The sequence below is a fragment of the Vulpes lagopus genome, chromosome 4 (assembly GCF_018345385.1).
Source record: "Vulpes lagopus strain Blue_001 chromosome 4, ASM1834538v1, whole genome shotgun sequence".
NCBI lineage: Eukaryota > Metazoa > Chordata > Mammalia > Carnivora > Canidae > Vulpes > Vulpes lagopus.
This window is the reverse complement of record NC_054827.1, coordinates 125,848,152-126,136,509: the sequence shown is the minus strand read 5'-3', so window position 1 is coordinate 126,136,509 and position 288,358 is coordinate 125,848,152. Positions and strand designations below refer to the sequence as shown.

Genomic DNA, 288,358 nt, shown 5'->3' with positions numbered 1-288,358 from the left:
TCCTGACTCTCGGCATGTCTGTGCAGGGGCTTCTGCATGCCTGTTTGGAAGTGTCCCTTCTTACTCAGCACTGGGTGTGCTTTCTGGAGGGTGGCCAGTTGGCACCTGCTTCCCCTTCCACCTTGCCCTCTCTCCTTTTCCCCTTACTCTAGGCACCCTGTCCCTATAGCTTCTCGTGAAATGTCAGCATGTTAGACTCACCTCAGGCTGAGCCTAGGAAATCTTGGCTAATTGTGCTTCGTCCTCCACCTTCTCTTCTTCATTTCCTTGATCCCAAATGCCCCCATAGTAGAAAAGAGTCAAGGAAGATCACAAAAGTCCCCTAACAAGAGCACCAAATGTTCCAAAACATCCTTGCATGCCTGGTGGTCTCAATGGGCCAGTGTGTTGGAAAGAGCAGTCAGTGCATCCCCACCTGAAAGATGAACAAACTGAGGCATCAGAAGAGATGACAAAGAAGAACTAAAGTAGCTGCACCCTTTCTTGCTCAGATTTTATTCAGAGGAAGGACAGTGTGACACGGGTTTAATATAGTGAAGGGCTAAAAACCTTTTGGTTTTAGTCTGTAATAACATTTATCTTCCTCATTAACACATTGGTTCCTATTTATAATTGTCCTTAGTGAACACCACTAAGGATTGTCTCTCTCACATTATTCCTCATCTCCAACCATGATCACCCTAGTTCTGCCTATCAACGGTTTTCTCCTACAGCATAGATATCTCCTACAGAGATAGACCTCAATTTCCATATTGGTTCCCCACTTCTCCACCGTCTATCCCTCAATCCTCCTCCACTCTGCAATCAGAGTGTGTTAGTCAGCTCAGGCTGCTATACCCAAACACCACAGACTGGGAGCTCAAACAGCAGGTATTCATTTCTCACAGTCCTGGAGGCTGGGAAATTCAACATTAATAGGATGGCTGATTAGGTTCCTGGTGAGTGTTCTCTTCCTGGCTTGTTGATGACCCTTCTTGCTCTGTGATAACATGGCCAGTCTCTGTGCACAGAGAGAGTGGGAGTTTGCTAGTCTCTCTTCTTATGAGAACACAAATCCTACTGGATCAGAGTCCGGCTCATGACCTCATTTAATCTTAGTAATTACTTTAGATGCTTATCCCCTAATACAGTCACATTGGGAATGAAGGCTTCAACATATGAATTTCAGGGGGGACACAGATATTCAGTCCATAACATTCTACCCTTTGCCCCTCACAATTCATGTCCTTCTGACATGTAAAATGCATTCATTCCATCCCAGCAGCCTTCAAAATTTTAATTCATTTCCTTAATTTTAATTCATTTCCTTCCTAACTCTCAAGTCTAAAGTCCAAAGTTACATCTAAATATCATGTAAATCAGATGTGGGTGAAATATAGGGTACAATTCATCCTGAGGCAAAATTCCCCTCCAGATGTGAACCAGTAAAACCAGACAAGTTCTATGCTTCCAAGATACAGTGGTAAAACAAGCATAGGATAGATACTATTTTTCCAAAAGGGAGAAATCAGAAGGAAGAAAGGAAGGGGTGACAGGTCCCATGCAAGCAAAACTTGAACAAGGCAAATTCCATTAGATTTAAATAAAAATTTATGTAAATTTAATTAATTAACATATAGTGTATTATTGGTTTCAGAGGCAGAGGTCGGTGATTCATCAGTCTTATATAACATCCAGTGCTCATTACATCACATGCCCCCCGCCCCCGCCCCACCAAAGCAACACTCAGTTTGTTTCCTATAATTAAGAGTCTCTTATGGTTTGTCTCCCTTCTCTGATTTTATCTTGTTTTATCTTTTCCTCTCTTCCCCTATGATCCTGTTTTGTATCTTAAATTCTACATATGAGTAAGATCATATGATAACTAATTAGTAAGTCTACTTCTGTTGACTTATTTCACTTGAAATCATTTGCAATGACATGGATGGAACTAGAGAATATTATGCTAAGTGAAATAAGTCAAATTCCATTAGATCTTAAAGCTGAAGCATAATCTTCTTTGGTTCAATGCTCTGCCCTCCAGGCAAACTGGGGTGGCAGTGTCACCTGCCCTCCAGAACTCAATGGTGTGGCCCCTACCATCTTTGGGTTGGTAAGACAGTCCCGCCCATCTGGCACTGGGCTGTGGCCCTGCCCTGGAGGCACTAGGTGATGGCATTCTATCTCCTGAAACCAAAGAGAGCCTTTGCTTGTAAACTAAGGAGAAACCAGCCCTACCCTGTTGGCCTGTGGTCAAGTAGCAGCCCTACAGCTCTCTGGATCACCTCCAGGGTCCTTCCCTCCTTTTCTGGAAGGATTATTCATATTCCCTGCTGGATAGCTATGTTGTCTGGTCCTGTAGCATCCCAGAAGTCAGACAGCTCTCTTTCATTCCAACTCCATATGTTCTGTTCTTTTTAGTCCCTGCTGGCATTGTGTCTGCTAGTATAATCCTATGTCTATTCCTGACTTCTGCTGAGGTGGTTGATTAAATGTGTGGTTCATACTTACATTAATCTCCTTATCAAAATGTTGGTCAGCCACACACTTAGTGTTCTCTTCAGAACGAATTTTCTCTTTTCTTGTAGTATAGATATGCTGAGAATTTCACAAATCTTCAAGTTCTAGTTCATTTTGCTTGACTATTTTCTTCAATTTATTTCTCTCATTTTATATTTTAGTATAATAATCAAAAGGAAACATACTGATCCTTCAACAATGCTTAGAAATTTCCTTAGCTAGAAGTATCTGGATGGCTTAGCTGGTTGGGCATCTGACTTTTGATTTTGGCCTGGGTCATGATCTTGGGGTCATGGGATTGAGCCCCAAGTTGGGCTCCATGCTCAGTGGGAAGCCTTGAGGGATCTTTCCTTCTCCCTTTGCCACCCCCCCCTCAAATAAATAAATAATCTTAAAAAATTTCCTTAGCTAAATATCTAATCGCATTGCTCACAGTTCTATCTTTCACAAAATGCTAAAGCACAATTGAGCCAAGTTTTTGCCACTTTGTGTTAGGGATTGCCTTTTTTTTCATTTTTCTGATAACCTGTTCCTCATTTCCATCTAAGACCTTACTATAATGGCTTTTAACATCCATATTTTACCAATAGTCTCTTCACAGAAATCTAGGCTCTATCTAGCATGCACTTCAAAACTCTCCAGTTGGCTCGTCACCCAGATTCAAAGCCACTTACACAGTTTTAGGTATTTGTTACAGCAACACCCCACTTCACTGTACTAAAATCTATATTAGTTGGGGTTCTCTGGAGAAAAAAGAAACAGAACCACTAGGAGATGTACTTACACATACACAGACACACAAACATATATAGCCGACCCTTGAACAATGAAAGGGTTAGAGGTTATACGCAATCAAAAATTCATGGATAATTCTTGAGTCTCCAAAAACTTAACTATTGATAATCTACTGTTGACTGGAACTTTTACTGATAACATAAATAGTAGATTAATACATTCTCTGCGTGTTATATGTATTATATACCGTACCCTTACAACAAAGTATACGGAAAAAATGTCATTAAAAATCATAAGGAAGAGAAAATATACTTATGGTACTGTGTCTATTTTAAAAATCTGCCTATAAGTATACCTGTGCAGTTCAAGCCTATGTTGTTTAAGGGGTAACTGACAAGGGTTATTTTTTACACATATAAGATGAAGAATTGAAGAATTGGCTCATGCAATATTATATATAATATTTTATTATAACATATTATATTAATATTATATTATAAATATAAATCACATATGAATTTAAAATATAATAATATATCATATATATTATAATAAAGAATTTGAGAATTGGCTCATGTAATAACAGAGGCTGATAGATGATAAGCCCTAATATCTTGTAATTGGCAATCTAGAGAAATAATAGTGTAATTCCAGCCTAAAGGCTGGCAGGTTTGAGACTGAGGAAGAGCCAATGTATCAGTTCAAGAGCAAAGGCAAAACAAAACAAAACAAAAATAAAGCAAAGTCCCAGCTGAAAGGCATCAATTAACCATCACACTGAGTGACTTCTCAAACACAAGTTCATGATGTTATGGGTGAAATGGTGTCCCTCAGAAAAGATATGTTGAAGTCTTGACCCCTGGTACCTCAGAATATGACCTGATTTGGAATAAAGGAGCTGCAATGAAATTAATTAACATGAGGTCTTGGGGCCCTAAGCCAGTGTAACTAATTTCCTTACATAAAGCATAATAATACAGTGCTATGCAAAGAGACAAAGACACAGGGAAAGGTCATCTGAAGATGGAAGATTGGATAGATGCATCTGGAAGCCAAAGAACACCAAAGATTGCCAGCACACCACCAGGAGCTAGGACAGCTCAACAAAGGATCCCCTCCACTTTCAGAGGGAGCATAGCTGACCCCTCATTTCAGACTTCCAGCCTCTGAAACTAGGCAACAACAAACTTCTGTTGTTCCAAGACACCTGGTTTGTGGCACTTTGTTACAGTAGCTCTAGGAAAGGAATATACTGGCTTATAAGCATTTAGTAACTTTCCATGTTGAGTAGAGGCAGGTCCACTTAATAGTGTAAAAGGTCTCCTCACTGCTGGGCACTGTCTTCCACATTTTTCTCTCCTTGCAGTGAGTCAAGGCCCGGCCACAGAGAGCACCTCACCATTGCTGAAATAGGCCCTGAATTATTCCTGCTTCAGTTCTGATCTCTCCCTTGGACTGGCAAGCAATCTCTTTTATCTTCTTCCCTCTCACTGTCATGACAGCTCACCATTGAGAATCTTATGCATTCTCCACAGTTGAAATGAAATAATCTCACCTCTAGGAAAAGTTCCTGGCTTCCCCTGATTTCATAAGAAGTAACTGCTCCTTCCACTGGTAGTTCTGTAGGAAATTGCCATTGACTTTAATTAGTAGTCATTTCTTCCTGCTTTATTTTACTCAAATATGTAGTTACTACAGCGTCCAGCACAGTATCTGGCACATGGTAAGGGCCAACGCATTTATTCAACAAGTACTATGGAACGCAATGTTCTAGGCATTGTTCCAAGACAGCAAAGCCTAGGTTTGAGTTAAACTTACAAAACTAGTGGAGGGCAGGGTACAGAAGTAAATAAATGGATACATGAGTATGTGAATTATTATTGACTTTGAGAATTACAGAAATACGAAAGAGGGCTTTGTGGCAGAAAGTGGACAATGTGAGGTATGTGAGCAGCACTAGATCAGAAGGTCAAGGACTTCCTCACTTGGGAGGTATTTCTGGGTGGAGACTAGCTTGACAAGGAGAGAGCAGTGTGTGCAGACCCACTGGAAGTGCGTGGTGGGTGGAAGGAATAGGAGCTGAGAAGGCCAGGGTGGTGGGGTCCAGAGGATAGAGAATAGTGGTGCAAAACTAACTTTTAGTGCATAATGGTTGCTTAGGGATCTTGGAGGAGTTGTTTGTGAAGTGGAAGGAGCACAGAGAGACTTCAGCTCATGTCTGGAGAAAATACAGAATTGGGAGGTAATTAGGAATCTCTTACCAGCATTTTATCTGTGTTTCCTTCAAAAGTCACTGCAAAATGTTTGCAAATAACTAAATGCCTCTCCATTAGTCCTTGTCATTCAGACTCAACCACGAATTGACTGAGCTTCTGTTATAAGCCTCACGTGTCCTTGTTTTACTCTCAGACTGGCTAAGATGTGTTTTCTTGAGCTATGTGGGTTGGGTAGACTGGTTATGGGTTACCCTGCAGCAACTGAAACACCCTGTGTCTTCATACAACAAAGGCGGTTGTGTTTGTTTGTTTGTTCCTGTCACACACCTTGCCCATCAGAGAGTGGGAAGGGCTCTATTCTTTTACTCAAGCACCTGGCAGGTGAGGTTCCTATCTCAGCATGGGCCTGTCTGCCACCTTGGTCTCTGCAGCAGGGAATGAGAAGTGCCAGGGACTTGCACTTGCTTGTCACAATGTCACTTTGGAAACTGTCACATAGATGAGGCTTGCCCAAAAGCAAGGGAGCCAGGAAATGTCAGGGAACAAAAAACTAGTGGGAGAGCATTGCCATCTCTGGCCTGTACACTGACTTTCAAAACAAGTCAGTGGGAATCCCTAGAGGTTAAATGCCTCATTCAAAGTCACAACCCACAAAGTTATCCTACCCTGTCTGGTCTCTCTCTGTATATACACACATATGTACAGATATATGTCTCTCTCTCTCAGGGGCTCTGTATGTATACTTTTGCATACACATGCATACACGTGTATATGTGTGCATATATATGTGATGTATGTATTTTGTGTATTGTACATATTTACATGCAGTTAAGAGTTCTGGTGCATGCCAGTATTTGTCCTGTGAGCAAGGAAATTAATATACATTATAGGTCATTTTTAATAAAGTTCACTTAAAACAAGCAAACAGGGGCACCTGGATGGCTCAGTGGTAAAGCATCTGCCTTCCACTCGGGTCATGATCCCAGGGTCCTGGGATTGAGTCCTGCATCAGGCTCCCCACAGGGAGCCTGCTTTTCCCTCTGCCTATGTGTCTGCCTCTCTCTCCGTGTGTCTCTCATGAATAAATAAAATCTTAAAAAACAACAACAACAGCAAGCAAACTAAACCCTAACCTGAAAAGAAGTGAACAATTACTGTATTTATATGCTGACATTTAGGATGATTTTTGTTTTTCTTTATTTTTTTTCACTTTTTCATAATTCACTGTATTGTTTTGGGTTTTCTTCATATATAATACTTCAAATAAGAACAAAAACAGTACAGCTATTTTCATTAAAAATTAAAAATTAAGAGCTCTCTGAAGTTTGCTGGCCATGATTCATTCCTGCTTTGTGCCGCAGGCGGCGGTGGAATCATTGATAATGACACGGCGGCTGCATGGTCACATTGCCATCTTTCCCCCGGTTAGAATGAAAACGGAGAGAGTGGAGAACACGTACATGAATGCCTTGCTTTACTCCCACCTTTCTTAATGCAATCGTGAAAATCTTTTTAATTTCCTTCCTCTATTTCGTTTCATTGCACAATAATGTTGTTCTTATATTATGTTCCTGTTTTTAGTGTCTGGCCTTTCTATGGAAGGTACTTTTCACACAAGTAGGATGCTACCTACCTTTTTTCCTGTCTGCGGTCTCCTCCACAGCTAGAAGAGTTCTTGGCACACAGCAGATATTCGGTAAATATTTTGGAATGAATGGATGACAGCAAGGAAATAGGAAACTCATTGTCCAACTAATAATAACTAGTGTGTGTTAGATGGCCTGAATGTGTCATACATTTAATGCTTTCAATTACTCTGTGACAGAGGTATGGTTGTCTGCAATTTACAGATGAGGAAAAAGGGGGGCAGGGACAGTAGTTGTCACGGCAGGGGTGCAGTGCGCTGCTCTGCTGGACTGGGAGGGCCACCGTATTCCAGTCTTGGCACCGGCCTTTTGTTCTGTCCCTGAGCCTCACGGCCATTCTCCACCTGGTATTCCCAGATCCTTTGGGCTGAGCATGGCTTGCTGTAACAGTCTCCCACCCCACATGGGCTGGAGTCCTAGCCCTAAACCTACTTGAGAGACTCTGATCCTGCTTCCTGGTGCCAGCCATCCCTGCTACAGATTATCCACATGTCCCTCACTTCTATCCACCCTCTTTTGCCGTGTGACCCTGTTTGGTCCTCTGACATCCACTAATCCATCCAAAATGATTTCACACACTCCCAGCAAAGCTAAGGCATCTGATCCCTTCCAGTCCAGACCTGAGACTGGCAAGCTAATAAAAAAAATATGGCTAAGGAGGGAAGTCATAAAAATGACACACAAATGCATATACATATACTATAAGCATTTTAATTACACAGGCGTTTGCCAAATTTTTTATTTAATACCATGGCATTTTCTTTGAACATGAGTATTGTGATTGGCATTCTGTTTACCCTATCTTGAAAAAAACAATCTCATAATGAATTTTTTTTTCGACTTGTAATTCCCATTTCTTTTAAGTGGGGAGGTATCATGTGCATACTTGCAAATCGATCTGAGCGTAGAGCTTGATATTTGTGACTTCCCTCCAACCTTTAGCTTCTTTGTACCACATTCAATACAAATATTTTTAGTGAGTCAGCTCTAATAAGTTCTTTGACCGAATTTTAAAAACAAACCAGCTTTCTTTTTACATTCATTTATACTAGTTTAGGTAATATTTTATTAAACTATGTAATTAACATAGAAGTACAATGATCATAAATAGTTTAGGGAACAGGCACTTGTAACTCCTAAGAAGCATATAACTCAAGGAGTTAAAGCAAAATAATATGACGTACTAGACAGTTGTCTCAGTGCTCCAAGAAATTAGTGTGCCATGGCTATCATGGCAGATGATACCAGGATATCATGTTTTACAAGAGGAATCAGGACCTGGGTTTGAGGTGTCTACTGCACTGGATCTTACCTGCCTAACTGTGTTTCTTCCCTAGCTCTGTTGGGAATTCTCTCCTGCTCTCTGTGCACCTGCACTTCTACTAACATGTTAACAGTCTTGAGCAATTTCCCTCAGGACCTCTAAATCCTCGCAGATAAACCAAGATACCATATCACCATAGTCTTGCTAGACTCCTGGCTGACTCTGTCTTTCCAGAAATCTCAGGCCATATTTTCTACAGAATCCTATCTGAAATGCGCAAAGAGTATCACACACTAATTCCCATCCTAGTTGAGTATGCTGAACCTTGAAGAGAGAAAGCAGATTTAATTCAGATAAATGCAAAGCTCATTCTCCCGCCCCCACCCAATCAGGCAATTACAGCACCGGGCCAGAATTTTCTTCCACATTTTGTACATAAAACATAATTCTGCCACCAGCTGCTCACCAACATTTTGTTGTCTCCTCAACAGACAACAAAATGACAAAACAGATCAGCAGAGGGTGATCTGCCAGCATAACCAATGAGATGCAACCCCCCTCCAGCCAGCCTGTCATTAGGAAGCCGTTTTCTGTTTCTAAAATAAACCCTCTGAAATCATTGCCTTCCTGCATCTGTGCTTCCACCTAGGAAAGCGATGTTCTCCTAACTCACAGGTGCTGGGATGTGTGGAGGGAGGCCGAGGGCGGGCTCTGTATCAGCAGGAAGGGCAGGTAGAGAGTTGAGGGCTTAGGTTTTCATATGCACAGAATTAAAACCATTTTGGTATTAGGTATCAGGAGTGTTTAGCAACATGATTGCCCTCCCTGGGAACCTATCACATCAGCTCTGTGCTTTTTTTCCATGTTATTGATTTCCCATCTGCCCTGATCATACTGTCCCTCCACATGTTCCCATCTGCCCCCTCATCCCCCTCCTGAATACTCCTCTAGGATCTACTCATTGTAAGATGCTTTACACGTGTAAAAAAAAAAGGCTAGAAAGGGGGTTTGAAATATTTCAAACCAAAAGGGGCAGTGGTTGTTTCTGTCCTGCAGGGAGGTGGCTTAATAGTGAGGACACATATAAATAATAGTGAAAGGGAATAGAAGGGAAGGGAGAAGAAATGGGTAGGAAATATCAGAAAGGGGGACAGAACATGAAGACTCCTAACTCTGGGAAATGAACTAGGGGTGGTGGAAGGGGAGGAGGGCGGGGGGTGGGGGTGACTGGGTGGCGGGCACCGAGGGGGGCACTTGACGGGATGAGCACTGGGTATTATTCTGTATGTTGGCAAATTGAACACCAATAAAAGGTAAATTTATTATTAAAAAAATAGTGAGGACACAGGTATTACTGTCCCCTTCCTTGACAGGGACAAAGGGACAGAGAAAATGGAAGGACATGTGGAGTCCCTACCAGATCTACTGTACCTCGGAGGGGCAAGCCTAGGGCAAGGTGATCCACCATATCTTGGAGCATATTAAAGAGAAGAAATAAGCATTTGCCCCTCCATGGGCAGGAGGGGTAGGGAGGAACTGAAAATAGACCAAGTGCCTTTAGCAGACAGTAGATGGTTGCTAAAGTTCTGGGTAATCCTTCTGGTGCTGTTCCAAAACTCATAAAGTCAGCAAGCATCCACAAACCTTGTTGAACCAGAGTTTGTTGGGGGGCGCTCCAAGGAGTGGGTTTTCACTGTGTAACATTTGTCAACATGAAAGGGACCATAAGATCATGGGTTGACAGAACTCATTTAATGGGGAACAAAGTTACCAGGGATGTGTTTGTCTGCCTACCCTCACTCCATCCCACGGAAGTCCCAGAAAGTCCGAATCATGCTTGCATGGGTATGTTGTAGCACCTGACATGGGGTTCAAGCAAATGTCATCTGAATGTTTAAGGACTGGACTCCTCACCTGAAATCTATACATATTCATGAATGCCTACAGAACTTTCCTTATCCTTATTTGACAGGTGCAGAAGGTGAGACTTAAGGAATGTGATTTGCTCAAGGTCACAGAATTAAAAACAAAGCTGTAGGGAAGCCAGGCGTTCCCTTTTCTATAGTGCCAAGATTCATTGAGAACATCTGAATGTCAAAAATGTAGCAGGAGCCTTAATTTATAGAATTATTATACCATAGTACTAGCTTTGTTTTACAGATTGAAAAAAAAAGTTTGGTTAAACACTTTGCTATGTGTGGTATTTTTTTTTTATGACTTTAATCCATTTCCTTCTCATTACTGAACCCTGCCTTCTTCAAGATGAGGGATAGCTATGGTTCTGCTCTGGTTGTCTGGGGTTCATGTTCTAGAAAGAGGGCCCTTTTAAGGGAGATTATAAGGTTTAAAAATGATGAAGACAGGTAAAATGAACTGTATTCTGAGAGACAGAAAAGGAAACTAGAAATCCAAACAGGTGTCACTGTTTGTCTCCGAAGGAAGTCAGGGACATCAGAGAGAAAAACATGAAAGAGAGGACTTTGTGATTTTTTTTGAATAATTTTCCTCTCTCTCTCTCTCTCCTGTGATTATAAAGTCTATATGCCTACTTGCATGATTAGAAATATTTGTAAGAAAGTGAAAATGGTCCTTGTTGTTGTCTTACGGAGCAGTGAAGAATGTTAAAGTCTTCATGACCTTATTCCATTATCCAGCAAGATGCAGAGGGGAAAGAATTCACACAGATAACACAGGCGGTGGCAGCTTCAAAGAGCAAAGAAAAACAAGGTGAAAATTGGGAATTGCAGCACACGGGAAAGATGGTACTGGCCTTGAGGGTGGTCCTGGAGATTAAGGAAGGGATTATAAATTTTCCTGGTATGAATATCTATCACTTTCCCCCAGTTTTCCCATAAGTCAATGCAGATAAGCAAACTTTATAACGATGTCATTTTATTAAACGACATTGGAGTTCCTCTTGGAAGGAAATACCTATGTTTAGAAAATGAGTAGATGATTGACCACCTAGCTGTGAAGATACAGGATTCAGAGTAGAATCTAAAGAAGCCTTCAGAACAAAAGAGGGCCAAATTGTTATGACCAAGAAAATGGACAGGATTTGAAATATTTTTGAATTCACATTCCACCCATGGACAGGTGGCATGAGGGGAGGGGGTAAAGCATTGGGTGGCACAGCTTGGTTATGGGGATTCCTTGATTGTGGAGACCCAGAGATCTCCACTGGGCTGGCTAGGAAGAGGCAACTCTGCTACTTAATGTCCACTGTGATGCTGGCTTTTGAATTCCTCTCTAGTCAAACCCTCAGTAGAGCTGGGTATCTATTCAGAGGCCTCATGGAAGTCATTTGAGCTACTTTGCAGTTACTAAAATCCAGAGTCAGATTCCTATTTCCTACCTAGAAACTTTAATATAGAAAAAGATAAGCACATTCACACTGGTGAGAGGTGCACATGAAAGCATTCAAGAGAGTATAAAAACAGAGGTGCCTATGAACTTGAGTAGTTCAGCCCCTTGAGAATTTGCAGACATTCATTTGGAGAGAGGGGCAATGGACTTTCCACATGTCATGAAATGGTGTTTGAGGCCAGTGTGTGTGTGTGTGTGTGTGTGTGTGTGTGTGTGTGTTTTAAGATTTTATTTATTTATTTGAGAGAGAGAGAGAGAGAGAGAGAGAGAGAGAGAGAGAGAGAGAAAGAGAGCACACAAGTGGGTTAAGGAACAGAGGGAGAAGGAGGCTCCCTGCTGAGTGCAGAGCCCTGCGTGGAGGCTCAATCCCAGGACCTTGAGACCATGACCTGAGCCAAAGTCAGATGCTAAACTAATTGAGCCACCCAGGCACCCCAAGGCCAATCATTATTTAGATACTAAGAGGCTGGATTATTTTAGCTAACACTAGGATTATATATATTTGAAATATCCCAGTTCACTTCACAGATAATTTTCGAATGTATATGGTGTTAAAAATAGTGTGTAAAATGAACAAAAAATCTATTATTAAAATAAATTATGACATATGTACAGGATGGAGTGCCATTAAAATATAGGAAGAACGTTATTGGGATCTTCTACGTTGCCTTAGCTCATGGCCAAATAGAAGCAGCACCCAACTGTGGCAGGGGATGATGCTCAGTCCTGGCTTGACTCCCTGTCTCACTCCATCAGAATATGTGTCATTTCATCCAGAGCCCTGTGCCTAGTGGTGATGAATAAGCTCCCATCGTCATCCTTGAGCATTCGTTCCAAGTGGAGAGGGCCTTGAACTGAGCTAACTCATGGATATGAAGCTAGAACATAGGTTATGCAGCTCAATCTATCATCTTAATGAAAACAATTCATTCTGGTAGTGGAATTTGAAAGGATATTTTATCTTTTGGCTGCTCTATATCATGTAGTCTTTCTGCAATTATTTACTTTTGCATTTTAAGATGCATCAGCATACAATATTCTTGGCATAGTTTTGGGGCTCTGATATGTTAGTGGGTTGTTGTTGGACTCTGAGGGAACAAAGAACATGGTAGGTGTGGCGGAGTGACATCATTGTATGCATCCCTATGGCCTGACTGTCACTATTGTCATTTGTCAAACAGAGCCATGTATCCAAACATTTCTTAAAACAGTTATTCCAAGACATAAATCTGCCACTAGAAAATCACAGTTGCATTTCCATTTCTGAAAGAGAAAAGGAATTTTATGCCTAAATGTTCAGGCTGGGCATACCAAAGGAAGCCCAGCACATGAATTATGAGCCATTCCCCATGATACAATACAGCATGAATCTCCTCGAATATACAGACTTCAGAATTACTTGTGAGTTATATGGTCACTTGCAACTCGCCGAAATAAATAGTTTCATTCTAATATCTATATTGTCACCCTCTCTCCTTCATAAAGATGGCCAGTCTAGCTATAAATTTGACAGTCAATACATTTCTAAAGATTATATGGACTTCCAAGATTCTTTTTGAACATACCTTTAGCATTTTTTCCTCTCTTGAGGTAGAGTCAAAGAAAATGTCACTTACACTGCAGGAAATGGGAACCCAAATTAAAATAAATAACTTAAGTCGAGAACTCATCAACTCATCCACCCACAGATCATCCATTACATTCATCCATCTACTGAAGACTATTTCTGAATATGAATACTACTTCTTCAATTTACTTGTAAAATGGCCAAAGACACTTTAGGGAGACTATCTAAAAATGTGGCTTATAGATCCATATAATAAAGGAGTGATAACTCCTATGTCACACAATGCTGGAAAGATGAACCAAAGTCAGATATGTGAGTGCTTCTATTCATTCCCTTTTATATATTCAGTTGGGGGAGGGAGTATAGCAGCTATGGTTTGGATGCCAAAATACTGAAATTTATAGAGTGTTTCAATCTTGTGCAGGACATCTGACAGGAATTGTGATTGTCTAGGCAAGTCCAAAATGGAATGTTCCTGAAATTTTAGGAAAATTCAACGCCATGTTCCCATATATAGCTCCATTGTATTGGAGTTATGCTCATTTTTTTCAACTCTCTGCAGCCTTTCTTATGCTCCAGAGGGATGATGGGTAAGGAGTTTATTTTTCCTCAATGACTGATATCTCCAATACCCACTCATCTTCTACTGGGTATGTGGTTACAAATAGCAACGCTTACGAGGATTTCTTCTTACTACACCCATAATAACGTGTATCTGGTTATAGATTTTTCAAAAAGTGCTTCTATCTTTAACATGCTCTTAGAAGAAAATCCTGTTCCCAGTTACTCAAAGGAACTTGAGCCCCTAGAGCTGTTTTAAGTATCTCGTGTCCCCCTCTTCCCACAACCTGGGTTCTGTTGTTCATGCTGTTGATTGAACAACCTAACATATTTGCCAAAGTAAATGACCACGAAGTCTATGCATTCTTATTTGAGCCCAAGAGTGTCTATTTGGGTGCTTGGTGACTGATAATAAATTTCCATGGAAACCATCAGGGAGCTTGTGCTATGGTTATCCTGGGCCTTGAACTTTCCAGTGGTGCAGTGATTCCCAGCTCTGGTTACAAACCCTGGAGACTGCATTTTGCATGCCTGGATCACCTGCAGTGCCAATAACAGGGAAGCCTTGCCCTTATCCTGTTCTGAGCCTTCTGGGCCCAGATACTGCCCCATTGTTTTGGCAGCTTCTCTTATTTCACAAGGGGAGAGTGATGAGACCCCCTGCTGCCTCTCATCCACACCTGCCATCAGTTTTTCTTTTATTTAACAAAAAGCACCATGTCTGTTAAGATTATAAATGGTTTTATATGTGCACTAAAGTATGGTTTTCTATGCTTTTACTTTTCCTGTTGAATATTTTTCTTTTTTGTTCAGTGTTCAATGGCGTGACAGAATAAATTAATGAGGACACGTATTCACTATCCATTTCATTTGTTTTTTCCTCAAAAATAATCTTTTTTCTATTAATAATTTGAGATTGATGTTTATTATTTGCTTCTATTTTAATAGTGAGTATGATGGGTAATTTTATGTGTCAACTTGCTTAGATCATGGTGCCCAGATATATGGTCAAATATTATTTTGAATGTTTCTGTGAAGGTTTTTTTTCCTCTTCCTTCCTTCCTTCCTTCCTTCCTTCCTTCCTTCCTTCCTTCCTTCCTCTCTTTCCTTCTTTTTTCTTCCTTTCCTTTTGTCTTCTTTTTAGCTATTACTGGTTATTAACATTTAAACCAGTAGACTTTGAGAAGAATGCCTTCTATAATGTAGGTGGGCCTTATCCAATCAGTTGAAAACCCAGTAGAACAAAAGACTGACTTCCTGTGAGCAAGAGGGAATTCTGTCAGCAGATGGTCCTCAGACTAAAACTATAACACTGGCTTTTCCTGGTCTCTACTCTCCTGGTTCACCCTGCACATTTTGAACTTGTCAGCCTCCATAATTGCATAAGCCAATTTTAAAGATAAATCTTGTCTCTCTATATACACTCTATGTTTCACTGCAGTCTTGACTAATACAGTAGGTTGGTCCAATCAAAAGAAGAATGCCAGGGATCCCTGGGTGGCGCAGCGGTTTGGCGCCTGCCTTTGGCCCAGGGCACGATCCTGGAGACCCGGGATCGAATCCCACATCGGGCTCCCGGTGCATGGAGCCTGCTTCTCCCTCTGCCTGTGTCTCTGCCTCTCTCTCTTTCTCTCTCTGTGACTATCATAAATAAATAAAAAAAAATTATAAAAAAAAAAAGAAGAATGCCAAATAAATTTATGGAGTAACCATACTGTAATGATAGTGCATCTGGAACATTCTGTGATTTTCAAAGGGTCCTGAGCATAGTAAATAAATGAATTTGGAAATAGACACAGTTTTTGAGTTTTGATCCTGTGACTTGGCTACATAGTTCTGCCACAAACTGTGGTCCTGAGTAGACAAGTGTCTCTGAGTCTCAGTCTTAGCATCTATAAAATGGGAATGGCAACAGTGCTCACCACATAGGTTTTGATGAAGATTAATGCCTTAGTAAAGGTAACATCTTTGTAACAGAGCCTCGCACTTAATAAGTACTCAGGAAATGTGAGATGTACAAAATAAGATTTTTGTAGAGAATAGAAGTTCTCATCCCCAGGATGCTTGCTGGAGGTTCAATCTCATGCTAAGTGCTAAATGTATATTTACTCATACAATCAATCTTCATAACCATTTCTTCTTTTACTGTTAATACAGAGATGATATCACCTGCCCTTGATTATATAGTTAATAAAGAACAAAGCCCAATGCCAAACCAGTTCTATCTTCCTCCAGAGACTATATCCATTCATGCCACACTACCCAAGCTAGTATGTGTAAAACCCTTAACTCAATGTCTAGTACACAGTTGGTATTCATTAAATGCCCACTAGAATTGCCATTATAATTTACCAGCCTGGAATTTATTTTCATGTTTCTTGATAAAAAGAGTCATTAAATTATGGAAAATTATTTATTTGTGAATCTAATTGTGGCCATGTTTTCCTAAGACCAAATAAGGACATATTATTTAATCAAGACGTATTATTATTATTATCATTATTGCTCTTGTTAAATATGGATATTTATATAGGAAAAAAATAACCAGGTTGTAAACGTAAATTCTCATGGTATATTTATGAGACAATAATAAAGACGAATGTAAAATTCAGCACAAGTGTATCATTTTAATATAAAATGTGTAATTGGCATTAAAGTAATGAAAATCTGGAACAGAGTTAAGAAATAATAAAGACAGCTGAGCTCAGTGTGGACCAGAAAACACTCAATTATTATCAACTTTGCAAGGACCCTGGCCTGAGTAGAATAGGGAGTACAGATATAATAAAGTCAAGGTTCTTCACTTTAAGAAATTGTTTATAAACAAGGTGAACATTGGGCAAGAGGAGACCTCTGATTTCATTGGTTCAACACACAGTTCCCTGAAATACTCAGGGCTAAAGCTTCTGTGGCAGTTTCAAACATGCTGTTGATATCCTTCCTATTGAGAGAGGGCTATGTGTTCCTCTTCCTTTTTCATCTGAGCCAACTGTAGTAGCTAACTTGAAGCCAACAGAATGCAGCAGAGGTGGCGTTGTGTAACTTCCATGGTTGAGTCATAAAATGTAATCCCCCTTGGGGCTGGTTCACAGCTCATTTGCTTGTGGCTCCTACAGCCCCCATGTAAGGAATCTCATTATACTGAGCCCCTCCATGCTGCGAACCACATGGAGAGCTGAGTGTATGTGCTCCCATCTGCAGACCCCAGGTCTCAGCCAGCACCAGACACAAGGGTAAAATCACCACCCCCTGACTCTAGCTCCAGCCACTGAGTCACCCCTGAAGCTGAATCTTCCAGCCACAGCTCAGGCTGTTACTGAGCAGTGGCAAGCAATTCTTCCTGTACCCTTCCCATGGAATCAAAGGATGTATCGAGATGGTGGCTGGAGCTGCTAGGTTTTGGGATAATTTGTAATACAGCCTAAGTAGCCTGAACAACAACACCCTTCTCATCACATGGTCTGAATGACTTCTCTGGAGAAGAAGCAATCTAAAGGCCCCAGGCCAAAGCAATCTAAGATTATTAGTTTGATCTTCAGTTTCCGATGTGAAATCTCCGAGTTATCTGAAGCATTTCTAAGGCATTTTCAAATAAATGTCTCAGTTTGAACAGTTTTCAAGTATTATCATTTTTTAAGATTTTGTGTTTTTCATAATTCCAAACCTGTTTCTACCAGGCACTGAACGGGGCTCTCAGACATTTGGCCTTCGTCCTTACAAAAGCTTGTGAGGTGGATACAATTATTCAAGATGGGGAAACTAGACACTCACCAGCCAATAGTTAATATTTATGGAGGGTGGGAAGCCTGGGTGGCTCAGTGGTTGAGCGTCTGCCTTTGTCTCAGGGCATGATCCCGGGAGCCTGCTTCCCCCCCCTGCCTATGTGTCTGCCTCTCTGTGTGTCTCTCATGAATAAATAAATAAAATCTTAAAAAAAAAAAACTATTTATGGAGGGCTTTCTGGGTGTCAAAGAGTCTCTAAGTACTTTGTGTGTAATTTCTCATTTTTTATTTACTACAACTGTAAGATAGCTCTTGTTTACCCTCCCCATTATCGTTGAGGGGAATAAAAGCACACAACAGTTATGCACCCAAATTTACCCAGTTAGTAGGTGGTTGGTAGGGGCAGCCTGTGTGTTAGCCAGCTCAGACTGCTGTAACAGAACATCGCAGACTACATTATGGGAACATATTTATTTCTAAGAGTTCTGGAGGCTAGAATTCCAAGATCAAGGAGCCAGCCAATTCCATTCCTGGTAAGAGCCCTCCTCCAGGCTTGCACATGGCCATTTCCTCACTGTGGGCTTGTAGGCCAGACAGAGACAGCTCTGGTCTCTCTTCCTTTTCTAGGGGCCCTACCCTCATGACCTGATTCAAAGCTACCTCTCAAAGGGTTTGTTATATGAGAGGTTAGTTTTTCAATGTATGAATTTTGGGAAACAAACCTTCAGTCTGTAACCATCTGGCTTCAGACAGCACATTTTTTTTTAAGATTTTATTTATTCATTCACAAGAGACACAGAGAAAGTCAGAGACACAGGCAGAGGGAAAAGCAGCCTCTCTGTGGGAAGCCCAATGGGGGACTTGATCCCAGGACCCTGGGATCACAACCTGAGCCAAAGGCAGACGCAAAACCACGAGTCACCCAAGTGCTCCCAGAAAGCATATTCTTAACAACTGTGTTGAGCTCATTGAAAATATGCTATAGCACACATAGAAAATACTTTTTAAAAATGTTTTATAAAACACAGCATTATATATCCTCTTTGATTAAAATTGGTTGAAGGCATGCATAGGGAAAAGCAGAAAGGAGACATCAGAAAGGAACAAGTGAGATTATTAGTATATTTTAGTTTCACCTCCTTTTTTTAATCTGTATGTAAAATTTTCTGTAATTATATTACCTCTACTACATAAAGATAAATCTTATCACAATAATTTTATAGTCCTTACCTCAAGAGTTTACACAACAAAAGACAAATCACTGTTTTTTGAGTGAGTAGATGATATACTGTACTTCTGTGGCACCGTTCATGTTCTGATCATGTGCTGTGTACATGCTGCTTTCCTGAAAGGCCAAGAGGGCATATTCCACCCACATGTCGTAAAGCAGATGACTGCCACAGCCACCACTTTCTTGGCACAGGCAAGGAAAGTCACATTCTGGACAGTGATGAGGAACAAGCACAGACCCTGGGCTCTTCATGAAATCAGTATGTCCATACTTTTCCCTGAATCTTTGCACTTCTAGAACCCAAGAAAAGAGAGGAAGGAGAAGAAAAGGAAACGCCTGTCCAACTCATGGCAGAATTTGGCACTTATAAAGTTAGAGACTTCACAGACCAGGGAGGTGAGACAGTGTTAAGAGAAGAGGAGAGGTGGGAATGAGGGAGGGCACCTAGAAGGGTCCCCCACCCACAGAGCCCCAATTTGTGTGTCTGTGCATTTTGAGATGTGGGAGCTGGAGGTGGAAACCAGACTCAGGTGTTCCAGGTCGTCTGGAGGGAAAGAGGAAGGGACTATATTTGAACTCAAGTCTGTGTGGCACTTTGGACTTTGTCCAGGACAACACAGAAACATTCTGTAGAACAGTTACATTTGAATTCCAAGGCTGCTCCTAACACAAATTAGACATATGAGGTAGTGGGCAAAGGAATTTACCTTTTGATGCCCTAAGACCAGTCAGTCACTAGAAAGAATGATTTCTTCTTTACTAGGGAATGTTTTTGAGAATCAAGCAAGGTGATGTCTTGGGGTGAAAATAGAAGCTTTGAAAGAAAAGCATACTTTTTGTAATTTAAGTTATAGCTTCTCTGCCCTGACTTGACCCTAAAGGGAGTTAGTTTATAGCTCTTAGGTATTCCGTGAAGTGTTAATTTTCATGGGTTTTCCTGCAGAAATATTAAGGTCTTTGTTTATGTGGTGTAGCCCCAGTCTGTGCTGGCAGAGCTGCACGATGTTGGAGGTCAGAAAATCCTGAAACCCAAGTGCATATTTGGCTCCTCTGGTTTCAGAGAAGGGATTGTGGGCATCTATTTTTTTTTTTATTTTGGGGGAACAGGAGAGAAGGAGAAGGAGAGAGAAATCCAAGCTGTTTCCATACTGAGTGTGGAACCTGACGTGGAGCTACATCTCAGGACCCTGAGATTGTGCCTGGAACCCAAATCAAGAGTCAGATGCTCGACTGCCTGAGCCACCAAGGTGCCCTGATGGTGGGTACCTATTGCGTTCATTCATATACCATTGTTTCTCTCTCCCAGCCATGTGGTAAAGTCTTTATTTACTAAAACTGTTTTTTGACTGTGACATTTAACAGGGATTTTTCAGGTAATGCTGTGTGCTCAATATCCAAAGAACATCTTTCTCCCCTAAAGGAAGAGACGGAAGAGAAGGATTCTTGACTTCCCCTCAGATAGGTGATTTGAACAGTGGTTCTCAGAAGCTACATGTGATTACAACTATCTTCATGACAACTGAACATGAGAAGGTCTGAAATAAAAGATTCAGGAATTAAAAACGAACAAACAGAAACAAACCCCTTGTTTGGGGGTTAAAGAAAAACAGATAGTAGTGTGTGAAGAATCCAGACTCTGTAAGCAGACAGACTTAGGTTCAAAACCTCCCTTTGCCCTTTTTTTTTCTCTTGGGCAAAAATGTTCAGCACATCTAAATTTGTTTCCCTAGCTGTTAAATGGGAATAGCAATATATCTCCCAGAAGGATTAAATCGAATAAATGAGTCTTAGCATAGTGTCTGGCATTTTAACTACCTGCAAAAATAGACATCATTTGAATTAAATGCACATGTTGATGTTGTGTTTACTGTGAAGTCTCGCTGACACAAGCTGTTTATGGCAATCACGACCCTTACCAATGAGTCAATTTCCATGTTTTGCTCATTAACTTACTCAAAGTGGCTAGAAATTTGACAGCCATGATTTTCAAACTTCTCAGACCACAGCTTCAGAGCTGTGAGGTTATTTTCCAATATTTTGTCAAACATCAAACATCACAGAAGAACTCTCCCCCAAAGATCTATCATGAGAGGGGAGTGGTCTGCTCCTAGTATCATGATTTATAGCTGCAGGTTCTGGGCCAGATGACAGGAAGGTGAGATTATGGTTGCTCTTCAAGGAAATATCATCTGTAATGTGACTTCTGAGCCAGGAAAGTATTTAATACCCCAAAGCCCACAGCAGCTGAGCCGGAGCATTGAGCTGTGCTTATAAGTTCCTCTCCCTCTTTTTTCTAATGGGTCTTTATTACAGAGGCAGAAGGCCTATTAACCCAGGACTCAGAGCCTGCTACTGTAAATTCACCATAAAATCCCATTGACAGTGGTTGACTGTCAGGGACATAAAACTGTCAGTGGCCACATTTTCAATTATAAAGGACAATTACTCTGTGCATGTCAGTGCATGCACACCATAGCTCATGTGTGGGAATCATCCCATTCTCACACATGGGATAAGACGAGTGGTTGTGTCTTTACATGGTGATCTGGGGGTTTGAAATAGTCCAGGCATCAGTCCAACCCCCAGGGGATGTTGACACCAGGGAAGGAGAAAATACACTGAAGTATGTTTCAATAGTGTTCTTGGCTTTCCCCTGATGTAGCATGGTAGAGTGTATTGGAACTGTCTTTTTATCCATCATTACTATTACTCATTTGAAGGTCAGAATTATGTCTCTTACTTATTTAGATTTTCAGAATCTAAAATAGCACCTTCTCTATAGATGGTGTTCTGTAAATAACTCAGCATTGGTCCATGATCTCAGTACTTAAGACAGTGTCAGCTGAGTGTGCCTATAACATGTTATATCCTTGAGAAACTTAACCTGCCAAGCAGATACATTATAATGGGTACACTGAGCCTCATTTTCCCTGAGCCCACAGCCAGGAAAAAAAAAAAGAACTCTGACTGAAGCAGATGCCAACATTCAAGGTGAGTTCTTACCAGCTTGCATGGGTCCCTTGCCAAAGACTTCAGACTTCTCTCTATTGTTCTGAATTCTGCCCCTGCAGGCTGTCAGACACATCTCCAGCAACTCATTCTCCTGACATAAACATATGCATCCTGCTAAGAACCCTACAGAAAATATTGATTTTTCAAACAGCCAGTGAACATCTAGCATTTGAGACTTATTATCTCATTCCTTGCAACCAATTCTGATATGTTTTCTGGTACAGGTGCTCTCACTGAGACAACTTGTAGCTTCACCAAAGCTATGCTAGACCTAGACAGACCTTCACTATTTGCTCTGTCAATCCTAACCATGTAGCCTTGGAGAAATCATGGAATCTCAGCGAGCCTCACTTTCTTTATCTGTAAAATAGCAAGTAAACAAGGTTATCTGTGGAGTCCCAGGGAGGGTTAAATGAGACATTGAATGCAGAGTGTCTGATGAACCATGGCGCAAAATAAATGCTAGTTCTCTTCTTATAAATATAACTTTCTCACACATTAGTTCTTAAGTTTGACCTGAAATAATTTCCCCATAATCTCTTACTATCTAAACCTAGCAGCCTTCAACACAAATGAGGATAACTAGTATCTGTAGCTTGCAAAGAGTTTTAGGTATACATGATGCCATTTGAACTACACCCGCACTGTGGGGCAAATGACCAAGGCATTGCCTACTCCTCACACAAGAGTAATGTAAGGTAATTAAGCCCAGAAAAGATAAGGGAGTTTGTAGAGTGACAAATCCATAGACTTTGGCACTAAATATGAAGTTATGTGTTTATAAATTAAATTTTCTCATATCTCAAGGCTCAGCTTCTTAGAGCAAGGACCACATTTGGACACACTTGGTTGTCCTCTTTGCTGTCTCTTCACATCCTTTTTGCAAGGACCTCTATCCTTGTTGGATCTAGCTCTTCACTTGCATACCCATTTCTATAGAGACAGACTCTGTCAAACCCATTCAGCATCTTTTAAGGCCAGGTTCCATGGTGTTAACTGTCAACCCTAAGCAATTTTAATGTTCACCAGAGACATTGGAAGAACTATAATGTCAAACCCCAAATGTCAGAGTGTAATCCCTTCTGGTGTTATGGCAATAGAACAATATGGACATGAAGTGAGGATGTCAGATGCCATGGCCATTTAAGGATTTTTCTGGTTTTCAAAGTAAGTCACCTGCTCAGTTCCTTTGTCAAGATTTCCTTCCTTTTATAGTTAAGCAACCACACTGATCAATTCCTGAAGGATTTAGGGAGCTACACAATCCAGGTAATTAAATATTTTGAGCATACATACCCAATATACGCATGCATATTTATGTATAAATTGTGCATATGCATTAAAACACTAATATATTCTGTGTATTATAAGAGCTGGCATTAAAAGGAGTTATAACGATAACAAAATGTTAAATGTGTTTCCAATTATAATGACATCATAGCATCATAGAAAACATGGATTTCTTATATAACTTCTCTGTTCCTCTTACTAAAATGGGATTATAATGTATAGTAATTGTTTGTATTCATTCACTTTTTAGAATATATATATACATAATATATATCATTTATGGGGTATCTATAATCTATAAGCATATAGAATTTTATAAGTATAATACAATGCATAGAATGATATATGTACAACAGTATGTGCATTCCACTATTATTAATCTTGCATTTTACCTCAACTGTGCCTTATAATGCAAGAAATTTTATGATATTATATTATAGTCAATATAAATCTATGTTCTCAATGCTCCTCCAGATAAATTCAGGGTTGGTTTGTTTGTTTTTGCCTGGTTGTGGGTCCTAATTTTTTAGATTGGACTTATTTTAATTCATTAAGGGACTGGCAAAAACCTTGGAACAGAAGTTACCATGGGTTCTGCCATTTTCTTGTTCACATGTGCTTATGTTCCTGACATCATTTTGAATCAGTCTTTTCTTCATAGAAACCTTGCCAAACCACTTGTTCACTCTGAGTGTTAGCAGCATTGACATGAGATTCCGTGACCTATAAATATAATTAAACAGGAACATCAAAATCACAGTGCATTACAATGCATGTTGCTGAGATTGCTCCCTGTACCCTCAATGACTGTACTTAACCATAAAAAATAGAAGTTTTAGCTGGGTAGGAAGATTATGTATCTTGGTCTCCCTTGCAACTCATTTGATCCTTTGAGTAGGTTCTGAATAATGGTTATAAACAAAGTGATGAGTGCAACCAAAGGAGAAAAGGAATCTCCCCTTTTTTTAGCAAAAGCTAAAGGCTGCTCCTTGTTCACAATAGAGAGGCCTCGAATAAGCCCAGGGCACCACAGAGCCACTATTTCAGCCTGGACAGTTTGTGCCCATGTTGTTAGGACAGTTAGAAATACATTTTTTAAAGTCATTGAAGCTCACATCTTAACTAATGAAACAAAATATACCAAAAGTGAATAAATCAGCATGGGTACCTATAAGTCTCCTATATAAGTTCTAGTATCTCTGCACCCCACAGGATACCTCATTGACCACATCAGTACTATTCTCAATGTTATTTCTGTCTTATCTTTTAGATTAAAAGTATAACAGGGGTTCTGTTTGTTTTACTTTCTGTACCCCAATGCACTACTTTATTAGGATATTGGCATCCAAAAAAAAAAAAAAAGGATATTGGCATCCCAGTAGATCTCAGATCATTTGTCTGATAATCAGACATCTATTTTTCTTTTTTCTTATTATATATACTGGTCTTATCAACTAGGATAACTGCAATCCTCTTGGAAACAAGGCTATTCTGTATATGTAACTATTTCTATATAGCAATGGTTTTCAAAATATGATCCCTAAAATTAAGGACCTAGGTATTTGTTAGAAATGCAAATTCTTGGCCTTCAACACAGACTTATTGAATCAGAAACTCAGGGTGGGCTCCAGGAATCGGTGTTTTAACAAGCCTTCCAAGGGATTCTGAAGATAGCTTACCTACGAGAATCAGAAAGACTGTGCCAATCACTCTTGAACTTCAAGAACTTCAAGAAGATTAGCTTTCTAAGAAATAGTTGGATGTAGGAGATACAGGGGCAGGAGAATTAAGTTATGTTAGTCAGGAAGTGCTATGGGGGTCCCTAAAAGAAGGGGCTTCAAGATTTCCCCCTCCACAGTGAAGGACAAAAATATTTCCACCAGAGGATTTATGAGCATTATCCTGTCATAGAGAGACAGTTGATTGAGGCAGGCTAATAGGGCAAAGTCCTTCTGGAAGGGAGTGTAGAATGTTATAGGGATGGCAGAGGTGGCAGAGGTAGGCTTCCTTCATGGCCTGGGTTACTGATGGGCTCCACAAGGAAGAAGTGAAGAAGGATTTCCTCTCAACAGAGCACATGGAGATGTAAGCCTGATCAGAACTGACAAAGCTAGCAACCCCCAAAGGATAAAATACTGGCATGGGAGAGTACAAATGGGTACAAATGAAAAAAGGAGATCCTATGAGCAAATAAATTTGGAAATTTCTGGGTTTAACATAGTTAAATACTTTCTCTGCTGCAATAACAAACTGTTTGAATCTCCAAGAAAGGGTTATACCAGGCGGCATTGTCCAAAATTATTTGACCACCTCGCTCCAGGGAAATTGATGAATTAAATGTTGCTTGAATCACATTTGGAAACAGTATGTTAGGAACAAAGTCTATACAAACTCCTATTCATGAGTTTTGACTAGAAGAAAGGAATTGGAAGAAATGAACACTCAGATCAAAAAAAGGGGATTCTTGGTTAATTTCTGTGTTTATAACTCCACATCCATGACTTGGTATGCATACAGTTCATTCTCAAAGTCTACAAGATGAATGACAACTATTGGATTTTCATAATGTGTGTCATATGAGATGAATTCTATTGACTCTTGACTTTTCTGATGTAGTTCCGTTGGTTACTGTAGCACCAAAAAGGCCCTTGAAGTAGGCTGGCTGTCATGGATGAAATATGGCATCAAGAATTTCTTTGAAATCAATAGGGGCTTGAAAGAGACAACTGTGGAGATAAGGATTCGAGATGGTTTGGTGAGTCTAGTTCATATGCAGTCCATTGTTGAGGGTACTGAGGGAGTCTTGACCAAAATTACCCATCAAATCAGGGGAATGGCAAAAGTGAGCTTGGTCTAAGGTGGAACTTAGCCCAGTAATGATAATTGGATGTAGATGGGAGCCAAAGCAGATACCTAGTGGGGGAATGCCAGATATCTGGGTCTCATGGGAAAATTTCCTGATGGAAATATATATTCAGTCAAGGGACCTTGAGACTAACTTCATAGAAGCAGCTTAAACAAAAGCTGTGAGGTCTAATGAGTTCACTATATACAGGAGCTGGAAGTAGTCAGTACAGCTGGATAGTAACAGAAAGGGGGCTGGGGGATGAGGCTGGGAGATATGCTGGGTCAAGATCAGCAGCCTCTAATTTCACATAGCAAAGAGAAAAAAATTTGCATTTTAGAAGCTGGGGAGGAAGTGCTTGAGAGAGACAAGCCTCTAAGCAGAGGCTAGAGACACTGAAACAACATGGACTCATTGTTGAGCATTAGATGGAGCCAGTTGAACCCCAGTTTGGGCCCTTACTAGTAGAGTGATCTTGGATACCGTGCTTGCCCTCACTAACTAGCAATTTCACAACTGCAAATAAGAATTACACCAGTATATTCTTTGTGAGGTTATTGTGAGAAAAGACTAACATAAGGTGTATGTGACAGGTTCACATAAATGGTTCCTATTACAACTCAGATATGCAGAGAAAATGGAAATGAGAAAAACATAGTCTGGGCTTCCTCATGAGCCCTCAAACATCAGGTAGTAGCAATAACAACAAAACAGTCTTGGTTTACTCCAATTTATAGAGCTTGTATTAGTTTTCTTTTGCTGCCATAACAAATCACCAGAAGCTTAGTGGCTCGAAACAAGCTAGATTTGTTATCTTGCAGTCCTAGGGGTTAGACACTCATGCAGGCCACACTGGGCTGAAGTCAAGTTTGGCAGAGCTGCGTTCATTTCTGGAGGCTTGAGGGGACCATCTGTCTCCTGCCCACTCAGGTGGTTGGCAGACTTCACTTTCTTGCTGTTGTTCAGACCTAGATTCCCATTTTCTTGCTGGTAGTCCACGAGGGACATTTCTACTTTCCAGAGGGCTATGCATGGCTTGGTGTGAGACTTCTTCTCTCCAGTTTCAAATCACACCATCCATTTCACACCTCTGACTTCCATCATCAGTCTCTTTCTGACCCGTCTAAGGTTCTCCCCCTTTAAGGAATCATGGTTAGATTGGGTCCACCCAGATAATCCAGGTTAATCTCTCAATCTTAAAGTCTGGTGCCCTTAACACATCTGTTGAAGTCTTCTTTGCCATATAAGGTGACATATTCATGAGTTCTGGGCATTAGGAAATGGATATCTTTGTGGGGGCCATGATTCTGCCAACTACACAACTCTTCCGAGTGATGACTAGTCTTATTTGGATAAAAATAATGACTTTTAGGGATCTTATAATTAATCTACTTCTTGTTTTTTTTTTTTATTTCTTGCCAAAGCACCCTAGTGTATATGGAGTATGTGAGGACAAAGAGTTGGGGACCCCTGAGGTCTATAGCTGTCAACCATGTGGTCTTCTCTACCCTACCCCCAATGGATCTCATTTATACTCTAACTGCTTGGCACTCACATTGATTTCAGGGAAAGCTGGAGTCCTAGGTCATTGTTGTGGGTTCGATCTGTCCCCTGGCCCCAGCCCTGTTTGGAGGTCTACTCTGTTTCTATTGCAGGGTCCCTCTGGCAAGTTCATTAGCCAGAACTTTCAGAGACCAGCATCCTCCCTATTCTGGGCCTTTAGGAACTTCCTGATTCTCTCATACTACATAAGAATCTGGAGAGCTAAACTCTGACCCTCTCTTGTGTCCTGCTACCTCTCACCAACCCATGTACCCTGTGTGACTGCCCCTCCTTCCACCCAGTTCAGGGAGCAAAGGCAGAGGGGACAGTTTGCTAGGCAGCCTCGTTCTGAGGGCACAAATGAGCAAAGGAGCAGGAACATTTTATCTTCCCAAAGTATTTACCTAAAAATAGAACAGCACAGCAAGATTCCTTTCAGGGAGTTGGACCCTGGAAGTAGAGAAATCAAAGCAGCTTGCAATTCCTGCCTTTCTCCTAGTGCTTTCCCATATTAAATCTGATTCACCTTTCTAGGCATGTGAGAGACTATTTTCTGAACCTCTTTTTATCTAGATAGGGCCTTGCTACTATTTGTGGACACTGAAACAGGAGCAAAGTGACCTGAGCCACTTCTGCACTGTGGCAGGGAAACATCCTGGCGGGATTCTTCAATTTATTTTTCCTCTATCATGGGTGATTATGGAGACCTCATGAGGATGGTGGAGCCACAAGAAAGAAGCATCCTGGTTCACTGAATTGCAGAGAGGCAGTTGTCTGTTAAGCCACCAGATTGTAGGGGACTCTCTGTGATTCAGAATTAAATGGAGACATTTGAGACTCATTGTTAGTGTAGCATATCATGACACAGCCTGACTATTGTTCCATCTTTGTCTTTTCACTGGTACCAGAGCCAGAATGGGCTTGTTTCTCCCCTTTCAATATTTGTATCTGTATCAGAAGCTCAGTGGTATACGGATTTAAGTGGGTAGTATGTTAAACAATCAGTTGACTTTGATCAAATCAGTTTGACTAACCTCTTACACCTCAGTTTTCTATCTGAAAGTAGAAATATTAAATTATTTATCTCATAAGCTTCTTAAAGATGTATAAGAATTTTATATGCAAAGTGCATAGAACAGTACTTGGTATATGGGCTGTGTTAACTGTAACTATTCCTACATTCCTTATATGGAAACCTTTAATTTGGTCTTCCAGACCCAGCTTTCAAGCTTATCACCCTGCTAAGGGTGATCTGCCACCCTTATCTGGGGAAAATAAAACTTTAGGATCGGAAAAAAACAAGGAAGTTGAAATGCATGAATTTGATTTTTTTCAACTATTACCATTTTTATCCATGTAAAAGTATCTGCCATAAAAGCATGATAGGTAAATTCCAGCTATTATTGATGTTATTTTAGATCTTATCCATCTTCTGGTATCAACCTGGGCCCCCAGGTTGATAAGGGTTTACTCAGACACTGGCTGAGGCTGCATTTGTAGGTGAAAAAACCTCTTTGCATGCTGCTGAGAGGAGAGTTAAAGTAACTCACAGATTTTGTGATATTCCCAAGGTCCTCCGCTTACACAGATGGCTCTGGGACCATTCTGTCTCCTAACTTCTCTTTCACTAAGCAAAGCCAGGCCTGGGCAAAGATGAGGCTAATGAGACATTTATCTCAGGGATACAATTTAAGGGAAATCCAAATAATGCAGTAATCAAGATAAATAATATGATATGTAATATTTTAAAAAGCAAAAAGTTCTACAGGCAAAATATTAAAGTTTAAATAAAGGCTTGATATACTCAGCAATACTATAGCCTGAGGCAAAAGGAAAAATGCTGTTGACATTTTACTCATCATAGAACCTTGAGCTTAATTTTGACTTTTTCCCTCAAATATTACATTAAAATATTATTTGTCTTGATTACTGAGGCTTTGAGCATTTCCTTACATTTTATATCCAGACCTGTGCCTTACATCTCCCTAATCTTAGCCCTTCTACTAAATCCTCTTTCACCATGAATACATAGATTCTTGCATCTAAGTAATCATGTTGGGTTTAAACCAAGACTTGTAAAGAATCTGTTTTAGTCCTCAAGTTATACAGTTGGAGAGAAAAGTAGAAAAAAAAAAAAAGAAAAGAATGAGTCTTCTCTTGTACTGTTATTTTAGAACACTCCAGGTAAGTTTTTAGGACAGTAGATTATATCATTTCTTGAACTCCCTAACAGCTGAGACAGCTGGGTGCCCATTCCCCATCGAAAGAAAAAAAGAAAATACAGCTCTCCTAGCATTTGGAGAAGCACACCGAAAACATAACGGTCATGATTGATCTCTCCCCACACTCACTATTGTGAACTGACTTATGCAGCCTCATAAGCTGCAACCAAGCTATAAATTAACTCCTGGAGCCACAGGGAGAGTCATTTAAGGCCTATAATCTTTGAGTTTTGCTGTAGGAAAAGTCTGGGGCTGGAGGGTGGAGTTCTGCCTTTCAGCTCTGATGTGGGGGCCTGGGAAATGGGGAGAATGTGTGAAGAAGATAATTTTAGGCTCTCTTATAATTGAAATTACAATGATTCTTAGCTCTTAAACACCACCTTAGGCTGGAGTTTCTGCACAGTGGCCATGTTGATTATCTCTGCCCAGGCAGTAACCTCAAGTGGGTGTGGGGGGCGCCGAAACCCAGTTCACTGTGAACATGACTCAAAGCACAGATTGGAATCAGTTACCCTCCTGGGTCTGGGCAGAAACACAGAGAATGAAACAAACTTAAAAGAGGTTACAGAGGAATGAACTCTAAGTTGCTAATATAATCACTGTTTCATATTTTCACATGTGTATACATGTTTGTTGAACACACATTTGCTCAGGGCTTTCTCTCATCAAGGTATTATACTGAATACTGAGGATATGGTGCTCAGCAAACCCCAAAATCCCTACCTTAACAAAGCCTAGAGTCTACAGGGATATATATATATATATATATACACACACACACACACATATAATAAAATCATTACAGAAATGGAAGAACAATTACAAAAGATAGAAAGTGCTATAAGGAAAGGCATACAACACATGAGAGTAGGTATTACACCCTCTCTTAGGCCAAGGGGTCGGGAAAGATTTTTTGGAAGAAGTGACATTTGAGCAATATAAAGGATAAGAAGAGAAAGAGTGGGGTCCTTTCAGGGTAAAAGTGTAGCATGCAACTAGCATGGAAATTAAGAACAGGAACTCTCAAATCAAGCTACTTGGGTACTATTCTACTATTCAGAAAGAAGGGAAATAAGATCAGCAAGATGAAATGCTCCTACGTTTGGTTAGCAAGCAATACAGATCTGTTTCAACCCTTTGTTTGCTGCATTGAAAAGCCAGTAATTTTTCAATGCTTTCTTCCAATGAACAATGGGTCATTAGGAAAACATTTTGAAGGCAGAAGAAGCATCAGTATCAGCCTCTAAGGGTGAGGAGATCCACCTCAAATTCTATTATTTTTTATTAGACTTCTGTGAAAATCCACAGTGAAAGCCCTACCAGCCCAGCTGATTCTGTAAAAATCCCAATATCCAATAAGGTTGGCATTTGAAACCTCTCCCTCCTACCCAATCTTACAATGGTAAAGTAAGATAATGTTCTTCCATATTGAAGCTAACAGTTGTTGACATCAGAATTAAAAATGTGTTTTGTGACTCAAAATAATTTCAACCCATGTTACACTCTGGTTCTCAGGCATGACTAGGTCTGTGTCTCTGCTTTTTCTACTGCTCTGGGCTTTTCTGGACTCATTTCCTGAGATACATTTCTAAATAGAATGCACATTTCTGTGTCTGGATTACAAGTATCATCTTGAGTCTATTTTTTTAGATCTTTTTTGGGAAACGTTTGACCTCTTACATAATGCACAATGAACACCTTCACACTAAAATACTTTGTTAATGGAGTTCAAGTAAGATATTATATCCAGTGCTGGAGCAAATGGCTCTTGTATGAATAGAAAGGAGACAGGTTAGCATAGAATGGTGGGACAAAACATGTTAGCTTTGAAGCCATACCTACTTGGCTTAAAATTCTAAAGTTTTTCCTATCGTATTTATGTATTTATTTATTCACTCAATAAAGACTTATCAAATCTCTATCACATGCGAAGGGCTCTCAATGACATTGAAAATATAGCAGGAAACAAAAGAAATGTAAATCCCTGCTTTCATGGAGCTTATATTCTTATCAGAGGCAGAAAACAAAAAATAAATGTGTTTTGTGTGTATAATATGTGTCAATTAGATAGTGATAACAGATATGCATCATCACCCATGATACAATCTTACAATCCTGTAACATTAGCATATTATTTTCCTTAATGTACAGATGAGGAAGAAACTAAGTCCCCAAAGACTGTGACATGGATGAGGCACTTTTTTCCCTAAGAATGCTAAGGTGGTAGGAGAGCATCTCACTGATAATGTGACATTTCAACAAGGTTCTGACAGATGGTAAGAGACATTGGGGAGAGGAACTTAAAAGCATTTTTGAGGAAGAGGAAATGACAGGAGGATATCAGCTGACAGAATTCCAGAAAAAGCAAAAAAAATGGTCATTGTGGTTAACGAGGGATAGAGTTGCATGACATAGTTTGAGCATTCACAGAGGGCCCAATCTGTTAGAAAAGTGCTCAGTGAGCATAATTTCTCTCTCTCTCTTTCTCTCTCTCTCTCTCTCTCTCTCTCTCCCTCTCTCTCTCTTTGAAAGAAATAAAAATTAAAAAAAAAATAAAGAAAACTAACCAACCATATCAAAAAACCACAGTGGTTGTAGTGTACTAGTCTTTGGTTTCAAATTTAATGTCCTCCCCTTTATACTAAATTGTCCCCCACCCCTATCCACATGATACCACACTATTGAGCAGCCAAACACTAACTAAGGTGAGCAGATGGACTTAGACAATTCATGTTTCTGTGGAGAGTGGTGGGTTGTTTCCACCTGCATTGCTCTTAACAGTCTTGGCCATGTTCAGCTCAATGCATGATATGAACAGTATTATAAAATAAAGGGGCTTAAACCATTGAGAATAATGCAGGAGAGGAGAAGTCTCTTTGATCTATCCCTAATACCTATGACCTCCATAATTACCAAAGAAAAGATTACAGGCTTAAGAAGTGCTGAAATATAGACGCATTTACAATATACATTATATTGATAAATTTTAGCTTCATCAAAGTATAATTGACACATAAAACTGTAAGATATCTAAAGTGTGCATCATGATGATTTGATATACACATACACTATAAAAGGATCCTTTACCTTGCCATCCAATTAATTAGCTCATCCATCACCTCATGTATTTATCTTTTTTGGGAGGTAAATACATGTAGCTCTACTGTCTTAGCAAATTTCAAATATACAATACGGTGTTATAGCTATAGTCACCCTGTTTTATGTGAGATCCTCGGATCTCATTCATCTGATAGCTGAGAGTTTACATCCTTTTACCAAACATTCTCTACCTGTCTCAGGCCCCTAGCCCAGGCCAACCACTTTTTTACTCTGTTTCTGAGTTTGATTTCTTCTTTTTTTAAAGATTCCACCTACAAGTGCACTGTATGAATTTCATATGTACTTCTTATCTTTGTAATTTATGTTCATTCAGGGTATTAAAAAAACAAAATTCACGGGGATAACAGGTACAGCATAGGGAATATAGTTAATGGTATCTTAATAGTGTTGTGTGGTGACAGATGGCAGCCACACTTGGGGTGAGCAGAGCATAGCGTATAGTCGAATCACTATGTTGTACACAAGAAACTAATGGAACATTGTGTGTCAACAGTGCCTCAATTTTTTAAAAAGGAAAAAAATCAACTGAATACATTACAAAGATTTTACTGGCTTTATTCAATGATTCATGCATCAAGCAGCATCCAATCTAGTAGATAGAAAGGAGTTCTGAGGAGCTGTACAAATTGAAAGACTTTTATAGGCAGAAGGGAGTAGGAACAAGGAAATTACAGTAAGCAAAAAAGCAGGTTGGTAATTGCAAGGTTTCTTTTCTTTAGGGGATGGCAGAGATCTATGAGACAGATTACAAACTAGTGCTAGTCAGATGATTTTTGATCGATTAGCTTAAGATGCCATTTCTGGAAAAGACAAAATTGTAATTAAGTCTCAGTTTAGTGATGTGGGCTTAGCATAAACACTCCATTTAGGACTTGTTGTCTTAATTTTAACATGTGGAAACTGAATATAAGTGAATAATTAAAAATTTCCCTCATATTTTGATGACACCCATTCAAAACTGTTATTTATTGATGAGGTTGACATTATTAACCCATTAGGAAGTAATCACAGATAAATTATAATCAGAAATCATCATTTCTAGGATGTTTGTGTTGGATATTATTTGATCTATTGAAAAAAATCATATTTTCTAATCCTTTGCCCCAAATTTATTTGAGATGTCCCACCTAAGCATGTAATCAGACAGCTGTAAGAATTAGACTCTGAGTGGGAAAAATCAGAGAGGGTGACAAAACATAAGAGACTCCAAACTCTGGGAAATGAACAAGGGGTAGTGGAAGGTGGGTGGGTGGGGGGATGGGTTGACTGGGTGATGAGCACTGAGGTGGGTACTTGACGGGATGATCATCGGGTGTTATACTATATGTTGGCAAATTGAACTCCAATAAAAAAATTACACACACACACAAAAAAAGAATTGCAGACTCAGACCAACTGATCTCAAATTACAGACAAGGTAGGAAAGGCAGGTCTTGGTTTCATTTTGGCACACTGCTACCTTGATGAAGAACCAGAGGTATATTCACCAATTCCAAGGGCATTCCATTTTCTCAATTTCACCAACAGATAACTTATCTGAAGGCAGAGAGATGAGTATTTATTTTACTCACAAAGAGTAGGTATTTCTATTGTATGACCAAGCAATAGTAAAAGGAAAGGTAAAAAAGTGATTTCTTGTAAAGTGATATTTGGGGATCTAAATTTTCAGAATTGTGTGTATGTATGTGTTCATGTGTACTCTTTTTGTGGTACTTTGTGCATTTCTTCCGGTTAGCAAATATGCTTTTATATAATATATGTATATGAATGCATATATAAACAAAAGGGATATATAATGGGCATATGCTTGGTATTTTAAGATATGAAAAGTCTTAAAAGTCAGCTAGTCCACTATTATTTGAGTAATATTTGAATTCTCTTAGATATGTCTCTACCCCGGGATGCATAGGACTCTGTTCTTCGTTTTTATTCCTCTTTAAAAATTGCCTTGTCATTTAAACATATGGCTCTTGATTTTACTTCTTTAGCCCCCACAGAATAAGTCACTTTCCATATGACAATTCATCAGATCTTAAAAAAGAAAAATACATGTCTTTTACCATCTTCTCTTATTTAGGCTCTAAAAACTCCTAATTTTTTCAACATAATTCTTGCCAAGAATAACCAATTAACACCTGCCCTTTTGATCTCTATTAGGTGAAAAGGAGAATATAATAGAGAGCTCTTCAATTAAGAAATAACCATATGCTCTCTCTCTCTCAGAGAAAAGGGTTAAGTTATCTTAAAAAGTGACTTCTTATTGTCCCTTCACAAGCCAACCTCCTCACTAATGAGGTCTCATTAATGGTATAAAAATATCTTTTTTGCACAATTTCTTTCATTAAGTGCAGAAATTAAATTAAATGCACTCATTAATGTCATTGGGAGTATGAGGATATTTCTCATACTAAATTTGTATGGACCTGGGACATAATGTGCATGAGTTTAGGATAAATGGGTGTAAGGGAAAACATCAATCCCTAAGCCCCCCAACTGAATGATAATTTATCTTGTAAATGATATGGTATCCAATTAATAAGGCAAATTAATTTAGATCAGGCCTGGGATCCAGTCTTCAGTTGTACAACTTTATGCGGGACACAGGAAAATTAGAGCCACTAAGAAAAAAATCAACTAGGATTTCAAAGAGATTTGGATTCAGGGGCTTGGTCTGGTTTAGTGTCATGTCCTTAGTGTCTAGCACATTGTCTAAGACATAGCAGGTACTCAATAGATAAAAGCCATCACATGAAAGGCACTTGAAGTCCTTTCATATGGGAGGAATCAAATGAGTTGAGAAAATTGTCATTGATAAGAGAAGATTTATAGAATATGGTAAGGGTCTCCAAGTAACTAAAGCGCTGTCTTTTGGGAAAGAAATTATTTATCTTAGTCAAAATATATTTGGGAAATGTTTTAACGAGGTTTTCCATGTGATAAACACTGTGGTTGGTGAAATATGCATGACACTATATATATATATATATATATACATATATAACATATATATTTATATACATATATACACAAATGCATTTATATGTATTTGAATGAAATACAAATATATATGTGTATATATATACTTCATATGTATACGTGTATTTTTTTAAGATTTTATTTATTTATTCATGAGAGACACACAGAGAGAGAGGCAGAGACACAGGCAGAGTGAGAAGCAGGCTCCATGCAGGGAGCCCGATGCGGGACTCAATTCCGGGTCTCCAGGATTATGCCACAGGCAGAAGGCAGGCACCAAACCACTGAGCCACCCAGGGATCCCCTAGTTTTTATAATGTCATGCATATTTCACCAAATGTAGTGTTTGTGATGTGAAATCCAAATTCCATCCAAATATATATATTTGCACACATACATTTATATATATTTCAATGGAAAGTATACTTTGCCCTCTAAAGGTAGTAGGGAATGTATTAGACTTTGTCTGGTTGATTTTAACTAGTGAAACCACCACTAAAGAGTAGAAGCTATAGAGAATGAGGTTAAGACTTCATGAAAAGATAAACTGTCATTTCTCCATAACTTTCTTTTGTTTGCTTAGAAAGCTGTTCATGGTCATGTTCTTTCTTCGGACCAACCCCTGTCTCATCAGTCTGTCTGGCAAAATGCTATTTCTCCTTTAAGACTCCATTTGATGATTACCTCTTCTACAAAGCCTTCTCTGACTTTCTAGAAAGATCTTCAAGGTCTCAGTTACCTTACACACTTCCTCCCTTACATACCACCTTGAGTCATCATTGTTTGCATGTCTGTTTTCTGACCAGACAGTGCTTCTGGGACCTGGAAATACTGCCTGAACCTGTGAAGATACTGGTTAAAAATGATCCTCAGTAATATATCTGTTGCGTGAATGAAGTACTGAATGGACAGCTGCTTAAAAGAGAGAGTGGTAGACAATTGAAAGGAAGGTGTGGTGTGGTGGGGGCAGATGGTGATAGGGCACTGGCTGCAAGGCTTCCTAGGACCTGGCCTAAGTAGTCATACATTACCATACTGACCTGAGGCCTGCATTTCATTGCTCACAAACTAGTCACCGGACTAACTGGATTCTAGGTGTGAGGACCAACAACAGAAGGGTATAGCCAATTGCTAGGGGCATGAGTCACTAGAGGACTCACTTTGGAGGTAAGTTACCACATTTCCATCATCTGTAATTGAGAGAATTATAGCAGATGGTCTGATAGCAACTTTTCTTGCTCCCAAAATTATCATGTTTAACTCATCTAGAGGATTATGAGAACTTTTTCCACTTCAATCTACATTTTTACCTTGATCTCTCATAGATGGTCTGCATTTTCCCCAACTTAGCCAAGGAAAATATCCAGTTCAGTGGTCAGTAAACTTTTTTTAAATAAAGGGCCATACAGAAAGTAAATATTTTAGGCTTTGTAGGCCACCAGGTCACTGTTGTAATTTCTCAACTCCACACCAGTAGCACAGAAGTAATGTAGACAATGTATAAATGAACGGGCCATATTCTAATTAGGCTTTATATATAAAACATGTGCGGGGATGCATTTAGTCCCCTTGCTGCAGTTTTCCAATCTTGGAAATAGTCTAGCATGTAGTAGCTTCCACTCAAATGCCAAGAGACATATTTTTCTACCTGTCACAACAATGACAAAATTCTAACAGGAGAAAACAAAAACAGCGAACCTTTTCCCAATGCCAATTGATGACAATTCACTCTTGTAAAATATGACTTTTATATACAAAATCTAAACTGTTATAAGCACATAGTCAAAGGCACTGCTGATAATGGATATTTTGTGCTGAACAGCACTATAAATAATAGGATAATGATGACATTATTTCATATCCACTATTCCTCCAGTATTTTCTGTTCCTAATTTATCTTCCATAAGATTTGAAGATAGAGTCAAAGTGCTATCTGAAACTGACATGTTTGTAGGAGTGTTGCCAGCTGCCATGGAAAGCTGACAATACCTTCTGAGCAACTTGGAGCCCCAGATTTTGAGGGGATATACAAAAATACAAAAGCAATTTTTTATAAAATAGAAGCTCTATACCCTATAAATCAATTTTAATGAAATATACATTTGTTTTCTTCAGGTTCTAATCTTGGAATAGATTCAGATTCTGGGCCAGGAGGAAGAAGATAGATTGAATACCTAACAACACAAGGTCAATGTGAAATCTTTTCTACTTGAGCTCCTTCTGGAGCTTGATGGCTTAAGGATTTTGGTATTTCTTCTCTCTGTCATGTTGCCTGACTAGGCTCTGCAGGCCCAGCTTTATGCAACCTGCAGTGCAGACCTGTGTTTTTCTGACGTTTGAAAGGTAATAACCATTTTGTAACATAGGATATCCATGGGCACATAGAGAAATGGATACATTTCCTGAAAAATGGTTCTATGGCCTGATATACCTAACTCTTAGGATGATGTACTGAGTGTCTTAAATCTTTTCAGTGCAGGGTTCAAGGAACAGATTATTGGATTTTGGAAAGACCACTTTAGCTATCTTCATTTATTCATTGTTAGGTTCCATGTCTAATGGTCTTTCTGTATTTACATTTTTTTTCTGGATAATCTTCTCTATCTGCTCCACTAGATCTTGTATATGGGGAGTCTTAGACTTAGAAGCCTACAGATAGCCACACAGGCAAAGAACGAAACAAAACAAAATGATGACACAATTCTGCAAAAATAAGAATAAATAACATTAGTCTTTACATTTGTGGAGAAGACAGGTAATGATGGAAATGGTGGATCTGGAGAGGCCATACCTCATCCAAGGAGGGCAAGAGCAGCCATTATTTATTTCAGCCAATTTTACCTTATACCAAGTACAGAACCATTTCTTCTGAGTGTGAAAAAGAAATTGTAGTTTACAATTTTAATGTAAAAACTTCCAATTGTTAAATCAATATTTTAAAGAATAACTTGTGCACCAAATGTTACATTTTTGTAAGCCAGACTTATACTCTGGGCCATTAATTTGAGATCACTTTGAAGTTCCGTGAGGAAAAGTGTCTTAACTTTTTACTTGTTTGTTTTACTGCTGCGTCATTATAATTATTATAATGAGTTGAACATGGAAGATTTTCAATAAATATTTATTGAATGAATAAACAGACAAGCAAATTGTGATTTTGAAGGGAAACCTGTATAAAGCTTTATCTGGAATGAAGTCAGAATATTGATTTCCTTATTAGTTAGTATTTGCTGCATAACACAATACTCCAGAACTTGGTGGTTTAAAACAAGTAATAATTATTTCTTCACAATTCTGTGGGATGGCAAATTAGTTGTGACTCAACTGGGACAGTTTATTTCAGTTCCATGCCGTATTTGATGGGATCATTCATGCCTTTGTCATCAAATGGCAGGTTATCAGAGAGCTAGCTGTTCCAGGGTGCACTCACTCATTTGGTTGGGGTTATGAGCTGCTGAACATCCATGTGGAGACCTCAACGTATCACAACTTCTTTATGGTATCTGGGTTCCAAAAATGCAAATCCCAATGTACAAGCATTTATCTAACTCCTATTGGTGTTACATGTGTTGTTCTCTCTGTGGGCCAAAGCAAATCATGTGGCTAAGCACTGAATAAATGTGGGAGGGGATTGTAAAAGATGTGAATACCAAGAAATGTGATTAGTTGGGAATAGTTAATATATCAATTTACTATAGTATGTAAGGTTTTTAAAAAAATCTTATTACTATGTGTACAACAAATATATTGTTTAAGGAATTAAGAGCACAACTTCTCCCTAGGGTAAAAAGAAACACATCTTAAATGTCAGCTTCTCCTCTCCCAATTCTGAAATGACCCAACTCTGATGGTCAGGAAATAATATTTGGTCAATCTGCTCTTCTCCAAACCGAGCATCAACACCATCTTCCTATTCAGATTATGATGTTGGTGTCAATGTAGTTTTTCACTTAATCTAATACCTGGTGCTCTATGAACAAAAATAAGACCTCCAACTTATTTTACATAGGTCACTGAACAGCTGTATAATAGTAATGACTTATTACTGACCTCATCAGAGAGGATTTGAATGAATGAACTACAGGTGAAAAGTTCTCTATCCCATTAGTTTGGGGACATTTCATTCCTCTTAGAGAATACTTCAATTCTAAGGGTATTTGTGTCCTCATATCAGCTACATTAAAAACATGTACATATATATAAAAGCAAAAGGAAGACTGTAAATGTTCCCTTTTCCCAGTATATTGAAGAATCAAGTATTGAGCTGGCTATGGGACAAATTAACCCTGGAACAGAAGGGTTATAAGAAGTAAGAACAATGACCATCACATACTTATGTGTGGCAGTTATTCAATGTACACTGATTGACTGTGTTGTAACCATATAAATGGGAATGCATGATTCACATTCTCAGTTGTATGGAATCTGTAGTTACATGAAGACCCAGATTATGGAGAACAGGATAACTATCCTGGGGTTGGGAGTCAGGGCATCTGGTTCTGTTACTGGCTTCTTCCTTCATCCTTAAATCACTGTATGATTCTGATTAATTATTTTTACTTTGTGAGAACATTGGCTTCTTTACTTGCAAAAGGGCATTTATTGAATACCTTCCATATTTTTACATGCATTTTAAGTCAGTTTCACAATATTATTACAAGAATTACAGTTTTATTTCTGCCTCATGGATAAATAAATTGAGGCTCAGAAACATTTAAAATTTGATAAGTTAGCACTCAGCAATTAAATAGCAAAAGTTAGTATTTGAAAATAGATCTTACTCTGATGCCTATTCATTACATCACCATTTCTCTTCTCTATTGGTTGAAGATCTTCTTAGGATTCCACTATGTTTGATTTGGTCTCATCAACCCTATGGTCAGCACAAATGGCCATATCTGATCTAGCTCTGCCTTGGAACGACTGCTCCTCCATAAAGGTAATAGAATCAGATTTCTCATTTCATAATAATACCACAATATTAGTTAGTATGGAGTAGGTGATACTGAAGTAAAATCTCCTGAAGTCTCTCCTATAATCTCAGTGTCTTAACACCATAAAAGTTGATTTTTTTGCTCATATCACATGATCCACATGAGTTGATGATGGCATCCATTATCTTATAATTGTCCCATATAGAGTCCATGGCTTTGTTAGTTAGAGAGAGAGAGAGAGAGAGACTAGAGAATTATGCAAATGCTTTGCTAGGTCTCTATTCAGAAGTGACACATGTCATTTATGATCATATTTTATTGACTGAAACTGTTTTTATGTTCTAACCAGCTACAAGGTAGATGAGAAATACCATCCTCTGTGTGCCTAGAAGGGGAAACAAAATAAATGCTGGTGAATAATCCTATTAGAATACTGGTCCATCCATTCCTTTGACTCTAGGGCTTTAACAGCACTGAGTGTTCTATGTGGGGACATCAATCTGCCTGCTGGCTTCCTTTCCAAACATGGTTTCTCTTTCTTCCCAGGGCAAGGGTCCTGTAAACAGAACCTTGCTCTGTGTGCCAATCTAGCTATCCACCTTTCTTACAAATTAGATCCATTTCTGTTTACCATGTCTTAAATTATTGGAGTAATTATGCTATCCCTGGCCTTAACAGTATCTTTATTCTGTATTATAATTGGTTATCTGAAGAACTGAGGCCTCTCCCTTTTAACATTATTTGAGGATATACCAATGAACATTTTTTTGGTTGAGGGTGACAGGTAACAGGGTGGTGGTTGTTTTTTTAAATGGCATTTATTAGCTTACAAATAGTAGAAGAGTAGATGTGGCCTCAAGTGCGGTGAAATAAAAGGATGTGAATAATACAATTCTGCATTTGTTACTTCCTCTCCATTTCTTAGCTTTACTTCCTTTTGAGGTTGCAAGATGGCTGCCAGGAGCACTTAGGGCAACATGCCTCTGAGTTCAACCCCAGTGAGTGAGAAATGGCAAAACTTTTCTCAGTTTGCTCCTGTGAAGATCCTGAAATTAATTCTCTTTGGATGACATATAACCTGCTATAAGGAAGACACTATATTTGGCATATCAGCCCACATTCTCATCCTTTAATCTTTACCTTCTTCCACAACAGAGGCTAGAAAACAAAATTCTTTATTTCTAGTAAGAAATATAATATGTATGGATATGTAAAATTGGCACCTAGCAACTATTCTCACCTCCTTCTATTGTGTCGTTTTTTAAATCCCATAGTCTGTAAAAGTAAAAACTAGATTTCCAAGATTCTCTCAAAACTAGGGTTCTTAATGCAAATTAGAGCTTTACCAATCATATGTACATATCCAACATTTGGAAGGAAAACGTCAGTTAGAGGCTATTTTTTTTTTTTTACTTGTCTAGGCTGTTTTCTGGAGGTATGTTTTCCCCCTCTTGCGGTATTCTTGTTTTAAGTATCCTGCTTTGGAGCTATCAAGAAAAATTCGCAAGAGGCAGCGGCCAGACTCCACAATCTGATAATCCATGACCAGCTTTCTGGCTGTGAGAAGGCAATTGTAATGATGGTCATAGTTGTGACTAATCTTGGCTTTCTGACCACTTTCTGTGACTGGGTTGACTTGTTCTTTAATTTATGGTTCCAGTGGACACATGCAAATTCTACATGGGCCAATATATAATCTGTATAGTTACAGGTAACAGCAAACAAATTTTAAAAATGACTGTATTGAGGAAGGGTAGCATTTCCTCATGTAACACAGTGACTAAGTACAAGGCTTAGTAATACAGATTCAAGTTCAAATCCCAGGTCCAACATTAAATTGTATACATGTATCAAGTTACTAAAAATTTATCAATTTTAGTTTCCTTCTCTAAAAAATTGAGCATAGTGCTATAAATGTTGAAAAGATGTAGAAAAAATGAAATAAAACAATGCATGCAATATACTGTCCTGTCAACTGAAAACAAAACAAAACAAAATTCACTTGTATCCTCTTGCCCACTCCCCTCCATGCTTTCTACCTCACCTGTGACCAAGTAACACCAGGTAGTATCTCAACTGCAAGCAGGGCTTTTTCCTTGCTGTCCTGGCTCCCTACTCAACTCAGAAGTTGTTCCCTTTCCTCTTTAGTGCCATATTGCTGCTTCCCTAGATCTAAAGTCTCATTTGGACAGTATTTTTCCTGCAAACACTTCATGGAATCAGAAATACCTTTCTTTGAAGTGACATTTTCAGGAACACAATCACCAGGAGGTGTTTAGCCCATAATTTGGACCCTCCTATAATTTGGAGCTATTGCCCATGCTTTAGGGAATGGTGTGCTATTTTCAGAGCAGGTTATTTTCAGGGGGGAAACCTACTTATCCCATGATTTCAGAGCACTCTGGCTTGCTGGTTCTGAGAATAATTCTTTCCTGGTCAGTTCATCCCCAGCTCTTAGCTTTGGGCAAGGCAATCACATTTTGTTACCTTTATCCATGGGGAAGTTTCTTGCTATTTCAATTTATTTGAGTCTATTTAAACAACAGTAAAAAAGGAAAACTCTTCCATATAAATTTAATTCCAATTACTCTGACTCCTTTGCCATCTTATGGTTATAATTTAAAGCTTTTTCCAAATGGCAAGTTTAAAAGGTGATAATTCACTTGACAGCTGGAGAAACTGGGATCATAAAGGCAGACATAATTAACATTATTTTTAATGCACCCTGGCTATTCTCTGTGTTTCCAGAATGCTAGCAGTGCTCTTTGACGTCTTGCAGTGTCCCTTCCTTACTGCATGGCTGAGGATTTAATTTATTTATTCATTTATTCAATAAATAGTCACTGAGCATCTGTTCTCTTCCAAGCTCTGTGCTAAGTATTGGGGACAAAAATATGGATAAGACATGTATCATCTCTCTTCTCTCTTCTTGTAACCAGGTTATATGTAAAAATACAGAAAAAAGGGAAGGAAAGGAAGGAAAAGAGAGGTATGTAATTGGAAATAGGGAGAATAACAAAAGGAGTTGGTAAAGGAGTAAGACAAGAATCAAAGGGCTTTGGAGAGGCAGAAGAGAGAAACATTGTGGAGAGAGAGGAGAAAAATATCAAATAAAAGAAGTGACAGCAGCAGAAGAAATATAAACTTTAAAAGTGTGGTAGCACTGAAATTTATAGACTGCTATTCTCATATGCATGCCTGTAATTTTCTCTATTTTCTATAACTCAAGCAACTGGGTAATAAGCCCTCTGGTTCCACTGATGTCAGCAAAAAAATGCAATCTTATCATTTTAAGGTTATCTGTCTCTTCCAGTTTGAATCATAGACTCTCTTCAGGTTAATTCTGACTATTCATGACTTTTTTTTTTTTTACCTCTCTCTTCCTTTGCCTTCTTCCAGAGTAGGAAGCTTATATGACATCATGGATGCATATCTTTTATCCTAATCCCTGGTTCTGGGTACCTTTTAGCTCAGCTGGTGATGTAAGTGGTATCTTGTGTCCTAGCAATAGCCTGTAGCCTTGCAGTCCCCCTCTGTGGTAGACAGAGTGATGGTCTCCCGAAGATGTCTACCTCTTAATCCTCAGAATCTCTGACTATGCTATCTGACATAGCTCAGGAGTTCAGATTGCATGTGGAATCAAGGCTACTAATTAGTTGACCTTGAGATATTGGGGGGATTCTCCTGAATTATTTGGATAGGCCTTAAATAATCAATAGGGCTTCTAAATAATGGAAGAAGGAGGCAGATGAGGGGAGTCTGGAGGAGGTGTGATCTTAGAAGACAGGTCAAAGTAAGGTGATAGAGTTGGCTTTGGAGATGGAAGAAGGGGGCCATTAAGCAAGGGACATGGGAGGCCTCTAGCAGCTGAAAATATCAAGAAAACAATTTGACTTTAGAGAAAGAAGTGTAGTCCCATTGACACCTTGATAATAGCTCAGTGAGACCACAATCATCTCCATATCACCTCAGTGGGGTGGAATCTTGGATCTTTGAGTGCATATCAGACAAACCACAGGAAACTAGAAGAGGAATCTCAGCCCTCTTTCTGTCCAAACAAGGCACTGCCACATTACAACTTTCCCAAAACTATTCCATGTGAGCACAGGACATCAACCAAGTGTTCCCTTGAGCATTTCAAAAGGGAAGAGAACATAATCATTCTTTCCCTCCAGAGTCTTTCTCAAAGCAAGGCTTCCTACACCTTAGGCAATACTAAGGATTTATTGGTAGTGGGCCCATCTCAGGGAGCAGTCAGCATCTTCCTACTAGCTGTGGCCCCTCTGACTGCAAACATGCCCACCCAGCCCAAAAGGGGTGTTACTCTTCTGTGTAAAGGGAACTCTCATTGTAGAGAATCTTCCATCTGTTCTATCCTATGGTAAGACTCTATGCTATTCATCAGCCAGCTTGTGGTCCTTGAAATTTAAAAGAAAGCTTTTGAGTTTTAGAAAACAGTTGTTTTTTGCAAGAGTCTGACTCTTCTAAACAAAAAGCTTTATTTGCCCAGTGTTGGTCCTTGAATGGTTTTTCAAGAGCTTATTTTTAAAAACAAAACACTAGGTAAGTCCCCTTTCCTAGTCTTAGGTTGCTGTTTTCCTGGAAGCAACCATCACCTCTGTTTCAACAGAAGGGGGCCGAGGAATAGTGAGACTTTCTAAGACTAAAAAATCACACTTAATCATATTTTGAAATATTACCATGCTACAAAAGAATAAGGGAAGAAACTGCAGGAAGAATAATGAGAAGAAGCCAAGAAAAAATGACACAGAATTAAAGGAAATGAAGGATAAAAGAGAAGGAAAGGGGAGATGAGGCAGCCATGTGGGAAATATGAACAAACAAAATTGATTTTCCTGAAGTTTCTTTGCAGAAGAGCTCAACCCTACTCTGAAAGTGACAGGACCTCACTCCAACGTCAGACAGTCCCTAAAAGGGGCTCTTCTGCACCTTTAGAATTTTGTACCCCCTCACCTCCTTTCCTTTCCTTTCCTGCTCCTCAAGACTCTGGTCTGTCTCAGATTTGGGGAAACCTCACTGTTTTTGTTGATCGGGTGAGCTGAGCCCAGGCAGTCCACCTGTACTTCTGGAAACTTGCAGGGCTCACCCCATGATTCTGTAATATTCTTCTAGCAGCTAACTTACTTGCCTTCTTTGTGACTCAGATTTTTCCATCCGCAATATGGGGTGATGTTAGAGATAAAATTCACAGTTTATAAACAGGTCTGCAGTTATCGATGATATCCCATTTATCTCCCATATTCATTTTGGAACAGAGCCTGCATAAGCATTCCGTGTGTAACAGCACATTTCATACCACCTTCTCTCCTGGCCTCACGACTCAGGCTGCATACTTCTGATTCTGCTCTTGTCCTTGCATTACAATCACTCTGGGGACATATTTCTACAAATTTAAAAAAAAATAGTAAATACATAAAATAAACAGCCACCAAGCTGTCTCAGCTTAATGGTGCTCCAGAGTTAATAGGCCAAAGTGATTTACTGAGCCTTCCAGTTTCTTCTGCCAGAGAGCACTGCATAATACCTTTCTCCCTCCCTTTTGTCATTCTGCAATTTAATGGAAGTGATTTCACACCACTTTTCACCAAATATGCACAAGCGTGCACAAGTATTTTTTTCTCTCCCTCCCTCTCTTTCTGCACTGCTCCTTTCTGCACCTGCAGGAACACACTAGCACATAGTCTCATGTGTGTAAACTAAATCTCAGGCACTCCATTCCCTGCCACCTTCCTTTCTCTTGGTGGAATATGTAAGGATTTTGCACATGTCTCTTCTCACTTGTTTTCTAAAACCCCATCCTGTGTCTTCTCCCCTTCTCTATGTCCTCTCCCTGAGCTCACTTCTCTTGCAACCCTGACTCATGTCTGAGACCCTCTGTGAGCAATGACACATGCGCGGTTAGGAGTACTGCACATGATGGAAGCAGACATTTTGAGACCTCAGCTGGCGAGATGCATTTTATCCTGGATATTGAGGGGATGTAAATGGAATGTAAACAGAGGAGGAGGCTGATCAGATTTGTGTTTTATAAGATCATTTTGTCAACTGGCAGTCTTGTGGACTGAAGTGGGGATGTTATTGGAGTTAGGGAGACCAACCTTAATTCAACAATGATGAAGATACATCTCAAGTCTGGATGGTAGCTATGGAGAGGTAACACTAGCTTGGGGACTGGTTAGGGGATACAAGAAAGTTAATATTCTCCGCTCCATCATGGTAAAAAGCAGACAAAATAGATGTGTGAGCACAGACAGTATATAATTGTAAGTATGAGAAATTTGCTGTAAGTGTTAAGTGTTCCTGGGACTTAAGTAGTTTGGCTTCCTAGGATAATCACTGCAAGGTTGAAAATTAGGTGTGTATAGCTGATAAAGCTGCAAGTGGGAAAGGACATTGATGGATTGTGAGCTCAGATTTTCAATCTGGCTGTGAAGAGTTTTACTTTTTTTTTTTCCTTACATCTGACCAAAACTATTTATTATTCTGAAGATGAAAAGTACCCATCAGTATGTTCAGGAGAATAATCTCTTTGAGAATTCTAAAACATTCTTTTTATTTTTTATTTTTTATTTTTTTGAGAATTCTGAAACATTCTTAAGTGAAGTTTCTCCAGATCAACTAAATATGCAGAGTAACTTCATGACATAGAAGAGCATGGATACAGGAAAAGTGAAGATCATGTTATAAAAACCATAGAGACAATGATTGATACAAATATTCTCATAAAGTTAATAGGTAAATATCTATTAATCCCAAGTACTGAGCTACCAAGGTGCTTAGAAAAACAGAAGACAGGTATTTTACCTCCAAAAAAAAAAAAAAAAAAAGGTAGAAATTTCTCAGCAGCTTTCTACCTGAATGATCACATTGGTCTGCACATGAAAAGAAAGTACTTCAGCGCCACCCTGGTCATCAGAATAGAAAACTTTCAGAGGTTAGGTTAGGAACTCCCTATGACTCAAACCTCCTTATTTTGCACCAGTTTATATAACAAAAATGAATGCTAAATATTCAGTTCTGTTTGTGCACAGAAATTAGCCTCTGCATGCTTCAAAGAAAGACACCTGTGAGTGGTAGGCAGGGAAACCAAGAACTTTGATCACAACATGACGTGGACCCTGTCTAAAGAAGAACTTCCTTTGAAGTTCTCAGACAAGGTGATTACTCCCTGAGACTCCTGGCTAATGTGTCCAGTGCCCAGGTGAGGAGGGCTTGTGAGTTAACTAGACTCCGCAGTTGGAGTTACACATGTACAGAACTAATTTGCTACCTGAGACATATGTATTTAAGGGGACTATTGTTTTAATACCTGTATATCATCAATACTGTCTTAAAAATATTTGAAGTTAAGGGCCATGCCAGAACATGCATGTCCGCAGTGGCAGTCTGTAGTGTTCTTGCTCTAACAGCTCATTGTGCATACGTCTTCTCAACTTCATTTTACATGAAGTCAAATTGGTAGCTTGAAATTGGACATGGTGGAAGCATTTTACCATTGAGATCTTCAAGTTGTATGAATCAGGGCCTTTTTTTTCTTTGAAGTACTGGTTGTTAAACATTTATCAGCACATCAATGAATATTGATGTTTCTCAACATAACAATCTCTCTGAATCCCTTACACGTAGAACAAAGCCTAGTCTACTGCATGTATATTAAATAAATGGACAGGAAAGAGGAGGAGAGGAGATTTATAAGAACAGAGAGAGACTTTTCAAGACAATGTTTTAAGGAGGGAAATCTGAGTTTTGAGGAATCCGCAGGAGAAGGTATAGTTGAGAATGGCAGGTGAGAGATGTCTTCCAGGGAGAAAGAAGTCTTAGTTCAAAAAAATAAAGAAGATAAATAATTCGAAGTACCATAAGAGAGTTGAAAATAACTTGAAAACAGAATGCATGTGAATAGTGTCAGTAGATCTGAAGGCAAAAGGCTCAATAACAAGAATATCTGAAAAGCTATCCCCAGCTCTAGTTAGGATCTCAGCCCAGCAAAGATGGACAGAGAGGAAGTTAGGTAAGAAGTCCCTGCTCACAATGATGCTCTCTGGCAGGAGTTTATTTCTGGGCAATTACCACCCCCCCATATTAACTTCTCAGTTTTATTGAATTATAGTTGATTTATTAAAGTTGCACACATTTAATGTATATGTCTGGATGAGTTTGAACATTTACATGTACCTATGAACCATCACCACAAACATATACATCACCTCAAGAAATTTCTTTGTGTTCTTTTGTGTCTTATATACATTGTGGGTGGTAGGGACAGGTACCATGAGATCTATCCTCTTAACATATTTTAAAGTACACAATATTGTATTGTTAAACTATAAGTACCATGTTCATTAGCAGATCTGTAGAACTTATTCACCTTTCAAATCTGAAACTTTATATACATTAGCAATAATTCCCCATTTCCTCTTCCCCACAGCCCTGACAATCATTATTCTATTCTATGCTTCTATAAGTTTGACTATTTTAGATATTTCATATAAATGGAATCATGAAATACTTGTCCTTTTGCGACTGGCTTAGTCATTTACCCTAATGTCCTATATAGGTTGGTTAATGTTGTCTATCATTAATACTGCTGCAATGACTACAGGGTCCAGATATCGCTACTAGATTCTAATTACAATTCTTTGAAAAAAATTATTTTTGAGAAAAGAAACATAAAGACCAATTGTAGAAGTCTTCTGTTCCAGATTTAATAGTCACAAAGTAACTTGATACTGTTCAGAGGATTGTGAGCTATATACCATGAGAATAACTTTTCTTCTTTTCTAGGTTTACAAGTGAGCTCCTCAGGCACTGACACCCAGAGACTAACATCTGATCCTGCAGCCACACCATACATGTGAGTAGAAGGAAACATGTCCTTACTATTCTGGTGTTTCAGTCAAGAACTATGGATGTCTTACTGGCTTCCACCAAACTGTTAAAGAAAATGGTGCATCAAACACATTTCCTCAAAGTGCTGTGGATGATGGAAACTCTAGAGGTGAGGAGAAAAAGAAGAAAAATTTCAGTCCAATCCAGAATTGGAATAGTAGAGATCTTCTCATTCAACACCCCATTTTATACAATGGAAGAAAATGAAGATCAAAAAGGCAATTTCATTGGAGAAATTTCCTTAATTGAGATCTTCTCTACCACACCACACACATACCTCCTGCCCCACTTTGGTTTTGTCCTATACACATGAAATGAAATGCAGTGATATCAATTGGATAGTGCTTAATGATGGACTTTGGAGTCATAACTACCTGAATTTGAGCATCCACTTCATATCCCAGCTAGGCAACATTGAGGAAATTTTATGACCTTGCTGAAACTTAGTCTTCTCACTTATAAAATAAAATGAAGGATAACAGGGTCTACTTAACAACATTGCTATAAGGATTAAATGAATCCTGTCAGTGGAATGCTTAGCATAGTCTAGAGCACATGATAGAAACTTAGTATGTGTTAATTATTATTTTTGTCATGTAAGATAATGATGATGACAATGGTTTTATTTTAACTTAATCTTTGGATAATAATGTTTTAACAATTGAAATGTTTTAGCAATTGACAAACATTTTAAAAATATTTTTCAATATATATGGTTTATAAGATTAAAGGAGATAATGTGTTTTCAATTTATTTCAACTGATGTTTGAGAGTCTTGACACTAAGCCATTAGCTTCTTTTTGAAAAAGTACTGCAATTTGATGAATAGCTTCTGGTTTTTAACCAGGTCCTCTCTGTCATTGGACTCGGGTGAAGTTTTACGGGAGAGGATGACACAGAGGGTTGCAATAAAATCTAACAAGAATCACCTGATAATTAAAAAGATTAATCACTTTGACCACCAAAGCAGTACACCACCATGACTATAGAGCATTAAGACTTAGTAATTCATTATTAAAAGTCAGGAAGGTCATAAAAATCAGTGTCTGTGAATGTCACAAAGAAGACTCACTTAGGTCTGTAGTATGGGCCTCCCCAAGAGTTTTGAAGTACAGTCATCCAACGCTTGCTCCTTATACATACTGCAGGAAGGAGACACATGAAAGTTCCAAAGAAACCATGTGAAAGACAAATGTCTTGAGATGTCAACCTTCAAATCTGGGGGCTGATATTCATACCCATTAACTGGCTTCCTATTTTCCACTTTTGACCATCTCCAATTCATTCTCCACACAGGGGCCAGCGGGGTACCTAAAAAATGTGACTAGGTCTTGTTTTTCACCTGCTTACTGCCATCTAATGAACTTCCATTATGCTTTAAAGTGAATCCAAACCCTTTATATTTGCCCTTTCGGGCCCAACATGATCTGTCTCTGCTCACCTCTCCAACCTAATCTCAGACCTCCCCACTGTTATCTCTGCCTTCCAGACATTGATCATTCTTTCAGAGCCTCAGACCCAGCTCTCCCTCTCTATCTTCAAAATTCAGAGCCTTTGCCCTAGATTGTTGTGCCCTGCCTCTTTGTGTGACTGACTCCTGCTCACCCTTTAGATCTCAGTTTAAATGCTATCCTCTCAGTAAGCCTTTAGATGCTGTTTCTTTGCTTCATGGCAACTCATATTTTTAAAGGACTTTTAAATGACCTGTTTGTTTATTACCAGCTTGTAACAGATCTATGAGGAAGCAATTTGGTTGGTGTGGCTCATCAACATACAGTCAAGGTATTTCAATGCCTGATATTTACTAGAAAATCCAAAAATTAATAGTCATTAGTCCTAATGCTGTCATTAACAGGCATTGAACATTTACAAACAGGCCAGGTATTGAACTAAGCTGTGTGTATGGATGTTCTTATTTATTCTTTAATTCAAGCCTAGGAAGACTGCTAATATCATGCGCATTTATTGATGAGGAGACTGAGGTAAGAGGTGTTTATGTATTTAATCTGGAATCACGGAATGAGTGCTAGCAGAGGATTTAAGCTCAGGCAGAGTTTAGAATCTTAATCTTTATGCTGTTTTTTAAGAAAGATCTTTATTTATTCATTTGAGAGAGAGAGAGAGAGAGAGAACGCATGAGCAGGAGAAAGAGGCAGAGGGAGAGGAAGAAGCAGACTCCTGCTGAGCGAGGGAACTTGATGAGGGGCTCAATTCCAGGACCCCAGGATCATGACCAGAGCTGTAAGTGGATGCTTAATCCACTGAGCCACCCAGGCGCCTCTTTACCCTGGTTTTGAAGGAGTGACTGTAGGATCCTTGGCCACAGCTGATTGGCTGACTCCCTCTGGGTATCATGCAGTGGGACCCCTCCACTCAATCTGAAATGGTGCCTCTGCTGTGATCTTTGTCACTCTGAATTCATTTCAAACCAAGCATTTCTCATAGTCTTTTGATATTGGATGGTTACCTGTCTCCCCCACAACATTTAGAATTCACTCTTTGTAGAGACTGTCCCTTTTATTCTCTTTTTCATCCATATGTTCTCCATAAAATAAATAAATATTGAGCATATAGTCTATTTAAATTTTATTTTATTGGGAATATGACAATAGACACGAAGATAAATTCTCTATTTTATGGAACATATAATTGGAGGGGGAAGGGAGACAAACACTAATTATGTAAACTATTAAACAAACAAAATAACCTTAAGTAGTAATCAATTTTATGAAAATGAAACAAAACAAAAAGCAATGGAAGGGGATACAGAGAGGCCTGGAAAGGGGTGCAAATGTAGACACAGTGGTCAGGGGGTCTGTCTGAGCAAGTAACATTTTGGCTAAGGCCCAAGGATGAGAACAACTGAGGAATTATCTTCCCATAAGAGGACACAACTAGAGTCCTATGTGTAGGATCCAGTGTAGAGTCCTGAGCTGAGAATGAGCTAGGCCTGTGTAAGAACAGAGATATACTGGACCCAGGCTATAAATTACCCCAGATCCCTTCAGCTTTCCTTGTCCGAGTGCAGTGGTTAATTTTAAGTGTTCATTTGACTGGCCACAGGGTGCTCGGACATCAGGTTTAATGTTAGCTCTGGGCTTCCCCAAGAGATTAGCCTTTGAATTAGTGAACTCAGTACAGCAGATTGCCCTCCCCATGTGAGTGGACATCACCCAATCCACTGTGATTGAATCTGTTCTCTGCCTATTTGTGCTGGGATATCAATCTTCTCTTTCCCTCAGCACTCCTAGTTTCCAGGCCTTCAGAGTGAGATCTATACCTCTGACTGTCTGGCTCTCAGGTCCACGCCACTGACCTTCTAAGGTCTCTAGCTTGCAAGTGGAAGATTACAGGACCTTTCCCCCTCCAAAGTGTTATGAGCCAACATCTTATAAAAATCTCCTTCTGGACCTATTGGTTCCATTTCTCCAGAGAACCCCAAATAATACATCAGGCCTCAGTGTGATGTGGCTCTCTGGCCTGCTTGGTCATACACCATTCTGAGTTATTTTTTCTTCTTCCCCACTTCATGGCCCATGCTTTTCTCACTCTTGTTTACCTGGAAGAGCACACTCAAATGAAATTTTTCTGCATAAGATTTTGCCTGACTCTCTTGTCTGAGGAGCTGGAACTGAGTCAAAAAGCCAGCCTGGCAGGAACATAGTGATACAGGGAACCGGAGGTAGGAGATAAAGCTAAGAAGATGGCTAGGTTGGATCCTATAAAGATCACTTTGGCTACTCTATGGGTAATAGTCTTTCACTAGCAGAGCTCATGCTGTGCATTAGGTACTCAATAGATTTTTGCTGCTTAATTGCACATATGCATGTCCTCAATAATGGATTTTATTTCCCTAGTTCGCCTGGGTACAATGACCCACCTATTTTTTTTTTTTTATTTTTATTTTTTTTAATTAATTTTTATTGGTGTTCAATTTACCAACATACAGAAAAACACCCAGTGCTCATCCCATCAAGTGTCCACCTCAGTGCCCGTCACCCATTCCCCTCCAACACCCGCCCTCCTCCCCTTCCACCACCCCTAGTTCGTTTCCCCGAGTTAGGAGTCTTTATGTTCTGTCTCCCTTCCTGATATTTCCCAACATTTCTTCTCCCTTCCTTTATATTCCCTTTCACCATTATTCATATTCCCCAAATGAATGACCCACCTATTAATAAATGTTTATGGTAAAGGCTCAAACAGCATATACAGATTTTTATTTCATGTAACAATTTTTTTTTTCATCCCATAAACTTTCTTCTCTCTTATAACCCCCCATTCCACCCTTTTGGGTACCATTTTTTATTGAATTTGGGCTAAGAGGCTAAGAGTCTATACTCTTAAGTTAAATTTAAGTTATTTAAGAGATGACTCACTAAGACAGAATTTCTGATATTGTCCTGTAGCTGAAATGAAAAGAGGAATGTTCCCTTTGTCAAGTAATTAAACTTTGAATATTTTGTGGGGTAGTCTTTTACATTATCTCTGTTCACATGCAATGTGAAGTAGAATTGTGGCTTAAGCCTTTCCATATAAGCCTTTAGGCCTTTTATTTCCATTGAATATAGTTGTGAATACTGCAAATTGTCAGTCTCAGAAGGATGTTATTAATCTTCTATGAGAGTCAGAGTTCAGGTGTGGGTTGGTGGGGGTGGTGAAGAGTGGACAGCAAGTAAAAGGCAAGAGGCTAATTGTTCCTTCCCCACAAAGGTTGTAGCATTCCCTCAAGTTCTTTTTTAAATATTTAGAGTCAAAGCAGAGAGAATTTCATAAATTTTATCCTATTATGTTCCTTAGCTGATTATTTATAAGATCTTGGATAACTGTGATACATTGCACAATATCTTTCCTTCCATCTGTCTAAATCCCTGCCTTCTACTCCTCCCTCAATACTGCAATATGAGACAGCCCAGACAAAAATGGACTTACCACTAAAAATTGCAGTGCCTGCTAACATGGTCCTCAAACCAAAGTTAACACAAGCCAGTCCTAAGTGGGAACCAAAAGTCAGTAGCTGAAGAGATCTGAAGCAAGTCCCAAAACAGAGAGCTTAAAAGGAGAAACACAATTGTAAGGAGAGGTTGAGAGACAGGTGTTGGGCATGGAATGGATCCAAATAAAAGCAAGCAGAGTTTATAAGCAGTAAGTTGACATGATTACATCAAACCTCTCCAAGGTGCCCAGGTCTTGTCTGTATCAGTCACTGGGCTCATGGTGTGTGTATTTGTTGAGTTGAATGGAATCAAAGGTCCAGACTGGAGACAGAGATCCTCCAATCACTCTTGCAGCTGATATTGCAGCTTGTGCCTACAAATGTCCTCAAGGGATCACTGCTTCTGTCTCCTTCTCTCTTTCCACCTGGAAGCATCTTCTTCTGAGCATGAGTAAGAGTCTTCCTCTCAGTCTAGGCTTAGTATATCACCACCAATATGGATTTTCTAATGCATGTGTATTGAGTTCAATGGTATAAAATGAATTGGATTTTAATAGATTTCTTCTGTGTATATATGTACATATGTGTTTTTACATTTCGTCTCCATTCTACAAACAATTTAAGTTGGTTAAGTTAAATTCTTTTTTTCCCCAAACCTTCATTCCTAAACTCTACTCTACTTCATGGCCTTGATTGGAATGGGGTTACATTGCTGGTTACTTAAAATATGTCACAGAATCTGAAAGAAGAGTACTATTTTCAAGGTTTATGAAACACTATATATATATATATATATATATATAGAGAGAGAGAGAGAGAGAGAGAGAAAGAGAGAGAGAGAGTGGTGTTTTTTTACCATATATATGCATATATATGTGTATATATATGTACACACACCATTTTACACATTTAGATGGTTACTAGAATTAAGAAAAATATAAAATTTATATAAAAATGTATGCATAAAAAAATATATATAATATAAAACTTAACAAAAAAATTAATATTTGTAAGAATAGGTCTGCAATTCAACCCAATATGTGTAGACAAATGTAAATAGTTGCATAGTCAACCCCATGTCTCTGTCTGGGATTTCCTTTGAAGGGCTTCTCCAAACTCTTTGTCATTCTTTTTGTTGCCCAAAATAGAGTCTCCAAGAAACTAGGCAGATTCTCATTAATGCTCCTTATTTGAAAATTAGTGTGGAATATTTGAAATAGCACAAGATCTGTGTAAGACCTGAGTTCAAGTCTTAACTAGGTTGCTCACTAACTCTGGAGCATTCCTTCTTCCCTATATTGACTTTTAAATTCCTAATTGAATATCATTCTATGTTTAAGATCTCGAGGGCCCAGCATTAAATAATTGTATGAGTCAGCATTTGGCCAGAAAAACAGAAACAAATGTACATATTTCAAGGAAGAAAAATTTAATATGGAGAATTAGATTACATTTTTGGAAAGTCTGGAGAATTTAAAATAAAGGGTGGCAGTGGTGGTGATATTCTTCCCTAGAACTCATGAACTTCAGCAAGCTGCTCTCATGGCAGTAGGGTACAGACCTTAATTTGCTGCTGCTACGACAAGAAGCCACAAAGCTGCATACTGCTGCAAATGGTCACAATCTTTTTTTTTTTTTTAAGATTTATTTATTCATGATAGACATAGAGAGAGGGAGAGAGAGAGGCAGAGACAGAGGAGGAGGGAGAAGTAGGCTCCATGCCGGGAGCCCGAGGTGGGACTCGATCCCGAGACTCCAGGATCGCACCCCGAGCCGAAGGCAGGCGCTAAACCGCTGAGCCACCCAGGGATCCCCTGGTCACAGTCTTCTGATGCTTCTCCCACAAAACCATTACTGTTGTTGCAGAAACTGGCACTTACAAGACTACAGTGTCTGCTGTGGCTGCTCTTCCCCACACAGAGCAACTTGCGCCTCTTTCTTATCTTTTAATAACAGAGCCTGGGCTTTAAAGCAGTACCAAAACCAGAAACAGGCTGGCAAGAAAGTACAGGAAGTGGTTTCAGTCTTCTAGCCTTGATGATATGAGAGAGTAGAAAGCACCACATGTGGTTCCGAGTTGTTAGTAGGGTATATGGCACGGCTAGGGAAACAAAGTCTTACACTTCATGGAGAACAGTTAGAACCCAATGGAATAGGCCGATAATTAAATAATGAAATGTTAAGATATCCTTAACTAAATTCTTATACTCTATCCAAATATTTACTATGAGAACTTGCAGATTTGTAATGTGAATTTCACCATTCAACCTAAAACAGCAAGCAAAATCTGTATGTGTGTGCCAGTGAGAATATTTAAGTCATATGCAAATCCTGGCAGTAGAATGTGGATCACACTGCAGTAATATCTCAAGTGTCCTCTTAAAAGGATATAATTTAGGGGCACCTTGTTGGTTCAGCCAGTGAAGCATCCAACTCTTGATTTTAGCTCAGGTCATGATCTCAGGGTCATGAGATCAAGCTCCGTGTCAGGCTCCACACAGAGTATGGAGCCTGCAGAAGATTCTCTTCCTCCCTCTCCTTCTGACCGTCCCCTTCCACTTGCTCTTGCCGGGTCTCTCTCTCTCTCTCTCTAAAAAAAAAAAAAAAGAGTATTTTAAAAGGATATAATTTCATGTTCCTGGTATTTAAACATAATGTGAACTATTGCTATAATTTCCCCAATATTATCAAGTAAAATATTTTCTAAGAAGCTGGAAGAGGAAAAGCACAATGAAACATGCAAGACCAAAGCTTTAAAAGAAATTATAGAAAATTTGGACACATGGGCAGCCCGGGTGGCTCAGAGGTTTAGCGCCGCCTTCCACCCAGGGCCAGATCCTGGAGACCTGGGATTGAGTCCCACATCAGGGTCCCTGCATAGAGCCTGCTTCTCACTCTGCCTTTGTCTCTGCCTGTGTGTGTGTGTGTGTGTGTGTGTGTGTGTGATGAATAAATAAATAAAATCTTTAAAAAAATAAAAAAGAAATAAGAGAAAGAAAATTTGGACACAATGATTGTTGTAAATAAGCATCATTAGCACATAGGCAGTAGTACCATGATAAAAATTGCAAATATAAGTCCAATATCTTTCTATGATTAGCTACATAACTATAAGCAAAAGGAACAAAAATAAAAGCTTACATTTATATTTCCTTATTATTCTCCCTGCTGGTTCAATGACTTTGGATGTTAATTTACAGGTGTCTACTTCATGAATTACAAACTCCAATTAAAAAAAAAATTGTCCATGAGTTCCTCAAATTTGGATATGGGCAAATCTGAAGCATTTATTGTTTTACTCAGTCTTTCATCAGCTCAATCCCCTCCTCTTCACTATCATTTAACAGCCACAGTGACTACAACTTCCATCTATCTTTACTCATCACCAAACCTTACTTGAGCAATTCTTCAATGGATAGGTAACATTTTTTACATTGTTTATTGCTTTTATTTTGCTAACTGCCACTTTATTAATCATGCATTTAACATATTTTATGGCTTGTTTTCCATTAGAGTGTGCCCTGGTGGCAATGAAGGAGGAAAATGTAATTTTATCTGATACATACAGTGTCAGTGTACACTACATTTGTGATAGTAAGTGATCGGCTGGACACCAAAAACATCTGCTTTGAGCTGGGAAGACATGATTCTTCTCCCAATTTAAAGAAGGTAAAATGTGGGCTGGAGCTATCTCAAAATTTCACATCCAACAGTTTTAGAAACAGATTAAATTTCAATAGTGAAGGATGCTTTTAATATTAAAAATGTGGGCAGCCCGGGTGGCTCAGTGGTTTAGTGCAGCCTTCAGCCCAGGGCCTGATCCTGGAGACCCGGGATCAAGTCCCACGTCGGGATTCCTTCAGGGAGGCTGCTTCTCCCTCTGCCTCTCTCTCTCTCTCTCTCTCTCTCTCTATTTCTCTCTCTCTGTGTCTCTCATGAATAAATACATAAAAATCTTTAAAAAATAATAATATTAAAAATGCTTATTGACTATTCAGATGGGGAAACAGAAAGTTTTGAAGAAGGGTACCATACTATTTGAATTAAGACCTGAAAGATAATTATGGTATATAGGTAAAAGAAGGAAGGGAACTTGGCATGAGGAACAGTCAAGAAGGAGACACATTCTTCCAATTAGAAGAAACAGCAGGTAATATGATCATAAGCAAGAGAGTGTTCTCTGTTCCAAGTTATAAAAAAGGATAAACCCAACTGGGGTGTGGAATCAGAGAGGAAGAGTAAAAAGAGGAAAGGCTGCAGAGGTAGACATATTGAGGATATTTTATTCATCACGTTGAAGAACTGGAACTTCATCCTAGGGGGAAGAGAATGAGCTGAAAGATTTAAGTAGGAAAATAATATGGTAAATTTGAAGTCTGGGAAGACTGTTTTATGTGCTCTGTGGAACCTAGGTTGGAGGATATAATCCTGCAATGAGGAGAACTGTTAATAAGTCATTGTTTTAGCTTCCCCAAAACTTGATTTTCCCTTAAGTGAGTCACATTCCTTCCCTAAGTTTCATTTGTAGTCACCATATTTCCATGTTTAGTCTTTGCTAAGTTCAATGTTATTTATTTTCATATATATTTGATCAGTAAATTAAATTATTGATATTTTATCCTTACAAATATTTACTCTTTTGCATAAATATAGATGAACAGTTTCCTGGAGTTCTTAGTTTTCCTGGCATAAAATTATGCATGCTAACAATAATATCCAACAAATAGTGAGCACCAGCTAGTACAAGGCCCTGTGCTAAGTGCTTGGAATGTAGTTTCTCATTTAATACTCATATAATCTTCATGCTCTTTTTATGGACAATAGATCTGAGGCATTAGATAGTGGTTGCAGTATTTGCTCAAGGTTATGGGATTAATTTCTCATGGAGCTAGACCCCAACACAGGTCTCCTAGATACTAGGGCCAAAGCTTTTACCCACCAACTGGTATGTGATCAAGCACTGTTCTTTTTTTCTGTGAATCATCCAAAATGGAGGCATCAGAAGAACATGGGTGAAGTAGGTCCCAGAAAGAGCACAGACTGGGGAAATGTGTAGAGATTCTGTGAAGACCTGTTCCAGATCCTCCAACAATGATCTGAGTAGCCAGCGACATTATATTGAGGGTAGATCTTCATTTTTCTAACTTATCATTTACAGATGAAGAAACTAAGATCTAAAGAACTAACTAGATTTGCTTAATCTCATTTATCTAGTCTGTGGTAGAAGTGATATTCAGGTTCTCAGATATCCAACTCTGTCTACTTTGTCCATTTTGAGGTGGAGAAGTTCAAGTAATTTTAGAGTGTTAGTAATTTTCTAAAAGCACGTGGGCTGGTCCTGCAGTATAGAAATATGTAAGGTGAGGTCTCTAACTTGATGAGCTCACACTCCTGCCATGCTCATATACACTTTCCTTCTGCTTATCTTTTGTTTATTCATTCCCCTGTTCTCTTCAATCTCTGAGGCCATTGCTACTCTGGGTGATGTATAGGTTTTGAGGCTTTCAGGACTTTGAAGGAGTTCAAAGCTTTTGAAAATTATTCACATCGTTCTGTCTGGAAGCTGAGTCATTCCTTATGGAAGTATATTGAAATGGATGGAAAGTGCATTATTTTAGTCATCCAACCAAATAAATCCTGGCAAGCAGAATTTCTGATGTCTCCTGGAGAATACAAGACTAAACATGAATTTATTTTTCATAGTAACCCAAGATGAAAATATAATCCCCTAAATTCTCTGGTGATCCTTCAGGAAAGGTAGGGGCTTGTAAAGGACCCTGAGGGCTTTTGCACAGATTGCTATGTTCCTTTCTCTCATGAATTTGTCTTTATTTTATAGCAAGATAAATAAAAATTCTAAATCACAAGCAAAAAAAGAGGTTATAGCCAATACTCTCTAACTGATTTTTTCATTGTCTAACTTGTGGTATTAGCTTTCAACATCTAATAATTAGTACGTCATTAGATGGAGGTGCAGGGGATAACAACCATTTCTGCAACCCTAAGTGAGCTTGATGTGACTCCTAAATGGCCTTTAGCCCAGATGGCATGCTTCTTTTATTTGATATTTCAAGGGATTTAAAACAACTGGAGTCCTTCTTAGAACTATTAATTGTGTTTTGATATCCGTGTGTTTAGAAAAAAAAAGTTAACTAAATTAAATAGAAAGGGCTATTAACAATCATCCAGTCTAATATTTTATTTTATTTTTTGAATGTGTACAAAAGATGTCAATATTCATGCCTTTATTAGTTATAAAGGCAAGTATAGACTTTTAGGTATCCATTGAAAAACAGAAAAGAAAATGAATACTTGCACTTTCTAAAATTTTCTAACACAGATGGTATATTGATACATTTACATTTTTGCTATAAACAGATATCAAGTGGGCTACTCTATTGATTAATAAACAAACTTGTCAAAAGAGATAAGAAAGAGGCACCTGAGTGGCTCAGTGGTTGAGCATCTGTCTTTGGGTCAGAGTGTGATCCTGGGGTCCTGGGATCAGGTCCCGCATTGGGTTCCTCAAGGGGAGCCTGCTTCTCCCTCTGCCTATGTCTCTGCCTCTCTCTCTGTGTCTCTCATGAATAAAGAAATAAAATTTTGAAAAAAAAGAGATAAGAAAGTCAGCTTATTGGACATAATTTTCATAAAATATTATATGCAACCATAACATCAATCATCTGTGAGGGTGCTCTATGGATAAGGCAATGACCTAGTAACTGCACATATACTTTTTGTAATCTCTTACTCAACTCACACTTCAAGGTGAATATTAAGCGCTGGTAAGATATAAGTAAATCAAATCTTGTCACACGCCCAATGGGATCACACTACCTTGATGAAATCAAGATGGCATGTTCCTCTGACTTCAAAACCAACAATCTTTCAACAGATCAGTGCTGCCATATTAATCAGTAGATTTGCTGCCTAATGATAGCATCATATTATAAAAAAAAAAAAGCAGGGTAACATACCTACTATTCCAGCTTTTCTTTGCCTGCCTGTGACATGTACAAATTCTAACTGATTTCCTACAAATATAAGCTAGGACTATAATTCTGTGTTTCCTTCAGTGGTTCATTTTTCTCATTACAATAATTTGAAGCCTGAGGGGAAGAGACAAAAACACTCCAGTGCTGGCAAAGTGGAAGGAGAACTGGATGGAGAGCTGAAATTAGTGTTCTGGCCCAGCTTGTCACCCATCTGAATGAGCCTAAGCAAGCACCTAGGCCCTCTGAGGAGCACAGCTTCTCTGAGTCAGGAGGAGATCTTGCCCTTACCCAATACCTAGGGTTGTCAAGGAGACCAAGGGAGGCATGAATGAGAAAGTGCTTTGCACACTGTGAGGCACTGTATCAGCTTTAATGGTTCACAAGGCCAGAACACTGCAAAATGAAATGGGAAGTGCATCAGACACATTCCATGTCCTCAACCATCCCATTGGCCCACACAATTTAATCAGAGTTCGCATGGGCATCTGAAGTGTCCCTGCTGTACCAATATCTGTCTTTTTGGCCCCATGGTTCCCTCTGCAGTTTGTAGAGCTGCTTATCCCAGGAACAGGTGCAGCCTAGGAGTATGGAAGTAATTATTGCTCACAGCTGCAGTGGGCAGAAGTGGAAGAGTAGGTGTTCCAGCTTTTTGTGCTTCAGACAATTCTGAGGCACGTTCCACAGATTCCTTAGATGGCACCTGTGGGATTGAGCCCCAGCTGCTAACCTTAGCGCCCAGCTCAGTCTTTCAGGCTTTATTGACTGTTATTCTTCCACTGTCTCACTTCCTCTCTCCCTGTCTCTACTTCATTGAATTCCCCTTTTTGATGGTTAATTTTATGGGTCAACTTGACTTGCCACATATTGACCAGATATCTGGTTAAATATTATTTCTGGATATGTCTGTGAAGGTTTCTTAATGAGATGCAGATTGTCCTTTCCAGTGCTGATGGGCCTCATCACATCTGTTGAAGGTTTGAGTAAGTGAAAGGCTGAATACAAAAAAATTATTTCTTTGCCTGAGTATCTTCAATCAGGTGCATTGGTGTTCTCTTGCCTCTGGACTTGGATTCTGACTGAAATTTATACCATCAGTTCTGCTGGTCTTCCAGTTTGCTGACTGCAGATCTTGAATTTCTCAGCCTTCATAATTATATGAGCCAATCCATTCTCTTACTGTAAATCCTGATCAATGAATCTATATATCTATTCATCCACCTCTTCTCTTATTGGTTCATTTTCTCTGGATGACTGAGACAAATACACCTTCCAAATCAACAATCTGTACCCAAATCATTGTCTCAGGCTCTGCTTCAGGGAGATATGGAAATAAGACAGATGAGTTGATTTGTAAGCCTTGTCCATCTGATCCACTGATTCTTTTTATATCTGTAAAAATTTAGAGAACTTCTGTTCTGTATCAGGCTCTGTGCTGGGGGATAGAGAAATATGACAGGCTCCTGACCTTGGGGAATTTGCAGACTAGTGAGGGTGACAGACATGGAAATGGATGATTATAGTATAAAGCAATGAGGCCAGAGGGTAGGTAAGCATCCCTGCCTCCTGGCCTCAGTTATTCATCTCTGGATCAGCAACTGTGTTTGGCTGCAGCTCCATTTATTGAATTTCTGGTCATGCTTCCTCAGTAGAGACCCCTTCCCCCATGCTTGGCACAGACTCCCAGCCAAGACGTCTCCCCTAATGATATTTCTGGGCTTTTGTGCCTGACGCAATGACAGCTGTGAAGAATGCTCTATCTCAGAAAGGTCAGGGAATGGCATAATCCACAGACTAGCAGCCACTTTGCACAAAGCCCATTGCTGAAACACAGATTTTAACCTTTTGGTTTCACTAAGGCCTTCTTCAGCTTTTGCACCCTGCCGGGGGCTGTCAGTGATGGTGAGAGGCAAAGGTGGGATTTGTTACAGCAGGCCCCCTATACCAAACTCTCTATCCTGCCCTGATAATCTCTGCAAATGCTGCATCTGGTGCTTTGTACCTGGGTTTATTGGACAACAAATGCCTGATTGAACATGGCAATGCTGAAAATGCAAAAAGCTAGAGCATGGATATGCTACCCCACACCTTCATGCTGTGGACCCAGATGAAAGGATTCAGCTGCTGCGGGACCAGCCTCTCTAGGGCAGCAGATACTTTTTCCTTTGGCTCTTCCATATGTAAAATGGCTGCTCTGACCCAGCTTCTTTACTGGCACTGTGGGTCTGAAGGTAATGAAACTACAACTGCTGTCCTGTGGTTCCTACAGTCCAGTGGGGAAGTCCAACACAATACAGGGTTGCAAGGCATCAAGGTCTTCCTCTGTGATCACTTTTGTAGGAAGGTGGTGGGTGAAAGGGTTTAAAGAAGGAAGTTTACCCATGTTTGAATCCCATATCCAATCCTTGCTAGCTTCTAAGTGTGGGCAAGTGACTTAACTTCTATGGGGCTTTCAATTCTCATCTGAAAATAGTAGAATAGCTGTAAACACATCTATTCTAGTCTCCTCCTCAGCCCCCAAGAAATGGTTATTACGTGAGGTGACACAGGTGCTGATTATCTATACAGGCAATCATATGAGAATATATAAATGTATCCAATAAATGTGTTGTATTCCTTAAATTTATACAATTTCATATGTCAAGTATATTTCAATTAAAAATTAAAGAGAAAGCAATGCTACAACAGATTACAGAGAGCAGTTGTGGGAACAATTTGTGGGAGGGACAGTGCATCAGGGGTATTTAGGAGTAAGGGAATATTACGATCTTCCTTTCCTGCCCTCCCCACCTGCTAATGTCCCCTGAGCCTCTCTGTGTCCTCTCCTGTGCTTCATATGCAACCCGTGACACTCTGTTTTGCCCTCTCCACTCCTCATTGTGATCTGCAACAGAAATTAAGTCATTTAAACTCCTCTAATTCTAGATTTCCTATCTGTAAAGTGGGAATGAAATAAAACACCAGGTCTGTCAATCTCATTGTCAGTAATTATTGAATGCCAAATGGGGCAGTTGCTGTGACTGTATTGGTAAACTGGGAATGCTAATTCACCATCCACATGCAGGGACCTCCAAGAGCAAAGTCAACGGGAATTTTTCTAGGTTATATGGTTGTCCATCCCTACTATTTGAGTTACATAATTTTGGGGGATCTCATATATTTTGTTTTAAAACATTTTTTTTGTAGAATAAAAGCAATGCATCCACATTGTGTTACATTTAAAAACACAAGAAAAAAAGTTGAGAAGGAAACAAAAGTCCACCCTTTTTCCTACTTCACACAGATCTTGCTGTTAACAGGCTTCTTTATTCCCTTCTATAATCTCTGCAGGTTTTGTTTTGATCTGGCTTGAATTTCAGGTTGAAAAGCCCTATACCAGCCAATTCTGGAGAGCCTGGAAACCAGCTGAGACAGGCTGGGGAGTGGGATGTCAGAGAAGGGATGTGAGGTGGGGGGGGCACACAGCTCCTGCCTTTTAGGCAAACATAACAGGTACTTCTGAGTCCTTGATCTGAATATGGAAGGAGAGAACTCCAAAGGGGAGAATATATGTCCTCCCTCCTCCCTCCCTCCTTGGAGTGTTTCCAAACAAACAGAAGCAGGGCTTCCAGTCTTCTAGCTCAAGTGTCTCAGCAGTTGCTTCTCCAGGTATAAACTCGGTGGCCCAGAATAGAGGGCTAGGACAAAGAGAGGCTAGCTATATTGGAGAACAGAGAATGTGTGTGTGTGTGTGTGTGTGTGTGTGTGTGTGTGTGTGAGAGAGAGAGAGAGAGAGAGAGAGAGAGAGAGAGATAGTAAGAGAGAAAGAGAGAGAAACATAGTAAGAGAGAGAGAGAACATAGTAAGAAAAAAAATCACAGTGGGTCTTAGGGATAAGGGAGAGAATGTTTATCTTCAGGCAGATTCAGTGGAAACAAAATAAAAACAGGTGAGATAAGAAAAGCTCCTTCAATCCTACCTGAGAGGATTGAAGGCAAAGGACTTCTGGAGCAGAAGTTGGTTCCAGGCCCTTAGGAGTCTTCACCTTAAGTCAGGGGCCTTAACCTGATGTCTAAGAAACTCCACAGACCACAAACCACAACAGCATGGGAGAAGCTGTGGCTAGGTCACTAATAAAAATCACAGATCTTCTCATTACATTAAAGTTGTTTCGAATTTAAAGTATATAATACCACCACTATTATATTATGGGAGTTATTAAATCCACCAGTAGGTTGTGTTACTTAATGTAGTAATAAAGACACACATATATGACTATGTCAGGGTTTGTTATGTTTAGTGTTTTGATAACTAGGATTCAGTAATTGGTTTCACTTGTGGTTCTTTGTATTATATCTAATGCAGTAAAAATATTACTCATGAAAGGAGTTCACAAAATATACCATCATCTGTGGGCTTAGGGACCCAGGGATCTACATCAAAAGGTGAAGATCCCTTGCTTTTGTAACTACAGGAGACTAGCAAGATGCTCAGCAGGACTTCCAGAAGCAGGACAGAACAGTCCAGAAGCTTTTGTCTGCAGGAGCAGAAAACTGGACTCTGATTTAGCAACAGAGGTGCATATTATCTCAGATAACTTTAAATCCAGAACTAGGAGGTGGAATGATTCACTAGACTGCAAATGACATGAGTGGCCCAGGTTTGATCAATGTCTCTACTCTGCTGTCCACAATGTGAGCTTAGTGGTAAGATGATTTCCTCAAGTTCATGACTTGGCTGCAGTCATAGGGCTACTCTTTTTTTTTTTTTTTTACACCTGGTAGGAGTCAGAAAAACCAATCCCTTTCCCATTGTTCTCTTTTACAAATAAGGGAAAATATTGAAATTTCTAGCAACTTTTCCTGGTGACTCATTGGCCAGAATTTGGTCACATGTTTAGTCGTCAATCAAAAAAAAAAAAAAAGAATGATGTGATTATCAGACATGATTTGAGTAAATCAGAAACACCTGCCCTCCCGCCCCCACTGAATTTGAGAGTCAATTCCCCAAACTGTATATTGTGGCTACATGATGGGGAGAGAGAATGAATCTTATATGGTCGACCCCAGTATCTGCAGCTTTGTGATCATTGTGTTCTTAGTCTACAGAATAATGTGTTGGAGATGCTGGGTTTGGTTGTTTAAACATCTGCTACAGCATTCTGCTAAGAATCTTTACATGTAGAAGCAGCAGGAAGGACAGTAGGTAGATGAGCAGGGTGCTAGATGTGGACTCAGGGAAAGTAATGTGTGATACTCTTCTTAGAGAAGAAGTAAAGGTTTGTGCAGTTTTCCAGTGATGTATCCAAAATGAGTTACAGGTAAGCAGAGCCATTGAACCCCTTAACCATTAAGGCCACTTGACAGGGTCTGGGCCAACTGAAATCCCTGTACAACTGTCTCTAACCATAAGCAAACTCCTCCATTTCCTGCTGTGTACCTTACAAATGTGCATCACATTTTATGTGCATGCCAAGATCAAGGCGGGGAAGCACCAGCTTCCTAATTAGGACACTTTAGAGCAAGACTACTTTGGTTCACATTTGAGCTCTACTAGCTCTGTAGCTTCTCTATACTTTAGTGTCTTCATTTGTAAAATAGGAATTGCAATAACAATGATCTTCTCCCAGGGTCATAGTGAGTTTTAAATAAGTCATTGCATGTCCAAGATGTTTTTAAAGTTCCTGGCATGTATTAAGCATTAAATAAATCTTACTGTTTAAAAACAAAATCTCCCCACCACCCCTTCTTCCTCTTAACTGGGAGATTAAAGCAATGCAGGGCCATTTTTTCAGCAATGCGTCTAATCCAAGTGGTGCATTTTATGTACTCAACAGGTTATTTTCAGAAAACACACACACACACACACACACACACACACACACACAAGAAAACATACAAAATGTGTGAAATAGCTCAACCCAGTCTTTTTGCTGGTGGGATGGGCATTGCAGCATCTAGACACAGAAAGTATCATGAGCTTAAGGCTGAACTTGAGGCTATATCTGCTCTATTCTGTACACACACATGCAAATACACACACACTCAAAATAAAGCAAACATACACACAAAAACCCACTGCCAACAACCAAGACAACACAGATAATCACATCAATCTGGATAATCAGGGCATCACAGCTGGTGGAGCATAAAGGAGACTGTATGACCCCCATACTTGCATATTGATATTATAGACTGACTGTAGAAAGTCATTCTCCCTCTGCCCCAGCTCTCTGCACACAAACTAAGCCAGGTGATTCCTCCAGTAGCCAGTGGGGAGTCTCACACACACTCAAGAGCAAACATTTCCATAGGGAGGAACATCTCTGAGCATCAGAAGGTCTAAATGAACCTTTCAGACTCTTTCTGTATATCCTGTATCTATAACGGAAGAGGCACTACTCTGCATTTCTGTGTCTTTCTCCAGGCTCTTACTCCTTCACACACATGCACACACCATGCACACACATACACACAGATCCACATTTTTTCCTGAAAATAACATAGATAGATAATCGATGACCTGATAAAGCAGTCTGGGCCCCCCACCAATATTCACACTGTCCCACTCAGCACTGTCTTTCCTGCTCAGGCACCATGCCCTGCTAGTGAGTCATAGATAACTAACTACCCAAACAGTGAGGGGAAGAAGACAGATTGGTGGTTCGAGGAAAAATTCAAAATGACAGTTCCATCAGGCAGCAAGAAAAGTAGTCATAGGAGAAGCCATATTGTTTTCCTGCTAGGAGTGCTGAGTGTATAAAGAATAAATTGGCAAGTGTTGACGGATTAATGATGGTGGCATCTGCTGGAAACAGGTGGTAGCTCACAGGGGCCATGAAGATGCTCCTGGAATTAGGAAACACCCCCGCCCCACACACACTTGGGCTTTTACTTTCTATCTGCTCTTAGAGTGTCTGAGATTTGGATGCTGCACACAACCCAAAAAGAAATGAGCTGAATATGGTGTTAGCTGTGACATGTTAGACATGCATTGTCTCCTTAATTAAATCTCTTTATGTTCCTGTATTTTCCCATATTATGAGTACTCCAGAATGAAAGAAGTGAGTTGGGAGGGGGGCGTATTCTATGTAATATGCATTTCTGAGATAGTAAAAGAAATGTCAGATTATATGACACCTCCTGAAGCTAATAGCCTGGGAAGCTCAGACAAGCCAAAAAAGATAGTTCCACTGAAAGCAAGGGGATCCCCTTGACTTCAACAGATGGCCATGCCCTTGGTTAGTATTAAAACAACAGCAACAACAAAACAAATAAACGAAAAACAATGGCAGTTTGGAATCCTTCATCTTTCTCTCTCCCTGGAAGGCTAGCTTAAAAGGTGTCTACCGGATAGCTGGCGAGTGTTACCAGGTCATGGATTATGGGTTAACACTGCTATTGAGTTAAGTGTGGAATGAAGTGACATATCTGTTTCTTAAGACATTAAATAAGGTAAATAGGTTATTCAAAACTTTGGGCTCAACTGAGAAGTGGTATGTGTCTGTGTGGGTATGTCTGTGTGGATAAGTTTCATGCGTATATATCTTCAGTGCTCCCCCATTCTCATCCTTCACTAACATGGAGTGATTCCTTGAAGTTTTTCTTTTTTTTTTTTTTTAAGATTTTATTCATTTAATCATGAGATACACACACAGAGAGAGAGAGGCAGAGACACAGGCAGAGACAGAAGCAGGCTCCATGCAGGGAGCCCGATGTGGGACTCGATCCCGGGTCTCCAGGATCAGGCCCTGGGCTGAAGGCAGCACTAAACTGCGGAGCCACCCAGGCTGCCCCTTTGCAGTTTTTCTGTGTGGGTCCACCATCATCTTATCACCTTGCAGTGCCCACTGCTGATGTTCACTGTGGAACTTCTGTCCTGCTGAACGCAGTTGGTGGTCACTGCCCTGTTGATCTCTGCTTTATTTCCACTCAGCCCCTGGAAGAGTGGATCAGATTATTAAAATGTCCACTTAAAAATAATGTACAGAAATTGTCCAACCTTTCTGAGTCTTTGTATCCTCATCTCTAAAACATAGAGAACATTAATTGGTAACATTTACTGAACACTCATTTTATGCAGGTATTTTTTCCAAGCATTTTGCAAGTGTTGAATCCTTAGAGTTGTGGTAAAGATTAAGTAAATACATAGATGTAAGTGCTTAAAACATTATTTGGAATGTATTAAATGTTTCTGCTACTGTTTCTATGACTATTGCAGCTCATTTTTTTTGGTTATTTTATAAGTTTGCTAGGGTTGCCATAACAAAATATTGGGGATCGCTAGGTGGCTTAGTGGTTTAGCGTCTGCCTTTGACCCAGGGCATGATCCTGAAGTCCTGGGATCAGATCCCACGTCGGGCTCCCTGCATAGAGCCTGCTTCTCTCTCTCTCTCTCTCTCTCTCTCTCTCTCTCTCTGGATCTCTCTCTCTCTCTCTCTCTCTGTGTGTGTGTGTGTGTGTGTGTGTCTCATGAATAAATAAATAAAATCTTTTAAAAAATATCATAGACTGGTGGCTTAAACAATAGTAATTTAGTTCTGGAGACTAGTGTATCTGTATGCTAATCTCCTTTTCCTATAAGAACAGCAGTCATATTGGATTAGAGACCACCCATATGACCTCATTTTAACTTAATATCTTTTTAATGGCTAATCTCCAAATACAGTCACATTCTTAGTTCCTGTGGGTTAGGACTTCTATATATGAGCTGGGGGTTGGGCAGGGCACAGTTCAGCTCTTAACAATTATAGTACATGACTTTGCCTTACATCTCTACTATGAACCTCTGGAAATGACTTTACACTAAGACTTCCTTGGGAATTGAGATTGAAAATAAAAGAGAGATAAAGAAAGAGAATGTAGAAAATGATTTAAGACTATAGCTTGCTGTGACTGGGTTTAACTCCCTCAGGTCACCTTTGGGAGCCCTCAAAGGCTGATTCCCCAGGATCCTTGCAGCCCACTGTCATCTCATTGTTCCCAGTGAGTGCATTTGGTAGCAGGTCCATTCCAATAGAAATCTGGTTCTGACCCAAGTCCATGAGGCCACAGAGGAAAAAGGAAGTAGTATTGTCTAATGTTATTCTAAGATCATCTTCTCCAGTTCTGACTTATTGACTCAGGATGTGTGATTTCCCAGGATAAATGTCCATTTCCTTCATGAAAAATCTCTTCCATCCTCATGGATCTATTCTTTGGCTCTGGCATAGTAAAACTTAAGAGGTTATTCTGAAATAGTCTTTAACTGAAAGATATTGTCAATGCTTTGAAATTTATTTTATATTTGGATATTATATTTTGGCAAATAATTTTATATTATTTTTTCCATTTTTTTGTGTGTGACTTAGCCAAGCCTATCCTCTGTCGTTGGCCATGTTTTTAGTCATGTTCATTTAATTTTATTCGTGTTGTAGTTATTTTAAATGTGACTCTCAACTCCACAGTGGTTTTATTTTTCTCTTCCTTTTTCTCTTTCTGATTTATTCTCATTTTTAACTTCCTTCTGCAGCATTATGAGTTTCTTTTCCTTTTGTCTCTAAGGTTTATCCTTTGAGCTTTTTTTTTTTTCTCTTTTTTTCAGACAAACTGTTTTCAATTGCCTGTGATGTCTGATTCTTTCCTATTTTCTAGAGTAATTCTAATAAAGTTTAATTATTTTCTTTTGCTTAAATCCTTTTCAGCAATATTATTACCATTTTTAACTATAAAGTCTGTGCAAAAGTCTGACCCACTTCTTTCTGTTACGTGTCTTGAAGCTTGGAAAGGGCCATTTCTTCTGAGTTAGGTATTTGCTCCCAGCAATGTGGAAGTTGGCAGAAGGCAGAGGGCCGAGAGGGTCAACACTTTACATTTTTGATTAATGGTCTCAATCTTTCTTAAATCAATGTCCTCTGGCTTGAGGACATGTATTCTCCTAGTTTAAGAATTCAAAAAGCTTTAAGGTTAGCAGAGAACTTCTGGAATTCTTAGGTTCTGTGTGCTATACTACCTGCTTTTCTTCCCTCTTTCCAGATCACCCCTAGGTATCTGTTCCACTAATATCATTGCTAATAAAGTCGATATGTCTTCATGGCCCTTCCTTCTGCTCCATTTCCCAAGCTTGTCTGAAGTCTCTCTGAGGATATATTCTCTTCTATCTACCCAGTCTTCCTGTATTTCTTCATCCAGTAAAGGGTCATCGGATGAGTGTTGTAACACTGTGACAGTTATTTTAGAGAACTATACATCTATGAATAAATTTGAAGAGTATATAATTGTTCTCATTTTAAATACCTTATTTAAAACATTCTTTATATAATGTGACCTGTAATGGCTACCTACCACTTGCGTTATTGGAAATGAAATTTCGTGCCTTTTTTTTTTTTTTTGCCTCTTTCTAAAATCATTTGGATGGATTCCCACAAAGGGAAGTGGAAACAGATTCTGAATCACCCCAACTGCCATTTATATATATATATATATATATATATATACATATATATATATATTCTCGTATATTCATATATATAATTTCTTTGTTTTAAGACATTGTCCCCAAATATAATTTTTATATTGATGTGTTTATGTAAAATGACTCCCCCTAAGCAACTAGCATTCATAATTAATGGTTTATAAATAATAATGTCAGATATGGAAAATCAATGGCATTGTATTTTTAAGGAGCATCAAGAGAAGGCAAGAATTTTTCCCTAGTCATTCTTCCAGGATAAGATGAAGACTATAAGATTCATGAAGGCTGGGCTGTTTTATTACCTGCGATAGCACATTGCTTATGCTAGTGCATGGAACATAGTAAATCTCAATAAATTTATGTTGAATAAATGAACAAATTCCATGCCTACATATCCTTACTGCTATTTTTATAATCTAAGCTCCACATTGACTGCAAACAATCCCTCAAAGAACAAAGGCAATTCACAAGAAAAAAATTATAAACTTAGGTTAATCTAGAATCACACTGAAGAAGAATTACATCTTAGTCCATAAAGCATTCTTATTTCCAAAGTCTACATCCCAATTTAAAAAAAAGAGAAAGAAAAAGAGATATCCAACTTTTATGACCAGTAAGGACACACCCTCTGATTCTAGGATAATCAGGGTAATTTGGGTCCCAGTATCTGTCCTCTAGTCACCCAAAAGGGTGAGAATTTTCCAATTTTATTCATAACCTAAAGGAAAGGATTCTTTTCCTTTCTTCCAGGATAACGACAACAAAAAGATTTGTTCCAAAGTTCAACTTAATTAATCTCCAATTAGAGGAGAGAAACTGCTTGCCATTTTTAGGTGACAAAAGTTGTCAGCTTCTGTTCCTACTAAAGTTAAGGAAAATAATTGCAGCATAGGTATCTTATCATGGGTATTTTTAAAGCAAATAGCTGTTGAGGTTGGAGTCAATGTAGGTGTTTATGGCTGAAGGAATGGTAGTAAAAATATGTACGCTGTGGGACACCTGGATGGCTCAGCGGTTGAGAGTCTGCCTTCTGCTTGGGTCTTGACCCCGGGATCCCAGATCAAGTCCCACATCGGGCTTCTCATGGGGAGCCTGCTTCTCCTTCTGCCTGTGTCTCTGCCTCTCTCTCTCTGTGTCTCTCATGAATGAATAAATAAAATCTTTTAAAAAAATATGTAGGCTGTGTACCAGAATAGTATATAGCAGTTAGGAGCTACAGGCCAGATATATCCACAGCATGGCTACACCTTCAAAACTTGAGCCTGAATGGGAAAAGAAAAGAAACAAAAATAGGTCTATAACAAATACAATATAATATAAATCAAATATTCACAACAAAAAATAATATTCTACAAGAATATATTCAAGTAAAAGGACAAAAGTAAAAACACACTAGAATTGTTTTTGAAAGAGGAGGGGAATAAGAATGAGTGATGGGGATATAATGTAATAAGTACATACATACGTACATACAGCTAGACAGGTGCCTTGTAGGAACTGATGACAAATAGAGGAATATGACAGACTCAACCTAATGCAACATGAAATTTGAAAACACACATTTGTGGGATATAAGAAGGAATGTGGTAAAAACTCCCTGAATCAAGGGCTTCTGTATTAAATAGGAAATATGATATGAGGTATGAATGAGGATGAAGAGTAAAAATAACCCCAAAGATTATACCTAGAGAGATGTATAAAAAGAAAAACAATTAGTAATGTTGATTTGAAGTTCTCTTCTAAATTCCCCAGTGTTGCTCTGCATTGGAATAAGCCACATGGATGTCCATATCATTTTAAACAGATGTGGGGATCCCTGGGTGGCTCAGTGGTTTAGTGCCTGCCTTCGGCCCAGGGCATGCTCCTGGAGACCCGGGATCGAGTCCCACCTCAGGCTCCCTGCATGGAGCCTGCTTTTCCCTCTGCCTGTGTCTCTGCCTCTGTCTCTCCCTGTCTCTCATGAATAAATAAAAAATCTTAAAAAAAAATAAACAGATCTGCAATAACAGGGTAGAAGAAAATTGTTGCCTGAATGGGCAGAGCTACAAGGATGCAGGAGGTCACGACTACCGAAGTGTGCGACTATTTATTGATAAATCTCAGTTTTATCTCTCAGGGTACTGAGGCAAGATGGTCATCTTGAAGGAGAGGATTAAGAGCAAGGAAAGGTATCCAAACACCCAGGCACAGAACACAAAGTAGAAGGTAAGGAAGGGCTGACCACAGGAGCCAGTTAATGGGGCTGTGGTTGCCTAACATCCATATACACGGAGGCTGGCAGGACATGAGTTTTTTTTTCTTTTTTTCAAATTTATGAGTGTTAAAAATTGTCTTTAACTTAATATAGTTTTTATTTAATTTTTTATTATAAGAGTAGCAACAGTTTATTGTAGGAACATTTTGAAAACAAAAGCTGAGAGAAAGAAAAATTTCTCATAATCCAATGAACCACTATTATTATTTCAATGTATTTCCTTCAGGTGGTTCCAGATATAATGTTATTTTGTAACTTTGATATACCTAACTGTAATTATACTTTTCCCCTCTCACTTAACATCATAATTTAAGCAATTTGTTAAATTACTACATACTTTTTACAAACATTCATTTTAATGCCTTGAATAACATTGCATTGAGGTAGATTAGCCAAAATTGATATAACTATCCTCATCTTATGGTCTCTTATTTTTAGACTCATAATATAAGGTAATGGCTATTCTCTCTATTTAATGCTTTATGTTTTTCATATTTCACTATAGTTTCCTGAAATATCTCCACCCGGGTGCCTGGATACCTCAGTCAGTTAGGTACCTGACTCTTGGTTTCAGCTCAGGTTGTGATCTCATTGTCATGGGATTGAGCCCCACATGGGGCTCCGAGATCAGCAGGGAGTCTACTTGAGATTTTCTCCTTCTGCCCCACCCACTTATGCTCCTTCTCTCTAAAATAAATAAATCTTTAAAAAGGAAAGATTACCACAATAAAATTACTAACAATACAAATTATGAACATTTTAAGGCTCTTGACATTAAAGTTTCTTGCTTTCAAGGATTGTGCTAAGACATGCCATCACCAGGAAAGAATGAAAGTCCCAAGCTCATGTTTGTAGCAGTTACTGCCTAAGACCAGAGGCTGCTAAACTTTGCTGTTTGTAAAAATCATATGAGCAGCTTGTTAAACTCCAGGATCCAGATGCCACTCATAAATATCCTGATCCAGTAGGTCTAAACTCTGCCTCTTTAACAAGTAACTCAGTGTGACTAACATATGTATTACAAAGAATACATGTTGCAAATACCATTTTGAGATATTACTGGGGATGCCTTTCATATAGAATTGTTTTATATAGCTAAGTGAGATGTCATATCCAGAAGTCCTGTTTTCAATAAAACATGGCAACATTATGATTCCGACAATTCTGTCTTGTGTCTTACCTTAGAACTGCACATTTAACTTCTCCTGGATGAGCCCAAATCATGTGACCCTTGATTAAATGGAAATTTTATGAACATTAAGTAGAAATACTTCTCTCACCTTTACATTACTTGCCAAGCAAAAATGCTAGTGAAGTTGAGTTGTCAAGAGCCAAAAATTTTGGTAGAAGAAAGTACCTATAGGAAAAACAATGAGTCTTGAGGCATGAGGGTCTTCAATATGTTCTGCATCTAGTTAATGTTTTCCTCCAAATATGCCTCTTATTCTTCCCAGCCTGATTTGATCCCAATACACTGGGGTTCTGTGGAGGAGGAGAACATGTGTCCAGGGATCTATGTGATATATGTAAGTCTTCCTTTAGTACTGTGGAATGATCTACCCCACCTCATGGGAGACATGGGGCCCTGGCTGGCCACTTAGAGTCCTTTCCACCAATTTTGAATCTGAGACTCAGAGTAATAGTGTTCTCCCATTCCATAGTGAAGTTCTGAATGCATAGGAGCTGTCTATGGTCCTGTCTGTAGTAAGGAAGAAGATTAGCACAGATTTAGGAATCAGAGAAGTAGCTCTAATGGCATTTAAATTCTCGATTCTAGATGTTTCTTACCTGCTTCCTTGTTCTTTTGACAGCTTAACTATCTTACAGGGTTTGCCAGTGTCCATGAATAATTTCTTTATTATTTATAAGGTAATTAGAGTTGAGTTTTTATTACTTATAGGTATAATAACCCTAACTCATGTTTAAGAACAGTAATAAACACAAATTCTTGCTTGCTTCCTAAGCCCACCGACACCACCTTTCTGCTTTGCCAAAGAAGTATCAGAGTACAAGGATAGCATTGGAGGGGGTGATACTGTTGTTAATAAGGTATATGACAGAGGAGAAAGTGCCAAGGCTCTGTTTTATTGAGATATAATTGATATATAACACTGTATTAGTTTCAGGTGTACAACATAATGATTGGATATATGTACATATTGTGCAATAATCACTGCAGTTAAGTTTAGCTAACATCCATCACCTTACATAGTAATGTTTTCCTTTTGATAAGAACTTTTAAGATCTGCTCTATCAGCCACTTTCAACTATAGAAAATAGTACTTTAAATTATAGTCACCATGCTTTACATTGTATCCCGAGATCTTATTTATATTATAACTGGAAGTTTATATCTTTTGACCCCCTCTTACCCGTTTGCCTTACCTCCCATCCCTTAGCTCTGCCAACCACCCACCAATCTGTTCTCTGATTCTATGATTATTTTTCTTACATTCCATATATAATTGAGATCATACAATGTTTATCTTTCTCTGTATGACTTATTTTACATAGTTAGCATAATGCCCTTAAGGTCCATCCATATTAAGCAAATTGTAGGAATTCCTTTTTTCCTATAGCTGAATAATATTCAAGTATTTCATTTATTTATCCATTGATGGACACTTAGGTGATTTCCATATCTTACTTGTTGTAAATAATGTTTTAATGAACATAAGGAAGAGTGCAGATATTTCTTCAAAACCGTGATATCGTTTCCTTTGGATATATGCCCAGGGGTGGGATTGCTGGATTATGCAGCATTTCTATTTTTGATTTTTTGAGGGATCTTCATGTTGTTTTCCAGAGTGGCTATACAGTTTACATTCCCATCAACAGTGCAAACGGGCTCCTTTTCTCCACCTCCTCACCAACATCTGTTCTCTATCATCTTTCTGATGATAGCCATTTTAACAGGTATGAGGTGATATCTCATTTGTGGTTTTGAATTGCTTTTCCCTGATGATTAGCCCATTGAGCACCTTTTCATGCATCTGTTGTCATTTGTGTATCTTTTTTAAGGGAAAAATGGCCATTCAGTTCTTATGGCCATTTGAATTGGATTTTTTTTTTACTATTGAGTAGTATAGGTTCTTTATATATTTTGGATATTAATCCCTTATCAGATACATGATTTGCAAATATTTTCCCCATCCTGTAGGTTGCCTTTTCATTTTGCTAATGGTTTCCTTTGCTGTGCAGAACTCTTTAGTTTGCTGTTGTCCTTCTTATTTATTTTTGCTTTCATTCCCCTTGCTTTTAGGTATGTGCTAAGCTTTTTGAGTCATACAGTTATGGATTCAATCTTAATGCTCCTACCTCTTAGATACGTAATCTAGGGTGAGTTGTAAACCTCTCTTAGCCACTATTTCCTCTACTTACAAAATTGGGCTGTTTTTCTTCACATAAAAATTATGGGGTTTGATGAAATTTTACATAAAAGTGCCTAAAATGGAGCCTTCTGCATATAGGTGCCCAATATTCCACACTCTGGGTTGTAGTTGGAGAATCTTCCTTGAAAATGACAGCTTTAAGGCTTTATTTCTCCTGGTTCTATAAACTCTGCCTTGTCCAGAACCTCTACAGCCAACAGTATCTTATTTCTTTCTTTCATAACAAGGATAGGATTTACTGGAATGAAAAATGAAATGATTTAGTTTTTGAAATAACTTTGGAAAATTTTGCAATAATCATTTCCCTTGGATGTGACTCCCTTAGACAAGTCAAATTCATCTACAGATAAGAATGGTTACAAATAATCCTGAAGGAAAGAATCTTTTGTTTTGTACCATGTTTTCATTCTACACAGTTTCCTATTCATCATATTTCACAAGTTTCAGTTAATGCAAACATTATCATCCCATAAACAGAAGTCAAAACTGAGGCTTCCATCCTTTAATTCAGTAAATATTCACTGGGACAGATATTTTATTGGCATCTGGAGGTAGATAAAGAGAATAATAAGATGTGGTCTTAACCTTCTAAAGTCAGGGTGGAGGATAGACAAGCTAATGGGAAGTGTAACAAAGGGTGGATGAGAAGACAAGGGCACTCTCAAGCTTCATCCTGCAGATGAGCAGAGAAATCAGGTGTGAAAGAGGTGCCTTTGCTTCAGGACCAGAACTAAAGCTAAAGATGCAAAGTGATGGCTCTTTCTGATATTCAATAATTGTTATGTTGTGGAAGACAGATTAGATACTGTGTGTTCTGGTTAATCTAATATTTCACATATTTGTGAATGCTGTCAATAATGACAATAGATTAAAGTTTTCAAAAACACAAAACTAGGGACAAATGTAATATAGCACTCTTGGTTCTGTCCTTTAGGGTTACTGTTCCAGACATCAGTTAACATCATTATAAATATGAAAGTCAATAAAGTATGGTGATTAAAAGTAAAAGCCATGAAGTTCATGCTGCCTATGTTAATATCCTAGCTCTCTCACAAACCAAGAAAAAATTCTTAAATACTCTGTGCCTCAGTTTTCATATTTTTAATGGAGATAGTGATGATGCCTAGTTCATAGGGTTCTTATCAGCAGGAAGAAGCCATAACCTTTAGTGGAGTGCCTGGCATATTTCAAGAACTCAATAATGTTTTACTATTAGAAGATAGAGCAGTTTAGGATGGAAAAGTTCTCTCCACAGGGCCTAGAACAATGGTCCTAGGCTGCTGATCATGCTTCCTTAGAATTTTACTTAGTTCTGCTATTCCAAGGATGAGGAAGACTCTCAGGCCTAAATTAAGAGATGGCAATAAAGAAGAAAAAAATCAAGACAAGAAGGATGAAGTAATTTTTTTCCTTTCCTATCATCTTCTGTCCGAAGAAGGTTTTTGGGGCATCAAGACTAGGCATTTGGCTTCTGTAGCCTTACATGTAGGAGCTCTACAGCCTAGCATTGTGGCTTCAACACAGTTTTACAAGATTTTATCAAATTCTTATCTCTTTAAGTATGGATAACCAAGCAGTCCACCAAAAAGTTTGGAAAACTTGATCTCTTACTCATTTTGATAAGGAGCTTAATTTAAGAGTCAACTCATTCATATTAATAGCTCTCATATATTAATGAGTAGGACTGATTTGTAGGCAAATTTAATGACCCAAGATGAGAAAGTTGAAATTCAGTTTTTTCAGCTAGATCTTGCCTAAATGACTCGTGTACATCTTGGAAAAAATCTCATTACTCCTTACTAATCACCCTTATCAATATAAGTACTCATTTTAATGCTGTCTACATTATCCAACACTTCATAAAAAACAAGAATGCAAAGTCTACTTATGGAACTCTTTCCCACACACCATGATGCTTGTCTTTGAGAACCTAAGACCACATAAATCTGCTTGAGTCCTAATTATCAAGCTAATGACAATTAGAAATACTTGAGATTTTTTTCAGGTTCAGTTTTTATCTTTTAAAAGAAAAATGCATGTCACATTTTATTTTTTCATCTGACTTTGCACACAAAATCTATCTGGAATGATTTTGTTAATACAAAAAGAAGCATTTTTGTATATATATAGCATTCTCTACACTGCAAAAACATATCATGGAACTTAGATTTTTCAATCAAAATTATTTCCCTTGAAACACAAGTTAGAAGATCAATTTTCCTTGATATTCATGGCCTTATTGGGAGTATCGACTTGTATATTTTCACTTCCTGATAAAATATTTATGAAGGGAAGAGATTCCCTTATCTACCAAATTATATACTCTAATTCAGCAAATGCTTTATCTTCTGGAACATAAGTTTAATTGGCAAATATGGGCTTGAGCAATTCTCGCAAGATTACTTCAGATTAAGATCTCTGAAGTTTTACTTTTATGCCAATCTTTGCAAGGAAAAAAAAAATCTGTTCTAACTTCTCCCAAAGTGTTTTGACTTTTTGCAAGCTGTATAACAATGGTTTTATTCAAATTGATGCAAATTTGGAAAGCCCTTGACATTTTCCCTTAACCAGGCATTAAAAAAAAAAAAATCCAAGTAGCAGGTGTTGACTTTTATGCAACCAGCCATCAAATGAGCTTCTTATTTTTTCTTTCTTAAATTTCTAGAAAACTCTGAACCTATGTTAGAGTCTGAAGAAATAGGTCATTGATCCTGCAGCACATAAAACCCACTGAGTTTTTGCCCTGCAGTAGAGCATTTGGCAGATGTTTCTGTGGCGATTTGAGGAGCATCCTAAAACTGATTGTCAAGGACACTTTGGAACAAGGACAACCGTAAATCAAATCCTTCCCTCGCTTCCCCTCTCCTGCTCACTTTTATCTATTAACTGTGAAATAATGACAACTGAAACTTTTTTGCCAATACCATGAGTGCCGTGAGGACTCACATTTACTGCAAAGCCTGTAAAACTCCAACCTTGTGTTTAATAAGGCAGGAGGAGAAGAAGGGGGAGAAGTCCCACCAAGTTAAGAGTTTATGGAATTCATTACTGGAAAATTCCACTGTGTGAAGTTTATAGACTTGTGATTTGATTCCCGGTGACTTTAAGTGCCTGGGTGTTTTTGGTTTTGTTTTAAATTGTTTTTGTTTTTGTTTTAGTGGTTGTGTTGATTTTGAGTTTTCCTCAATATTTTAAACCAAAGACTGCTTTCTGTCTTATCTCACAGTCGAAGGTCAAAATGTGACTGCCTTCTCATTGTCCAATGCAATTGCCTTGAAAATTCCTAACTACTTTCTTTCATCCTGGCCTTTGAAGATTTGGAGAAGGCAAACACTCTGGTTTGAGGAAGTGTTACTTGCTTTGGATTGATATTTTGTGCCAGCTCATTTTCTTCAGGCTCAGAAAGCACTCTAACCTTCTTTTAGGCATAAGAGTCCCTCTAAAGCCCAATCTCTAAGGTCCTGGCCAATTTTTTGTCTTTTTTCCTCTTTATGTTCCCAATGTACTTGATTTATGTAGCTCTTTAACGCTTCTATCACTTGGTGCCACAATTGCCTGGGAGGCAGTTTTAGGAAATGAGTAAAGTTAGGAATATGGTATCAAGCAGACTCAATTTTACTTCCTGAGTATGACATCATCCCTATGAAGTTGTGCTATTATTACCCCTCTCCTTTACTAGTGTTGAGGCATGAAAGCCAGAGAGTAAAACATCACCAGCTTTGTGGGGATGTTGTGAGAACTAATGAAAATTCATAGCATAACACATAGCACCCACTGGCTAAATGGTCATTTTTAGCTGAGCTCTTGTTTACCTTCATAGCTAACCAAAATCTCCACCAGAATAACGGCAGCATCTTAGTTCATTACCCTTTGCAGGCCAGAAGAGTGCCTTGTATATAATCCACATTCAACTAGTTGTTGAGTGAACATGTGATTGACCCAAAATCCCATTGTCGATTGCTTAGCTTAATGACTACCTGACTCAAAAACACAATTTGTGTGTTCAATCTACACATGCATCATCTCCCGCATCTGGTGTTCTGCACATCCTTCAAGAATCTTCACCTGCAGATCAGCCTCCCTGACATCATAGCCTTCCATGACTCTTCTTACCTCTGGATTTCAGAGGCCTTGGTCTACTGCCTATGCTATTCCAGAGTCGTTTCTTCATAAGGAAAAGATGTATTATTCCTTAACTCAGAAACTTTCAACGAGCAGGTCCTTCTCATCATCAGGATGGAGTTCACTCTCCTTATTGTGAGATACAAGACTTCCTCCATCCTCTGGTCACTATCCACATCTGTAGCTGCTTCACTTGCCATGAAACAATAACAACAAAAAACTTGAATCACTTTTCTCCCCTCCAAGCACACTCCTAGTGCTTGTTGTTCCATCATCCACACTTTCAAAGACTATCTCTCTCAGAGATTCCAGGCACATGTCTTCTAGGCTACCAGGCTGTAAAACTCGCTCTTTAGAAAGAGTTTTACCAAGAGCAATCTCTTTCAGTTTGGTGGCTTGTTAATCAGCACATTTTCATGAATTGCCCAATAATAACTTGAGTGTAAAAGATGATCAGAGATGATCACATTACCCTTTATAGTGCCCTGAAATTGCTGCAGACTGTTTTGCTGGATAAATGGGAAACCTGCCACCATTCAGAAATCAGAGCAATGAATCAAAATACTGGTTGAGGACTCTGATGTGCCAAGCCTCATAGGGGTGTCAGGACCACAAAGGGTATTTGATACTGTCACTACCTACTAGGAACTCACATGCTGATAGGTGCAAGACACTTATGTAAAAGCCTTTCTACCCTGTGTCCCCTAAAATAAATGTTAATGTTTACAAATCTGCTTAACCTTCATCTTCACTGCCAAGTTTCTTTCTTTTTTCTTTTTTTTTGTTTTGTTTTCTCTTTTTGACAGTACTCAAGAGAGAATGACTCAGGCTGCCACTTTGTACCTTCTTTCATCTTTTATTTTTTTAAAGATTTTATTTATTTATTCATGAGAGACACAGAGAGAGAGGCAGAGACATAGGCAGAGGGAGAAACAGTTTCCTTGTGTAGAAGAGGGAAATGTGGGACTTGATTCCAAGACCCTAGGATCATGACCTGAGCTCAAGGCAGATGCTCAACCACTGAACCACCCAGATGCCCCTGTACCTTCCTTCTTAATCGAATATTTTGCCCTGAATTGTTTGTGTTTACATTTAAGATGCCATTCAGCATAGCATGCCACAAACAGAAAGAAGAGGAATATACAGCGGAATGTAGATTCAAGAAGCTGCTTTCTGGGGGAGATACTGCCTGGCTCGAGTGTAAGAGAATAAAGTAGAGTTAACACCATGAGCAGGGACAGTAAGTGTAATGCATCCCAATGATAGCACAGTGCCAAATATAAAGGGAAGAGAGGTGGAGAGAAGGCTGGAGTGGGGGTGAGAGGCCAGGCCTGGGTGCAGAATGACCTGCCATGACACTGCCCATGAATGCTGATGGCAGGGAGTTCAATTAGAAAGTGAAAACATCAGATTTATATTTTAGAAGAATTACCTTGGCTTTAATGTGCAGAAGGTATTGGTGTTAAAAAAGGCTGGAAGTAGGGAGGCAAAATTGAGGAGCAATTGCAAAAATTCTGGAGTGAGATGATAAAGAACTAATTTAAAGCAATGATAGTTACTTAAAACAAAATGCAAAATCTATTCCTAGTGACTCAAAGAAGTGAAATGTATAAATGCCATTTGTACTCCTTTAATATTTGTTCAATATCTTCTCTGCATAGGCTCCTATCTACCATTCTAGCCTCCCACACCTTAGCCCCTCAACTCATCACCATATGGCCAAATGTAACAGAAAAGTATTTTTACATACAGGTAAGAATTTAAGTGATGAGAGTCTTCAGAACCCTAGGGAAAATCACTAAGGAGACATAAAGGATTTGAATACATGCATATTTTAAATGTCAAAGATGTTGTGTGCAAAATTAAAACGAAACAACCTCATAAAATATTTGCCATAAAAGTGCAAAAAGAAAATATCATTAGTGTCCAAACAGCTCATAAAAATCAATTAGAAAAGCACTTAACCTCAAGAAAATCAATGTCCAAAGAGCTTGAGCAGAACACTACAGAAGAAAAAATAGCTAATAAATAGAAGGATCATATTAAACTTTACCAGTGTAACACAAGTGAAAACTTAAGAAACATGAAAAGGAGGTTTCTATGTCAAACTGTCATAGCTGTTTTTTTATTTGTTTGTTTGTTTTTGTAGCTGTTCAAAAAGCTTGTTGTCCTCTACTAATGTTGATGGAGAACGGGACCAAGAACGTGCTCACAGTGCACCCAAGGATAGAAGAGGGATATTTGTACAATATTTCTGGTAAGTAATTTAACTCTTAGATGGATAATATAGATAAATATATATTTTATATATTTATGAATATTCATATAAAGATGACAGTATGTGCATCTTTGTATATGCATACACATATATGGAGAGAGAGAAAAGGTTTTAAAATATTTAAAATATTTATACCTTTTGAGCCATTAATCTCATTGCTAGGAATAAATCCTAAGGAAACACAAAAGATGCAATGAACATTTATTTACAACCATGTACATTCCAACACTATTTACAGTGACACAAATCTGAAGTGTTCAAAATATATAGCAACACAATGTTGTGTAAATGAGTGATGGCCTAAAGACATGATAACCATTATGCAGTTTTTAAAACCTTAGTTTTTAATGAATTTTACCAAGAAAATTGTTCTGCTATGGTGACAAAGGGGAAAAAAAGATAAAAATACATATCTATTACCAATTTTATTTATGCATACCTATGTATGTGTGTTTAAAAATGTGTATATATGATGGTAGATATTCATGGATATGTGTACCCCAAGATCACATCCATATTAATATGTAATGCTGCTCAAGAATGACTTAGAATCAAAAAATAAAAAATAAAAAAAAAGAATGACTTAGAATCATCTGTTTTGAAGAGTTTATTAAACCTAGCTAACATTCCTGATCACAGAGTTTTGCTTTTGTTAACTCATTGTGCAAGACAGCAACTTTTGAAAAGTAATGAGTTTATTTCTTTGAAAAAAAAAAAAAAGAAAGACATCATACAGTGAAGTACAAAAAAAAAAAAAAAACAATAAAACAACAGGTGGCTAAATTTCTTAGAGGAAAAATTATGTGAAATATGTAACTTTTAGCAGAGATGTGATTGTGGAAAACCTCAAGAACTTTAATTACAGATTTGGTGTCTGCTGATTATGTATCTGAAATAAACTGGAGTAATAGAACCAAAATGCTAACAATGGTGATATATGGATTGGGAGATAGAAAGAGAATCTCTTTTCACTTCCCTGATTCTGAATTTTCTTTGAGCATGCACTGCCTTGAAAATAGGAAAAGCATATAGTGGTAAGGTCATAAAAATTAAAGTCACACTCTACTGACCCGTTCACACCTCCAGAGCTTCTTGAAGGAGACAAGGGAGAAGCAGGGCCATGCAATTAGGCTCACACCATGGTTCGGTTTTACTGTCTAGGCTGCGCCATTAGAAAGCTTGGAAAAGATTTCATTTTCAATTGGAGAGAACTCAGCAAGTCATTTTCCCTCCCATTAAAAACTTTGCGCTCCTGCTACCACTTCCCAGTGCCTCTCGAATCCCATACGATTTCCAATCCAATTCGTCAGTGGTGACTCCAGCCACCCAAGAACCTCCTACTTCCAGAAACTGCCCATCTTCTCCAGCCCTCCCTAGCAGGCCTGTCTCACTGCATGGCTCTTTAATTGAACCAGCTCCCAGTGCTTGGTATCTCTGTCTGCAGACCCTGATTATGCAGCATCTCATGAATAACCCCAGTCAGGATGTCCTCCCTGCAGTCTCCCAGCCAGGCCTGTGATATTACTTGATCCTTCCTCACAGCACGTCTGCAAAAGTTTGGAATTTGCAAGCAATAATCTGCCAGCCAGGGTGAACTGAGGACATTCCTGAAGCCAGGATGGCTTTAGAGAACAGAAAAACACCCTCCCCTTACAGATCAGAGAATACATCCCCCGGAAAAGAAAAATGAGGATGGGGAAAACCATCTATGGATTCATAGTGATTCTACCGTGTGCCAGATACTAATTGCTATGACATCACTAAATAAAAAGGATCATAGCTAATTATCACAACAAGACAGTGGAATAGATACAATTAGGCCCCTGCTTTATTGGTTAGAAAATTGAGGTGCAAAGAGTTTAAATAGCTTTGCCAAAGTCATAGAACCAGGAATTACAGCCAGGTCTCCTGAATGCAAATGCATGTTTTGTTCCAGATAGTAAATTTCTATAGGCAGAAAGTAAAGCCCTGAGTTAATGGAACACAGAGTTGAACTTGATGAAAAGGAACCAAAGGCTCTGGAGGAAGAATAGCCATTGGTGCCTTGTTCCAGATACCAAGAGATGTGGGAAAAGAGAAAAGGCCAGGAAGGTATGCTGGGGCTAGTAGGCAAGTGGACCACTGAGCTACATATCACAAGACTGCTCCTCGTTTGTTCCAAAGCATACACTTGAGCTTGGGTGAGTCCCTTTTCCTGGGTCCCAGTGTCCAGCACAAACCTTACAGATGTGCTCCTATAACTACTCTTGCTTTTGCAAAATTTTAGCTCTTCCTATCTAGAAATCCTGTATGCAGCTGTACATGCCAAATGTATGCAGATTCTGACTTCTTTTCACTTTATCATTGATTCTACTCTGATCCAAATCACCATCATTTACCTGGATTGTTATAATACTCCTCAATGGCATCTCTCCATTTGTCCTTACTTGCCCAGAGTCCATTCTGACTAGAAGCTAGGATGATCTTTAGAAAAATCCAATTCAGATCATATAATTCCTTTGCATTGGCTCCCCATTTATATCAAAATAAAACTTAGACCTTGTGGGCCATGTGGTCTCTATCCCAAATACGCAACTCTCCCATTGTAGTATGAAAGCACCATAGGCAATATGTAAACAAATAGATGTGGCTGTGTTCTAAATAATTTTACTTACAAAAGCAGGAAGTGGGCCTGATTTGGCCCACGGATCATAGTTTGCTAATCTCTACCCTGTAAAATGCAGCCCCTGCTTCCCCATTCCTGTTTCTGATCTCATTTCTTATGACTCTGTTGCTTACTGAACTCCAACCACACAAGCCATTTTGTTGTCCCTCAAACACACCATGCAATTTCTTGTTCTCCCTACCCCCAGATTTCTGTCTTCATAGAACACTCCAGATATCCAAGTATCTCCATGACTAACTCTCTCACTTCCTCCAGTTTGGGACAACTCTTACTATCTCAGTGAGCCTAATCTAGCCATATTCTGTCTCATTACCATGCCCCTTACTTACTCTAGTTTTCTTTTTCTCCATAATATTTATCACTTTTAAACAAACTATAATTTGCTTATTTATCAGATATATTTTTCACTCTTTATCTCCCTCCCCAACACTGGAATGGGGGAATCTCCATATGGGCAATGGGTTGATATGTTTTATTCATTCACTCAATCCAAGTACCTAGAAGGCCATCTGGCACAAAATAGATGCTCAGTACACATTTGTGGAATAAAAATCTGAAGAAAAACCTAAAGCTGGAGAAGTTTTAGAAAGGTGTAGAATCACCTAGCTAAGATCACCTCATCTCCCCCTCAGCTTGTCTGGAAGGAATAGTAAGAATGCAAGGAGATTGCATTAGACCCATGAGTTTTCCTTTGAGAACAATGTCATACCACCAATGTAGTATTTTCCTTCCTCTTTCTTTATTGTGTTTACCCAAAAAAACTAAGAAAAGGATTGTTCAAAGAAACCACTCGTGGAAATTGGGAAATGTGCTTGAGTTATTGCAAATGACCCCATGTATCTCTGTTGCACCCTTTAAAAGTGACTTAGAAGCTCCCATCAAGAAGTGAAACCTATCCCTAGATAAGGTCCAACTTGGTTGGGAAACTCTAAGCTTAGAAGAACCTTACAGAATGAACAAAGTAGAGGGATAGAAAGGCTAAAAGACTGTTTGAGTCACAGAACAAAAGTGGTGAGTATAAGAAAGTGAGGAAGTTTTTAGGCATGGAGACTGAATGAAGTTTTTAAGCTTCAGTTTTTAAGATTTCAGAAATGGAGCAGTTCTGGGTCTTGATACAGTTTGAGGTATAGTCATAGGAGTGGCTCTTTGAAAGAAAGGTGGACCTAAAGTTCACTTTTGTTGAGAAGGTCAAGAAACTCTAGAGTGTTTGGAAGAAAATCTAATAGACTGATAAGTGAATAAGGAAAAGGAAAGGCACTTAGTATATGACATTCCTATAATACTGACTGAGCTCTCAGCTCTTGGACTGTAAGGTGATACAATCTAGTAGCATGGGGCAGGCAAAACATTTTTCTATAAATGCATCCAAATGGCTTCAGGGAACTTTTTTTCTCTTCCCAGATTCTCAGTAGCAATGGAGCTTAATGAACTAGGTATCTGATAAATGCTGAGGGGGGAGAGGGAACAGCTGTGAGTCCAGATGTTTATAAACAAACCTCAGGATAACCAACAGGACACATACTTCAGGAAAAGCTTACTCATAGCTGGACAAGCACTTTAGGAAGTTCTTCTCTGGCTCTCTCAGCTCCTGGCTGCCCATGATCTAGGAGGATGATTAACCTACTGCCCCTGACAGAAGGTCTCAGAGAGAAGTGTGTAGTGCGGACTTGGGGGAGCAGTGTCCCTGTCCAGGACAAATGAACATCCCACAGAGTGCTTTGCATCAGTCTGAGGCAGAACCATAGTCCGTTTCATCCTATGTTGGAAGTATCTTTAAATGCCCAAGAATAAATTACCTAGCCTATCTTCATTTTGAAGATGAGGAAATTGAGATCACAAGCTTTGCTATCAGATAGGGTATGAGTCTCAGCTCTAACATTCAGTGTCTACAAGGCCATGGTCATGTCAATCTTTTCCTAACATGAGTTTCCTCTTCTGAAAACTGAAAATATTGCTATTAGGCTCATAGCTGTATTGAAGATTAAACAAGATAAAATACAGCTCACAACATAGGTAGGGCAACTGCTATCAGTGATGCATTAATATCAGTATGCCATTGATATTATTATTATCTAAGACTCTACAGACAGCTAATTGCACATCAAGGAAGGGGATGAGAGCTAGATGCTTTACATTAGGATGGCCACCCCTCCAATCCCTGAGAAATTGGGGAATATAATCCCTTGATTTCCAATAACTGAACAATGTCTCACACTTTATCTGTGTTAGGTCATAGAGGGAAAACAAGCTCAATTTGATCTCAAAAATGAAATTCATTCTGTGACATAATTGATCCCTGCCCCTCGCCAAATCACTTGCTAAAAAAATTTGTTGATATGCTCTACATTTCTGATTCTATATGACCAGCAGGCATATGCAATAGAGTTTCATCTTCCTAGATCTGTGTTTAAGGGACCAGTCATTTAAATATTTAGTGCCGGGGATCCCTGGGTGGCGCAGCGGTTTGGCGCCTGCCTTTGGCCCAGGGCGTGATCCTGGAGACCCGGGATCGAGTCCCACGTCGGACTCCCGGTGCATGGAGCCTGCTTCTCCCTCTGCCTATGTCTCTGCCTCTCTCTCTCTCTCTGTGACTATCATAAATAAATAAAAATTTAAAAATAAATAAATAAATATTTGGTGCCTCATTTGAGGAGACCCGCTTTGAAGTCGTGAGGTGATGGACTAGCCACATAGCCACCAGCACCAGACTTGGATGCATGAGGTTCTATTAACATCTCGGTATATACATAATTATTATAGTAAGACTCCATCACGTTCTTGTTCCTTGTCAAAGCAATTGTTCTGTTTTCCCTGCTGTTCTTTTAAGGGGAGATGTCACAATTTTTAAGAAGTAGTTTAATAGATGATATCAATTGAGCTTTTCGTCTATATTTATAAACTAAATAGCATCAGAAATACATCAGATCACAGTATGATCAATGTCTAGGGATTTATTTACTTTTCTTCCATTTTATACTGAAAGAAATGAGGACAAAGCAGAGGGAAAGAGGAGGGACCCTTTTTCAGAATTAAAAATCTGTCAACCTATCTCAGATAAGGCTGCCACTTTGATTTTGGGAAAAGGCATTATTACTTGGCTGTGAGGGTTGATTCTCATGGAGGTAACATAGATTCTAAGTTGACAAATAGGATTTCCCAGAATAAACATGAGTCTGTTGTGGCCTGAGTTCCTAGTAGCTTAACATCAAAAGCTCCAGTTAATGGAGAATAATTTCACATCTCCTCAAGAAAGCCATGTGACTTGGTCAGTCTCTTAAAGTTTCTGACTCTTAATCATTGTATCTATAAAATGGGACTTAAAATATGTACTTGGAAAGATCACAGAGCCATTAAAGTAGAACCTATGTAAAAGTGTCTATGCAACATGCCTGAAATGATAGGCATTTTTAAAAATGTGAGTTCCTTAGCAAGAGGTGCAGAGAAACACATCCAACAGGCTTCCTGCTTTTACACAGAGAGATTTGGGGCTTGGAAGAACCAAGCATCGTTTTACCAGTCTCCATGACAATGCAATATACTACTAAGCTTTGCCAGCCAAAAAAAGTGAGGGTAATTACCTTTGCTCTGAGATACTCTTAGAATTAATATGTGGAAATCAATATTAGATGTGAATGTGCATTGAAGATTTGAGGCAATATGTGCTAAATGTAATTCACTCATTATTATTCATTCATTATTCTTCCAATAAACATTTTTGAGATCCTGCTATGAGCCAGGTGCCAGGATAGACGTTGGGTGAACAAAATGGTTCTTGCACTCATGGAATCAGGATGTAGAACCTGAAATATTTTCACAAACAAGCATAAAATTTCACCTGGGCAAAGTGCTATATAAGGGAAGAGTGGTATGCTATGGATGTGGAGAGGTTGGCCTCATCAGAAGCCCAGGAAAGGCTTCTAGGAGAGTGTTATCTGAGCTGAAATCTAAAGGAGAATTTGACTTATATCATAGGGAAAAGAAGAGAGAAAAACGAACACAAATGTTCTATGTCAGGGGGCTGCAAGGCAGGAAGCAGAAACAGAAAGAATGTCAGTGTTCTTGATGCTTACAGATTAAGAAGATTGCAGAAGATGAGCTTGAGGAGGTAGATGTGGCCTTAGAAGTCATAAGGAGTGCTGCCTTTATCTTCTGAATAATGAGATCTCTATTTGGGTCTGAAAATCTCTGAATAATGAGATCTCTATTTGGGTCTGAAAATCTCTGAATAATGAGATCTCTATTTGGGTCTGAAAATCTCTATTTGGGTAGCCAGAGAGTGTGAGTAGATTTAAGTTTTTAAAAGGTCATGCACTTGCAGCTGGATTTCTAGGAATGGATGGATGGTGGTAAGCAAGTCAGGAGGCTGTTGGTAATGAAACATAGCTAACTTGGGCTAGTGGGCTGATTTGTGCAGTACTGAGGAGGAAAATTTGAAATATTTGGTGATGAATTATCTATGAGACTTAGAGATAAAGGTGATGTCAGGAGGACTCCTAGATTTCTGACTTTTAAAATTCAATAGATGGTTTAGTTTTAAAATAAGATAAAAAAAAAACAGTAAAAGAGGTCCACATTTGCTAGGGAATAATTAAATAGTTCATTTTGGACCATAGGATTGAGGCTCATTTAACAAATATAAAAAGAAATGTCAAGTAAACATGTAGATGTGCAGGTTATGATCTGAGAAGGGGGTTATGCTCTTTTAAATACACATTAATGAATTTCCTGAGTATAGCTACAGCTGAGGGGAAGAGCAGAATCTAAATCTGCTAAGAGGCAGTGAATAAAATAGTGTGCCTAAAACTGAATATTGAGAAACAATTGGTGAAATAGAGGAAGGGGAACAAAGCAAGAAGGCAGAGAAGAAATAGAAAATAGCTGTATGTGATCTCTACGAACACCACAGGGGCTAACAGCTCAGATTTTATATAAAAGGCACAGTTACAAGGTCAAATGATGCTGAGAGGGTAGGCGAGAAGAAGACTCTAAAGTAGCACCATTTTATGTCTTGAAAGCAACTAATAATAGACTATATTTATTTGGAGAGACAAGGACTGAAACCAGTAGAGATTTTATTAGATCACCTTCTATATTAAACTCCACTTCCATCACATACACACACGAAATGACCATCCATTCATCAAATCATGCGGACAGTCTCTGGCAATAGGGTCCGAAAATCCATATTGCAGATAACGATCGATCACAATTTTCCCTGGAACAATACAGGTATATTCCATTTTCAGAAAGTCACTGTTATGCCACTTCATTTTTACAAAAGACCTACATTAGTACTTGTTTTTTGCTAACCAAAAGAAATTCAAACAGGGCTTTCTCTTTCATAAAAAAAAAAAAAAAAGGCAAAAAGCAAAAATAGTGTTGTGTTTGCTTTAGAGTGAAAAGAGGCAGTATGCACTCCTGTAGGACAGAGGGAATGGCATTCCTCCCCCTGCCTTGCTCCCCCAGTGCCTTCCCCTGGAACACACTCCGCATCTCAGCATCAAACCACTAGAGCTCTGAGTCTATGTCTGTAAGCATTTGAGCCTTATCTCCATTTGTTGTGTGCTTCCATCAGCAAGATGTGTCCTAAGGTATCAGAACAGCCTACAAGAGGTGATTTTAGGAGGGTCTGGGAACACTCAAAAAATGTTTTCAAATAAATTAATGGTGATTAAGTCTTTCCTTGATGCCATTTCACATGAATGCTCTGTTTTCAGACAGAGGGGAATTTGTACTATGTTTCTTTCATAATAAAATAATCATTGGGCCAAAAAAAAGTGTTGAACTGAAGGAAAAGATGGGGGCGGCATATGTAGATCAGTGCCCATGGTCAGGATTGACATGCTGATTCCATGCCGGAGAAGACCACCAACTTGCTGACCACCAACTGTCTTCTCAGTCACCAGCCAAATTCAGCTCCTACCTTGCAGGAGACAGAAAAGCACGGAGCCATTTTTATTCATTTTTTTCTCCACCAAAGTTGCCTGGTAAACTATTCCTTTTCTTCTATTTGTTTTACCTGCCTTTTCTCTTCTCAACTCTTAAATCCTATTTGTTTTTTTCCCTAATGCTTACTAATAATCTCTCATTTCTTTGGCTCAATTTATGAAACTCATTTGACCCGCATATGAGGCATTATCATTAGCAAAACCTCCTTACACCAGTCCTCCTGGACTAAGCAGCTGATCTGAATCTGAATTCGTATCTCCCAAATATCACTAATTATAATGGAAATCTAGTCCCCAGGATGGCTCCACATGAAATTTTCACATAATTAAAGTCTGTACTCCTCTGACTTTCAGGCTCACAGGGTTATTACCATGCAAACATCCTCAGAAACTGTGGTTGAAAGAAGTGAAGGAGGGGAGCCTTGGTGATTTTTTGGGTACTTTCTCTGTTTTGAGTATCAGAGAAAGCTGGACCCTGAAAGAAAACAGTAAGAGGAAGAGATAATAAAGCACAGTGGAAACAGATCTGTGTGAGATAAAAGGTGATGGCAAAACCCAGTGCAATATTAAATCCTACCTTGGACATAATAATTAACAGAACTGGCATTGAATTAATTTTAAATTATTGTTGAGCAGTAAAAACTGAAAATGATCTCCCAGAATAAAACAAAAGAACAAAAGGATGAAAATTATGGCAAAGAAAATTAGAAGTTTAGAGAAGAGAGAATAGAAACCTGACCAAAAAGAGAATATTAGTAGAACACTAGAAGCTGTCTTAAGACCAGCAAAAAATTAAAGTTCCCTAGGAGAAATAATACCTGAGAATAGAAAGCTAAGAACTCATTACATTCTAAGGAGGCACAACGAATAGACCACTTTCTGATCAGATTAAAAAATAATTTAAAAAATCAAGAAAAATTCCATAACCCTCCGAGGCAGATAAATGCAGGTTACTTCTAGAGAAATTAAATCGATGTCTCAGACTTATCATCTCAACTTTAGAGAAGAGAAAACAGCATAGCACAGCTGGTGAATTTTTAGGGAAAATGACCATGACCCAAGAATTCTTCATCTTAACAAGTAGTCTTTTATGAAGGAAGCACAGAAAATCAATCTCCTATAAGAAGATGACTCTCCAACCCATTCTTGAAAAAAAAAATCATTTAAGTAGTACTCTAACAACAAGTACAGGAAACAGAATTACCGACCATTGTTGTATAAAATGATTGATATTCACTTTTTTATTTTAAAACTTATGAAAATCAGATATTTGCATATGTATTCTCTACACAAAATTATGCTTTTATAATAGGATGAAAATGGAAAGAATCTATCATATTAGGAAAGCTCATGAGTAGAATTGAACAGTTATGAAATATCATGTTTTGAAAGATTCTAATGACATGGGAAAATAGGTATGATGATATGTCAAGAAAATATGAATACACAGGACCTAAACATATATAAACAGTGTGATTTCAACTATAAAAACAAGGAAAAGCAGAGAAGATAGACACATGTACATCTGTGATGCAGTTAAGAAACAGAGCAAAGCCAGGGTAGATGGAAAATAGAAGGTAAGGAAGAGTTCTAGTTGCAGCACTGCATGCTGTTGATGGAAATGCAAAATGCTCACGTTCTGTCTCCCTTTCTGATATTTCCCATTCACTTTTTCTCCTTTCCCCTTTATTACCTTCCACTATTTTTTATATTCCCCAAATGAATGAGACCATATAAAGTTTGTCCTTCTCCGATTGACTTACTTCACTCAGCATAATACCTTCCAGTTCCATCCACGTCGAAGCAAATGGTGGGTATTTGTCGTTTCTAATGGCTGAGGAATATTCCATTGTATACATAGACCACATCTTCTTTATCCATTCATCTTTCAATGGACACCGAGGCTCCTTCCACAGTTTGGCTATTGTGGACATTGCTGCTAGAAACATCAGGGTGCAGGTGTCCCGGTGTTTCATTGCATCTGAATCTTTGGGGTAAATCCCCAGCAGTGCAATTGCTGGGTCGTAGAGCAGGTCTATTTTTAACTCTTTGAGGAACCTCCACACAGTTTTCCAGAGTGGCTGCACCAGTTCACATTCCCACCAACAGTGTAAGAGGGTTTCCTTTTCTCCGCATCCTCTCCAACATTTGTGGTTTCCTGCCTTGTTAATTTTCCCCATTCTCACTGGTGTGAGGTGGTTTTGATTTGTATTTCCCTGATGGCCAGTGATGCGGAGCATTTTCTCATGTGCTTGTTGGCCATGTCTATGTCTTCCTCTGTGAGATTTCTCTTCATGTCTTTTGCCCATTTCATGATTGGATTCTTTGTTTCTTGGGTGTTGAGTTTAATAAGTTCTTTATAGATCTTGAATACTAGCCCTTTATCTGATACGTTATTTGCAAATATCTTCTCCCATTCTGTAGGTTGTCTTTGAGTTTTGTTGACTGTTTCTTTTGCTGTGCAGAAGCTTTTTATCTTGATGAAGTCCCAATAATTCATTTTTGCTTGTTTCTCTTGCCTTTGTGGATGTATCTTGCAAGAAGTTTTGTGACCAAGTTCAAAAAGGGTGTTGACTGTGTTCTCCTCTAGGATTTTGATGGAATCTTGTCTCACATTTAGATCTTTCATCCATTTTGAGTTTATCTTTGTGTATGGTGTAAGAGAATGGTCAGTTTCATTCTTCTGCATGTGGCTGTCCAATTTTCCCAGCACCATTTATTGAAGAGACTGTCCTTTTTCCAGTGGATTGTCTTTCCTCCTTTGTCAAATTAGTTGACCATAAGTTGAGGGTCCACTTCTGGATTCTCTATTGTGTTCCATTGATCTATGTGTCTGTTTTCGTGCCAGTACCACACTGTCTTAATGACCACAGCTACATACAACCTGAAATCTGGTATTGTGATGCCTCCAGTTATGGTTTTCTTTTTTAATATTCCCCTGGCTATTTGGAGTCTTTTCTGATTCCACACAAATCTTAAGATAATTTGTTCCAACTCTCTGAAGAAACATGAGAGACTCCTAAGTCTGGGAAACGAGCAAGGGGTGGTGGAAAGGGAGGTGGTCGGGGGGTGGGGGTGACTAGGTGATGGACACTGAGGGGGGCACTTGATGGGATGAGCACTGGGTGTTATGCTATATGTTGGCAAATTGAACACCAATAAAAAAATGAAACTAATGATGTAATCCATGTTGGCTAATTGAATTTAAATTAAAAAAAAATGAAAAAAAGGAAATGCAAAATGCTGCAGCCATTATAGAAAACAGTAGGAAGCTTCCTCAAAAACAAAACAAAACAAAAAACAGAACTACCATATAACCTAGCAGTCCCATTTCCGGATCTACACCCTAGAGATTTGGAATTGGGTTCTCTCAATACCTTCTTTGGGTGTTCAAACTACTCTTTTAATTGATAGAGGAATAAAGGACTTCTAGAATGAGAAATCACTGAAAACAGAGGATGAAAATTATTTAAGGAATAACAGAAGATATTTTACAAGAGCTGAATGATATGGTGTTTTACATTAAAAGAGGGCACTAATCACCAAGTGTAATGAAGGAAAACAGTTATAACCCTCATTTGGAGCAGCACTATGAAATGTACAAACATAAAGATAAAAAGGTGCTGAAAGTTACCTAAGAAGAAATATGACTGACATCAGCTTTTGTTAAGCAACAGTGAATGATTAAATATCACAAAAAAAGTATGCTTCCAAAATTCTCTGGAGTTCTCCTGTGAAGTCTATGATATTTCAATGCATCTAATAATACATCATTAACTTCAGGAAGCTATGTTATCTTATATACCTATAAAAAGTGCAAAATAAAAACACTGGTAAAATTGTAAAATGCCATTGTTCTATATGATACATCTTGATTTTTGATACTAAAATATGGAGAGATGCAACTTAGAATCCGTACAATTCGATAGTTAAGAGTTATCTCTGAAAACCCCTTAAATTGCCCTTCTAAAGCTCAGTATATAGTTTTGTATATTTATCATGCAGGGTAGTTCTTATGTTCTCTTTATGCACTTTAAACTTTGAGAACCACAGAGCTTGAATACATAGAAGCAATAAAAACAGAAGTTTATAAGCAGATGTCTGGGCTTTATTTTTTAAAAAAGATTTATTTAATTTATTTAATTTTTTAAAAAAGATTTTATTTATGTATTTGGGAGAGAGAGCACACAAGTGAGCACAAGTCGGGGCAGGGGATGGCAGAGGGAGAGGGAGAAGCAGATTCCCCACTGAGCAGGAGCCCAAGGCAGGGTTCCACCCCAGGATCAAGACCTTGACCTGAGCAGAAAGCAGAGGCTTAACCAACTGAGCCAACCAGGTGCCTTGTTGTCTGGGCTTTTTTTTTTTTTTAAGATTTTATTTATTTATTCATGAGAAACAGAGAGAGGCAGAGACACAGGCAGAGGGAGAAGCAGGGTCCATGCAGGGAGCCCAATGTGGGACTCAATCCCAGGACTCCAGGATCATGCCCTGAGCCAAAGGCAGATGCTTAACTGCTGAGCCACCCAGGTGTCCCTCTGGGCTTTAGAATGATTTATCTTTTGATTTAATTATGGAGAATGGATAAGGAATTCTAAAATTCTTCTTTCCTGAAGGGCATATCCCATTCTGCTTTTCATATTATGTATATATAGCCTTACTTGTATAAATATGTTTGTTGTTGAGAGAGCTAAGGAGTTGAATCCTGGAAGGACAGTGGATGTGGACTTCTGAAGTGAATGCACACATGAAATGTGGATTTGATATAGCAGCTCATTATCCAACCAAACTAACATTTACTTTGCAGGTAGCAATGAGTGAGACATTTTTTCAGACACGAAAAGACTCTAAAAGTTGACCTCCTTTAAGTCATTTTTGTTACCTGAAAATAACATTCCAGCAAAACCAAGAAGAAAGTGGAATCCAAGAGAGTGCAACCAAATTGGGAGAGCTAGTGAAGAAAATGCTAAAAATAGAGCTATGGAACAGGACTTGAAGGTATTTGGTGTGTGTTAAATAAAATGGGGGGGGGTATTTGGGGTCAGAGGCCCTAAAGAAAAAGAGAGGTCTTGAGAGAACAGATGATACAATGATTTAATCAACCAATAAAACAAAAGGCTGTGTTTAAAACCAATAGTTTAAGAAAGAAAAATAAATAGACCAAAGCAAACCACAATGTGGAGTAAAATAAACACTGAACAAGAAAGGAAATAAGCCATGGTTTATTGACTCTGTGATATTTACACAGTAATAATTATGGAAATTACCTATTGTTAACATTTAGAATCAATGTATAGACAAAGCAAGAAAGGTGGCTGCAGATTAGGATGCAGTGATAGGGCAGCCCCGGTGGTGCAGTGGTTTAGTGCTGCCTACAGCCCAGGGCGTGATCCTGGAGACCCTGGATCAAGTCCCACGTCAGGTTCTCTGCATGGAGCCTGCTTCTCCCTCTGCCTGTATCTCTGCCTCTCTCTCTCTCTCTCTCTCTCTCTCTGCATCTTTATGAATAAATAAATAAAATCTTTTTTAAAAAAGGATGTAGTGATAGCAATTTTGACATTGAAAAAAATACAGATCATGGAAGCTGGATGGTGGAAACAGAAGAGACTGGAGAGGGTAGGGGTGTCAGTATTCTTAGGCACATGAGGAGCCCAGAGGTACATTTATATTTGATGAATAAGAAGCAAAGTCTCAAGTACATTCATAAATTGAGGAAGAAAGCCATAGATGAAATGAAAACTGGGAGAAAGGGGTGAGAGAAGTGGATGGAGTCAAAGGAGCTAGATCTATATATCAACCACAGCAGATAAACCAGGAGAGAGCAATAAAAAACAGTAACTGGCTTTGCCTGTCTGCAGAGTGCGCCTAGAAGTAAGGATGGGTAAGGTAGGAATCGTTGCCTTCCATCATAAGCTCTATTTTGTTTTTTTGGTCTTCATTTTTAAGTCATGTATATATATTACCAGGGGAAATCTTTTTTTTTTAAGATTTTATTTATTTATTCATGATATTCATGAGAGACAGAGAGAGAGAGAGAGAGAGAGAGACAGAGAGAGAGAGAGAGGCAGAGACACAGGCAGAGGGAGAAGCAAGCTCCATAAGGGAGCTCGATGCCGGACTCCAGGATCACGCTCTGGGCTGAAGGCAGGCGCTAAACTGCTGAGCCACCCAGGGATCCCCAAGGGAAACCTTTTTTAAATGAAATTCAACAGGTTGAGCTCATTCAGGCTTCATGTTGAGAGGATAGTTCTGGAGTAGGATTCAAGGTAGGAGGGTCTAAATGGATGTCCACAGCTTCTGGCTGAAGATCAGGGAAGAGAGAGTATAGAAATGAGAACACCATCAACTTTTGTGAAGAATACAGAAAGAAGCAAAAATGAGACATAGAGAACAGGAAATGAGAGATTTGTGTCTTGAATCAAACATATAAGGTTTGAGGTTGTTGTTAGTTTTGGGGCACTCTTTTTTGAAAACACCTCCACAGACCTGTTTATAAGCCACAGAAAGAGAAAATTTAGGATCATCAAGGGATCTCTAAAAAGAGAAGACCTCAAGGAACTCACTGATTGGAGCGAGATTTGTCAATACTCTATGTAAACCTAGGAGTTCCCGATGATTTCAGGGACCCAGAATCTGCTGACAGTGCAGACATACATTGGCTAGGTTCTGTAACTAAGCAACACCATGGGCAGGATTCAACAGGTCATAGTTATGAATATGTGCTTTGGTAAAACCAATTTCTCCTCCAGGTTCTACTGACACTCCTCCCATGGTTCAGTCCATAGCAGCTCCTTCTTCAGTAGCCCTTTAGTCCCTCTGGTCCTTGGAGAAGGATAAGGTTACCAACTGTCCCAGTTTGTTTAGGACTGTCCAAGAGTTATATTAATAAAAGTCCAGGTCTAGGAAAACTCCTCAGTTTCAGGAAAATGAGGAAGGTTGGCATCTGTAAGAAGAATTCCAGGTAACTCATTATGTGAAGATTAATGCCATAAGGTGAAAATTTCTACCTTTGAAAGTACTTTTGGTTCCTTGTAATTTTATCTGATCCTGACCAGCCTATGCAGCAGACATGGTATGGTTTATGTACACCTCCATATTACATAAGGGTCAGTTGAAGCCAAAGAGATCCATCATCAATTAATTACATAGACATCAATGCATTTGCTAAGCAGCCATGCACTTGGCCTTGTCCATTTTGAACCCACCTGGTGGATTGAGACTTACTGTCACTCTAATTATAACTCCATCTTTAATGTCCCGTTGGTTCCTGGTTTGTCTTTTAAACTCACTTGGTTTTTTTTTCAGCCTAAGGCTACAGCCATAATATTCAAGTTTGTACCTGAGCAGAAAAACCCTCAAAGATTATTTTATTGATCCTTTTTAATCGTCTGAACACCATACATATAAATGTGTGCATATATATGTATAAGTTTTTTTCCAGAAACATAGAGATTAAAGTGTTAAAAGATCCCTTTTCCAGATTCTTTGTTAAATTTTCTTTCCTCTCTTCTTTACCCACCCTTCTTCAGCAGAGATGTCACTCATTGAAAGACAGAAACTACAACAGAGAATATGGAGTCATTAGATTCAAATTAAGTCTTAGAGAAAGTAAGAGAAGAATCTCTAAAAATTAGAGGACAGGAACAGAAGCACTATGGCAAAGACTGAGCTACACTCCCTGGCCTTCCTTAGAGCCTACTGTGGCCCCAAGGCTGAACTCCAGCCAGGCCAGGAGCCAAACACCTGGGGTACATCATCCTCATTAATCCTCACAGTATACCTATGAGATTCATGCCAACTGCATTTTAAAAATGAGGAATCTAAGTCTACCCCAAATTAAGTAATTTACAAAGATCCAAAATCAGCACATACAGAAGCAAGGAACTGATCTCAATATTAACAGATTAGTAGGTTATCTATGTAGAAAATCAAAAGAATTTATAGACCATCTACTAGACACAACTGAAGAATTTAACAACATTGCTGGAAACAATGCCCCTACGGGCCAAATTAACCAATTAGGAAAGCAATAGCATTTTCAATAGCAACACAAATTATAGAGTGTCTAGAAATTAAGCTAACATAAAATGTGCAAATTTTATTTAAAAAGTGTGCAAATATTATTGATATAAATTTTATCATTTTTAAAAGATTTTATTTATTTATTTGAGAGAGAGAGAGAGAGAGAGAGCAAGAGTAAGGGGAGGGGCAGAGGCAGAGGGAGAAGCAGACTCCCAGCTGAGCAAGGATCCCAATGTGGGACTCTATCCCAGGACCCCTGAGATCAGGACATGAGCTAAAGGCAGATGCTTAACCGACTGAGCCATCCAGGAGCCCTGATATAAATTTTAAAAATTAGTTTGTTCTTGAACAATCTAAACTCAGTACCAATATGTTTCATTACACATTGGAGTTTATGAGAGAAAACAGGAGACAGAGACAGAAAGGGATAGAAGCAGAGGCTGAGAGGAAAGCAGAAATTTGGTTCCTGTGTGATTGCACAACATTGATAATCAGGTCAGTTATTGCAAAGTTCAGCCTTTCTGCTCTTTGGCTGGAAGAAGAGTGAGGATGGGGTTCAGGACACATGTATGCAATGTGTGTAGTTGGGGCTACTTAGATGGAAAAAGTCCTCTTCAGAACCCAAGGGACAAGTAGAAATCAAGTAAGTGATGCATAAAATTGAGGCTTGATAGATTTGTACCAGGACAGAGCAGTGCACCATGATTCCCCTAGAGCCAGGGCTCTTGCCACTTAATTGGCCCATGGGGCAGACTTAGGTCTCCAGAGTTCCCCAAACCAGGTGTCAAAGAGAAGGCCTCTGACCTCCAGCCACACCCCACCTTCAAAGAGGGTACTTTTCCTGGGGAAGTGAGTTAATTTCTTGAATGCACCATGGAGACCATGACAGGAAGTAAGGTGAGGCTATGGGGAGAGTCTCTAAGGTGAGGCTATGGGGAGAGTGTCTGTGGGGTGAGGGTCCGGGGACCAGTGTCTCCTCAGCAACAAACAAGACTGTTCTCTGTACTGTGAGGATTCTGTGAATGGCTCTTCTAGCTCTGCTCCCCTGAGACTACACTCCTATCTTGCTCCTAATGGAAAAGCTTTTCCATTTTGTAGAGAGAACCTGCACACAGGACCCCCCAGGGTTGAAGTTCATGAGCTCTTTTGAGGTTTGTACGGTTGCCACACAACCCTTCTGTGTTCAAGAACATTTCAGTCAAAGGTGTTCAGAACAGGCATTCTGGGGAGTCCAGCTGTCACTATGAGTCTCCCTCACTGGGGACCCTTATTAAAGCCCTGGGCTCTAAGAAACTGGCTACAATATTCTGCTCTGGCCACACTGACATGCTCTTATCAAGAATTCTAGTCATGAACAATTTGAATTTTAACCTAATTTTCATAAAGGAAATACATGGGCTCTATGAATCATGTTAGGCTCTGGAGGCAGAAAGCCCTGAATTTACCCCCTGGCTTTGCTCCTCAATGGCTATATGACAAAGGGAAGCTGCCTAATTCTTACAGCCTCAATGTCTTCAATTTTCAAAAGGAAAGCGTGGGTTTTATCTCAAACTATTGTCAAGGATATAAGATACTGTATCTAAAAGGATCTCATTATACAACTTTACTCTGATATTTATAGTATTGGCTCAGGTTTTATATTTGTAATCCAGGATCCTTCATCATACCATTCTACCTCTCTGACCCTCAGTTTATTCATCTGAATAAATGGGATTAATATCATCTACCTCACAGTGGTGGGTGTGAACATAAATTCAAATCATGCCATAGAAACTATAAAGGACTGGCAAATGAACACTGTTGCTATCAGCATTGGATTATAGATTTATTCTTAACATCCCTCCCTGAGAACCTAGTCACCTTCTTGACCCGTACAAATCAGTCAAGAAAAAGTAAGTTGCCCCTTCTGCCCCCCTTCCCCACCTTGAGTTTTCACAGAAAAAAAGAGAGAGATTGAAACTGGCCTGGAGATTCTTTCATAAAACTTTTAAAAGTCTGGTGCTTTCTAATTTTCTTAGATGAAATACAGCAAGGTCAGCCTTTAAAAAATTAAAAGTTTTTCTGTGCCTTCTTCACAGTGGAAAGACTATAATGAAATCTGACCAAATTACTTTTTAATTGACAAAGCAATAAATTAGTGAAAATGTATTCTTTCTGATTACTGGATGGCTCTATTGTATCTGGAAATGAATCATTTTGTGGTGCATTGGATTGTCTTTTCTTATTGACCTTCTTCCTTTTCACAAATTTATAAAGATAGAAACACAAGGGTGAAGAAAAATATCAAGTCATATGTGAGTCCTGGAATAATGATTTGCCTTTGGATCAGATAAGAAAATCCCTGAGCTTTAATTCAACCTAAGACTGAAGCATTTCAGAAATGATTTTCAATATTTTAAAAAAATTTATTATAAGACCTGACAATATTTAGGTAATAGCTAAGTGTCTCAAAGGGCCAATCAAGGATTATGGATAGCTATCATATGTGCCTGGATTATGAAGTATAAAAATGACAATGGCAAGATGATGTCATAATCATTCTGAATATTCGTGTAGCACTTTATATCTTATGAGTCACACTCGCATTTATCATCTAATTTGATCCTTCCAATAACCCTAGGGGGTTGCAGGGGAAATATTGCCATTCTCTTTTTACAGATAAGGAAACCAAGGCACAGATAAAGTTTCATGACTTGCTCAAGTATATACAGTCTAGAAAGTGACACAGTTAAGATTAAAATTAGGGAAAAAAAAGATTAAAATTAGGCTCTGTCTGACTCCAAAGTTCAAGGAGACAACTATGACCAAGTTCTTTCATTTTGCAAAGAAAACATGCAGAGGACCTTCTGGCATGAGATGAACTGCCTGGGATATTTCAAAACAGAATTCAGTATTCCAAAACTGAATATGATAATATCAATCTTAAGGACTCAACATGAATGAAGCCACACTCAAATGGTCGAAATACTAGTTTAAAATATTAGGGAAGAACTAACACTTTGGTTCAAGAACATTTCAAGAACAAAACGGGGACCAAAGTAACACATAGTTGTTACAGCATAGGCTTTGCAAGATGAAGGACTCAGAATTTGCTGGATATACTTTTAACACTTTACTTAAGTCTTCTGTAGTAAAATGAAAATACTGATTTCTACCTCATCTGTAAAATGAGGAAAATAATTCCTATCTCATGGAGTTAGTTGCTGGATCATAGGAGTTAATTTGTGCACACTTACAATATGGATAATTGCTGTGGCTCTTAAAGGATCATTCACATGAAGTAAGCATGATGACTCATCTTTTCCCTACAATGGAAGACTGTGAAGCCCTCAGCTTGGCCCTTGGATGCTGTGTCTCTATGTACTCAAGTGACAGAGAGCATTGGCATCTACCTACATGCAACTGAAAGGTCTGTAGTCTCCAGAGTCTAAGACACCTTATTAGGAATATAGGCAGTTCCTATAGAGAGGTCAGTTAGTGCTATGTGGTAGAGATCTTGATGCCAGACTGGGAATTGAGCTCTACTCTGCAAGCCACTGAAGGTTTTAGAATGAGGGGGTGACATTCTCCAACCTACGTTTCAAGATCCATTAGGCAGCCACCTTAGGAGGGAGAGGAACCATTGAAAATTAATTGAAGGACTCCACCCCTTTAAAAAAAGAAACTACAAGCCCCAATGGAGTAATTTTTCCCTTACACTTCACAACATCAAACCAAGACTTAATTTACAGTTTTAACCTATCCCAAGAATGCGACCTTTTAAAAGTCAATCTGAAATTTCTTGATCAGCACTTGTGAGGCCATCTGTGTGTCATAAACTCTCCCCTTGACTTCCTCCCAAAAGGATGGCCTCAAACAATTCTTTCTTTTCTTTTGCTAATAATGTCCTTGCCCAACCTGCCTATACTTTTTTTTCATTTCAAATAAGCCTCAGAGCATCTCTCTATTTGTTGGATGAGATGTTGCCTGGTTAAAAGTCAATTAGATATTCAAATTTAGTTTGTTGTTGTTTTTTTTCATTAACAAACTCTAAGGGAGAGAAGTCAGCCATATAGCCCTAGATTTACCACTCAGAGAGGCAGCTAGTCACCGTGGGCCACTTAGGCTTGGACACAACTCAAAGCTGGGCTCACTATTAGAATTTTATTTTATTTTTTTTTTTTTGTTTATCTTTCCCTTTATTTTTTTTTTTTAATTAACTTTTATTGGTGTTTAATTTACCAACATACAGAAAAACACCCAGTGAGAATTTTATTTTTTTAAGCATTTGTTTGATTATAGTTCAGCCCTTCTGACCAGGTGCTATACACAGTCACCAGTTCCACACCAGTTTGTGGTTGTTTATAAATATTGATTTTTAATACCTGCTCTTGTTCCTTGTATCCATCTGAAGGTGATTACAATCCTATCTGGTTTCTCTGGGACTCAGACATCAATACCTTATCAACATAGCTCTCTGCTGGCATCACTGGCTCTTTCACAGACTTGGTCTTTCTTTTGTGCCAGAAAGGCATTCATGAGGGACTCCATCTACTTCACCCCTGCTCTCTCTACCTTTGATACCCCAGTGCATGCATGCCTTGATTCGTTTTTTTTTTTTTTAACTCTCTTAGCTCAAGACCTGTCTTTTTGCACCCTATTTGGCTCTCTTGCTACTCCAGGATTTCTTTTCAGTTCTCTGTATTCACACTTTTTTTTCTCTTCTTTTTTTCTTGTGTAGTTATTGCTTGCTGGAATTCATTACCTCTGGGTACAGAATCATTTATCCACTACGCATCCTTTCTTCCCTGTTGAAGTTCACTCAATGTTACCTTTATTTCCCCGATTCTGCTCTGCTGCAATCTGACTTTTCATTATTATTCTTATCAGCAGTCTGTTATTTACAGAGTGGAGAAATAAGATAAGCTCCTTCTAATATAGATGGGACACAAGCAATGTAGCTGGGAATAAGAAATGTAAAAGGGAAGTTGGAGTTACAAAACACAGAGCTCATGGGGCTTCTGATTGCCACATGAAAAGTGGATCCTGGAGAGGATTTGGGGTAGAGAAGCAGACTGTGGCTGACATAGCTATCTTCCCAAAGAGGGGGAGACAAAATGATAATTGTCGATCATCTGCTCAGTGCTGAGTGCCCTGTGAAATCCCATGAATGCATCGTCTCATTTATTCTTCACTCGAGACTTTGTGGTGGTATTAGACAGACCTTGTAAGGTAGGAAGTGAGAAGGGAAGAGGTTGAGTTATTCCCTGTCTGGAGCAGAGCCTGCACACAAGCCCAAAGATTGTAAAGATGTAAAACATTCATGTACAGCTATTTGGCTATATGTCAAAAGGGTTAAAAGCTTACATCAGTTAATCCCATATTTTTAGGTCTTGGAGTCCATCATAAAGAAATATTTTAAGATCCAGGCAAATATTTAGGTATAGACTGCTCATGGGACCGCATTTGTAAGAGGGAAAATGCTATCACAGCTATATGTCTGCAGCAATGGTAAAGTAAATAATGGCATACCCATACAGAGAAATCTTATGAAGACACTTCAAATGACATTTCAATGCTGGTATGAAAAACTGGAAAATCCCAGGATGCCTGACTGGCTCTGTGGCTGAGTGTTTGCCTTTGGCTCAGGTCCTGATCTGGGGTCCTAGGATTGAGTCCTACATCAGGCTTCCCGCAAGTAGCCTACTTCTTCCTCTGCCTTGTGTCTCTGTTTTCTCTGTGTTTCTCATGAATAAGTTTTAAAAACCCTTAAAAATTGGAAAATTTTTATGTAAAAGATTTGGAAGTATAAAAATTAGACATGCATATGTATTTGCAATTGAAAAAATTAAAAATTGCAAATAAAAATTTAATATTTTTCATCTCAAATTTCCTTCCTTAGGTTTATAATAAATAAAATAGTTTACTTCATTTTAAATAATATTTACTTTTATTCCAGAAACTTGAAAAAGACATCAAATTGAAAAGGGTGGATGGAAATGAAAGCTCTAACCTTGTCTTATTTAGTTTTCTTTAATCTTCATAACATAATAGACAAATGTCTATATGTATCACTTTCTGATTTATGATTCTCAGGTTGGATATTTTGGAAAATGGATTCAAAGGAAGAGGAGAGAAAAATTTAACAATTTTAGTGCATAGAGATGACCACATTAACCTTTCATAATGGTCCTAATAACTGTTCATTGCATCGTTTTCCATCGCAGAAATGTGGCTCGCTATGCTGATAGTTTAGCAAAAGAACAAAAAAACTGAATCAACACAGGATTAGCAATAAAAGATTGGTGTTCAGAAGATGTTTGTGCTTACCCCTAACTTGTACTCTTATTACATTGCCAACATTATCATCTATCTCATGCACTGGATTATAAAGTCCCTTATATAAATATGATGCGTATTTTGCTTACAGGTGTAGACATAAACTCTGGCATTTAGTAGGCAATCAAAACATACAGTAAATGGCATAGGAGAATTTGTCCCTGCATGTTTATTTATATTCAGATTTTTTTAATGACTCAGTTAATTCAAATGTGTTCCATAGTCACAGATAATGAAAATGGCCATATGTAGCTCAATGCTACCTTCTTTAGTGAGAGAGAAAAGCAAAAATAAAATATGGTTTATTTGACAATTTTTCTGGCACTGTGTCTCAAACTTTTGGCCACAGTTAAATGATGGAAAAGACAATATTAATAATTTTTTAGATTTTTTTACATTTTCTATTTTAGTTTTTTAAATTTTTGTCTTTTTAAAATTTGAATCTGGGATACCTGGGTGGCTCAGTGGTAAAGCGTCCGCCTTTGGCTCAGAGCGTGATCCTAGATTCCCGGAATTGAATCCCACATCAGGCTCCTGCATGGACCCTGCTTCTCCCTCTGCCTATGTCTCTGCCTCTCTCTCTCTCTCTGTATCTTTCATGAATAAATAAATAAAATCTTAAAAAATAATAATAATTTAAATTCAATTAGCCAATATATAGCACATCATTAGTTTCAGATGTAGTTTTCAATAATTCATCAATTGCATATAACATCCAGTGTTCATATAATTTTTAAAATGATATGAAGGACATTAAAAGTAAAGTTTGCTTATTAAGGAACACAGTCGGGCAGCTCTGGTGGCTCAGGGGTTTAGCACCGCCTTCAGCCCAGGGCGTGATCCTGGAGACGCAGGATGGAGTCCCACGTTGGGCTCCCTGCATGGAACCTGCTTTGCCCTCTGCGTGTCTCTGCCTCTCTCTCTCTGTCTGTCTGTCTCTCTCTTTCTTTCTCTCTCTCTCTGTGTCTCTCATGAATAAATAAATAAAATCTTAAAAAAAAAAGGAACACAGTCACTCGCATCATTGAAAGACAAAAGCAAAAAAGGACCAAGGTTTTCCTCAAGAGAGGAGCACTCTAAAAAACATGACCTTGATTATTGTAGAATTTGGGGTATATATGAAGCAAGGGAAGGTCCACAAGTTTGAGTGTTTTTTTAGATTTTATTTATTTATTCATGAGAGACACAGAGAGAGAGGCAGAGACATAGGTGGAAGGAGAAGCATATTCCCTGAGTCGAACCTGATGTAGGACTTGATTCCAGGACCTCGGGATCATGATCTGAGCCAAAGACAGATGCTCAACCACTGAGCCACCCAGGTGCCCTGGTCCACAAAGTTTTTAAAACCACAAGTTTTCCATTATAGTGTTTTATTTTTTGTTTCCAGCTTTATTGAGGTATAATTCACAAATAAATTATAAAATATTTAAAGTGTACAATATGTTGATTTATGTATACATTTTGAAAGAGTTTCCCCCTACATAAACTATATTAACACATCCATCACCTGACATATTTACCTCCTTTTTTTTTGTGGTGAGAACATTTAAGTTATAGTCTTTTAGAAAATTCCAATTATATAATAGTTATTGACTATAGTCTCCATGTTCTGCATTGGATCCTCAGAACATATACATCTTTTTAAAAAAAGTTTTTATTGATTTATTTGAGAGAAAGAGAGAGAGAAAGCATGGAAATGGAGCAGAGGTAGAGGGGGAAGCAGACTCCACACTAAGTGTGGAGCCAATCATGATGCTCAATCCCATGACTGTGAGATCATGACCTGAGCTGTAATCAAGAGTCTGATGCTTAATGGACTGAGCCACCCAGGCACCCCAGAACCTATTCATCTTGTAACTGAATGTTTGTATCCTGTTACCAACATCTCCCCATCTCTGTCACCCTTCAGATTCTGGCAACTACTTTCTACTCTCTATTTCTATGAGTTTAACTTTTCATTTTTATTTTTTTGTATTCTACATATAAGTGATACCATGCAGTATTTGTCTTTTTCTGCCTGGCTTATTTCACTTAGCATGATATCTTTCAGGATTATCCGTGTTGTCACAAATGACAGAATCTCCTTCCTTTTAAGGCTAAATAATATTCCATAATATTCCATTGTGTGTATATATATATATTATATATATATACGAAGATTTGGGTTTATATAGAAATATATATTATAAATATATATAAACATACAAATATATTTCTAAATATACATATTTCTATGTAAATCCATCCAATGGACACTTAGGTTGTTTCTATGCCATTATGCTATTTCTAATTTTGATTTGTCTACTAATTCAGGCAAATCATTATAAATGACTTTTTAAAAATTTAAATTCTATTTGCCAACATATAGTACATCATCAGTTTCAGATGTAGTGTTCAATGATTGTGTATAATGCCCAGTGCTCATCACATCATGCACCTGCCTTAATGCCTGTCACCCGGTTACCCCAAGGCCCCACTGACCCTTCAATGACTCTCAGTTTGTTTCTCAGAGTTAAGAGTTTCTCATGGTTTGTCTTCCTCTCTGATTTTTCCCCACTCAGTTTCCCCTCCTTCCCTTACGGTACCTTGCTCTGTTTCTTATATTCTGCATATGAGTGAAATTATATGATAATTGTCTTTCTCCAATTGACTTATTTCACTCAGTATAATACCCTTCAGTTCCATCCTTATTGATGTAAATGGCAGGTATTCATCTTTTCAGATGGCTGAGTCATTAAGTGACTCTTAAAGTCATTTTTACTATGTATTTCTGAGTCTTTGCACAATAATATTTTCAAGTTAATTTGAAAATGTTTCTATTGTTTTCCAATATAAATGACAGCTTGGCTAATACAACATTCTTTGGAAACCATATATTTTCTCCAAAATCTTTAAGACTTGTTTCTTTGTCCTCTAACATTTAGTGATGTAGTAAAGTCTGAGAATAGGGATGCCTGGGTGGCTCAGTGATTGAGCACCTGCCTTAGGCTCAGGGAGTGATCCCAGATCGAGATCAAGTCCCACATCAGGCTCCTTGCAGGAAGCCTGCTTCTCCCTCTGCCTGTGTGTCTGCCTCTCTCTCTCTCTCTCTCTCTCTCTCTGTCTCTCATGAATAAATAAATAAAATCTTAAAAAAAAATAAAAGTAAAGTCTAAGAATACTCAATTTTATCAGTGCTTCCTGAGGAGTTGTAAGATTTTTTTTTCTTTAATCATGTAACTCTAGTAGTGCCCAGAATATGGTCTTTTTGTTTTGTATTAACATTTTCAAGCTCTACATTGAGGCCTTTTAACCTTAGGATCTTGAAAGGAAATACAAAATTGATTTTTCTTCTCTTTAACTGATCTTGTTTTTTCCCCAAAAAACTATCTACAAATTTTAAGTTGATTTCCATTATCTATTTTCCATACTTAGCATCTTTTCTGTATCTTACTCTACATGCAAATAAAATATTTCATATTCCAACTATCACCCTTTAATTCTACCATATTGTTTTTCATCTCTTATGATTTGGTGTTCTTATTTCAGGGGATGTATTCTGGCAGAAATCTCTTGTGACACCTGAGTGGCTCAGCAGGTGAGCATCTGCCTTTGGCTCAGGTTGTACCCCGGGATCCGGGTTTGAGTCCCACATCGGGCTCCCTGCTGGAAGCCTGCTTCTCCCTCTGCCTCTCTCTCTGTGTCTCTCATGAAGAAACAAACAAAATATTAAAAAAAAAGAAATCTGCTTCACTGAGTTCCAAAATGAATGAATTAATTAAAAACATAAAATAGTTCCCTTCATAAGTAATTTTCAGAGATTATTCAAAGTATTGAATGAAAGTATTTCCTTTACTTTGTTTTGCAGTATATTTTTTTCATGATCCTTAAACTATTACTCCAATCATTGAACATTTCATATTTTATTACAATTGCCCAATTTTTTGAAGAATTCATTTTATCCATTTTTGAAAGACAGATATCCACCCAAACTCAGCATTTGACAAAATAAATCGTGAGCATCTTGCCCTGGGTTCCAACCATTTCTGTCTGGGTGCTAATCATATTCCCTTTCAAGATCAAGAGGAGGCTATCTTATTACTTAGTCCTATAAATAGCATTTAAAGGATTTTCACCCAGAAGATCTTCTTGTATGAAATATAACCATTTCCTCCCCTACTACTCCTCTTAAGATGGAATCGACTATTGCTAGCAACATACAAATCCCTATCCAAATTTTTAGATGCATTGTTTCTGCTTTGTATTTTCTGAATAGGGAACTGCCGATTGGAAAACATGGTGAGAAACCACAGAACAGTGACAATAATGCAGTTTCCTGATGGCTACAAAACAAACCACACCTTTGAAAGATCTCTGTAGTAAGGAGGCTCTTACATAGTAACTTTTTTTTTTTCTGATTTCTGAGTCAATGGAAATTTGACATTGAATCCAAGCATACTGAGACTAAAACTCACTTCTTTTATAATAAAATTGGCAGAGAATTTGGGCTTAGGTTTGCAGCCAAGTGGGCTTGCTACCATTTTCTCCTGAATTTGACAGACCTATCCAGTTCCCTGTAGAGAGGGCAAACTCATGCCTTCACCTGTTGGTGCCACTTCTTTAAGACCTAAGGCTGATAGAAGGACAGAGCTTGTGCTTCCCATGGGGGGGATTGAATAAGAGGAACTCAGAGTGTAAGATCCTGAAGATGGCTCATCCTAGAAATGGGAAGAGAGCAGGATAAATGTTCCCCCTTGAATAGGGAAATATTTTGCAACTGGTACCACGGAAATAGAACACCATTTTCATGCTTTAATTCAGTTCAACAGGTTAAATAGTTAATGAAATTTTATCTCAGATTCTGAGATCAGGTTGGTAATTTTTTTAAATATTTTTTTATTTATTCATGAGAGACACAGAAAGAGAGGCAGAGACACAGGAGGGAGAAGCAGGCTTCCAGGGGGAAACCTGATGCTGGACTGGATCCCAGGAGCCAGGGATCACGCCCTGAGCCAAAGGCAGACACTCAACCACTGAATCACCCAGGTGTCCCAGGCTGGTAAGTTTTTAAAACAGCATATCATCTTTCTCCTGTGCTTAGGAAACTTTATTAGGAATTTAGGAAGGCTATTGGCAGGGAAACTAGCCTGACTTTATTTTTTTTTTCTTTCATACCTTTTATTTTTCCAGATTTTCTACAAGGAACATATTGGTTAGGATCAGAAAATAATAACAATTAATAAGCAAGTAATACATAAATGTTGACTTCAAAAATAGCATTACTCTTAAGTTCAATATGTTCCCCTGTATACTGTATGTTATTTTATATATATTTGTCTACTCAGGCTGTCATAACAGAATACTACATCTTGAGTGGCTTTAACAATAGACATTTATTTTCTTACACTTCAGGAGGCTAGAAATCCATATCAAGATGCTAGCAAATTTGATTTCTGGTGAGGGCTATTTTCCTTGACCGTAGGTAGCCACCTTCTTGCTGTGTTCTCTCATGGCCTCTCCTCTGAGCTCATGTAGAGGAAGAGAGATCTCCAGCATCTCTTCTTCTTCTTCTTCTTCTTCTTCTTCTTATTTTTTAAAGGTTTTATTTATTTATTCATGAGAGACACAGAGAGAGAGCGAGAGGCACAGACACAGGCAGAGGGAGAAGCAGGCTCCATGCAGGGAGCCCGATATAGGACTCAATCCCGGCTCTTCAGGATCAGGCCTTGGGCTGAAGGCAGTGCTAAACCGCTGAGCCACCCGGGCTGCCCCTCTCTTTCTTCTTATCAGAGCACCAGTCCTTAGGTTGATGAGGGCCCCACCTTTATGATCTTATTTACCTTTAATTACCTCCCTAAAAGCCCTACTTTCAAATATAGTCATATTGTGGGTTAGGGCTTCAACAGGTGAACTTTGTGGGGGACAATAAAGTCCATAATTTTGTAATACTAATTTACTTTGAAATCACTGTGAAGAAAAAGTTTTATCAAATAAGCATTCTTCCCAGTCTTGTGTAGTAAACAGAATTTCCCTGAACATAATCCAAATTAGTGTTTTTCTTAAGTTCACACATTCTATAACCAAAGAACAAATTCTTGAAAGTGTCAGATACACACATGCCTAGGTGGCTTAGCTGGTTGAGTGTCGGACTCTTGGTTTTGGTTCAGGTCATGATCTCAGGGTCATAAGATTGAGCCTCGCATCCAGCTCCACACTCAGCTTAGAGTCTTCTTAAGAATCTCTCTCTCCCTCTCTCTCTCCCTCTGCCCTTGTCCCCTCTTGCTCGCTTTCTTTCTCTCTCTCAAATAAATAAATAAATCTTTTTAAAAAAGTGTCAAATACCTAGTAAAAGTCCTGTGTCCTTTGCCAGCTTCCCCCTTTAGAGTAAAAGTAGTGGTAAGGTCAGATAGTTTATCCCACAAACTACTGATAACCATCACTATCAAATATTGTAATAACTTCCAATGAAGTTTGACAAGTATTTCTTCCTAAAGATGTCTAGATATAAGATTCATTAACACTTTAATGAAAGCCAATACTATTAAAGCAGAGATAATCTTGAATAGTTATAAAATTAAGTATTTAAAACTATATAGACTATAATCATTTAAAACTATGTTTTGAACAAAACATGGAATTTGAAAAGTGTTGCAATATGTTAAACAAAATTTAAATTGTAGCTTGGGAAGTGTTATACTTAGTAAATACTATGGTGGTGATAGTTTATATTGCTGTTTCTTTACTTTTCACCTGGCAATGTGTTCTAGATGCATATGTCATTAAAATATATTAATTATATTACAAAATAATTAATTTAACATTTCTATCTATATTTATTTTATTTTTTTAAAGATTTTATTTATTTATTCACGAGAGAAACACATACACAGAGAGAGATAGAGAGGCAGAGACACAGGCAGAGAGAGAAGCAGGCTCCATGCGGGGAGCCTGACGTGGGACTCGATCCTGGGACTCCAGGATCATGCCCTGGGCCGAAGGCAGGAGCTAAACCACTGAACCACCCAGGGATTCCCCTCTATCTATATTTAAATGTTAACAAACAAAACTCTGAAAAAAAGAGAGGCTCTTATACGAGTTAGGATGTGTGTTCTGTTGCTAGTAACAGATATATGAAATAATAGTGGCTTAAAACAAGTAAGGCTTTATATTTCTGTCACAAAATATCAAGGTCAGATGTGTCAGTTCATGGCCAACATGATGCTATCAGAGACCTAGACTTCTCTGTCTTCTGACTCTGCTTTCCTTAACACCTGGGTTTTCATCTTTAAGGTTTCTTCATGAGTTTTAGACTTATATTCATGTTTCAAGAAGGAAAAAAGAAGAATTGGGAAGAATGATGTTTGCCAGTTGAGTAAATATCTTTGAAAAACTTTCTACTTCTACATCGTTGACCTTCTCTATTTGCAAAGGGCTTGAGAATTGTCATACAGCTGGCTTCATCAACACAATCCAGAGGTGGTTTGATTAGACATGAAAATAGGTATTGGGTAGGCAACATATAGAGTCTGCCACAGCCCTTAATCATCTTTTATTCAGTATGATGGCACTTCATACTATGAATATATAGCTAAATACATTGAATGACATTCTAGTCAACAAAAATTTTAAAGTTCTAGTTATTAAAAAAAAACAACAACCTAAAACTTGTAAAGGGATTCTCAATATGCTCTGTATCTAGTTGGCAGTTCCATAAAGGCTGCTTCACTAGGTGGGCATTGGCGAAATTTGAGGCAGAGCATATCAATTCTTGATTTCTTTATTAATTCTCTAAACATACATTTAGAACCTGTTATATTTAGATATTATGCATTTGTGGTGTTTTACAGGTTACAAAGAATTTTTTATCTATGTTTTCCTATGTAAACCTCACATAACAGCAACAAGTAGGAAACAGCCATCTTTTTTCATGCTATACATGACAGCACTGAGGAACAAGAATGTTAAATAAAAAGTGCAATCCATAAAAATTAGTGTGGGTCAATTCAAGATTTGAACTAGGGAGTGTTATCTCCTGTGAAATTTCTACCCTCCTGGCCTTAGAAATTGGGCTCTGTTGCTACTTAGAGGACCAAGACTCTTTCTCTCTTTCAAACCTGGGATATATGTAGATCAGATCTCAGATGAGTTTCTTGGGTACCTGTTTAGCCTTCATATAAACATTTGAATATAACCATTTGAGCTCATCTAAAGTGATATTTTTAATTGAAATATAATTGGCATATAACATAATATTAGTTTCAGTTGTACAACCTAATTATTCCATATTTGCATATATTGCAAAATGATCACTACAGTAAGTCTAGCTAACATCCATTACCATACAGAGTTACATTTTATTTTTCTTGTACAAAGAACTTTTAAGATCTAATCTCTTATCAATTTCTGAATATACATACAATATTATTAACTATTGTTATCATGCTGTACATTACATCCCTAGGACTTATTTTGTAGCTGGAAGTTTGTACCTTTTGACCACCTTCACACATTTCACCCCCTCCACCCTTTGCCCCCCCACCTTCAGCAGCTACCAATGTGTTCTTTGCATCTATGAGCTTGTTTGTTTGTCTTAATTCCACATATAAGTGAGATCATGTGGTATTTGTCTTTCTCTGTCTGATTTCACTAAGGATATTGCCCTAAAAGTCCACCCATGTTATTGCAAAAGACAATATTTCCTTCTTTTTTACAGCTGAGTACAATATTCTATTATATACAAATATACATGCAATATATACTATATTTTTGTAGTTTATTCAAGTATTTTTTATTAACTATGGGCAACCAATTGTTACAGGGGATATAAAGATAGAAAAGGCATTTTCTTACCCTAAAGGCAGAATATTGGAAAGAAATAACACACTTAATTAAATAATTTTAACACAAGACAACTATTATTATATATACTATAATAGGAGTGCTTAAAGATGTTTGGAATCTAAGAAATTGCAATTTATTGAATATCTAATACAATGACTTACAAAGAATAGGCATTCAATATTTGTGTTCTGAACACACAAGAAATAAGTAGATGGTTCAAAAACAATAGAATGTAATTTTTATGGATATGGTCTCTGAAGTTTAAGAGCTATGAACCCATGCCTCTTAATAAAGGGGGCCCCTGCAATCCTTTGGACAAGATAGAGACAGATAAAGAAAAGACTCCTTTCCCAACTTAACACAACTGGTGGGCATTTCTTAAAGAGAAAAGATTCAGATAAAAGGAGAGATTCAAATATGTTGAAATTGAGAGACGAGTATAGCAAATGAATACGAGGGCATCCCATGAGAATGGGCAAGAAAATAAAGATGCAAGTTTGGCAAAGATTGAAAAGAAATAATTTAAAATATATGAAAGGAACCAAAGAGAACAACATCACAAGTGCCAAAGAAAGAGATGGTGTCAGAGGGAGCTTGTCAAACTGGAGCCTCATCCAAAAGTAAAGAAATGCATGAGAAAGCTGAGGTTGTAAATTTAAACTACCTTTGTAAGAAGTTTGTTAATGAAGAAAGGAGGAAGAAAGGGACATATAGCCTAGAATGTCTATAAGCTGGTAGAAAGCAGCTCTCCTGAATATGTTGAAGCTTAGATCTCTCATCAAATAGCCACTTGTATATTCTGCATTTGTATTGTCTTGATAAAATTTGTTGGTATCTTATTTGAGAAAACTGTCTTGAGAGTAAAGAGCAAGACATGAACCCAGTCAAGATAATGAAAAATTGATGCTCTATTTCTAGAATCTATGATTCAATAGATATGGTGCTCATCAACACAATTAGATGCCAGGAGTCTGACAAATCCATGAAAGACTTATTTCTTACAGCGATAAGCCCTTTCTTGGTTTTTATCAATCATTTTCAATTTTACTCCCAATGTTTTCTGTCAGAGTCAAACAAGGAAAGTTGGTCTCATGTATGACACAACAGGACTTTTCTTGATCTCTCTTTTGAACCAAATTATTCTGAGCCATGGACACTGAGCTTGTTTTATCTCCATGGTCCTTTTGGGATGAGCAAAGAAAATGAGTTTCATTTGATAGAGAGAAAGAATATAAGACACAAGCAGAAAGAGCCATACAGAAGAGCGATATTAGGTATTTTACTGATCTCTCTTTTTCTTTTAATTAATTTTAGTGGATGTGGCATAGCAATGGAATTGCGGTGTGCACTCGAACTTGAGCTATTGTTTAGTGGAGCATATACACTGTGATAGATGTTTCCTGTGCATTTATTGTTGCATATAATACTCCTAACACCACCCTTTCTCCCATTTATAGGTGAAATTTAAGTAAAGTATCCAAGAATTCAGAGGTAGTGAATAGAAAAATTAGGATTGAAGCTGGATCTGTTTAAAATGAAAGCCTGCTCATTACATCTTGTTGATTTTTCCTTTCCTCCAGAGAAGAAATGCTTTATAAAGGATTCATAGATACTTTAAGCATTTTCCAAAACAATTATTTTGCAAACAAAAACAATTTTTGCTGTGTTAATAAACTTTCCTGAATATTTTTATGAGGGATTATGAGGGGCTTTATTAAAATGGAAGTTTTCATTATAATTTAACACATGCCTTGAAGCTACTGGGAAATACTTTGTCAGCTCTCTAGGAACTGCTGAGGTTCCATTTTTGAAGTGAGTATAATACCATTCTATTTTTCTTTGTTTAATTTTGTGATTGCCAGTGTCTACAATATCTTATATTAAGAAATTTAAAATTTCCAGCATATTATAGCTATGAAAATATGTTCTTACCACTTTAAGGAGTGGACCTTTTCATAGTGGCCCTTTTCATAGTGGTTTCCACATGTCGGGAATCTTTAGTTGAGACTCTGTACTTGACTGATGTAGAAAAAATAATCTCTCCAAAGTCCATTCCTATTATAACTTTTGTTCTGAATCTGCAGTCTGCTCACAATGTTCAAGCAGATGTCTCTCTCTGATTACTCTAATAGAGATTCCCGGAATTAACCATAACACCACCTGCATTGGGTCGCCACTCCAGCTCCTCAGCACCACCTACTTCAAAATACCCGGCAGAATGCATGATGCATGGACTGCACATACTTGATATTGAAATGAGCTGAAGCAATGCAATGTTAAAGAAGACAACTATGTACACAGGCAGTACAAGAATTCAACAGGAAGTAAGTCACACTAAATTTAGCCTCTGATCCACTTGCCAGGAACACTATTAATTTTATATTTAGGCTTATGATTTCCTGCTTTCACGTTGTCTGTTTCCTTTTATTTCTCCCTCCTACTGCCCATTTCTCTTTTCTTTTTCATCTTTCTCTTCTTTCCTTCCTTTCTTACCTCTTTTCATTTCATCCTTCAATAATGTACTCTCCCACCTTGTACTGAACACTCATTTTATTAATTTTATATCATTCCCATTACACCTTTGAAATATGAGAATTTCCCAGCTTTCATGATGAAGATACTTTGCTCCAAAATTTAAGTAGCTTACTCAAGATAACACAGCTCATAAGTAACAGGGTTATTTAAACTTTGAATCAAAATCATGTTTCTACAGATATGAAAGAACATAAAAGTGGTTTCTTTTCCCCATGAAACTGGCTGAATGGTGATCTCTGCCAGTGTAGGATCTCAGAGTTTCTTTATGCCTTCAAGGTTTTCTTTCTCTATTTTCCTATTTAGCTGAGTAACACTGCTAGACCACAAAGACTGACATTTTCCCTCTGGCTCATTAAGTATGAAGAAGTTTAAATAGAGATCATGTATTTTCCCCCCTTGAAACAAATGCATAAATATAAGCATGTTCCCCTAGAAATACCAAGGACCTGCACTAAAATAATCATAAGAAATATTGTGTTGTCTTTACTTCATTATTCCTTTTGTATCAAAGGTCTGTGGATGGAATTCTGCATCGAACAACAGCTCTGTGACTAAATAATTCAACAAATACTTATTATGTGCCATATAATTCTCTCTTCTCGATTCACTGCCACTAACATTGTCTGGAAGAAGACTAAGTCTTGCCAAATAATATGTAAATGAGTATATAAAAATGTTGATCCCTCAAATCCTCAAGTACTTCAATAGTTTTATAAGCTTCTAAATCTTTGTATTAAATAACATTCTGTTCAAAATTCCTAGATCTGTATTTTCCTGATCAAACTCTGACTGATTGAATATAAGATGCCAGAAATAGAGAGTTGCCTAAGAAAATATAGCTCTTTAAGGCTAGGCTTGGTGGGTGGAAAGGAAATGGATTTTTCGGTGATTTTATTTCGTTGTGACAAATCTACTTGATCTAGGGGACTAACTGGTAACACAGAAAATTAAGGATGTGTGCTTGTAGTTATTGACTCTGTAAAGTATGTAAAGAAAATTAATTTGGGAAAGGATCCGCTGGTTTGCAAGCATAAATAAAAAAGAGCAGTCTAGAAATTTGAGACCTTGAATTGGAAGAAAAGCCAACTTCAAGACTTAAAACAGCAGGGAATAAAGATGAGAAAGTATTTGAGCAACAAAGACCAAATAGAATCCAGTGTGGCAAAAAGTTCAGATGAAGGGTGTAGCCTTCTCACTAAATGTTGATTGTTTTATGTCACCATTTTTAGGAGACAGTGGTGGAGGGGCAGTATGCTGGGGATGAAGAAGAGGAAGAGTTAAAGTAAGTTTAAAAACTATGTGTATCTGTATGTTGGTAAATTGAACACCAATAAAAATTAATTTATTAAAAAAAAAAACTATGTGTAATTGCTGGGTCGTAGGGCAGGTCTATTTTTAACTCTTTGAGGAACCTCCCCACAGTTTTCCAGAGTGGCTGTCCCAGTTCACATTCCCACCAACAGTGTAAGAGGGTTCCCTTTTCTCCGCATCCTCTCCAACATTTGTGGTTTCCTGCCTTGTTAATTTTCCCCATTCTCACTGGTGTGAGGTGGTATCTCATTGTGGTTTTGATTTGTATTTCCCTGATGGCAAGTGATAGGAATATAAATAATAGTGAAAGGGAATATAAGGGAAGGGAGAAGTAATGTGTGAGAAATATCAGAAAGGGAGACAGAATATAAAGACTCCTAACTCTGAGAAACGAACTAGAGGTGGTGGAAGGGGAGGAGGGCAGGGGGTGGGGGTGAATGGGTGACGGGCACTGAGGGGGGCACTTGACGGGATGAGCACTGGGTGTTATTCTGTATGTTGGCAAATTGAACACCAATAAAAAATAAATTTATTATAAAAAAGGAAAAGTTAAAAATAAATAAATAAAAAATAAAAACTATGTGTAGGGGAAGGGTTTACATGTATTTCTTGGTACATGGTACCACCTAGAAGCCCTCCCTCACTCACTTTTTTATTAACCAATCCATCTGGACTATAAAATAAGAGAACAATAAACTTGTATGATGATAACCCACTGACATTTGGAATTTTTCATTAAATAAGTTGGATTATCATAACTAATATAGTAGGAGAGGAATATATTTTTTAAAAGATTTTATTTATTTATTCATGAAAGACATAGAGAGAGTGAGAGGCAGAGACACAGGCAGAGGGAGAAGCAGGCTCCATGCAGGGAGCCTGACGTGGGACTTGATCCCGGGTTTCCAGGATCAGGTCCTGGGCTGAAGGCAGGCGCTAAACCTCTGAGCCACCCAGGGATCGCCCAAGAATATTTTTATTATTGTTTTATGTAGAGATAATTTCTAGTGTTAGTTTTATATTTAAATGACAAATTTTGTTATGTATACACACCAATCAATTCCATCCCTGATCTTAAGCAAAAATGAAAAGAAAACTAGCACTTGTTTCTACGTTGATGAATAGAACAAATGAATCAATAGAACAAATGAATAAATCAAGCAAGGTCATGATATAACCATTTTCTGGACCTATATATACATCTTCCAAGGGGAAAGTAATACATACATTGGCTAATCATATCATGCAATTAAAAATGTGTGAAGATCATTACATTTGGCAACAAATTTCCTGCTTCCAAAACATACTAGGTGTCTGATCTTGACAAATTTAGTTAACCTGCTTCTCCTTTTTGTCATCTTGTAAATGTGCATAATATTTACAATGTAGAACAGTTATAAGAACATAATGCCATGGAAAATATAGAGAAGCACATTTCGTTCTTGTCACTTAGTAGGTGGTCAATACCTGCTAGATCTCTTCCTTTCCCTCCTTAATCTTTATGTACCATAAAGCATGAAATAGATAATGGATGGCATCAATTAGGTAGGACTTCTTCAGGACATTACTAATAGGAGTCATACATCAAAACAGTAGGCCTTTGAGGTTTCCAACAATTTGCTGAAGCTGTCCCTACTTTATTTTTTAAGACAGTGACTTCACAGCTTTCTAAGATAACAAAGATTGTATTTACTTTGAAACTCATGCAGCGCTTTGATTATAAAAGCAAGCTGACAAAATTGTGCATTTGGAATAATTACATCTTTACAAAATCCTCCAAAGTCCTTTCTGTCCATGTGTTTCTAACTAGAAAGTAAAAATTCTGTGAACCCTTAGTAATATGTTTATCCGTGTGTGTGTGTGTGTGTGTGTGGGTGTGTGTGTATCTGCTTGCACATAATTTAAGACCTGAACAAAAACTGAAAGTAAGTTTACAGCACAGCAACTTTGGAATTTAATGAATGATATTTTGCCTTCCGCTCTCCCCATAAAAACTGTGCTCACTCAACCTTTATTCCTCTCATGCTGAGGACTTTCTTTCCCTCCCATACCTCCATCCCTCTTTTCCTACAGTATGTGACCTATTTTTTGGATGGGATTTGTTTTTTTCTTTCTACAAGCCTCCTCTTATGATTTCTACCTTTATTAACTGCTTTGGGTCCTACCTGTTCCTGCAGCAAGACACACCTAGAGATTCATAGTTCAGATCCTGAGGGTCTATGTTCATAGCCAGAAATCCTAACCCTGTAGAGGATGTTTAGCCAAACTGAAAACAGTAGGAAAAGGTGAGCTCCAGTAGCATGGAAAGGGTCTACACACACTGATTCTTAAGGTTCAAGGTGTGAGTTTAAAGTTGAAGTCAAAAGTGATCAGACTAATGAATGGAGAAAGATACAGAAATTCTTTTTGTAATGCTAGAGAATGAAAAATTCATGATTGGGCAAACTGTCTTAGACTGCCCTACAGAGACTGTGTTCTCTTTGTATTTGTAGGACTTCACTGTGTCTATTCATAGATTAATTAGGATGTCAACCTACATGGCCTGAAGAATTATGTCTCGATAGCTGAAGAACAATGTTCTAGGTCTTGCTTCACAATTTATTAGCTGTGTTATCTTACTCATGCTGCTGAACTGCTTCTAAGCCTCGGCTTAATAAGAATACAGGAGGTCAAGTAATGCTCATCTCACGGAAGGGCAGGAAATTCACTGAGACAATGCACTAGGAAACGTTTGCAAACTCAAAAGTAAAAAAAAAATATCAGAGAATACTATTTGTGCTATAGAACTGAGCACCAATAGAATGCTATTTATTAGCTCTATAGATATGAAATGCTAATTTTTCAACCTATAATTAAAAAAAAAGCTTTCTATGGAAAGAATCCATATAGCATGTTACTAAATCATGCTTTAAAGTTTAGGTCCAAGGGTAATAAGATATTCAACACATTTGTTGTCCAATAAATGACTTTTTTTCTCTGCACAAATTTATCAAACTCTTGGTGCTCTTATGTCTCTTATAAGAAGCAGAAACCTTCATAGTCATTTCTCAGAACAATACTAAAGGAATAGGTAGATGATGTGATCTATTAATGTAAGAAATACCTGAATTGAAACCCTGGTCTTGGCACTCACAAAAATTTTGAATAAGTTTACCTTCTCCATGGCTCACTTTCTTTACCTGTAGAATAGGGATCAGAAAGGGGTTGCACAGAGGGCATTCAAAAGATCAAATGACTTAAGGTACATAAAGAAATAACACAATGCTTTTCTTAGTACAAAATAGGTGATGAATACATTGTGCTTCCTTCTGTCCTTTGCATGGTTCTTTCCTGGAAGGATATGCACAAGGATGCCCTCACTATCTGGTTTTTGATGGGCTGTCTGACCATCTCTGACCATCTCCGATTTTAAGGATTATAGATATAGAAGGCATATTTTGCAGTGGATAGCTGGAAAGGAAGGTTTTTTCAAGTTAATATATTTTATAAGAACAATAGCCCTGGTTTTCCCTGCTTGATAATTCTCTCACCATCAGCCTACCTACAGATGAAAGGGCTTTCTCTATTTCATAGCAAGAGGAAGGCTGTTTGATGTCATTTTGAAAAGTTTTAAAGAAGAAGATGGAAGGAAATCTAGAAATAAAATAACAGAAGCTGGCTCTTAGGAACTTCAGAGTAGAACAATACTGTATTTCTGTTCACAGGAAACTTCACCATTCAAATGCATTCACTTTTCATAAAGCACCTCCTCAATTTCAGCCCAAACATTGAAAACTGAGCCTATTAAATCAGAACAAAAACACTTTTGAAAACATCTTTGGAAAAATACAATTTTGGCACAAAGAGATGAGAATCAAGAGGGATGAAAAAATCAAAATGGAATTCAGTATGAGAGAGACAAGCTCTCAGGTGGTTAGTTATTTGTGAAACTTGCAAAGCAGCAATCAAAGGGAGAAGACTACACCCATCAGCACATATTGTTCTAGAGTGCCCCCTATTCACTCTTTCAAACATTTAAAGAATCAAGCAATTATGGGGCCAAGGATCCTATTTTATAGACAAGGGAGGACATGGACTTGGTTGTCATTAAGGTATTTACAGAAGTACTTCTTCATTCCTCTTGGCTTTTTTCAAGTCCTTCTTCCTTTGTGGTCTCTTTGCATATCTTGCTGCATCTATACAGCATTCCCTGACCATTATGCCTGGCCATGTTTCCTTCCTCTTCCAAAGTCTGGGAGAAGGTGCTCTTCCCTGTCAAGATTAGAACATTGTCTCTGGAAGCCACACTACCTGGGCTGAATCTTAGCTCTGGTGCTCACTATTTATTCTTGGGCAAGGTTATTTAAATTCTCTGTGAATATTTCTATCATCTATAGAATGGGGTTATTAGTATGATACTATCTAATTTATGAGGGTTAAGTGAGTCAAGGACTACAACACACTTCAAAGCGTGCCAGAAATGTGGTTAGTACTCTGTACAAGTTATTATTCATTAATGTGAACATTCTCCATCATTAATTTGAAATCTGGAGCCAAGGAATCTTTCAAAAATGCAAATCTGTCTTAGCCACCTTGTGCTACAGTTCTTTCGTGATTCTACACACCTTCAGAAGAAAGCCCAGTCTTCCTAGCATGATGTGATGTGAATAATGCACACCTTACTGCAAAGATATCGATACCATAACACTGGAACCTATGAATTTGTTTCCTCACATGACAAAAGGGAGTCTGCAGATATGATCACACTATCCAGTGTGATCTCAGACAGACCCTGAAATTATTCTGGATTATCCAATCTAAGTAAGTATGTCCTTGAAAATGGACAACATTTTCCAGCTAAGGTTAGAGAGAGAAAGACTCTGGCTGATAGTGGAAGAGAGGTCAGAGAGGAACAACACTGGGGGGCTATAGGGGTGAAGGGAATGTGAACTCAGGAACACAGAGAGCAACTGGAAGCTGGAAAAGGCAGGAAGCATATCCTCCCACACAGTTTCCAGAAAGGTGTGCTGCCTTAAGGACACCTTGTGTTTAGTCCAGGGAACCTCCCATCAACCTTCTGGTCTAAAGAATCATAAGATAAAATCTTTGTGTTGTTTTAAGCCACTAAATTTGTTATGGCAGACATAGGAAGCTAATACACATGACATGAAAAACCTTCTGGTTTGGCTTTTGTCTTTCTCTATGCTTATCTTTGATCTCTGAAGAATAATATGGAAGAGAGGGTCCACGGCCAGTGGCCAACCTTCTATGGGGATGGACAAGATTCATGTGTGTCTACTGGTATTTTTCCAAGAAAGAGACAAAGTAATTATCAGGTTAATGTGTAGATATTTGATGCAGAGTGAAAGGAATGTGAAGGCAAGAGGATGGTATGATAGAATTCTAAGAAGTCTATCAATATCCCTAACCCATGGTGTGCATGCCCTGTACAATTCCCAGGGCTGTGGCTCCCAAGGTTATAGGTCAGTATATGACAAAAGGGGTCTTACAGATGTAAGTAAACTCTAAAATCAGTTAACCTTAATATAGGGAATTTATAGGAGTGAACATGACTTTATCCCATGAGGCTTCTGAATATGGTTTAGAGGTCAGAAAAAGAGGAGGTCAGAGATCCAAACCGTGAGAAGAATTTTAAGTGTTATTGCTGGCTTTGAAGATGGAGGGAACCACATAGAAGGATTCGGGTGGGTAGCCCCTTGGCTCTGAAAGCAGTCCCCAGCTTACAACCAGCTAGAAAATGAAGACCCCAGCCTGCAACCACCATAATCCTTTCAACCAGTTGAATGAGCTCAGAAGTGTGTCCTCCCCAGAAACTCCAGTAATGAAGGTAGTCGAGTCAATACCTTGATGTCAGCCAGGCGATACTCTGAGAAGAACCGCTAGCTGTGTTGGGACTTCCATCTACAGAAGTGGGAGAGCCCAGGTCAAACTATAGGCTTAGTTCTTGACTACCTGTGTGACCTTGGAAATATAATTTATCTTCTTCAAGCCTCATTATTCTACATGACTTTGGTAAAGATTAAATGAGATGCACATGTAGCATATTTACATGGTGCCTGGCACACATCAAAAGCTCAGTTAAAGGTCATTAGACTAGATCTTCTTCATTTTATCATTTTCATCTCCCAGACCTCATGTAGTAACTTGGAGTCTAATGGGAAAGGGGAGAATAAGCCATCTATCCAGATGAAGATGGACCCAGATGAAGATGATCAGGGGTGTCTAATTGCAGAGAGGCGTGAATGCAAAGCTAAAACATTGGTACTTTTTCAATGAGGCAATGGAAAAAAAATTGTCAACAGAGAAATTACTTTAAAATCCCATGTCCTGAAATAGGTATTCCCTGTGTGCTTTCATTTCCTCAACTGTACCATGAGGAATATATGAGGACCTAACTTATAAGATTAAATGAATTAATACATGTAACATGCATAGAAAAGTACCTTACATGCCAAAGATTCAGCCAGTGCTATTTTTCATTCATTGTTTGTTTGTTTACTCATTTTACTCATTTTCCAACGTTTATAAAGTGTCTACTGGTGACAAGCAATCTTCTAGGAATTGAGGATAGATTAGAATAAAATAAAATCCATGAAACTGACTAGTAGCAGGTGTGTTCAGATAATAAATAAAATAAATATATTTTTAAAAACAATATAGAGATTCCTTAAAAAGTTAAAAATAGAACTACCCTACAACCAAACAATTGTACTTCTAGGTATTTATCCAAATAATACAAACATAGTGATTCCAAGGGGCACATGCACCCCACTGTTTATAGCGGCAATGTCCACAATAGCCAAACTATGGAAAGAGACTAGATGTCCATCAATGGATGAATAAAATGAGAAGATGTGGTACATATATGCAATTATTCAGCCATCAAAAAGAATGAAATCTTTCCATTTGCAATGGCATGAATGGAACTAGAGGGTACTATGCAAAGTGAAATAAGTCAGAGAAAGACAAATACTGTATGATTTCACTCTTATGTGGGACTTAAGAAACAAAACACATGGACATAAGGGAAGGAAAGGAAAAGTAAAAGAAGATGAAAACAGAAAGGGAAGTAAACCATAAAAGATGCTGAATGCTATGGAATACACTGAGGGTTGCTGGAGGGGAGGTGGGTGGGGAATGGGTTAACTGAGTGATGGGCATTAAGGAGGGCACTTGACGTAATGGGCACTGGGTGTCATATGCAACACATGGATCACTAAATTTTACCCCTGAAACTAATGTTAACTAAGTTATATTTAAATAGCATAATATATATATTTTGTATGTGTGTGTATGGCATATTAAATGGTAATAAATGCTCTAGAGAAAAATAAATATTGGGATGGGGAATCAGAACTACCTTGGTGGGAGCAGGAAAGACAGGTCCCAAGTAGAAGTGAATTATCCAGGAACGATCACTAGGAGGATGGCATTTGACCTGACTGAGGCTCGATGGAGGGTAGAGATTGTGCAAGCTATGAGACTTTCAAGGGAAGGAACAATTTATGCAGGAGAAGAGCAAGGACTGAGACTCCAGAAAGAGGCCCAGTCGGTATGTCTAAAAAACATCAAGGAGGCCTCATGGCTGGAGTAGAATTAGCCAAGTAGCGGTGGTCAAAGGAGATGACATCAGGAATCTAGGAAATGGGACCAGATTTTGCAGGATTTGTGGTCATTCTTAAAATTTGGGCTCTTACTCCCTGGGTATAAGTAGCTATTCATTTTTGTTGAGCACAGGAGGATGCATGCAGTTTGACCTACATATTAGCAGCATCAGCCAGGTGCTGTGCTGTGTATCGAGGGCAGGAAGGTCGAGATCTGAACGTTTGAGGCAAGTTTGGTATTGAGGCAGTAACTTTAAATAATACTATAAATGCGAAAACTTCTAGAGGTTTTGTTTTGGAAATCAAAATCTGATTTCTCCATTGAATAATTTAATGTATTTTGTGTAACTGAATTAAAGGTGATTTTTTTCTCATTTGCTGTAATAGAGGTACAGGTTTCCCCACTATCAGAAAATAAGACATTCCTGCAAACCTTTCCATAGGCTGAAATGGTGTTAAGTGAAGAAGTAATTATCATATGGCAAATTTTTTTATTGTTCCCAGACTCAAAAAAATCACCTTTCTGAGGCTTTCCTGATACCTTGGGACATATTTTACTAACTGATGCATAGAATAAATGGCAATGAAGCCCAGGTGCTCACAGATACAGCACAGAACTCTGGTGCTTGATACGGAGATGCTGAGTGTAGCTTCCAGGGAAGGCGCTGGGGGTGCCACTTTCACTGCCTAAGGGTGCTTGCTGCCTCTCTGCCCAAGCATCTCACTGCAAAACTAATGCTGAATATTACTTTTGCTTTTTTGCCCCCCCCCCCGCTTTTTTTTTTTTTTATAAAAGTGAAAATCCTCTTTGGAGTTCTTTTTGTTAGCAAAAACAAGTGCTAATGTAGGTAATTTATAAAAGTGAAGTAACATAATGCAAACTTTTGAAAAGCAGGGGGTATCTTATAATAGATCTTCTTTAAGATCTTTGTAAATCAGTTGAAATGCAGTGAGCATTTAATGCTGGATTAAAATGCTGGCTGCCTCATCTTCTGTTAACATTTGGTGCATTCTAAATGTAACCGCTGGATAGATGAAGAATTGGGATGATTTGAGAAAGGAATGTATAGCATTTGCAAGGGACTTGAATGAAAAATTACTGAGCAATCCTAAAATGCCAGTATCACTTCTCAGCTCTCCTTGTCCTGACTTACGCAGCATCTGAGGTTAATCATTTCTTCTTTGGGTGCCTCAAGAAGTAGCAGAATCTCAAATTCAGAAAGGTCCAAAATATCTCACCCCCATGAATATCCTTCCACTGTGAAATACAAAAATCAAGAGCCTTGCTACTTCCAACCTCTCCATCAGTGAAGACAATGCCAACAGAAGAAAATGCTTCTTATTTCCTTGGTTTTATTTAGGCATTTAATCATTAATTGATTATTGAGTATCTGTTATTTGTCAGCCATAATTCTAGGTACTATTGTAATGTGAGTTTGAGTCCTGATGCTGCTGCTTAATAGCTGTGTATTCTTTAAAAAGTTTTAATCCAAGGGTGCTGGGTGGTTCAGTTGGTTATGCATCTGACTCTTGATTTTAGCTCTGGTCAGGATCTCAGGATCGTGAGATCAAGCCCCACATTGGGCCCTATACTGGGCATGGAGTCTGCTTAAGATTCTATTTCTCCCTCTCCCTCTGCTCCTGCTCTCCCTCAAAAAAAAAAATTAATCCATATTAATCCATAAAGACCTATGTGAGACATAAAACCATACAACTCCTAAAAGGAAACATGGGCAGTAATTTCTTAGACTTTGGCCTTAGCAAGTTTTTTTCTAGATGTATCTCCTCAGGCAAGACAAACAAAAACAGAGATAAACTACTGGGACTACATCAAAATATAAAGCTTTTGCACAGCAAAGGAAACCATCAGCAAAGTGAAAAGGCAACCTACTGAATGGAAGAAGATATTTGCGAATGATATGTCTGATAAGGGGTTAATATCCAAAATACATAAACAATTTATGTAACTCAACATGAACTGCCCCCCACACAAATAACCCAACTAAAAAATGGGCAGAAGACTCAGATATACATTTTTCCAAAGAAGACATACAGATGGCTCAACATCACTAATCATCAGGGAAATGCAAATCAACGAGATACCACTTTACACCTGTCAGAATGTTTATAATTAAAAAGAGAAGAAATAGCAAGTGTTGGGGAGGATGTGGAGAAAAAGGAACCCTTGCACATTGTTGGTAAATTGTGGAATGTAAATGTGGAAAATAATATGGAGGTTTCTCAAAGAATTAATAATAGAAATACCTTATTATCCAGTAATTCCACTACTGGATATTTAATTTGAAAGAAATTAAACAAAGAAAACAAAAACACTAATTTGAAAAGATATATGTACCTTTATAGTAAACACATAATAAAATACTGATTCAAAGGGATACATGCACCCTGATGTTTATAACAGCATTATTTACAACAGCCAATATATAGTAGCAATCCAAATGTCCATCCATAGACAAATGGATAAAGATGTGTTGCATGTATATGCACAATGGAATATTATTCAGTCACAAAAATGAAAGAGATCTTGCCATTTGTGTCAACAAGGATAAGCCTGGATGTTATTATACTAAGTGAAATAAATCAGACAGAGAAAGACAAGACCTCATAATCTCACTGAAATGTGGAATCTAAACAAACAAAAAGCAGAATCAATCCTATAAATATAGAAAACAAACTGATGGTTGCAGAGGGGAGGAGGGTAGCGGGGATGAACAAAATGGTGAAAAGGAGTAGAAGTACAGGCTTCCAGTTACAGAACAAATAAGTCATGGGGATAAAAGGTACAACATATGGAACATATTCAAAGGTATTGTAATAGCACTGTATAGTGATAGATGGTAGCTACACTTGTGGTGAGTAAAGTATAATATATAGACTTGTCAAACTAACTATATGTACATCTAAAACTAAAACTAATAATATGTGTCAACTATACTTCGCTAAGAAAAATGGAGAAAGTAGAAGAGATTTTCAGTAGCTCTTTACTGTCTAATATGACAACCTTTAGCAGGTGTAGCTAATCCAAATTAAGATTTACTTTAATTGTCAAATAAGCCCTAGATTTTGAAGGCTTAATGTGGGTGTAAAATATTATGAATTACTTCATTATTAATATTTACATATTGGTAACATGTTGGACTTCCAATTTTTGGACATATGGAAGTAAATAAAATATATTATTACCAGGAATCCCTGGGTGGTTCAGTTGGTTAAGTGTCTGACTTTTGACTTCAGCTTAGGTCGTGATCTGGGGGTTGTGAGATTGAGTCCTGTTTGGGGCTCCTTGCTCAGTGCAAGTCTGCTTGAGATCTTCTGTCTTTCTCTCTTTTCTGTCTGCCTCTCCCCCCACTCATGCTCCTCTCTCTCTCAAAGATAAGAAAGAAAGAAAGAAAGAAAGAAAGAAAGAAAGAAAGAAAGAAAGAAAGAAAGAAGAAAGAAAGAAAGAAAAGAAAGAAAGAAAGAAAGAAAGAAAGAAAGAAAGAAAGAAAGAAGACTTTAAAAAATATTATTACCTTTTAAAAAAGTTTTAATTCAGACTGATCTCAATCTTCTTACCTCCAAAGGTAGTTGAGTTTATTTCAGGCAACATAGTGGAGTAAACTTTAAGAAGATTCCATTTCCCCAATACTGCAATAAGTTTGTAGAAATTCTGGTGAAATATTTTGAATATTTATAAACATTAAAATAGACTTTAGAAAAAAATAACTTTATTTATTTTTTTATTTATTTATGATAGTCACAGAGAGAGAGAGAGAGAGGCAGAGACACAGGCAGAGGGAGAAGCAGGCTCCATGCACCGGGAGCCCGATGTGGGATTCGATCCTGGGTCTCCAGGATCACGCCCTGGGCCAAAGGCAGGTGCCAAACCGCTGCGCCACCCAGGGATCCCAGAAAAAAATAACTTTAGATATAAAATATTTTATGGGTAAACATGTGTCTATATCCAAGTTCAAAAGAAAGAAAGCACAATATGCATGTGGAAGAAATGTAGAGAGAAATAATAAGAACCATCTGACATTATGAACAACCATAGAAGTGACAGTTCTAATCAAAAGCCAGAATGGCTAGGGACTGGGATTCTAAAGCCTATGGGAATAATAGACAATCCCTTTGGTCTATAAATCATGAAAAACTAGATTCTAAACATTAAAGCATCACCACCTCCACAAATATAGATATTGAAAAAAATGCTCCTATAAGATTATGGATGAAATAAGGAATTTTGCCTATGATCTGGAGCTTGGATGGATAAAATAAAATAAAAATGAAAAATCAGTCACCCTGGGGAAATCTAAATCTCAGACTTGTGCTACTCAAGACTATGGGATTTAAATTCTTGGCTACATTTGTTCCTAGTGATCCAAACTAAGAAAATAACATGAAAATGGTGAAGTATCTTTGGAATCTGTGGGACATTTCCAGGGCCAACATAGAACTACTTTATAAGTTCATTCAAGGTATTTTCATGGGGTATAAAATAATTTCATTAGAGATAAGCTCAAAATCTAGAAGTATAAAGAAAGGAGCAAAGATGAAATAAGGATGCTCAGCAGATACCACAAATAGAATCAGTACTCTAAGAATTAGGGGTGATCAGCAATTATGAATGTTTCAATGATTAAGGAGGAAAACACAAATAAACCAAATAAATGTTAAGTATGAAAAATCAATGTTATTGAGGATTTTTTAATCATTACATTTTCTCTATTATGTGGAAATATGTTTGAAATATGGATAAAATAATACCAAGAAAAATAGAATTTAACAATTTTTAAAAAATATTTGTGAAATATTGTTTGATTGATCAATTATTATGAAAGTAATAAGGAAACATCTAAAGAGCTCTTTCTCACTTCCCAAAATCATTATTATCAGACAGTTTTAAAAGTGAAAAACAAGCAAACAAATCAATCAATAAATGGATCCTGTCTTCAGGATGTTCCAGTCCATATGCAGAAATCAGAAAAATCACACCAAGCAATGTACAATTGCTGTGATGAGTGGCATGAAGGAAAGGTTTGTGTTGCCAAAAGAGTGTGTAAGTAGTGTGTCAGACTGGGATCGTGAGGAGTATGAAGTGCATGAGGTTCAGAGGGGACAGAGGCAGATGGGGCTGAGGCTCATGCAACAGATGGAAGCCTTGGGTCTTTTTGGCCTAAGAACCACTGAACGCCATTGAAAAGCTTTCAGAGGAAAATAGCATATCAGATGTTCTCTTCAGAAATCACATTCTGGCCACCTTGTGGAGTAGAAGGAAAGTGATGTAAAGTGAAGATTAGAGGCTCAGGGAGGAGTTTGTTTCATGCATCTGCTGAGAGATAATGGTTTTTTGAGGAGAATGATCTTGCAAGTGAAACAGTGCAGAAGCTAGAGCGATATTGGATAAAGGACAATGTGGCCTCATGATAGTGGAGGAAATGGTTATTTTTAAGAGACAAAGAAAAAAGGAGTGAGGAACAGTGCCCTCTGAGAGATCAGATACTGCTGGAGGTCAGTGGTGATCTTAGTGTGAACGGTTTCAAGGGGGTGAGGCTACACTGGGGTGAACAGAAAAAAGAGTGAAAGAGGAAAGGAAGAAGAGAAACTCCCTGGGAAAGGCTCATTGTTGGGGGACAGTGGGAGAGAGCAGGAATTAGAAGCAGGTGTGGGTTCAGAGATTCTCTATTTTGTTCATGATTCGAGGGATTCAAGAGTGTCTATTTTTTTTAAACCTCCTTAGCTTTCATGTCTTTTTTTTTAAGATTTTATTTATTTATTCATGAGAGAGAGAGAGAGAGAGAGGCAGAGACATATGCAGAGGGAGAAGCAGGCTCCAGCCTGATGTGGGATTCTATCTCCAGACCCGGGACCACGCCCTGAGCCACCCAAGCATCCCTCAAGAGTGTTTAAATGCTGGTAACAAGGTTCCATTTGAGAGAAAAGTTTTAAGATTTAGAGAGAAAGTGATAATCAATAATTTAAAATTTAAGGAATTGTTTAAACAAAGGTAAAAGTGAAGGCCATTAAACAAAGTCCAGCCATTCTAGTAGACCAGCTTGTCAGATGAAAATATTACAAGCCATAAGAAAATACATATTTGTATAGTCCAGAGGACATTTCTTTAGCCACCCTGCAAATTACATCAAGAATTACTTAATGCAGATGAATTGGCTAATCTGAACTCTTCACAGAATTTATATATAGGATTGTATATTAGTGTTTACAGTAAGGAATAAAGAGTTCTCGTTATAAAGTGTGGACTTGGTTATTTCTACAAGTAAGTCTTGCATTCAATAATCCTTGAGGAATTATTATAATTACGTAGCTACTTGGGTGGATGCTATGTGGCAATTAGAGAAAAAAGTTCAGATGTCCAGCATGTAAGACCAGGGAAAGTTCCCGTCGGGAGTCTTCCATGATGACAAAATAAATTTCCATTTCAGAAGGTTGTTCATTTCAGATGAGTGACAGATGAAAAATCTGGATTTAGAATATTATACTGAATAAATCCCTAATGGAGAGAAATCGTGTACATTTGATTTCATCTTAATCTCACAATTTTATAATGTAGCTCATACAGGGAGATCTTTTTGCCTCCAACTTCGCCTGACTTCCCGGACTGATCTTCCCAAACCTCCCCTGACAGTATCATCTTCCCTCAGCTTGACAATATGATTCAGCCTCAGATGTCAGTATATTCAGAAGCATGTATTGACTTTTAAAATTTTCATTTTGACATTCTAATGATCTCTCTATAGATTTACACTGAAATCATCTTGCCATTTTCTTGTCACTTTAGAGAAGATATTTTTGACTTTGTATTGTTAGTAGAGATTTTAGAGTTAACTTAAAAATTGTCTATATATGTCTATATATATGTATATATAGACATATATATATAATCAGTTTCCAGTGATCTTTTATTGGTCAAAGAAAATAAAAGATAAAGAACATAATCTTTAAATTTAGAGTGCCCGAATTAAACACCAACAACAGCACAAGACTGTCCTGGACATATGATAATTTGGGAACTTGTACAGATTCATCAGTAATGCTAATGATAATGTTAAAGGATTCAAATTTCTTGGGAAGTGATGGAGCAATATGTATTATAATTAAACAATACAGATCCGTTGACCCAGTTATCCTCTTGTGGTAAGTCTTCTCTACAGATATATGTATATAAGTGGGTATTACAGCATCATATCGACATAAATTCATTATCCTTCAGTAGGAAAGCAATTGAAAAAAGTGTGATGTGTCTATATTATGTAACACTACGCAGTTCTTAAAAACAATACACTAAACCCTCATACAACAAGGCTAGAAGAGTTGTCCACAATACATGTTTTGTTTTTAATCAAGGAAAGGAAACAAACATGTATGTAGGTGACTTTTGTAAACATGAGCAAGTTTGAAATTCTTGGTGTTTGTGGGTGCTGCATGTAGATGTACATGCATATGTGAGTATAAGCGTGTGAACATGAGGAAAAGTTGGGGTGTTGTAGGCCAAGGTATTAATATTATTTATTTTAGTGGGGATAGATGGTAAAGATTTGTGGGAAGGTTTTTTAACAGTTCCTTATTTTGTGCTTGGATTTTCTTTTCGTTGCCATTATCATGTAATACTTTTGGAAAAACAAAACAAAAAGATGAACAGAAAGACAAAATTAAGGTTGTGAACTAGGACTGATCACATAGGAGAGAATTGTACTGAAGGGGAAAAAAATAGGTGCATGTCCAATTCCTAAATCATTCCAGAATTCTGCAGATAGATTTTTAACCAAGGAAAAATAAGTGAATAGTACAAAATAACCTGGCACTAGCTATCTTAATTTTTCTGAAACAACCAATCCTCTGAGAACAACTAGAAGGCTATAAAATACATTACATCTGTTTAAGGCACACAGAGCTTGCAAGGCAGTGAGAAGTATTGAGCCAAAATCTGAAAGAGGAGTAAAGGCAAGAGAGGTGAGCCTGCATTTGGTGGTGCTTTTCACTGTGAGATGAGTGTCCATTCTTAAAGCAGAGGCTGCCAGGCTGAGAAACTGAGCACAGATGATCAGTATCACAGACCTGGGAGGTAAAGATCAAAGTTCAAGACCCAACAACAACGAAAAAAGTTCCTAGTAAATACATTATTTTTTTATTTAATAAAAGTATAACTAATGTATAGTCTTATATTATTGCAAGCTTTTTATTAATACTGTCTAGGACTATACCCTAGAAAGAAGAGTGAATGTGAAATAAGCCTGTCCTTACAAGGACTGAAGTTAAAACTCAACTATCTTGGTACATGATTGGATTAATAATATCTGCCTCCCATAAGAAATGACAGGCAGTCAGATAGCTTGATAGACTACGATTGGACTAAAAAACCAAGATAAAATAGAAAATAGAAATCACTAGAGATCTTGATATCAGAGTTTTCAGAAGTATTTTATAATAACTCATTATACATTAACGAAACAGTGTATAATAATAAATAGAATGAGTAGAAAACTGGAAATCATAAGAAAGAAAATTGCATGGAAGTTCTGGAATGTAATAATGTAACATAAGTAAAATTATGAACCTAATGGATAACTTTTGTGCTTTTTAAACAGGGAGGATTTTGACCCCTGATAGATTTTGAATCCAGATGGATACTTCAGAGAATGTTTAGAGACATTTGAGGGTGTAACACAAGGGAAGTGCTCCTGGCATCTTGTGAGTAGAGACTAGAGATGCTATAAACATCCTTCAATACACAGAACAGCCCCTAAAACAAAGAATTAGCCAGTTCAAAGTGTTGGTAGAGATTTCAAAAATCTTTAACAGCAGATTAAAACCACGTAATAAAAATTGGTGAGCTGGAAGTCAGGTAAAAGGAAAATACACACACTAAAAGGGGCTTAGAGTGGCTGGAGGAAGGGATTACCAAGGGTCATGTGGAATCTTGACTGTGGTGATATTTTTACTTCAAATTTTACATTTCAAACTTATGTCAAAACATGAGAGACACCTAACTCTGGGAAATGAACAAGGGGTAGTGGTAGGGGAGGTGGGTGGGAGGGTGGGGTGACTGGATGATGGGCACTGAGGAGGGCACTTGGTGGGATGAGCACTGGGTGTTATGCTATATGTTGGCAAATTGAACTCCAATAAAAAAATACCAAAAAAAATTAGTTGACCATAAAGTTCAGGGTCCACTTCTGGGTTCTCTATTCTGTCCCATTGATCTATGTGTCTGTTTTTGTGCCAGTACCACACTGTCTTGATGACCACAGCTTTGTAGTACAACCTGAAATCTGGCATTGTGATGCCCCCAGATATGGTTTTCTTTTTTAAAATTCGGGGTCTTTTCTAATTCTGAACTTTATGGTCAACCAATATTCAATAAAGGAGGAAAGACTATCCATTGGAAGAAAGACAGTCTCTTCAATAAATGGTGCTGGGAAAATTGGACATCCACATGCAGAAGAATGAAACTGGACCACTCTCTTTCATCATACACAAAGATAAACTCAAAATGGATGAAAGATCTAAATGTGAGACAAGATTCCATCAAAATCCTAGAGGAGAACACAGGCAACACCCTTTTTGAACTTGGCCACAGTAACTTCTTGCAAGATACATCCACGAAGGCAAAGGAAACAAAAGCAAAAATGAACTATTGGGACTTCATCAAGATACGAAGCTTTTGCACAGCAAAGGATACAGTCAACAAAACTAAAAGACAACCTACAGAATGGGAGAAGATATTTGCAAATGACGTATCAGATAAAGGGCTAGTTTCCAAGATCTTTAAAGAACTTATTAAACTCAACACTCAAGAGACAAACAATCCAACCATGAAATGGGCAAAAGACATGAAGAGAAATCTCACAGAGGAAGACATAGACATGGCCAACATGCACATGAGAAAATGCTCTGCATCACTTGCCATCAGGGAAATGCAAATCAAAACCACAACGAGATACCACCTCACACCAGTGAGAATGGGGAAAATTAACAAGGCAGGAAACCACAAATGTTGGAGAGGATGCGGAGAAAAGGTGGGAACACTGTTGGTGGGAATGTGAACTGGTGCAGCCACTCTGGAAAACTGTGTGGAGGTTCCTCAAAGAGTTAAAAATAGACCTGCCCTACGACCCAGCAATTGCACTGCTGGGGATTTACCCCAAAGATTCAGATACAATGAAACGCCGGGACACCTGCACCCCGATGTTTCTAGCAGCAATGTCCACAATAGCCAAACTGTAGAAGGAGCCTCAGTGTCCATCGAAAGATGAATGGATAAAGAAGATGTGGCTTATGTATACAATGGAATATTCCTCAGCCATTAGAAACGACAAATACCCACCATTTGCTTCAACGTGGATGGAACTGGAGGGTATTATGCTGAGTGAAGTTAGTCAATCGGAGAAGGACAAGCAGTGTATGTTCTCATTCATTTAGGGAATATAAATAATAGTGAAAGGGAATATAAGGGAAGGGAGAAGAAATGTGTGGGAAATATCAGAAAGGGAGACAGAACATAAAGACTCCTAACTCTGGGAAACGAACTAGGGGTGGTGGAAAGGGAGGAGGGCGGGGGGTGGGGTTGAGTGGGTGACGGGCACTGAGGGGGGCACTTGACGGGATGAGCACTGGGTGTTATTCTGTATGTTGGTAAATTGAACACCAATAAAAAATAAATTTATTAAAAAATACCAAAAAAATAAAATTCTATGTCTATTAGTATCTATAAAAAAATAAATTTGTGTCATTTACAGTATGGCTATCATAGCTCACAAGACCCAAAAAAACACACAGTGAGGGAAAACATTTGCAATACCATTAACAGAAGGCCAGCATCTCGAACATACAAAAATTCTTACAAATTGATAAGAAAAAGGAAAAAAATAACTCAGAAATAGGCAAAAGATTTGAACAGATACTTCACAAAAGATATTCAAATTTCAATGAACAGATGAAAAGGCACTCAACCTCAGAAATCATCTGAGATGCAAATAAAAGCCATAATGAGATATTGTCATACCCACTGTTAAAAACTGACAATACCACATGCTACAAAGGGTGTGAGGCTCCTGGAAGTCTCAAACATTGCTGGTTGGTAGAAATGAAAAAAACTATAACTATCTGCTACACCAAACATACAAAGTCAATGATTCAGCACATTTTCTCTTAGGTATATGCTAAATATAGATGCATATATTCATGTAAGAAAGGATCATGTATGATAATGTACATAAGGTCAAGTATGATGATGTACAGAGCAGGTATTATTCATGGTAACCTCAAACTGGAAACAGTCATGTTATTCATAATGAATAACTAGAAGAAACCAGTTATGGTATATTCACAGTATAGAATACTATATATTTATGAACCCATTCTTTTTTTTAATTTTTTTTTAATTTATGATAGTCACACACACACACACACACACAGAGAGAGAGAGAGAGAGAGAGAGAGAGGCAGAGACACAGGCAGAGGGAGAAGCAGGCTCCATGCACCGGGAGCCCGACGTGGGATTCAATCCCAGGTCTCCAGGATCGCGCCCTGGGCCAAAGGCAGGCGCCAAACCCTGCGCCACCCAGGGATCCCTATGAACCCATTCTTACTGCATGCGTGAATATGGGTGAATCTCACTTACTGTGGAGTAAAAGAAGTAGATCTCATTTACATGAAATAAACTAACTTACAGTGTTGGAAGTCAGGGTCAGAGAACTGGTAATATGTATTTTGATGTGTAGTGGTTGTTGCATGAATTTCTCTATGTTTTAATAACTAATCAATCTGAAAATTTATAAAATGTACATTTTATGAGTATATAGTATGTTTCAGGAATCAAGCTTATCAAAGAATATACATATATATTCAGTTTTCTTTTATAAGAAATGCTTACTATTCTTTGGTACTTTGTATAATATTGTAATGCAGTCAATACCCATTTATTAAGAGTGTGCCATGGACCTGGCTATGATATTGTTATGTTTTGAGTTGCATTCACCCAAAACTCATATGTGGAAATCCTAACCTCCAGGGCCTCAGAATGTGACTGTATGTGGAGATAGAATCCAAGCAATTATGGTTAAATGAGGTCATTGGTGGGGGCCTTAATCTAATATGACAGATATTCTTACAAGAGGAGGAGATTAGGGCACAGAAACACACAGAGAAAGATGGTGTGAAGACACAGGGTAAAAACAGCCGTCTGTAAGACAAGGAGAGAAGCCTTAGAAGAAACCAATACTGATGGTGCCTTGATCTTGGACTTGTAGCCTCCAGAATTGTGAAAATAAATCTCTCTTGTTTGAACCACTTGGTCTGTAATACTTTGTTACAGCAGCCTTAGGCAACTAATATGGATATGTAGTGGGGCAATCAGACAGGTAAGACATGAGCTCATGAGAATTTCCAGCCTGACAGGGAAGCAGTTCCATACCCACTTGAGCCTAAGAATTATAAACACCAACTAACAAAAGAATAATGGGAACCCAAGGTAGCCTGAGTCATGGCTGTTACAATATCATTGTAACAGGCAATCATGGCCTCTACTCACATGGAAAATGACAGATTCGCACAGGAAGTTCAGTAGCAGATGATTTCAAATCATAATGGTAGTTTGATTGACTCAGCCTCTCAATTCTTTATTAAAGAAATTCAGTTAAAAATAGAAACACCTGATCAGAGAAGTCACCTAACAACATGACTGCCGTGGCCTTAGTGATGAGGAAGAGTTTCAATATGACTCATGCGTTAAGGCCCAACTCTCCAGACACTACACAGTGGGGTCCATACCATGCACTGTCTACAAAGTAGATACGCAGTAGTAACAATGGTTAACTTTCAATTAAAAAGTCCACATTTTAGTGGACTTTTTCTAATAAAAATGGTCTTTTTAACACATACTTCAAGGAGATGTGCTCAAATTAGCAATAATTATATTGTGGTATTGTTGTTACTATATTTTATAAAAAATATAGTGCTGAAATATAATGCAGGGCTGAAGGAAATGAGTTTTCTAAACTATAACGAACAAATTATGCTGTTTGGTGACTATAATACAAATGTTGATGCTACACAGTTATAATATATACTCGAGAAGAAAATATTTTAAATGTTTGCACTTACGGAGCCAGACAACATTCTGAAGTTAAAAGAATGGAGTCAGAATTCTCCTACTTAACTTCCCAAAGCAGGATTTGCATACTAATTAATACTGGCCTCATAAAGGTGTAAAAATCCAATGAGATTGTGTACTTATAAGCATTTCCAAAACGTCAAAAGTCACTAATAAATGCAATTTATTATCTGTGTCAGTGGTTCTTGCAATTTGGAAGTGTTTTTTTGGGGGGGCGGGAGTGGTTTTATGTGGTGATGCACAAGTAAAAGTTTTTTGGACTTTATCTTTGTCCTTGCCTTTCAAATGAAGCACAAACTAAAATTCCTCTGCTGTAAAAACCGTGCAATTTTGAAGTATTTACACATAGTTTGGTTCCATTTTAAATGCTTCTACCTAACTCTCTGGAGCCATATTACTTTAAAAAACAACCTATATTACTTTAGTACCTAGTACTATTTTTCTCAACTTAAAAAATTATTATTATTAACACCCTCTAGGAGCTTTTTCAGACATTTTTTCCCTAAATGATCCCCATGAAATTTTATTTTTTTATTTCCTTTATTGGAGTTCAATTTGCCAACATATAGTATAGCACCCAGTGCTCATCCTGCCAAGTGCCCCCCTCAGTGCCCACCATCCAGTCACCCCAACCCCCCGCACACTTACTCTTCCACTACCCCTTGTTCATTTCCCAGAGTTAGGTGTTGCTAATGTTTTGTCACCCTCACTGATATTTTCACTCATTTTCTCTCCTTTCCCTTTATTCCCTTTCACTAATTTTTATATTCCCCAAATGAATGAGACCATATAATGTTTGTCCTTTTCCGATTGACTTATTTCACTCAACACAATACCCTCCAGCTCCATCCACGTCGAAGCAAATAGTGGGTATTCGTCGTTTCTAATGGCTGAGTAATATTCCATTGTATACATAGACCACATCTTCTTTATCCATTCATCTTTCTATGGACACCAAGATACCTTCCACATTTTGGCTATTGTGGACATTGCTGCTAGAAACATTGGGGTGCAGGTGTCCTGGCGTTTCACTGCATCTGTATCTTTGGGGTAAATCCCCAGCAGTGCAATTGCTGGGTCGTAGAGCAGATCTTTTTTTTTTTTTTATGATAGTCACAGAGAAAGAGAGAGAGAGAGAGAGAGACAGAGACATAGGCAGAGGGAGAATCAGGCTCCATGCACCGGGAGCCCGATGTGGGATTCCATCCCCGGTCTCCAGGATCGAGCCCTAGGCCAAAGGCAGGCGCCAAACTGCTGCGCCACCCAGGGATCCAGGGCAGATCTATTTTTAAGTCTGAGGAACCTCCACACAGTTTTCCAGAGTGGCTGCACCATTTCACATTCCCATCAACAGTGCAAGACGGTTCCCCTTTCTCCACATCCTCTCCAACATTTGTGGTTTCCTGCCTTGTTAATTTTCCCCATCCTCACTGGTGTCAGGTGGTATCTCATTGTGGTTTTGATTTGTATTTCCCTGATGGCAAGTGATGCGGAGCATTTTCTCATGTGCTTGTTGGCCATGTCCATGTCTTCCTCTGTGAGATTTCTCTTCATGTCTTTTGCCCATTTCATGATTGGATTCTTTGTTTCTTGGGTGTTGAGTTTAATAAGTTCTTTATAGATCTTGGAAACTAGCCCTTTATCTGATACGTCATTTGCAAATATCTTCTCCCATTCTGTAGGTTGTCTTTGAGTTTTGTTGACTGTTTCTTTTGCTGTGCAGAAGCTTTTTATCTTTATGAAGTCCCAATAGTTCATTTTTGCTTTTGTTTCTTTTGCCTTCGTGGATGTATCTTGCAAGAAGTTACTGTGGCCAAGTACATAAAGGGTGTTGCCTGTGTTCTCCTCTAGGATTTTGATGGAATCTTGTCTCACATTTAGATCTTTCATCCATTTTGAGTTTATCTTTGTGTATGGTGTAAGAGAGTGGTCTAGTTTCATTCTTCTGCATGTGGATGTCCAATTTTCCCAGCACCATTTATTGAAGAGACTGTCTTTCTTCCAATGGATAGTCTTTCCTCCTTTGTTGAATATTAGTTGACCATAAGTTGAGGGTCCACTTCTGGATTCTCTATTCTGTTTTATTGATCTATGTGTCTGTTTTTGTGCCAGTACCACACTGTCTTGATGACCACAACTTTGTAGTACAACCTGAAATCTGGCATTGTGTTGCCCCCAGCTATGGTTTTCTTTTTTAAAATTCCCCTGGCTATTCGGGGTCTTTTCTGATTCCACAGAAATCTTAAGATGATTTGTTCCAACTCTCTGAAGAAAGTCCATGGTATTTTGATAGGGATTGCATTAAATGTGTAAATTGCCCTGGGTAACATTGACATTTTCACAATATTAATTCTTCCAATCCATGAGCATGGAATATTTTTCCATCTCTTTGTGTCTTCCTCAATTTCTTTCAGAAGTGTTCTGTAGTTTTTAGAGGATAGATCCTTTACCTCTTTGGTTAGGTTTATTGCTAGGTATCTTGTATCCCCATGAAATTTTAACACCACAGGTATACTGTATATGTTCATATACTGTATGTGTATCTGGGCTTTGCACATGAAAAGAGTAAAACCTTTTGCTTCTTCCACCAAGAACCAGTTTTCACCCCTTTGGAGACAATATCTCCCCCTTCCCATTATGAATGCATGATCTATCAGAAATTTTATTTTAAATGTATGTTTTTTCATAAATTTCCATAAATTTCAGTAATCACTCACATTTTAAATTTCTAGCAGTATTTTTATAAATATGTTCATAATAGAGAATCCAGTTGTGAAATCAAAACTCATGACACTGACAGGGAATATGGAACACAAATTTGTACGCCATCCTTGCCAACCAGCCAAGCTAATCTCCTCTGTATTGTTCTAATATTAGTATATGTGCTGCCAAAGTGAGTACTCTTGACCCTTGTTTGTTTGTTTGTTTTTGTGTCATAAGAACACTTAATGGGCGATCTAATCTCTTAACACATTTTTGAGTGCACAGTACAGAATTGTTGATTCTAGGCACTTCTCTGTACAGCAGTTTCTCCAACTCATTCATCTTATGTGACTGAAATTTTATACCAGTTAAGCACATTTATCTACCCTCCCCACCCCCAGTCCTGGCAACCACCCTTCTACTCTCTGCTTCTATAAGTTTGACTATTTTAGGTGCCTCAAGTAAGTGAAATCACACAGTAATGGTTCTTTTGTGACCCATTTAATTAACTCAGGATAATGTTCTCCAGGTTCTTTTGTGTTGTCACAAATGCAGAGCTTATTTTCTTATAACTGTGAAACCAGTTGTTTATCACTGTTAGACACCAACTAGGCACATCTAAGCAACTGCTTATGAACTAGCAGAATCTAACGACCTGGAGTTGGTTGAAATGGTATGGGCCACAGTCCCTATCCAGAGGGAAAAGTATGCTGCATCATATAATATCAGCAATCCAGAACTAACTTCAGGATGACTATGGAAACAAAAACTGGCCTTAAATTACAGTGACATTCCATGTGATCAAACTCATTAATTGTACTTGTGAAGGAGGCCCCAGGCTCTTAGTTAGGTTCCTTTATGATGATTTCTAACATGCTATGATCTCAGTAAGCAGGTTGTAAGCTGAGTGACCAACTGCCCCAATGTCCCAAATTTAAGGGTTTCCCAGGATGTGGGCTTTAGGACTAAAAATAGGAAGTCAGTTACTCTGTTTCAGCCATCCTCAGGAGTATGAGCAGGAGATGGGGTGTGGGTGGAGGTAGAAGAAGCACCAGCATGAGCTGAAACTGATCTGCCAGAGAAGCCAAAGCAGGTAAAAGGCCAGATATGATCCTTGCAAGCACAGCAAACTGGGGCCATTTGGTGCAGGGGAAGATAGGCTTTCACTCTTCATATCTACGAGGAACACAAAAATTGATAGCATTTTAATCAATAAAGCAGGGAAATATAAAATTCATTTATAAAGTTTCCATTCAAATAATTAACGAAGTTTAGTTGCTGCATTGAATGGAAAGCTTTCAGTAGTTTGCGGAATTGTTTCATCAAAAGGCACATTTTCCTGTGATGTTGGATAAATGAGGTGCAACTGTCATATTAGATATGAGAGGTCACCTGTAACCAAACTGCTATTCATTCCATGCTTTGGAACACTGGCAATTCTTCCAGGCCTCCATTAATATGGGCACTCTCAAAGGATAATTTATTAAATAATATCCTTGTAGTAACAAAAGAAAAAAAAATTCTTATCCTGCAAGAGTGCCCTATCGACTACATCAGGTTCATTTACTCACCAGTAAAATCTGCTCTCGAACATGATTTAAAAGCAAGCAATGGTAATCCCATCTGATAGAAAACTGGCACAGACCTTGTCAGTCAGAACATACATTTTGTGGGCTCTAAAAATAGCATAAGAAGTCTAATTTGATACTTGTCTTTTTGTAAATTAAAAAAAAATAAACACACTTATATCCAAAACAATTTTTAAATGTTTCAAATGAAGCCTTTAGAATATTTGGAATAAAATACTTTCAGTTCTGTTGATAATTTCAATTTTAATAATGACATAATTTAATGGCAATTTGTTATTTAAAAGGCATCTCATATACATTATTTCAATCCCCATCATTCTATAATAGATGTTTATTTTATCATGCAGGCAATCATTCTTGAAAGAGGGATAAATTATTTAGTTCCTAGTGCATTTAACAAGGCAGTATTTTATTTAATGCTTCTAATAACCTGATGAGGCCGAAATTACTAATGCCATTTACAAATGAGAAAACTGAGATGTAGGAAATTCCATTCCTGACCTTTCAATATTCAAAATCCATATTTCCCCTGTACTTTCCTCTCCTTCCAAATAACTTGTCAGGGAACACTTGGCAGGTCAGTGAATTTCAAACACAGATCCATCACTATACCCATGGTTCTTTCTGCTAAGTTAATAAAATCAACTTAGCTGTTAAACTATTAATTTCTTTTGAAGATAATGAATGTGTGTTGACTTGCAATTACAAAAATTTTGTTAAAAAAAAACATGAACTTGGGCTTCCACAGTAAAACGTACATCAAAAATGAACTGGTTTGGTAAACTGTCATTATTATGTAACAAGCACAATTTAGCAGAATAGCCTGGTTTCTCAAATATATCATTCTTAAATTTGTCAACATGGTCATTAGAATTGCACTTTTTCTGTTTTGTCTTGTAGTAATATGCAATTATGAATTTTACCCCTTTAACAAATATTTATTGAGCACCAACTATGTGTCTGATTTACTCTGGAACTCAGCTTTGAAGGGGAGCAAACTTCTGAATCCTAGAACCAGGGTTCTCACAGCCTAGGTGGGTATGGTTCCAAATTGTTGGCTTCTCCTTGTGTTTATGTTGAGAATCACTGAGCTTAAAATCTGAAGGTATAAGTGGTTGGGGCTGTCTGGAAATGAGAGGGCAGTAGAGGGTAGCAGGTCTACCAATTTGGAGACACTCACTGCAAGAGTTAGCTAGAGCCATCTTTTAATTTTTTCAAACCCTCCCTGCCATGCTTACCTTCCCTCCTCAACTAGAGCCATTTCTATGTGAAACAACAATAATAAAAGAGAAAGGTGGCTGGGGTGATAATTCTGTCGGAAACTGTATACATTTCATGGTCACACACCTGTGAGAGACATATTACCACCATGTTACAGGATAAGGAGGGAGATGGCACAGATGGTAAGTGGTAGAAACAAGATTCGAGTGACAAACACTGACAATGGATTATTATAGTACAGTGGGGAAAAGGTTTAAGATAGAGCTACACAGAGATTGTTATCAGAGCTTAGAATTCAGAAAATATAATTAATTCAACAAAAAGTGATTTCCAGCTGCTTTATACTGCCTATGGCAGAGGCTAAATCTTGCTCAGGTAGAAGGACAAATGTGAAAACATGTCAGTGTGTAAATGAGTATAGCCATCTTTAAATAACTAGATAGCTAATTCATAAAACTCCCTATTGCAATGCAAACTTTAAAATTTAAGATTTATCTGTAGTGTGACTGATTAATACTTCTGATCTGGATGTGATCCCAAGAGGGAAGCCAGGAGTACATTAGACAATAATTATGTGCAGTCTTCAGGCCTAGAAAACTATGCTTAAATGACCCAGACTAATATCAAAGGTTGATTTTTTTCCTGTTACAATCAAGTCATTGCTAATAATATGACTAGTGTTAAATAGTTATAAAGGATACTTTGAGTATAGGAAAGCTCATTTTAACCATCTCAGAAATTATACCAGCTCATTGGAACCTGGACCATACAAACTAAATGCTCAAGTTGAGAAACTGATGCTTTTTACTAGGGGAACTGTGTTTTGCTAATAAAGTGCTACTGCATAGCTTGATAACATCAGGCAAATGAATACAAGCTGCCATTGCTTCTGCTATTACAGTATTGAAACTAGGCTAAATTCTTCTAGAACCTTGAGCCTTTGAGAAATACTCATGATTTGTCAACCACTTTCCATCTTATAAAATGTGTAAATTCAGGAAGATTAAGAACTTGTATGTGTGGTCAACCCTTGTATTGCCAATACTTACTTAGCATGTGGAAGTCACTCAGTTAATATTTATATTATGGATGAATGATTCTTTCACATACATCTGTCTTTGAAATTGTCCATAATTTTGTGAAGATGGACTGGAAATGATTTTTTCTCTTGAAAATGTAAAATCTTAAGTCAAGAAAGTATACACATTTGCTCCAAAGTACACAAAAATTGAATGCAAAATCCAGACTTATCCCAGGCATAACAATCACCCTTAGATGAGGGGCAACTTCACTATGCACATAATAGACGCCCCATCAACGTTTGCTAAATGCATCTCTGTATTTTCTTGGCATGCCTTCCTTTCAACTTATAAATCTGGGCCAGCTGGTATTTCTTCTTTCTTTTTAAAAAATTTCACCCTTCTTACTAATTCTATCCAGAGCACAGGCAGAAAACTGTGGTAATGTTCTTTTCGTGAATTCATTCAGCTTAAAGGCTAGAACTTCTTTCAGATGATTTTAATCAGCACTATGTTTGTTCTTTAAAATGACAATTTTGTTTTCACAATTTAAGTGAAATTTCTTTTCACATTGAATGTAATATATGGATGAAACATCCTTGAAGGGATGGGAATAAAGCATTTTCTGGAACTGAGGTTGATTACTTTACATTTATTATTTTAATAGATTCATACACTAGCCATGACATTTAGGCTTTGTTAGCATCATTTTACAGAAGAAAAATGTGAGATTAAATGTCTTGCTCCAAGTAGTTCGTGAAATTGGTGGAAAAGCTATTTGGGCTCAATCTGGCTTAAAGGTCCTTTGCATTGTGTTCTCACTTATCCTAGAAATGGCATTGCATTTAAAAAAGAAAAACAACAAAAAAGGAGGTTAGGTATAAGAAGGATTTGCCTTGATCTTGAGTATTTTCGTTGTGCTGAGAGCTCTGCTAAATGCTGGTGGTACATCAATGAAAAGAACAAATGAAGTCTGTGCTCTTTAAATCAAGTCATGAAGGAGACAAGTTTAAAATCTATTGTTAGAGGTAGAAGATGCATAAGTAGAGAGGGAGACAAACCATAAGAGACTCTTAACTCTAGGAAACTAACTGAGGGTTGCTGGAGGGGATATGGGGAAATGACGGGTAACTGGGTGATGGGTATTAAAGAAGGCGCATGATGTAATGGGTACTGGGTGTACATGCAACTGATGAATTACTGAACTCTACATCCGAAACTAATGATACACTAAATGTTAACTAATTGAATTCGAATAAAGTAAGTAAAAAAAAAAGATGCATAAGTAAACACATAAGTGAACACACCATTAAGTTTGGGCCAATCACTCTGAAGGACAAGACTGCAACACAAGGACAGAAAACAGCAGTAGGGATTGCTCAGATAACCTACTGACATACACCTGTGCATAACTTGAACAATCAAAATGTTAGCTTTACCCATTGTATTCACTCTCTGGTCACTAGTCAGACTTTGAGAAAATGATCTAAAGTTTTTCAGACTCATTTACCTTACCACAAAGGTAATACTCATCTTTCATAGGTATTTTAAGAGTTAGACAATTTTGGTGGTAAAAATGCAGCACATTTTAGACATATATTAAGCTTCTAACTTCATTTAGTAAAGTGTTTACACATGCATGCATTCAATGAGCATTTATTGAACACTTGTTAGATCCAGACTTAGGCAAAGTCTCAAAATACAAAGATGGATAAGTCACAATCCCTGCTCTTGAAACTCATTCACTGGAGGATTAAAAAAAAGCCATAACTGGGAAATTATATTACACTTTGATAAGTAAAATAAACACAGAAAAGGAACATCTAAGTCTTCCTGAATAATATGACATTTTTCCAAGGTGTCAAAAGCCTTTCCAGTAGAGGAAATAGCATAGGAGAAAAAATGGCGGTGGGATGTATGATGTGTTTCTGGAAGGTGAATTGTGGCCCAGAGCTGGACCTGGATGGCCTGAAATGGGATGGGTAAAAGATGACTCTGTGTGCACACTGTTGTCACTTTCATCTCCTCCATCAAGAAGACTGAGACAAGTTTGATATATTATCATGGTTCCTTCACAAATTAGAAAAATTTTAACAATGAAAAAAAATCTGGATCTAAGAAGATAGGACTAGACATTTTGGATTAAAAAATAGACATCTGGGAGTGTGGTGAGGGTCAGAGAGAAAACAAGCACAAGAATCATAGGATGGTATTCACAATTCAGAAAGGAATGATGCTGAGTAACTGAGAGATACACAATCAAGAGAGAGGCTTTGCTTTATTTAATCAAAGCAAGTGATGTTTAGGAGAGAAGAACCCAGAAAATAAAGATGTCATGACAGAGATGACTTAATAACAACAATACTAAACTCAACATGAGTTTACTACTTATTATGAGAAACAATGTAAGTACATTAGACTTATTGCACAGTTGGCCTTCCCAGTATGTAAATAGGTTATGAATCATCACCACCATCATTTTACAGAAGGACATAGAGAGATACTGAAAGAGTAAAATAATTTCCCTAAGATTACTGAGCTGGTAAGTGCTGTAATTTATTTGTTTGTTTTTTTTTAAATTTTTATTTATTTATGATAGTCACACAGAGAGAGAGAGAGAGGCAGAGACACAGGCAGAGAGAGAGAAGCAGGCTCCATGCACCGGGAGCCTGACGTGGGATTCGATCCCGGGTCTCCAGGATCACCTTGGGCCAAAGGCAGGTGCCAAACCGCTGCGCCACCCAGGGATCCCTATAATTTGGACATACACCCACCGCTAAGCGTTATAAAAGTAGAAATAGGTAAAATATTCCTCGGTTGGTGGTTTGTGACATGCTCATGGTACCACCTGATAAGTAACGTTGCTTCGTGAGTTCTAGGTGTCCATGTGACACAATTTAGGTCTAATTAACAAAAGCAAAGTTTCAATACCTGAAATACAACTGCTATTTTTTTTTCCTAGTAAAATGAAACACAAGGTTAGCTCAGGTGATTTTAAAAGCACTTAAATTTTTTCCTATATAATATATGACATATACCTTATATATTATATATAACATAGCTCCAGAGGTCCTATCAAAGATATTGAAAAATTTCAAATTTTGAAGTACATATTCAACAAGAGGTTATATTTTCTTTTATTTTTTAAAAGATTTACTTATTTATTTTAGAGAGAGAGCACAAGAGCAAGGGGAAATGCAGAGGGAGAGGGAGAGAGTCTTAAGTACCCTCTCTGCTGAGGGCAGAAGCCAAGGTGGGGCTCGATCTCATAACCCTGAGGTCACGACCTGAGCTGAAATCAAGAGTCAGATGCTTAACTGACCTACCCAGCCAGCCACCGCAAGAAGTTACAATTTGTTTTCTAGCTGCATATATATTTTGAAAAAATATTCTTAGTTATTTTTTCTCATGCTGCTCTAACTGAAAATTGGCTTTTTATATGAATAAAAAGCTTGGTTTCTTTAGACTCAAGAAATGCATTATTATGTTCTTGTGCTCTCATCTCACAATGATGACTTGCTAATTTGAGTCCATCAGAATATTTTGAGGCTGAAGTTCTCTATTAATGCACTGAATTTCAGGACTCTGCTGAATTGAATTATTTAGTAAATCTGGTATTGTGGTATTAATTATTGCATTATAGTCCTCACTCAATACTTGGCATTTTATTAGTGGCTTTCATTCATTCATTTACCACCAATAATATCATCATCAAACTGTGTTGCACAAGTGGGGTAAATTGGAAAATATAGAAACTATTTTCTTTCCCAGCCATAATGGAATAATGGAGTCAAAATTATTCTTTTGACATTTAGCGCTAGAAAACTTGACAAAAATATATGAAACAATTATTTTCAGACACTGAAAACAAGGCAGCAAAGTAATGTGGTTCTTGAGAGAAGGACAACAGTCAAGTGGGTCCTGTGATCATCCTGGCATTTCAACTGGAGGCACATGTCAGACCACAGAGCTGGGAGGAATAGTGCAAGCATAAAGTGTTGGTCTCATTGAATTTAGATGACAAGAGTTGAAGTTCAAGGGGGCTGAGGTAAATGAGAGCTGCAGAGTTTCATAAAGGAGGGAGCTAAACAGGAAAGGAAGGAAGGAAGGAAGGAAGGAAGGAAGGAAGGAAGGAAGGAAGGAAGGAAAGTCAGGAAGGCTAGAAATCTGTATAGGGATGCTTGTTTGCTGAACACCATGACACACAAGCATAGAGTGAAACTCCATGAAGAAGGGCAAGGAATACAGGGATTAAAATGGTTCCATAGCCAAATTCAGGTCAGAATGACATTTGAGTTCTGACTTGCTTGAGTTCTAAGTACTGATCACTAAGGGTGTTCGAGAGAAAACCCAGAAGGGCCACATCTTATTAGTGTGAGTAAATAGTCCCTAAAATAAAAACTAGTTCAGATCTTCCCTGACTATGGTTAAAAGCAAGCTTAAGAACTCACACTGAACTGTAAACAATTAACACCCTTCAACAGCAAAACCCAACATTCATGAAATAAAAACAATAAAGCCCAGACAATTTACAATGAAACATCACAGTATCCAGAATCTGGTCAAAATTACTAGACATGCAAAGGAGGGAGAATAAATAAATAAACCACAATTGGGAGAAAAAAACAGTCAATGGAAGCAAATGAAGAAGAAGATAAAATGAGCAGAGAAAGAAGTTAAAATGGCTAGTATATAACTATATAAGATGATTTAAATACAGACAAGATATAGAAGACACAAAAAAATAACCAGATAGAACTGTCAGAAATGAAAATATATATAATGTGATATTAATAGTAGGATTGAAAAAATAAATTGGGATTAATGCCGAATCAGACATGGCAGAAGAAAATATTAGTGAACTTGGAAAATAGCAATATAAATTATGCAAGAAAGTAAGGAAAAGAAAATAAAAGACTAAAGAAAAAAATCAGCTGGGCATCAGTAAATTACAGAACAATGTCCCCCATCCTAACATATGACAGCTACAAAACCAAAAGGAGAAGTTGTGGAATTGAAAAAAATAAATTTTTGAAGAAATAGCCAAACATTTTCCTAATTTGGTAACATTTATTATCCAAGAAACTCAGTGACTATCAAGTGAGATAAATACAAAGAAAGTAATACCAAAATGTGTCATAATCAATTGCAGAAAATGATTCATAGGAAAAAATTTCATCAAGCCAAACACATAGCCTATATTTATTTATTTATTTTATTTATTTTTTTAATTTTTATTTATTTATGATAGTCACAGAGAGAGAGAGAGAGAGAGAGAGGCAGAGACACAGGCAGAGGGAGAAGCAGGCTCCATGCACCGGGAGCCCGATGTGGGATTCGATCCCGGGTCTCCAGGATCGCGCCCTGGGCCAAAGGCAGGCGCCAAACCGCTGCGCCACCCAGGGATCCCCCATAGCCTATATTTAAATAAAGATACAAATAAGCAGTCATCAGAAGCTGCAAGCCAGAACTAATGCAAATATATTTTTAAGTACTGCAAAAAACTCTCAATTTAGAGTTCTTCATCCAATGTTAATATTCTTCAGTGATAAAGAGGAAATAAAGAATTTGTCAGGGAAGCAAAAACTGAGATAGTTAATTCTCAGGAGGACTACACTATAAGAAGTGTTAACAGAATTTTTTTCGAGCTTTAGGAAAATAATGCTAAATGAAACTTTGGATGAACACAAAGGAGTGAAGAGCACTGGAATATTTGGTTAAATAAAAAAAACTTTTTAGTCTCATGTTTTAATTCTTTTGGAAGTTAATTAACTCTTTGGTGTAAGAATAGTAATTTAGTATGGGGTTTACAGAATATATGAAGAAAATACACGAAATAATTTTCTAAATGACTGGAGGAGGAAAAAGAAGTATATCTTAATAAACTCTTGCTGTATTGGGATGCCTGGGTGGCTCAGCGGTTGAGCATCTACCTTCGGCTCAGGACGTGATCCCAGGGCCTGGGATTTAGTCCTTCATCAGGCTCCTTGTAAGGAACCTGCTTCTCCCTCTGCCTGTGTCTCTGTCTTTCTTTCTCTGTCTCTCATGAATGAATAAATAAAATTTTTAAGAAAGTCTTGCTGTATTTGAAGTTAAACTTTGCAAGTCAAATGCCAGAAAAATCACTAAAGAACAAATAAATATAGTCAATAAGTCAGTAATGGAGATGAAATTAAACTCTAAAGAAATAACTCATTCAAGAAAAATCTAAGTAAGGGAAAATAGAATATATGAGATAAAGTAAAAAATAATGAGGTAGTAGATTTAAACCATATCATAATTATGTTAAAATTAAATTACCTAACAAAAAAAACCACAAACAAAACCCACAGATTCTTTTTTGATATAAATTTATTTTTTTATTGGTGTTCAATTTGCCAACATATAGAACAACACCCAGTGCTCATCCAGTCAAGTGCCCACCTCAGTGCCCATCACCCATTCACTCCCACCCCCCGCCCACCTCCCCTTCCACCACCCCTAGTTCGTTTCCCAGAGTTAGGAGTCTTTCATGTTGTCTCCCTTTCTGATATTTCCCACTCATTTTTTTCTCCTTTCCCCTTTATTCCCTTTCACTATTTTTTTTATATTCCCCAAATGAATGAGACCATATAATGTTTGTCCTTCTCCGATTGACTTATTTCACTCAACATAATACACTTCAGTTCCATCCACGTCGAAGCAAATGGTGGGTATTTGTTGTTTCTAATGGCTTTAACTATATGGAAAAAACTAGTGATTGTCAGAGGTGAGGCAAATGGAGGGTGGGTGAAACAGGTGAAGGAGATTAAGAGTACAGTTAATCATGATGAGCACTTAGTAATGTACAGAATTGTTGAACTGCTATATTGTATACCATTAAACTAATATAATAACAGTGTATATTAATTATATTTCAATTTTAAAAACAGAAAAACATTGAAATTTTTTAAAGTAAATTATTGGGCTGCCTGGGTGGCTCAGTCAGTTAATCGTCCGACTCTTTATTTCAGCTCAGATCATGATCTTGGGGTGGTGATATTGAGCTCTGCATAATGCTCCACACTCAGCCACCAAGTCTGCTTCAGATTCTCTTTCTCCCTTTGACCCTCCCTCATTCATGCTCATGCATGTTTACATGCACTTTCTCTTTCTCTAAAATAAATATATAAAATCTTTAAAAAAATAAAATAAAAATAAAAAGCAAATGATCTCTACATTTCAATTAAAAGATAAGGATTGCCTGACTCGAAAAAAGAGCAATGCCAAAATATAGTTGTCTTTAAGAATTGCTTTTTAATTATAGTATCATAAATAGTTTTTGAAGGTAAAAAATTGAAAAAAATACAAACCATCAAATCTTAATCTTCAAAAGTCTCACTGGCTATATTAATAGCAGACAAAACAGATTTCAGAAAAAAACATATTGCCAGAGTTAAAAAGGTATATTTCAAGATTATAAAAAGGTGAATTCATAAAGTAAAACTAGTATTCATAAATGTGCATGCATTTTATAAAGTGCTTCAAGTTATATGAAGCAAAAACTTATGGAAAGCAAAAGGAGAAATAGAAAAAATCACAATTATGATTGGAAATTTCTCTCAGAAAAAAAAAAAAGGAAATTTCTCTCAGTAATCAATAAATCAAGTAGAGAGAAATTTGCAAAGACATAGCAGTTTTGAACAAGACTATCAACCAACTTGAACTAATTGTCTTTTACAGAAAGTTCCACCTGACTACACCAAAATAAACAAAAAAAAACACATTCCCACAGAGACAATATACTGGGTATGAAACTAGTTTTAATATGTTTCAAAAGACTGAGTAAGTCTTCTGTCCACAATTGAATTGCATTAAAAATAATTTTTTAAAAAATCTAGAAAACAGGTAATATTTGAAAATTAAACAACACACTTCAAAGTAGCCCTTGGATCAAAAAAGAAATCAAAGAGAATTTAAATGATACCTTGAAATAGTAAAAAAATTAAAAATAAACTATATTAAATGCACCAAAGCAGTGTTAAAAATGAAATTTACAGCTTAAAATGCACATACAAGAAAATAATAAAGGTTCAGAATCAGTTACCAAAGTGCTATGATAAGGAACTAGAAATATAGAGGGAAGGGGAAAAAAAGTGAGTAGCAGGAAGGAAATAGTAAACTTAAGTACAAAAGTCAATGAAACAGCAGACTAACAAATAATGGAAAAAAATCAATGAAATCAAAAGGGAGAAGAAATGGGTAGGAAATATCAGAAAGGGAGACAGAACATGAAGACTCCTAACTCTGGGAAACGAACTAGGGGTGGGGAAGGGGAGGAGAGCGGGGGGTGGGGGTGAATGGGTGAGGGGCACTGAGGGGGGCACTTGACGGGATGAGCACTGGGTGTTATTCTGTATGTTGGTAAATTGAACACCAATAAAAAATAAATTTATTATTTAAAAAAGTTGATCTATTGGAAAGACCACTACATAACTAAAGTCTGGCTAGACTATCTAGCTAATAAAGGAAAAAAAAAAAAAAAGAAAGAAAGAAGAAACCAATTACCAATGTCAGAAATGAAAAGGAAATTACTATAGTTCCTTCAAAGTCAAAATGATCATAAAGTAATAAATTGAAAAAAGTCTTATCAGTTACTTAAACAACATAAATGAACCAAAACATACTTAAGAGACATAAATTCCCCTGATCCAAGAAGAAATAGAAAACCTGAATATCCCCCTTACTGTTAATAGCAGTGAATTCATAATATAAAAATTCCTACACAAAGGAAACCTCAGTCCTAGATAGCAGGTGAATTCTATACAAACCTTTCAGAAAATAGAGGACAAAGGAATCTTTCCAACTTAGTATGTGATACCAATCATTACCTTGATAACAAGATACCAATACCTGACAAAATCATTGTAAGAAGAAAAACTGCAGACCTACATCCCTCAACATAGACTCAAACTTCTGAGTGTGTGTTCTGAAGGCATCAGAACTTTAAAGAAGTATCTGCACTCCCAAATCCACTGCAGCATTGTTTACAACAGCCCAAATGTGGAAACGGTCTGTTGACAGTTGAAATAAAAAGAGAAGTGGTGTGTGTGAATGTGCATGCATGTGTGTGCATGTAATGTGTAGTTTATATATATAAGAAAATTCTGCTATGTGACAACATGGAGGAACCTGGAATAAATTACGTCTATGTGAAATAGGCCAGACAGAAAAAAGACAATCAGTGCATGATCTCATTTATATGTAGAGTTTGAAAGGGTCAAAATCAGGGTGCCTGGGTGCCTAGATGGTTAACTGTCTGCTTTTGGTTTGAGTAGTAATCTCACGGTCCTAGCATTTTGGAGATCTAATGTACATCATGGTTACTATAGTGAACAATCCTGTATACAATACAACAATACTGTATACTTGAAGTTTGCTGATCTTAAAGATCTTAAATGGTCTCATCACAAAAAGAAAAGAAAAAGAAAATAGTAATTATGTGAGGTGATGAATGTATTAATTAGCTTGATTGTGGTAATCATTTCACGATGCATATGTGTATATTTAAGCATCAAATTGTATACCTTAAATATACACAATTTTTATTTCTTAAGTATACCTCAACAAAGCTATTACAAAAATATTCTTAATGAAAACATTAGGATATAAATCCAGCAATATTTTTAAACATTATCAAGTTTGATTTATTCTGTGAATACAAGGTTAATCTCACATTTCAAAAAAATCAACTTAATTCATAATATTAACAGAATGAAGGAAAAAATAATATGATCATCTAAACCATTGCAAAAAAAATTGGATGAAATTCCACATCTTACAAAACCAAAATGAAAAAAATGAAACAAAACAAAACAACCCTCAGCACGTTTCCTCATTCTACTAAATGGCATCTACCAGAAAACTTCTAGCTAACATTATGGGCAATGTTGAAAGACTGAATACTTTCTCATTAAAATCAATAACAAGGCAGTTATGTTTACTCTAATCAACTTTCTTCAACATTGTATTGGGGGAAAAGTAAGGCATACCAATTGGAAAGGAAAAGGTGGAATTGTTTATCTACGGAAGAATTAACATCTATGTAGGAAATCTAAAGGGATCTATGGGAACTACTAGAAGTTATAATAGATTTTAGCAATGTTATCTAATATAATTCATAAGGTCTTGAGTAATAATAATAATTTTGTTTTAATAAACTGACAGTGAAGATTTATAATTTAAAATGAAAACAGTATCATTTAGAAAAGTATGCAGAAATATGAAACTAACAAAATATGTGTAGGTCTATGTACTGATAATTGTTTTTAAATGCTGAGAATAATTGAAGACATAAAAAAATGGAGAGAAGTAGATATTCTAGAAATAACTCATATCAATATTGTCAATTGATTTTTTACAAAAATACGTAGAAATACCAAATAAGAATACATCAGTACATGATTCTGGAACATTTAAATATCTACATGGTGGGGATGTGTGACACACACACTGTGTAGAAAAACCTCAGTAAATTCTATTTTCTTCATTTTTCCTGCCATGTACAATTGGCATAATCATGTCAGTTCTACTAACCCCTAGGACTTACATGGTAGCAGGCAGGATGCTATTAAGTGGAAATATCTAAAATTGTAATTGTTGTGGGTCAGTGAAGACACAGATATGGTTGTTTATGGAATGAATATTGAAAATGTCATTGTAATGCAGTTTTGTTTTGCTTTGTTTTTAATTTAGAAAGGAAGAGTATTGATCCACTTTTAGCTCAGAATGTAACTAAGAAACAAGTCTTTGTATCAAAATGATTTTAATGTGCCCCTCTCTCTGCTGGAGTGAGCAGACAATGCTGAGTGCACCAACAGAAAATACTCACTGAAGAAAACACAATGGAGCACGTGAGTCTGGTTCAGTAAGAGGGCTTACAGAAAATACATTGTCGTTTTGACTCAGCAGAGAAGCCAGCAAGCAACATGCTACAGCACATGTTGACACAAGACAAAGTCTGCCCCAGAAATATTCTAGTCTTCAGGATTTGTTTTGAGCAAATACATAAGAAAGAGTGAAATTTTTATTTGATCTCTAATGTGTGCATGCATATGTGTGCATAGGATAGGATGTGCCAGGCCACTGGAGGACAAAAAAAAAAAAAAAAAGATGGCATTAAAGACTTTGAAGTCAATCTAAAAAAAATACAATATAAGAGTGATTTTGTTATCCTATTATGCCATCTGAAACATTAATTTTCAAACTTTTTCCACATTGATGATATATATATATACATATGACAGAGCCTGGAAGTCTCAGTTTCCAAGTTAGCAGAAGAAACCCATTAGATTAAAGATATCTTTAGTTTGTTTCAGCTTTGACAGTCTCTATAGCACCCCTTTCCCTCTGAAAGAATGCAGAGAGAATTCCTTGGGAAGCCTCAACCCAATCTCTACAACACTCTTCACAGAGCCATGCTGTATTGGCCTCTTTTCACGTAGAAAAAATAAAATACTATTACAAAATACTACTACTACTAATATAACAGCAGCAACAACAATAATAATAAAGTTTGCTTAGTATGGAAAATGTTTACAGTCTGTGGGATGATGATCAGGAGAGACGAAATTTTGTAATCTCCCTTAAAGAACTCTTAATGGTTGCCATAGCCACCCATTTAAAATACTCTGAAACACATCTGCCAGATGTTTCCCATGACTGGATTTCCTACAAATAGAGTGAAGCCACATGAGCCAGATGTCAACACCATCTAATTTGTTGAGACATAAATCAATCCCAATAAAGGTATTAGATGAAGGGAGAAAAAGTGTTTTTATGGACTGTAGAGAAGTAATAGTTCCAGAAATAACCTGAAATGGATTGAGGGTTATTGGTGGTCTTTGGAGAGCTGCAAGTTCCTCATAATCTTTACTAGGTCTTTAGACTTCTTTAAAGTGCTCTCTAAGTCACTAGAAATACCACTCCCACCATTTTTTCCCCATCATAACCATTAATACTACCACTTTGATTGGTTTTAGGGCTTTTGTACATGTATTTAAATGTCTGTCACTGTTGTTCATATGGGAATACTGAAGATCTTAGGTACAATTGAAATGGATTCATCACTAGCTAACAATAACACTTGTTCATCAAAAAGAGCACTCTACTTTTTGGATCTGCATGTGTTCATGTGTATCAGTGACCCATCCTCAGGAGCAAAATGCCCTAGATAGCTAGGTAGGTTTAGAATCATCTACCTCTGACCACATCAATAAGTTCTTCTGCATCCTTTGCAGTATCATCTACACCAGCTTGGATTCTTCTGCCTTTAAACCTGATCAGATCTCTCTCTCTCTCTCTCTCTCTCTCTCTCTCTCCTTCCAATGAGTTTAATGATAACATTTCATTAACCAAATTACCCTATGAGTTATTATTCTCAAGGAAAATCACACTGCCCCCTCACCTATATTCGCATGTATGTTGTAAACTCAGATTAACAGACTACTTGTTATTAGCCTCAATGGACAAGGAAATCACAGAGGACATGTTAAGAGAAAGATAGAGTGGGAAGGATGGTCTCTTAGCTCTGTTTCAATGCTGACCTTGGACTACATGTGTGTACACAAGCCAAGAGCTTCCACATGGAAAACAGAAAAACTAAAGGATAGTTCAGAGGTCACCATTCCAACTGAGCCATAGGCAAATGTCAAAAATGATCTAGGAATCAAGGTCAGGGGCAAGAATTGAGGTACAGCCAATTTCTAGGTGTCTGGTCATAAGGTGTAATGAATCTAGTCAGAAGATAGCAGCTGGAGTTATGGATGACAATTGAGGATCAAATCTGGTAATAGAAAGAGATTTAAAAATAGGAATCAGGCCTGGGATGATGAAACACAACCTAACTTACTTCAAGAAAAGAGTCCTGGGGCAAGCCATTTCCCCAAAGGGCCAGCCAGACTTCTAGATTCTTGAAAAATCAGCATGCAGTCTCCTAAAGGTGCTATCTGGTGGCTGAAACTAGGTCTTTCACAGTGCTTGCTTTTGGAATCACTACCTTCCCCTCACGAGGGTGTTTCCCTGACTCGTGACTCAGCTGCCAACAGCTTGTCTTACCCAGCCATTTTACAAAGTGAGCAGACATCACTACATGGTTGTTACTTTACTGACTCATATCATATCTGCAAACAGTCCATTGGTTCACATGTCAGTGTGTTTTGAGGATTTCTCTGACCCATAATTTTTTTATTTTTTTATTTTTATTTTTTCCCATAAATTTTTTAATGGTTACCAAAACACAAAATTTCTATACATAAAAATGGTTATAGAGGCATACAATTTCTGTAGATAGAAAACAAAATTTTGCTATCTTCACTTTTATCAGAACGATTACTGGTAATAGATATCTTCACATTCCTCATGACTGCTTCAGCATGCCTTTCATGGGTGCTTGAGATCCTCTTCTCTCCCAGTTCTGTGCTTTGTCATGATGGGAGACAGTCAAAAGCATTTTTCCCTTACTCCAGACTCCTGGGCCCCTCACCATCACATAGAAGTGAAACTTCTTTCCTCTCTAGAATTACAGAGCTTTTAGTGAGACTGTTTTTTTGTTTTGTTTTGTTTTGTTTTGTTTTTCTAAGATCTCTTCTTCCCACATCTTAAGTCTCTGAAATGGGGACATGGTGAGCAGTAGAAGGCAGATAGGGGTGGATAAGATCCTGGGACTCTTCAGTCCTTTGTCAGTCCTCCTTTCCTTAGACTTTACTTTGGCATTCTGGCTCTCTATTCCTTTGGGATAAGTTCTTCCTATGGATCTCTCAGATTTCGCCTCATTGCAGAGTCCTATAAACTAACTTTCCATCAAGCCAGAGGTGCCTGAATCCTAGAATAAATGGATTTCTATGGCAAAGCCTAAAACACTATGGCCATAGAAGCAATGGTGTTCTCTGGTGTTGAGGTAGGCATGTGGATCCAAACACAATTTAAGGCTTTAAGAATGAAGGACCAAGAGTTTTACTTTCAAAATGCACTTACAATCTTTAAATCACAGCCTCTTTATGCATAAAATAAGTAACACTACAGTTTTTGAGGTTGTGTGTGTGGAAGCCCTGTATCCCTCTACATCAAGTATTGACTTTAAAAACTTCCTTAACTCAGTCATGACATTCTCCCTGAAGATCATCAAGAATCATCAAGTTCATCTTATATATTTCATAAAGACTTAGTCCTAATCTTTCTTCTAGTGAATTTTAAGCTATCACATGTATCTCTGTCTATCCCTTGCCTTTTATCTACCTATCATCCATATGAATATTGCCACTCTCATTTTGCTCAGAAAGGTTCAATAACTTGTTTAGGGTCACACAGCTATTAAGAGGCATAGGATGACTTTGAATCCAGATTTATCTCCAGAGCTAATGCTATTTCCTTCACTCAAACTGCCACTTACTTTTTTGAGCCTCCTTTTTTTTTCCTTCCTTAGTACAAATGATGCTGATCTCAAAGGTCAGCTGTATAGATTAATTACACAATGTGAATGCTCCTGGTGCAATGTCTTAGTGCACTGGAGGCCTAACATGCTATTTTTACTTGAATTCATCCTTTTGTTTTTAGAATTTCTCATTCCTTCTCAGCAAAAACCACTCAATCAGGGTTTGCAGGGAGCTGGTCCTCTAGAAGTGCTTAGTATACTGTGGGCAAGAGGAAGGACTTATTCCCTGGAGCACTCAGAGAAATGCTAAAGGTGAGTAGACAAGAGGGCAGGATCCTGATGGAAGGACTAAATTGAAGTTTGTGAATGGAACTGAGAAATATGAGCAAAAAATAAGAGGGAAACCAAAAGGATGAGATTTTTTTTTAATTTGTAAAAGATTTTATTTATTTATTCATGAGAGACACAGAGAGGCAGAGACACAGGCAGAAGGGGAAGCAGGCTCCATGCAGGGAGCCCGATGTGGGACTCTATCCTGGAACTCCAGGATCACACCCTGAGCCAAAGGCAGATGCTCAACCGCTGAGCCACCTAGGTGTCCTGAGGATGAGATTTTATAAAAGCCAAAGAGGCAAAAATTTTCAAGTTGTTGAATCATGTCAAGATAATCTGTCGTGTGTAATTATAGTAGCTAAGCTTATATAACTCTTGATGTGCCAGTGCTATTGTTACATATGTTATCATCACATTGTTCACAACAATGCTCCAGGATGAATACTACTGTCATTTCTATTTTATGACAGAGGGAGCCAAAACATAGAAAGTTTGGCACCCAATGTCACTGTATTATTTTCTTATGCTGTATAATGATAGTATTACAAATGTAGCAGCTCAAATAAAACATGTATTTATTATCTAAGTTTTGTGGGTCAGAAGTCAAGTCACAGCTTGCTTGCTTAGAGCTTGACAAAGCTGCAACCAAAGTTTCTCTGGGCTGTGTCCTTATCTGTAGGCTCAAAGAGGGAAGATTCTGCTTGCAAGCTCACTCAGTTCTTTGCTGGATGTTGGCAAGAGACTTTATGCAATTTCTTGAGGCTACCTCCAGTTCTTTGCCATATGAATTTCCTCAATAGAGCCATTTGCCTCATGCAGCCTGCAAGAAGAATCTCAAGAGTGAGTCTTTCAGTGAGACATAATCTTATATAATGTAATGCAATCATGGGAGTGACCACCCGTAACCTTAGTCATATTTCATTGATTAGAAGCAAGTCACAGGTTACAACAGCAGCCATGGGTAAGAGATTATACAATGTTATGAATACCAGAAGGAAGAGATCATGGATGGGGGTGGTGTCATTTAGGGTTTGTCTATCACAGCCACTCAGTTGTTTGGTGTCAAACAGGCAGAATGACTCCAGGGACTCCTCTTAAGTGCTTTGCCATTGGGTTTGGCACCATTGGTATCAACAGAGACTCAAGAGAGAATAGTTTTAAAGAATGTAAATTCCATAGCTAGGGATACAGGCATGTTTCACTCTTATACCCCTGCTTCTTTTGTTTACTCCTTGGTTTTGTTTTCTTTTTTCTCAATTTTCACTTCTCCTCCTCTTCTTCTTTCTCTTCCTCTTCCTTTCCCTCTTCCTATTCCTTCTTCTCTTTCTTAAGCATCAATTGCTGATATTACACTCAATCATAAATAGAATGAAAGCTTAATTCAAAGCCTGGTGTTTACCAACTAGATGGCCAGTGAAGGGACAGGAGTGCTAATGTTTAATAAGGGAAAGCCAAAAGAATACCTTGTAAAGAGGGATACTCTTTGTTGAGTTCTTTTTTTTTTTTTAAGATTTTATTTATTTATTAATCACACACACACACGCACACACACAGAGCCAGAGACACAGGCAGAGGGAGAAGCAGGCTCCATGAAGGGAGCCCGATGTGGGACTCAATTCCAGGACTCCAGGATCATGCCCGGGACAGAAGGCAGGTGCTAAACTGCTGAGGCACTCAGGGATCCCCCTCTTTGTTGAGTTCTTACTTTGAGCCAAGGACTCTACCTTTTTCAAACCCCAGCAGCACACCATGAAGAACAGAGCCACAGTCCCTCAGATGAAGCTCCTGGGGCTTGCAGAAGTTTATGGTTACGTAAAAGCATAGTATATATGTTGTGTACTACATAATATCTCCAGCATAATCACATTAACATTTCTACTCTCACATTGTGGATTTTGAGACAAAATGTGACAAATGATTAAGTAGTCGCATGCCAATTCAGAAAAGTTTGCTGCCAAAAATAACTTTTGCCCCCAACTTATAAGGAAAAAATATTTTATATTTCAGGACTTTTTCTGGATTTCAGAATTGTGAGATAGGCATTGTAGACTGAAATCTGCATTGTCATTTAATAGAGGAAGAAACTAAAGCCCAGAGAGGTGACATGATTCACCAGTATTTACAGAGCTGAGAATAATGGCACTGAAATTTGAAAATGAACAAGATGTTCATGCTTCCAGGGAATCTGGGGACCAAAGGAAGAAGTCCGAGCTTTACTGGTTCTAGTGCTTGTTGAGTGTGTCCTCTCTATCCAATTTATAAGGGACTGTGGACACAGGGCCACTCAATGACATAAGCTTTCCCCAATTTTAAGGATTCCAAGATAGTAAAAGATTAAAAAGTGTCAAGACAAGATTATGAAAAATACACACAAACACACATACAGATAACATATGTTCTCTATTTGTAGATAACATTTTTTAAAAAATCAAAATTTAAATTCTTTTGTGAACATGCACTAGTAAAATGGTCTGGTCAACCCCTTTGCAGAATCCCAACTCTCACAGAAATGGCTCCTGTTGGTGAGCCATAACAATTCTACACTCTCAAGAGGGATGTGTCATTGCTAAACAGCCTTAGGATCAAGGGAATTGATGAGTGACCGAGAACATGTTGTGTGAATTATAAAACAATATGTGCACACCCCATCATCATTAATAAACAACTGTAACCTGTGCATCCATCATTTTGACTATAAAAATCTCTAAATTAAATTTTTCTGCCATTTTTGAGTCTATTGCTATCATAGGCTCCATGTAGGAATATCTAATATGGTCAACACAACAACGCTCTTTATTCACATAAAGCCCTTGGCACATGACCATATTAAATTTTTAATTAAGTAAGAAGCATGCCCAGCCCGTTTAATACGTAATATAATGCATGCTACTACCAAACCCTCTGTTTTCTACACTATTAAATTCCCAGTGTTATTTATTTAGTTAGTTTAAAAACTTATTTATTTATTGAGAGACAGAATGAGTGAGAAAGAGGGGAGGGGCATGAGTGCACCAACAGAGAGAGGGACAGAGGAGGAGGTTAGAAGCAGACTCTTGGCTGAGCAGGGAACCAGATGCTGGGGCTCCATCCCAGGACCCTCGCATCATGACCTAGACCGAAGGCAGATGCTTAACCTACTGAGCTACCCAGGTGTATTCCTCTCCCCCAGTGTTTTTTATATTCTTTATTTCAGCCATAAAGAGCATAAATTCAGGGACATTTACTCATTCCATTGGGCAATATAATTTCTGGCACATAAGTTATTGAAAATCAACTATTCAACAAGTAATGAGTACCTAGTGTGTCTTTGATCCTGTGACAAGCACTAAGAATGCTGTAACTAACTAGACAGTCTCCTGTCATCATGGAGATTTTAGTTTAGTGCAATAAGCAGGTAACAAGCAAGGTCTACTAAGTAAATATTAACCTTACAATTGTATAAATGCTGTGGGCAAAAAAAAATGTTTTTGGGGAGCTCATAAAAGGAAGGCAGAACAAAAGCTGGGTCAGAGAAGCGAATGTTTTGAGACTGAAGAAGAAGAGGGAGGTAGTCATGCAGCATAATGTGGGCAAGATCATCTCAGATAGGCAACAGCACCTTAAGACCCTTAGGCAGAGGGGAGGTTGGCATATTCCAGAATCTAGCAGAAGGTCAGTGTGGTGGGGGCATGCATAGTGAGAGTGAAAGTTGTGAACAAGAATAGAGAGGCAGGGGTGGATCCCACAGGAGCCCCATATGATGATGCACTGGCACTGCCCACAAAGACTGCAGCTCTATTCTTTTGGCATCTCCATCCTACTGAGAAGTCATTAGTCATCTCAAGCTGTGTAATAAAGACACAGTCTATATTGGGCACTGCTAGAAATTGTGCATCCAGCTCCAGGAAGACATGCCCCCTGCCTCCAAGCTGCTTACAGTGTAGGAGGAAGCAGATGAGTAAAGGAACCAGTCATTTCAATGTGAAGGTATCTTCTGGCACTGTCTCCACCTCCTCTTGAACTTGGTGCTTCCTTCTAGGTGTCTCACCAAGTCTCTCTGGTCTCCAGGGCCTACCTAGGGAGCTCCATTCAGGTGTCATAGTCTTTTATGTGGCAACACAATTGCTCTTATATTCTCTGTCCCAACATCAATTAAGGGACGCCAGGAAACAGTGTAATCCCTGATGAGATACAGCATGTGCAAGAGTGGACAAGAGGGAATCTTAGTATCCCCTGGAGAGCTTGTAATATTCCTGGGAATTCAAATATAGTACCTTTCTCAGGTAGACTTAAATTTGGTAGGTTGGTCTAGGGATAGAGGGTGGGGTTCACTTAAAAAGGGGCTAATGAGGATTATGATGCCTTTCATGAGTGAGATTTGATGCTTATATGTTTCATTGTAAACATGGTCCTAACTTGAATTTAAAGCCCACCTTTGTACATATGTGCCAGTTGATCCTAGCAAAGTTACTTAACATTTTGAAGGTTGGTTTTTTAATCTGTAAAATTAAATTACTGTCATATACTCACATGTTATTGCAAGGACTGAAATTATACAATGTAGCAAAAATGCCCAATACAGTTGCCATTAATCTTTCTGAAAATGATTGGCTGCCATATGACTCCTGTGGTTTGTTTGGGATGCAGAAAGAATAAGGTTATCCTGCGATGTACATGTTTTTGAACAGAAGTTCCCATTTATTAACATTTACAAGACAGTAGAATGAAAGTATCTTTCTCCCCTGAAATGTTCCCATCCTCTTTGCCCTCCAGGCTCAGCCCTGGGACCTTTACCATGCAGGTCCCCCAGAGAGCAGTATTCTGGACTGAGAGTGAGGAGAGAGAGCAGGGATACTCTATCCCGGGTGGGGAAGCAGAACAGGAGGGGAGATGGGCACCCTCACCTCCTGGCTCCATCACTCTCCTCTGTGACCTGGAGTTACCCTCAGTCTCTGTGGTAGGCTGGCAGACTGAGCTTTGCAACAACGGTAAGACCTGCCCTTTGAAGAGAGCCTGGTGTGCAAGAGGGAGAACAGAGGGCTACCTCCTGCTGAAATGGTTAGCCCTTGAGAGCTTTAGAAAAAGCAAGGCCAAATTTAATTTTGAACAGATGACCCTGAACGCAAAAGAGAAAAATGGATCCAGCAGGGAGTCCAGATGGGTGGCCGTGGCCACAATCCAGAGGACATATGAGACCTAAACCAGGGCATTGACCAAAGAGAGGTGGACAAGGCAGATCAGAGAAGCATCTAGGAGGATTTTGCAACTTAGATAGCTCAACTGGTTGTTGACAGTTATCTACCGTATACTAGGTGCACTGGGATGACCAGGTAGCAAAAGTCCCGAGCCTTGCCCCCGAGGAGCTCAATTATTTTAGAGAGAGTGAAAAAGATTGTCTGATATTTTCTAAACTGTGAAAAGAGAAGAAACACACTTTATTTGCAAGTGTTTGGGGGGAGAATCCAATGAAATACTGTCTGTCATAATACTCCTTAAAATATAAATCACTATTTATCTATAGGTACTCTTGGAAGTAGTAATAGTACTAGGCATTATTTACATTTGTTAGTTCACTCAACCTTCACAATATTCCTGTAAGTAGATTCTACTATCAGCTCCATTTATGGGTGAGGAAATCAAAGTATTTCTGCTATTGATTTATGCCAACCAGGCTGTCTAATTACTGTGAAAAGTCTTCTTCTCTGTTAATGTGGATGGTAAAGAACACGGCTAATAACACAGTACAAACTGGTGGGTCTTTTCCTAAATTTTGGTAGCATGTGCAGCATGAACATAGGTAAACAGATATAGATCAGTGGGCAATTTGGTGTGTCTCAATTCATTCCTCCTACTTCAGCTTGCTGAATGGAATATACGAAAGCATGGATGGATGGTAGGATAATGGATCAATAGACAGATCATCTCAACATTTGACTTTTGAAAGTAGGTGATCCCACTTGAGCCCCTATAAGATCCATGTGATAGCCTTTAAAGAGAAGCCGAAACATTTATGAGGGTCTGAGACACCCACTCAGTCTCTGGATACACTTCCTGTGGGTCTTTCTCCTTTGAAAATAGTGTTTAATTCAACCTCTGGTTTTTAAAGTTGGCTCACCTTGCTTAGACCTTCTTGAACCATTTGTATCCTTCATTCAGAACTTTGTGGCCAACCCCCCATTCAGTGCCTGAGCATGTCTAACTCAACTCCAGGAACAAGAGAACAATTCTGACTGGATGGATGAGTGGACCTTATGAATTATTAGATAAGAGATCACTGCTAGGCTCAGAAATATATCCCTTGTTCCCCAACACTTTATTTTTGTTTCCACTTTCTACAGCTTGTCTTGGCAGGGTAATTTTTAACAGATTAATTCTAATTGACTGTCTTATTTATTTTAGGGCATTGCTACATCCGTGTCCAGTGCAAAAATTATATAATGTTTCATTGGGTAACTGGGAGTTCAGCAATTAATGACAGGAGCATCAAGTCATGAGATTTTCCATTCTCTGTAGTGTTGCCTGTTTGTTTAACTTTGACCCTTGAAGCTTTTTATGAGATACCAGATTTCATATTTTAGTGCATTCCTGCCCTTGAGATTAACTAATATGTCTTTTCCTTGTTATAGCAGATTCTGTTCTATTTTTCTTGGAATAAAAGGATCTCTTATTTAAGAGTTTGGTTTGATTTTACACACCCTTCATCTGGACCTTTTATTTTTTCCTACTTAATTTTTAAAAGCAATATCCAGATTGTCTCCAGTTCTATCATGGAGTCAACTGCTTAAGAGTGGGAATTAGACCATAGATCAAGGGAAGGCCAGATTCTAGGAAGACTGAAGTACCAGGCATGACTGGGATACCCTCTGAATTCCTAGTTCAGTTGAATTGGCTGATTTATATACATTATACCTCCAAAAGAGATTTAATCTATCAGAGAGATGGTAGAAAGTCTGTTGGCTTCGTTATGACAGGAGTCAAAAGTTATAAGATAAACCTCAGTTTACTCTTTTTAACATTGTCCTAACCTTCCTTCCTTCCTTCCTTCCTTCCTTCCTTCCTTCCTTCCTTCCTTCCTTCCTTCCTTCCTTCTTTCCTTCCTTCCTTCTTCCTTCCTTCCCTCATACTTTCCTTCTTTGCTACTTTCCTTCCTTCCTTTCATTTCTTCTTACCTTTATTTTTTTTCATTTATCTTTTTTTTTCTTTCTTTCCTAAACCTGTATTTACTTTGCGGTGACCCTACTATGTTCAAAGCCCTGTATTTTCATGAGAAGGGAAGCTACATACTCCTCATTATATATATATATATATTTTTTTATTTTTATTTTTTTATTTATGATAGTCACACAGAGAGAGAGAGAGAGGCAGAGACACAGGCAGAGGGAGAAGCAGGCTCCATGCACCAGGAGCCCGACGTGGGATTCGATCCCGGGTCTCCAGGATCGCGCCCTGGGCCAAAGGCAGGCGCCAAACTGCTGCGCCACCCAGGGATCCCTCCTCATTATATATTATATAAATTTAGACCATGAGATGTTAATACCCTAGATGGGGGTGGGTGATGAGGATGGAGAAAGACAGACGTATTCAAGATCAACTTATATGAAAACTTCCTTCTTTAAACTCCTCCACCAGGGTAACTGCTATTCTTTTGGAAGGCCTTTCTCTTTTGTTGGGATGAACAGAGTGTATTTTTACATTCATATTATCTTGCTCAAGTTTATGACTAGATTGAATTTTATAAAGTTTTTCATTCTATGCTTGTTTTAGACAAGGTAATAGAACAGTGGTGAATAAAGCTATTGCAAAGGGCCTTTATTTGTCAAGCGCTATGATGTGAATTTGTTCTGTTAACATTGAAGAAACCATTCCTGAGAGCACTTCATATGAAAACCAGGGCAGTTCAGAAACTAGTAAGGTATTGTCCTTATTTGTCCTGGAGGAAATCCTAGATGAGTGGAGATGGACATGTAAATAGATAATAACAGTTAAAATCAGTAGATTGTGATGCCCTGAACTGCCCTGCCTTCTTTGCTGAGAGGCTCTACTGTTTTATGAAAGGTGCTGGCACAGATGATTCCACTCTTGTCAGGATTGTGGTCACTCGAAGTGAGATTGATCTTGTGCAAATAAAACAGACATTCAGTCAGATGTATCAGAAGACTCTGGGCACGATGATTGCAAGTGACACAAGTGGAGATTACCAAAAGTTTCTTCTGGCCATCATGGACCAGTAGGAGAGATTTTTTTAAATAAATGAAGCATATCCTCCAATTACTGACTTGCATGCAGCAGTATCAACCATTGCCTAACCAAAAGAGCTTTTTACTAAGGACTGTGTTGGGGATTGTGCTTGGTTTGCACATGTGTTTATTGCCTTAATTCCTATGTTTTTTCCCTCTATATCCAATCAATGTGAAACCATACCACAATGATGTAGTAATAACACAATGTTTGTAAGGTATAATTCCCACTGTTCTTATTCTAATCAGGATCCCAAATTGAATAAAAATCACAACAATCTCTAAAAAAAAAAAAAAAAGTATGTACCCAATGCAGAGGAGGCCTCACAAAGGGAGTAGATAATTCTGATTATAAGAAAGCAGAGAGGGGCACCTGGATGGCTCAGTCAGTTAAGTGTCTGTCCTTGGCTCAGATCATGATCTTGAGGTCCTGGGATTGAGCCCTACATTGTGCTCCCTGCTCAGTGGGGAGCATGCCTCTCCCTCTCCCTCTACCTTTACCCCTCGCTCGTGCTCTCTCTATAAAAATATTTTTTTAAAAAAAGAAAGAAGAGTGATAGAGTCGCAGATCATGCAATATTTGAGTAGGGCAATGGTTTCCTTCTAAGTCTAAACACTTCATTACCAGGCAGAGCCTAAGTGAATGAACTAAATATCACAAAGGAAATTAAAGCAGCTCCAAAATACTCTGGAGGCTCCTGGCTGTGAACATACCATCATTTCCCACCTCTTATAGAACAAATTGTTATTTGTGTATCCTTATCCTAAGTCCATACTTTTAGGGATATATAATAATTAAAAAAAATTTAATGACAAGATTTGGACTACACCAGGATCAAGAAAAGGAGATCTTGGGCTATGACATAGTGACAGCAAATGGTTCTGCTAATCTCATGGTGGAGGGTGGGGGAGGGTAACTGCCTCTGGAACTGGTATAGCTCACAAAATTGTTCTGAATTTTGATAAGGGGGAAAGGCTTTTATATTTCAGCATTGGACCAGTCATTGGATAAATGATGTGGCTGTGAAGGGGTTGTGATGTTATGTGAGGTGGATTTTTTCCTACATCTCTTGAGAGAGACTCAAACACAAGCCATGACCCATCAATACTTTCTTCACCTTTGAGGAATGAGCCTTTCATCCCTGAATGGGGGTGAGGGTATGATAGCACATCTTCCTATTAGAGTTCTTCAACAATTTTATCAAAATGTAATAGGAATCCAGATGTTTACTTTCAGCCCATAATTATACAGCAGGTGACCTGGTAAAAGTGCTAGCCTACAACATCATACTGCTGGCTTTAATAACCCTGGAGCTGTGATTATAGCCACCTTCTCATGGCATTGGACAGCAAGAGCTAAAGGAGGCTTTTCCCAAATACCTCTAGGGTTTGTTACTCCATAGTCACAACAGGAAATAATGACTGGTTAATGATCTGAAGCAGAGTTCAGTGAGGAGGCAGGCCTGAGAACTTAGGAGACAAGTTTAGCTCCACGAAGTCATTCAAGGACCCAAATTCCTTTTATCCTGTAGCTCTATACATTTCAAGATCCTTAAAGCTTCCTTTTTCTCTCCCTCCCCTAATTAATGAGAAGGAACTAGTGCTATTAAGGACCAGCTTTGGACACGGATCCCAACATTTCTGATCGCGTTGGCCATAAGTCAGCTTCCCGGGTTCATCTGAGATGAAAAAGAGAATATAAAATATGCATTCCAGTGCTTTGCCCCTGAAGTAAAGCAGAAACCAATATTTGTACTCACAAGTGGTCTCTGCCAAACAGTAGAAAGAGTTCAGGCAGATTTAAGTTCATGCGCCGATTATGACATAATTAGCTGTGTACCATAGGACCAATTGTCTAATTTTTCTGAGCTTCATTTTTGTCATCTGTAAAATGATTACTATCATATCATCCTCAACAGAATGTTGGAAAAATTGAATGGGTGCATTTAATTTCACAGAAAGAATTTCCCTTTCTCCTTTCTTTTTAAGCTCTGTACAAGCGTGGTCTCGCTAGTGTTCAGAGCTATCCAACCAGGTGTGAGAGCTGGTAGCCGACCTGAACATTAGTGGCTGGGAAGAAGTTTCTTGTATGAGGTGGTAGATGGACCTCATTGACCTCAAAAGTCCTTCAACTCTGTAGGAATCTCTGAAATATTCATTAAACACACACCAGGTTGAGCCAGAGTCAGACTGGGCATTTATACTGGAACCAGACGCTGGCATGCGCTCAGTAACCAGAGCTTTTCTTTTCTTCTGGAACTAAGTCTTCTCAGCAGAATATCGACATCTATAAAGCTTTCTGACTTGACTTTTCATTTCTCCTCTTTGCAGAACTGTGCTTGTCTTGGCCTTTTCATCTCGACATTTAACTGAGAAGAATTTCAATTGTTTGCAGTCAATCCCACAGTGCTTTTCCAATTTCCCTTTGTTTTCTTTGGGATTTTCAAGAAACCTCACGTGCCCTACATAATTCAGTTATGATTCCAGAGGAGCTTGGTGCCTCAAAGTGACAGATGATTTTTAAAAATATTTCAACACCTGTGTATTAGAAGCAGCATTGCATTAAGAATCAAGAGGCTAGAACTAGATGCCTGGCCCTGTCATTAATTAGCTGGGTGACCTTCAGTAAGTAATTGGTGTCTTTCTCAACTGAATAAAGAGGGTAAGCTGGATCAGTGGTTTATTAATTATGTTCCATGGAATTCTGGGGTTTCTTGGAGATATTTCCAGGGATCTAGGGGTGACAAAGGGAAGCTTTTGTCCTGCTCAACTCTGCTTTGCATTTAGTGGAGTTCTAGTAACACCCCACTGACAAAAATATTTCACTAATGTATATTTTTTAATCAATGAATTCAGATGATCTCTAAGAATCAATTGTGCTTCTACTTTCTTGAACACTGTGATTTGACTGGTGGCTGTGTGTGTGTGTGTGTGTGTGTGTGTGTGTAAATGTATTGAGAAATGAGACACGGACAAAATCCTCAGTATTAGAGGAAGCCAAGGTAAGTCAGTTGTACCACAAAAAGGCACTTAAACTGGTTCAAATAGAAGTTCTACCTTTAACTGCCTTCTGGTAAAATACTTACATTCTCTAGCTTTAAGGCAGTCATTATAGTCTGGGAAAGAAAATGCTTGCCTTTCAGGGTGTGAGTATTGAAGAAGATAATGCTGTGTGGTACCAAACACAGTGATGGTAAACACATGCTGCTGGTTCCTGCTCCATCCTCTTGCACATGCTGTTAACTGATTCATGCCCAGCTTTCCTCTGAGCCCAGGTCAGTTATGGCTCCAGAATCCTTCCCCTCCCAGGCTCCAAGCAGCCACTACGGATCAGAGGAAGTCAACATTTGGGTCAAAACACAGCTGACATCCTGTCACATCCTGATTTTCTATCTGTATATTGGAAATTATTATGGACTCTATGTTTGTGCCCCTCCCCCAATTCATATGCTGAAGCCTTAACTCTCAATGTGACCATATTTGGAGAAAGAGCCTTTACCAAATAATTAAGGTTAAATGATATCATAGGATTAGGGCTCTGATCCAATAGAATTAGGGCTCTTATGAGGAGAGATACCAGAGAGCTTACTCTTCCTCTCTCTTCTTGCCATGTGAGGACACAGAGAAAAGATGGCCATGTGCAAGCCAGGAAGAGGGATCATGTCAAAATATGTCCATACTGCTACCCTGATCTCAAACTTCTACCTCCAGAACTGTGAGAAAATTAACTTCTGTTGTTTAAGTGACTTGGTCTGTGATGTTTTGTTACGGCAGCCTGAGCTGAGTAATGTAGGAATGTCAATGCCTTCCTCATTCATTCAGTCAGCATCATGGAGTGGCCACTATGCATGGCGCTCTGTGAAAGATTCAGGGCACATAAAGACTCATATGACAAGGATCCCAGTCCCAAGGACATGACTAACATGAAGAAGGTATTAACAGACTATCAGTGTTTGAAAGAAACTCCCAAGTGCTTGTTAGTTTACACACACACACATACACACACACACACACACACACAATTCTTCTTAAAACACACATGTCAGTTAGGTGCAGAGTTAGACATAAATAATATTCACTGAAACATTTGTTTAACAGTGAAACTTGGGGAAAAACCTCCAATTTATATTAGACTCTAAGTTCTGTCAGGTCAGATTCAACTCTCCACCACTAGCCTCAGCATCCAGCATAGAATGGGTATTTGTAGATATTTGTGGAATACACATGTGAACCAATGTTGAAGTGTAATATTTTGTATATAATATGGATAATATGACCCACATGGGAGATGATAAAGGGAAGATATGCATTAACTGGATGAAAGATCATCTCCACGGTGCATGAACACATTTTTTTATAGAATAAAATTAAGGTTTTACAAACCACAAAAGAAGTGCACTCTAAATAACCCACTATGGACTGAGCTGTGTCCCTCCAAAATGTATATATTGCTGCCCTAGCCCTCAATGTGATGGTGTTTGAAGATGGAACTTTGGGAGGTGATTAGAGCTGGTGGAGGTCATAAGGGTGAGGCTCATATAATAGCAACCATCTGCAACCAGGAAGAGAGCTCTCACAGGAACCAAACTGACTGAAACATTGATCTTGGACTTTGCAGCCTCCAGAAATGTGAGAAATAAATCTGTTGTTTAGGCCACAGAAACTATGGTGATTTTTTATAATAGCCCTAAAAGATTAATACATACTCCCAAGGATTGTTTTCCTTACAGGGATTTAGAGGTCCATAAGCATTGAGATAAGCAGGAGAGTGGGGCTCAGTGAAAGTGAGAAGCTTCTGGATTAGCAGGAGGATGCTGCAAATGGCCTCCTTTGCTAAGTTCACCACCCAAGCAGTGATTCTCAAGAGTCTCTGCAGAAGCTGCTTCCAGTCTCTCATCTGCTCTGTGGCCACACACCACCCACCACTGCTATTGGATTCATCTGGAAAGCGGAAGTCCTATTTTATTCACTGTTTATACACAGTACTTAGTGTATAAGGTCTGACAAGGAAACATCTCATAGATGTTTGTGGAGTAAACAGTCCGTTCATTCTGACAACTGATTAGGGAAATGGGTGTTATCCATATCAGTGATAAAAACTGGGAAGAGTCTGAAACCAACAACACCACCATAGGTAGAATGTTATACAATGGTCTTCAAAATTTTAATGACATAATATTTGTGATAAAACACACACACACACACACACAACGTATTATCAGTGGTTATTTCTGATTAGTGGAAATGTATATTTTTCCTCCCTCCCTGTTCTTTTAGATGTTTAATTTAAAAAAAAAAAATATCTCCCAACCATGTTTTTTACATTAAACTTGTATTATCTTATGAAAAAAGAATGTTACTAAAAATCAATCCTCATATAAATGCACTACCATCTTAGTCATTAACTGTTGAGCGTGCATGAGCAATGATCAGGAACTCCAGGAAAAAAGCAGGTATTCCTGAGGTCAAAGCAGTGGCAGACATTCCTTTATGGTGTTTTTGAAGAATGTTCCTCTTTTTTGTCATCACTCTTCAAAATTCAATTTGCCACTTGCAGAGTCTTAGGATCTCAGTCTCAGCTCAGAGCCAGCTCGTCGGTCTGTACTGGAGTGAGGCTGCATCTCTGAATTTCCCTGGCCGAGTGCTGTATCCCCATGGCAATTTGGTGAGAGCCCGGCAGCTCTTAAACACTGGGGCTGCAAGGTATGTGACCCTCTCTGCTTTGAATTTGTTGCTATGTGCAGCAGAACAGGGGTTCTCACCTCAGCACTACTGACACTGTGAGCTGGACAATTCTTTGTTTTGGAGTGATAACCTGTGCTTTGCAGAATGCTGAATAGCATCTTTGGCCCCTACCCACTGGATGCCAGGAGCAATCCTGCCCCCCAGGCATGACACCCTAAAACATCTCTAGATACTGCCAAATGTTCCCTGAAAGATATTGTACGATCTTTATTATAACTGTACTTGGAGCCATCAGAGGGTTTTAAGCAGAGGACAGAAACAAGCTGATTGGACCAAGAACTGGAGGGAATGGGGCCAAGGTCAGAAGCAGGGAGAGCACTGAGGGAGCTTTCCCAAGGGTCCAGGAGAGGCATGATCCTGGCTTGAATAGGGTGGGATATGCTTAGAAAGCAGTGCCATTAGGATGCTCTGATGAGTTGAATTTGGGGTGTGAGGGAAAGACGCAAGGATAATTCTACTTTCAATGAAGCAAAAATATAGCATTGTAGTTAAGAACTGGAGCTCTAGAGGGAGACTGCCTCACTGTGTAAGTTATCTATTATGCTGGAGTGAGGTATCTATAAACTGAAGGCGGTGAAAGTACCTATGTACCTCCCTGGGATTTTGTGAGGATTGCATTAGCTAGTATGTGAAAAGAGCTTAAGAGCATGGCTGGTACACAGTAAGAGCTCAATAAATGTTAGCTATGGGAAAACTAGAGAAAGGCATTTTTAGAAAAACAAAAATATTTTTACCCTTAAACATACTTTTTTTTTTTTTTCTAGTAATGCAAAGAGCTCTACTTAAGAATCTTGTGTTTGTCACATCAGCTTCTTAGACTTCATCAACTGGGGAAGCAGAGGTGACTAATTGTATCTACATCCATGAGATAAACTCAGCTTATCTGTGTGTTTTATATTAAAAATCACTGTGTTTCTAAATTTGCCTAAACTCCTTGAAATAGACATATGCATACAGGGAGAGAAAGAAAGAGAGAGAGAGGGAGAGAGAAATGATATGTACCTACTGTGATTGTGTGTTTGTTTTCTATTACCAAATAACAAGTTATCACATAGTTAATGGTTTTAAACAGCACTCATTTATTATCTTCCGGTTGGTCAGACATACGGATAGGGTCAACTTAGTTCTCTGCTTAGGGTCTCACAAAATCAAAATGTCTGCCAGGCCAGTCTGATGTTTGGAGGCTCTGGGGAAGAATTCACTTCCAACTTTTCAGGTTGGTGACAGAGTGCAGTCCTTGCAGCTGTAGGTCTGAGGTTCCCATTATTCTCGCTGGCTGTCAGTCAGCCCTCAAATTCTAGAGACCCTCTGATTTCCCTGTCATGCAGCCTTCTTCATCTCCAAACCAGCAAAGGCACCTTAAATCTTTCTCATGTGTCAAAGTTCTCGGATTTCTTCTTTTCTTACCAAATGGAGAAATTTCCATGCTTTCCAAGGAATCATGTGAATATACTAGGTCCCCCTAAATCATCTCTTCTTTGTCTTATATTGTAGGGAAACCATGAGAGTAGCACCAGGGATAAAGGCCATGAGCATTTCTTGAAAATCTGTGTACCATGCTAAGTGTACAATTCGATGAGTTTTGACCATTTTCATACCCGTATTATACCACCCCAATCAAGATTCAGACCATTTTCCCTCAGAAACTTCTCTTATGCCCATTCTAGTCAATCTTTTGTTTTTTCTAATATATATATTTTATTTACTTATTCATGAGAAACACAGAGAGAGAGGGAGAGACACAGGCAGAGACAGAAGCAGTCTCCATGCAGGGAGCCTGATGTGGGACTCAATTCCAGGACCCCAGGATCATGCCCTAGGCCGAAGGCAGATGCTCAACTGCTGAGCCACCCAGGCATCCCCATTCTAGTCAATCTTCAACTTCACAAGTAAATACTGTTCTCATTTCTATCACCATAGATTGGTTTTGACTTTATATAACGGGAATCATATGGTGTGTATCATACTCTTTTGTGTTTGGTTTCTTTGTCTTATAACATTTTTGAGAGTCATCCATGATGTTGTGTACATCAGTAGTTTCTTCCATATCATCAAGAAATAGTATTCTTTTATATGATCATACCACAATTTATTTATTGAAATGTTGATGGACATTTAAATCATGACTATTACAAATAAGCCTGTATAAAACATTCTTGATAAATGTTTGTGTGATGATAACTTTCTATTTATATTGGGTAGGTAACCAGGTGTGGAAATTTCTGGGGTTTTAGGTAGATATATGTTTGACTGCCAAATATTATTCTAAATTGGTTGTAGCATTTTACACTCCCACTCCAACATCCTGGTAATATATGAGAATTCCAGTTGGTCCACATCCTTACCAACATTTTCCATCAGTCTTTCTAATTTGAGCTATTCCAGAGGACATGTATTGGTATCTCTTTGTAGTTAAATTTTTGTTTTCCTGATGGCTAATGATCCAAAGTAACTTTTTATATGTTCATTGGTCATTTATATATCTTTTTGTGCATGTATGTGAAGTGTCTGTACAAGTCATTTGCCCAATTTTAAGTGACAAATTAGTCCTATTGTTTATTTTTACAGACTTATTACATATTCTAGATATATATGTGTTTATAAATATATATTCAGGTATAATGTATTATATATTCATTATAATACATATAATTGAATACATATAAATGAACATCTAAGAAAAGATGAAAAGGGATATCAGATAAGGGGAAAGAGCTCTAAAAAATGCTTAAAATTCTAAATCACTGTCTCTTTCCAATTTACAGATAAAAATGAAAACTCAAGTTGACTGAGCAAAGAGTTGCTAATGTGTGATGTAGAATATTGCACTGTATCCCTTAAGAATAAGAGCTTCTTAGAAGCAGCCATTCTATGCTTATATTATCCATCTTTATATCATATCTATTTGTTATAGTATCTGATGTATTGAAGGTGGTCAAACATATTTGTGGAGAGAATGAGATAATAAGTTAACTGGCTGATTAGCTCATTTAATTATCACAAAGAAGAGAATCAATCAATGAGCTTTGGGGAAAAAAATAAAACCATTGCCAATAAAAGCAACATACATATTATACATTGATTGTGCTTGACTTCACTGGAGTGAAGGATGGATACAGTACGAAAACAAGATAAACAGGATGGAACACACATCCACAGCTCCTAGATGTCCATAAATCCTTTTTAGCCAAAGGCTAAGAATCAAATCATGCACCAATGTTTCTGGACATAATCAATTTCTCTCTCCTGTATCATGACTCATTCTCTCTTGGATCAATCTTATCAGCATTCACACATTTTTTTTCTCCTTTCTCAAATCATCTTTTAAAGCAATTCTTTACTTTTTTTAAAGATTTTATTCATTTATTCATGAGAGACACAGAAAGAGAGGCAGAGACACAGGCAGAGGGAGAAGCCGGCTCCATGCAGGAAGCCGGATACAGGACTCGATTCCGGGTCTCCAGGATCACACCCTGGGTCGATGGCAGGCGTTAAACCACTGAACCACCCAGGGATCCCTCAAATCCTCTTCTGACCCTACATTCTCCTCTAGCATTCTCAAAAACGAAAACAAAACAAAACAAAAAAACACAAAAAAGCTTTTTGAGAAAGTTGTTGACACTTGCTGTCCATTCTTTCCAGTCTACTATTAACTCTTCCCACCTATCCTATTTGGTTTCTGCCAACTACCAAGCCATGGATATTACTCTTTTTAAGGTCTCCAGAAGGCAAAATCAATGGGCAGTTTCGTGTCTTATTCTTACTTGGGAGCCTCTGCAGCACTCAATGGGATTAAGAGAGTCAGTTAGCAGTATGGTTTATATGGGGTTTGAAAACACACTGCATGAATTTAAATCTCAGCTCTATTGCTTATCCAGACATCCTTCTGGAATAATCATGATATTTTTGCTCTTCATTGAAAGTGGTAGTTATCATCTGGAGCCTTTGCACTTGTTCTTTCTGCTTTTTCCCTGTCCTTCCCCATACTTCATGTCTCAGCTCAGATTTTCCCTCCTCAGAGAGGACTTCAGTGCCCCCAGCCTTTATACGTAAATGGAATTTCCCCTTGTAGTTTCTATACCTGGCTCTTTTTATTGTTTTAAGATTTTAAGATTTTAATTTTTTATTTAAGATTTTAATTTTAAGATTTTTTAAGATTTTAAGATTTTAAGATTTTTTTAAGATTTTATTTATTTATTCATGAGAGACACAGAGAGAGAGGCAGAGACATAGGCAGAGAGAGAAGCAGGCCCCATGCAGGGAGCCTGATGTGGGACTCCATCCTGGGACTCCAGGATCATGCCCTGGGCCAAAGGCAGATGCTCAACCGCTGAACCACCCAGGTGTCTCCCTATATATGGCTCTAAAGTAAGATTCATAAGTGTCCTAGCACTGCTGCAGACTAGCACTACAGCCTTGTTCAAGTATATATTCCTCTTTCACTGCAGTTTCAACTCTATCATGACCCCTACTTCAACAGATTGCTGTGATCAACTAATGCGTTCATGTGGGTAAGCTACTTAGAATAGTGCTTGAATTATTGTTTTTGTTTTGTTTTTGTTTTTTTTTACTTTTATTTATTTATGATAGTCACACACACACACACACACACACACACACACACACACAGAGAGAGGGGGGGGGGCGGAGGGAGCAGGCTCCTTGCACCAGGAGGCCCGACGTGGGATTCGATCCAGGGTCTCCAGGATGGCGCCCTGGGCCAAAGGCAGGCGCCAAACCGCTGCGCCACCCAGGGATCCCTGAATTATTGTTTTTGGATAAGCACTTGGTGTTATACTATATGTTGGCAAATTGAATTTATATTAAAACATTATTTTAAAAATTTCTACATTCACTTTCCCCTTTCCAGGTAAACATAAAAGATGAGATGTCGCTGAAATTGCCCACTTTCTTCTTTTAGGAAAATATCCCAACTAATTGGAACAGACTTACCATACCTGCTGGGAGAATAAAATCTATTTAAAATGGTCACACTAGAGGCAGGATAGTGGTGACTAGGTCTCCTAAGAAAATGGAGTGAGCTCTCCCTGTGTTTTTTTAATAGAAGTGTTATTTAACTTTTATGGGCGTGCCACAGAGAAGAGACTAGTTTCTGCTTGGTGAGCTTAGAAACAAAATAAAATAAATAGATAAGGAGGTAGTGGGCCATTTGATGAGCCTCCCCAGAAGACACATAGCAATTGGAGAATCAAAATTAGCTGGCTGTGTTCATACACTTTTAACTTCTGTTTAGGTTGAGTTTTCATTTCTGCCTGAGTACATGCTATCTTTCACTGTTTATTACAGACTTTTTTCCTAATAAAACACCAGGCCCAAACTTACCTTTGTTCACATTCTCTCTCCCCTTCATGTTCTCCTTGAACTGGTGATCTGAGCACATGAAGGAGTACACGAAAGGCGGAACGGCCTTGTGGCTAAGAAAAAAGCTTCAATCAGACAATTGTATCTCTGTCACTTGACCACTGCCTGACCCAGAAAATTTTCCTAATATTTTAAGCCATGTTTTTAAATTAAGGAAATAAAAGTCATCTGACTCATAGAATTACAGAAAAGTCTAAATAAGATGGTTCATGTAAAGCCCTTGGAAGTTGCCTGGTCTGGAATAAGCAATGGTTCCACAGAAGACTGCTTCCCACCTCCCAGAATCACTATTATTACAATTACTACCACCATTACTATTCTTAGTAATGTCAGTCTCTGACTCTTCATTATATCTGGGTGGCCATACTTTATGGAAGACATCCAAGGATGGATGGGACTGCTCTTCTTAGGGGTGTTAAAGAATGAGGTTGGATCACATAAGTTTGAAAGCCCCCCTCCATCTACTTAAGTCAAGGATAATATAAAACAGAATAACAGTGACAAATGCACCCACCATTTATAAAGCTGCTTCATGTCTTGGCTTCTTCCTTCACATAAATTCTGTGCTCCCCCCAACTAGCCAAATGATTCTAGCCTAGTGGAAAAAGCCTAATATTTGCTCATTATAAAAAAGAAGAAGGAAGGCAGGCTAGATAATCTTTAAAGTTCATTAGAGCACCAAAAGCCATGATCCTCACTCCTTTGCAAACAAATAAACAAACAAAGCAACAACAAAACAATGTGTTGGTGTACCCTTCTTACTATTTCTACTAACTAAATTACCAAACTATAATAAATCATATTTTACTTTCTTGCTTTCATCATTCTCTAATTACTCCCTTGGTGATGGAAGTCCCTAAATTGCTCCATCTCCTCAGAATGAATGAAGCAGGCCTCTTTGCAGGTCCTCTGTATTGATCCAATTGCCCTCCTGAAGGCCCAGGGTTCTTGGATAATAAAAGTTGCTCAGAGACTGAACTGGGGCAAGACTCCAGCCTCATATCAGAAATGAGAACCATCATTACTGGATGAGTTCTCTAGGCAGGGCCCGGTTTGAAAAAACCCTCTCTGACTGATTGGACTCTTTCCTGATTAACGCTGGATAAATATGGAGACTATTACTTAGATACCACATGCCGGGAAGCAAACATGATAATTATATCTGTCAATCTGCAGAACCCCCTGGTCTCAACTGGAGTGAAACGCTACCATTTCAATCTAATCTGCGAGAGAGGCAAATGGAGAGGGGCTGATAACTGTGGAGAACACTGAAAGCACCCCAGCTGTCAATATCCGTGTGGGAGGCAGCTGATGGTTTGGATGTCATCGCATTAGCAATCTCTTCAGTGAAAAGGAAGTCTGGCTGCTTTGTGCCTTGAAAAGGAGCAGTAGTTGAAAGCATAAAAATTAGTACCATTTTACTGAAGATCATGATTATTTAAAATGTCAGTTGCTCTCCCTAAAATTATCATTTATGATGGAAAGTAGGGAAGAATATCAACACAGCAAGAGATTGAACCCATGAAGGACGATGCACCATTTCAGTGGGCATTGAGGAGTGAAAGAGGTAGAGGGTGTGTTTGGATGTGTGCATGTGCATGTCTGTGAGCCCTTAGGCATTCCCAATGCCACTCAGAATTCTCCTCTCCTGACTGGCCTGAAACCCTGGCTGGGAAAGTCAATGAGAGACTGTCCATCAGTGAAGAGGAAGGAGAGGCTCACAGAAGACACAGTAAAACACAGACAGTGTCCCCAAAGATAGAGCCCCAAAGGAAGAACAGGAGCCTATATAATGATAATGATGGTGTTTATAACAGTAACGGCTAGCATCGACCGACTGTCAAGTATGGGACTATTTTATTTATGCTAAGCCGTCAAATACTTATAATAGCCTTATAGATTGGAAGATGTTTTTAATCCCTATTTTACAGATGAGTAATCTGAAGCACAGGTAGGTAGCACAAGTAGGTAAAGTAGCCAGCCCAAGTCAAGTGATGGTGTGAATTTTGGGAAATAGATCCTGAGTTTATGCTGTTATCTTCTAAGTCGGATGCTTCTCAGAGTGATGGGTTGGATAAACACAGGGACAAGCATGGAGTAGCAGTTGTCTCACACACAGGAAATGGTTAAAGCAATTAATGTAGAAACTAACTGAGTGTAATATGGGGTTAAAGATGGGGCTGCCATATATAAAAGGCCAGGTGGATTCTAATAATATTAAACCTCAGCAGGGAGACAGGCCACAACATGCAGGTGGTGCTGAGGAGCCAGCCTAGAATATGTCTAGAATATGTGTTAGCATAGATTTCTAGGAGGCATTTATTTGTTGAGACATCTTGCTCTTTTTTTTCCTTTCATTTTCCAACACTCTAAGCCTCTTTCTGCCACAGGGTTTTGGCACATGCTTTTGTCTCCTCCTGATATGTTCTTCCCCAGGGGAAAGGCTGTCTCTGATGCCCCAAATTATGCAGTACCAAATCAGCCCAGTACCCCTTTCCCATTACAGAACTTAATACCATGCCAAAATATATAATTTTGAATTTAAAAAGTATTTAATTTACTTAAGGTTTTTTGTTCTGGAGTTTTGTTTGTTTGTTTGTTTTGTTTGCCTCTTCCACTAAAATAAAAGTTCCTTGAGGGCATGAACTGTCTCTTTTACTAACTTTTGCATTTCCAAATCCTGACACAGGTTATGGTACATAGAAATACTAATAATCATTTTTATGAATACTTTCTATACATGTACCAGATTCTGTTCTAAATGTCTGTATTATATTTTATATTCTTATCATAACTCCATAGGACAGGTAATTTATTATTCTTTTTTATAGATGAGGAAACTGAGTCACAGAGAATTTAACCTGTTGATTGAAATGGTAAGGCTGAGTTGTTTTGTTTTTGAGTTGTTTTGTTTTTTTCTTATTTTGTTTTGTGGGTTTTTTGTTTTGTTTTGTTTTGTTTGTTTTTGTTTTTTTAGTTTCAGGGGTAGAATTTAGTGATTGGTTAGTTGCATATAACACTCAGTGCTCGATACCTCAAGTTCCCTCCTTCATGCCTATCATCCAGTCACCTTCTCTTCACCCTCCTCCAGCAATCCTCAGTTTGTTTCCTAGAGTTCAGCATCTCTTATAGTTTGCCCCTCTCTCTTTTTTCATCTTATTTTATTTTCCCTTCCTTTCCCCTATATTCATCTGTTTTGTTTCTTAAATTCCACATATAAGTGAAATCATAAAGTCTTTGTCTTTCTCTTAACACAGGCATTTGGGCTCCAAAGTCTACTCTCTTTCACTACCCTTAAATAACTATCGCTTCTATAAGTTCTCAGGTAGGATTTATTGAATTAATGAATAGGTTGATGAGAAGCCAAGATAATGTCTTCTGAGGTTCCATACCTAAGATAACAAGCCTGAAGGGATAAAGGTCTGAAAATTTATAACTGTCTGTAGAGAAAGGAAGGCAGATTCTGCATCTTTAGTTTGATGGGTTTGGGGTTGAGAGGGTCTGAGGGAAATCTGGGTGTAAGCGAGGCCACCTCAAGAGCCACCACCCAGACAGAACACAAGGTGATTTCAGTGTAGCTGCTCTTTTATTACTTGGCACATTCTGTTACTGAAACCCAAGTTCAGTGGCCCATGGCTCAAAGGCCAAAAATCAAGAGATGAGTTTTGATTGGAAGGGGATATAAACTTTATTCAGGAGGCTGCCTCCCTGGGGATAAGGCAGACTCTTGTCCAAAGCCAACTCCCAGGTTTCTGCCTGGCCCACATATTTTTGAAAGGGGTTTAATCAGTTAAGGGAGTACAGTGGTCTGTGACATTTCTTGTTTACATGCATAATCCATGATGTCAGCTACGAAGTTATCTTGGTGCTCAGAAGTTGTATAAGAAGTTCTAGTTCCTTGGTGCCTGGGATTAGGGGGTGGGGGTGGGGTGTTGTGCAAGAAGGTCTGGTTCCTTGGTACCCAGAGGTTGTATAAGAGTACTCCATTCTTTCTGCAAAGGAGAGCAGGGCCTACAGATGCACAAAGGAAGGTCAGTAAAGTGATTGTGTGACCTCAAAAAAGAAAAACATTTTGCTAAAATATTACTGAGCTAATCAGAAGGCTAAGGCAGCTTCAAATAGACTTGATGGCCTCTGTGGCCTAGGGAAGTTCTGGTCCTTCATTCCCCAGGGCCAGTTGTCTGCAATTCTCAAGGAAGTAAATAAATGAGTTCTGTTACAGATCAAGGACCTTAAGTCAGCAGGCAAGAAGTGTGTTTCCTTGAAGCACGTTAACCTTTCAGACCAGCTGGAGTGCTATTATAGGTCTAGATGTTTCTCAACTTCAATTCTTAAGGAACCAAGGGAGGTCCCACACATGACTGAAACTTGGGTATGGGTCTGTCCACTAAATTAAGCAAAGCTGTGATCATGTTGATTAAGCCATCCATTAATCAGATCAGTCACTCAAAAACCCTATCTGAATCAGAACCTTTATGAAGCAGACACCAAGACAGGATTGGATGTAAAAGAGATTTATTGGGGAAATAAATCCCTCTGCAGAAACACCTGTGAAGGATAAACATGTGCATAAAAGTGGGAAGAGCCTTCAGACTATGATGTATCTCTCGCACCGATGAAAGGGAAGAAGGAAGGAAAGAAGGTATAAGAAGCCTGAGACTGCATTGCAATTCTGAGAAAGTTTTAGTCAGGTCAAGGGGAGTCTGGGAACAAAGTTGCTCATAGAGGGGTCTCACAGTGGGGAGAAATAGCCTGGCTCAATAGTCCCATTATGTTAAGTCATTGGCTGGGAATCGTAGCCTCAGGTGGATACTATATGGATTCAAAAATAAGGTATGGCAGCAGGAGGCTCTCAATCCACCTGATTCTTGTGGCAGATTCTCTTGAAAGAAGCTCTGAGTAATGCAACTGCATGGCCTCTACACTACCAATTCTTTAATGCTTCATTCATTTGCCACCTCCGTTTTGAAACTGTCCCTTTTCACCCCTCCTGGCAGTAACTTCCTCTACTAACACTCTTTGACATGTGTTTTCCCTATGTTTATATCACTTGGAAGTTTAGTTTAATCATATATGACATAGTTCATGGTGGGGTGGGGGACATTGACCTACATGCTTATCGTGGTAATTCTCAGATATCAGAGCTATTGATGGCATCTGGATTCACACCTTTGCAGAGAAAACATTATGAGAATTTTAATAAAGGAAAGATGAAGATAGTTTTGGTGCCATCTTAATGAGCCCTGTTCTTGGTGTCTTGCATAGACAAACTATAGTCTGCTGAGTAAAGATGGTTCAGAAACGGTCAGAAAGGTCATTTGTCAGTGTCATAGAGACTGTTCCCATTTAATCCCCTCTGGGGAACTTGTTTTTATTCCTTGGCAAACAAGATCACACTGGAAGGACCAGTTTCCTTTAAGGTCTATGAGGAAGTAGTCAATTATCAAACTGACCTTCAAAAGCTAGCCAAAAGAGTTCATACAGCTTCAGCTTTTCCTGCCACATGTTAGGATTAAGCACTGGCTATAGATGGAGGAAAAGGATGAAGAAATTAGGCAGGAGGCCGGGGTATTACTCAGTGTTGAGAATGGCATGAGTACTAGCTAATGTTAACCTATAGATTTCCAACTCAACTTGAAGGAGGACGTTTTTCCTTCTATAATATTTTCCAGTTCAGCCACCAGCTTCCTGAGACTACACACCTGTTCCCTGCTCAGTTTGCTGATGTCTGCTGTGTTTTCAACCACCAACTCTGCTGGATCCCTAGTTTTCTCTCCTCATCAGGGAATTGAGTGTTACTCATGACCAGCTAAGTAACAAACTTCACAAACTTCCCAGGAACTAGCAACCTGTCTCTCTGTATTTCTAAGTGAAACTGCCTGGCCTGATTCCTGATGAGCAGCCTCCACCTTCCTGCCCTTACTACCCCTTTCACGGATTCCTCTTACCCGGTATCATGACGGGGATGGAGACACTCCTTCCATACTATATGTACCCCGTTGGATCTCTGCTGTCTTTCCACAACAATCTGAAATGAGGTAGAAGAAACTGGTTTTAAGAAGCTATCACTAACTCCAGAATTGATCAGTATTCCTGTTGTCTTTATAACATCATGCCTATTTCTTGTGTTGTACATGTCACAATTTTAATTATTGTTTTAATTATTGGGTAACATTTCCCCTGCTATAATGGTTTCATGAAGTCTCACTTTCTTGTTCATTGTTGTAGCCCCAGCTACTGGCATAGCTCATGGCACATAATAAAGAAGCAATTAATATTGGTCAATAAGTGAAAGGATAAATTAATGAATAAATGAAAAAGAAACCACTGAGATTAAACTCATCCTTTGGAATAAGAATCTCTGCTTCTACATAGATTATAGTACCAAGCTACATACTGCAAATTCTAGAGGATACAGTGTGTCCTTATAGCCTTCGGTTTCTTCTTTGTAAGAGGATTTAAAAAGCAATCTATAACATCTAGTAAAGGCTAGGTTTATTCAGGTTATTGAACCAACTTGCTTTGTGTCATTGTGAGTGTGATGTGTTGTTTTTTTTTCCCCTCTCTAACATTTCAAGACTTTGAAAACAGATCCTAGACCAAGACTTCTAAATCAGCTCACAAATAATCTTTGTAGTAGAACAACCGGGCTTTTTCCAGACTGGTTTCTATTTTGGGTCACACGTTAAATATTATTTGTGTGGACACAGGTACTTTTTACTTTAGAAAGCTTTTAGACTAGACTTAAGAATTTGCCTAAAATACAGACTTCAAAGACTGAGTATCAGTTGGACTCCAAAATTAATTAATTAATTAATTAAATGTAAAAGACGCTTCTCTTCAACATGCTGACTGTTGCTGTTAATGAAAAGGAAGATGGTTTTATAGCCCTCAACTGTGCTGGTCAGGCATTTTTGGTTTATTTGTTCCTTTGCTTGTTTTTAAAGATTTTATTTATTTATTTCAGAGGGAGCGAGAGAGAACAAGCAGGGGGAGCAGCAGGCAGAGGGAGAGGGAGAAGCAGGCTCCCCACTGAGCAAGGAGGTTGACGTGAGGCTCCATCCTAGGACCCTGGGATCATGACCTGAGCTGAAGGTGAATGCTTAACCGATTAAGCCTACCAGGCATCCCCAGTCAGACAGTTTTGTATCTAAAGTCTGTCTGTATAATTTGCTTTTTTAAATCTTTGTTATGGCTTTAGAAATATTTTTACTACCTCTCTTACCTCTCTCACATTTTAAAAAACTTTTTTTTTAAATTTTGACATTATTTTAGGCTAACATAAGACATGCAAAAAGCATAAAGAAAATTCCCATATCCTCTTCATTCAGTTTCCTCCAGTGATAACATCTTCATTTGCTATGGTAACCATTCACACCATAATAATAACCAAACTACAGACCAAATTCAGAATTCACCAGCTTCCATATACGCTCATTTCTGTATTTGTGTCTGTGTATGTGTGTGTGTGTGGCTCTGATATTTTGTAAACTGTTTAGTTTTGTAAAACCACCAGCACAATTGAGATATAGGACTATTCCATCACCACAAAGGAAATCCCTAATTCTCCTTCTTTAATTGTTATACCCTCCCTCTAACCCCTAACAACCATTCATCTGTTCTCCACCTCTCTAATTTCATCACGTTGAGAAGGTTAAACAAGCAAAATCATACAGTATGCAATATTTCATTTTATTTAAAGATTTCATTTATTTTTTTGAAGGAGAGAGAACATGAGAGAGACCAGGGTTAGGGACAGAGGGAGAGGGAGAAGCAGGGTCCCCACTGAGAAGGGAGCCCGATGCAGGACTCCATCCCAGGACCCCAGGATCATGAACTGAGTGAAAGATAGATGCTTAAACAACTGGGCCACCCAGGCACTCTGCCACATTTTAAATTGGTTGTTTTTTATTCCATTCATTGTGCTTAAGAGCCATCCAGCAGTTGTATGAATCAATAATTTGCTCCTTTTCATTGCTGAGTAATATTTCAGTGTATGGATATATCAGAAATTGTTTAACATTTCACCTTCTGCAGGACATTAAGGTTGTTTCTTTCCAGGTTTTGTCCATTAGAAATGAAGATGCTGTTTTTAGTTTTTATAGATGAAGCTGAACATTTGTGACAAGGTTTGTAAACAAAACTGTTCACTACTTTTGGTTAATACTCAGAAGTGGAATTGTTAGGCCATATAAGAAATGTATTTTAACTTTATTAACACTGCCAAACTGTTTTTCAGGATAGTTGTATCATTTTGCATTCTTAGCAAGAAATGTATGAGTGATCAAGTAGCTTCTCATCTTTAACGACATTTGGAATTGTCAGGTTTTTTTCTTTAATTTTAGCCATCTCAACAGGTGTGTACTCTATTTATAAATAATTATTTTGTTTGCAAGAATCTGAGATAAAATGTATTTTTCCATTAGGGAATACCATAACATCTCCAATGTAATACAATTAAACATGTCTCTGAAAGCTATGACAGAAGAAATTAATGTTTTTGTATCGAATGTCATGGGCATCCACAGACACTTTATAAATTATAAAACATTACATCAGTGAAAGCTATTGTTTTAGCACTCATGAAAAGCATTTAGGGAGAAATTAGAAGGTAACTGGGTACAGGAGTCCTTGAGTGTCAGGGATGGAATATGTTCTCAATTTTGTAGACAACAAAATCTACATATGTATATTGGAGTTCTATTTGTCAGTATATAGTATAACACCCAGTGTTCATCGTGTCAATTGCCCCCCTCAGTGCCTGTCATCCAGTCACCCCATCCCCCCGCCCACCTCCCCTTCCACTACCCCTTGTTCATTTCCCAGAGTTAGTTGTCTCTCATGTTTTGTCACCCTCTCTAATTTTTCCCATTCATTTTCTCTCCTTTCCCCCATAATCCCTTTAACTATTTTTTATATTTCCTTTATGAGTGAAACCGTATAATGTTTGTCCTTCTCCGATTGACTTACTTCACTCAGCGTAATACCCTCCAGTCCCATTCATGTCGAAGCAAATGGTGGGTATTCGTCATTTCTAATGGCTGAGTAATATTCCATTGTATACATAGACCACATCTTTATCCATTCGTCTTTTGATGGACACCAAGACACCTTCCGCATTTTGGCTATTGTGGACATTGCTGCTAGAAACATTGGGGTGCAGGTTTCTCAGCTTTTCACTACATCTATATCTTTGGGGTAAATCCCCAGCAGTGCAATTGTTGGGTCATAGGGTGGAACTATTTTTAACTCTTTGAGGAGCCTCCACATTGTTTTCCAGAGTGGCTGCACCAGTTCACATTCCCACCAACAGTGCAAGACGGGTCCCCTTTCTCCACATCCTCTCCAACATTTGTGGTTTCCTGTCTTGTTAATATTCACCATTCTCACTGATCTGAGGTGGTATCTCATGATGGTTTTGATTTATATTTCCCTGATGGCCAGTGATGCAGAGCATTTTCTCATGTGCTTGTTGGCCATGTCTATGTCTTCCTCTGTGAAATTTATGTTCATGTCTTTTGCCCATTTCATTATTGGATTGTTTGTTACTTGGGTGTTGAGTTTAATAAGTTCTTTATAGATCTTGGATACTAGCCCTTTATCTGATAGGTCATTTGCAAATATCTTCTCCCATTCTGTAGGTTGTCTTTTAGTTTTGTTGATTGTTTCTTTTGCTGTTCAGAAGCTTTTTATCTTGATGAAGTCCCAATAGTTAATTTTTGCTTTTGTTTCTGTTGCCTTCATGGATATATCTTGCAAGAAGTTGCTGTGGCCAAGTTCAAAAAAGGGTGTTGCCTGTGTTCTCCTCTAGGATTTTGATGGAATCTTGTCTCACATTTAGATCTTTCATCCATTTTGAGTTTATCTTTGTATATTATGTAAGAGAATGGTCTAGTTTCATTCTTCTGCATGTGGCTGTCCCATTTTCCCAGTGCCATTTATTGAAGAGACTTTCCTTTTTCCAATCGATAATCTTTCCTCCTTTGTCTAATATTAGTTGGCCATAGAGTTGAGGATCCATTTATGGATTCTCTCTTCTGTTCCATTGATCTATGTGTCTATTTTTGTGCCAGTACCACACTGTCTTGATGATCACAGCTTTGTAGTACAACTTGAAATCCGGCGTTGTGATGCCCCTGGCTCTGGTTTTCTTTTTCAATATTCCCCTGGCTATTCGGGGTCTTTTCTGACAACAAAAATTTATCAGGAAAGTAATATAATCAAAGACAATGTTTTGAAAGATTCACATAGTGTCATTGTGAAGGATGAAATGAATGGAAAGGATGGTGGGGTGAAGACCAGGTGAGCAGCCTTAAAGAAATTTTGTAAAACTGTGTACAGTGCCAATGGTTGACAGAATGGAATAAAGAGAAAATAAAAACAAAACCAAAGAGCATATTGTAAAAGAAAAGCCTATATAACAATGGAATGATTTGATTTAGGATGACTTCAAGATTATTAAAACATAAAAGAAAAAGAAAGTCAGAACTAAACTATGGCCTAGTGTAATAGAATGGATGTTATAATATCAATGCACACTACTAATAAGTCGCTGTGCTTGTTTTATTTTGACCCTGTGATCCTGACACTGGCCCCATGACACAAGAATGATTAGTTCCATGTACAGACAAGGAAACTAAAGCTCAAGTGTTTAGAAATTTGTCTGATATCAAATAAGGAGTAGAATTCTGGTCTCATCGTAAAATGGGACAGTAATAATATCAAAATGACCATCGAAAGACTTAAGATCGTACCTGTAAGCTTACAAAAGTCATATGAATGTTATCTATTATTTCTGTTAATAATTCTTCTTCAAAAGTTGAATTCACAAAAGAATCCCAGGATTTTAAGGATGGGCACATTCTTTCTGCAGAAAATATGACTCCTTAAATGCTTTTTATATCCAAAGTACAAGCTCTATGGGCTTAATTCTATGATCTCTCATCAGAGTCCTTAATCTAAAAAATGAATATGAGGGGAGCTCAGAAATCTTTTAATTTTCCATCAATTATGCATGCATATAAATGTGCATACAAGCAAATATTGCAGGACCAAAATAATATTTTATCTCCATTTTTCTAAAGAATGTCAAGAATGATAAATTTGAATATTTGTGGTAAACACTCAGCGAAATGTCAGAAACATTACTTCCGCAAGACATTGTCTCGTTGTCAGCTCTTTGTAATCAGTTTAATTTTTATTGAGGAAAAGCAACAATCACAAATCAGCCTTCTTGTGTCCTTTGAATTCTTATGGCTGCAAATGAGGCTTCCAGCCGCTTCAATTTCATTTTGCAAAGGCACCATGTTGAATCATTAATTACCTAAGAAGGTACTGCATTCTCATCTCCTTCTGGTAGAAAAATATATAAATCAGATCGGAACCTGAGGCTGTGAAGTCATTTTTTCTTAAAATACCATCTGCCAGGTTCCACTTCAGAACATCCAGAAATCATTAAAGGTGAGGGAAGGAGGGAGGAGGGAGTCTAGTGAAGCATCAGAGTGTCAGGGTGTCTTGTCATAGCAGTCTGTGTTGTCACACCTCCGCCAGCCTTCACCAGCCCCCCACCCCCACACTGATTACCGACACAGCCTCCTAACTCTCTGCCTGTCATCTGTCCTATCCACCCATCAATCTGGGCAGTTAGAGCAGTCACTCTCTAATGCCCATTTCACCATGCTTCTTCCCTGCTCATAATCTCTCAAACACTTGCTGTCCCTGTGATAATGTTCAAGGTCCCTGAATGACCAGCAAGGCCATTCGCATGCAACCTACATGTGCCTCTACCATCTCATCTCTCATCACTGTCCATACGATTAAGCATATCCTGCCATGTTTAAAGTCACCATAACGCCAATCTTAATGTTTTGATGACCTCCACCTGAAACAACGTTCAGGACTCAGCTCATGTATTACCTTTTCAAAGTTCCCCATAACCTTCCTTTGACCACCAACCACCATTACTCAGCCACCTCAGCCAGCAGACTAGATGCAATGCCCTACAAACAGGATTCAACAACTTTCAATAATGACCACATGCTGTTATGAAAGTCCTTTGCCTGTTCTCCATTTTCTAATAGATCATAAGATGCTTAAGGGCAGAGATCATGTTATATTTGTCTGCATAAGTATAGTGCCAACATTACAGACGTGGCTGGCAGGAAAAGAGAAAGCCGTCTGTGAAGATATTTGAAATGAAAGAAAGAGGGGAAGGAAAAGAGGAAGAGGCAACAAAGAATTGTGGTCTGGAGTGATGTATGGTAAGCTGGATGACCAACTCTTCAACTATCTGGGCATATCTTTCTGTATCTATACAATAGGATTAAAGAATCCCTAGGGCTTATTTTAATTTGAAAATTCTGATTCCATGACAGTTTCAGCAGTCCCAGAGTGATTTTAGCAACAGGGAAAGGTAGGACTTCTGTTGAGTTGAACATTCGTGTCTTACCCTGGATGCTCAGAAACTGCCTCAACACACAGCCTTCATTTAGATCTACTCAGGTACAAAAACTCTTACAAAAATCTGCAAGCTAATGCTGGCATTCTGGATGTTCCACATTTGTCACTATTATGAAACACAACCCAACCATTTCCAAGCCTTTTCAATACTTCAAATGTCTGAGTGAGACCACATCTGGAGAATACAGGAGGCCCCCGGGAGCTTGGCACTATACCATGTTTATCTGTTCAAAAATATTTATAAAGAACTTATTTTATAAATACCACTATAGTAGGCATGAGTGATACAACAAAGAAAGAGACCCAATTCCTTCACTCCTGAAGCTTTAGTTAGTGTTAAAGACAGATACTAAATAAATGTTTCTATCTTGATAATTTTTGTAACAGGCCAGAAAACTCAGATAAACTGGGTAAGCAAAAGAAATACAGTTGACTCATGAACAATATGACTTTGAACTCTGTGGACCCACTTACATGCACATTTTTTTGACAAATCAGTACAGTATTATAAATGTATTTTCTCTTCTCTATGGCCTTCTTAATAGCATTTTATTTTCTCCAGCTTATTTTATTGTAAAAATTTAGTATATAATGCACATAACATACAAACTATGTGTTAATCAACTGTTTACATTATCATATAAAGTCATAGTCAACAGAAGGCTATTAGTAGTTAAGTTTTTTGGGGAGTCAAAGTTATACATGAGGGTTTTTTTTAATACACAGGGGATCTGTATCCCTCCTAACCCCTGCATTGTTCAGGGTCAATTATATATTGAGTATGTAACTGAAGACTCTGTTACTAGGTCCAGTTTGAGTTTAGATTGAGCCAGATATTTAAATGATAATCATATATAAGATACACACACACACACACACACACACACACACACACATTCTCCTTTCTCTTTCTTTGCTGTAAGATAACCACTCCAGCTCCAGCCTCTACATCTTTCCTGATTTATGTCCATAGGAAAGAGGAAGCTACTTCTCCAATCACTTTTTATGACCCAGAATTGAGTTTCATTTGGCTACAGTATTCTGATTTGAGAGTGAGAGAGATCTTTGAACCCATCACCATGAGCAGAGGGCTACAGTTTAATGATTGCTTTCTTCTACATCATGCAATCCTATCCTGGAGCCCTGGGATGAAGTCAGCTCCATCCAAAGCTCCTGGCGTCTCAAAGCTTGGATCAAATTATCCTGAACCAAGAAGATTCTGGGCAACAAAACTCAAAAACATACTCTGCTATAATTTAGCTGTTAGAAAATTCTATGAAAGAAACAAATTAGTGAAGAAAAAAGCATTGGAGAAAATGCTAACTCTGAGAGCATGGCCTGGAAAAAGCTCCCCAAAGAAGTAATCTTTCAACATGAGGAATTTTTCAAAAAGCAAGAAGGAAACAGCCAGGTGGAAAATCATGGGAAAAATATCCCAGGCAAAGGAAGTGCACAAGTGCCCCAAGTCTGGGAGGGGCTGGGTGCTTCTGGACATAGTGAGACCAGTGTATCTACACAGTAGTGACAGAGGCAAGGACTCCTGGGAGGCTGGGCTTGTGCCACTCAGGGGGTTTTAACTGAAATCTAATATAGAAAGCCACCCATAGATTTATTCTTCTTATTCCCCAGTGACACCAACCAAATTATGTAGCGTATCTTCTTTTAGTTATTCAATAAATAAATTAAAGATGTCTGGACACAGGCATGTTTTTAGCCTTCAAAGAATCTTTATGGCCTCTTTACTGTCTGAAAGGTGGGACAGACAAGGCAACATCATGAAGAAATAAAAAGAGAAGAGGTCATATTTGGATACCTGCCAGACACCAGAAACTGTGCTAGGCATATTATCTACATTCCCACTAATTCTTACAACCAATATACAGGATAAATGTAATTTTTCAGAAAGAAGATACTCAAATATATCTAAAGGCTAAGAGACTGTCATAAAGTCTTACCAAGAGATTACATGGTAGAAATGGGGCTTTGAGGGGGATCCCTGGGTGGCTCAGCAGTTTGCCGCCTGCCTTCCACCCAGGGCATGATCCTGGAGTCCCGGTATCGAGGCCCGCATCAGGCTCCCTGCATGGAGCCTGCTTCTCCCTCTGTCTCTGCCTCTCTCAATCTCTCTGTGACTCCCATGAATGAATAAAATCTTAAAAAAAGAAATGGGGTTTTGAATTTAGGCCTGACCGAGTCTTCATTTAGACTCTCTCTATAGAATAACTAGGCAATCATTTACATGGAACTTCGGTTCGTTCTCACAACAATCCTGCAGTCAGTAGTCCCTTCCCTTTAATGATAAAAGCCTTATAGACTCAAATAAATAAATATATTTCCAAGGCCATGGAGCAAGCACATGGCACTGCAAGATATCAAAACCAGGGTCATCTGAGTCAAAAACCAGTGTTCTCTCTGTCCTGCCAGTGTTCTAAGATCCTTAAAACAAGGTGCTTTGCGGATTCAGAAAATACAGGGGTGCATTTCCTGCTGAAGAATTAAGGGAGGCTTCTTATTTGAGCAGTAACTTGCAGGTTGAGGCATTGAATGAGCCCGTGAAATCTCAGAGGGAGTCCCTCTACTATGAGGAGCTCACACACTTTCTAAGTCCCTTATCTCCCTAGTGATCCTGAAGGATGTAAATGAAACATATACTTCCAACAGGCCAATCTTCCCAGATGGTCTCCTATTGGCTGGCCTTGGCAAGCCTCCTCTCCCTCCCTGCCAGCCTTCAGGGAAAAGTGGCTTCTAGTGAACAGAGGAAAGTAGGAATCTGACAATTTGGGCCTCTCTACTTAAATGCTGTACCAGCTCTCACAGTTTACTATTCTGTGCTCTGTGCACCCACTGTCTGGTTTTCCTCCTGCTAGAGATACCCATGAGTACCAACAGGAAGCCAAAGCTGGTGCAAGACTAATTTCTGCAGATTAGTCCTTTGGAGATGTGTGTCTTGGTTCTGCTTTGCCACAGCATATGACAATTAACTTACTTTGAGCATCCAGAATGGACCACACATGGGCCTGAGTGCCCTGGTGACCTGCCTAGTTTCTCAGAGCTCTTAGCCATGGGAAGAAGGAGGACGAGGAAGTACCATTCAGTGTGAATATTTGTTTTTTATTTTATTATTTGGAGGCAAAGTGGATTTTATCCATCAGTGACACCCAGAAGAGTCTCGAGAGAGTTTTAAACCCAGCCTAATCTCTGTATTTTCACCTCCACTGAAACCTCAGAGGGACACAATGTCTTCTTTTGAGATTGCTGAGAGTGTAAATGAAATAAAAACCCTCAAGGATTTATTTCCTTGAACTCAGAAAGTACCTGTTACAAGAACAAATATTAATTCACTGTGTCTTGCGCAAAAGGCACCTGGATCAAAGGAAAGACAGATCTGGTGCCTGGCACATGGTCACCCTCCTTTCTTGGCTGTCCCTCCTGTGCTCAAGGGCAGAACTTGCAACTTCTCAATTTGGCTTCAAGCCCTTCTGTCCTTGGATCCGGGTCTGTATTTGCAGCGTCACCTGCTACCACTTTACCCACAAAGGTGCTTCATCAAGCTCCCCAGCAGCAACCACAGCTCCTACTCAGACTGTCTTATCCTACCTTTTTCAAAAATGGGTTTTTGATGATCCAGCTCAAATAGCACCCACTATAGAAGCTGTGCCCTGAATTCCTATTCCTATCAGAAAGATTAATAGGTCTTTGTTTTTGTGATCCCAAATTAGGCTTGCAAATATGACACTTATCAAATTATAGCCCAGATGGGTATATATGTGTTCTTCTTTATCATCTCAAAACCCAGAACACATAGCATAGTACCTTGCCTTGTACATGTTAGGTACATAACAATTATATTCAGGATAATAAGGAAACATCATAGATTCAATAGAAGGTCAGGTTGCAGGAAAAGGGAATTGACACAGTACACTTGTCTAAGCGCATGCAGGTATGTTTGAGAAATTCCCAAAGAAAGCCGTATCAGTCTTCTTTTTCTATTATACCATGGTCAGAGGTAAATTTCTCAAAAATAGGCAAACAATAACAACAACAACAAAATACAGAGCAGCATAAAAATTGAATGATGTGGTTTTGGTATTGAAAACGTTTTTATCACAAACGTAACCTATATTCATTATAGTAAATTCAGAAAATGCAGAAAAGAGAAAGAAATAGCATTAATCTCTTCTTGGAGAGATAACCTCTACTAATAATGTAGTGTATGCTCCTGGTGTTTTTGTTGGTATGTAGTCTCTAATTCTATCTTCTTCCTTCCTCCCTCTTCTTTCTCCTCCCTCCTTTCCTTCCATCTCCTTTTCTCTTTTAGTGCATGTTAATACAGATAGTTCTCCAAGATATAAGGTGGTAACTGGTGTATACAGTCTGCTCCCTTTTGTAAACCAGAAGGAGAAGGATATACATTTGCTTTTGGTTATATTTCCAAGAAGGACCTGGAAGGACACATTAACAAAGCAATGAAAGTGGTTACCAGTTGGAGGTAGCTGGGGAAAACCAGAAAGATGAAGATAACTATGGAAGGAAGAAGTCTTTTCACTGAGGATCATTGCATAGTGCTTAGCTTTTGCATTATTAAACACAAATAGTAATTGTGGCAGGTCACCCCTGCTCTTCTATCATGTACCACTGCCACTCCCCACGCGCGGGTGAGCTGTTTCCTATGTCCTCTTGAATCCAGAGGGAGCCTGTGACTGCTTGTCCCATAGGACATGGTGGAAATGATGCTGTATCCACTTGGGTTGCCATCAGTTGGCCTAGAAGCTTCCAATTCTTGCCTCTAGGAAGTTAATGGCTATTGAATAAGTGCAGCTACCTGTAGACCACCATGCTCTAAGAAGCCCAAGCCTAGTGCAGAGGCTGAGAAGTATTGGGGCCTCTGACACATTGCAAATAAGCCTCTGAGTATCCAGAGCAACCACACCTTCAGCTAGCATCTCACTGGAACTGCACGTTAGACCCCAAGGGCGCCTTGCCCAGTCAACCCACTGAAACCTGTGAGTCATAATAATTCATTTTATTTTTAAAAATTACCTTAAGCAGAGGGCAAGGGGCACACAGCAAGAGATACTCTTAGCAGAAATAATAAAATGTAGGTCAACAAATATTTACCACATGCCTGCTGGGCAGCACGTCGGTTAAGAACCCCGAGATCAGGGGTAGGTTGCCTGTAATCACATCCTGCCTCCGACTTTACCATCCGTGTGGCTTCGTACAAAATTCTTACCTTTTGGTGTCTCCATTTTCTATAAAATGGGGACAATAACACTGACTTCAAAAGGGTGTTATGAGGATTTAATAACTTTTAGAGTGAGGCCTGGGTGGCTCAGGTTGAGCGTCTGCCTTCGGCTTAGGGTGTGATCCTGAGATCCCAGGATCAAGTCCCACATCAGGCTCCCATGGGGAGCCTGCTTCTCCTTCTGCCTATGTCTCTGCCTCTTTCTCTGTGTCTCTCATTAATAAATAAATAAATCTTAAAAAAAAAAAAAACATTTAGAGGGATCCCTGGGTGGTGCAGCGGTTTAGCGCCTGCCTTTGGCCCAGGGCACGATCCTGGAGACCCGGGATCGAATCCCACGTCGGGCTCCCGGTGCATGGAGCCTGCTTCTCCCTCTGCCTATGTCTCTGCCTCTCTCTCTGTGTGTGTATGTGACTATCATAAATAAATAAATAAATAAATAAATAAATAAATAAATAAACAAACAAACATTTAGAACAGCACCTGACATATAGTTAGTACTCATTAAGCATGAGCTATTATTATTACATGCCAAGAATTATAAAAAATATTGTCACTTCATTTCTTAATATTAAACTATTTCTCAGGTAAATAATGGGCATTATTTCTGAAAATACTGTGATGGATTTTCTTTGTAATCTGTCTGTGTGTGTATATAAATTTGAGCTGCTGTGTTCATAAGTGGGATTGGACTAGAATTTTGTTTTCTGGACTGTCTTTTGCAAGCTCACAAAGTTATGTTTACCTCATAAGACACTTAGATCTGGAATAATTTAAATAACATATAACTTCTCCATTCTTTAAGCATTGGAAATCCACTATAAAAATACCTGGAGATACTGACTTTAAATTTCTTTCTTTGAAAATATGTAATGAGTTTGCAATTTATTCTAACTGCATTGGGAGGAAATAAAAGTGTTTATGGATTATGTCATGTTTGAATCACCTGAGTGGCCTTGTCCCATGTAGTACTGTGGAGAAATGAAGTGGAAACAGAAAACTTTTGGCCCCTATAGGTATAATCTCATTTTACTTCCTGCTTAAATTGCAAATTCTGTTTCCTCTCTTTTTCTTTTTTTTTAAAAGATTCATTTATTTATTCATGAGAGACACGCACACACAGAGGCAGAGACATAAGCAGAGGGAGAAGCAAGCTCCCTGATGCAGGGAGCCTGATGCAGGACTACGTCCCAGATCCCGGAATCACACCCTGAGCCGAAGGCAGACGCTCACCCTGAGCCACCCAGGGGTCCCTTCCTTTCCTTTTTCATTATGGATGTCACAAAGCTATATGCCAAGTATTCCAGCTATGAGCCTCATAACATTCATTTCATGGGTAAGACTTTGTGATTTGAACATTAATTATTCAGTCTTATTTTATTATTTCTTTCATTTCTTATCTGATCCTACATATCATTTATTTTCTCTTTTGTCATATGTCTATTATTTTCCTTGAGTGATGCAAGTATTTTTTTTTTGTATATTTTCTATTGGAGTTTGATTTGCCAACATATAGAATAACACCCAGTGTTCATCCCGTCAACTAACCTGTCACCCAGTCTCCCATCCCCCCACCCAACTTCCCTTCCACTACCCCTTGTTCATTTCCCAGAGTTAGGAGTCTCTCATGTTTTGTCATCTTCTCTAATTTTTCCCACTCATTTTCTCTCCTTTCCCCTATAATTCTTTCACTATTTTTTATATTTCCTATATGATTGAAACCATATAATGATGGTCCTTCTCCGATTGACTTACTTCACGCAGCATAATGCCCTCCAGTTTCATCCACATCGAAGCAAATGGTGGGTATTCATCATTTCTAATGGCTGAGTAATATTCCATTGTATACATAGACCACATCTTCTTTATCCATTCATCTTTCGATGGACACTGAGGCTCCTTCCACAGTTTGGCTATTGTGGACATTGCTGCTATAAACATTGGGGTACAGGTGCCCTGCTGTTTCACTGCATCTGTATCTTTGGGGTAAATCCCCAGCAGTGCAATTGCTGGGTCGTAGGGCAGGTCTACTTTGAACTCTTTGAGGAACCTCCACACAGTTTTCCAGAGTGGCTGTACCAGTTCACATTCCCACCAACAGTGCAAGAGGGTTCCCTTTTCTCCACACCCTCTCCAACATGTGTTGTTTCCTGTCTTGTTAATTTTCCCCATTCTCACTGGTGTGAGGTGGTATCTCATTGTGGTTTTGATTTGTATTTCCCTTATGGCCAGTGATGTGGAGCATTTTCTCATGTGCTTGTTGGCCATGTGTATGTCTTCCTCTGTGAGGTTCCTGTTCATGTCTTTTGCCCATTTCCTGATTGGATTGTTTCTTGGGTGTTGAGTTTAATAAGCTATTTATAGATCTTGGATACTAGCCCTTTATCTGATAGGTCATTTGCAAATATCTTCTCCCATTCTGTAGGTTGTCTTTTAGTTTTGTTGACTGTTTCTTTTGCTGTGCAGAAGCTTTTTATCTTGATGAGTCCCAATAGTTCATTTTTACTTTTATTTCCCTTGCCTTCATGGATGTATCTTGCAAGAAGTTGCTGTGGCCAAGTTCAAAAAGGGTGTTGTCTATGTTCTCCTCTAGGATTTTGGTGAATTCTTGGCAACTTCTCAAATCCTGATATATTTACTTTTCTTGTAGAAACCAATTCTACCCAGTGTCTCCATTACTTTTTTCTTCAATTCAAAAATCATCCGTCTTAACTTTCTAAAATATGTTAGGTTTAAAGCACTCCAATTCATAATCACCTTTCGTTCTTTATTGATTTGGTATCTCCTCAAATCTTGATGAAAATATGAATGAACATATCTAAATAGATGTCCTGGACTTTTGCTTTTATTTTTAAGTCCAATTAATTCTTACCTCTCTCTTTTTTTAGTTATTTTCCTCTCTCATTTAATAACCTTAGATTCCATAAGGTCAACTTATTTACTATTGGGAACTGACAGTTCTTCTGTCAAAGACATCACATACCTGTCTGTGTGATGCTCCAGTCTTGGCATTTGAAGTTGGAGACGAGAGAAAACACATTGGCTGGCAGTTTAGAGGCACGAAGTTATAACCTACACTGCTGGTCACTTTCTTTATTTGAGCTCCAGGTTTTTTCACTTCTAGCTCAATCAGAAGACTAGGCTGGATGACCTAATGTCTCCCATTCCTTCCTTCCAGACTGATCTGTAGGATCGATCTGATGGATTTGCTTTTTTGTTTTTATTTGTCAATTTGGTATATACAGGGACTAGGTAAAAGAGGTAACAATAAGTGTCACTACAGTAGGGAAATATACTTTTTGGTAGCAATTTTATTTTTCATGAGTGCTTTAAGAGCTCTGTGCCACTTGGCATCTCCCTACTTTCTGTGACTGAAATGAGTCCCAACCTTTGGTGCCAGGATTGATGCTATCCTCCCCCTTGATTGAGCACTACATCCTTGCTACCTTTGGTCTCTGGAGTCCAGAAAGTTGAGTACAGTGCTGAAACAGACATATGGCTATTTAAATTTAAATAAAATTAATCAAAATTCAATACAATAAAAAATCCAGTTCCTTAGTCACACCAGTCTTATTTCAAATATCTAGTATCTATCTATCTATCTATCTATCTATATCTATATCTATATCTATATCTATATCTATATCTATAGTATCTCATGTGGCCAGTGGCTACAATAACCCAAATGTGGAAACAACACAAATATTCTTCTGCAGATGAATGGAAAAAGAAAATGTGGTATATAAATATAATGGAATATTATTCAGACTGTATAAATGTAGGAACTCCTACCATTTATGTCAAAATGGATGAAGCTGAAAGATATTAGTGAAGTGAAATAAGCCAGCCACAGAAGGACAATACTACTCCACTTATATAAGATATTTAAAATGGTCAAACTCATAGAAACAAGGAGTAGAGCGGTGGTTGTCAGAGGCTATGGGAAAGGAGAAATGAAGCGATGCTGCTCATTGGATACAAAGCTTTAATTATGTTAGGCCAATAAGTTCTAGAGATCTGCTGCACAGCATAGTGTCTGTAGCTAACTTTACATTCTTATGTTCTTAAAATTTTGTTAAAAGAGTAGATCTCCTCTTGAGTATTCTTGCCCCAAAATAAATATGAAGGTGAAGACAAAGACGAGGAAGGAAGGAAGGAAGGAAGGAAGGAAGGAAGGAAGGAAGGAAGGAAGGAAGGGAGGGAAAAGAAAACAAGAGACCCAGCTAACTTTTGGAGGTGTTGGACATTTTAACACCTGGATTGTGGTGATGGTATCATGAGTGTTTACATACATCCAAACTCATCAAATTGTACAAATTAAAAATATATAGTTTTTTGTGTATCAGTTACACCTCAAGAAGGCGGAGGAGGGCGGGGTGTGGGGGCTGAATGGGTGCTGGGCACTGAGGGGGGCACTTGACGGGATGAGCACTGGGTGTTATTCTGTATGTTGGCAAATTGAACACCAATAAAAAATAAATTTATTATTAAAAAAAAAGAAAAGAAAGTGTAGATCAGAACATTTCTATCATCTTAGAAAGGTCTTTTGGGCAGCATTGGGCTATAGAATTGGGTCTGACCTTTCACCAACCCCTCCACCTCAGCCCAGCCAGCCCCTAGCTCCCGCTCTTACATTGTAAAGGCATTAGTGAGCTTATAGTGGGCACATCTTCCACCTACTGTCCTGGTAGGCTTTTACTTAGTTCCCACATAATCTTGTAGAAACTCCTGGGGGGGGGGGTGGTCCTCTTACTTTGCTTCCATATCATAAAACATTATTCTAGTTTAGTGGAACTCAAAGTATGTTGCCATCCAAGAGGTCAGAAGTGAATATGGAATTGGATGATTTGAAAAATTCTCCTGAAGGAATTCTGATGTGATCCTTCTCCCTTTTAAGGGTCTCCTAGAAAGCTGCTCAGAGTTATTTCTTGTGTCAGCATCCCAAATGCAGTTTAGAAGACAAATTAAAGAATGAAGTAATCTTGAAGAGGCCAGTTACTCTGAACACTTCCCTGGAGGCAACACCTCATCCCACAGATTAGTTTGCAAGGGAGAAAGACATCAGGGCATCCAGTCAAATCCTCTGCTTGAGCTAGACTAGAAAACTGGAGTTCAAAGAAGGCCACTGACAAACACAGGGCAAGTGTAGGTCACAGAGCCCACTCCCAGACTCCTGGCCAGTGTGTCTTCCCTATGCCAAGCAAGGCTGAAGAGCTGAGGCCACATGATAAAAAGCTCATCTGTCCCACCTGTAATTTAAATGATGTGGGCAATTTGTCATGATAATGATACTTTTAATAAATTGTCACTTTATTCTTTGCAAAGCATTTTCACATCTATTCAGCCATTTGATCCTTAATACAATATTGTAATGTTAGAAAGGTAGGCCAGACCCCCCCACCACCCAATTTACAGATGAAGAACTGAGTCTCAGAGAGGGTGTGTGAGTTGGGTGAGTTGTTCAAGATCATGTGACAATGTAAGGATGACAAAAAATGAGCACAAACCTGGTGCAGGCCCCTGAGCTCTACCTCAGCCAGCCTTCCATCTTTACAAAAAAGAATGATAAAGGTGGCTGGGAAAACAGAAAGAAGGGGTGCAGAAAATGTTTAAAGGAATCTAGGAAGCAAGGGGTGGCAAAATTAAAAATGCTAAACAGGTGTCTTCTTCAAGTAAAAGCTCAGAAAGTAAAAGCATCAAGAGGCAGATGAATGGTAAGGAGGAGAGCAAAGACAGCCTAAAACATGGAAAGGAAGGAAAATAATCTCACTGAATCAGGCAAAACCATCTCCTTTTGGGCATCCCCATATGCACACAAGAGGCAGGTAAGGGTCTAATTAGCCTCTAGAAAAACTATGAGATTCTCCTTCCTAGGTTTTCATTTAGTTTTTTGTTTTTGTTTTTGTTTTTAAGGATGTTTGTGAGGAAGAAGAGTGTGGACATTTCCCTAAACCCATGGTTCAAACTGGGAGAGATTTGCCTTCAGGGAAAATGTCTGGAGACATCTTTAATGGTCGTGACTTGGGCCTGAAGGGGGGAGCTTCTGGGTCTCATGGGTAGACCAGTGATGTTGCTAAACATCCCCACATTGCACAGGAAAGCCCCCAACAATAGGAACTATCTGGCCCAAAATGTCAATAGTGCTAAGTTTGAGAACCTCTGACTTGAATTGATGAAACCACAATTTTGGCTGGAAGATGCCACGGAAACTCCAATTCTGATGAACCCATATCCTGACTGTCTTAGCCAGCCTCTCCAGAGAAGGAAACAAAGAAAGACACTGAGTTCAAAGGCCCCTACAGAATCAGCTGTCAGTGACTATAGCCCTCCAGTCCAATTTGTGCTGGGAATGGGAGATCCTGGGGCCAGGGATGAGGGAATTTCAAGACATGGAGAATGCCCAGGAAAAAGCAGAGCCCACTACATTGGTCTACAGACCTTGTGGTGAAAGCACTGAGCCCTCAGAGGAGCCCTCGTTTGAGCATCAGAAGAGCCATCTCCTCCCTCTGCCACCAGTGCCCTATGTGATGGGGCATAGATTAAAGAGTATTTGTGAGGGCAAATGGGCCTACCTATCTCTTGCTAACTCTGTGGCCTCAAACAATTCTTAACCCATTCTGAGTTCTCTTTCCTGTGTAAGTTGAAAATAGTAACAGCATAACAACTTTCGAGGAAACATGGAATACAGTAATTCACATAAAATTCACGATACTAATTCATGGTGACTGTTATTCCCATGCCCTTTCCACCCTCTGCCTTCACAGAGCTTCATGTTCCTTAATGATGAAGCCAAACTATTGAGCTAATTCCTTTCCAAAATCCTTTCCAGCCTAAAAAAATCTGGACTGTTATGAAGCTGTCCTGGAAATCTCAGGCTTCTGGACTGCTGATTTTTGGCATTGCCATTCAACGAACCAGAGCTCTCTATCTCCTTGGGTGATAGATTGTTTTTCCATCAGCCTTGAAACTTTGCCATACTCCAATTTGCACACTGTGATGCCAGCCCGCACACCTAGCTCAGGCATGATCTGTCCTCAGCTTCTGTTCACATCACCTCTGCTCTGGAAGAAACACATACTAGTTCTCTCTGTGACTACCAAACAGTAGTCTAGGGGTCACTACTACAATATTTAGGCATAATTTATTTCAACCAGTAGATAGACCATGCTGTACAGTTCTATAATTTGCATTTTCCCTTAGTAATACATCATGGACATTTTCTATGTTAAATCATTTGGGTCTGCTATCACCCTATAAATGGCTGCATAGTGTGCTTTTCTGGAATGTGAAATAATTTACCCAATCCACATTATTGATGGCTTTTGAATTCCAAATTTAACTACATCAAGTATATGGGGAAAAAATACCCTTGCACCTATATATTTGTATATATGTCCAATCATTTACTAGGGATATATATCCATGAAAATAGGCACTATGTAAAAAGAAGGGAGGCTTAAAGAACTTGTTCATCTTTTTATCCCCAGGATCTAACTATAGTATCTAGCATATAATACAATCTCAATATCTATTTGTTGATTAAATGATAAATTCTCGAAGTAGAATTATTGAGTCAGAAGATATGCATATTTTAGAGATGCTTGGGTGGCTCGGTTGGTTAAGCATCTGTCTTTAGCTCAGGTCATGATCCCAGTGTTCTGGGATCAAGCTCCACACCAGCTCCCTGCTCCGTGGGGAGCCCGCTCCTCCCTCCTACTTGTGCTATCTTAATCTCTCTCTCTCATATAAATAAGTAAATAAATATTTTTTTTTAAAAAAAAAAAAGAAGGTATGGGGCTGCCCGGGTGGCTCAGCGATTTAGCTCCGCCTTCAGCCCAGGGCGTGATCCTGGAGACCCGGGATCGAGTGCCATGTCAGGCTCCCTGCATGGAGCCTGCTTCTCCTTCTGCCTGTGTCTCTGCCTCTCTCTCTCTCTCTCTGTCTTTCATGAATAAATAAATAAAATCTTAAAAAAAAGAAGGTATGCATATATTATATATTATATATATATATATATATATATATATATATACATTGCCAAGTTGTACATAGAAAAATTATACAAATGTATAACCCTATCCACAATACCTGGCAGTGCCTGTTTCTTCCTTGCACTTGCTAGTATTAAACATTGCTAATATTTCAACTTTTCCCAAAATTATAGTCAAATAAGCATAGCAGACTCATCTCTTAGATCCATTGTGCTATGGAATTTCTTGGCTTATATTTTCTGTCCTCCATAAATCTTTGTATTGCTTGTATTTTTTACCCATTACTGTATTGAGTTTTTTTTATCTTTTGCAGATTGAATTCTAAGTACTTTTTATATATTAAGGATATTACCACTTAGTTTGTCATTTATGTTAAAGATTTTACTGAGCACTATTTGTCTTTTAACTTTACCACTTTACCATTTTATTTTATATTTACATACACACATTGTTAGAACTAAAATATTTAAATCCATTCCTTTATAATTGGAAGGAAAGTAGTTACACAAAATCAAATGCCTTTGGGAGCCAAGCAGGTAACGTCAGACTACCTAATATTTTATTGCTGAGACAATCAGAAATGATGTGTCTTTGAGGCCTCCATCTCTCATTTTATTTTTCCTTCCTTCCCACCTTTCCTCCTTCTTTCCATCCTTCCTTCCTCTTTCCCTCCCTCCCTTCCTTCTTTTCACTCTTCCTTCCTTCCTTCCTTCCTTCCTTCCTTCCTTCCTTCCTTCCTTCCTTCCTTCCTTTCTTCTATCCCTCCTTTCTTTCTTAAAATCCCTCCCCAGGCCAAGCTGAAGGCATCAGCTGACAGTACTGCAGGTATCATCAGTTTGTGATGTCTGCCTTCTATAGATTTCTATATACCTCTCTACATCTTCATGATATGATTTTTAATATTTGCCTTTTTAGATTTGTACTTTAAGTCCATCTGGAATTCATTTTAACTGAAGGTGTGATAGATGGATTTGACTTTGTTTTCTAACTGAATCCATTTGTCTCACCATTTTTCAAATTGTCCCTCTTTCCCCAGGAATTTCAAAAGACTAGTGTTAGTATATGCCAGTTTCTTGCATACATAAAAGTCTCTTTCTGTATATTCTGTTCTTTTCTGTCAATTTACCTGTCTCTATCTCTATCTGTGCCACTATCTCTCTATTCTATTTTCTATATTTCTGTAGCAGATCTCTGGTAGAACCACCCGAGTCATCCTACACAGCCCTCCACACCATTATATTCTTTCCCAGAAGTTTATTGGATATTATTGTGCATTTAGTTATCTAAATAAACAATTTGTCAAGTAGAAATTCTGATGGGAATAGGATTTTTTTGGAAGAACTATATAATAGATATTGAGTTTTATTATCTAAAATTATAAGTACATCTGTTAAGTTTTCCTTCATGCACTTGGGTACAATTTTGTAGCTTTCTTCATCAAAGTCAAAATATTGCATCTTTCTTGTTCATTAATAATTATGCATTTTAAAATTCTATTGCTATGGGGTGCTGGGTGGCTCAATTGGCTGAGCATCCAATGCTTGGTTTTGGCTCAGGTCATGATTTCATGTGTCAAGGGATTGAGCTCCTCACCAGTCTCCATGCTCAGCAGGGAGTCTGCTTGAGATTCTCATTCTCCCTCTGCCCATCCTCCTGCTCTCTCTCTCACACAAAATAAATAAATATGTTGGCTAATTGAATTGAAATAAATTAATTTAAACTAAAATTAAAAATAAACAAGAACTTTGAGACACCTGGATGGCTCAGTGGTTGAGCATCTGCTTTCAGCCCAGGGCATAATCCTGGGAACCCAGGATCAAGTACCACATCAGGATTTCTGCATGGAGCCTGATTCTCTCACTGTCCATCTCTCTGCCTCTCTTGCTCTGTGTCTCTCATGAATAAATAAATAAAATCTTTAAAAAGAAAACTTTAAAAAAGAAAAAAATAAAATTCTATTGCTATTTTCAATAAGATAGAGAAATACATATATATATTATATGAATTATAAGAATGAAGGTATATATATATATGCACACTATTTTATTGCATTTTGCTATAGTCTTCCCAAAATATTGAATATTAATATCGATGCCAGGCACCTAATAACCTTCTTGTACTGAATTTTAGTGGAACTTGCTTGTAATACTCATGAAGACTTATTGCATGGTAAAGTCTACTTGGAAGCCAGTCTTCCTGAGTTCAAAGGACAGCTGTATTTTTTCCTAATGTAGGATTTTGGCAAACTTGCATCACTTTTTTGCCCCTCAATTTTCTTAGCTGTAAAAAGAGGAAAATAACACTACTCACCTAAGAGTGTTTTGAGTATTAAGTGAGCTAATATATGTACAAGTACTTAGAACAGTTCCTAGCAGGTAGCAAATGTTCACTGTAACAGTGATTAGTAGGCATGATATTTACTGTTAGATTCTGACACATACTTTATCATGCTACAGAAGTATTATTCTCCTTCATAATTAATATACTAAAATTTTTTAAAGTTAAGAATAGATATTTAATCTCAATAAATTTATAGCAACCTATCAGATAGTTAAAATCTATTTTTTCCTTTTCTATCTTATTGCAATAAATGTGTTGATTAATAACTTCTTACTGCTGAACTATCCTTGAATTCTGGGAAAAACCCTTCTGGGACATATTATAATATACCTTTAACACATTAATGGTTCAATTCATTCTTATCTTTCATGAATATTGTGCCATTCAAATATTTTACTTCTTTGTGATTAAATTCTGTCAAATATATTTTCCTAGAAAAATATTCATTGTATTGAGCTACTCAAATTTGTTAGCATAAAACTTAACTATATATCTCCTATAGTTTATAAGTTTCCTGTGCATATATATTATTTTCCACTTTCAAATTTCTGATGCTACATATTTGTTTACTTTCCTGAATAAAATTTGAAAATAATGAGTTTATTTATAACACAACCTGGAAGAGTTTCCTTAAGATTCATTCATTTATATTGAAGCTGTTCAAATCAATCTTTTTGAGAGATCTAATGAAGAAACTATCTGTAAGAGTTAAAAAATTAACAGGAATCTAGAACCTCTAAGCTCAGAACTTCAAAATTAAAACCAGTGATTTACTGAGTACATACTACATGTCAGGTATCTAAAATACATTAATTCTGCTTGATAATAATAATATATTATATTTTATATTTAAAATATAATTTATTATATAATATAAATAATACACTATTAATAATATAATAGTTATTATTCTAATTAAACAGATGAGAAAACCAAATCTCTGGATAGTCAAGTGACTTGCCTAAGTGAACATAGCTACTAGGCAGCAAAGGCAGGATTTGAACCCGGATCCTTTCATGACAACTATGCTCCTTCAACAGTAAGCTTTTTTGTCAAGACAAGCAATAACTTGTGTTCTAATTCAATGACCAAGGGCAACCTTACAGTTGCTAAAACAATACGTGACAATCATTTCCCTTCAGACAAACCTGGTAACCCACAATGTTACCACTGCCTACCATCTGGCTTGTTGCTTAAAAGATGAGTCACATGATTTCATCATTAAACCTCATCTACTGTACCCAGCTGCCTACTTTCCAAGAGTGAAGCTAGTCAACTTCACCTGATACTCAAACAAGGCTCAGCACCAGTTTCTCTTCCTTTCATTAAATCCTTGTGGGTCTCACTGTCACCAACTCTCATCATTCAGGAAAGAGTGTCTCTGGCTGATGAAGAGTTCCAGCTAATGAAACACTGGAAGACTGAGGGCTAATTTCACTCAGTAGACATGAAAATCCCACAGACAGAGAAAATTGATACTCTTAGTGCTGGTGGGAGCATGAGAACAATTTGGTCACACTGAGCAAAATTAAAAATATTCAAACACTTTGACCCATGAAATTCCTCTTTGAAGAATTTACCTTATAGATTACTCACAGGCATGGAACATATATGTATTAGCTTTGTAAGAACAAACATGGGAGACAATTAAAATCTTCGTCAATAAGAGCTGGTTAAATAAAACACAATAAATGCTCATAGTCTCTTACTCAGACCCATTAGGGCCAGTTTTGATCCAGAAATAACTTTCGGGGGATCCCTGGGTGGCTCAGTGGCTCAGCGCCTGCCTTTGGCCCAGGATGCGATCCTGGAGTTCCAAGATTTCCAAGTCCCACATCGGGCTCTCGGCATGGAGCCTGCTTCTCCCTCTGCCTGTGTCTCTGCCTCTCTCTCCTTCCCTATTATGAATAAATAAATAAAATCTTTAAAAAGAAAAAAAAAGAAATAACTTTCAAAACTCAACAGTAATAAAACTATCTGATTAGAAAATGGACAAAGGACAAACCTTCACCATAGAAGGTATACAATGGAATTAAGCACATAGAAATGTTCAATATCATTAGCCATTAAGGAAACGTAAATTGAGACCATAATGGGATATCACTACACACCTATTCAAATAATTGAAATAAAAAAATAAACACAATACCAAGTGCTGATGAGCATGTAGAAAAAAGTAGACCTTTTATAAATTTCTAGTGTGAATATAAAATAGCACAGCCATTCTTGAAAACACTTTACAGTTTCTAAAAAATCTAAATGCACACCAACTTTATGATCCAGCAGTTGTGTTCCTTGACATTTATCCTAGAGAAATAAAACCATTTTTTTCTGAACAAAGAAATGGTAGTTTATAGCATCTTTATTTATAATAGCCCCAAACTGGAAACAACCAAAATTTTCTTTACTAGATGAGTGGTTGAGTGTTGTACCTCTATACCATCAATGCTATGGTCTGAATATTTGCATCCATCCAAACTCATATGTTGAAATCCTAATCCCCATCATATTTGGATATGGGGCCTTTGGGACACAATTAGGTCATGAGGGCAGAGTTCTTATGATGAGATTAATATCCTTTGAAGAAGAAACTAGAGGAAAACCATAAGAGACTCTTAACTATAAGAAACAAACAGGGTTGCGGGATGGAAGATGGGTAGGGGAATAGGGTAATTAGGTAATGGACATTAAGGAGGGCACTTATTCTGATGACTACTGGGTTTTATATGCAACTGATGAATCACTAAACTTTACATTTGAAACTAATAATACACTATATGGTACTTATTGATTTTACATTAAAAATAAAAGAGACCAGGGATCCCTGGGTGGCGCAGCGGTTTGGTGCCTGCCTTTGGCCCAGGGCGCGATCCTGGAGACCCGGAATCGAATCCCATGTCGGGCTCCCGGTGCAAGGAGCCTGCTTCTCCCTCTGCCTATGTCTCTGCCTCTCTCTCTCTCTCTCTCTCTCTCTGTGACTATCATAAATAAAAAATAAATAAAAAAATAAAAGAGACCAGAATCTTGTTTCCTCTCTCGGTCATTTGAGGATTTAGTATAAAGTCATCCATCTGCAAGCCAGGAAGAGAGGTCTAACCAGACACTAAATGGGCCAACACATTGCTTTTGGACTTCCTGGCCTCTGGGACTGTGAAAAATAAATTTCAGTTAAGTCACCCACTCTATGTATTCCATTATAGCAGACTGAGAAGATTAAGACATCATGGAATATTACTCAGTGTTAAAAATGAAAGAACTATTGATACATGAACCAATATAGATGGATATCAAGGTTTTATACTGAGTGAAAAAAAAATTCCAATAGCAAAGGTCACATAATATATGATTTCTTTTATATAACCTTCTTGAAATGACATAATATAACAATGGAAAACAAATTAGTGGTTGCCTGGATCCTGGAGGAAGGGAGAGGGTGGATATAACTTAAAAGGAGACGAATGATGGAAATGTATGAAGAAATATATCATCTTCTCAATTTAGCCCCTTCCTGTATCACACCATTGAAGGGCCCACTTGGAAGTCATGCACAGTGTATAACTGTTGAATTATATCAGGTCTAATTCTGTATAGATTACACTACAGTTTGCTTGTAAAACTCATGTTGTTGTTTTTTTTTTTGTTTGTTTTCCCCTCTTGTAGTTTGGCATGCACTATGAGCCAAACATTTGTGTCCACCAAAATTTTATGTTAAAAATATAAAATTGTCCAGTGTGATAGCATTAGGAAAGTGGGGACTTGGGGAGGTGACTGGGTCTTGAAGATGGAGTCCTCATGAATGGGATTAGTGTCCATGTAAAAGAGGCCCCAGGGCAGCCTTGGTGGCTCAGTGGTTTAGCGCTGCTTTCAGGCCACCACGTGATCCTGGAGACCTGGGATCGAGTCCCACATGGGGCTCCCTGCATGGAGCCTGCTTCTCCCTCTGTCTGTCTGTCTGTCTGTCTCTCTCTCTCTCTCTGTCTCTCATGAATAAATAAATAAATAGTCTTTAAAAAAAGAGGCCCCAGAGATGAGCCTTACCCTTTCTTCCACGGGAAGACACAGGGAGAAGTTGACTGTCTATGAACCAAAGTGAGCTCTCATTAGTACCAAATCTGCCAGCACCATGATCTGGGACTGCTCAACCTCCATAACTATGAGAAATAAATGTTTGCTGTTATACTACTCAGTCTATAATATTTTTGTTATAGCAACCAGGATAGACTAAAACAGTATACTATGGTTCTACTATAAAATGTAAAATTAAATAAAGGAAACATCATAGTTTGCAGAAAAGAATATTGGACTAGGAATGAAAACTCAAGTTTTCATTGAGGGGAAGAGATTGAAGACATTGAGGGAGTAATGGAAATAGTCCAACAAGAGTAACATGGGACCTCTCTGTATCTTTGCTAATGCTGCACTTTCTGCCTAGATTTACCATTCCACCTCAGTTCAAATTTAGTATGGGTTGAACAGTGGGTAAGCACTGTTGGTTGCCTACCCAACAGGAATACTCATTTTTGTTTCACCCCTTCACCATTTGGCTCAGAGGCAAATCTTGATTTATTTCACTCAAACATGGCAATCCCTTTCCGTTAACAATGTTTGGTTTGGGGGAACTCTGTGACCCAATGTGAGTCAATGAGTTGTAAGGGACAAGCTTGCTGGTGGTCTTCCATGAAAATTCCATAACTCTTAGACATAAACAGTCTCTTTTCAATAGTCTCTTTTCTCTATTCAATAAATAGTCTCTTTTCTTTCAGTCAAAGTGATAATACAGGGTTCTAGCCAAGGACATAGTCAAATTAATGAATATGGTAAAAGAAAAGATGGAAAAAAAAAAAAAACAGCGTACTTGATGGATTGCTGAGACACTAAAAAACCAATTCTGGAACCACACGACCCATGACATGACCTAACATATCTGGCCCTATTGTTTAAGTCAGCTAAATTGAGTCTTCTGTTAGTTAGAATCAAAAGCATTGTTACTAAAACAATTACCATGAACCAGACACAGTCTTGTGAATTAGAAACTGTAGTAAAGTTGTCATTAAGTCTTGCCCTCTAGAAGTTTGTTATCTGTTGGAAGATTTCACTGTCTGGGTGCTAAGTGTTAAAATTAATCCCATTCTTCCAGGCTGGGTCAAATTCCTCTGAGTCTTACAAGGCCTACTCAGATTGAGCTCATTTTTTCATGAATTTTTAATACCTCTCTTATTGTTCTTATTCTAGTCTGTTTTGTCTTGCCAGTGAATAAACATTCCCTCCACTGGAGGAGAGGGATGAAGCTATACTGGAAGTAGTATATTGCTTTTACTCTATTTTATCTGACTGTGTGAGGCTGGGGACTCAAACTACATAATCACTATAGCCTACACATAATCACAGCCCTGGATGTAACTCTGGTCAGATGGTTTAATCTTCTGGCCCTGAACACAGGTCTACAAGTATCATAAGTAAATATTTAATAGAAGAAAGGCTAACTACTAAGTAAACAATTGATATTTCAGCTCTCAATTTTACTCCCATTTGAGGTCAATACCACAAGGGTGTCTTCAAACTCTCCCTCGCGTCCCTCTGCATGTTGATATGGCACTACCCTTTCAGTGAATGGGAATGCACATTGTGTAGACTATTATAAAAATATACATTTTATTCTGTTGACCTCTTTAAAAAAAGGCACACACTCACTGGTTCCCATCTGTTTTATCCTTGGGCTTACTCCATCACATACAAGTTGACAAGTCTAAGTTTAAGGAAAATCTATAGGAGTGCAACACATTTAATGAGTAAAATCATGCCATCTGTCGATACATAAACCCTTGAGTTTGGTTCTCATAATGAACTGTGAAGTCCAAAACCATGAAATTAAAATGGAGAACTTTTTTTTGCTTTTCAGGTACAGAAGAATTGTTACATCTTAAATTGGGAGATCTTCTACATGAAATAAACCCCAAGGCAAAAAACTCTATGCAAATATTCTACATGGCAAATGGCAGTCTGAACTAAGAGAAGATCTTTTAAACAAAAATTAAGGGACTTTTGGGTGGCTTAGCAGTTAAGCACGTCCTTTTGGCCCAGAGTGTGTTCCTGGAGTCCAGGGATGGAGTCCCACATCGGGCTCCCTGCAAGAGTTCTGCTTCCCTTTGTGTCTGTGTTTCTGCCTCTCCTTCTATGTCTCTCTCATGAATAAATAAATAAAATCTTAAAGTAATAACAATAAAAAAATAAAGAAAAATTAAGTTGGAGGTTTTTGCCTTAGGTAATCAACCTAATCTGCTTGTTGTAAAGAGAAAGATTTTATGTTTGGACATCTGATTGGTTGCCCTAAGGTGATCAACATCACCAAGAAAATTGCCACATTCTCCGTTAAATACTGTGGTGCTGATAATCATATAGTCTTACCCTTGTAAGTCACCTAATTATTTTTTTCCCACAGTGTCTCCAGCCTTTGAACTTAAGAATACTTTTTTGCAAAAAAACTTCCATAGGTAGAAAGGTATATTTTCTAATCAGTAACTGTAGCTTGAGCCAATCTGCAAAATGTGTTCATCCTGTCCACAGTCTTCAATCTTATGGAGTCTCTGTGCCTCCTGCAATTGAACCAGCACTCAGAGGCCACAGGGGATGAAAGATCAAAGTCCCTAAGTCTGGAGGTGCCAGGATTTCCTCTGCCTGGAGCCATAGGCCCAGACCCTCCAAGCTCATTGGATTTTTCTGATCTTCCCTCAATGTCTATTCCAGGAAAAAAAAAAAAATTGATAGGAAGCCTGAAAACCAAAAGGAAAGTGGAGAAAAAATCAGACTTTAAACTTTTTTTGTCTAGTTTAACTCTGGTCCTGTCCTTTGATTATGATATACAATCTGAATCTTCTCAGCTTCCACCCTGGTACTCTCTAAGATTCTGGCCAGATGTGTCATTTGATGTTCCCACCCCTGGTTGTCTCAGGTAGAGGAGACTATCTTCACTCTGGCTTGGGGAAAAAGAAAAGAAAGGAAAGAAAGAAAGAAAGAAAGAAGAAAGAAAGAAAGAAAGAAAGAAAGAAAGAAAGAAAGAAAGAAAGAAAGAAAGAAAGAAAGAAGAAAGAAAGAGGGATCCCTGGGTGGTGCAGCAGTTTAGCTCCTGCCTTTGGCCCAGGGCGCGATCCTGGAGACCCGGGATCGAATCCCACGTCAGGCTCCCGGTGCATGGAGCCTGCTTCTCCCTCTGCCTGTGTCTCTGCCTCTCTCTCTCTCTCTCTCTCTCTCTCTATCATAAATAAATAAAAATTTAAAAAAAGAAGAAAGAAAGAAAGAAAGAAAGAAAGAAAGAAAGAAAGAAAGAAAGAAAGAAAGAAAGAAGAGAAAGAAAGAAAGAAAGAAGAAAGAAAGAAAAGGAAGGTCTAGTGCTCCCACCCAGTGTGATATTTAAATAGAAAGAAAACTGGGTGATGACCATTAAAGAGGGCACATGATATAATGAGTACTGATTGTTACACGCAACTGATTGAATAACTGGACTCTACTCTGAAACTAATGATGTACTATATGTTAATTAATTGAATTTAAATAAAATAAAATTTTAAAAAATAGAACTGGAAGAAATCCAGAAAAGTGATGGAAAATTGACAAGAATGAAGTTGAAGAAGTCACATGCCAATAACATTGGAGGTCATCTCCATGGAAGTATATTGGTAAGACTAGTTTTATTAACAAGCTTTTTTAGACACCAAGATAGTAAAAGTCAGAAGAAGCAGTGATTCATTTTGAAAATTAATCTTTCTTTAAGAAACATTTTATGTATTTATTTGAGAGATGGCATGAGTGGGGGGAGGGGCAGAGAGAGAGAAAGAAGTAGACTCCCCTGCTGAGCAAGGAGCCAGATGTGGGAGTCTGTCTCAGGACCTTGAAATCATGACCTGAATCAAAGGCAGATGCTTAACTGGCTGAGCCACTCAGGTGCCCTGCAAAATTAACCTTAATCTCACTTCTTCTCTGATACACTAGCCTGAAAAACAGGTGTTTTTCATTGGCATCTCCTTGACACAAGCCAAGCTGTGTCTGTAAGAGACCTTAGGGGTACCTTGGGTCATGGTCAGGTGTCCAAACTTGACCTTTTGGACTGACTGGGTATGGAGGGAAGATTGCATAGTTTAACTATACAGAGCTGAGGTTTCATTCTTGGGGGCCAGAACTAGATTATAAACCCTACCTAACACAGCCAGGAATAAAATGTAACAAAGGATAGGTTGAAGACAAAGGTCTTAGATTATGTCATGAAAATCAACCTTAAGTGTCCAATTCAAAGAAGATCATGGTTTAGTTATCTCTTGCTATGTAATAACTCAAACCAAACTTAGTGGCTTAAAATAACAATAATCATTTATTTCCCCCATGAATTAGGTTCATGTGGTATTATGGAGGCTGAAGGATCCACTTTGAAGATAGCATACTCACATGATTGGCAAGTTAATGTAAATGTTATGGATTAGATTGTATCCCCCCCCAAAAAAAAATTCATAGGTTGAAATTCTAACCCCTGGTATAGCAGGAGGTGATCTTATTTTGAAATAGGGTTTTTATAGAGGTAATCAAGTTCAAAGTCATTAGTGTGGCTCCTAATCCAATTTGACTAATGTCCTTCTAAGAAGGGGAAATTTGGACACAGACATATATAGAAGGGAGACTGTGAAGACACAGGGAGAAGATGACCATATAAGACAGGGAGAGAGGTCTGGAACAGATGCTCCCATGTCACCCCCAGAAGGAACCAACCCTGCTAATACCTTGATCTCAGATTCCTGGTCCTCAGAACTGTCAGACAATACATTTCTGTTGGTTAAGTCATGCAGTTTGTGGTACTTTTTAACAGCAGCCCTAAGGAAGCAATCTAGCTAGCTATTAGTTTCTCTGCACATGGGTTTCTCCCTGGAGTGACTTGAGCTTCCCTGTGGCATGCTGGCTGGATTCCAAGAACGAACATGCCAAGAATAGGGAAGCAGAAACTGCCAGTCTCTTCCAGCATGGACACAGAAACTAGCACGGTGCTATTTTCCCTCTGTACTCTACTGGTCAAAAAATAAGAAGCCAGATTAAAAGGAAGGAACATAATGTTACCCCACTTCTTGTTGGAAAAAGCATCAAATAATACTGAGTCCATGTGTGAAAACATCTTAAGAATTGAGACTGAGAAACAAAGTCAAGGATGGAGCATCTTTGTTATACCTTGTAAAAAATAACAACTAACATTTGTGGAGTACTCCCATGCCTTAGGCACTGTACTAGCTGTTTATGCTCTTTATTTCTTTCTACTCTATTTCTTATTCTATAATATAGATGTTGTATTGCCAGTTTGAAATAAAAAAGATCAAGCAACTTACCCAGGGTCGTATAGATGGTGACAGTCAGAACTGTCGTTTAAAACTAAATTTCTCACCCCTAAGCCTGCACTTTTTGATATTGACATACTGTTACATGGGTCTTCCAAGATGGCTAGGAGTTTCTATTGGAGATAATTTTGATCTGAAGCTTTCAAACATGAACCAGCTGGTGTCCAAGCTTCTCTTACAAAGCATGTTGCCCAGATCCTCAAATTTAAAAAAAAATGTAACCCAATTCCCCTTCCTTTCACTTTTCTATAAAGGATAAGAATGAAATCTCATAAGTTCTATAAAACATCCATAGATTTAAAGAGGAAGGGCAGATACAGACCAGATGAAAAAGTTTGTTACTCCAAGAATAAACTCAAGCACATTGAGTTTACAGGCACTGATAGAGGAATAAATCAATTTAACTCTGCATCCCATCATTCTTTACAGGTTTGTAACAAGGTGTACTTTGTTAGATTTTAATCTGCCTACATTTGAGACAGCAAAGCTCTCCACAATCATCTTTTAATGGCATCGCAATTTATAGACAGTAACTAATTTCAAACTTCATAGCACTTGGCTTTTATGATTATTTCAAATCATTTAAATGCAAATGAATTTCCAGAGAGAGAAAACATCAAATGCCCTTGAGTGGCAACATGTAATAGAACTGTGTGCGGAAGCCACTGTAGGAATCCGAAGCAGTTGGATAGGGTTGGATGGTAAGGCTGTATAAAAGTGTTTGCCTAAATCCAATTTACATTTCATTCCATGTTACATTCTATTTACCCATTTTGTCATTTTAATATGACTTATTTACTTAATCCTCCTCTGAAATCCCATCCACTTCTCATTGCAAACCTAAGATTCAAGTTGGGAAAGGAGAAATGTCAATGCAACATTCCAAAACAATAATCAAAGACCCCTGGATATCTCTTGCTTCTCCACACCTCTTTGCAGCTAATGATGTTACTGCATGAAGCAGCCCCAAAATCCATGCATGCATTAAACTATTGCTCTTCCTTCAAACTAAGCTTGTGTTTGCCTGCTGATCAAGTAATATTTCCTGCACTGAATTGCTAAGCAAAAGTATACATATAGTGTTGGGACACAGAAGGCTGGCCTTTATGTGAATGTGTGCTAGCTTGATAGTTCACAAAATCATTGGAACTATCATGACAGAGCCCATTTAGAGAAAAGCTGAGGATAGTGATGTGTTTTTCATAGAAGAGGAAAGATGATATTTCATTATCTCATTCCACTTAGTGTATGACAAGTTCTGAGTTAAGTGTTGGAGATTTAAGTATAAGAGCATCATCCTTAGTCTCTATGAGTTTACAATATAACAGAAGGAAAAGACATAATTAAATAGCTATCTATCATGGGTGTGCAGGACTGCAGGACAATGGTTCTCTCTGACCCTTAGAGAACACGAGGGCAAAGGAGAAGGTGGATGATACGGCAGATGTTACAGAGAATAGCTTCTTGACTGGGTCTTGTTTTTAGTCCCAGTCCTTGGGGCTTCCCTCCACAATGCTCATCACATTTAACTTTTAGTCATTCTAATTAGTGTCCCTCCCCCTCCTACAATGGAAGAGCCAGACAGAAAAGGACATTGTCCTGCTCAATGCCATATTTTGCAGCTTAGCACAGGGCCTCACACATAGTAGGAACTCCATGATTATTTGTTTAATATAAGCACCAATCTAAAAATTTTAATCACCATTCGCAAAATTGGTTTTCACATACATTACGTGATCTTCCATCCATCCGATTCCCACTTCTCCGCATTTGTCTGTTCTGGTCTTTCTGTATGGACCACACTCCTTACTCTCCTCTATGTGGTCCTTCAAGGACTACTTCAGTGATTTACTTCTATCATAGGAACTGACCTGATAATGCTATCTCTAACGATCTTTGTGCCTCTAAATTTATACATGAGTTATCATTTTCGTGCCTTTCAGCATAAAACTAGTTTGTTGTTCTTGGCTTCATGAAGTGAGTGTTGCTGTGTCTATGCATACATGCTCAGCATGGAACTTCTTAGGAATTCTTTCAAAGTGAAGACTATTAAGTTTTCTCTGTTGTGTTCTCCACCTAATAGAACACAATGGAAACTTCAACCAGCAGAATATCCAAGTCTGATAGGCCAAGTCTGTAGTGGAGTTACATCAGTGTCAGAGGCATGAAGTTGCCCAGCCAGCATCAAGAAGCAGATGAGGACAGAAGGACCCAGTATCCATTCTCCCCTATTCTAACCTACTCTGGTTTTCACTTTTCTGTGTTGCTATTCTTAGAGGCACAATGATGAGTCATATGAAAGATGAGAATGTGAACCGCCCAAAATCTGTCTTTTTAAAACCAAGTTATTCCCCCGTTCCCCCCCGCCAAAAAAATAAGTTACTTCCCTGATCCCGGCTTCCTTCTTCTCACCTCCAAAAACAAAAATTCTTGATTGGGGGATTTTCTTCATCTCCTCACAACTCCGAAGTTCCGTTTCCTTTTTCTGAGTTAAGGGTTTCTGCTGCTGAAGGAAAAGAATGTAAGATTCTGAATTTTGAAATTAAACACTGTGATATATGACATAATAAACCACCAACCCTCATATTACAATGTAATTACCTTTTTACATTAACTTGTGACAAAAAAATGAACTAGCCTGGGAATACAGTATGTAGATATCACTTCCAATCTCTTCTAAAGAGCTTAGAATTTAATTAGGTAGACTGACAGGTGAGATGAAAATTACAGGGAGAAAATGAGTCACCTACTCAAGGAACACAGTCCGTGGGAAGCCTCCTTGAGTGCTATGTACCTATGAGCACAAACCTCATTCACTAATTTGACAATTCTGGACAGCTTCCAGAATAATGTTTGGAAAAGACTGAAAGATTAGTTGGACATCAAAAATGATTCATTTGAGGCCACAGGACATGACAAGTAGTATAGAGTAATGGTTAAGTGTATAGACTTTGGACTCATTGAGATCTGAATTAAATCTGGACTCCATAACTTCCAAGTGCAACCTGGACCAAGTTATTTAACATCCATAATCCTCAACACAATCATCTGCAAGCAAAGGTAAATAAAAATATTTCCCTCAAGTGTTTCATGTGTGGTTTCAGCGATACGATTTATGCAGCTCCCAGGGCATAGCAAGTACTCAATAAAGTTAATATAACAGGAGATCAATATTTATTAAATTGAATTCACACAGTTTTAGAAAGGTATATTGCTGAGACAATTGCCTCAAATCCTTTCTGGAAGTCAGAGATTGTAAATAAGCAACAAAGATGGGAGATTGGGGGGTAGGAAAGGAAGCTGAATAATAGTTGTCACTAATATTGGCACAGGATTTAAAAACCTTATTCTGTGTTTATATCACTGAATAATCTCAGCAGTTCTTGAAAAGGGCAGAAAAGGAATTGTGATTCTCACTTTAGAGAAAAGGAGATCAAGTGACTTGTTTGCAGTCACCTACTTCAGAGATGTGGAGCTAAGTCTTTCACTCCAAGTTTTCCAAGCCAACCTTCTCAAAAGATGAGCTCAACAGAGGCTTAGAGTTCAACAGAGGCCAGTAGGGCTTATATGTAAAGACCTAGAAGGGAAGGGATGGTAAATTATAAGAAGATGATGAGTGTGGAACAAGTTGACATAGAGTGTGGGGATAGAAAAGAGATAAGAAACTGGCAAAGGAAGAAATTTCCAGGAAGTCTATGGAAAGGAATACTTGGTTGTGGTCTCAACATTTGGTCTAGGACTTTTAATTCTCATTCCAGTGGGTTGTTATACAAATGTGAGCACCAGATTAATATCTGTTCCAGAAAATGGACTTTTGTCCTAACCTGGGACAGAAGAAGAAGAGCCTCAATTCCCTGTTCCATCTCATAGTGTGTCCTAATGAGGGCCAGATGCTGTTTCAGGGACTAAATGTACAGAAATGACAAGCTAACTCTGTTAGTGTTGTCAAGACCTAGCAGGAGGAACCAAATAAGGAAAAAGACAACTAATAAAATGGAAAAAGATTCAAGAGAGGCAAGCACAGGGTTCTCTGAGATCAGAATCAAAAGACCTGCACAGGGACAGAAGTTAAGGACACATTCCTTGACCTGCAATAAAAGGACTGAGCCTCAGTGGATGAGCACAAGATGATCAGGGGAGAAAACTGAAAAAGGCAGGTGTAGGCAGAAAAAGAACTCCAAGTTCTAGGCGGAGAGCACATCCCATGCAATATCATTGCAATGTTGAGTGGATTGATGAAGGTTCTCTATCCCTATTCCTAAGCATGTATCAGGAAAGCCATGTAACTAGAGATATCATTGCTCCTGCTCCACCTCTAGTCCTTCTAAAGGTACCTCTGCATCTGTGGTAAGGAACATTCAGTGTTATTTTGTCAGACATAACCTGACCTTAGCTAGCAAAAGCCAATTAGACCAGGGTATGTACCTGGCCCATGGACAGAATAGTTCTACAAGTAGATGTAGATCTTTTATCTGACATGAAAAGATGATTCAATCAGATGCCTCACTCATTAACTTAAAATACAAGAACAGAAGGACCAAAGTAGTGAGTAATATGGGCAAAAGCCAAAGGGAGGTATCCAGAATTATCAGAAGCAAGAATCATAGAAGGAAAAAGACAGGAAGACAAAGCCATATGAAGACAAAGTTAGCAGGGCATGGGAAGCATGAGCAGTCAAAGAAACTCAACTGATAGATAAATGTGAATATACAGAGAAAAATGTCAAAGCTTCATTTAAGAGAGAAGAATGATCTTCTCCCTCTTGGCCCCTGGCATTATCGTCGTATTATATGCTACCAGAGATACAGCAAAACGAGGTGAAAGTAACAGAAAATTCTGAGTCATCATTCTTGACAGTTTTATAACCAAAGCCCATATTTGGGATCTAGCCTAACCAAATAAAAAACATTCATATAGCAATGTTAACAAAATATAAATTTAAAACAAATGAATAGGAAGCAAATACCTGAAGCCTAGATATTGATGACTGATTTTTCCCTTAGTTTTCTGGTTGTGAGAGCAAAAAGGGCAATGTGCTAAGTTACTGAATTTCATTATACAGGAAGGAAGGTCTCAGTTTCCTGGAAATAACTATTATTATAGTTTTCTTGTTTCAACCTTCAAAACTGATCTCCATATGGGTCATTCTACTGGGTGTCCACTTACTTGTGTGGTATACACCATTCTCTATGATAATTTCTGAACAAATGCAGAAATAATTTTCAGAATTATACATAGTCTTAAAGCCTAACTAATTGAAATGAATCTTGGGAGGAACTCATATGGCCTGACTCTGTAACCATCTGTTGACTCTAAATGGGACTCAGAGCACTTGGAACTCTGGTCAAGCTCCACTCTTCCTCCCCATGCCCTCGGAGCAGGTGGGCAGTATAATATAAACTTCAAGAGGGCAGGGAATTTTGTCTGTTTTGTTAACTCCTGAAGTACTAGTGCCTAAAATAGAGACTGGTATATAATTAAGACTAAGTTAGTATGTGTTTAATTAATATGGAATGAATAATTCAGATCTCAACCTATAAGAACATTAGATTTCCTTTGCTAAATGTCCTATCAAACATTTTTCACTCATTACTGAAATTACATGTTTGAAATTGGTCTTCCTAGAGGACTGTAAACTCTTTGAGGTCAGTGTTACTTTCTGCTCTCTCCCAGGCTTAGCTCTGGGCCCTGTATTTAGGGATTCGATACACAAATGACCAGGGACACCTGGGTGGCTCAGTTAGCTAAGCATCTGACTCTTGATTTTGGCTCAGGTCATGATCTCAGAGTGGTGAGATTTAACCCCAAGTCATAGAATAGAGACTTTTTGAGATTCTCTCTCTCCCCCTCTCCTCTGACCCTTCCTCACTCAAATAAATAAGTCTTTTAAAAATACACAAATAACTAATGAGTGACAATAAGCATTAATGACCTGTGACTCACATAATGATTCATGTGATGGAGTTTCTAAATGCAACATTATTAGAGACAAATAAGATGGAAGGATTTCAGGACTATTGAAAATAAAGAGAAGGGATACAGTGACTGATGATGGAGGAGGAAGGTAACAAGGACAGGTTAAAAGAGATAAAAAACAAGGAGAACCATAAGAAGGCAGATGAGGAGGAGGAGGACAAACTCATACCTATCATACTTTAATTAATTTTTCCCAATTCTGTGCAACCTGTATTGTAACTCACCTAATAGATAAAGAGACTAATACTCAAAGGGAAATAAGATACATTCAATGGATTGAGCTGAAAATATGAGAATTATGATTGTTAAAAATTGTGCCAAAGAACTACTGAATCATATTACTGGTATAGCTGGCTCAGGACCACCTGGGCCATTCACCCATTTACAGATAAAAGGAAAATATCCAGAGAGATCTCACTGGTTGACCAACCTTGCCCAAATACCTATTTAGTGTTGTAATTGACTCCTCAGATGATTGACACAAGTCTTCGATTTTCTCAAATGGGGGACCTTCAGAAGTTTGTGGGATCAGTAGAAGCTGATCAGGGTGTGAGAAAAGACAGAGAAACTTTCAGTTTTTAGGCACTTCACCTTCTTTTCATTGACCGTAATCCCAGAAAGCACAGTGACGCTAAGGGCCTACTTCATGTGATTATCCTGATGGCTAAGTAACACCTATACCTGACCCTGAAAAAAGCCCCAAGGAAAGTCAAAGTTCACATCAGCCAAAGACTAAAACATTATGTATGACCTTTGCAAAGGTGTTCAGACTGCACAGATATTTGTAAGAAGGGAGGGCTTGTCTTGAAAAGGTCAGCTACCTCTTGTGAGGAGAAGTGGCATTCTGGGCATCTAATGCTAAGTGAAGGCTGCACGGGCCCTGACAGGCGGGTCCCCTTGGCCTTGGTAATTCAGGTAGCCTCCCTCACTGACACCCTGCTGGAGTCACATTTGGAATTCTCAGAGAATAGACCTTCACTAACTGAACAAAGTGGCATTCAAGGAGAGAAACACATAAGTGTTATGCTTAGAAACAGCAGCACACCAGGAAAAATACAATTATTCTAGTAATTAGCACATTACCCATTCTCCTAAATGTAGAGTTCAGAAGTTGCTGGTATTTTGGATACAATTAAACTTTTTTCAAGTAAAAGCTTACTGTAAATACTGGTATGTCAAACAAAACCTGCATGCTGTTAACTGAAACAGAGATAAGGACCAGAACCTGTCCTTTAATCCCCCGCCCCCCGATTTCCATAGCTGTTGCAGAAGTACCTCTAATGGACTTAATGTTTTTAAATACCAGTGTAATAAAAAGAATGTCAACAGTACACTTCCTTTTGTGATTATTTGCTTAATATCTACCTGTACTTGTACTAGTGCCTTCCCAAGGATGTACACTATGTCTGATCCTGCTCGATGTAGCATTGCCAGGGCCTGGCAGAGGGCTCAAAACAATGCTTGAGACAGTGTGTGGGAGAATGCTGTGTAAACTCTAAAAACTCGAAAAGGCTACAGCTACAAGGGAGTAGTCTCAATTCACTTGCCAGAATCTATTTTCAGGAAGCAATTATGTTCAGTCGAGTTGAAAGTGTTTTCTCAGTAAGTTCACAGGCTCCCAACAAACAAACAGAGAATTATTGTTTGACTGATGCCTGGCAGACACGTGAAGTGACTCCCAAGCCCATCACTGCTTGTCATCATTTAAACATCACCTGTCCCTCTCGCTGGCTCCGTGTCCCACAATTCATTGTGTGGAGGGCATCCGTTGTCTCCATGCTCTCTCTCTCTCCTGTTCTCTCTCCCCCTCCCTTCACACACACACACACACACACACACACACACACACACACACACACCTTTCAAACTGCCACGCAACAGCAGAATGTAATTGCACTTTCATCTTCCTTAGGTATCATGTCTAGAAAAAATCTGCGGTGGGTCTATTCTTCTGATTAGATGGGCACGCCGGCAGAAAAATAAATTGAACCTCTGTCTTTCTGTGAAATCCAATATTTCACAATATACTATTTGACACAGCTCAGATTGCATTGATCTGAATCGGAGCATTGTAGCACACTCAGAAAACATTCCTTTTTATTATGTTACATGGATAAAGAGAAGTTTAAAAGCCCAAGGCATAAACAAAGTCTTGAGCTTTCATTGCTGGCTCATTGACACACTGGGAGTTAATTAAATCTTTAGAAAGTATACTGCTTGGTTTACAAGCTGACACATAATGACAATAACTTGTAATACTTCACACCTCACAGAGTCAAGTGGTATAAGATGTGGATTGGAAAATCTATCAGGCAGGACTTCTCAACCTGTGGAGAGATAGACATCCCCACAAATCCAGTCTGCGGTCATTCCTTTTATGGAGGTGCATTTTGCCTGGAGATGACAAGGAAGACTCCATAGTGGAGGAAAAATTTGAAAGGAGACTGGATAAACCAACTGACTTTGCCTGGTGCCCCCCAGGAAAAGAGACATTCCAAGCAGAGGGACTAGAATGTGCCAATGAGTAAGCACAAAATCTCTCAGTCTTTGGTTTGTCTATATGCTTCCAAAAGCATAAAAATGGCATATTCCACCAGAAACTGTCCACTGCACAAAAATGAGGGGCTATAGCAGTGAGACCCTGCTTGTTCAATCCATCAGTCTTCTGCAGGTGTATGTAAGGCTGGCAGTCAAGCAAATCCTCAGTTATCTCCCAGTGAGCAACTGTCTGATCAATCCTCTTCCTTCCTGAAGTAATGAAATTTCTCTTTAAGCTTTCTCTCATGAGCAATTTCACATTGTTTTCTTTTTTTGTAATTTCACCTTTATTGTTTTTTACTTTTACAGTTTTTCAGAGCATTTGTGCCTCCAGAGATTATTTAAATCTCATTCTCTTTTGTTTAGTCATAAGAATTACCAACCCCCTCTTCTCTGGCCCTTTTAGCAAGCTTGTCTCCATGTCTGTGTACATCCTTTATTTAAAAAAAAAAATGTTGTCCAAGATGGGATCAGGAGAGCCCTGTAGAAAGACTTTGACTACCACCATTCAGACCTCAGACTATACTTTCTAATTGATTAAGCTCTTCTTTCCAGCTTACTTCTTAACTCAGGCAAAAGATCCTATAGGTAATGCATCCCATGATGGGAACCAAAACTACCCCCCTCAGGCCCTGACATCAGCAAGACCCAAGACAACGATCCACTTGACCTCATTGCCCACCAGCATGTATCCACTGACTTTTGTCCCACATGTTCCTTATATAAACCTAGAGGTATTTTGGTTTGGACTTTGGACACAGTCTTTGAGATATTCCACTATCTTCCTGGTGTGGGCCTCACTGAAATAAACTCCTTTCTTGGTTCACCATAACTTGTCCCTCTGCCTTTGGATTTTGTCAGCAGCTAGTGGCCAAACCTGGTCTGTTTGGGACCCCTGAAGCCTGGTGCTCTTGCAACCCTGTGCCCTGGTTACACTGTGGTGCCCCAAGAGACGGCTGACTTGGAGATCACACAGAATTATTCATCAGTAGTCTCTGTGTAGGGTTGATCTACCATTTTTGACCATTTTTGACAATGACTTCCATTATTACTCCTGAGTTACTTGATTTCTGTTAAACAATGCAACACAGTGAAAAAGCACCAGAGAATGAGATAAGATTTTAATGTGAATTCTGACTCTGACACTCTCTGTATGAAGAGGAGTCAGATATTTTTCTCTGAGTCTCAGTTACTAAATCTCTAAAATGGAAATAAACATGCAAATGTCTGTGGATGCTCATACTGGCACTGATACTGGTCCAGGCCTAAAAATAAGCACTGCTTTTTCTTATTTCCAGGTGTTGAATAACAGAATATTTTCCTCCATCACTCGTTTAGTCCCTCTGGGACATTTTGTCAGTGACATCTTTCAAAACATCTTCTAACTTGCAGTAATGGCTCACTTCATTGTGGAATAATGAGGGCTAAAAAATCTGATTGCACTTATACTTTCATCACAAATATATCACTGGTCCTGAGCGCTGTCTGCTTCAGAGCTCAAGGAATGAGTGCTTGGAGATCAGACAAGAAATTGTCCCCTTTCACTTGCTTCCAGCATTCCTACTCCTTTAAGTACCCAGGAATTGTAGATGTGGCTTGGACAGAAGCAATCTCTAATAAGGGAACTTGTGAGCTATATCAAAGCAGAATCCAAATCAGAACTAAGATTCAAGCCCAGGTACATTTCTGAATCACAATGAAACCTTGGAAAAGATATTCCACTTCTCTGAACTTCTTCATTATTTAGAAAGTAGGCATAATATTATCTATTTTGCAGCAAAGTTAAGAAAGTAGCATGAAATAGCACAAAGGTACACTTAAGAAGAGGGTAGCTGCTATTAATAAAATGGCTTCTGGGGGTACCTGGGTGGTTCAGTTGGTTAAGCATGTGACTCTTGATTTCAGCTTAGGTCATGATCTCACAGTTGGCTCAGGTCAGGATCTTAAGCACTGAGTGTGGGGTCTACTTAAGAATCTCTCTCTCCCTTTCCCTTTGGCCCTCCCTTTTAGTCCCTCCCCCACTGCTCACACACATGCTTTCTCTCTTTCAAAATAAAATAAATCAAATTAAATTAAATGGCATCTGAACAAAGGCCACTCTCAGTGTCTAATGCCTGGATGGGGAAGCTCTTTTCCAATATGCAAGTTTAAAAACTAACTATTGTTTATTGAATATTTGCTGTGTGCAAGTATCATATAAGGCACTGTGGGAAAAAATGCAAGTCATGATATCAATGAACTACTGTTCTCATATGGGGAGATATTCACCATATGTTAATATGCTTCTGATAAGTTATAAGTGGTGATTGTCATGAGAGAGGTGAAGGCAAAGGACTGTGAAAATTCAGAGAATGGAGAGGCTTCTACTTGTGTACGGCCATAAAGATTCCTTACAGAGAAAGAAAGATTTTGAACGTGACCTTTAATGGAAAGCAAAGGTAGATCTGAAGATATAGGGTTTAAGGTAGGTTAAAGTTCCTGGTTGTATGCACCAGACAGCAAAGGAAAAAAAAAAAAGTAATAGTTCTCTTAAAGGATTTATTGGAAAGATGCATTAAAGAGTTAAAATACCAAGCTTGAGGAAAGGCCAAGAACTAGGAGATAGATGTCCAGACATGTCAGCAACAGAGGCACTTGACTTCTTTTTAGGATGCAGCCAAGAAATAACTAGCTTGTAGCTGCATTTCATGACTTTACATCTCTATTCCTGTGCTCAGATTCTAAGGAAAGAGTCCAACTGGTACAGTGCATTTAGTCAAAAATGCACTTCCTGCCCAGGGGGGAGGGCAGGGTCATTAGGGACTCCTTAGTAAGCAGGCAAACACAATTTGTGTTGATTATGGATCAGAATGAAGGAGTACATTCCAGGGAGACAGACCCAGTGAGCAGTATCATGGAGGTCAGAAAACTCAAAAATAGGGAATTGTGTGAAGCATGGCCAGACTGTAGTGTCTGTGAAGGAGGGGAACAGAAGATGAAAGCCAGAATTGGAATCTATTCCAACAATGCCTTCGAGATCCCTTGGATAAAGAGTGAGCAAGAGATGATATCAGAAAGGAATAAGTGACATTGAGACAGATTATTGCAAAGAAATTAATTCTGTGGGGTCTGCTGGGGTTGCTACTAAACATCGGGAACAAAAATTATTCTGTGATCACCATACAGCAAGAGCAGGTGTTAGATTTAATTCCATATCATGGACCAAGTGCCTGTTCATAGTAAAGAACAAAGTACATCAAACATTCTGAAAAACACTTCTTGAATTAAATTTATCATAACCTGAAAAATCTTGCTTTGATTTTTGTTATCTAAATTGATTTTACTTTCATCTGAATCTTTGGGGTAAATCCCCAACAGTGCAATTGCTGGGTCGTAGGGCAGGTCTATTTTTAACTCTTTGAGGAACCTCCACACAGTTTTCCAGAGTGGCTGCACCAGTTCACATTCCCACCAACAGTGTAAGAGGGTTCCCTTTTCTCCGCATCCTCTCCAACATTTGTGGTTTCCTGCCTTGTTAATTTTCCCCATTACTCAGCAATTAGAAACGACAAATACCCACCATTTGCTTCAACGTGGATGGAACTGGAGGGTATTATGCTGAGTGAAGTAAGTCAATCGGAGAAGGACAAACAGTGTATGTTCTCATTCATTTGGGGAATATAAATAATAGTGAAAGGGAATATAAAGGAAGGGAGAAGAAATGTTGGGAAATATCAGGAAGGGAGACAGAACATAAAGACTCCTAACTTGGGGAAACGAACTAGGGGTCGTGGAAGGGGGGAGGAGGGCGGGTGTTGGAGGGGAATGGGTGACGGGCACTGAGGTGGACACTTGACGGGATGAGCACTGGGTGTTTTTCTGTATGTTGGTAAATTGAACACCAATAAAAATTAATTAAAAAAAATGATTTTACTTTCTATTGGGATATGTGCTTTGTTTCCAAATTCTGTTTAATAATTACTCATTCACTCAACAATTTTTTTTGATAATCTGAACAACTTTTCATTCATTCAATAGACAAGTACTGTCAGCTTCAAGATGGAGGACACGATTTCTACATTTATCTTCTGTCTCTCCTGAGTCTTCACTGAAATGAAACTCTAGAAGTACAAAAAGGAGCACATTTATAGCAGAAAACAAAGGACTGGAGGAGTCACTACTGATGACAATGGAGAGAGTTCAGCAAATTACTAAATAGAAGAGAATAAAAACAAGTCCATGGATGAATATTCAGAAAAAGTGGCATTAAAGAACCTGCTACAGGAGGTTACAGAGGAGGTGAGGGCCCCTCTGCTCATAGGAACTCAAAAAATCCACTGGCTCATTCAAGATCAACAAGTGCACTGGAAGATTGAAATGAGAAGTGGACTGGAAAATATGGAATAATTCAAGATCTCCTTAACTATTGTTCTCCCTTTGCACAACACCGAGGTGAACTGACATCTACCCATAGTCATGAAGTGGAGTCTGTTGTCTGAGGAAACTGAATGAACCATATGGGAAAGCTAAAAACAATCACTTCATCAACCTTCATTGGGAGCCCAATAGCCCAAAGCTCTTCTCCTACCAAATGATCATGAGTCTGTGGATTTTCTATTTAGAATAAAGAATAGAGAATAAAACTATTGTTCATTTACCTATTCTTTTTTAATTTTTTAATTTATTTATTCATGAGAGACACACAGAGAGAAAGAGAGAGAGGCAGAGGGAGAAGCAGGCTCTATGCAGGGAGCCCGACATGGAACTTAATCCAGGGTCTCCAGGACCACGCCCCAGGCCGAAGGCAGGCGCTAAACCACTGAGCCCCCCAGGGAGCCCCTCATTTACCTATTCTTATGCCAATACTATATTGTGCTAATTACTACTATTTCATATATTATACCTTAAGTCCAGTGAAACAATTGTTCCTTTGTCTTGCTTTAAATTACATTCCCAGATTAATTTTAGAACTGACTTATCTGGATATTATACTATTAAATTATATGTCACAAGATACAAATAAACTCACAAAATTCAATTGCATTTCTTTAAAAAAATTTTTTTTTAATTTCTTTATTCATGAGAGAGAGAGAGAGAGAGAGGCAGAAACAGAGGCAGAAGAAGAAGCAGACACCCCACAAGGAGCCTGATGCAGGACTAGATCCCGGACCGGGATCACACCCTGAGCCAAAGGCAGACACTCAACCGCTGAGCCACCCAGTCGTCCCTAATTGCATTTCTTTATCCCATCATTGATCTATCAGAAACCAAAATTCAAAGCACAAACCACTTGTAACCACTATAAAAATTAAAACATGTAGGTGCAAATCTAATAAAACACCAATGGGTTATATATGTAGAAAACTATAGAACTCTGATGAAAGGAAGCAAACAAGATCTAATTAAGTGGAGAGATATAATATAAATGCAGTGGAAGACAAGTAAAAATGTCAATTCTATCCATGTTGATATATAGATTTAACACAATTCCTACCAAAACCCAATCAAAATTTTTATAGATGTAGACAAATTTATTTTAACTTATATATGTAAAGGCAAAGCATAACTAAACTTATTTTGAAGAGGAAGAGTATAGTGGAAAGATTCACATTTTCCCATTGTAAGACTTATAATGTAACTACAATAATTAATACAGTGAGGTATTGGTAGAAGGATTGGCACATAGACAATGGAACAGAATAAAAAGCCCAGAAACGGATCTACAAAATATACTTCTCTGATTTTTGAAAAAGGTGCCAAGGCAACTCAAGAAGAAGGGTAGTATTTTCAACCCATGATACTGGAACAACTGAACATCAAAAGGCAAAAAATAAATTTCAAACTAAAATGGATTTTTTAAATAAAAATTAACTGAAAATAAATCACAGATCTAAAAGTAAAATGTAAAACCATAAAATTTTTAGAAGAGAACATGAGAGCATTTCTGTGACCTAGAGTTGGACAAAAATTCTTAGACACAATGATCTATGAGAGATCTAAAAAAAATAAAGTGGTTAAGATAGACTTAAATTGAAATTTAAAATGTTTCCTCTGTGAAAAATCCTGTTAAAAGGATAAAAAGACAAGCTAATAATGAGAAAAAACTCTTTGCAAATCACATATCTGACAAAGGACTTCTATCTAGACTATATTTTAAAAACAACCTAAACTCAATAGTGAGGGAGAAAAATGCAATCCGATTAGAAAGTGAAAAAAAAAATAGATTTGAACAGACATTTTGCCAAAGAAGATATATGAATGCTGAATAAGCATGTGAAAAGATTTTCAACATCACTAGCCATTAAAGAAATGCAAATTAAAATCACAATTAGATACTATTAAAAATCTATTAAAATGTCTGATATAATACTGATAGTACCAAATCCTGGAGACCATGTGAAGAAAGCAGATCTCTCACACACTGCTAAAAGGAATGGAACCCATAAGGCCACTATGGAAAAGAATTTGTCACTTTCTTTTAAAGTTAAACATGTATTCACTACAAGACCCAGCAATGCCCTTTCTGGGGCATTTACCCAAGAAAATTGAAAACATATATTTACACTAATACTAAATACAAATATTCATAGCAGCTTTATTTAAAATAGCTGGAATAACTGGAAACAATACAAATACCCCTCAAAAAGTAAATGGTTAAACAAACTCTGGTACATCACACAAGGGAATAATACTCAGCAAAAAAGAAATGAGTTATTGGATAGAGAGATCTCAAGAGCATCATGGTCAATAATAATAATAATAAAAAGCCAGTTTCAAAAGATTGCACACTCTATGACTCCATTTATATATCATCCTCAAAATTACAAAATTATAGAAATGGAGAATAAATTAGTGTTAGGATTTAAGATAAAGTTGTGTTTATAAAGGGATAGCATGAAGGACTTCCTATGTACTGGAAAAAAAAAAATAGTCCTGTATCTTGACTGTGGCTGTTGTCATATAAATCTATACAAGTGATAAAATGGCATAGAACTTGCACATGTGAACTATGGACATAAAAAATGACTACATATAAAAACTGATGAAATCTGAGCTTGGTTTGCAGTCTAGTTAATTGGCTGATGTCAACTTTCTAATTTTAATAATGTATTATATATACGTAAGATGTTTTTACTGATGGTATCTTAGTAATGGGTGGATTTGATCTCACTGCACTCTTGTGAAACTTCTTGAGGGTCTATAATTATTCCAAAATAAAAATCTAAAAAATGTATACAAATGGAATTGCACTCTATATGCTCTGATGTAACTTTTTTTTTCTTCAACATTTTGTCCCTCAACATTGTGAGCTTCATCCAGGGGATGACTACAGCTCTTATTTATTAATTTCCACTGATACAGAATTTTCACTGTATACTATTCCATAACTTATTATTTATCTTCCCAATAATGTACATTTAGATTGTTTCCAGTCCATATTGTTGCAGGTTTGTTTGTTTGTTTGTTTGTTTTGCTATTCACAACAACAATGCAATGAACCATCTCGTGCATCCGTGAGATCATTTCTCTGGGGAACTGGATCATAAGAATGGACATTTTTGAAATTCACTCTTCAAAGTAGTTCTACCAATTTGTACAATAAGTAATTGTGAGCAGTCTCTTTACTCAATATGTGATATTATCAAGCTTTTAAGTCTTTTCCACTTTGAAGATGGGAATTGTTTACTTTTATATTACCCTTCTATAATATAATAAAATTATTATAACTATAATATATGCCCTTATTATATTGTTTCAAATATTTGATGGTTGCTTCTTCCTACCTCTTCAATCACATTCCCTGCCACTAATTGCACTCCAGCAACCCTGGCCTTCTTTCTTCTCCTTGTCCAAGCCTAAAGGCTTCTTGTCCTAGGGCCTTCGTATTTGTTGTTCCTTCTACTTAACCCCTCTACCTGAAGTAGTCTTCCCTCAGACAGTTAAATTTTCAGACTCTTCTTGTTCTTCTGTTCTCTCTTTACCTCCTCAGAAGGGTCTTTCCTGACTATCTTCATATCACTATTAACATTTTTAAATACATTTCAGTACTCTCGGAAAGAATTGAAACAATCTTTTTTCTTTCTTTTTCATTTTGTTTTCATTTATTTTTTATTTAAATTCAATTAGCAACGTATAGTGTATCATTAGTTTCAGAAATACTGTTCAATAATTTATCAGGTGCATATAATATCCAGTGCTTATTACATCATGTGCCCTCCTTAGAAACAATCTTGATCATTTTGTTTTTAATAACTTACTGTCTCTCTCACCTTCTAGAATATAACCATCTATATAACCAATATAACCTTGAGAGAAGTGATATTGTAAATGTTCTTTATTGTTGTCGCCCTCATACCTAGAATAGTGAAGAGGTAGTAGCATATTGGTGGGAAAATTATGAGTCTTTCAACAGCTTGACATATGGAGCATGCAAGACCTTATGAGTCATGGTAAAGAGTATATATTTGCTTTTGAACATGATATTAATATTAAAGAAACATAGAAAGAGCACACACAATCCTAAATATATAAGATTTATGTGATTTTCCTGCGTAAGACATAAATACTAAATTTCTCATCATAAGCCTGTTTCCCTCTGGATCATTGATCTCTAGAGAAGTTGTACAGTGGCCATTCTGAGATTTTCCATTACTCCACTAATAACTCGGAGCCCTTATCCCTAAGATTCGACACCATCTTCTTTATTGAGCTACTTCTAAGAAAGATACCCAAAATAAAAACTTTCAGAATTATTGCACATGCAATCTGTTCTAATTTGATATTCAACAAGGTATCGAATAATAAGCTCAATTATTTTATAGTAAATCAAAACTGAAGTTATAGAACATGGAATCAAATAAGAAGACAACACACTAAATTGTTGAGATAGGCTTAAATGCACGTATTAGAAAACAGGAATGAATAAATGATCAAGCTATTCAATTCTATACACTAAAAGAATAAGAAAATAAAAGAAATGGAAACATAAAGTAAAAATCATATGCTATTAAAATAAAAAACGATAAAATTTTTAAAATGAGAGATGATAATACCATGAGTTCAATTTTTGAAGAGTCAAAGAGAGAGAGACAGAAAGAGAAAGGACGAGAGAAAGACTAATGAAATAAGAAACACCAAATAAGGAATATTGAGATAGATAAAGAGCTCTCTATCAACATAATTATTTTTAAGTACGGTTGACAAACAACATTACATTAGTGTCAGGTATACACAAAAGTGATTCTACAAGTCTATATGCTATGCTATGCTCACCACAAGTATAGCTACCATCTGTCACCATATAGTGCTATTAAAAATACCATTGATTATATTCCCTTTGCTGAAACATTTATTCACATGACTTATTTATTCTCTAACTGGAAGTCTCTATCTCCCACTCCCCTTCACCCATTTTCCCATCTCTAAAACCCTTTCCCTCTGACAACCACCTGTTTGTTCTCTGTATTTATAAGAACATTTCTGCTTTTTGTTTGTTTATTCATTTGTTTTGTTTTTTTTAGATTCCATATATAAGTGAAATCATATGGCATTTGTCTTGAAAATAGCAAGATTTTATTCATTTTTATGGCTGAATAGTATTCTACTTCTTCTTTATCCATTCATCTATCAGTGACCACCTGAGTTGCTTCCATATCTTGACTTATTGTCAGTAATGCTGCAGCAAACATAGCATATATTTTTAAAATTAGTCAATAAAAATATGTTTGTTATGTAACACAAATAAGCAAATTGATCCTAATAATTGTGTAAATGTTAACATCCAAACTTTAAAGAATTATACTTCCTTCTAATGACTATGCATTAAATTTGCATTTAGGAATTTTTCCTAAAAATGAGAAATTTCTGAAAATCCTTAGAAGGAAAAGAGCTAAAAAATGCCAAACTAATCAGAAGTATCAAAACCTTTAAACTTCTTGTTTCACAGTCCCAGATCTGTAGAATTTGGCATCCTTATGAGATGAAAAAAAAATCTTTTGTGTACTTCAAAGTGACTCTTAAGTATTCACTTATAAACATCTAATCCTTTTAAATATTTCCTGGCTGAAAATATGAGTCCTTTTCAGTTCCTTGATTTCTCTATGTTGGGTCTTCTTCCTTTCTTCTTATATTTTCTCATATTTGAAACATTTACTAGGCAAGTCTGTATAATTTTTTAGTTCAATGTAATGGGTCCCAGTTGCTCATGGGATTCACTATCTCCCTAATATTACCTTTATCAGTAATAAAAGTGATATTTTTATTTTTAATAGTTTGAGAACTTGAATATGAGACTGAGAGGTTGTTTACTGAGTATTTTTTAATCTTCAAAGACTGCTACAACCATAAAATCAATAAAGGAAGAATTGTCAATGCCATTCTGTCTTAAAGAGGCAATTGCATCCAGTTGAGTTGGGAAAGGCCAATTTGCCAGGCTTCCAACTATTCACAACCCACTCAGGAGGAAAGTAGAAGTGAAACTGAATGCATGGTTACATTAAAATATAAATTTCTATTTATTTAAACCACTAGATTTTGGGAACTCTATATATCAGAAGCTACATGTTTGTACTAACGAATGTACCCCATGAATTAAAGTATTTTTCAGAGAGAAATACAACTTGATAGAATGCAAAGAATTGCCAGAATTCTGTGTAGAAAGCCATGGAAGCAATTATGTAGATTATTTCATGCAGGCATGTGGAAATGTATTTGATTATATTTATATTTGCTTTTTAAGCATATTTTACTTTTTTATTTAAATTCAATTAACCAACAAATATTACAGTATTATTTTTAGATGTAGTTTTCAATAATTTATCAGTTGCATATAATACCCAGTGCTCATCACATCAAGGGCCCTTCTTAATGTCCATCACTCAGTTATCCCATCTCCCCACCCAAGTCCCCTTCCACAACCCAGTTTGTTTCCCAGAGTTTAGAGTCTCCCATGGTTTGCTTCCCTCTCTGATTTGTATTTGCTTTTAAAAGAATGTGAAAAGTAAAAAAACAAATGTTGAAAAACAAAGCCGTCAATCAGCAAGGCAAAAGATAGTCCGGCAAATGGTGTGTTATGGCACTTCTCTAAAGGACACAAGGAGAAAGTACTTTAGCAATTAACAGGTTCCATTTCTGAAGTTCATTAGCAATTCCCAATGTCTGGTTTTCTCATCTTATGAGCAGTTCCATTATTAATATATAGAGAGCGAATATGAAAAGCACATTCTTATTTTAATTATCTAATTAACTAATCCAAGCACAATTAAATCACTAAATTCATACAATATTAATTTTTCTTAGTTCATTTCGTAGATAACAAATGTCTTTACAAGTTAACATTTCTGTGGACTTTCCCACCATTTTGATATTTGATAGGGACCATTGGACTTCTTAAAATGCATGAACTCAGAAATCATGAAGAATTAGAGGTCTCTCATATAGTTTCATCTGTCTTATTTCTAGAAAATTTTGTTCAACTTCACCATAAGAGCTCAATAAATAATAAAATCATCCAGTAAGTAACATTTATCATCTCAAGTAAAAGTACTTATTTCTATCTTTTTGACAACTAATTACATGACAGAAAGAAGTAGAAAGGAATGGAATGTCTTGAGCGCATGGAGATATAAGGAAACCCTCCTTTGAAGGCTGGAAATTTGAAAGCTAAAGAAATAGTTAATCCCATTCCTTCCTGGGGCCATTGAGAGTGGCAGTGCCTCTGATGGTTCCATTCCACCATTCCACATATTAAGGACAAGATGGTAGGCATGGGATAATAGCTTGATTGGGCATAAGAATTTCTTGAGGCAGCCTGTATCAGCATCTTTCCTGGGTCTCTCTAGATGCATGTAAGAAACCTGAATACTTTTCATGGGCCATATTCTAGGGGTGATGAAGCACAAGAGGTGGTTTGCCTCAAATAATTAATAATAATAATAATAATATAGCGCTCAGTACAATATAATATCTAACATATTTATAGATATTATATATGGTGTTAGATATATTATATATAGATATTATGTACATTTATAAAACATGTCTCATATTTTTATTGTACTCATTTGCTAGAAGTACCAAAGAAAGGGAACAGAAGCAGAAATTGTCCAAGCCAGGCACCAGTTGATGGCAGTAGATAAATCTCAGAGCAGCAGTAGTTCCAGCCATGTAAGAGGTATAGATAGAGTCAACAAAGGAAAATGTCTGAATTCTCCAGGAGGCATTATGAGATACTATGTAATATCCTGATGTCAAGGGACAGAATTATGCTGTTTGATGGACATTTCTCATTCACATGCTGCTGTGTTCATGAACTTTATTTTTAAAATTTTATTATTGGAGTATAGTTGGCACACAATGTTATATTAGTTTCAGATATACGAATACTGATTTGAAAATCCTATACTAGTTGTTTACTTGTGGCTCACAACAAGTGATATTTTCCTTTTTTTTAAGATCTTTTTTTCTTTAATCACATAGTAGGCAATGCACTATGATGTCACCTGGGAATTTGCCTCAAAACTAAATTTTATGCTGGCAAGTTATTAAATTATGGGCTCACACTGACTTGAAGAATAACTGGGTTGATCTGAGAGTTTCCCTGACGGGATGAGACTGAATTGGCTGCTAACAGAGGAGTAGCCACAGCTTATATCACTTTTAATGTTTTCTCTCTCTCTCGAGGTGAGATAATAAAGCATATTACACTACTCAGAAGAAGAAATTGTGAAAGATTCTGGGTTTTGCAGACAGTAAGACATAGCTGTGAATTCATCCTCTGCCACTAAGCTGACTGGGGTACACTTGGGCAGAACTTTTCCCTTCTTCAAGGTTCATTGGCTTTCCTCCTCTATGTCAACATGGGGATATTGAATAATAAATCTGAAACTAATGATGTACTGTATAGTGGCTAATTTAATTTAAGTTTTAAAAAAAAAGAATGGGTATAATAAAGTAACAGACAGTGTTGGTGTGAAGATGTATGTGAGTCATACAGTGTCAATTGAATCATTTGAGTAATTGAACCAATTGAACCTCATCATGTCTGATCTCACACACTGTGAAAACTCCTTCACAAGACTTTTGGGAACTCCTGAGATTTTGCTTCTTTCCCAGTCACTTTCAGCTTTAATTTCTACCTTCTGCTAAACTCTCAATCATTACCCTGCATCTTGTGGCTTGTTATTTATTTCTGCTCCAGTGTAAATCTGAATTTAGACATGTGTACATCTCATTGGTTTCTCAGCTGCTTTTAGTAGATTATAATTCCCTAGTGGATTCACATCACAATAGCACGTAGAAAATACATTCATATTGAATATTAAATTTCCCTGATATTTTAAGGCTTTTTTTTTTAATTTCTAGCAAGTCAGATTTAGCCTAAAGATGTTTTCCAGCCTCTGCTTTTTTCTTATCTCCCTTAAACTTCTTTCTCCTCAGAGCTCTCCCCTAGCACATTTCTTTTTTTCTATCTTTACATGTGAATAAATAAATATATATCTCTCACACAAATATATATGTACATATAAATGTATACATATATTTGTAATATAAAATTCAAGAAGTAAGGAACTACAAAAATGAAAACAATGCAACTACTGTGGAAAACAGTATGGAATTTTTGGGGGGTTTTGTTTTCTTTTAAGTTAAAAACAGAAATACCATATGACCCACTAATTCCACTACTGATTGTTTACCCAAAGAAAACAGAAATATTAATTTGAATATACATGCACTTCTATGTTTATTGTGGCTTTATTTACAACAGCCAGAATATGGAAGCAACACACACACATATATACATATATATACACATATGCATATATAACAGATATATAATAGAATATTACTCAGGCATAAAAAAGAATAGAATATTGCCATTTGTACCATATGGATGGGCTTATGGTATATTATGCTACATAAGATAGGTCAGACATAGACAAATATCATATTATTTCACTTATATGTAGAATCTAAAAAACAAACAAACAAACAAACAAAAAAACAAACAAGCAAACAGACTCTTAAATATAAACAATAGACTGGTAGTTACCAGAGTTGGGGTGGGTGAGAGATAGACAAAATAAGTGAAGGCCATTAAGAGGTACGAAATTCCAAGTATAATATAAATAAGCCACAGAGATTAAAAGTACAGCATAGGGAATATTGTCAATAATACTGTAATAACATTGTATGATGACAGAAGGTAACTACACTTATGATGAGCACTGAGTAATGTGTAGAATTGTTGAATCACTATGTTGCACACCTGAAGTAACATAAGAGTATATGCCAGTTATATTTCAATTAAAAAAAAAAGAAACAAGTTATCCTAAAATCTCAGTACCTAGAAACTTTAATGTTAGTAATTGAAAGCTATCTGGGTTAGAATCATGGCTTTATCTTCAATACCTATGTTGCTAGTTTACTAAACCCCTCCTATGCCTCAATTCTCTCATCTATAGAATGGCTATGATAATGATGGTACTTGTCTCTCAATGTTGTGAGATTAAATGAAGTATTGCATGCACAGTGCTCAGGAAAATTCCTGCATTGAGTAAGTGCTCAGTAAATAGTGCTAGAAGCTCTTACTATTATTTATCATTATTATTAGACAATATAATTCTAGATATCAATTTATGCATATATACAGTGAAAAGGTTAAAGACATGAGTAAATGGAAGTAATTTCTAGAGGAAAGAATCATTCTGATAAATCCTATTTTATTAATTTTTAAAAATTTATATTGAACTTAATTTTAATAAACAAGTAAAATTAAGGAAACTGTTGAATTCACACAATTCCTTCACAAAAAGAAATGTAATTTACTAAAAACATGTCTTTATAGTTAAGAAAAAAATGACGTGAAAAAATTATTATAAGATTGAATTCATTAGTTCTTTTGACTACATGCTTTAATTTCGGGAAGTTTAAATTCATTCTTTATTATGAACCATGTCAGATCAGATGGTGAGCCTACCCTGCCAATAATTCCTCTGCACTCAACCTTTCTCTACTTCTAATCTTTGTAAACTATATTATTATTTTTATATTATCAAGTTTTATAATAGTCACATTGTGTTTTGCATATATAATTACCTAAGTTTTAGTTACAATTAAGAAAGTTTAATATTCATTCCAGGCCTTTTAACATATCTTTTTCATTTTCAAATTCTGTGTGTTTTATGCTAATTATCAATTTTGTTTGTTTTGTTGCAATGGAGACCCACTGTTACTGTATTTCTAGAGTATTTATGCCTAACACCACTATAATCTCTATACATGCTACTAGATCCAGGTAGGTATTTCTCCATTATATTTTGGCATTGAATATTACTGTCAAGAGGTAGAAATCCTGACTACTAATTTCCCTTATAGGTTGCTCTTTTTTTTTTTTTTCCTGGCCAGGTTATTGGAAGCATTCTTTCTTAATCTTTGACAACCAACCGATAACTCCATTAGAATGTGTCCCAATATTAGTCAATCAGAATTTTACTTTCTAGCTATGAATTCATTTTTTTATTGCTTTCAAGGAGTTTGTTTGCATTACATAAGTATCTTTTCTTTCATCTGTTAAGTTCACATTTTCTGCCTTCCACATCTATCCTCTCCTTTGGATTTTCTTAGTCTCTATCTTTTTCTTCTTTGTTCATTGTGACTATCCCAAGACTTTGTTTTAGGACAGACACTCAATTTTCAACTATTCTATTTTACTCTTTGCTATCTCTAATTTATTTATTAATTCTGTGGTATCTTCTCTTAGAGCAGATGTATCTGTTATCTTTCTCACTTTCTCTTTCTCTTTCCACCCTCAATAATGCATTTTCTATGGTGAAGTTGGATGAATCTTTCCCAGGTTACCATTATTCACCTTTATAACCACTGACTCAAAAATCTGCAAAGATACCCTGTCTCTTCCATTGACTCCTTGAGACTTTCAAAAATTGCTCTAATGAGTCTCAACTTCCTCACACTTGTTTTCATGTATTCTTAAGAATAAGCCTTCATGGTAATGATGATGATGGCAATGAAAATGAGAGTAGATGAAACATATTGAGCCTTTCCCTATATGTTAAGGGCAGTCATGATTTTAGATTGTTGCCTCACTTAATCTTTGTAACAACTTTATATGGAAGGTGCCAGTACTGTTATTATGCTTATTTTGCAGATGAGAAAAAGAAAGGATGGAGCAGTTAAGGAAATTACCCAGTCAGACAACAATTTAAAGTCTTTTTTTTTTATTTACTGAATAAGAGAAGATATTTGCAAACGATATATCTGATAAGGGGTTAACATCCAAAATATACAAAGAACTGATAAAACTCTTTATATAAGTAAAAGCAATCGGATTTAAAAATGGACAGAATCCTTAAATAGACATTTTCCAAAGAAGATAAACAGATGTACAACAGATACATGAAAAGATGCTCAAAATCACCCATCATCAGGGAAATGCAAATGATAACTCAAAACCACAATGAGTTATCACCTCACACCCAGCAGAATGGCTATTACCAAAAAATAATAAAAAACAAGTGCTGGTGAGGATGTAGAAAAAAAGGGAACTCTTATGCACTGTTGGTGGGATATAACTGGTACAGCCCCTATGGTAAACAGTACAGAGTTTCCTCAAAGAAATTCAAATTAGAATGACCATACAATCCATCAATTCTACTTCTAGGTATTCATCCAAGGATGATAAAAACACTAATTTGAAAAAAAAAAATATGTACCCCTATGTTCATTATAGAATTATTTACAATAGCCAAGATCTAGAAGCAATCTAAATATCAATCAATAGATTAATGAATTTTTATACTAAAATATAAACCTATCACTTTGTAATTTGACTTGTAAGATTCTCTACAACTTGACCCTTACCTACCTCTTTGACCTTATATCCTCCAACTCCACATCCTGAATCTTTCACTGAAGGCAGAATGAACTCTATTCCATTTTCCCAATACACTATATAACTTCTTGTACCTTGGGTTTTCTCCTGCCCTTCTGTTTTGGGTAAACCCCATTTGTTTTATATATCTCAACTTTACTATCTTTTCCACAGGGCTTTCCCCGGCCCTATGCAGATATCATTCTATATAGTCCCAAAACCATTGGAATTACTTATTTAATACATAGACTTCTTTGCTTTGGTTTCTCCAAAACTAACATTTGGTCTAGAAATATGCTTAGAGTAAATGTTGGTTTATGAATGAACAAATGAAAACAATTACAGAGGAAAAATTTTGAAGGCACACTAAAGATGAAGATCATTATGGAATAAGGAAGTAGATTACAGGAGGAGGTAGGCTTACTAAATTTTCTATGACTTTTGAATACATTGAGTATTACTCAATTTCTGTGTCCATTTGCATCACTAGATTATGGACTCCCTGGGGAGAGAAACCACATATACTCAGTGAGGAGAAACATAACTGATGCTGGAGATGTTAATACATTTCCTGAATTGTCAGTGAGTATCCATTGCCCACTGAAAATTACTAGAATAACCACATAGACAATTGGATGCTGTACTTATGTTTTTCAAAAGTAAGATTCATACATATTTTTCATAAGACTTCTATTGCACAAAATAAGGCCCAAGTGTATGCCTCTGTTTAAGGTTGACTGAGTCATTTTTTTTGTTTCCAAGGTTCAACTGCTTTTAAAGGACAACATTCTTTTTGTAGTTTGGAGTATGCTTTCTTTGCTAATTAAGTTCTACCTAAAGGAGACAATGATCAGGTTTCAATCCATTACAAAGAGCAAGTAACTTATAAAACCCATGGTACCATAACAATGTGAAAATGTCTTGCTAGATTTCTGGGAAGAAACTATATCCCAGCTTTATAATAAAGACACTAGAAATGCAACTAGCCCATGATTCTGTACACAGTAGCCTCTCAGAGAGAAAGAAAAAAAGACCTAGAAGCTGAACCCTCAAAAGCCAACCTCCCAGACAACCTACAGAGATGATTAATGAGCTGTCGAAGAGATGAATAAACAGTAACTCTTCCATCATATTCAATACTTTATTTTGATCAAATAAATGTCATTATAGAGATACTTCATTTGAGAATCATTGAGTTGGAGAGGATCTAGAGATGTTATTAATAAGAGTAGCTAATACTCATTCAATATTATCTAAAGGTTTGGTGATTTATATTGATTGCTATATATCTCCCTATGAGATAGTTTAATTGGTCCCATCGTTACAGATAGGGTTACTGATGCAAAGAATGGAAAGAGAGAAGGAATTTGCTCAGCATCTCCTAACTATGAAATAGCAGAATGAAGATCTGAACCCAGACAATATAGTTCCTGTGTTCTACATTATACAGATGCAGTATATCCTTTACCATACAGATAGAGATAACAATGTAAGCAAAGCTATAATTTGTTGAATTCTTAACACAAGTGTCTATATAAATAGCATGCATTTGTTATGTTGTTAACATACCAAAATAACACTATAAATCTGAACTTAAACACCTGGGAGGGGAATGATTGTAAGAAGTATTTGATTAAACCCAAAGAATCTCAGAAATGTTCAAAATTGGTGTACTGTGTACTATGGAAAATTTAGATAAGCTTAAATGTGGATTTGACCCCACATATTCCTTCTCCTACCCCATGAAGAAATAACTAGCTAATTTTATTCCTTCTCCTATTAAAAAAAAAAAAACAGAATTTATTCTTTCAAGAAATGAGAATCAGAGAGGCCCTGAAAGTCACCATGTCTGGTAGAAGCTGAGAGTAAGGCACTGAAAATGCAAAATTACGTAGAATTCTGCACAGTGAATGGGGGAAAAAATCAAGTGCCATTCTTTATTTCCAAACACTGACAACAAAGAGAGTGTAAGATAGTCTTACTCACATGCCTGGACCTTCCCTAGATTAGCTAGACCCTTCTCTCTCTCCATGTAGTCTCAGGACCTCTCTATGTGATCTATTTCATGGCATATATTCAGGCATCCAAGAGACTTAGGCAGAAGTTTACAATCCTCTTAAATGTGATGCATAGACTGAAAAAGCATCACTTCCCCCATGCTCCATTTGTCAAAGCAGTCATAGGTCAGCCCTGGTACAAGAGGACAAAATGAATGAATAAGGAAAAAGTGGTGAGACTCTTCAGGCATGGTTCTAGGAGTATAGTCCTTTCAATCTAAAGACCTAGAAACAAAACACAAAGTTACATGACCCCTGAACACCAAATACACGTGCTGGAACAGAGGGAGAATAGCTACCACAGAGGCTTATTTAAAAAGAAGAGATTATTAAGACTCATGTTGCAGTCACTACTCTAGAGAAATTTTGGCACCTAACTAGACATGTGTTGTTAGTTCTTATATTCCATCCTGGTCCTGCTTCTTGGGAAAGTTCTCCATTGCTCTTGACTGTCTTCTGGGTTTCCAGTTCCATCATGAATTATCTTTCCTTTTCCATAAGAAGAAAACTAGATAGCACATGGTCCAATCTGATTCCTACTGAGAGGTTAGAGGCTCTGACAGCTCTTACTCTGAGCTCTCTCTGACTCTTCACACAAAGCTGGTGATATATACACCATTTAAATTATTTTTAAAACTTCATGAGTTTCTTTTGAATATTATTAGGGCCTACTATATTAGATGATATTCATATCTATAAATCTTTCTTACAAAGGCTTCCCTATACTTTTTGGTTGACTGTGAGGCTGCTGTGGGACAACATGTCTAAAATTCTTCAGTCTTCCTACCTAGCAAATAATCTGCAAGTAATCCAAGAGTATCAAGGCAAAACTACCAGTCTTCCTAATGGCTAGGTTCAGAAATAGCATAGCATTACTTCTGCTTCACTCCAGTGATCAAAGTAGTTATAGGCTAGTCCATATTCAAGGGGAGGGAAGTAGGTCCTACCTCTCAAATGGAAAAGGTGACACAGATTTTGCAGTCAACTCTAATCTATCATAGGAAGAGAACAGAAATCTAGATGTAAGAGAACTAAATACTCACTAACTACCATGATACAGAGTCAATAGATAACATTCGCATTTAATCAATAAAGAAAGAAAACTATAAACATGTTATTTAGAGTTTTAGAGATAAATATCAGAAATAATGGCTTTGAGAGCTGAAAGAGGATACCTCAAAGGAAAAGATTCGTGCACAGAAAGAGATGAACAAAGTTCCTGCTATATTTACTTAGAGCCTTTTTCATAATATTTAATTATTTTCACTATGCACATGAATTTCTTGGCAAAAATAAAATTAATCTCAAAAAGAGTAGTTTCTATTTTTTTCCCAAGCATGATGAAAATTATACTGTACCAACCTAAAATGTAGTTTAATGAATTTGGCAACATCTTATTATTCTGAACTAACAAAACAATTCACCAGGAACCTTTCTTTAGCATCTCTGCCCAGTTAGTTTAAATAATTAAAAAAATAAGAATTGGAGGAGCCAATAACATAGTTTATAGAAGAAAAAAATGAGTGACAGCATAAGTGCACATTTCCACCTTTTCAACCAACATTTTTCACCTTCAAAAGTGTCTTAGGGGTGCCTGGGTGGCTCAGTTAGTTAAGCATCTGCCTTCAGCTCAGGTCATGATCCCAGGGTCCTGGGATCAAGCCCTGTATCAGGGCTTTCTGCTCAGTGGGGACTTTGCTTCTCCTCTGCTCCCCACCCTTGTGCTCTCTCTCTCTCTCTCACTCACTCACACTCTCTCTTTCTCTTTCTCAAATAAATAAATAAAATATCTAGGAAAAAAATCTAAAAAAAAGAAGGTGTGTTAGAGTGCATTCCAATATTATAATTGAACTCCAAAATAATGTTCATCCTTGGTAATGGTTATGTAATGCTGCGCCTTTGATAAATGACTCTTCCATACATATTTTTTTCTCACCCTCATTACATCTGTGTGACTTTCATTGACCAGGCATTATTATACTCTTCATTTTCCAAAGGAAGAAAGTAGAGTCCAGATGAGTTAAGTTCATCATCTAAGGTCATATGGTCATCCAAGATTGTAGGATTACTTAGTGTCAGAGCTGGTTTTCCAGTTTCAAACCATGACCTCTTTCATCTCATGGTCTGCCAGATGTTGACAGACCATATCCAGAATGGCACAGGAAATTAGTACATTGAACATCCATCTGGGTTTGGGAAGTAGCATCACACTTGGACATTTCAAAGGAATGAGTGTAGTCCTGACATACACAGTAGTAGCAGTAGTATTTGTTTACTCTGTCTACATCAAAAAGAAAACAGTGTCTTCCTTGCTAAGCACAATGAACAGAAAAGGATTCCAATTCAGTAACATTTCAATGAGAGTGTTGAAAGTCTCCTTCTATTAGTAGAGAAACATTATCCAGAACACTTCCTCCTAAACAGTGCCAAAGCATATGTAATTCAAACTTAGCCAAGAGTTCAAAGCCCAGTTTGAGGAAACTCTGACAGGATTTTTAGTAGGAATGAAAATGTGTGATCTGTGTTAAGCTTCAGAGACACATTTCACAACACAGGGGACTCAGTTGTTCCCCTCAGATGAACTGATTCAACAATCTCACACTTTCTTCCTAAGCTTCAGTCCAAGGGCCTGCAACTTGGCTTTGAAGAACAGGATTGCCATCTTGTATAGTTGGTAAGCCATTTGGAAGTGTGAGTTCCAAGCTTGGCCATGAATTATCTGTATGCCCAGGAGCATTTTGCACCTCTGGGTCTCAGCACTCTTGTGTGAAGGTTGATTAAATGCCGTTCTCCAAAGTGCAGTGTTCATACCACTGAGGGCACAAAAGCTAGCCTGTCAGGACAGGGTTGGAATTTTAATTTGTGATGGTCATTTGGTTGTTTTAGTACAACCAAAAATCAAAGTATCTCATCTGCTTTGAGATTTCACAGATTTTATTGCTCTGGATGAGATTACAGTAGATATTTAAATTGTCGTCAACTTACGTATTAGTCAACTTACAGGGAGAAAAACTAATAATACTATAAGCTTATACATAAATAAATGTAAAATTCTTAGAGATGAGGAAGAAAATGGAGAACACTGAACCAGAAGAGTGATTTCTGCTTGAAAGGTGTTATGAAAAGTGTTTTTTCCCCTTAAAATACAAGAAAATTAACAACGAAATGAGTAAACATCTTCTAATTAATAAAAACACTAATAATAATAGCAACTTTACAACAACACTGCAAGGAGGAACTGGTATACTCCTTATTTAATAAATAAACAGTAGTTAAGAAAAACTGAATAATTGTGTGGCCAGGAAGTAAACAACTAACATGTAGTAGTGCCAAGCAGGCTCCTGATAACTGTGAAGCCCGTGGCATTCCACAGTCTGTGGCACAAGACGGCAGATGAGAAATGTACAGGCAGGACTCAAACTGGCAACTGGGATCCTCCATTTTCTGCTTGTGAGATGCTGAGCATGTTGCCGAACATGTGCCTTTGTTTCCACATTTATAAAATAGGGTTAATAATAATAAAATGAAGAGATGTTGGTCAAAGTGCAGAAAGTTTCAATTATGGAAGATGAATAGGCTCTGGAGATACAATGAATAGCTTGGTGACTATAGTTAATAATACTGGGTTGGATAGTTGAAATTTCCTGAGAGTAGTTCGTAAGTCTTTTTAACCCATGTTTCAAAACAATAACTATATAAAGTGATGGATATATTAATTATCTTGGTTGTGGTAATCATTCCACAATGTACATTGTGAAACATATACAAAACATTACATTGCAAACTCTAAAAAAAAAAAAAAAAAAAAATCCAATGTCTTGGGACTTTTCCAGTATGAAAATAAAAAATTAAATAATATATACATAAATACATAAATCTCATCTGAACAATATATATTTATATAAAATGAATAAGGATATTCATAAATATAAAATATAAATTAAGATATAAAAATATAAAATAAGACTTCCATGGTGAGCATTTAGCATGTCTTTATGCATAATAAGCTGTTAATGTTCAGCCATGGCGGCTGCTGTTGTGGTGCTCTGCTTATCACTGAACTCCCAAACAACACTCTTGGTAGTAACAGTGCAGGGCTGTGCCCTTTATAGAAGACTTTCTTATACATATTTTTATTTCTATTGAAAACCTCCTCCAATCTTTTAAGCATCCAGGTTTGTGTGTCTCATTTCCTGCTGCAACACTTTGTGTTTCAAGTTGTTTTTTGAATCTTATAATGCCTCGAAAGCTTCAAACTTCATGTTTCTTTGGCTTGCTATTTCTGTCTTTCTCTCCCTCTTTCCCATGTGCCGCAGAATTCTGAAAGATGATACCATGAGGAGTAATAGCTGTCATGCATTGTGTGCCAGCTCTGTCCTGGTGCCTAATGTAAGTTATCTGAAACCACTTTCACAATGACACTTGATGTGGTTTACATCACCACTCACAGGTAAGGGATTTGTTGTGTAAAGAGGTTAAGAGACTGGACGACTCTTACAGATGAAATGTGACTGGGCAAGGATTCATACCCGTTCCCGCATGGCTCCACCTTGCAGAGCTGCAATCAGCACAGCACATGGCCCACTTATGACTCACTAGGACTTCAAATTCTGGTGATTTTAGACTTTCCAAAGATTTACTCAAGGGCTGTCAAGTCTGTTTGCAGATGATTCTTGCAATACTTCTGTCTTTTTACCAAGACAGCTTTAGTTTGAGGCTCTAGGAGCACTCCTTCTAACTTGAAACATACATCTGGCAAAGCATTCTTCTAGGACATCATCTGGGCAGAAGAAGATGTTTCATATTTGGTTTGCTTCAAAGTACTGTTCTTTTTTTTTTAAGATTTTATTTATTTATGAGAGACACAGAGAGAGAGAGAGGCAGAGACACAGGCAGAGGGAGAGGCAGGCTCCATGCAGGAGCCCGATGTGGGACTCGATCCCAGGTCTCCAGGATCAGGCCCTGGGCTGAAGGCGGTGCTAAACTGCTGAGCCACCCGGGCTGCCCCAAAGTACTGTTCTTATTTCAGATAAACACATACTCCTTTTGGCTAGCTGAATTTTTTTTTTCTAATTGGGATTTAATGATGGATCTGTTGTTGTTTGGTTATATATTAGGTTTCTGTGATGATCCTAAATTGGACCTCCAAGTCACCGAGTCTTATTCCACGCTACTATATTCAGTCAAACCCTCAGATTTTTGAGGTGGATGCACTACAATAGGGACCAAGACTCCCAGTACTCCTTACAATTAGAAGGCTGTCAAAGAAACCTGCACTGTTGGGGTAACAACAATCTCTGCAACCAAATATCCTACCTGATTTTTTTTTTCTTCAGTGAAGAAAGCTTCCAGGAAGAGAATTCTGAATTATATTTCTATTTCTATTATGGTTCTGTTGGTGATTAAGGCTTCCTAGCTTGCAAAAACATATTATTCAGGCCAATGGCACTGATGACAATTTCAACTTACATTGGCTGCTAATTTGAAAGGTTTTCCTCCTCCAGAGTTTTGACCTTGAAAGATCAATTGTCATTATAATTAACACATGGGAGCTATTACATCTTACAGTAAAGGAACTACCAACTAAGCAGCATCCATCCAAAAGCTTAGCACCTTTTATACTTCTCTCTTTTACTGTTGTGAACTTCTCCCTGGAACCTCATTTATATGTGAACATTCAGTGATATTTGCAGTGGGAAAACAGTGATATAATAGAATTTCAATTGAAATACATGTACAGGGAGGGATTTGGGGACATTATCCCTTATGTGCTTAGTGGTGTTTTGAATTCCTTGTGTGGACTTAATATGTGATATTGTTTAGTCCTCACATTTACTTTATTTTTATTTATATCTATCTGCATCTATCTCTTTACCGAACCATCAAACCCTTCTATCTGTACACAGGCCCAGAGCGAAACTTGAGATAAGGTTTAACACATACAAATGCTATCCTTACTGGGTGTGAAAGATTTGTGTGATTTTATTCTTATTTTCTCTTGTAAAGATTCTTCTTGTATGTTTTTAATTAAAACTACATAATTTTCAAAGTTCTTATTCTTAAAATAAATAATAATATGGGGTCTTCAGAAGCAGCCTCTGAGAACATTTAGGGTACAGAAAGTACTATTGGAAACAACAGCTATGGACTAGACAGGGGAGGCAGAACTAAAGAGTAAATTGTGATACAGACCAAGCCTCAGCAGACCCTTGAGAAGGTGTGGAAATGGCACATCCAAGTTGTCTCACGTAGGCCTAAAGTGACCGGTCCTTTTTATCCCTGCCACAGTCGGATATGGTCCACCCCAGGAAGCTACTGATCTTGAGCAAGGTGGCTTGCCACAGCTGATGCCATCTTGGCATTCCTCACAGCTGATGCAACAAGTCTTTCCTTATAGGGACATCTGGGTAAAACCAGGGCCTGCTTTATGGGTATATCATTTTTGCAGTCACTCAGGGTCCCTCAGGGGCCTTTATTTGGGTCAATGCTCTGCTGTTACTGTCTGAAAATTCTTGGTAATTGAAAAATGGATCCCCGCATTTTGTGCCCTGGGCATCATAAGGTAGGTAACAGGTCCCAGGTGACACATCTCTATGTCCACTTCATTTCCTACTCCATGAGAGGCTGTTGTAACCTGAGGGTGGCCCATCCACCAAAGACAAGCTTTTGGGGTTAAATGGTGTTAGTGGATGCTACCCCACAGATGTGCTGATGCAGAATAAAAATTTAAAGATCCTCTGAAATATAATAAAATTTCCACACAATTTAACCAGTTAGGTCTAAGTAAATGTAACTAGAGGCCATTTGTTCACTGAAATTAGGTAACTGAGTCGAAAATAAAGTATAATAGATTTTTTTCCTTTTGCAACTTTTTAAATACATTTTATTATGATGGTGAGTGTTGAGTAGATTCAGTGCTGATGTGTTTTATCATTCTTTTCTATCTCCTTTTTTCTCTTAGCTTGTGAGTAACGAATGCAAAAATGGAATAGATTACTAGGACTGAAAGTCCTCCAACAGCAGCCTTTTATTTACAAGTAAAGAAAATGAGATCCTACAAGGACATTGCCCAAGGTCACACAGCTACTCAGGGCCAACTCATGAACTAGAACTCAATTCTCTTGATTTTAAATAAGATTTTTTTTTCTTTATATTTGAGCTGTAATTTCTTCTCTGTTACATCACCAGTGATCTTGACATTAATTCTCTGATGAAAGGCATTTCAGTCCATGCTTATTTTCTCAGTAGCTTGGAAATTTTCTAATAAATCAAGTCTAAATTAAAATCTGTATACTAAAAGTGGGACAGCAGATTTATGAGGTGACTCTCCAAGCTGCAAATGCTGTCATTTTCTCTATTGAGGTAGTTGTCAGTTGCTGCACCTGGAAGGTTTCATTCCAAATGGTTGCAGTGAATTCACTTCAAGATGCTACCTGTTCCTCTTTGTATGAGCAGAGAGTTGTCAAAACAGGAAGTCCGATTATAATGGGGCCACAGATTCAGCCTGAGGCTGTATTTGCACATCTGGTAACTTTGAATATAGCATCCCCAGAGATGAGAACTTTCATAAAAATGTACAGGGCAGAAACTGTGATTTTGCCTTCAGAGACAAAATGTGTTGATGGAAAGTTGATGGTTTGAAACAAAGCCAACCTGCAAAATTACACCAAATATCATTGCTATTGAGGTTGGTTGGAAAATGAAGTATTCAGGCCAATGATTCTTTCCTGGAAGCTAAAATAAATCTGAAGCAATGGATACAAGTCAGACATGGTCATAGAGCCTTGGATAGCTAATAAGAAGTCACAACAAACTCTGTCTCTAGCATTTCAAATTACCAGCAATCTCAGGTGACATTGATGTACCACTTTCCTGGTGTCTTAAACTTATTTTACCTATGCATTTTTGCCTTGGATCCTCCTGCAGCTTTACATCTTTGCCTGTATATTCAACTAGGAAATGAGAAAGAGAGATGGGGGAGCAGACAGAGAGAAATAAAACTAACTCCTGTCTCTGAGTAGCATTCTTTCAAAATAACAAAGAATCACCTTGATAAATTAGAGTGGTCATATGCTTGTGTCCTTAACATTCTTGTACTTTTGGGAATGCATGCCCCTCAATTTTAGCCAATATGTTTAAGGTAGTTTAAGCTACTTCCAGAAGTGAGGCCCCATTGACCAGAAGCACATCATCTGGCTATGCCTCTGGCCACAGTGATTGGCTCAGACATTGGTTCATAACTAGCTTAGAGCCTCTGATATGTTGTGGCTTCTACAGTGAAGTAGTTCTCACCTCTCTTCTGCTCCTGATGGTGAAAAGACACACGACTTAGAGCCATTTTTCCACCACTAGAAGAGCTTGGTTGATAATGAGGCCAATATAAACACAGACAGTATGTCAACTTTACTCAAATAGAAGTTGTTTTTAAAAATATATACATGTTTGTTTTCAACAAAAATGGCAGCTAATGTTGCCACTAATAATCCAATATGCATAGAACTGGAAAATAATTTCTTCACTCTTTCCTTAAATGATGTGCTTTCCTATTTATTATAAAATTTACAATAGTCAACAATGACTCTAAAAAAATAAATACATAAACAAAGATGGCATATAAAATAAATGCTGATGACCTAAACTTGAGCTATCTAGGTGAAGCCATACCACTATACTTTTCAGCCATTTTATCTCAAAAATTCTCTTTATGGCTTAGTTGTTCTGAATATATGTTGTCCCTCATAGCATAATAAGGAAAAGTCGTTAAAACATTCATCACACACCAGACCCTTTGGATGAACTTAACCTACTAATAAAAGCATCCCATGAGCAATTCAGAAAATCTTACCCTCAGGACTTGATCCCACCTCTGGATCCTTGTCAGACTTTGCCAAACCAACCTTTCCATAATGCTATTCTTTGCTCTACCTCCTGCATACCCTCACTTCAATCTTATCTTCTTGATTGTTGACCACAGAATTTAATACCCTAGGAATCTCTACCTGTAGTAACTCATTTGGGCTTTTGCCTCTTTGAGATGACATTGAGCAATCTCCCTTGGGTACAGGGTCACTGTTTGGGGAGGACCAGGACTATCTTTTAACTCCTTCATGCTCTGTTTTCTCCATATGGAGCTCTATTTGCTCCATAAACTCTATTTTTTTCACCTATATTATAATTTTATTTCATGGATGGATACATTGACAACAGGGCTCAAAGTCTCTCTTGCTGGTTCCAGACTCCAATGTCCATATATATCAGATTCTGATCTAGGTGTCTGTCACACTAGGACATCTCAGTAGTTCTGACTCCTCAGTTGCAAACTAGAACCTTTATCCTTCTCTCAAAGTTCGCCCTTCTCTCCCTTATGTAACTAGGAGTGTCTAGTCACCTAAGTGAGACATGACATATTCATCTCCAGCTTCTCCTGTCCAGTTCCCCTATACTCAAATGGTTACTAAAACTTATCACTTTTTTTTCTTAATTGTGTCTAATCCACTTCTTCATTTCAATTCTTATTGCCCTACTTGGGATCTTTATTGCTTCCTAATTGAACTTCCACTTCACTGCCCTCTAATTCATCTACAACTCTACCACCAGAATTCTATTTTTTTAAGTAAATTAATCATGCCACTTCTCTACCTGAAAATATACACTTAACCATTACCTAGTAGATGAAGTTCAAATTCCTAAATCTGATAGTCTATATGCTCTGCAATCAGACTCCAACTTACATCTCTAATGATGTATGTAGGTCACTCCTCTTAAAGTACAATATTACCTGACCAAACCAAACTACTAGTCATTGCCATAAAGTGACATAAACTTTCAGAGTCATCTTTTCCTGAACTTTCCTTCCTCAATTCCTTGCCTATCTGAATTGTATCTATCAATATCCATCAAACGCCATGGTTGAACACCGTCTCCTCTGTCAAGGCTCTCTCCACCATCCTTACAAATGGAAATAAGTCCAGTCTCATTTTCAGTACAACAGCCTTTTCTTCACACCTATACTGTAGCTTTCTGCACATTATGTTATCATTCATTGCATACCTGTTAACCTCTTTAATTAAAATGTACTCTCTAAGGGTATTGGAGTCATGTATTTTATCCTATTGGTACTCCTAATGTCTACCAACTTGCACTGCATAAAGAGGCAACTCAATAACTATTAAATAAAGGAATACATGAATGAACTCATGGATACTGAAGGAAATCTTTTGTAATTAGAAACATCACTGTTAGATTCACGTGCATCTAATCCAAAACTCTCAGTTAATATTGAAGCAAATGGAGATCCAGAATGGCAGAGCCTATTGAGAAAAGGCTCTCACAGTTTGCTGGGAGCAGAGGAACAGGATTAGAGTGCAGGTGCTCTAAATCCTGGTACAGCCCTTTCCATTCAGCTGATTTTGCTCTATAGCTCTAAGCTTCCCTCCTCCCCAAATTATGATGCTAACCTTTAAGAAACTTATTTAAAAAACACATACACAGTACTGATTCATATTTGTCAGTATATAATAGGAAAATTCGGTGATTCAAGCATTTGCCTGGGATTCAGGACAACTGGGTCCTCATGTCAGATTCTAGCCCTAGGAGTGCTACTAATAAACCATGAGATGTTGGAAAAGGTGTAATAGAGAAGTATCCCTCATTGGTCAATTTCTCACTATAAAGTGAGCTTCATGAGGTTTTTATGGTATTCATCTATGCATCCTCAGTACCTAGAATAATACCCAGTGGCAGAGTAAACTCTTAAGAAAATATTTAGTAAATAGAATAAATAAATGAATGGATTATTATATGCTAGGAATTGCTCTTGGTGCTTTATATGCTTCACTTTATTTAATTCTTATGGCCACCCTATAAAATAGGCCTTATTCGCTATATTTTGAAAGTGAGAACATCAAAGAATAGAGGGTAAAGATGGTACTGGAATACTCAAAATTATTCAATGTTAGGGCAAATGTTAACCCCAGGCGTGTTCAACCAAAAAGGTCTTACTATTCTTTTCCTATCTGTGAAATCAGAAGTCAGAAAAGTTTAATATGATCCAGCAATCCCACTTATAGGCATATATCTGAAAGGGATGAGATCACTACTGCAAAGAGATATCTGCACTCTCATATTTATTGCAGTAATATTCATAATATTCAAGATATAGATACAATCCAATAGTACATAACAGATGAATGGGCAAAGAAAATGTCATATATACATATCACACACACACACACACACACACACACACACAGTGGAATATTACTCAGCCATAAAAGAGAAATCCTTCCATTTACCACATGAATGGACTTTGATGGCATTATGCTAAGTGAAATAAGTTAAAGAAAGGCAAATACCACATGATATAACCATATCTGGAAAAGAAAACATCGAACTCATGGAAACAGAGAGTAGTATGGTGGCTGGCTGTCAGGGATATAGGGATAAGGGAAATGGGGAAATGTTAATCAAAGGGTACAAACTTTTAGTTATAAGATGAACAAATTCCAAAGATATAATGTGCAACACGGTGACTATGGTTAACAATAATGTATTTTATACTCAAAAACTGCCGTGAGAGTATAGCTTTAAAGTTCTCACCATAAAAATAACAATAAAATGATAATTATGTGAGATGAAGGATGTGTTAACTAACCTTATAGCAGGAAACATCTCCCAATATATGCATGTATCAAATCATCACATTATATACCTTGAGCTTACACAATGTTATTTATCAATTATATCTCAATAAAGCTGGGGGTGAAAACAGACACATTTAGATACAGAGCAGCTCCTAGACTCATAACAGACACAGATACTCAATTGCCCTTGGGTAGATACCTCTCAACTCATAGACAACTGTAAGACACAAACAAGAACATAACAGGAATGACAGGCAGGCAGATTCAAGCACATTTAGATCTAAAGGAGTGTTGGGGAAAAAAGTTAGAAAGTAAAGACAAAGGAAAACAAATGAATTAAGTAAATACACACACACACACACACACACACATATATACATACTTAGATCTATTCATTGAAAGGAGAAATACATTTCTTCTTTGTAGATCAAAAGACACAGTTGGTTAGATATTTATAATTACACCACACATTACTTAGTTTGTTCATAAAATTGTCATTATTGACATACTTAGAAATTTTAAGGATGAGGAAAATAAGGGAAGATTTCTGGGAATAATGCTAAGGGTTTTTAAAAGAATTTTTATATTATTTCCCCCCAGATATAACCTAAAGTCCTTAAGAAATGTTTTCAAAATAATCCAAAACATATTATTTTTCCTTCTGGGTTTTCACATCTCCAGGATGAGATTACCACCAAGGTCTAATCAAGCAATAAAAATTTTATGGTTGTAATAAAGTGCAGAATGGAATATCAAGAACCAAAAGTGTATGCTTCAGAGACCAAGTATGAAGAAAAGTCAGGAAGGAAAAAGATAATTATTGCCTGAAGTCATCAAGGCAGGCCTCATAGAGGACATGGGACATGAGCCATATCATTATGGTAGATATCTGGGTGAGTTTTTTGTTTTCCTTTCTTTTTGCCTGTCCAGTGTCCATTTCCTAATTTTTTTTTTCTTTTAGGATCTTTTCTCAATTCTACTTTACCCATTTCAATAGAATTGGGACTAACCCCACTTGGTACCATCAATCCATGGGCAGGCTCTGGTGTTGGGTTTGGTAATAAGTATTACATAGGATTTTTAAGGATGTATAATATATTTAGATCAATAGGGTAAAACATGAGGCTCTTGCTAAAACACACTAGAAAGAAAAAATCTCTTTCTACTGAAGTCAACTTGGTAAGATAAAATCTGGAGCTCCAAATAATCATCTTGGCAAATTATGGGAGAAACTTCAAGATGGAAACCCAAAATACAGATTCTGGGCAAAGTGTCATGAGTTGTCAGATCCATTCATTCCTGAAGGAACTAGATGTCCCCATGGACTTTTCATTTATATTATTCACAAATTCCTTTAACAGTTCAAGACAATTTGAGGTATTTCAGTTCCTTTTGACCAAAAGAGTCCTTACTAATACGCGTGCAGATGTGAATTGGATTAGAATAGGTGGAGATAAGTGGTGAGGGCATTCTAAGTGAAATGCTGTCCATCAAGAGCAAAGGCCAGGTATAGGAGCAGAGGTGCAATGGGGAGAACAATGGAGGTATATATTGGGACATGATGGAAGATAAATGTTTCTGTTGGTCAGTTGGGGCTAACAGATGGAAGACCTTATGCCACTGATGTCAGGGAATCATTGAAGATTTCTGAGCACTAGTCATAGTGATGAGATTAATTTATACCTCTATAGCATGGTACAGCATTTAGAGTGATTATTGAAGCATTATCTTATTTAATGGTATTTTGAAGGCATTAACATTATACATATTTTAAAGGCAGGGAAATGCTTTTTTCTAGAGCCACCAGTAGCTTTAAAATAGTGCTTCTGAATTGGCTTTCTGACATTGAATTGTATTCCAAATTTTGTAACTCTGTGGGAGAGAGGACTGTTTCTGATTCTTTCTTTTGAGGTGAGGTTTTCCTTCTAGTCATTTTGCTCAGTGCAGAGTGGCCAAAAACAAGTTGTATTGGGAAAAGGAGAAAAAGAGAGGAGAGAAATAAGGAAAGAAAAGAGAAAAAGAAAAAAGAAAAAAGGAAGAAAAAAAAAGAAAGAAAGAGAAAAAAAGAGAAAAATAAAGGGAAAAAAAGGGTGGGGGAAGCAAACAGAAATTAAAAGGCAAAAAAACAAAAAACACGGGGGAGTATCTTCTGATTCTGTATACTTTAAGTCCCTTGACTTCCCCTGGAACTTTTCCATCTAGCTGGTCTTCTGGGGGAGGGGCCTGTTATGAAATGGGCAAAAGACATGAAGAGAAATCTCACAGAGGAAGACATAGACATGGCCAACACGCACATGAGAAAATGCTCTGCATCACTTGCCATCAGGGAAATACAAATCAAAACCACAATGAGATACCACCTCAAACCAGTGAGAATGGAGAAAATTAACAAGGCAGGAAACCACAAATGCTGAAGAGGATGCGGAGAAAAGGGAACCCTCTTACACTGTTGGTGGGAATGTGAACTGGTGCAGCCACTCTGGAAAACTGTGTGGAGGTTCCTCAAAGAGTTAAAAATAGACCTGCCCTACGACCCAGCAATTGCACTGTTGGGGATTTACCCCAAAGATACAGATGCAATGAAACGCCGGGACACCTGCACCCCGATGTTTCTAGCAGCAATGTCCACAATAGCCAAACTGTGGAAGGAGCCTCGGTGTCCATCGAAAGATGAATGGATAAAGAAGATGTGGTTTATGTATACAATGGAATATTACTCAGCCATTAGAAATGACAAATACCCACCATTTGCTTCAACGTGGATGGAACTGGAGGGTATTATGCTGAGTGAAGTAAGTCAATCGGAGAAGGACAAACATTATATGGTCTCATTCATTTGGGGAATATAAATAATAGTGAAAGGGAATAGAAGGGAAGGGAGAAGAAATGGGTAGGAAATATCAGAAAGGGAGACAGAACATAAAGACTCCTAACTCTGGGAAACGAACTAGGGGTGGTGGAAGGGGAGGAGGGCGGGGGGTGTGGGTGAGTGGGTGATGGGCACTGAGGGGGGCACTTGACGGGATGAGCACTGGGTGTTATTCTGTATGTTGGCAAATTGAAGACCAATAAAAAATAAATTTATTATTAAAAAAATAAAACTAAAAATAAAAAAATAAAGGCAGGGAAATGAGAATTTAGAGAGCTGATATCAAATATATATCATATCCTACCTCTGCTGCCTAAATGTTTCAACAGTTTCTCATTGTTTTTAGAATAATTCAGATTTCTTACCAGAGACTACAAGTTCCTGCATGATATGATCCCTCACTCTCTATCTACCTTTATCTCATTCCCTGCCTTTTATACACTCTGAATTGTTCGCTGCACTCCAAGATATTGTGTTGTCTTCCATTTCTTCAAAAGCACCAAGTTATTTAAGACTCAGATCCTTAACACAGCTGTTTCTCTGCCTGGATGAATACATTAATAGTAGACACATATATAGTTTTAAACTTTGCAGTAGCCACATTAAATTAAAATAAAAGTAAGCAATGAAATTAATTTGAACAATGCATTTTAATCCAACTATCTAAAATGCTTCAACATGCAATCAGTATAAAAATTATGAAACAGATTTGCATTCTTTTTCTCAAAGTATTAAAATTTGATGGTATTTTATACAATTTTTTATGTCAATCTGAGTTAGACAAATTTTAACTGCTCAAACTAGGAATATGTGGATGGTGATTACCATTTTGGACAGTTCAGGTTAAAAGTATTCATTATGACTAAATTTAGATTGGACTAAGTGTTTGATTTATTTCCTAGACACCAGTGCATGGGATTGAGCAGGAAGACTAGAGCAAACATACAAGGAATAAAAGAATTACATTCAGCCTGTGCATCTCTTCAATATCCTCATACTTATAAATCTCTTAAAATCTTGTCTATCACAAACAAGAACTCAAAATGTGTGAACTATTTTTATTATTATCATTATTAATACCAGGGACAGACTGGGGGCTCAGGTCTCCTGACCTTCAGCCAAATGTCCCTTCCAGAATCCCAAGGGGCCTCTCATGTTAGCAGTACATTTATGCTAAGAATACAATGTCATGGGTAGCCACCAGAATTATACAAACTTACACACTGGATTCCTGGTGCTGTAAGGTTTGAGATATTCCAAATCACTTGTTTGCAGAACAAAGGACTAAAAACAAAATTATTTCATTTTCCTGGATTGACCTTTAAATCCATCCATGGTGCCTCACCTATGCAGCCCTCACTGCTAAGCACCCTGATGTTCTTGTTAAAGATGCAAGGTCTAGCTTGTGAGCAGGAATCCCTGGATGGATGAAAGTCAGCATTGGAAGGCCAAGCTTTTTTTAATGAATGTATGCCCATCAATGAAAAGACCTAATGAAGCCACATTTTAGCTACATTCCCACTAATGAATCAAATGAGAAAAGGGAAAGCTAAAAATACTTCATAACTATCTTTTGTAACATCCTCAGAAATGACAAGTGGAAAAAAATGAGTTTTCTTAAAACAAGGACAACTTGGACAGCCATAGTAACCAAATCAAAGCCACATTATTACATAGAAGGGAGAGGATAATAGTGAATGGTTAAGTACCTAATTAAGTCTACTTCCTAGACATGAATCCCCAAGATACGTTTGTTGTTCCTACTCACTAAATATTTTTTAAAGGTTACTTAGTCTCTCAGGAAACCTGTCCTCATACTAATAATTTACTAAAAGACAGGGACAGACGCAAATGCTCATGACTAATGTGACAGAATCATAGGTAGGACACTCCTTCGCATCCCCTATGCAGATAATATGCAAAATCCAAACTCTCTTACTTTTGAGAAGCAAACACAAAGGGGGTTAAGTGTGTGGTAGATCAGAGGGCTGTTGTCAACAGCAAAAAAAAAAAGTGATTTTATTTATTAATTTATTGCAATGTAATTGCTCATCTATCATGGGCCAGGTACTGTGCTAGATCCTGAGGATAGAAAACAAATATTATCTTGCTTTCATGGAAAGTTTTGTGGAGGGAAAAATAACCTTATCAGATACTTACATAATAATAAACTTAATAATTTAAACTTAATAAATATCCAAGACCTATAATCAGTATTTAATATATATGATCCCAATTAATCTTCCTAGTGGAAATGAATATCAATTTACAACAAAGGTAAGTACTACAAAGGAGAGGAGCATGTTTATGACAATATGTAATGACATGCTTCAATTTGAGAGATCAGGAAGTGACAAATGAGCACTAAAATTCTGATAAAGTTTTAGCAGCGAACTTTCTAGGGGAAAAAGAATGATGTGGAGTGTTTGCCCACTTCCATAGTATAAATACTTCCACTGGGCTTTCTGTTAAACTACCAATGTAATGTCACCAAACGGGAATTAGGAATAGAGGTGTACAATCAGCCCTCTGAAATAGGCAGATACAATCTAGCTCCATTATATCTGTGTAATAAGTTAAGATCTGTTTCTAGATGACAGGCAGCAATTTGAATGGACCATAGCTCTACTGCTGCCAATGAGTGTATGCATCAGTTTGTTACACAGGATCACAGGTGGAAATGGGGGTGTCCTGAGAAACATTACAAAGGATTTAACCAGGCACAAACACACACCTAGAATCTACCTATAGAATGAATAGATGCCTTGCCTACACAAATAAATTATAAATGTTCATAAGCAATTACATATTTTTGATGATTTATAATATATAATTAAAGGCTTTGATAAGTTTACCATATCTTTGTTTATAGAGTACTTTATCAATAAGGAAATATGACTAATTTAATCCAGAGAATGAGACATTGATGCTACGTCTTGAAAATGAGTGAGAGTTTTCTCAGCTGTGAAAGGGAGATAAGGACATTTCAGAGAAGGACCCTATGTATAGCTGACTCAGGATGGCCCATGGTGTGGGTAAATAGAATATGATCTTCTTGGGGAAGACAGTGAAGTGAGGGTTATTGACTGGGGCTAGATGCAAAGGGTTTGGTGATTGTGCTAGGTAGTATGGCCATCCCTCTGCCTATATCTGACCTTCCATGAAGACTAGCTTCTCGGTTGGCCATTTGAAGCATTTTGCTCTTGGTTTTAGACACAGAGATCGTCTCTGTGGACATTCTTTTTTTTCAAAAAATTGTTTAAATTCAATTTGCCAACATATAGTATAACACGCAGTGCTCATCTCATCAAACTACTTTTGAAATTCTTCACAAAGGAAAATGGGGATAGGTATAGTAAATGAGACAAACAGTAGAACTGAGCAGTGTATGAGAATATACTGTATTCATAACTCTAAGTGATTCTTAGTAATTCTAAATATTGTGCTAGTAATTCATCCCACTTTTTTGTATTTTTGAAGTTTTTCATAATAAAACCTCTTTTTAAAATCTAAAAATAGAAAAATAAAGTGTCAGTTGTGTCATAGTTAGATATGTAGACAACATACAAATAAAACTAATTTCCATGAGGATCCAGGAATTTTGCAGAAGAGTTGGGAGAAGAATAGATTTGTGCACAGAGTTCACAGCAAAGAAAAAATAAAATAAAAAATAAGTCACTAAGTAGATCTAGTTTTTTGTCTCATTTGCTTTGTTATTCAATTGGTATTTTCTTGAGAATGAATGGGAGAACAAATTGTCCAATCCTTAAGCATAAGATACTTCATCATGTGAAAAATAGCACTGTAGAATTCTGCCTTTGTGGAAATGACTTTACCTGGAAACACCTGGGGTCCCTGTATAGTAGGGATATTCAGAGAAATCTCTGCTTTTTGTCTGAACTCTTATGAGAAGTTTTAGTTTCTAAGAAATGTGGCCTCTTAGAATCACAAAAAAGCTTGACCCCTGTTGACCCAACAGTCTTCACACTGTGCCCCAGGGAATCCATAAAGGAGCCTTGTTCATTCAAAGGTATTTATGAGTACCTACTGTTCTGATCTGGGAACTTAGTAACAAAATGAATGTGATTCTGGCCCTACCCTAGAATGGAAAGTTATGGGTTCTCAGTGTTTAGTTGTTAACTATCTACCATAAGATTTACTTTATTAGTTAGTGGTCCATTGTAAGATTTATTTTAAAGAAATAGTTTTGATAAAAATGAGTCAACACTGTTTAAAAATAACAAGTCTACTCTAATCCCTTGTTTTAAGATGGAAAAAGTTATAGTTCAAAGACAGAAACCAGACTGCCCAAGTTTTCATTCCACTATTGGCAGGGCAAGGACCAGAATGCAATGCTGCTGATTCCCAAGTAATTGCTTGCCCCACTTCCCGTATTCTTCTCTTTCTTCCCTTAGCAGACTGACCTAAGGGAAGCTTGCAGATTTGGAGTGAGAAGTTTGACATCTGAAATACAGAGAATTAATTCCATTTTCCTGGCACTTGGAAAATGCACTTGGTTTGCTCATTCATAAAATGAGGATACATAAAATGAGGATACATGGAGAATCGAATCAGCTAAAATATTTTGTAAACAATCTATATATAAGTTGTAAAATACTGTACAGATGTCAATAACTATAGTCTAATACCCTAAGTCTTTTCATTGATACTTCTTGAAACAAAATAATTGAATGATAGAGTAATAACAGCATAATGAAAAGAAAATAAGATGTGCTATTTGGTCAAACTAAAGTTGAAAGAAAATAAATAAATAAACAATACCTGGGTTGCAACCTGGCCTTCCTAGATGATATCATTTAGGGGTTGAGGCTTGAGCTCTAGAAAGTCAGACAGATTCCAGAGTGGTGTCATTATTTGAAATATAAAATGGTGATGAAACAACAAAGCCTATTTCATCATGCTACTCTTTGAGATGATACTTTTAAAGCATTTATTATTGTCTAGGACATAGTAGGTGTTGAATAATTATCAACTATTATCTTTTACTCTAAAATATTGAAAATAATTCCCTTATAGGATATTCATTAGGATTAAATGAACTAAAGTTAATTGCACATCCATTAAGTGACTGATGTATATAAGATATTGAAAATATGTTCTTTCCCTTTCTCTTCCTTTCTCCTGATATGTGAAATCAGATGCAACAATTATAGTTACTGGAAAACTATAAGGGGCATGTCACAAGTCCATTTCTCTTAGTCAGTGGCTAGACAATTTTAACATATGCCATATCTTCTTTAGATTTATTAAAGAAAAAATAACATCTTTGATCACACCTCCTGTGGAGAGGGAGCCCAGAAATCTTATTTTTAACAAACACCCCAATACAAGTAATGTAAATGATGAGTTAACACTTCCTGAGTGGTCTAAGCCCTTGTTACTCAAAGTGTGGTCTTTGTTCCAACAACAACTGTATCACCCAGAGATTTGTTAGAAATACAGAATCTCAGCCCTATTCCTAACTTGTTGAATCTTCATCACATTTTAACAAGATCCCCCAGGTGGTTCCTGTACATGTCACAGTTGAGACATGTTGGTCAAAGCTCTGTCTTCTGGTCAATTAGGTAAGTCATGATCACCTGGATCTCATTATCTTTTCCTCTGAGAAAATCTCTTCATCCCATTTCATCATAAATGTCATCTTTATGAAAGACTGGTAGAAAAATATGGGTGTATTAAGATATTTCAACATTTCTGCTGAGTTAATATCAGAGATTTTATTCATTATATTGTCTAATGCCTTTCATTTAAAAGACTATATGATAAGTTAATTTTACAAGAAAATGTCACTTCTAAAATCTCTCTCCTGGTGATTTTTTTTTTAAATGGGAGTGACAAATGATTAGGATTTTTTTCCATTGGCTGCTATCTTAAAATGAAATTTGGTATTCAATGATATTAATTCTATTAGCCTAGGTTTGGAGTATGTTAATTATTCTTTCCATTGGGATAGTTCCAGCTTTTCTAGTGCTCTTTTAAAGATTTGTTTTAAACATAGGTATAATTTAGGTACTTATAAAATACGCAGACTTATGCATGTCTGCATATTTTCACACCCTTACAACCACCACCCAGAACAAGACATTGATTATTTTCATACTCCCCTATGCTTGTACCCCTTCCTAATCAATAGCTCTCAACTTCAACTCTGTCACTTGACTTCTGTTACATTGATTAGTTTTGGCCATCCTTGAGCTTCATATAAATAAGATCATAGAATACACAATTTTCTGTGTCTAACTTCTTATTTAATATAATGTCTTTGAAATCCATCTACATCATTGTGCTTATCAGTAGTTTGTCCTTTATATTGCTGTGTAATATTCCATTGTAAAATGGAATGTTAAGTACATCACAAATTTTTTATCTATGTTTCTGTCGATGGTCATATGAGTTGTTTCTAGCTTGATAATATTATAAATAAAGCTAATGTGAGCATTTGTATATAATTATTTTGGTGGATATATGTATAGTCTAATGGGTGCATATCTAGAATGAATTGCTTCTTTAGTAGTCTTCTGTGTACATGAGGAAATCTTTTCTGGATATATGGGGGATATACATCAGTATTGGAAATAAATTTTTAAAATAACAAGAAGGAAGAAGCACAGAGAACAAAGAAACAACAACAGCATTTCAAGATTAATGGTATACTATAGTAGAGGAGAGAATACTTGTTAAGGAATATAGAACCCTGGAACAACCCTAGACAAGTCATTTCTTTCTGGAATTTTGTTATTTATTCATTCAAAAGATTGGTTGGTAGACTAGATGTCTTCAAGGATTCTTTCCACCTTGATACTCTAGGAATTTAGCATGAAAATGTTTAAGTGAATTATCCGGCAATTTGAAAAGGAAATACATTAGAGTCCTTTCTGATTAACAAGCTATGAGAAAGAAGACTTCTAGAATTTTTCCTTCAAATATTGAAATTGTTTCTCATGCCAGGCCTATTTTGTTGAGCTGACTGATCAGAGCCTATGTATTCATTGGGCTACACTTACTGGAGCATGAGGCCACTGTACCTTTTAATGCAGGAACCCACATTGCCCATCTCTTTCTTATTTTGTCTTCTGCTGCAAAAAATCTCAGTTCTAAGGTAGGCTTGTCTTCCTTCTTAGCCTACTTCTTCCCACCCCCATGTCCAGTTGGGTAAATACATTCAGGGAGCTTTGTGCACATTTACATGTTCCTTCACCCACAGCCATCCTTCAGCCCATGGGTCTCAAAATCTAAACTTGGGGAAGATATGACACTTCACTTCCTCTTTTATTAACTCTTAACTCAAAATTATCAGGTATTTATATATTAATGGATGCTAAATTCTTGGCTATTAACAAAGCATTTTTCTTCTGATTTTTTTTTCTTTTGCCGCCTTATGTGTATCATTCTCTTAGTAAAGCACCTCAGTGGGGAAAAGGATGAAAGGATGTAGGGTTGCTCAGATTCCCTCAAGGACTTCAGAAACAGGATATTGAGAGATCATAGAAACCCTATACCCAGAGCAGTCAAATGTGCCAAGAAAAGTGAGTTGTTAAAACAAGGAGCCATAGGGAGAATCCTGGCACTGATTATGGCTTCCAGGGAGATAAACTTCATAAACATTCAAACCACAAACTCCATAGCCACAGATCAGGAGGGTAGCTCAGCCTTGGATGTCAATGGAAATAAAGGTGCTAAAGAGAGAGGAGCTCTGGGAACCACATCTTGTTTCTAGACTCACCAGCTGAAAGACCTGAACATATTATGGAGCATTGATCAGGCATCTTTCACAAGCCCCACCTGAGCTTCTCTTCTTATATGACACATTTATCTGCCCCAATAGCTTTTATTATAAGGTTTTAAATCCCACTCCACATGTGGTGAAAAAAAAAAAAAAACATTCAGAATGATTAAGATACCTGCCCTAGCAAGCACAGTTAGTATATGGTGAAATCAACTTTAGACCTTGTCTGACTACAAAGCCCATGACATCTTTGTCATGACCAGCTAGCTCCATCTATCATTCTACAAATGAAGACATTGCAGTCCAAGAAGCCTATGTAAGTTGTCAGAGTCAGGATGAGAATCTGGGATTCCTGACTCACTATTGGGTCAGCTCCAGTCCTACTGCTCTGTCTTATTAATGCCAAAACAAAGCAAAGTCCCATGTGGTTTTCAAGACATTTTCTGAAATGTCATGAAGAGATTGTTTTGTCATCTCTTTTTTACAAACTCGAGTACTGAAGTCATAGTGTCTTGATTTGAAGAGTAGCTCTGTCATTTGAAGTGTGATATTAGCAGGTTACTTAGTTTTCCTCTGCTTTAGTGTTTTCATTTATAAATGGAAAAAATACAATGCCTTCTTAAGGTGTGTTAAGACTAAATGAGACAATACATGTAATTAGGTTAAAGTTGCAGTGGGTATATAAGCACCATATCACAAGTAGCAGCTATTATGATTTCTGATCTATTTCTGATGCATTAGTAGGCAAGGTGGTTCTACTGGATGGTCAGAGGCTTGGGAACTAGAAGGGTGATTATTTGTCCCATGATATTCACAAGTTTACACAGGTACACTTCCTTAGGAACTTGGATTAGATCGCTATCTTAGACTGGAGCAAAGAGCCAGGGTATGTCTCATCCTCATAATTTTCCAATAGGTTTTAATTCATTACAATCTGCCAGATTGTAATGACCTGAGTTGGGTTCCAAGACTCCAGAGATGAAAAGGACAGAGTGCTTTCTCATGTTCAGCCAATCAAAGGTCTCTCAACAAATGAAGATAGTGTTGAGGAAGAGGTGAGACCTAATCTGTTTGCTCATATAGACTCCTCAGACAGCCCACAAAGACCACCAGCAAACCTCTTTGCTTCAGAACCTGATGAATACTTGAGCTGAAAATCCAGCCTGGGACATTGAGAATAAGACTGAGGGACAGGGAGAGAATTACTTGCCTCTGAGCAAGGCTCTTTTCTGGACCTTTGATCCCTCATCCATAAAATAAGTAGATTTGTTAGTGTCACTAAGCACTAAAGAGGAAATATATTTAATTCTTGCTTAGCAGCACATGTACCAAAATTGGAACAATACAGAGAAAATTAGGATGGACCCTGAGCAAGCATGACACACAAATTTGTGAAGCATTCTTTATTTTCAACTGAAAAATAAAATTCATACAGAAATAAAAAGAAGATCCAGCAACTGCATACTAAATAATAATAATGATGATGATCATCATCATAATGATATTATCCTTTAAAGTGAAAACAAAAAGATAGATCCATTAAAATGTTTTCTGCTCATAAAAAAACTCATAAAAAAAGTGTTTTCTGAATCAGAAATAGTGAACTTGTTCCAGAACTATTAAAAATAAATTCCATATGAAAACTGAAAGTGGTGGTGCCTGGGGGCTCAGTCACTGAAGCATCTGCCTTTGGCTCAGGTCATGATCCCAGGATCCTGGGATAGAACCCCACAAGGCTCCCTGCTAAGTGGGGAGTCTGCTTCTCCCTCTCCTATTGTAGCTCCCCCTGCTTGTGCTTGCTCTCTCTCTCAAATGAATGAATGAATGAATGAATTAATTAATTAATTAATTAATCAACCAACCAACCAACCAACCAGTCTGAAAGTGTAGCACTATTACATCGAGGAGTTAAATAGACAGCTTTAACCCCAGAAAAGTACCTGTTTCCCACCCCAACCAGAACTACAAAGCTGCAGTGAGTGTCTGAGTCCAGAGCCTATGGTCTCAGAGAGCTGAATACAAGAGACAGTCAGTAGCTCTGGCTACAGCCACAAGGAAGAAAATAGAAATCAGTCCTTGAACTACCAGGAAAGCACTTTACTAATCACTCCCCAAAATATGTGAACTTTCAGGGATCCTGAAGGGAAAGGAAGGAAAGTCAAAGGATTGGATTCATAGTAATTCTTGGGTGTAAGCTCCAATGCAAATGCGCCTTTTCCTGGGGCATCTGAACCTTTGGCTCAGGTCCTGATCCCAGGGTCCTGAGATGGAGTTCCACATCAGGCTCCCTGCAGAGAGCCTGCTTCTCCCTCTGCCTATGTCTCTGTCTCTCTCTGTGTCTCTCATGAATAAATAAATATAATCTTTTAAAAAAATACAAAAGTGCCTTTTCCTTACTGTTGTGTTATCGTCCTTCTCTTAGCATATATAACTTGGGGAAGCAAGCCTAGATATGTGTGTGCATGTGCGTGTATATACTTCCCCTGGAGAATGACAAATGAGCTAAAATTATAGTAATACCAAAGATTAAAAGATGCACTTGAGGAGGATCCCTAGGTGGCTTAGGGGTTTGGCGCCTGCCTTCAGCCCAGCGCATGATCCTGGAGACCCGGGATCAAGTCCCACATCGGGCTCCCTGCATGGAGCCTGTTTCTCCCTCTGCCTGTGTCTCTGCCTCTCTCTCTCTCTCTCTCTCTCTCTCTCTCTCTGTGTGTGTGTGTGTGTGTCTCTCATGAATAAATAAATAAAAACTTAAAAAAAAGATGCACTTGCTATAGGAAGTAGGAATGGATGTGAGTGAAATGGTGAAAGACTTTATAAGAGAATCACTTTGATTTACAAACACCATCAGAACAGGGACTGGGTTGATCTAATCTGTTGTTGTATCTTCAACATCTAGCACAATGGCATGTAGGAGGCAGTCAGTAAATATCAATTGAAAGGACAGATTAATGAAAAGGGAAAGAAGAACAATCTAGACACAGGAACATAGGATGTAAGGCATCACCATTGTTCTGTCCAGAGTCTACCTAACAAAGATGAGAATTAATTACCTAAGAGAGGGTGGGATTATCTGCTTTTTTATAGCAAGCATGGGCCCAAACCTTTGCAAAAGTGAAGTTATTGATTAGAGGATGTGACAGGGCCTTTTACTTCCTATCTCACTGTGACTTACCACCCAGTCCCTGATGAGCTTCCTCCTCAGGGAAAGGAACAGTCTTGATGAGTAGACCACAAGAGATGAGGAAGAAAGAGAGGGAGTGCTCCTCCCAAGTATTGCAGGTGCAAGAGAACAGTGACCTTTCTCTTAAGGATCATCAAGTGTGAAGGCCAGTGGCCAGTGGAAATGTACTAGTGGCTGCTAGTACATTTCCAGGGAAAATAGCCTCTTTTTGGAGAGTAGGAACCAGCAAGGGCATAGTGAATCAAGGAAAACATTTACTTCCAATATGAATCAAAGCAGAAACGTGAAAGCAAGAGGATAAAGCTATCTTATTGTCTTAAGTTGAGCAAAGATACAGGTAAAAGGAAAATAAAATAGTTCTGCATGATGGAGCCCAGGGTATTGTGAATGGGCATTGCTGATGTGAGGTAGGTAGAGACCAGACCATGTCATATTGAGAGTTCTGAAGATCAAAAGATGCCAAGGCAATTTTATAAGATGGAGAGTGGCAGGATCCTATTTGACACTGGAAAACAAAGTCTCATTCAGATTCTTAATGTGTGGAAGATTCTGAAAATGACTACAAAGTCTTCCAATTCCTGCATACATATCTCTTCAATCAAGAGGCAGAGTAAATTTGCACCCTTCCTTCTTTGAATATGAATTTGGGCTTTTGCTTGCTTTGACCACTAGCTCATTAATAAGCATGATATAAACAAGGTTGAAAGTTCTTGCACATTAGGACTTTCTCTCTCTCACCATACTCAGAATCCTGAGATGATGACCTGGGATGACCTAAGATGACCATGGACCTGAACCCAAACTAGTTTGCTAAAGTAGGAGAGGTCAAGTGGAGAAGACTGAGGCACCAGAGTGCACAGCCTACAACAGTCAGGCATTATGGTTGTGACCATCCTAGATCATCCAGCTCCTGGCCAATGCATTAGCTGACCACAGGTCTATGGGAAAGCCCAGAAGGGATCAGAAGTTACTCAGACCAGAAAAGCCACCCAGCCAACTAACAAGATAGATGGAATAAGAGAAGGAAGAAAGAAGAAGAAGAGGAGAAGAAGAAGAAGAAGAAGAAGAAGAAGAAGAAGAAGAAGAAGAAGAAGAAGAAGAAGAAAGAGGTAGAGGAGGAAAAAAGAGAAGGGGGAGGAGAAGAAGAGGGAGGAAGAGGAGAAGAAGAAGGAGAAGAAGGAGAAAAAGGAAAGAAAGATCATTGCTGTAAGCCACTAAGTAATAATAGCTAACTGGTATAGAATGTGACCTGAATGTCAACTCCTCTGTATTCATACTAATATAGTATTGAACAGTAATCTACAAATAGAAAAACTACAAACATATTCCAGAAAACAACCTCAGTATATATAAAAATGTAATATATGGCAAAGGTGGTATTTTAAGACAATGGAAAAATGATAAATTATTTATTAGTTCTAACACAGTTTATTATCTTCCTAAAGAAAAATAAGGTTGGATATCTATCTCATGCTAAATATAAGAAAAAAGTCAATGGATAAACTATTTAAATGTGAAAAACAAAATTAAAGGACCAAAGCACACAGCAACCTAGGGTTTGGAGAGACCTCAATAAACACAGAAAACCCAGAAGCACTAAAAAGAAATATAGACACAAATGGCCATAGAAATGGGAGAAAAGATACTATAAAGTCAATAAAATGGGAAGAATGAGGGGGAGGGATAGCAATACAGTTGACAGATAAAGAAGTAGTATCTATAACATGGAGTTATCACATATTATCAAAAAAATAAAATAGTAAAGTCTACATGCATGTAAGTTGTAGAAGAGAAAATTCAAATGGACAACAAACATATGAAAAGATGCTTGAGTTCACTGGTAGATGAGGAAGAGCAAAGTATTACCTTATATATCTATTTCCTGTCAAAGTTTAAAAGGTACAATAACACTGACTACTGACAACAATGGAGGAATATACTCACATGCATCACCTGTAGACACGTTACTTATTACAACCATTTTGGAAAGAAACCTGAAAACATCTATTCAAAATAAAAATTCACCTTTGACCCAGGAATCTCTTTCAACCCAGAAGTCCCACTCTCTGGAACCTACCCTAGAAATAAAGGGAACTGAATGTAAGAGTGTTTATTCCAGCATTGTTTCACAGGGGGGATAAAATCAGAAACAAGGCATATCCACCAGGAGAATGAGATTAAATAAATCTTACTGCATCTACATTTTTCATGGAATACTGACCAGTCATTAAAATGAATTTGAGCAATAATGGTTAACTCATGAGATTTCTATTTACTGACAAGTCGAAAAAATAAGATATAGAAAATGTATGGGAGATATAATTCAGTTTTTTTGTAAAGCAAACAAGGAACTCCTTAATCCCTTAATTTATATATTTATAAGTGAATAGATATCTATATTTTTAAATGGTTATAAAGGATGGAGAAACTATGCATAAAAAGATACATTTTTTTTTACCATGGGGAGAGTAGATAAGGTAAATGCGTGGCAAGAAAAACAGCGGAAATTGAAAATAAAAATAGGAGAATGAGAGGAAAGATGACAGAGTAGAATAACATATATAGTATAATCCCACTTGCGTAAAAAATCAATTTAGAACAAAGATTATATGTATTATATATATAATTTCTATATAATGTTATTATGGAATATAATAGATAATTAAATAGAATATTAATTATAAATATGTGTGAGTGTATGTTATATTATATATCATAAAATTTAGATTCTGATTTAAACCAGAATGAAAATAATGAAGGAATAAGAAGTGACTGACTCTGAATATACACTGAAAGAGAGACAAAGGGATTTGCTGAACAATTTGGTGAGGATTTTATCCTTGGAAAGAAGGAGAGGACATATGCACAGCTATAAGATTTTTGGGACCTGAGTCAATGGAATGATGAAATTTCCATAAACTAAGATGGGACAGAGCGCAAATAGAGTCAGTTTTGAAGAGAGTGTTAGAGTTCTGTGTGAGAATGTTAAATTTTATGATACATGCAAAGAGTGATGATGAAGACATAATAGGATATGCAAGTCTGATATTCAGGCAAAGACCCAGACTGGAGATATAAATTTGGGAGTCAACAACCTAGAGACTTTCAATGGCTTGAGACTGCATGATATCTCCAAGAGAACAATGAGTTGGAGAAGAGGTCTAAGGATTAAACTCTGGATGAAAATAGCCATGATATATGTTATATATATTATATATATGAATTATATATATATTATATATATGTGTGTGTGTATAGTATGATTCTGTTTGGTTTAAAATGAGTCTAACTAAACACTTATTTTATTTTTATTTTATTTTATTTTATTTTATTTTAAACACTTATTTTATATACATGTATCAGAACAGTGGGAAAAACGGAAGGGTGTGTATGAGCTTATTGACACTGGCTGCCTCAGAAGCATGGAAATACAGGTATTACTGTGGAGGGGATCATTAGGCCATTATATAGCTTTGTTTCTATCCTTAATTTTTACCTACTATAACAGGTGATTGTAATTTGTTTATTTTATTTTATTTTTTAAAGACTTTATTTATTTATTCATGAGAGAGAGAGAGAGAGAGAGGCAGAGACACAGGCAGAGGGAGAAGCAGTCTCCATGCAGGGAGCCTGACGTGGGACTCGATCCCGGGTCTCCAGGTTCAGGCCCTGGACTGAAGGCAGAGCTAAACTGCTGAGCCACCCAGGCTGCCTCAGTGATTATAATTTATAAACCTCAGATGAAGAAAAAAGTTTTCTTCCCACCAAAATAGTAATTTCTGATTTCTCTTTAGGTAGGAGGAACAATAACCCAAGTTTTCTACAAAGCCCTGTGCAAACATTCAGGTCAAACTGGATGAGTAGAAAGGCTTTTCTGCTCTGCAATTACATGACATATCAGCCAGAGATTCCAAGGAAGGAAGCTGGCATTGAAAGCTTGCCTTGAGCCAGAGCACAGCTTCAGGAAAAGGTTCAGCTAATCTTCTTTAGCTGTGGTTAACTGAGAAGAGCAGCATCTTCTGAAAGCTCTGAGATGGAAATGGGGAAAACATTTATATAAACAGGAAGGATCAAAGGGAAAACATAAGGAGGGAACAGCAGCAAGAGAAGGTCCCCATGTGCTGGATTGGAACTGGAGGAAGGATCTACATTTTTATTGGCTTCAGGAGCAGTTACAGAGTTAGAAACAGATGTTGACTGTACAATATATTAAATGACAGCATTGGATCTGGACTCACACTGACTTTATTCCACCTCCAGCTCTGTCAATTCATTTTCTCACCTAGGGAAAAGCATCCATACCTTTCCATATCTCAGTCAACTCATTTTAAAATGGTGTGATGATGATGATGATGATGATGACTATGATGATAGTAATAGTAAAAATAATAATATCCTTGCTTCAATAGTGTGTTCTGATTAAATAAGGCAATCCTTATAAAATACCTAACCTAATGCCTGGTATATAACAAGCATATAATATAAGTTTACCTTATCATCATCATCTCAGTATAATCAATTTAGTTAATTCTGTGGATTGAATTGCATTCACCATAAAATACATTTTCATATCCTAAAATCCAGCACCCATTAATATGGCCTTATTTGGAAATAGGATCTTTGACATAAGCAAGTAGGGTGAAGTCATAACGGATTATGATGAGCCCTAATTCAATGATTGGTGTCATAAGAAGATGGTTTGGCCCCAGAGGCACAGGAAGAATGACATGGAAAGAGAAGACAGAGATCAGAGTGGTGCAACTAGAAACCAAAGAATACCAGGGACTGTCAGCAATCACCAGAACCTGGGAGAGAGGCATGGAATACTCTCCTTCAGAGCCTCCAGGGGAAATTATCCATGTCAACACTTTGATTTCAGACTTCTAACTTCCAGAACTATGAGATAATAATTTCTGCTGTTTAAGTCACCAAGTTTGTATTAATTTGTTTTGGTAGCCACAGGAAATTAATACAGTTAAAGATATGGAAGCAATTGTTGAACTTTGCTAGCAGTAGCCCCAACACCACAGAAACCACATTAGTCTGGGGATTTATTAGTCTCATGAATTTGTACCTGTTGATTGATTATGGAACATAAAATGGAATATCCCTTCATCTGTTCAGTGGAACCTCAGATAGCTTACGGATTTCATAATAGGTCAGAGAAGGCAGAGACAACCATGGAAAATAAACTCTTCAGTCATGGTAAGTATTAAATAAATATCTGTAGAACCAAATGGACTGAATTGAATACCAATGTAGAACAGGGTCTTGTTGGGAGTCCCTGAATAACTATTAAAAAATAAACCTAAAAGCTGTTTTTTTTTTTCAGAAAACGTAACAAAAATGATAGATACCAATCATTATACTTACTATGTGCCATTCATTATTCTAAACATTTTGCATTTACTAACCTATTTAATTCATATTACAACCTTATTTAATAGAAAAAAGATCAATGATACCATACTTTTTTTTACTTGTAGTGAAAAGTATTATGGAAATGAACCTAATTAACCTTGTATAATTTAAGAATGTGCCTAAAATATACAATAAATGATTCATGTTCCCTTTCTATGCTATAGAGTTGTTGCTGGGAAGTCATTGCCAAACCAGGGATTATGCTTTCCAGTCCCCTTGTATTTACTCTATGTGGGGTCCTGTTACATATGGCCAACATGAGCAGAAATGATATGTGTTAATTCCAGGACAAGGAATTGAAATACATGGCAAACATTCATCATGTCCTCTCTTTCCACTGCAATGGAGGCCCAGTGATGAGTATGGGGGCTTTGAAAGCTGCGAGAAGCCAGCATCCCTGAGGTTTTCATTGGAAACAAGGTACCCAGGAGGTCTGCTTCACTGGGAATATCAATATCTCTAAGCTACCCTCAGATTCTTTATTATAGCATGCAGCTCACCTTGCTTAACATTATTATTATCATCATTAGAATTATTATCACATAACTTTTTACTTTTAAGAGAAAAGAATGAACACTTGAAACTCCACTGTTATGCTGAAGTCATTCCAACCAAAGAAATTTTTTAGCCTGGGAACTCATCACAATCTTTCCAATATCTGAAGTTTAGGTCAAGAGAAAAATCTTGATGCATTTGTCCATTTTCTTTCCAGGCTTCTCCCAAACAACAAAGTAAAGAGAGTATTTTCCTTGAAGTGCTTGGAAATAATACTTTTGTCAAAGATTGCTGGTTTTCAGATTGTGATTCTCAGCTATGGGTAAAGTGGCAGCTAGACCTAGCTGATCAACCTCACCCAGCCCTTGTATCTGGGCAACGAATGTGTCATAAGCAATTTGGGAACATGTTCATGTCACTGAGTGGCCAAGCATATGAAAAACTTATTCTTTTCAGGAAGCAATGTAACTTTACAATTTGTAGTGTTCTCTGGAAAGAAAACAGAAATGAATAATTACATATTGGGTATCATTTTGAAAAAGTCAATCTCTTCTTCTAATCTTACCTGATCAACACTGGTAAAAGGACATTTCCTTAATATTTCACCACTCCATTTTCCCCAGGGTAATATATTGGTTGTTATTTGATTTCTTCCCCTAAATCTATAAGCTTATCTTTATAGCCTCTGGATTTGCACCCAAGCCAAGGTTGTTGGAGCATTGCAAAATTTGTTGTAAGCACTCCATAAAAGATGTTCCTTTTCCTTTTTTATCACTGATCATCCATTGTCACAACTACTCAACTCTGCCACTGTAGCATGAATGAAGTTACAGGCAATATGCAAATAAATAGGCATAGTTGTAATAAAACTTTATTTACAAAATAAGCATTTCAAACAACATTTCAAAGACAGGGAAAACCAAGTACCAAATGCCATGGAAATCCAAGGCATTGATGTGAGTGACATATGCAGGGGCAAAAAGGGCAGTTGATGAGAAGTTAATGAACAAGGAGGATAGCCGTATGAGAAGAAGTCCAAGAAGGAGGGATAAGATTGGGCAAAACACATGGGACAACAATTTAGCTTTAAGTCTGCATGCTTCTGATGTGCAGTGAGGAAAAGAAACAAATCACGACAGATCACTAAACATTTCACTTGAGAAATAAGGTTGCCAATGGTAGGAAGTAGGGAAAGTTTGGAGAACAGTACTCAAAAATTCTATTTTGGACAACACATCATTTCAAAGACATTTTCCCTGCAAAAAGTTGGAATGATAATTAGCAATTCATCTGTCCAGTCTTAAACTCTCATTCTTATAATTCTATACCACAATTTGGTATCCTGGGAAAAAGGGTAAAATGTAATATAGACAGAATCAGATTGAAATGACAATTCTTGGGATCCCTGGGTGGCGCAGCAGTTTGGCGCCTGCCTTTGGCCCAGGGCGCGATCCTGGACACCCGGGATCGAATCCCACGTCGGGCTCCCAGTGCATGGAGCCTGCTTCTCCCTCTACCTGTGTCTCTGCCTCTCTCTCTCTCTCTCTCTCTCTCTCTCTGTGACTATCATAAATAAATAAAAAGAAATTGAAATGACTTCTTACACTAACTAGCTGTGTGATTCAGGGAAGTCATCCTTTCTGATCCTCTATTTTCTTATCTAGGAAATAAGTTTATTATTATTAACCTCACAGAGTTGTTTTGAAGGAAATTTCTTAATGAAGGATATAGCATAAAATAGGTTCTACATTTAAAAATTGCTTCTTCCTCTTCATTTACTTATTTACTCTATAAATATTTATTGTATTTCGTGCTGTGCATGTGTAAGGTATTTTTCCAGGCACTGGGATAAAGTTGTGAGCAAGACTAATAAATCTCAGCCTTCATGAACCACACAAGCATTTTTATTGGATGATATGGATATGGAACCCCTAAGAAGGCATTTGACAATATCTGGAGAATTTTTGGTTGTCATTCAATGTGAAGATGCTATCAGCTAGTGATAAAAGACCAGAGAGCTGATAAACTTGCTACAATGCACAAGATAGCCTTACCCACATTAAGAGTTTTAGCACCAAATGCCAATAACATGGTGAGAAGCCCTGATGTAGGAATGTGTTTGTGTGTTTAAAAAAAAAAAAAAAGATTATAGGGGTGTCTGGCTGGCTCAGCTGGTAAAGCCTGTGACTCTTGACCTTGGTATTGTAAGTTAAAGCCTCACATTGGGTGCAGAGATTAATCAAAAATAAAATCTTATTTAAAAAGTATAAATAAGACTACCAAAAGAAGAGTTGTGTTCCAGAGTTCTAGTTGAAGAGAAACCCTGAATAAAATAAGAGTTTTTTCTCAGTAATATCTGAAAGAAGAATTTCCTAAATAGAAGGACTAGGACTTAAACAGACCACCACAATTTAAAACAAAACAATACAAAAGCCTACCTTGACTCTGGCTGAATGTGAATTTAAAGCCAGTCATTAATTTTGCTTTAATCTTCAAGGCTTTATGTATTTCCTTATATTTTCATATCATGAGCTATGATGAGGAAGATAGTTTTTGAAGTTGAATAGACTTAGAACAAATCTTGGGCTTACAACTCATTATATAATCTTGAAAAATATCACTTAAAATACTGTAGTCCTGTAAAATATAATCAGTAATAGAAAGTATGTAAAACAGAATTGTTTTGAAAATTAAATGAAATACCCCATTTAAAATGACTATGTCAAACCCTCTTGCACTGTTGGTGGGAATGCAAACTGGTGTAACCCCTCTGGAAAAGAGTATGGAGGTTCCTCAAAAGTTAAAAATAGAACTACCCTATGATCTAGTAATCACACTACTGGACATTTATATATATATATATAATATATATATATAAATATATAAATATATATATAAATTATTTATATATATATAAAACCTGTAATTCAAAGGGATACATGCACTCCTAAGTTTATAGTAGCATTATTTACAATACCAAATTGGAAACAACCCAAGTGTCCATTGACAGATGAATGGATAAAGAAGAGGTGGTATATATATATAATGTAATGTTATTCAATGTTATTCAGCCATAAAACAGAATGAAATATTGTCATTTGCAAGAACATGGATGGAGTCAGACAGTGTAATGCTAAGTGAAATAAGTCAATCAGAGAAAGACAAATACCTCATGATTTCACTCATATGTGGAACTTAAGAAACAAAACAAATGAGCAAAGGAAGAGAGAGAGAGAGGGACAAGCCAAGAAACAGACTCTTAACTATGGAGAACAAACTGAGGGTTGCCAGAGGGGGAAGTTGGTGAGGAGAATGGGTAAAATAGGTGATGAGGATTAAAAAGTGCACATGTCCTAGGTGATAGATGGAATTGTTGAATCACTATATTGTACATCTGAAACTAATATAACATTGTATGTAAACCATACTGAAATTAAATTTTTTTAAAGTTTTAAAAAATAAAATACGTATGTTAATGTCTGGCATGCAGTAGGAACTCAATAATTAACCATCCCCCTCCTCCCAATTATCTTGGAAGTAGGAATGGATAGAGGAATGACCCAATATCTCTAAGCTTTTTCTATCTACATTACCACTAGTAAAGCAGTGGCTAAAAATCTGAAACCCATTTTTTGCTTGTCTCCATCTTTCTCTCTTTTCTGGCATTCCCCCTCTGAATCAGTCATACAAGTCATACAGATTTAGTCTTTTTGGTAAAAGTGGATATTTGGTGTATATAACAGTTTAGGAAAGAACCAAGGAAACTGTCCAATCGTTAGAAATTCAAGACCAGAATATACAAGAGAAGCTAATTCCCTTATTGTCCTTGGGGGAGCCATCCAATACTTATAGCAATACCACAGAGGAAGATAGCTCCAAGAAAATGCAAAGATAACTAAAGCTTAAGGATAATTTTCATGCAAAGAATACCCATCAAGTTAGCAGGAAGACCAAGAGAAATACGTTTTACAAAAGCCTGAAGAGTGAAGGTAAGTAGTCAGCAAAATCAGATGTGTTGGAGGATGATGAGGACAGAACAATTTTGGAAATTGTAAGGGCACTGTCAACCCATCAATTTAGTAGAGTTGTATGAATGGAACCCAGATCACAGAAGGACCAACTGGATCATAATAACACTGAGGCTGTATATAAATAAGACATTTTTAAGATCCTTATATCAAAACTAAGTAGAGAGATGGAATGACATCTTTAAAAAAAAGTTGGCTCTGAACTTATTCAGAAGTACCTAGGCGACGGGCCCAAACTTGTTTGGGAATTGTTCCGAGTTGCGGAAGAACATGCACCATCCATCGTGTTTATTGATGAGATCGATGCCATTGGAACAAAAAGATACGACTCAAATTCTGGTGGGGAGAGGGAAATTCAACGAACGATGTTGGAACTGTTGAACCAGTTGGATGGATTTGATTCAAGGGGTGATGTGAAGGTCATCATGGCCACAAACCGGATAGAAACCTTGGATCCAGCACTTATCAGACCAGGCCGCATTGACAGGAAGATTGAGTTCCCCCTGCCTGACGAAAAGACTAAGAAGCGCATCTTTCAGATCCACACAAGCAGGATGACGCTGGCTGATGATGTGACCCTGGACGACTTGATCATGGCTAAGGATGACCTCTCTGATGCTGACATCAAGGCCATCTGCACAGAGGCTGGTCTGATGGCCTTGAGAGAGCGTCGGATGAAAGTAACAAATGAAGATTTCAAGAAATCTAAAGAAAATGTTCTTTATAAAAAGCAAGAGGGCACCCCCGAGGGACTGTATCTCTAGTGGACCAGAGCTGCCTTCAAGGAGATGGTTGGGCATGTCCTGACCCCTCCGAGGGAGGAGGTGGGGGAAGCCCCCGGAGGAAACCATGTTCCAGTTGATCTGTCTTAGCAAAACCTCCCATGTACCTTTTTGCGCGTGATGTGTAGGACACCCCCTGGGCTGCCTTCCTCTGTGGGTCACGTGCAGTGCTCTGTCCCCAATAAAGCGTGCTCCCCCTCCAAAAAAAAAAAAAAAAAAAAGCTCCAGCCACGGAGCAGAGCAGTGCTGAGTAACACCAGGCTCCCCAGGCACCTTTACCATCACCAGGTGACCTAAAGAATTAATGACCATTAGAAAAGATAAAGCATAAAGCAGACCGTGACCTTACCAACACCAAAGAAACATCCAAGCAATAATGTGGAATACTAATAACCAAGATGTGGACATTAGAATGTTTACTATTATTCTTTATGAAACAGACAACTACAAAAGAAAAATGTCAGCCAATATTTCTAGCAAGCTGAGATCCCGGGAATACCTGCACAAAAGACAAGAGAGCAACCTCCCCAGTTTCAGCAACCACTAGGTTTATATTTTTTTCCTGGTTTTTACTGTTTTGGTAATATGAATTGAAAGAAGAAATATTAATACCACATGGGGAAAACCCCAACCAAAGAAATCTGAAATATATAGTAAATGCTTTTTTTTCCTTTTTTGTTCATTTTGGATTAGCATGGTGACCTAGTGAAGAAGTAAAATTATTAATTTGGGCAAACAAGGAAGAAGAAACAATAGAAGAGAAACTGTGTAAAGATATATAATAGCTATGGCACATCTCACCAATTTTTCTGGTGAGGCAGGAAGTGAGTCAGTGGTGAGTAAGTGGGTAAAGAATTGGGGTGACAATGTAAAAGGTTTGTAGCTGTTGCTTTGGTAATATATCAGATCCCTTTAAAGATAAATCTAGGGATGCTAAGCTGTGGGCAGATTCAAACTGAAGTTAAATGGAATTAACTTGTCATTGATTTGACTATCATACATGTGTGATTTCCTTAAGCAGCAGGGGCTGGCATGGAGCACAGAAAAACCAATAGACTTGAAAGTGGACCAACTGGGTCAGGGTGTTAGGAAGATGAGAACTAAGGAAGTTAAAGTTGGAAGGGAAAACCTCAGAGTGGTAGAAGGGTGCAGGGGTGGACTGTATGCCGGTGTTCAGGTTGACTAGGAAGATAAGGGAGAATAAAAGAAATAAAGGAAGGGGTTATTCTTTTAGTCAGTTATTTATCAAACATGTAAATCTACCATGTAGCGCTGTAAGTGAGACACTGGGGATACACGTATGAGCAGAACACAACTCTGGCCTTTAAGGGTCTTGCTATCCTATGGATAAAAGGACTAGTCATCACTTTGAATGTTCTAAAGAGGATCCAAGTCCATAGGAAAGAAAGCCACTGAGGTGATTTAAACTCAGTAATTAATTGTTACAAGGACAAGAGTATAACTAAAAACCAAAGGGCAGGGAGTACAATTGCTCTTCTATAAGGACTAGAAACAGAAATAGGAAAGCTTTACCTTTTCTCTCTCTCTATCTCTCTTTTTTTTAAAGATTTTATTGGGGATCCCTAGGTGGCGCAGCAGTTTGGCACCTGCCTTTGGCCCAGGATGCGATCCTGGAGACCCAGGATCAAATCCCACATCAGGCTCCCGGTGCATGGAGCCTGCTTCTCCCTCTGCCTGTGTCTCTGCCTCTCTCTCTCTCTGTGACTATCATAAGTAAATAAAAATTAAAAAAAAAAAAAGATTTTATCTATCCATTCATGAGAGACACAGAGAGAGAGCCCGATGTGGGACTTGATCCCGGGTCTCCAGGATCACACCCTGGGCTGAAGACAGCGCTAAACCACTGGGCCACCAGGGCTGCCCAGCTTTCCCTTTTCAATTCCTGTTTTTATTGCATCCTCTCATCTCATATCTTTGAATCTTTTTTATCTACAGTCTGGTTATCTCTACACTCTTATTATATCTTCTTCTTGATGTTTTAGTACCTCCCAGTTAATAATCCAACCAAATGAGATTAGTGTCACCACATACTGATAACAAATTCTGGGGAGGAAACTTGATTAGCTCACCCTACTGAGGACTTGATTCCCTCTGGGTCAGATGTCCGCCATTCAATCAACAGCTATATCCAAGGGTTGCAGCATTACTTATTCAAAGCATAAGGAAATGTGAATGGTGAAGAGACTCAAGAGGAAGAAAAAAAATGTTCAAGAGGTCAGTCTTAGAGGGGAAACTCTGGTGAATCTTTTATTTGTTCTCACTGCAATGAAGTGAATGCGTGAAGTAAACAATTGCATCGCCTATTTACTGTACTATGTTCAAGGAACTACAATGGGCTTTAGTGGGTTGAAAGGCCTTAGCTTGAGTTTCCTGTAAGTAAAGACTGAGGCAAGTCTTGTCTACAGATAGTTTATTTAGAAATGTGATCTCAGAAAGGAGGAGTGGCAGTTCAGGTCACAAAACAAGGGAAATCCAAATGGTCATTGATCCTGAATGACTTTCTAAAGTTTTATGAAATATTTCTAAACAAGGGATATATGGGTAGGGCATTTATTCCCCAGGTCAAGGATAGCCCCATAGTTATTATGTCTCCTACACTTTCAGGTTATGTGGACAGTGCATCCCAATCTTCAGTGTCAGAGAATCGTTAGGGCAGGAAGTAAGAGGTATTCAGTGCAGGCTAAGGTGAGATGCTGTCAGGCTTCACCGGGTCAAATTAGTCCAACTTCCATGTAACTGGTTACATGAGAAATGGCTGCATAAAAGGGGGGGTTGAGAGAATGTGAAGTAGTGCACAAGGGTATTCCAGGACAAGAGATGTCAGAGGGTACATAGAATATGAGATCAGGCTGCAGGAGCTGGCTTTATCCTCTACTGGCTCCTCATTAACCCAGATCACCACATTCATCAAGCACTTACTGTGAATGAAGTAGAATGTTGGGATATAAAGGTAGGAGAGAGAGAGAGAGAGAGAGAGAGAGAGCTAAAATAGGAACCCAAAAGGGAAGGGTGCAAGTATTAACTGGGTCTCCATTTGTCCATGACAACAACTCCATGATTGAAATATCCATATGTCCTATTAAACAAAAACAAAGTGAGGGTCAGGTTAGTAAATAATTGTGCTTCCCTGATGGCAAGTGATGAGGAACATTTTCTCATGTGCTTGTTGGCCATGTGTATGTCTTCCTTGGTGAAATTTCTGTTCTTGTCTTTTGCCCATTTCATGATTGGATTGTTTGTTTCTTGGGTGTTGGGTTTAATAAGTTCTTTATAGATCTTGGATTCTAGCCCTTTATCTTATATGTCATTTGCAAATATCTTCTCCCATTCTGTGGGTTGTCTTTTAGTTTTGTTGACCATTTCTTTTGCTGTGCAGAAGCTTTTTATCTTGATAAGTCCCAATAGTTCATTTTTGCTTTTGTTTCCCTTGCCTTCATAGATGTATTTTGCAAGTAGTTGCTGTGGCCAAGTTCAATAATATACCACCTCACACCAGTGAGAATGGTGAAAATTAACAAGACAGGAAACAACAAGTGTTAGAGAGGATTTGGAGAAAGGGGAACCCTCTTGCATTGTTGGTGGGAATGTGAACTGGTACAAGCCACTCTGGAAAACTGTGTGGAGGTTCTTCAAAGGGTTAAAAACAGAGCTACTCTACGACCCAGCAATTGCACTACTGGGTATTTACCCCAAATTCACTCGATGGGCCCTGTTGAGTTGCTGCCAGGCTGAAGGCTTTGGCAGAGTATCAGGACTAGGATTCTAGAAGCAATGAGCACATCAGAATTAGGATGGAGAGTTCTCCATATGTAACTGGGGCAGTTAATCATTTACAAGGTTTAAGATTTGCTTGTTGGAACTCTCTGTGTTCACATAGAAATTTAATATTTGTAACATATGTTGTATATAAATGAAATGGCTTCCTACAAAGTTGTCTTTGAAGATAAAGAAATGACAACTACCGGGGCTCCTCATGACTTTAAATATTGCTGATTTTCCAAGTGGAGTCATGCCATAGCAAATGGATCACGATAAATAAGGCAAGGAGATGTGGTGAGAGCTCACAGCTGAGGTTAGAGGGTATACCCTTGGCATGGCTTTCTCCATGTGGCTTTCTCTAGCAATAGTGGCAAGGAGCAAAGTAGAGAGTAGTTGACTTAACAGTGGATGATATCAGGCAAGGTGTTGGGAGGATAGGTTGAAGAAACAACCTGAGTCTTTGTGGCTACATATGGTTCCATAGCTAGATGGTGAGGCCTTTCAGTCACTTTCATTCCTCTCTCTTTCCTCTAACCCATAGCCATAGACACACAAACACAAAACACACACACACACACACACACACAAATGCACACATGCATGTACGTGCACACACGTAAATAAGAATTTTGAAAAAAAGGGAGTAAAAACAGAACGTTTAGAAGATGGAAATTCTCAATTGACAGTCATTTCTTGCTACTGAGACAATTCCTTGAGGCTAACAATGATAGCTACCATTTATTCAGTACTGATGATAAACCAGGCTTTCCCTCACTTAATGTTCAAAACAACTCTTTGAGGTGAGTATTTATGATGCTCATTTCACAGATGAGGAAGCTTCAGCTCAAGGAGATGAAATAGCTTGCCCAAAGTCTTCAACTAGTGAATGATGAGGCTGAGACTCACTCAGGTCCAAGTCTTCCAGATTTAGAGCTCAGGTCCTTCCATTGCATACAACCTGCAGCATCCATTCTGGGTTTGCCCTAAAGCTATTTTATTGAGTAGATTTTTAATTGATCTATTCAACCTTTCTGTTCTGTTTCATCAGACATTGGTTAAACAAAATCACTGTGTTCAATCATAAAATTAAAAAGCAACTAAAAAAAGCAACTAAATATTTATATATTTTCCACCTAGTTTTTACTTCCTTGTATTTTCATATATTTATTGGTCACCTTTAACATATTTTAAATTGACTTTTTTGAATCATGGACCATAGTACATTGAGCATTGTGCTGAATACTTAGAAGACACAACAAATAGGTCCCCAGCTTGATAACTGGGGAGTTGATGGTACAACTAAACAATAAAAGAAAGAAGACACAGATAAAAACATAAATTAGAAAAAGTATGATAAATATCACATTGACAGTCTATACAGTGTACTGTGAGAACACAACTATCTTTGCTAAAACCAAATAGGGTACCCTAGAGGATCGAGTTGAAGATATTTTTGGACTCAGCAAATGGAAGGAAGGATTTGTCATCAACTGATATGGGAAGGTGGCAGAAAAGATCAGGCTGTGACAGTGGATGGAGTGAGAAGGTAATTGGCATATTGAATTTGAGTGGTCTGTTAGACTTCCAAATAGAGATGTGAAACAAAAAGTTGAATATTAAACCTGGAGGTTGGGAGAGAGTTCTTGATCCTTCAGCACATAGATGGTATTTAAAATTGGCTATTGCATGATCAACAAGGAAATAAACTTGTAAGGAAAGAGGGAAAAGACAAATGCTGAGCTTGGGGCAGCCTCAGATAAAGAGGTCATAACAACAAAGTACCAATAATGTAAACTGAGAAAAAAAATCATCAGTAAAGTAGGAAAAACATCATAAAGCTTTAGAGTCCCGGGGATTGTAAAGAAAGTATATCAAAGAGAAGTGAATCACCTGTGTCAAATGCTACTGGTAAATCAAGTATGATGTAGTTTGAGCATTAACCACTGGATTCAATAATTTGAGGGTTCAGTGGTGACCTTGAAGTGAGCAGTTACCACAGAGTGGTGGAGAGAAAGACTTTTTAAAATTGCTTTTGAGGGAAAAGAGGAAAGAAATTGAAAAGAGACAATTATTTCAATATTTGAAGCAGAGAAATACATAGAAATTGGTGAAGACTCCCAGAAGTGAAGTCAAGTGATTATGTACACTGATTGGAATGATCTAACCAAAAGGAATACTTATTGAGGATGCAACATATAAAAGGAAAAATCGATAAAACAAGGTCCTTGATAGATGTGTATATAGGAACATGATATGAGAAGTTTTTATTTATCTTATAAAACACAGAAAAAGGAACGAGTTATCTGCCACCTGCTAGATGCTGGCATCATGCTTTGTATTCACTAGACAATTTTTACAATAGTTTTTTTAGGCTATCCTGAAGCCTGAGAAAAATTGTGTATCTTGAGCAACAGAGTAAAAGCTTGAATCTTCACCTATCTGAGTCCAAAGACCATTCTCTCATTTTTTCCTCTGAAGAGGAAAACAAACAAGCCAACAAACAAAAATGAGCTTTTGGAAGGTATAAAGGATGGGGCAAATTAAGAGGCAGAAAACCAA

At 37.9% G+C, this 288,358-nt stretch overlaps 1 protein-coding gene and 1 non-coding gene across 2 annotated transcripts; both read left to right on the top strand.

Annotated features, from left to right (window-relative positions):
• Nucleotides 1-127,019: 127,019 nt before the first annotated feature.
• On the top strand, nucleotides 127,020-282,026 carry LOC121488865 (26S proteasome regulatory subunit 4-like). The gene is made up of 3 exons (XM_041751137.1): nucleotides 127,020-127,229; nucleotides 277,427-277,673; nucleotides 281,430-282,026. The coding sequence occupies exons 1-3, from the start codon at nucleotides 127,020-127,022 to the stop codon at nucleotides 281,999-282,001; spliced, it is 1,029 nt and encodes a 342-aa protein (XP_041607071.1). The 3' UTR covers nucleotides 282,002-282,026.
• Nucleotides 269,419-269,520, top strand: LOC121490207. Its single transcript, XR_005987540.1, has one exon. It is a non-coding gene; the product is annotated as a U6 spliceosomal RNA (small nuclear RNA).
• Nucleotides 282,027-288,358: the final 6,332 nt, after the last annotated feature.

Bases quoted from the DNA above. Each gene is read 5' to 3' on its own strand.
- LOC121488865 (XM_041751137.1), top strand. From the start codon at position 127,020: ATGGGGAATCAGAACTACCTTGGTGGGAGCAGGAAAGACAGGTCCCAA. The intron at 127,230-277,426 runs GTATGTCTAAAA...TTTTCTTTCCAG, and splicing joins TCCAGAAAGAGGCCCAGTCG to GCTTCTCCCAAACAACAAAG. The intron at 277,674-281,429 runs GTAACTTTACAA...TTTAAAAAAAAG, and splicing joins TATTCTTTTCAGGAAGCAAT to TTGGCTCTGAACTTATTCAG.